This window comes from Ptychodera flava, chromosome 14, assembly GCF_041260155.1.
Source record: "Ptychodera flava strain L36383 chromosome 14, AS_Pfla_20210202, whole genome shotgun sequence".
Lineage (NCBI taxonomy): Eukaryota > Metazoa > Hemichordata > Enteropneusta > Ptychoderidae > Ptychodera > Ptychodera flava.
Genome location: NC_091941.1, coordinates 28,390,750 through 28,679,107, shown reverse-complemented (window position 1 = coordinate 28,679,107; position 288,358 = coordinate 28,390,750). Strand labels below are relative to the sequence as shown.

Sequence of the window (288,358 nt, the reverse complement as noted above, 5' to 3'; positions counted from 1 at the left end):
TTACTCCTTCACATGCATATGTAATACTAACCCAATATGTAATAACACTTAACCCAATATGTAATACTAACCCAATATCCATGTATACAGAAAGACTACCAAAAGTCAGTTACAACGCTGACACTTTTGCAGGGTATCACAGTATGCGACAAATATACAAACAGTTCGGCCAAAGTAGTGGCATTGTGCTTGCATTAAAGGAAATTATCAACAGCACAAAATGGTTGAACGCATGGGTTAATCTACTGTTTACAGGAACGGGATCATGGATGTACGTTCGTGAAATAATTTGGCGGAATGGAAGGAAATACTGAGTTTTTAAAAATTAGGATATGATATGATTGATAAGTTAAAGGTGCTGCCGGTGTAAATTTGATGATTTTCACTATGTGTCAACTGCAGTTTCATGCTCATCTCTAAAACGCATGTTGAGATAAACAGGGTACACACATGTGCAGACTGCATTGCTCCTTTTCACAACTATAATTTCGTGTGATTTAAAAAACCTTTAAAAATAGATATGCACTTCAAAATGTGTACACAATGTGTTGACGGTCGAGAGCGTCATTAATGTTTAAACTTAGTAAATAGAGTAAAATAAGAAAAATAAAGATTGAAAATAAAAATTGAGGTTTTGGGTTCTAACCCGATTGAAAACAACGTATAATAATTTTTACAATATGTAAAAAAGTTTTCTAAGACAATGTGTTAAAATTTTATTACATATTGGGTTAACCCAATATGTAATAAAACTTCCATGCATTCTCTATGGGGACTTTATTACATATTGGGTTAACCCAATATGTAATAAAACTTCCATGCATTCTCTATGGGGACTTTATTACATATTGGGTTAACCCAATATGTAATAAAACTTCCATGCATTCTCTATGGGGACTTTATTACATATTGGGTTAACCCAATATGTAATAAAACTTCCATGCATTCTCTATGGGGACTTTATTACATATTGGGTTAACCCAATATGTAATAAAACGTCCATGCATTCTCTATGGGGACTTTATTACATATTGGGTTAACCCAATATGTAATAAAACTTCCATGCATTCTCTATGGGGACTTTATTACATATTGGGTTAACCCAATATGTAATAAAACGTCCATGCATTCTCTATGGGGACTTTATTACATATTGGGTTAACCCAATATGTAATAAAATGTCCATGCATTCTCTATGGGGACATTATTACATATTTGGTTAACCCAATATGTAATAACACTTCCATGCATTCTCTATGGGGACTTTATTACATATTGGAGAATACCAAACATAGTTCAATGAATTTTTCTTTTTATCCAATAAAGTAAGACTTATATACGAAAGGCCGGTATTATAATTCAATCGAAGTTGGTCACTTCAGCCTTTCAGAGCTACCATGTATAGTTTCTTCTCTTTATTAATCCGTGGAAACATTTCTGTCAGGATAATATTCCCGTTAATTTGCCCATAATGTTGTGATATTACACATCATATTAATATATCGGTAGTCGCTTTCATATTTACCATAAATTGTGTTTGGTTTTATGAATGTTGACAGCCATAAGCGTTCCGCATGTAAACAAACAAGTAAAAATTTTGAACCATTGCTGTTATTTTCTGATTGTCGTGTGGTCAGGAACAAGCAATATTGGTGAACTTTTCATTCGGTCATGAAATTATTGCTAAATGATTATAAGAAATGTGTGTGTTTTCAGGTATTTTCCGCTGTATGAAAATTAAGGAAAAATTAAATTTAAATGCTCGCCGACGGCTTGATTATGGTACGTGGGCGTTCCTAGTTTTTAGCAAGTTTTCTGATCTCAATAATTGTCGCCGCTTTCATCTACAGTTTTGAAGTGTTTTGGCCACACAGGGATGTGTTGATGGTTGTTAGGCATTTTTTTTGTGTTGTTATGCTTAGTATTATATCCCAAGTTAATTTTATTACATATTGGGTTAAGTGTTATTACATATTGGGTTAGTATTACATATTGGGTTAAGTGTTATTACATATTGGGTTAGTATTACATATTGGGTTAAGTGTTATTACATATTGGGTTAGTATTACATATTGGGTTAAGCGTTATTACATATTGGGTTAGTATTACATATTGGGTTAATTATTACATATTGGGGTGATACAACATAATTCGACAAGATGTACGATGAAATTGTTTTCAACGTTTTTCCTTTCAACAACAATTATCAACACAATCGATCACGCAGCTATACTCAAATTAAAAGCTTGTTGATCTCCGGCATTATTCGGCAGTGATCGGTTACCCCTAGACTCAAGGTTTTATTCATGCGCGGAAATCGGTCACATTTTATACATCGGAGAAAATCGGACAGTACTCGTGTGAGCTCAGTTGTGATGTCGCTTGAAGGATGTGTGGTTTCCATTGCCATGTTTGTTCATCACATATCTGTCAATGCTAGCAAAGTTCACAAAAGGTGAAACAGCCTCGAAAAACACCGACCAATTTTAACGAGTATGAAATTGTGACTCACCTCACTATACGAATTTTATTTATTTATTTGTAAATGAAATGAAAAGTGACCACGTCACGCGGGACTCGATTGATATAAATTATTAAACGTCTATAAATGCACAGATATCGCTAACTTTAAACACATCTACAAATGTATGGTATCTCTAAATTTAGAACAACTTGTCACTGCCCCGACTCGGCCTGTCTCTGGTACACTCCTCGACCATTTTATGTAAATTGCCCGATGAACATTTCCTCTGTGTGTATTCCTAAAGTTGGTCTGTCTGATCACTACCCCGTTTGTATAGTGAGACGTAACCATGGCAACAAAAACAATACTGGCTCCCATATTTGTGTTAAATCAAGACAGTTTCGTAACTTCAGTGTTGTCAATTTTACTAGTGATTTAATGGCGACTTCATGGCCACAAGTTTCTCTATCAAACGATGTCAACTCAGTCTTTAATGGTTGGACTAGTATTTTCAATAATGTTTGTGATGCACACGCTCCTTATTTTGATAGGCGCGTGAAAAGGTACAGACAGCCGCCATGGTTTTGTCCTGAGATTCTTGACCTCATTCATGTAAGGGACTATCATCTCGTTAAAGCTACAAGGTCAAATTCTCCCAACGATTGGTCATTGTATAGATCCCTGAGAAACAGGGTTGTTCACACCATTACTTTCGCAAAGCGCAGGTACTATAAAGATATTTTCAGTAGCAATTCCAGCAACCCGTCCGTTATTTGGCGCTCTGTGAATGAAATTTTGTCTCAGGGTGATATTCGTACACAAAACCCTTGCATTCATAGTGATGGTAGATTACTAAGAAACCATAAGGACATTGCCCAGGCATTTAATGTTCATTTTACTGGAATTACTGATAAGTATCGTAACTGTATCAATGTTTTAAACGATTTGAGTATTACTGCAGCATGGGGTAATACAAAAGTTGGCTCAACCCCTGTTACTTTTCAAATCCCCCCTGTCTCAGTTAATTTTGTAAAAGAGCAGCTTTCTCTATTGGATGATAGTAAATCTGCTGGAAGGGACAATATATCTCCCAGACTTTTGAAACTTGGTGCAAATTGTATAGCAGATTCTGTCACAAGTATTTTCAACATGTCTATTTTCAATGGCATCTTTCCTGATTGCTTCAAAAGTGCCAAGATTGTTCCTATACATAAGTGTGGTTCAAAAAGTGACATTAACAACTATAGGCCTAGATCTACTTTTACCTATTTTATCAAAAATTTTAGAGAAACATGTTTACAATAGTTTGTACAATTTTCTGCATAGTAATAACTTAATTGTTGACTCTCAATCTGGTTTTAGAAAGTTACACTCATGTCATACTGCTCTGCTTAAGTTAACCGATCAACTTCTCAGCAATATGGATCAGGGTTTGTACAGTGGCTTAATGTTTTTAGACTTGTGTAAAGCTTTCGATCTTGTTGATCATGACATGTTGCTTAAGAAACTTTTTACTTATGGTGTAACTGGGTCATCTTTAAATTGGTTCCGCTCCTACATGACCGGTAGAAACCAGCTTGTCAGTTATATGTCTGAAAACTCTGACGTGTTACCAGTTACTTGTGGAGTCCCACAGGGCTCTATACTGGGACCACTTCTGTTTTTAATTTTCATAAATGATCTTCCACTGTGTCTCAATGGGAGCAATTTGGAAATGTTTGCAGATGACCAGACCATGTGTGTTTCCGGGCTAACATAGAAAATGTCAACTTCAGTTTGAATGAGGATCTTATACCGGTTTCAAACTGGGTTTCCAACAATGCTATGTCAATTAATACCACTAAAACAAAATGTATGGTTGTTGCATCACGTCCTAAAATCAAGCTTTTTACTGATTCTGATGCCCCTTTCACTATTCAAATCAACAACACTCCAATTGTAAATGTTTTGACTCACACACTTCTAGGTGTGCAAATTGACAATAGCTTAAGTTGGGATGATCACATTAATAAGCTATGTAAGAATTTGTCTATGAGAATTGGAATTTTGCGTAAACTGCGCCCTTTCACTCAGAGAAATGTACTACTCTTGGTTTACAATGCGTTATTTCTTTCTGTAGTCGATTATTGTTGCACTGTCTGGGGTAGCACTTCCAAAACAAATCTCCAGAAATTGTATAAACTCCAGAAAAGAGCTGGCAGGGTTATTTTAGGTGTCGATACATCTGTTTCCTCTCGAATTGTTTCACTAGTCTCCATTGGTTACCCATAGACTTTCGTATTACTTATTTTACTGCTGTAATGACTTTTAAAGCTCTACACAATCTTGCACCTTCCTATTTATGTAATCTATTCCGTCCTCTCACAGAAATGCATCATTTAAATACGCGCAACACTAGTCATGGTAATTTATACACGCCGTCATTTAGAACGGCTATGGGTCAAAGATCATTCGCTTATCGAGCAGTTAAAATTTGGAACGCTATTCCCCCGTCCGTTCGTAGCTGTGAAACTTTGTTATCCTTTAAATCCACATTACGTAATTATCTGTATGCTAAGTTCATGGACGAGGGCTCTGATTTGGATTGATTGTGTCTTGTTGGACCTTTGTTACATTTTAGTTTCGCATATTTATTTATAATCTGTTTATTTATCGAAATGTCCCCAATTCAATAATTTTTCCATGTATGCTTTCTCTTTGTATGACAATGGACTTATTTTAGAGGGCTCTAATGGAAATTACAATTCATTTTGTAAATCAGACTACCCTCGTTAAATAAAGTACAATAATAATAATAATAATAAATTGTAAAAAATAGTCCACAGTTTTCTCATAGACTACTATGTATAGTGAATCAATATTATAAAATCTAGAAATAAAACTTTTTGTACGCATATGCACTTTTTACCTGCCATTTCAAGCACATGACATTTACATGAATTATCAAACATAATGCGCAGACATCGCTTGTTTTAAAGGGGAATGTAAATAGTTTGTCCCAAAAGACATGCGTGAAATTTCATAACTCTCCAAAAATGCTTACACAAAAATATGCAACCCACCTGTCATTTTTCTGCCCCAACCTTTTTTGGGGGATTAAAAATTATAAGAGGTTATTTGAACGCATTCTGAGATTTTTAGGGGGAGCATTTGATAAAATCTTAGAAGTCTTCGTTTTAGACCCCCACCCCCGAGATGTTTGTGAATGAAGCCTAATAATGACAAAAACTGCCTTTTGTTAACTATCATTTCACTCATGAAAAACACCTTTTACTTGAAAACGTGTGACCGGAAGGAAAATGGTTGCATCAATGAGAACGAAAAATATCTTGTAATGTTTTTCATTCTAAAGTATGTCTATTGTGAAATATTAGTGCATGTTGCTTTCATATACTGAATTCTCAAAAGAAATCACAAAAGGATCAGGAATTTGTCATGTTTTTCATATGAACTGCAGATTTCATAATGATTTGTACACTTTGCAAAACAGACTTTCAATTTGAAAACTCCGAGATATCTCTTATATATATATATATATATATATATATATATATATATATATATATATATATATATATATATATATATATATATATATATATATATATATATCTGATATATATATATATATAATATATATATATATATATATATATATATATATATATATATATATATATATATATATATATATATATATGTATATATATGTGATATATTACAGTGATGCGCCCCATGGGTGCGTCGAAACTGTAAGTGAATGATGTAATTTGTGGCATGGCTGGTATGATCCTAGATGCAAAACAAATTTCCAATTCGAAAACATCAAGATGTCTCTGATATATATCTCTGATACATGTACATTACGCACATGAAGGGCTTGGTGAAAAATATATGTCTGATATATTAAAGTTAGGCACCTCGAGGGCGCGCCGACAAATGTCACTGAATAATGAAATTCGTGGCTGGTACGATGTATTTTAGGCAAGTATGCGCCCATGTTGTAATTCAAAAAAACGAACGCCCCCCCCCCCCCATTGAGCCTTTCAAAAACATGGTACCCCCCCCCCCCAAATCACCAAAGTCAAAAAGAGGGTAAACTCTCCATGAATCCACGGCGCCCCCCCCTGGCCGAAGAAACTGACCAGCCCCTAAATACACAGTGGGCTCATGATAGCATCTGATAAGAGGCCATATCAGTGCACGACCTTTAGTTCTGCAAGGCTCTTTTGACAGCTGGTTAAATTTCAACAATCCGAATGCAATACATCTCTAAAATGTCGGTACGCCTTGGTCTAAGTTGAGCCAGCTTTGACAAAACATGTCTGCCGTAGAAACAAAGTCTCCAAAAATTGGCGATCCGCCGGACGGTGGCTGGGGCTGGTTTGTCATCTTAGCAACATGCATAATGATGTTTTTTGTCCGGGGAATAGGGACTTCCTTGGCTGTATTCTATGTCGTGTTTTTGGACTATTTCGGCGATAGCGCGGCTGGAACGTCGTTGGTCCTGTCCTCGTTCACAGCAACTACATACATGACTGGTAAGTCGGAACGGTCGCGTAATTTGTTCCCTCTGTGTTGACGTAACGGCAACTTAAAATGCATGTTTGAGCCAACAACTTGATGGTCCTCATCAATGTAAATGTACTAACTTTGAGGCAATGTAAAGGTCACCTGTCTTTTGTAGCATGAAACAGGACAGCTCTGATGTGTAAAGTTTACATAGTACCTGTACGAGGCGCCAAATGTAAAAAAAAATGTTTACACAATCACCCTTATTTCAGAGATAGAACAGCTAGGAAATGTATATAGAGAGGAATTTTTAATATATATATATATATATATATATAATATATATATATATTATATATATATATATATATATATATATATATATATATATATATATACACATATACCATATACATTGCCCATACATATGTATGCATACGTATACCTACACATAATCATACTCGCACGCACATAGTGTATTCATTCATACATGTAGAATACATACATACATATATATGATATATTGTTCCTACAATTCAATTATAAGTTGAAGGGCCCTATTCTACTTCACGTTGAGGTCTCCTGGCAATGTTGAAGTCCCAAACAGTATAATCATTATCAAATCATTAATCTGTCTAAGTATGATTAGCAGGACATACAGGTATTTAGCAATTGTCGATCATACCATACAAATTCTTCTTATTCATTTTCGATCAAACTGTATGTTGTATGACAAGTTTCTAACCAGCTGAAAGAGGGACACATGTCAGGAATTTTGCAAATCTAGTAGCTTTCAATTTACATAAAGCGAGAAACAGTAACATTGACAATGTCCGAAAAATAGATAAAGTTGTCTTGTGAGGGCATTTACTGCTATTTGTTCTGTAAATATACCAGCTGATCGCGTGGCATGCACACCCATTATCATAAACAAAGAATCATGCAACATGTCTTCTTCTGACACTCAACATTCATCGGAATTGAATAAAGGGAAAGCAACTCCACACATCTTTAATATCTTAGTTGTTCACGTTAATTGTATTTTGTTTTACTATTTTGTGCATGTAACTAATTAACCATGGAGAGACACTTCATCTGTAAGGGAGTCATCATTATTTACGGCCTGGGGGTCGAAGGAATCAAAGGAGTCACTCTAATAAATGAAAGTTGCATGGGATGGGTGCTCAAAATGTAGAGAGAGCGGAAGAAGGGGGCGCTACTCAATTTTTGGAAAATGTACTGAAGCATTTAGTGCAGTTATGAAATAATACAAAAATCTTAAAAAAGAATGAAAAACAGATTATAAAATGGTACAATTTTATAAAAACATGGTACTATTTTATATTATGTATACCAAGTATATTGAGTATCAGTACTAAATGAATAATTTTTCAGTGTTTTCTGATAAAAAGAGGTATACATGCCTAATCAAGCATGAGAAACATCCACTCTCCATTCTACAGGGCACTGATTATTTGGGAAAATGTGTAAATAAAGCTAATTCTACGAGGTATACAAAACAGTGGCCTGCCTCAATAACGAATCCATCTTTCATATCAAGAAAATAATTTGTCATTGTCTAAAACTAACTGAGCAACTGATTTCTTGTATCTTTCACACAATGCAAATTTAATCTCGACATTTAATTTTTGTTATCTTTGTCTTGTTTATTTTCTCTGTTCTATTGACACAGGCAATCTCTTATATACACATAATGGCACAAGCAGAGCTTTGATGCCCTAAATAAATACAATGCATAAAATGCATTCTATGCATACAAATGATTATTTTACAATGTACATTTTTACTCTTATAAATGTTAAGTATAAAGAGGTCATGGAGGAATGCTCTCATAAGATACCATTATGTATCCGATAAAAACACTTCTCAGTTTGCATGAGATTGCAGAAAAAAGAATATGCAGCAATGCCAAATCTGCGATTTTATTGTGTCATTTGCAAAATCCTACATTTCTGTAGACGATATCAATGGACCACAGTTAGAATCAGCATTTTTCTTAATCCATTCATTGTTGCTTTTAACTTTGAAATTTTACAGCCAGAGAAATGACCTCGCCAGGTATGCAATTTCCCCGGCTGCTAGCTGCTGATGAAAAGTCTGATAATACGGTATGGTTAAATGTCAAAATGATTATTGAACTTAAATAAATTAAAATGCATATTTCTGTGATAATAAAGGACGGCTTTACGACAATTCAGTTTTGTCTTAGATCATGTGCACAATAACGTATTGTAATTACTGGATTGAATATTGTGACTCTAACACTGATCATGCGAAATATGTAATAATTAGTGTCCAGTGCAAAATAAATTCAAACACCTCTCAGATTGCACCATTGCACACATTAATTTCTCAAAACGTTCAATGCGAGAGGGGGTACACTCCCTCTCATGCTCTCCCCTTGAGGTGTTCTATGTTATTTTCTAACAGTGAAAAAAAATTGAAAGACCTTTCAGATTGCACCAGACTGCACTACTGCATACATCAATTTCTCAACAAGTTCAACGCAAGAGAGGGGATACCTTCTCTGTCACTCTCCTCCTCAGCCTCTCACGTTTTTCTCTCCCCCCCCCCCATACTTTAAATTCTTCCCTGTCAGTCATCCCGGTGAAACCATGCCATGATACTCATCTAAATTAGACAATACTTTATGATTGGATACTGGTTACAACGTGAGCTTTTATATGCATCTTTTGTTGTGACTTTGAATTTCATTTTGTTGGTTTCACTTGTTTTAATCTTCATGACATAAGAGTCACTGATGATAATCAAGCACGTGCACCAGGATTTGAAAGGTCTTTACTATTGCTATCTCTTTGTAAATTTTACAAAACATGTATTGATATTTAACTTTCTAATAGGTGGTGGGTCAGTCAAAAATTTTGTGTTAGAGAGAGGGGTTACTTAAATGCATAATGCTTGGCAGGGGCTTACTCTATAATTTGGCGTTTCCAATGACATTCCTCCGAACCCCTGGGCTGTAAATAAATCTGCTTGTTAGTGATTGAATACGAATTTTCATCAACGGCTCAGAACACTTACATAATTGAAAAGTATCTTACGTTTTACTTCTTTGACAAATGTCTGAGACGAAATTTATTTAAGGAGGGCAGAGTGTTGGATGCCCAGTAAATTTACCAGAAACTTTTCAGTATTTTTACGACAGATCAACTTGACCTGTTGTTGACCCCTGACTGACTGACTGACTGACTGACTGCTTATGGAAATGACTTGTGATATGAATTTTAATTTTTTTTAACAGAATTACAAACTTAGTAATCAAGCGCTTACGATGACTACTGGTGACTCGACTATATTATCAATATTTATCATACAATTCTGGAAACATGAAATAAGACTATATAACGTGCATTATTGCGTACCTTTTGACTGTTCTAAAGTTTTGTAAGAGAATATATTTTCCTTGACCGTCTATCAAGGAAAACTTTGAAAGGAAATGTTCATGTAACGTTTGCAGACTTCATCGTTATAGTCGTCACTGGTAAACTGTAAATCAGTGAAGCAAGTGAAAAATGTCCAAGGAATGTTCTCACAAACAGACATTGTTAAAATATGTGAAATTAGACAAAACAAAATAATGCCACGTCAATAGTGCAATGTAAGTATACAAATGAGTCCAAGGTACATCTTTGGCATCAAGTCTAACCAGACTTGAAAATTTACCCACCAAGTCCACAGTCTTCATCATTTTACTCATAAAAAGTGTTCATCTTTCCAGACAAATAGGGTTTCAGTTGCATCATGGTTTTAATCTCCTTTTGCTCCTTCACACGTTTCACAACCTTATTGAGTATATAGCTTATCTTTGAAGGTATCAACATTGCAGTTGAAAATGATCACCACAGACACCAGACTCTGTTGCTTGCCTGACCTTTTAAAGTGTTTCGTCTTTGTCCGCATCATGAAGATCATTGCAAAACCTGAGTACAAAATGAAGGGATAGGGAGTCACTCGCCGCTCCTTCTCTGCAACAGCCCCTGTCCTTTGGAACTCTTTACCCCTGGACATAAAAACCTCTCCTAATGTCAACATTTTCAAAAGACGCTTAAAAACTTGCATCTTCCAGAGAGCATTTTCATTGTAACTCTAAGCGCCACTGAGCATTGTTTAACTTTGGGTATTTGGTATTATACAAATTTGACAGATAGATAGATAGATCTATATTAGAGAGATAGATAGATAGATAGATAGATAGATAGATAGATAGATAGATAGATAGACAGATAGACAGATGGTCCGTAACCAAAGTAACAATAAAACTTTTATGAATCAAACGATAAGTAAAACATTCTGGCATTGGCTATTGTCATGTTATCTTTGACAAAGCGAATAAGAATTTCTCTTGTTTGAATCCATTGCCAACTATTTGTACTACAAAATTTTAGCCCTATAAATTATGGGCATGTTTTTTTCAAAATTCACGAGAACCTTGACATTTCTATCTTCCTAGAATACATAATTATTAAAACCAAAATTTCCTTTAGTACGGTTGTTTCCGTAACCGTCTTTGTTGAGCTGTCATCGATCTGATGAGTATTTCATTATTGAAATCAAAAGAAGATTTATATCCAATGAAAGCACAACAAGCAATGAAATTCGACAATTCTATGCTAACAATTCTGATAAATATTTTCATTTTTTGTGACAGGACCGTTTTCAGCTTTTCTTAGCAAGAAATTTGGTTTCCGAAAAATGGCGATGCTTGGAGGTGTAATGGCAAGTATATCCATCGCCGTAAGTTCATTTGCAACCAGCTCACTATTTCTGAGCGTAAGTCTTGGCTTTGGCACAGGTAAGGATCTTCATAAAGGTGTTCAATCGCATACCTTACTGAATATGTAAGTCAATATGCCACATGAAAATCCTATAGTATCTTCGTTCACTCCTCCTCTCTCGGTGACACTCAAATTTGTTGTACACGAAATGGGGCTTTCCTATAATAGAAACTCTTTCAAACTTATGACCGCTCCGTAAATCAAATACACAGAAGGAAATGTATACTGCAAGCTTCCAGGGTTTTCATCTCTGCTACAGGTGAACATGATCTGCTAAGATAGCTGTTCGAGGACTAGAAATAAGTCTACGTCATGACTCGTACAAATTACTTTGCATCTCAAAATTGTTTGACAGTTAATTTTATGATATTTGCCATTTCCTTCTGGAAAAATGCAAATGCCTCATTTGCAAAATAGTTACAGTTAGGATTCAGCACACACTTAAATGATTGATTTTGCTGTTATAGACTTTAATCAAAGTGATCTATTCATAGTGACATAATAATCAGGATCAAAGATCCACGAGAATGACCAATTTATTTGACAACTAAACAAACGTTATTCAAAATGTTTACAAACTTAACGCCGAATGTTTCAATATGCTTCCAACGGAATGTGAAGCAAAGTAGATCCACAGAAAAATTAACAAAACAAGAATTTAAATTTGTCTCTCAGGAGATTGGATATTTGTCGCTTAAAATTATGAACTCTATCATTCACTATGAAGATTAGGTGGAAGTATGTTAATTAATTCCCTGGAACTATGCCATCGGTGTATATGTGTCTGTGGAAGAATTCCCCCAAGTTCTTTCAGTTTCATGTATGCTGCATAATTTCATGCAGTTGTAAGGCATTTTAATCTTTGGTGAAGAATATTCTTTATAAGACAGGTTTAGTGCTCATACACACAAACTAGTGTCAATTATGACAGTGACCAATGTTTGAACTGTCTCTTTATTACTGTATGGCATAGTCGGTCCCTGAAATACATTTTAAAGGGACATAAGCTGTAACTTGTGGCAAGTTTTTCAGTGTTCTGCTTCTGTATATCAACTACCGTATCTGACCCTAATCTGTTTGTCATGCTGAAATTTCAAGTATTCTTTTTGTCAACACAACTTGTATGTGTGTAGTGATCATTGTTTATTGTTTACAAATGAATTCTAGTCCGGACTTGAATACAATTTTCAACAATAACAATGTAGATTATACTCATATAGGTTGTGTTGATATGCTAAATACTTAGCATTAAGTTACAGTTTAGGGATTCAATGCAGAAAGTGTAGGGAAACCACAAAACAAAAGTTCTGAAAAAATAGCCAAAAGATACAGCTTATGGAGCTTTAACGTTAGAAAAAAACATTTACGCGAAAACGTGTTCTTTTCCATGCTGTGTGGTATAGTCTGGTTTGGAAGCAGTAATAATTGAAAGTCCCCTCAGTGTTTTCAGGAACAGTCTTTTTTCGTGCTGTCAATTTCCTCTCTTTGCCTCTGCTGTCGAGAATACTCGTTTCCCTAGCACCATGTTTGTCGCTGTCTATTCTGTAATCCCGTTTGTATGAGTGTCTGTGTCCTGTAATAATTCTAACCATAAACGTCATTTATATTGTGTTTTTGCAGGTGTTTCAATCGGACTATGCTATGTTTCCTGTTTCGCCTCTCTCGGACGTTATTTCAAAAAGCGTTATACAATGGCAAATGGCATAGCGCTAGCTGGAGTTGGCCTCTCCAATGTTATCCTACCACCTCTGTGCCAGCTTCTGATTGACAAATACGGCTGGAGAGGTGCACTGCTGATAGTGTCAGCTTTGACAGCCCATCTTTGCGTTGGGGCAGCTCTGCTACGGCCGATTCATCTCAAAGCAGACTCGAATGAGGAGAATGGTGGTCAAACTGCTTCGCTGTCTGATAATACGGTAATGCGAGATGAGAACAGTGAGAGTGGGGATAATTGTAGTCGTGACACCACAACTGAGAGGAGGTCGATAAAAGACGCGGATTTTCAAGGTGAATCTAATACTATGGCACTGGACGCTAAGCCCTGCATAAAATCGAAACTAACTGTCGAGCAGTGTCGTAGTGGTAATAGTATTGAAAATCCGACAGCACCGAGAAATTCTGCCAAAGATGAGACCGTAAATGGAGATAATGTGGCTGAGATGAGAACAGTAAACCGCAACATCTTCATGCGCTTTGCAATCATCAAACTATTTCATGATCGCCCGTTATTTATACTTCTTGTTCTTTATAGGTTTGTGTATTGTGTAGGCCACAGTATTCCCCTAGCTCATTTAGTTGACAAAACTGTTAAAATGGGCGTCGGTAATGTTAAAGCGGCCTTTACTATGTCTGTCATAGGAATGACTAGCTGTGTGACGTCATTAATTACGGGAATAATTCTGGATTTCGTAGGTGTAGACGAAGGTCGAGTTTACATCCACTGCCTAGCAATTGCCGTTTTCGGGATTTCTACTGTATTTACGAACTTTACAAGCACATATGAACAGATAATGATCATCTCTGTAGTATTGGGAATGGCTCGTGGTGTATATATGGCATTGGACATGGTCCTTACTAAACAAGTAGCAGGTGTAGACCGAATGGTTGAAGGAATTGGTGTGATAATGTTTTGCATTGGAATCGCATTCCTAGTTGGCCCTACATTGTCGGGTAAGCCGTAAACTTCAAGGGATAACATTTGCATCTTTTGACATTCTTGCCAATATTTTCGTTTTACGAAAGAATTCTGCTGTTTGTTTTAAATCTCCTAAGTGTATGTTTAAATACAATGTATTAGCCTACCGACACGACGCACAGAGTACAGTAAGCAAAAAAATTGTTGATTCTAGATTCCGTTGTGAACAGAGACATTAGAAATTACACACCTGCATGCTAGCTGTGTTGATGAGCTGAACACTTCCATGACTTCCTGACATCCTGTGGTCTGAGATCGAGTTTCTGAGTGGAAAAATACCACAATGAAATTGCCTTGAACGTTCAAAGTGTGACTTGACCTTGAAAGTCCTGTGATCACAGTGTAATCTCTATACTAAAATTATAGGATGAATAATATCCATACCTTACAGAGATGCAAAGATTACAGCACACTGGGCCGAATACATTTTAAAGGAAAGAAAATTTTGCAACTATAATCGACTGGGTATTATGAAACCATACGTTAGCAGCTATGACATAGGAGGTTAATCAACATCATAAATGAAGAACACATAACACACTCACAAATTCAGGTCCGTTCATATGTTTGCACACACATATACAACGAAGACATGTTCATTCTTATGCTTTCTTTGTTTATAGGATATCTTTTCGACATGACTGGATCGTACGACTTGTCCTTTTACGTTGCCGGTACACTCCTATTGGCTTCGTCTTGCATATTTCCATCGCTGTGGATCTATAGTATGGTGAAGACAAAACTGTGTCATTCTACAGATATCCGAATTGATAAGAATACTGATAATAGGACGCCGCATTCGTCACTTTAGATATCGCACAACAAGCCATACGGGACATTGAGTTGCATATATATATATATATATATATATATATATATATATATATATATATATATATATATATATATCTGTCTGTATAACTTCCTGTCTGTCCGTCCACTGCGAAAACTTAGAAAGTACTGCACGTGTTTCTTTGACATTTTGTATGAAGATGTTATTGATAATGTCAAAAATATGCAAATTCGGTCAATGAGGTCATTTTTGGGTCAAATTATGAATTATTACATAATTTTCTATTAATGGTAGCGATTGACACTATTTTTTCTTATGCAAAAAAACCGTTTAGGTACGGTACCAAAACTGCGGGCAATCTATAGACTTATCCCTTTTAAAAAATCTTCAGTAAAAATGTGAAAGTATCACTGAAGGATGCAATAACACATTGTCAACTGAGATTTAAACTCGGTTTTTGTGCACTTTCTATGATAACCTTGCACATGCATGGTCCATCGTGAACGAGATATATAATATATGGAAGCAGTATTCCTGTGTTTGCTCATAGTTATAGCTTCAGGCAGATATAGTAGCAATATGTTAATTACAACTAAGGATTTCGATTTCATAATTTCATCTTATTTTCTGTTATAGTTTAAGTGTATAGCATTACCACCAGTTTTGGAAAATGTTGTATATGCCTTTTGTGATGTAAAATTTATATTTCATTGGGAATAAATAAAGAAGGAATTACAAAGAGAGAAAATGTTCATGACAACTTGTTAGTATAGACAACGATAACACTGGCTACAACATAAACTACTACAAATTAGCTAAAAACACAAATATGACCATTTTGATAAAACATTATATGAGCGTCTAATTCCTTCACACATAGCGGGCACTTAAGTATGGACATTAGAGCTAAAGCGCCTATTTACAGCATATATGTTTTCCACAAACCATTTCCCCTCGTAGGAACACTTAAAAAAATACGGGTTACTTTTCCGTGTAAGCACTGGCATAAGCCTTATTTGAATAGACCTGATCGGATGTCTCTTTAATAATCCATCAATTTATGGTCACGTAAAATGCATTATTTTGCTTGTTAGGCCTACTGGTCAACAACTTTGAAACTATTAACTGATTAGATAACAGGCAGATGATAGGATAACAGTTCGGACGGACAACTTTGAATTGGATATTTTAAACTGCCATGTCATACGTTAGCAGCATGCTAACATTTTTAAAGACAAAAGATAACCAAGATTCGATAGCGGTGTCGTCTGCAACTGACTAAGAGGCAAATGATAGTGGAGACGTTTTTCATTTTGTCGGTGAGGAAATAGATCGGGTAGGTTACAAAACTACATAATTAGGGCTGTGTTGAGTGATTCTAAGTTTTGTAAATGGTTATAACTTCAGGCTTACAACTTTTAATATATTCCTGGGAAGCCGGTGGTACATCATGGGCATGGTTAAAGGCGTCAGATACGATCCCAGGGTCTTGAAGTTGCTGTAAATAATATATGCGAAGTGGTGTTTAACATGATATAGAAGGTATTATAAACAAAAAGAAAACCTGCTTCTTCAGGAAATACTAATCCGGACAGTGGTGTTTGCACACAGATACCGTACGCTTAAATATCAAATAATGATACCAAAGGAATTTCAGTTTTCGAGATGGTAGTTTCTTATGCTGTCAAATCATCATGTTCATTACGCTATGGAGGGTCTTTTTTATCCCAGTGGTTACGCTATGGAGGAAGAAGCAAGTCGGGCGCGCTCTGAAGGAATGAAATAAAACGAGTTATTCAAAGCCAGTTGTGCACATCGCATGTGTCCCTCGCCTGAGACTTCATGATATGATGATATGATATTTGATATTTGGTTCTTATATAGCGCACGTATCCACAAGTAGATGTGATCAAGGCGCTTTACAGTTATTATTACCCCTGGTCACTGGACCTAATATGATACCACTCAACTCCCTGGGGAGCAGACAACAGCTCACATGTGCAGCCAATAAGCGCAGCAGAGCTAAACGCACACATAACAACCTCTGTCCTACCAGGTACCCATCACTCCTGGGTGTGGAGAAGCAATGAGGAATAAAGTGCCTTGCCCAAGGACACAACACCACAGCCATGCCGGGGCTCGAACTCACCATCCTTTGATCGTGAGTCCACTGCTCTAGCCACTGGCCCATGATGCCTCTCATGTACTCCATGAAATCAACTGGTTTTATTATCATTCGATTACGGTCTCAGTCCTCAGGAGTTATTATAGGTCAGGTTGATCGTGTAAAAAAAAAATTAAATGATGCCTCTCATGTACTCCATGAAATCAACTGGTTTTATTATCATTCGATTACGGTCTCAGTCCTCAGGAGTTATTATAGGTCAGGTTTGATCGTGTAAAAAAAAATTAAATAAACTACAAGTACAGGCTTGGACCGAATGGTTGTAGGAATTGGTGTGATGATATTTTGCGTGGGAAGGCCATTCCTTATTGGTCCTCCACTGTCGGGTAAGTCGTTGCCAATGTTCAAGGGAAAATGGCTGCAGCATTTGAGAACGTTGTCACTATTCTTTCTCAGCTGAACAACTGCATCTTCTTTTCTCTACAAAAGTAATCATGAAGTGTTAGCCTTGCCGCCATAAAGCATTCACTACAGTAAAAATTTTATTAATATCAGTGAAATTCTAGTCTTGATTACTCAGTGTTGACAAATATGATCAGCACTAGGCTTTAAACAGACCACGTACTATTACCTTTCGAAACAAACACGTATAGACCCCTGGTTAACCCAAACAGTAGGACAACTTTATATGATTGTCTGGTCCATCGAGTGTACATACTCAGATTTGCACGGTATAAAGTATGAAGGAAACCCACTTTAAGTAGTGGCATGTTTTGTCAAACTCATTGCGAGAGCATTCTCGCAGACAAGACTCGCCGAAGAGGGCGTGGTGTACGACGATGTGCGAGAGGCGTAATACGCTTATTGCCGTTCTTTACTTATAAGTCGTCTTTGAAATCGTGTTAAGCTGGAGAGGGTGATAACGCGAACAACATTAAACAAACTAAAACTTTAATCAAATCCGTGTAACATTGTGGGTATAGAACTTGAGTGGTTGAGTAATCAAGATATACAGCTTATATAGCTATTATTGGATGCATATGATCGGCTTCTACTCTCTAATGTATGTTTTTGAACATTAGAGAAATTATGGACATAGTTTAGTTGATTACATTTATAACGTTCTTGCTTCATTTTCCTTCTTTTCCAATCCGTGACAAATTGCGTTCAACTCTTCTGTAGTAACAAAACTACATAAGCCATAAGCCAAAAGATCCCTTGGTCCCTTTTGTGGTTTTCAAGATTACAAGTGTAGAGAGGCGCGCGCCCTCTCTCCTTCGATGTGAAAAGTACAGAAGTGAAATCATACAAGAACCACTTTTCAATGATTTCATAATCAAATTATCCAGACCTTAAAAAAGCTTCCGCTCGCATGTTTATACACAGATTTTAGGGTGACCAATTACGTCCGAACGATATAACATTTTACAGTTCTTGCAGAAAATCTTCACAGTAGCAGTATTTGTGATGTTCTCCATTGTCAAACTTTAATGCAACGCAAGTAATATATACAAAATTCTTATTAAGTTCCCGCCAACAAGTAATACCTATACCTAAATTTCCGCTGCGTTTTTGCTGCTAGTTACGATTTTTATCATTTCTTCCCATGGTCTACGATGTTGATTAATTACTGTGTCGCGGGATACCTGTCAAAATATGCCATGTGGTCACGTGGTCACAGACCGTAATTACAGAGTTGCAGTCTGATTTGTTGATTGATCAATCGCTTGTTCGTTGAAAGTGACTCTACGTTTTGATTGCTAAAAATTATGTCCTGCCACTTCCGAATACTCACTGTTACTATCCAAGGATAAGCACAATTAGATATTTGTTTTGACATTTTGATCCAAGAGATCTGTGGGAAAGTGGTACGAAGGCGCGACCCCAGCCATCCCCTCCAATACTTTCGTAGAAAAAAAAAGCTGAGACGCGGTCATTTATTAAGGTTGACAATGCACAACATCAACAACGTGGACTGAGCTAATCCATCATGACAAGTTGCGTCAACCCCTCTGATGCTTTGATACTTGATATACCATATTCTGAAACAAGTGCTTTGACGTTTTCGATTTGTAATTTCGATTATTTTAATCGCATTAATGCACAAGCCTTTAATAGTTTATCTTGAATAAAACAGAAGGGAGATGCAAGATATCCCACTTTTCATATATTTCAAGACAATGGAACCAACTTTAAATTCAATAAGTCAAATTGTCGTTTTGGAGTGACTATTCACGTCCAGGTGATGTGAAATCTGAAATCTTTTGTTGAAAATTCGCAGAGTAACTATAACATCGTGCCTATTGCGTTTATTCCTTCTGCATTTCACAAATTTAATAAACTAATAATCCGTTATCACATATGGATTTGACCCATTGGTTCAATTGACCCGACGCGCACGCATGCGCGTTCGTGTGATCGGGGCTGACACCTGATTACAGGATCATGCTCCTATAAAAAAAGATGGGTACATTTTCGCTACCTAGTGAGATTTTCATAACGTTGATCATTTGGTTGCTCATCTTGCCCGGGGCAACTCAGTCATAGTTCTTTCTGTGTCGACGGGTAAACTTCCATTTCACCTATCACAACTTCTTCATGTAGGCCTAGCCCTTGGCGCGTTGTGATGATAAATATCAGGCTTTTACAGTTAAAAAGTTTACTTACGTCAAAAAGTAAGGCACGGTGACCTTCCGAAGAAAATCAGTCATCTCATCAGTGAATTATATTGTAGCAAGTTATTTTACATTTTGCATTTCATAACTTGGTGATGGTAAATGTGTGCTGTTCAGTATATTTCAATTCCATTCTTTTAAAAAATTGTGTACTGATGTAAAACAAATTTAAGATGAATGTGGTGCACATTTTAGGCCGCGTTCAAAAAAAGTGGTGAGGGGGGGGAGCTGGAGGAATTCTGGGGGGATTCGAAAATTTTTGGGTTAGTCGAGGGGGGCACTTGAAAGTTTTGCTCTGCCTACAGGGTGGGGGGGACCTGAAAATATTTTGACTCCAAACATTTTGATGTCGTCCAATGGTTCTAATGTTAGTAATAATTAAACAAAATTAGAACCGTTTTGTCATATTTCATGTCTTTAATCTCGAAAAAGACTAAAAATGTATGAATGCCATTAAATTTTCGTAGAACAAGTTGGCCTTGTAATGGGGCAGGAGCTACAACTGTTGATAATTTGTTCAATATTTCTATGCAATGTATCAAACACAGTTTCTTGGTGTCTCTCTACAGCATGCTGAAAAACACAATATTCAGTTTGTCAACAAAGCCTGTTTGTCTAAATATTGGTGATAATTGAATGATGCAAATGTATGGTACACGTAGGCTGTGTTGGCAAGCTGAATACTGGACAGCTCAACATGCTGTAGTGTGTAGAACAAGAATGCAATTGTATAAACTGAACAAAAATATTGTCAAAATAAAACCTTAATACAACTACTGCCCTGCTACTACATACTGGCAGTGACAGTGATACACGTAGCTCTGACTCTGATGTAGTTTAAGAAGAGTTTCGGTCATAGGACACTCAATTGACAGTGAAACATACATCTTCTTGTACACAAGATCCAGCCAGAGAGCAACACATAGAAGACTAGGGGACTAACAGTTACCATGGATTTTTGAATTCTGGCATATGAGAACAATCAAATATTAGAGAAAAAAGATAGGGTAACCATATGTACGATAAAAAGTCAGTTTTTCTAAAATCACTTAAAATCAATATATAAAACCATTCATTTCAAGTTCCTTCAGTGAATGGAATTTTCACATCTCATTGTACCAATAACACACAAGTAAAACTTTGAACAGTAAAGACTTTAATTTAAATAGAAAAATGTGTGACTAAATGGAATCTTTATTTTTTATCAAATTTGCCATTATTACACCCAAAATTTCTGAGATTAAAACATTAATTTCATGGAATATTTCAACCTTCCAGTATTGTCAATTTTGTAAAACATTTTATAAGTGGCATCTAAGTTGTATATGTCTTGTACTTTTGAGAAAAAAATTTTTCGGTAGGTCACTGTGCTCATTTTTTCACAATTTGGTTAAAATGTAGCTAGGAATACACAATTTTGATACTCTCTCATGACTGTCATTTTGTGTGCTTTTCTGCTGGTGCCATTGAACTGGCCAGAGTTGGATAAACTCAAGTCGGCTTAGACTGAGAAATCCAAAAAGTTCACTAATGCATTTAAAAGGAATCAATTCAAGAACTTGCCCTAGGTATATGGCTCTACAACCTGCTGATAAGAGGTAGTGTTGAACATCTGCGTGCAGAACAACACATTACATATTTTTTTTACTCTGTGTGCATTCCTAATAAATATGCGGCTATATGGTAATTGGGGGGGGGGGGACTTGAAAATTTTTGAGGGTATTGAGGGGGGGGGGGTTCTGAATAAAAATAAGATTTCAATCGCGATTCCTTCAGCCCCCCCCTCCCCACCATTTTTCTGAACGCTGCCTTAACAATATCATCAGTGTATAACACATGTATTGCAGTATTTTTACCTCATATTTGGTATGTATATAAATACCAAAAAGAGCTTATATGGTAAGTCGGTGGCGTCTGTATGTCTGTGTGTATATATGTATGTCTGTCACACGCTAAAGTTCCCAAACCGCCACATCTACCATCCCAGTATTTGGTGTACAGGTAGACCCAGGGGTTGAGATGTGACATTGTTCAAATGAACATGTCATTGTCAAAAATATGCAAATGAGGTAAGAAAAAGGGGAAATCCTGCAAATGTGCAGGAGTGGTGGCATTAACTGAAACAGCCCAATCTGAGTCAGAGCTTCAATGATCTCCAACCTATTTGTATGCAGTGTACCTATAGTATTATGTGTAGGAGTGGTGGCAGTTACTGAAACAGATTATGAGTCATTTCCTGTCATTGTTCATGAACTGTTACATATTAGTAGACCTGCTCAAACTAAGAGGGACTGTGTAACATTCCTCTGCTATGCATGTTGCTAAAGTTGACCTTCAGTACCTAAAGTTTCAGACCTTCTTTACTTTTGTCATTCTTGTTTTCCTGGTTTAAATATTTCTTGAACTGATTCAAAACAAATATGAGCACACTGTCCTTGACGGTATTTTTTTACATTTTCTGGTTGTGGATATGTGAAGGTAAATGACTGTTGTGTTGTGTATTTCAATCATATTTTTCTATTGTTTATTATAAGGATGTAAGGAAATTTTAAGGTGGTTGTGGTGCTAATTCTAACTGTTGACATTACAATAGGCCTGTACGGATTTTACTATTTTTGACTAATGCTTTAGGTGTGAAAATAATGTGTTTGTAGCTCTGTGCCGATACGTGTGTTATTTAACTGTAAGTTGCAATGCGTAGCGCCGTAGTATTTTCTAATTTCAAGCATTTAAGAGCACAGAGATATGCTGATAGAACAATTTAAAGGTGCTTTATTTGCAAACTCTATGAGTTTAAATATTATGTAATTGTGGCTGTGTTTTGCATTTTGAAAAAAATAATTTATATCAATTACAATGTTACATTAACAGAGATCTGTGTTTTATTGAACAATAAGCTGCAAATACATAGCGTTTTCTGATTTCAAGCTTTACAGAGCACAGAGCTCCATGCAGATAATATACATTTGTTGATAAAATATTGTGCTTTTAGCAGCATATCTTCAATAAATGTAGCAGGTCTAAGAGAAATGTCTTTGCCTTTGTGCATTTGTAATAAAGTCTGTATTTTTTTTCTGTTTTTCCCCTCCAGATATGATATCACAGAGAAATGCAGTATACAAGCGTACACTCCACCAACAAACAAAGAAATCCTGGAATACTGAGAAATTACCAGCGAGAAACTGTCATCCCACTTCCAAACCAATTCAAAATTGCTTCTGATTCACTGGTTGCAAAAATTGTTTGCAGTTGACAAGCAACATAGAGGTCGAAAGCATCTACAGCCAAAGGCCAAAAGGCTTGAAAGCAAGTACAATGCATTGCTTATTATTAAGTACAGTAAGTCATGACACCGTAATGCATCTACACTCCTGCATAACATTGAAGCATTTCTCAGTGACACATTTACCTGGCCTTTTCTCTAATATACAAAGACATATGCTGATTTGCAGCCAACATCATTTTCTGCACCAGTAGAAGTTGGATTATCTTCAACCCCACCTTTGCCTACCTTACCAACATATGAAGAAGTGGTGCAGATTGACATGCCACCACCTGCGTATAATGACATTATTCCTCCCATTGAAACCTCATTTCTGATCCAAACCGTCACTGTCTGAGAAGTGGTGCAAGTTTATTGAAATGCCCAAGTAAAGCACAGCTCAAAGAATTGAAGAGAAAAGCTGGAGTTCAAGCAAGCAGAGTGAAAAAAAAACTAAGCAAGATTACTGATGAAAGGAATTCTTATCGTCAAGCCGTCAGTGTCAGAGTTCAAGATGCTTTGAGAGAGAGAGAGATACCGCTTTGGTAAAAGTAAGTGAGATGAGCACATTTGTACAGAAGTCTGTTGCTGATTTAGGAGAATTGGAGGAAATGAAGCAACAATGTGGCACACTATAGTGTGTCACATTTTAACCAAAGGGAGAGATGAAAGTTAGGAAGAAGCAAAGAGACAAGGAAAATGCAACCATGACCCTGTTGGATGAATCTATCAAAAACCAGGCTGAAAGTCAAAGTACCAAGAAAATAACTGAAAAATTAAGGGAAGTAGAAAAAGAAGAAATCGCTATCTTCAAAAGTGTCACAGGAAGAAAAAGAGACGTCACGATTGAAACAGCGTATAGCAGAGGCTGAAATGAATATTGAGCACGATAGGGAGGCAGCAACTGTTCTCCTAGAAGGGATTGTAAACGAATGTACTAGTCAGCTAATAGAAAGAGAAGATGAGCTTCAAAAAAGAATCAAGGAACTGACAAATTTGGAAACACGGGGAAAGTGAGGGGCATACAAAACAGAAATAAGACTTGTGTACTATCACTTACTCACTCTAGGTGTTAGTGCCAATCAAACTGAACCGGTCGTGAGGACAGTTTTGAAGCATTTATCATCAATTGAAACCAAAGAACTCAAACTTCCAAAACGGTCTACAGCTCAGCGAATGAAAAGTTAGGCAGGACAGTTAGCTACTTTACGTGGCCTGGTAGAATGGTCCAAAAGAGCTGATAAAAGTGTTGCTTACATGACTGACAAGACAATAAAGGGGCACCTTGAATTTATTTCACATAAGCTTGTCTTGTCCCCTAATAATGAAGACCGGGAGAAGGGCTCTCGTACAGTTTTCACACTTGGACTCAGACCAATGGCTGGAGGAAAAGCAGATGACACAATCAATAACAGAACAAGAGAGACTTGGGACACAGATGGGGTTACAAAATGTAGAGGAGACATACAGCATTACCAACATAAAGGCCAGAATGTCTGATAGGGCTGCAACTGAAATGAAGATGACTAAGTTGTTGTGCGAGATGAAAACTGAGGAACTTGAGCGGCTACTACCACAGTGGAATGACATAAGTCAAGAAGAAAAAGATGAGAAGATAAAGGTACTTGCATTCACCTGTGGTGCACACAAGTTGACCAATATGGCAGAGGCAATTGTGAACAAAGCCTCAGCACAGTTCCTCTACAGTCAGGATGATGGACAAGTCCAGTTCAGAGGAATGTATGGAGCAAAGAGACATATTTATGAGACTGACAAGTTACTTTGTGAACAGAGCCACAAAGAATATGCAAAGGGCACGGATTTCAGAGCATTTTGCCTTGCAGAAGATGTTCACCAGTAGTCAGGGGCACAGCTATTCAAACCAATCATAGGATCACACTATTTGATCTTCTTCCATAATATGATCTTCTTCCATAATAGTATACCAACCTATGTGGGTAGAGAATTTATTCAGCTGTATCTCATCGACCTACAGGATGTTAAGGGACATTGGAACAGACTTGAAGCAAGTGTGTATGAAGGGTACAGTAAATCACTTTTTTAATTTGGGGAAATGGAGATTTTAAGCCAAATTACAAAATTGCGAGATTTGGCCTATTTTTTTTATTCTTCCCGAAGTCACACGTGTCTAATTTTTTCTGTATAATTTTAATGTATTACTTTACAATATGAAATAATAATGGTAAATTAGTGTTTAGTGTCTTTTTTTATTAGTGTCAAACTTTGCATTTTGTCAGATTTCAAAATGTCCTCATGGGCCTCCCTGATATTATTGATTATTCTAATATACCAGAATTCAAAAATCCCTATGGAAAGTATAACAATAGCTACAATTTTTCTGATCATACAATATTACAAATACATTGTGTTATTACATCATTATCACATTGTCTTCACTCTAGGAGCTTCATCATCTTTGGCAGTATTTTTGATATAAATTGACTTGTACATATTTGTGCATTTCATACCATTGATTGGTTTTCAAGTTGTCAAAGCTATTTCATCAAAGTTCATTTACACTGAGTGCCATAATAAGTTTACTTAAAATAAGAAATAAAACACCGTACAAATCTGAATTACCCAAGTACTCATAGTACTCATAAACACAGCCTTGTGTGTACTAACTGCAGTCTGTTGTAACAGAATGCAAGGTATCAAAATTTGAATGCCTGCTTTAAAAAATAGTGTCAATAGTATAGTGACACTGTGCTCCCATTCGATGAGAGCAGTAGAATGTTTGACACACAAAATATGAAAGCCATCAGGCGTGAAGTTTCAAAGATGAAGACGCATGTACTTGGGCAAGACTTGAAATATTTAGCCAAGAAAATGAATGTGGAAATTGCACAATCAAGTAGTTTCTTCAAATGAAATCATCCCGGACAGGTCATCCAAGAAGGAGCAATTTCTTTAAAAAAATTATTTATCAACGATGACAAAACTGCCCCACAATATTAATGTCATCTTAATTTGAATAATTTCCTTACATCACCCCTGAGGTCCTGTACAAGAAATTTCAACGTCATCTGGTATGCAGTTTTCCAGAAGATTTTTAATCATTTTCTCATTTTTATACTCGTTTGCATATTTTTGACTCCAGTACAAGACATGTGTCCTACATCTCTTTAAACCTTCAAACCATATATCAAAGTAATAGGTCTAGTGGTTTTCAAGTCTTTTAAGTGGACAGACATACACACATATGTGATGTACATACAAACATACGTACTTTCACACATACATACATGTACATGTATACATACATGCAATGTACTTAAGTACATAAATACATACATACATACATACATACATACATACATACATACATACATGAGTACATACCTACATACATACATACATACATACATACATACATAAGTACAGATGACCGATGATATGTGGTCCCATAAGCTCCTATTGCCATAAATATTTATACAGCAAATGGGTACTTTAAATGTTCAATTCTCTGCATACATGGTTCAAAAATATAAAACTAAATTAATTCTTTACGGCAATTAACTTGAAGAAATTGCAACCGAAATGGCTTACATTAGAACTTACAAGTACGTGTCCATGAAGTAAAAGTCATGATGCACTGGCCATTACGCCAGCTTTGAAAGACTTCAATCAAGTAAAACATCAAGCTCAAAATTTCTGTGCATGTGTACTATTACCAACAAAGACATACACTCTATAATAACAGACATAAGAACTGATGAGACTGATACACTACCACTTCTACAACAGGAGCATTTTTATCAACATACACATCTAAGCACCTTATTGCAGAAACACCGGCTGTCTTTTCTGAGTTGCATTTACACAGACTGTGTGTATTCCTTGTACTTGTAGACTACTATTCTATCTTTTACACGATACAAAAGAGCAATCTCAACAACTTTGTTGTGCTTTCGTTGACACTGACATGATACTTTTCTTTATGGAAACCACAAGTTCCAACCATCCTTTCAGCAGCTTTTTGCACACAGCTATCACAGCCTGGCTGCTTGCCTTTTCCTGCGGCAATAGTAAGTCACATACAATGCAAAATACACCACCACCATCATCAGTGCTGTCCACAAGTACTTTGGTGACAGAAATAGAGCCATCGTGCCATACCCTCGGTAGAGAAAACGACTGTAGCCGATCTGCCGTTTCAGAGCAAACACAAAAAACAGCTGACTGATGAGAAATTTCAGCCACCAAGATGACCTCTGAAGGACCTTCCTCTGGCACTTGATCAGTGAGAGTTGATTGCACAGCGGGAAAAACAGCTCAACTTGTAATGCCAGATGAAATATAAACGGAACAAGAAAGTGCATCATCTGAAACAGAAGAAGTGAAGATATTAAATCTTATGAGAAGAGATCTTGAAAAATAGAAAAAACTCATAAGCATACAGTTTTCAACAGAAGTTGTAGAGATATTTCCAGGTTCAGAGTGCCATATTGTATGACAGGTAACTGCGATTATTTTGGTCAACACATTCTGACAAATGATTTTGTATACGAAATAATAACTGTCATGTTTGGCAAAAAAAATTTCAAATATCAACCAAACCTACAGCAGTAAAACCAAGTACATCTTGAATATTTCTGAACAAATCATTAATTGCCACAACACATCACAACTAATGGTGGAAAGAGATTTTGTTTTCCCCCATTCTATCATCTGCAGGTCGAACAGTATGACAACTGTGTACTCTAAACTACATCATGTCTTTCCAAATGCCAAAATAGCTAACAAACTCTGATTCTTAGCCATTTCATTCTGTCTCTCTGCTACCATATGGTGCAATGTCATGGGCACTTACATCATAGGTTGCCTCTTTGTAAGTAATAGGGTCTGGTAGGATGGAGCCATTTATGTACGCACCATAGAGGAACACAAATCCCACATAGCCATCCACCAGTTCACCGATGAACCACGGACCTATCGGAAATCAAACATACCCAAAACAAAATAACACATCAGAATGCTACATGACATAGGGAAATATGTGGATTCACACACAGGGAACACCACTGTGAAGTGTGATGGGGCAAGAAAAGCCACTTTGGAATAGATCCAGCTCTCTGTAAGTCTAAGGCAGCAATTAATATCTCTAATTGATAATATTAATTTTTGACAGATTCTGGAGCTCCTGGGATCTATGATTTTAATGAAATATTACATAACGAATGTAAGACAATGCCATCATGACTTGTTTGGGAAAAGAGGACAACTGCATTTTAATGGGGAATTTTGAAAAGATTTTTAAACATAGGGCCAAAGTCCCTGAAGCTACTATAGACATGGATACAAAATTAAGTATTTCCTGAAAAACAAGCAACCCAACAGTTGACAGAGCTCTGCTGTGTATGTAGAGAATAACTTTTTGTGACACTTGTATTGATGAAGAAGGTGGGTATCTTTGATAGCTCATTTCAGGATGGCCTGACCTAAAATGGCAAAAGCTGCAAAAATACAAAATTGATGATTTCATCATAATTTCAATATATTACATTAAGATAAAGCCTAGGAACCTATATACCAAATATCAAAGCTATCAGATGAGTAACTTTTGAGAAACAAATATTTTGATCAAAAATGGCAAAAATTGACCCAAAAATACAAAAATTGAAGATTTCATCAAATGTCAATATATCACACTAAGACAACCCCTAGGAACCTGTATACCAAATATCAAAGGCATCAGACAAGTAGTTTTTGAGAAACACATTTTTTGACCAAAAATGGCAAAAATTGCACCAAAAATACAAAATTGCAGATTTCATCATATATTCAATGTATCATATTTAGTTCATCTGTAGAAACCTGTATACCAAATATCAAAGCTGTCAGACAAGCGGTTTTGATGAAATAAAGTTTTGACCAAAAATGACAAAAAAATTCTTTAAAAATACAGATTTGCATATTTCATCACAATTTGAACAAATCTAAGTTGGGTTATCCCTAGGGACCTGTATACCAAATAACAAAGCTGTCTGACCAGCGGTTATGAAGAAGAAGATTTTTTACCAAAAACGCCTTTTTTGGCGCTAATTTGCATATTTTCAACAATATCAAAAAATTAAAAAAATAGTTTCTCAAAATCATATTTTTCATCTACACAACAAATATCAAATCAGTAAGTACTGCGGTTCTCAAGATATTTGAGTGGATGGACGCCTCACAAACGGACATACATACATACATACATACATACATACAGACTGACGACGGACGCCGGACGGATACCCATCCCAATAGCTTCTATAGACTATAGTCTATAGTAGCTAAAAAAAAACTACATGTTATAAAACAATTTCTGACAACTCTACAGATTTCTGGCTAAAGTTTCATAGTGAGTGACTGATATGAAACACATAGAATACAAAGTCATGAACCTATTGATATAAAGAAACTGAGGTAATAATTGCCCACCTGCATAAAGCAGCTGAAATTCCAAAGGTACATATCCAATGGGGATGCACCAATAATTTCTGACTTTGGATTTGCTGAGATCAGCTGTGACTTTGTTAAAATTTGAAACAGGTCAGGACAGGCACTATTTTGCTAGAGCAGGCAACTTTTTTACCTGCTAAGATGCCTCCTCTCTTATTTCCGACAAAGTTCCTCCACTATGTACAGTTATCTGAAGCTACAAAGTTTTGATTGAAATTTTGATTATTCAAACAGGGAGATATTCCAGCATGGTAAATAATAAAACGCTGAGATGAAAATATAAAAAGATAGCTTCCCAGTATATGTTTGACTAGTCATTTCAAATTTTCATGTGCTGATACACTAAATATTCTTGTTGAACACTTATTGCAAGTTTTTTTTCAGTGTTTGATGAAAGACAACATCACCACCTTGTCATTCATTATGGTAAGAGCCACGCTATACCAGTATATGAAAAGGTTGCTGATTCATGGTTGCCAACTCATCATGGTTGCCAATTCATGGTTGCTCACTTACCTATTAGAATCAACAGTCCAAGAAGCATGATGATGATGAACAAGATGTTGATATGTGCAAGCCACAGCAGTCCTCGTAGCAGCGGTAGTTTTGCAAAAGGGATGCACAGAAAACCTGCCACATTTAAAACAAAGAACTTTTATTCATTCTTGACAAGCTATATACCAGTGTGTATTTTATGCACAAATTAACAATTTTTTATTCTTCTAAATGATATGTTTCATTTTGAATTGTTCCCTTGAATTGTCTGAGCATCTTTATCAACTTTTGGCATGAAATCATAAGCTTTCTGTCAAATTTTGGACAAATGGCAAAATAAAATATGCAAAACTAATCACAATTAACTTACAAGGTTGAAACAAGAAAACAAAAATATGTCATGACTCAATTTCTTATCAATAAAACAGTTATACCCTTTTCTTTCATTAATAAAAGCACTGGAAATATTTAAGTGGTATTTATGCAACTCCTAGGATTTATACTTATTTCGTAACAATGCACTTTAACTGAAACAACATGGTAGACTCAGCAGTACACTTACTGATTGTCGTTGGTCTTGTGAAGATCCTCAACAGTATGAGTGGTCCAAAAGTCAGAATGAATCCAATGGCAAAACACACTTTCAGCTGTCAAAAAAATGCAACAGAAACATAATTCAGTTTTTTTTTTCCCGTTGGGGTTACAGTTCAAAACTGCCAGACCAAAAAAGTAGGTGAATACATGTTCGATATCTGATTAACTTGCAGATTAAACTACCGTTTGCAAGTTCTATTTCATTTTTACATGTCATTAGTTTATCAACACGTTTGCCAGAATATGTAAATTTTTGTACTATCAAAACTACACTGAGCTAAAGGTAGTGGTTTTGAAGGTGAATCTCTCACGTTTTGTCAGATAATAATGAGACTTGCAAAACAACTAAACTTTATGGAAAAAGGATTAAATACAAGGTTACTGATATTTCTGATGAAATCAGGGTAGGTGAAGGAGCATTGAAGAATCAGTTGACAGTGTTGCTCCTACTTTGGCTGATTAGGAATTATTTTCATAAAAATATCACTGATTCAGTCTCAAACTCTTTACTATGTAATCATGCTTTCATTGCTTCATTACACTGATTAAATTCATTGAAAACAAACATTATTTTTTGCTGTTATTCGATCAAATATACTGAAGTTACAAATTTTTGATATTAGCTGGCAGAGGTTGAATGCTAAGGAAATGGCGATATACCATAACGCCATCAAACAATCTCTGGAGATACGAAGTGCAATCTCAAAATGTTGATTTGAGCATTAATACCTACACTCCCCAAATATGCAAGATTACAGTTTACCATGCATAATCAGAATGTTACATTATGTATTAAAGTACCAACCATCTTTTCAATATCTGTCATAAGAATGACTGAAGAGACAAGGCTCTGGTTTGGACGACTTCCATCCAATGAAAACAGTTGACTCTGAGATGATTTGTGGCCCATCACATCCTAAAATCAAGTATAAAAAAGTAAGCATTTTATCAGGGTGGAACATGCACATGTACCAGATAGAATACACAGTGATATTGATTTACATGGCAGTGGACAACTTCTCATTGCTTCACAAAAGCCTTATTCATAGAGCCAGATGGCTCATTGGAAAGAGTTCCCATGGAGGCAGGATGGTTTCTGTTGAGTGATGACTTCGATGTCAGTTGTACATTAGACTGCATCTACCTTTCAGATGTGGATGCATTATTAAAGTAAGGCAGCATATCATATAAATGAAAACTGCAGAATTTATCATTTCACTAAAACTCCTTACTTCAAACCAGAACCACCCAACAGCGACAAAGCAACTTTCAGCATAATTTGAGTTGTTCCCTGTGGCCTATAATGTCCCTGAAATTTCATTTGTGAATTGCTGTGGCAACAGGTCATGAAAATGTTGCATAGGTCATTAAAATCACCTGGGTTTGGATACTTATCCTGTGCAGTCCGTTCAAGTACAAAGATGGATTCCACTTCAGAACATACAACGGTCCCTTCACATGTTCTGCCTCTCCTAGCGGTTTGTCATCTATGAACACTTTTGCTGAACGCATCTCAGTGGATGAAAACACCAAGAACCTGAAACATTGGGCAATTTAAACACACTATTGTCTGAGAATTTCAATAAAACAGACATGGCAGTAAAACATGCAAGTCATTGTCTTCTGTTGCTGGTTCAGGGCTGAATGAAATTGGGGCACTGAAATGGCTGGCCGATTTTGTGTATCATAAACATTGAAGAAGAAGCTAGTGGCGATTCACAGTCTATCTTGAAGAATGATTTTAGTACTGTACAGTAATTGCATGCCATGAACAAAGCACAAGAGAGCTGATTCCTAAAACTTACATTTCCTTAATTTATTATAAAACCTGAATATTTCTCAACTTTAAACGAGTTTCTGAAAGTATGTGAACATAAATGGCAACATTGGTATTTTGTATGTTATCTGAAACAAAAATTTAAGATCAATGGATGCAACAACAAGCTGCAGCTTTAAAGACAAACGCAAAAAAGACACAAATCTGTCCAAATTTGTATCAAAACCAACAAAATGTTGCACACTCACAATGCTATATTTAGAAACAAACCTATAATTGTGAGCTGCACTATTTACACAAATACCGTACCAATAATTTACATGTGCTTCATCATGATTAATGTTATGGGTCTTTCTAAAAGGCAAGCATTGAAAATTTTTATGATGTAAAATTTTCTGTTACTGCTTAATTTTACACACTACCATCTTTAAATTAGCTAATTTGTACTGTAATAATCATTAGGAATAAAAATGTATAATATCTATCATAAAGAAATGTCACTGTTTTCATGATCAAGATGGTTGACCAAATATTTACATTTTCTATTTATCCATGCCATAAATAGACAACTGTGAGCCAATAAATAATGTACTGTATGACAATCCTTGATTTATGAGAGAAATTCAGACTGCATGTAATTAGATGACCTCAATTACTTGAAGTAACAATAATGTTGAATATATTTAGTTGCTAGTTCAAACAGTGACAAAAATATATACTGGCATTTATGGGCTGTCTGATAAGCTGAATATTATCAATTGAGACCCTGAATTTCCCCATAAATCATTCTCTTGATACTGTCTTGATATTGAATTTGATCACAACATACCAAATTTCCATATGTTAACATGTACCTCACATCACACGAACTCTATGAAAGAATTGAAGGGTCGTGTTTGGCAAAAAACATATCCGAAATGACTTTTTTCGCTGATGTTCAGAACTTGTAAAATGTTCTCACACCTGATGTGAGTGGCATGTTGCATTCTTGTCAAGGGCTCGTGTTTCGGCGCCAAATACCTCGCATTTTTAGGGTTGGTAATGAGAATTACAGGCCAGTGACCATAGGTGGCATCGACAAAAGATAGGAGGTCATGGTCGAATGCAAGGATACGAAATCTGAAACAGATAAGATTTACCCCACATTATTGCAACTCATAATGTAACAACAGAATAAATGCAATGAACAATGTCTGATGTGTGAATACACAGGTTCCTGTATTCCAATCTGTTAACCTACACATTTCACCTAGTTATAAATTATTTCATTCCTAGACTTCAACCATGCTCTCATTTTGCATTTATGTGGTCAAAACACATCTTTCCATTCAGCTTATTCTAAATATGCCATGTTGCACCCAGACGTATACAGCATGTCATACTCATTTGTCTGCTTACATCGTTAAGTGGCCACAAGTAACTTCAGTCACTGACTTACTTTTCAATATATGTTAGAAACTTGAAATTTCTTTCTTGGATTCAATCTTAAATAATCTACTGAGTCTGTCAATACATATGCTATCACAATATACTGCCATAAAGATTTTTCATCACATCAGAGCAGAGTATCTTATGAAATTTTACTTTCTGTTGTCTTTCCAGTCTACCAGTTCTAACTCCAGAGTTCCACTTCTCTGAATTATCGTCAAATCTGGCACATCACCGTAAATGTCATGTAAATGTCCACTTAAAAATGCAATACCATTCCTGAAATAAAAAGGAATAAAACTTAAGTGTCAGAATACAACTAGGCAGCCTCATTCAGCTGCACTGATAGCAGTGGAGGTTGTGACAAGTTGATAAGTGATGACCGTGACAGAAAATTTGTCACAAAAAGTTCCGTGAACAGATGTACCCCTTATCCTACCAAGTTCACATTTCACCATCAGGGTCAACATGTTGGTTAAAATCAGCAAAGCATAACAATTTACATGTGTTGCATTTTAACAAAAACCTGAGCATTTGAACGTTGGCCCCCTGAAACAGATATACTGTAGATAAATGATTTTTACTGCATGAACCTGCTGTAAGATACCAAACCAAATACTAGGTAAAAATACGTACAGGTTTTAGCTCAGTACGGCATTTTTACTGACTCAGCGGATGGGGAATTGGCAGGCCTGGCAGATAGGGGTACAAGTGGCATGTTTACCATATTCAGGAAGGAATTAGGCGTACTGTCTTACTTTGTAATTGTTGAGAGTCCAGGGTTTCTGCTCACTATGAAGGATGTTGGGTAATGACTGAAATAAATGGTGGAATTGCTAGCCCTTGTCTGATTGGTCAGATCTTCAACTGATTTCAGATCATTCTGGAGAAGTGTGGTTGAAAAAAAAAAACAGAAAAATAGCCCGTACAGAACTGTGCTGGGATGAATTTTGACACATGTTGTTTTGTCAATCAAGTGTATGACCTACAATGCACTTCAAAGTCAAATGAAAGTAACTTTGATGGTCATGAATGAATCTTATTGTGACAATAGCCGTAAATGTCCATGATATTTTGATTACTTTTGTTCTGTAAACAAATTATGTTCTCATAAAAACAAGTTACATTCTCATTCATTTCACTAACCTATTTTTAAATGTAAAGTATTTGCCTCACCAACATACCATATTGTGTAATGTATGCAAAGTTAATAAATGAATTCTGGTCCAAATTAAAATTCAGATGTCTAACAATGATGATGGACGTCAACCACTTACAGTATGTAGACAAGGTGAACACTAGGCATTTCAAAAGATTTTGGGAGTGGAACAAAAATCTGCATTTTCCGAACAGAACAAAAACAATTAGGAGAATAACATGAAAATTTACTGAAGCTTACCTTATCAAGTACTCCGAAGAAGTTAAATGGTAGTTTAGGAGCCGGCATTGGTAAAGCACCAACATAGATGAATGAGTAGGTACCAAATGAGAAATTTTGACTGTGAACAAAGTTAGTTTCCCCTTTTTTTCCAAGGTAAGAGTATTTCCTGTTGACAAAAGACAAACATGTGGTCAAGCTTTTGGCAGAATCACATCCATTTCATTGGCGTGGTGGAATGCATGTACCCCTAGCAATGGAGTGTCCACAAAATTATTGAAATATCCTGAAAAAACTTCAAGAACATTGATTTTCAAGCCCTAGGATCCAGCGTTATCATATAATTCAATGACCTGAATTCACTGCTATTCAATTTTCAATAACGTTTCAGTGCAAACAGTCCAGTTGGATGCAAGGAAAATATAATTGTATAATGCATATGGGCCTGTGTTTGACGACACCTCCAAGCAATTCCACTACAGCAGCCACAGGCAGGCAAGACTGGAGAGGCAGCCAACCAACAAACAAGCAGTTTATTTTGACCAAAAGAATTTTACATGTAAACAACAAGTAACTTTAAATCATTCTGAAGGTACTGTATAATCTTTTGCAAAATGAGTACTTTGGGGAAAGCTTTTTTAAATCCATTTTGCAAGAAATGTCTCGGTTTGAATTTCAAGTATACTATGTCTATATCTTGAAATCATAACTCTGGCACGATTTTCAACACCCTGGAAAGAGATCATAGGAAGTTTTAAGGGGACGCTGCACCCTAGACAGGGTATTTTGCTCAAAATTCACTTTTTTGCAAATATAAATTCAATTTTAATTAATTTCTTAACCCAAGATTAAAATATTGGTTGGGTTGACAAGCTAAAGTCAAGCAGTCGTAAGTTGCATAATAAAGGAGTGCTAATTTATGCAAATGTATGCAAATCACCCGATTTGCTGGCTTGTTTCTTCTCCCAATTTTAAAATTTCCAAAGAATTTAACTCCACTCTGGCCAGGTCAAATTTTCTGAAATTTTCACATTATGTTTTTTAAATGCTATATATAACAAAACAACTATTTTGTCAGGCAATAAAGTTCTTATATTTTGAATAAGAGGCATTTTAATTTTGCTAATCATGATTTTAATCACTTTTTTTGAATGTCAGTCTTTCAACCCATGCCATTTTAGAATGAGGATAGATAATGCAAAATAAAATAGTTGTTTTTTTCTACATATACTCTTCTTTCCGGTGAAATATTACATTTCATAAAATAGAGTTAAGTTTTTGACTTAAATTAATTATCATTAATGACAAAATTGAGGTTTTCTACCCAAAATATACATCCACTTCATCCTTTGAGTAAACTACTGCTATCATACTAATCTTAAGAGTCTCTGCTTTTTCAAAATATTTAGTATGAGGGGGTTTCCTTATCATCTTTGATGAGAAATATTGCTTTTGAAAAAACTGTGTTGGCAACTTGCAGCTCCACCTTAAATGTAGATTATGAGTGTCATATTATTAGTTGGTTTAATCATAGACAGTAGCACAGAAGTCTTCATTCTATAATTATGTTTACTGCCTGTAAAAGTAATGTAATCATTACCTGTAAAAATTCTTTTCACTGTCTGCTGATGGTACATTGAAGATATCTGGGTAAACACAAAAAAATACAATTCTATCAAAGGAGAAGTTATTTGCCAGAGATAGGTACAAGTGATATTTATTTGCAGGTGATACAAATATAGCGTTCAATTCATTCCATTAATGATCATTTAATATTATCATTCATCATATCATTAGTATCCTTATTTGCATAACAATACCATTACCATGGTTACCCCTGATATCCAACCATAAAGTCTTTTTCAACACTCCACTGTCTTCAAGGCACTTCTTGTACATCTCCCATTCCATTTCATTTTGAGACGATCGCTTTCCATGGAGTGCATCAGTCAAATCACCTGGTGACGTGAAAGCAAGACGTGGAAATTCACTGATTGACCAAGACTTGACCTAATGAGATTTGGCACCTGCATTATGGTCAATTCTCAAAATAAAATACTCAAAAACAAGTGTTCATTTGGAAGTTGTTACGTGAAAATAATGCCTTCAAACCTCTACAACAATTACATCATTCAGGATACAAAAGGCTTTCAATGTTACATCAATTTCTGTTCGTCATAAAAATTGTTTCATCATGCCATGCAGAGCCAACTGAAGTTATTTTCAAATTGTGTACCAATTACTTACCTGTCACAAGTACCAGTGACGGTTGAATGATATCGACGTAACTGGAACAAAAATGCCAAAATTGGTGATATCTCTCCTTGCCATTGAATTCATTCAAATGGATATCTGATATCTGTAAGAGCAATGGAAAAAAACATGAGAAAACCAGAGACAAGGAAATAGGACTAAATCCTTACACCATACAGTAGTCCTTTCTAATACATATGCACACGGGAGCCAAGATAGCAGCTAATTAGGGGTGTTGTTCAATAAAATTCTACGTTATTTTATGATACCCATGCATTATTAATTACTCTCTCAAGATGAGTAAAGCTTCATATTATTATTATTCATTCATGTATTCTTGTGCTGATCTTCATTTAAAGGGATAAAACCTCACATTTGATAACATGTTCGTGAATTCTGTTCTAGAAAATAAATCACATTTCTCATCTTTCCCCAAAGTGTGATAAAATATAGCGATATTTCGAGCAGTGTTAGGGGCCATAGAAAATAAAAACTTATGCATGGTAAATGCAATTTCTGTGTTTTGGGGGAGGGGAGGGGGTTTGGCTGTATTTCGATTACCGTGCCCAAAAATCACACTACATGTTTTTATATTGCAACATCCGGGCCGCTACACGTTTTTATGTATCACAAAATATCGCCAATTGTTTGGCGTGCACCAGGCATTGTCAAGTTGGCGGTGAACAAAGATTGATTTCAGAAGTGGTATGCCCGGGAGTGGTAGTGTATGTGTGATTTCATAGCGAAAATAATTACTGATTGGTACAGAATGAGGCTTGGTTTGATTTTCACACTTCCAAACTTTTGTTTAGGGGAGGGGGTGGGGGGTTGAGGCCAAACGCACTTAGTTGCGTTTACAGTGCGCATGTTTTAATTATCCACGGTCCCTTATTGTTGACAGATGAAATTTAGCTGCAATAATTGTAGCATTGGTGGGCTAGACCGTGCGGCTTGCGCAATGCCTATCGCGCAAGCTGCACAACAGAAGCCCAAGCTACACCAAGGCCACAATTATTGCAGCTGAAATTCAGCTGTTCATACCATCGGAGGATGCTTACTATAAACAGAGTACTGTATAAGAAGGGATGAAATCTAATCATTTCAAGATGATATGGAGAACAGAACAAGAAAGTGAATCTACATCTCATGGAAAAAAACTGCTATCAAAAGGAACCGCTATTGCTCCAAGAAATCTCATCCAAGATTCATGTTCTCATTAATTACTTGTTTGATTGCATTCTTTTGAAGTAAATGTATTTAAAAATCAGGAAATTATGAGATTTCAACACTGTTTCACCAATATGTTGCCAAAGCAGGCCTTGTTTGCATACAGGGAAACAGAAAGCTAAGAACAAAATAAATACACAGTAACTTGGAATTCATTAATTGTAATTTGGCACCACAGAGAGTAATAAATCTGATGACGATGACGATGATGATGATGATGATGATGATAATGATTATAATGATGGTGGTGGTGATGGTTGTAATAACAATCAGTAATTTAATTGGTAGGAGGCACGAGGTTCAAAGGTTGTTTTACCAAAGCACATGTCTGAAGCAGATATCACAGCTATCCAAGGCTTGTTTTGCAGAGACACAACACACTAATGATGCTTTTGAGGGCAAAGAAGCTGATGATGTTGCTACAAACCTGTATGAACCACCATAAATTATCGGGAGACGACCCAGGGTATGGAGGCTTGTGGTCTTTTGGGTGGCCAATTCTCGTTTCACTTCCTGATTCTTCTGGTTTGGTGAAATACCTCCATGCCGCGATGCAACCACAAACAGCACCAACAGCCGCCAACAGAAGGAAACCTATACATATCTGACGCCTTCTCCGCATAGCTGCTTGATTTGCGGGACTTTCGTCGATCTCAAATGTCTCCATGGCAACAAAAGGCGAATACAAGATGATGAATAGCCTTTCCTTTCTTTTCTGTCATTGCTCTCAGTGATGGTGCATACATTCACCTGGGAGATCAGTCTCAGTGGATTTCTGTACGTACAATGTTAGAAAGGAAAGTATATATTCATTTCATTTTATCATTTCGCTCAAAATGATACACAACATATAATTTGGATATTTACAAATTATGTGAACATTACAATACTTACATTTACTACCTGTACAGGCTGTACTACCAATCATTCGCCGTTGAAGGAAGTTCACATGACTCACTTCTGCAATGCTGGGTATTGTGCCCTAACTTTGGTTAATTATGGTAGATATTCTACGCGAGGCTCTCCGTTAACGTGTTTAAGCCTGTGTCTGAGCTTCATCGCTCGATAATGACATAATTAGATGCGTAATGTCTGTCAAGAGAAGCCCCACGTTCATCCAGGTAATGTTTTGATTGTGCTAGTGAAGATCCTTGCTAAATGGCGCCACCAACGGAGGTTATGAAGGCTGAACCAACACTGAACCAACAATCTTTAGGGGATACCATAATTTTCGCATCAATAAGTGAACGCACACACGTCTTATTACATCATCAAAATTTGCATATACGAAAGATTAGGATAGAGAATAATTATTTATTACTAAAATAAGTGTTACTTGCGGTGATTTCTGTCAGCACTTTACCAAAATAGGCTGAAAATGAGAAGCTGTACGTCCCTCCTCTCCCGTGCAATGTCCTACTTACAAAGTGACGTCATCACTAACAGTTCACAGTGAAGGCAAAGCAGTCAGAAATGCCTAACATGGCGACTCAAATGGATGGCGACAGTACAGAAGAGAATGCAGTTTTACCTGAAAGTATCATTTTACAAGAAGGAACGGATCAGGTAAGTTCACTAATCAAACTCAAATGTTACAAATACGCCCCTAGTCGCTAGGTGAACGAAAACGTAAGCAAACATTTCTCGTAAAGGGTGTTTGTCCTCAGACCATCGCAGAATGAGTCATTCGCGGCGATACTTGATTTGAGTTTTATTATTGTTTTGTAAACTCTTGAAACAAACGCTCCTGATGTGTAAATGGGGATAGAACGCGAGAATACGGTATTGCTGGCCTCTGGTCAAATAACAATGCAAAGCCTCAAAGTCGGTTATTGTGTTTAAAGTGGCTAAATTTTTAGTGCAGATCCGGATACTATATCCGTACAACACTACGTAATCTGTATCAGTGTATGCGTTGTATCCGCTTGTAGTCTCAAATGATCGTGATGCTATTGCTAACGAGTAGAATATTGTCAATTGTGTGATATGACCCTTAGAAAATCACATTGCATCTGCGAGGAATTTTGAGGATGTTTGTGTGAAGCATGGAGGTACATATGATTCTGAAACCATTTAGTCCATCGTAGTCCCTCCTGTGAGTCCATGAACATACCACGTTAATTTGGCGTTCTTCAGTGTAATCTCATCAGAACAGTACCATTGTCATGCACAGAGATGTGATAACAAGTGTTTTTAATGCATTGTTATGCGTGTGCACATGACAACATGCATTGTATAGTTGCAGAAATTGTAGTCTAGAATTTCTCTAGTGTTTCTAAATGCCAAAGAGATCCTAGACTTCAAAAACATCTCACAGGGGTTCTACACCAAGTAAAAAGAACAATGGTAATCAGTTTCCACCAGTTGCAAGGCTTTATGTATAAGAAAAGAATAAAAGACAAATCGGCCACTTGGAGAGTAGTCACCTAGTTTGGTTGGTCAATAGGGTTCTGAGAAAAGGAGTAGGGGAGGTCAACCAATCAGAATATATGATCTAGTCAATCTACTACTACATGATTTTTTTTAATTCGTGCAAAAAGTTACTATGCGTAAAAGATCTCAATGTCATGCATTTGCGTGATGTTTGATACCTTCCTCAAAGTTTACGTACATACAATGCTACTGTAACTACACAATAACAACGGCCAATCTATGTTTTCAGGGTGGACCAGTGCACACTGTTCTTTGAGTGTTACCTAATCACAAAATAAAAACCATATTTCTAATTAATATGTGTCACAGTATATGCTGATAAAGGATTTTACATTTCACAAGAAAGTGAGTGCGATCACATCTTGGCTGACCTTCCCTAGTGGCAGACCTTACAACTGGCTGTCATCACTGGATACCTTTTAGAATATCAATCGGGTGCAAACGTCTTTGTATGTTTTGTGCTTCTGCCATCAGACGAAACCAACACGTGAGTTTGAAACAATCCAGTTAGAGGAAGGGAAAAAGAAGAAAGTGCCAAGGAGAATATTGCACTTCAGTGATGGTACCTTAGAAGAGTACAGCACAGATGAGGAGGAGGAAGAGGAAACACCCTCAGAACCACCAGTGGATCCGGTAAATAAATATACAGAGTAGTCTCATGGATTCCATCAATTTTCAAGTGCATTTGAAAATCAAATCCAATATAAACATTCACATGTCTGATCAACTTGCAATTAGTGACGTGATGTACTAAAAACCTGTCACGTGTCCAATCATTTTGGAGGGTCTATGGTCCAATGCATTTTGTGACCATTTTCCCGACCATTCATTTTAAATTTGCTAACACTATGGTAATAGTGATATCACTTGGCTGTTTGGTTTATAATCTCACCAGCAGAGCTGTTATACACACTGCAATACATTATATGTAGCAAAACCTGTAAATAACCGCTGTTTGATATTTCTTCTTGTGTAACTGTAGACGTGAGTGATATATACAGTGTTATAGTAGTGTTGTAGTGTTAAACAGGATATATTTGATCTATAGATGCTCATGTACAGTAGGTTTTCCCGTTGACAGTATAGAAGCAGTATGTTGTTTGCTGTATAGCACAAGGTTTTAAAAGGCTCAGGTCCACTAGAATCTAATTCAGTAAAACATTAGGAAAGAAAAGTTACAATGTGAAATGAAATAGTACTCTCTAATCTTGTTTCAACACAGAAAACACTGACGTGGATGCCTTATATTTGGTACCACACTGTGTCAGCTGCCATGGGAACTTTGGCAGGTAAGCTTATGGAGGCAATACTTTGTTGACCATTGAACAGTCTGTGTGCATTATACATTGAGAAAGTACTGTCATTGTCATACATGTAATATTAAAAGTAAGAAGGGTGTTTTTGCGATTGATTTAATTAACATGTATTTAATTACATAATTAACCGGTCTTTACACATCCATCGCATTGAATTTGACAAATGAACTGATTGAGATGGTGATGTAGACAGAAGCAAAACACTGTTCTCAGTGGTCCTTCCTGAAAGGTAAAATGCAACATGGTTTCAGGTCACCTGTCAATCCACGAGTTCCAGGCTTCTACAAAGGGAGATTTTTAGGGATGGGACACCCCTCTGTTTTTGAAGCAATCTATTTATACGTTAATAACTCTACAAAAATATTTCCACAACAAAAATATACCTAAATCTGTATTGTTATGCAAATTGACCCCCTTGTGTTTTGCACAGCTGTGGAGAACACCGAGTTCAGGCACGTGGAGGGACCGTGGTTCAGGATAGGTTGTTGGCTTTACAGATGATGCCTCATGTGTTTTTTGTTGACAGTGTGCGACTATCTTGGTGAGAAGTTAGCGTGGTTCTTTGGCATCACCACACCTAAGTACCAGTATGCAATAGATGAATACTACAGAAATCTCAAAGAGGTAACAAAAATAGAACTTTGTCAAACTTTCATATTTTAGTGTGTAGTTGTAACTCCAGTTGTTCTTGAATAGTGGGTCAGTTGTTGTCGCATGGTGAGGGAAGCAAGCTGAATGTAAGAATCAGGAATTAAAATGTCAAGGTAATAAGGATTTTCATCTATCTGTCACGGTAGCAGCTCCCCTGACAATGTCATGGAACATATAAAAATACTCAGAAAAAAAACTTTTGCAGCATCAAGCTCCACACACAAGCTTAAATATATGAGTTTATGTAGGCAGACAGGCTGCTTCAACTGCATCACAGGGCCTAAAAGTAATTTTCTGATGATACGAAACAGTGAAAAGACATTCAAACAAAAACACTTTCATTTGTTTTTTTACACATGTGTATTTGTGTCATGCTTTTCTGATAGGAGGAGGAAGAAGCAGCACAAGCCAAGAGAGAATGGGAAGAAGAGCATAGTAGACTTGAAGCAGAGGCTGCAGAAGAGTTAGACAGAGCTGAGGGTGGTGGCGCCACGGATGAAGTCAATGTGCCTGCATAAATCTCATGTATTATGCCAATAATTATTGTCCCAGCATTCCTTCAACAGAGTTCTATTCTAATTTATCTCAAAAGCAACCAAAATACTCAACCTGTGTCTTTTGTTTCATTCAACTTAACTTTGCAGTCACTCAAACCACTCCTTGTTGTATTTGGGACTTTTTGGGATTCCAGTTACATTGAAACTTTCTCAGATATTTTTGAAAGATAACAAACAGTTTAATTTTAAGCTGAGATGTAAATATCTATATTTTTAACTTATTTTGTCAAATTGCAATATGTATCTGGTGATAATTTATCCATGTCATCGAGCCCATTCCCTGAACATAGGAACATCCTGCCATGGTTTTATGTTTGTTTTGCCATTCAACTTGATCAAGCATCAGTGTAGTGTGCATGTCACTGTGTGTCAGTTTGATATGCTACACATGTTCAGTGATACTGTAAAACACGTCTTTTCAGCCAGCATCTTTGTTTTTACCATATTTGGCTAAGTCTGTAAATTTGCTAATGTAAGATGCTCCTAATTTAAACTTTTCCCAATATTTACTATGGTCATGTCTTTTTGGCTGATAATAAAAAACTGCTGATTGTAATGAAACCAGAAAATGCTAAAAAAGGATGCAGTTTATTCAAAGTGTTTTACAGTAAATTCATCAATGCCATTGCCATGCAATGATGTGAAAAAAAAGGCAAAAAGTGTTGAATACTTTGAAAGTTCAGAGGAAAAGTAATGCTGACATTGCCAGAATTTGTGTTAACATAATTTTACTTCACTATACAAAGCAACGACAAGCAAAACTGTTTATAGTATTTGTGAATGTAGACTGAAAGATCCGTCGCTCGAGGAAGCTCCCTACATTCCCCTCCTCTTAAGGGGAGGCGTAGAGAGCGCCCTCAAGTGACGGATCTTCCAATCTGTTGTGAATGTGATTCTTAGCATTTGTGAACGTGATTCTCTGTAAAGGATGGTACCAGCAAGCACTATTGTTGGAACATGTTTGCCATCACTTCCACTATTTCTTTTTTTGGCTGTGGTTTGGAAGGGGAGAGTTATTTTTAATCTAACTTCAAGATGTACTTCTTTGTTGTTCCAATATTTAAACCATGAATGTATTACTGCTTGAAATACTGTATGCAGTTCAGAAATTTGCTTAAAAGTTATTTGACTTTCCTGTGACAAAAATAATCCTTTCAAAATGTTGATGTGCTCAGCAACTAAATGATGCTTATGTCCAACAACATGAAGATGTACACGGTGTTTGTAAATAATATATTGTCTTACATTTACTTTTGGTGTTTGTGTACTGTAGAGTCAGACCAAGTTTTCAGCATAAACACAGGCTGTATACATTGTTAGGATGATTTATACATCTATAGTACCTCAATTACCACGAATGAAGGTCTAGTTGAGGTGTAGAATACAATAGGGTACAACCATATTGATGGCACAGGGTGTCACAACCAAGGCATTACACAAATCTGTTTTTATGAAATCGCTTCAATATATGTACATGGAAATAGGGAGAAAAGTTGCTGTTTTGGGTGACTTGTCATTGTTTAGGCAAAGGAACTCTCACTAGTCAAGTTCAAGGATTTTTGACTTCAAGAAGTGTCTTTCTCTGATTCGTACGATTGCAGGCTGTTCATTATACTTCAGTATGTTCTATTCCCAGATTTCTTTATTTGAAATCAGAATGACAATCTTTCAGCAACATTTGTACATGTAACACTGCTTGGGAATCTTCAGCATATATGATTATGGTTTTGTTTTAGTCACTTCAGTATTCTGTTGAGTTCTTTTGATATGTTTTGTAAATACTTAATAAAAGGCATGTTCAAACAGGGTATCGTCTCCAGTGTCTTACAGTATGAAAGGGCCGAATCCAAGTTAAAGTGCATGCACTTCTGTAAGGTTGTCTTCTAGATGAATGACCATCACTGGAAATTTCCGACTGTGTTGTACAAATGGCTACCACAGTATTGAACAAACATCTGTTGGTCACATCACAGGGTACAGCAGTCAGTCCCCTGAGTGGGGGAGGGGTGGGGTTCTTTGTGCAACGGTTGATTTTATTTATTTTGACTGTGATATTTCAAAGGAAGATTTCAACTCTAAACTGTCTGGCTGCTTTCTTTATTACTATTAGTAATTTTATTAATTTTGATTGTTCGACTCTAATATTTAAAATAAAAATTTCGACTCAAACCATCTGACTGTTTTCTTTATTACCTACAAGTCCTTATCTCATCTCAAACCTATGTACATACCGCTCCACAAACATTGCCAACTTGCTAATCGGCTGTCAGTATCAGCAGATTAATTGGTGAAGTCAACACCACAGGTGTCCCACACAGTAAAATAAGACTTATTTTACTAAGTCTGTGACCGCTGTGGTGTTGACTTAATTAATCCGCTGATAGGGACAGACAGCCGATTAGCAAGTTGGCAGTGTTTGCGCTTCAATTTGAGTAGTGTGTACACGGGTTGGAGAGGAGCTAAGAACTTGCAGGTAATAAAGAAAAGTAGTCAGACGATTTAGAGTTGAAATCTTTATCTGAAATATCAAAATTAACAAAATAAACCGTTGCACAAAGAATCCCACCCATGGGGACTGACTGCTGTGCCCCGTGGGCACATTTGAGAGTCACAACTGGCATGTCTGCTATTTGTGCCATGTTACAGTGCAGTAAGAGGGCAGTAATGAATAAACAATTTTTCTTATATAAAAATAATCCAGTATGTGAAACAGCTGGTCATGACAGCACAATTATCTGGGTTTAACGGGTGTGATTTATGTACACATGGTATCATCAATGGAACTGGTGTGCCCGCTCAGTTTTGAGACGCGCAGTATTCAAGAATTTTTTTTAAATTCTGTCCTCGTGTTAATGTCAATTCTTTTTGTTTGGAAAGAGAACCTTCACATTCAGAGGTGCATCAAATTGTCATAAAGGTCATACTGTGAAGCTATAAATTGATACTTCTATACACTTCAAGGAAATGAAAACAGGTATCTAGAGTGCTTCTTGTACGGGATATTGATGAGTAGGTCATGATGGGTGAAAAGACAAGAAAATCTGAGACAATTTTGATATGTCAAAAAGATGATCAACTACAGCAATTGTGGATTCATGAATAGCATGCAATTTTATTCAATTAGTCAAGGTCGATACACTGAATGTCTACAGTCATTGCTCAGTCATCTTTTTATGAACAAATGTGAAAAACACAACTGAACATCACAACAATAAGCCTTTTGAACTACACTGTTTAACGATACACAAGACAAATATCAATCAACATACAGAAGACAACTGAACACACTGATCATGCAAACCATGTATTGTCATTTTATTAAATGTATACAATACATGTATGTACAGTATCAGACTCTGTAGGATACAAAGGCTATGAACACTGGTATGCTGCTGTAATATCATAAAACTGATAATCAAACTACAATGGCATGATTTACTTTACAATATCAAATATGGTAAGTTGTGAAATTTTTAGGTACCGGTATGTAGTTTGCTCGTGTACAAGTATTTACTAATTTAAACATCGCATGCCACATCATTGAATTGGATTTCCTAGAGTAATCTTCAAAGTTCTTCAGCATTTTTGGCCATTTCTTCCAGCTGGAGAAGCTCTTTGGCAGAAAGATTCATTTGTTTTTTGATTTTCTCAATGTACCCTGGAAAGGTAGACAGTCCAGCGCTGATGACAACGTCAGCAGCACCGATTGCCTTCCCAGTGTCCTGGACTTCAATGCATGCATCTAGAAACAAATCAACCACATGTGAACCGGGAACTTTGTGGTTCTCCTTGAACAACCGCATCACTGTCCAGGCATCACCCAGACGTTTTGCTTTCAAACACAGTGTTACAATGTGGCCCAGCGAGGTAGTCCCCCACTGCAATTTAGGGTCCCTTTTCTTTGCTGAATTCGATATCACATTGCAAATGTCCATGGCAATGTCCCCAAACTGCTGCTGCAGGTCAGACGGGAAATCATCCTTAGCCATGAGATACAGGAGCTGTTCAATCAGCTGTTGACTGAAGATGTGGCCGTACTCCTTGCTGTCTTGCCACAGGTCAGGTAACTTATCTTGCATGTTGTACATCTCCACAGCATTCAGTAGATCCATCATGCCACTCAAGTTTGGAACAACTGCTGACGGTACGTATGTCTTGTAGACCTCCATTATCTTGTCCGGTGGTGACATCTGACACGTCAGGCTGAACAGGTTATTGTAGTAAGAGAACCTCATGGCTCTATTACCCAGTAACCTGTGATGATCTCCAACGTTGGCCAAGTCGTTGAGCCTGTGTGCCAGATTGACATCGCGGAGACGTTCGCACACTCTCATTGCGTCAACAAAGAACCTGGTGTCACCACGTTCGTTGATGGGGAACGTTTTGCCTTCAATCTCATCTATGATGTCATAGAGCATATCATTCAAAGGAAGGTTTGGTTTGTAGAAAATGGCCAACAGAATGGAGTAGCTTGCCAAAGTGGGTGTGATACCTATGGCCTTCATCTCACTGATTGTTTGCAAGGCAGTTTTCCGGCCAATGGCACCCATCTTCACCTGGGCACTCAGAACAGAATTGAATGTGGCTAGCGTCGGTTGAACATCTTCCACTTTCATCTGTTTCAAGAGCTGCTCAACAACCTGCCATCTGTCTGTGTACGACTCTCTGATGTCCAATACAGCACTAATGAGCGCATTGTAGGCTTCAACTCTGCATTTGATATCCTTGTCTTGCATCTCATTATACATCTCGAAGGCTCTGGCAGAGGCACCATGCTTGGCCATCCCACGTATCATGCTACAGTAGCTGTCACCGTCCCTCTCTTGCATGGAGTTGAAAACCTTCTCAGCATAGTTGCCATCCTGCCACGTGACTCTGTCTTTAAGTCTAGCAGCCATTTTGGCAGCCCTTCCACCTCTTGGTTTCCTTTCTTGTCCATCCCCTTCTTCTAAATCTTCACCAGCTTGCTCTGCAGAACTGCTATCTACAAACTTCTCCCGGGGTTCTTGCCCGGCGTAGAAACATAGCATATCTAGGAGACAATTACTAGCTTCAAGGCTCAGTTCCCCTCCTCCCTCTGTGATTTTATCATACATTTCCATAGCTGCTTTTATATCTCTATTGTTCACTCTTTCCAGTAAACCTTCCTCACATGCATCCTCTATGATGTACCCATCAACTTTGGGGTACAGGCACGCGATCTTGGGCTCATCATGGTCAATGGCTGTGAATATCTCTGGAAACCTATGCATGACATACTCCGCTGCCTTCTTTCCCGATTCGCTGGCCAAGGCATACAGCTGAGACTGACCACCAGTGTATGGTAAGAGGTAGCTGTCGTCGTGGTAGATGTATGGTTTGGCGGTAGGATCTTTACCAACCGTTGATGCCAGTGCCTGCAACACAGCGGTGGAATCTCTCTTCTTTCGCCGGGGGAGAATGATCTCCTCTTTTGATAAAAGGGCAGGGTTATATTCCTAGCAAAAAAAAAAGCGAGATTGTTTCTTGTATTAAATAGTGATATTGAAGTAAGCTAGAGATACTTTGACTGTTTTGACATTTTTGTCAATCTCATTGCCAGATTCAGTGATTTTGATACTACTGTACTTCAATGATGACGGTATGATATATGCAGGTCCCTGTCTTTTATCATGCTCAACGACTCAGAGAACTGGAATACGTGAGTGACAAGGTGATTGAATTTCATCATTTCATGCCCCTTTCCCTTGGTAGTATCATAGTATTGTACAACTGTAGGCGATCGACTTCACAAGCACCTGTGGTGTACATATATAGTGTAGAGCTGGGCACCCAACACAGGCGTGTGGAGTGTTCACTGTAGGGAAAGGAAGTTTTTTTTCCCTGCGTATACCCACAGTCCCTCTATAGGATAGAAGGACTGTGGTATACGATACACTGCCCCCCCCCCCCCCGGGTCGGTTAGCTTGTCCCTTCAGAGCAGTTACTGTCCGGCCAAGCGTGCTGGGCGAGGCGTTCTCGCCCCACGATCTAAGCACCTGCCTACCACCTAGCCTGACAGTCTTCTGAAGTCCATTTCTTCAATTTATTCTGTTTTGATAGCGAGCGCAGCGAGAGCGGCCGAAGGCCGCTCGCGAAGCGCGAGCATTAAGACTAATGCGTGTACAAGAAATTTAGAATGGAATCTCTATATACTACGAGTTTGAAAAGAGAGCACAGTTCCATGGAGGCGGCCATTTTGAATACTTTACACGGATTGCGTGAAATTAAAGATATCATCTACCACAAAAACTACTCGACAATGTGTATTGCCGACAAAAGAATCTCTCCGTTCCAAAGAAAGTGTGAAATTTGTTTCAAAATGACTATTTTCGATCACTTTTGAAGGCCCAGATCGGTCATCACTAGGCGCCGCCATTTTGAAACAAGCCTACTCTCGCGAGAACGAACGGTCAACTCACGCGAGAAATTAAACAATGTGTGCTGAGAGCTCGCTACCGAACGGACATATCAAGTACGGTGTTTTACATCAGACTGCCTCTGTTCCCGCCCCTGTTTAATATAATAAACTGATCGGAATCATATAATTTACCAGTTTTAAATAATTTTCGTTTGTGAACTTGGCATTTCCGAGTTAAATTGCTATAAATGTTATTCTAGAAACAATTGACAACAATTCAACCTCAACGGTCCTACTAAAACTGCCCGGCAATGCCCGGCACTGCCCGGCGACAAACAGGGCACTGCCCGGCACGAAAATAAGCGCGTCAGCTATCACAAGAAGTCGATATCTACATACCACAGACCACTAACTCTTATTAAAATCCTAAAAAAACCATAGTTCAAGCCTCGAAAACGTCGATTTACTGGTTTATAGTTACGGCGTTCGTAACCCTACGCTGGGCCGGCCCTACGCAATCTTGTTTACAGAACCAACTATTTACTGAGAGAAGGGGTAGCAGCCTATCGAAATTTAAACGAAACTTCGCCTTGTACTTTGAAGTCTTGCTGGATGGGGTGTCCGAAAGCAAGTGCTTGCATATTGCATTTGACAGTTCCAGATTCCCGTTGTTTTTTTCCACTTTTGATGTTATCGATGTACAATTCATTATTCTGAGGGCTAGCTGGCCCAGCGTAAGGTTACAAACGCCGTAACTAAAGACCAGTAATCGACGTTTTTGAGGCTTGAACTATCGTTTTTCAGGTTTTTATAAGAGTTAGTGGTCTGTGGTATGTAGATATAAACTTCTTGTGATAACTGACGCGCTTATTTCGTGCCGGGCAGTGCCCTGTTTGTCGCCGGGCAGTGCCGGGCATTGCCGGGCATTGCCGGGCAGTTTTTAGTAGGACCCAACTCAACGAGTCAATGGCCAAGTTATGAATCATGCATCAAACACAGAAATTAGCATGCTATTGCCTGAAAACATCAATGACGATATACTACGCTGCGCTCGCTCTCAGGTCAGACCTGTTACATATTATTTATATGTCCACAGACTTGGAAGTTGGAGCAAGACAATGTATACCATTTACGTTACCAACTTGTCCAACTCCAACTTCCAAGTACCTGTCCGGACGCTCACGTGTCGAACTTATATCACAAAAATTCTTACTTTGAATCGATTATTTTCTCACCTGTGTATTTTGATCTATTGCATCACTTGTCAGGTTTGCGGTGCAATAGATTTGCCTTGTTATACGGGATATCGCAAGTGGAAAATACGGTGATATACCGCGAAGTCGTACACCTCTTACGGTCGCCGCCATGATTTTCTTGTACGACGCCCTCAACGTGGAAAATGATAACTACGAAAGGTCGAAAGGTCAATGAATTACTTCCGCTATACAAGAAACGTGCTTTTGAACATTGCTATTCTATGTTATCACTCTAGTGCTGATTAGGAATGCAGAGTAGAGTCCTGCAACACTGCTCCAATAGTTAAAGTCTGGCTACCTGGTTGTCGGAGGAACTTTGTCATCGTTCCCATGTTGTTATCTTCGTGCCCGTTTTTGAGTGCTGAAGTTAAAGTGTGCGGAGGTTTACACTCACAACCGTCATGGGAAGAAGAAAACAAATGCACAAACCTGTCACTCCGTCAAGACAACCGTACATCGGCGACAGACAGCTTTTCAAGAGAGTAGAACTGGTATGTTTCATGTGTCTGTTTTATAAAAGTGAAGATTATTTAGCAGAGTCACATTACTCTCATTCATCAAAACAAAAGGTACATGAAACCATGGAGGTAGAAGGATGAGCGCCTTCCTACTTCCATGATAAAATCAAGAAGGTAGGAAGCCTGGGCCCTTCCTATCTTTTTGATGTTATGTACCCCCTCAGTGAAGCACGGTCCCGATACAACTACCAGGAAAACCGGGCACAGTAGCACTGCTACAATCATGGAGAGCCGGGCACCACACACAAAACCCTTGAATCTCTGTATTTAGCTACAATTATTGTAGCTGCAAAATTGAAGCTCTATGGTGAGGCGGTCGGTGAGTTTTGGTTCTTTTGCAACCTCGCTCACCAGTTCAGCTACAATGACGAAGGCCCTGTAGCGTTCAAAATAAGCACGCCTCACATGGCATGGTGTTTTGATGTGAAATCCACCATATTACTGCATTTGGTCGTCCTGATTTATCACTACTGAAGACTAAACACTATACTACACTAACCCTGTTGTTTATGGGATTTGGTATTTGTTCCAACTTATCAATCGCGTTCCAAAAACATTGAGCATGTTTCTGGGAGCCGCAATTACCGGAAGTTGGTAATGGCAGCTCCAAGAAATGTGTTTGGAAGACAATCAACAAATACCAAACCCTATAAACGACAGGGTTAGTGTAGTATAGTGTTTAGTCTTCAGTAGTGATAAATCGATACAACTAAATGCAGTAATATGTGGGATTTCACATCAAAATGTCGCGCCATGTGCGGCTTGCTTATTTTGAACGCTACAAGGCCTTTGACATTGTACGTCTACTGGTGGGCGAGGTCGCAAAAGCCAAAACTCACCGACCCCCTCACTGTAGAGCTTCAATTTTGCAGCTACAATAATTGTAGTTGGCCTACAGCCTAAAGGCCGTGTGCCATCTTCTTCTGTCATGCTGGTTGTGTAGTGCTGGCCCAAAGGGTACAATTCTGGACTTATTGAAAGCACAGAAATTTTGTCCAGCAGATCTGTTAGGCACAGAAACAGTCGCACAGGCAGCAAATTTTCCGTATGGAAATTTCGCGATGCCATCTACACTAAAGAAATTGTCAACAGTGTATACTTTAGGCTGACAAACGGCGGTTTAACAACTATGAAGTGTTCCTTCAAATCCGCATGCCGCCAACATGCATTTTGCTTTGATTTGGCCAAATGTGACCATGGACAGCAGAAGTGAGACTACTGTCTTGAAAAATGGTTTAACGACATGGAGCAAAGTTTTCCTTCATATTCACCCCATCTTACATCTTGCCTCCATTTCACCAAATGTGACCATGGACAGTAGAAGCGAAACTACAGTGTCTATGATTGAACTGTCATTTTCCAGACTTAGCTAGTATACATTGTTGACCATTTCATTAGTGTAGATGGAATTGCTTATGACCAGGAAGCAAGATTATGGCAAATTTCCTTGAGATAAGGGAAGGTTCACGTACTGCCTGTGTGACCATTTCTGTACCCAGAAAATCTACTGGACAAAATTTCTGCACTTTCAATGGTCCGTAGCCCTACTGGCTAGCTACACAGCCAATGCAACAGAAGCCGGTGCACGACCTGAGGGCTACAATTATTGCAGCTACTATTCATTGAATTACAGTCCATAGGCCTAAATCAAAGCAAGGGTTTCGATTTAGTAACTGGTCAACTTGACCACATGTCAACTGGATCCTGCACCCAGGACAACAAGACCCTAAAATATTGGTTTACTTTGAAAGGTCATGATCCACTACTTACGGTGACATCCTTGGACGTCATACCATGAATGCCACTAAAAAAAACAACGTATCATGTATATGAGACTATCTCTGCGTGCACACAGGAGCATCAATTGAACATCTATAGAAATATTAATCAATGCAGGCAAAAGCTTGTAAGCCATCCGTCAATGTGGTGACTGATGTTAAATTATTCCACTCTATTTCCGTTTCAGTTTGTCAGTTCTCAGAGATCAAAGGTTCACATAGACACAATAGTCGAAGATTTGCAAACAACTTACAGGTAACCCAAGATGAATGAAATGGACTTTCCGGCATTCTTCTTTACTTTTTCCTACTGCTATAAAAGCATGGGTAGGGGTGAGCAAATCCACTAGGTCGAAATCATAGGCCAGTAGTTTAAGACCGGATTAGAAGTCTTTGCTTCTCGTAGCCCAACAAACCAGTGAATTATTCAGCTGGTAACTAAAATGTTGACTAGTGGGCTGGTTAAAATTGAGCCATGGCTACTAGCCTAGTAATCAAGTTTTAGGCTACTAACCTGTTGGCTAGTGGATCTGAAAATGACTTGCTCACCCCCTGCAGAGATACAAGTCATCGCTAACTACAGTCAAAAAGTACCAACATGCACAGAAAATGTAAATGGACCAATTCACAGGCTCTTGCTCATCACACTTCACATTTGGTTTGGATAACATGGTCATAGCCACTGAGCTACTGCCAATACTCCAAGAGAAGTAGCATAATTGAAAATAATGTGGCCCCTTGATCAAGCTTTTACTATGAAGATTCCAATTGCAGAAGTTCATTTAACAGATTCTCAGTGCCGATGTGTTATTATCATTGTATGCGATGACTACTTGTATCCCAAAAATAATACCAGAAGTTGATCATTCAAAAAAGTCTGATGTTGACATTTTTTTCCATTGCAAAGATGAATATTGATGAGCCTGTGTTATATAACTTATGGTTTGTGAAGTAGCAGCATTACGTTGATAGGAAAATTGAAAACGCTGTCAAATGTCAAACTGATGACACACACCTTACCTGAAGAAAGATAGTTATACTCGAAGTGTTATCACAAATAACACTGGAGAGAAATGAGTGGTAAAACCAATACATAATTTCATCACGATGTTCTCTTTCATCTTGGTTTGTTTGTTCCTTCTAACCACACAATGCAGTGAGTACAGGAGAAGAAAGAAAAATGTATTCAGGAAGTCAGTACAGAAAGGTAAAAGAGCTTTCCCTATTGTGTTTTCTACTCTGCACAACAACCACTGCTGACATGTAATGGAAATCAAGTGTGACACCCTCAGTTGGGCTATGACACATGGTTTCTGGGCTTCCCAAGTTATTGAAAACTGTTTAATTTGAAGAATAAATTGAGTGACAATTTGATGTGGTAATGTTCTTTGCAGTGTATGACCACATATCCTCTGAGTTACAAGAACAGGATTCTCTTGATAGTTTAGAAGATAGTTACATGTCAAAAAGGACTCGGCACATTAATAGGTGAGTACATTTAATACTTGAGACAATCATTCCACAGTTGCTGGTAGTCAGTGAATTTATTGGTCATTGCTAACTTGTAAGAACTATTTTGGCATTTTTCACACTTACCTGCCAAAATCTTTTGTTTTAATCGAGTTGACCCTCGACCTTCATCAATAGTTAATGCAGGTGAAAGTAATCGCTCATTTAGCAAGTGAAAACAACATGTTGACACCTTTAAAACTCTCATCACTGTTGGTTCATCGTACTTTTCATTAGAGCTGTTCTCCAAAAGGGGATTTTAAGTAGTGGGCCATCCCTCAGTTTTTCCAGCAATCCATTCATATGTTGGTAAACATACACAAGAATACATTTGCACAACAAAGGAGTATGCAAATTATGCATTGTTATGTAAGTGGGCGCCCCTCTGTTTTTTCCAAGTTTTGGACATCACTGGTAAGGTAACTTTGACAGTGTTTCAAGCCAGGTGTGGACATAGTTCATCACTGATTAATGTTTTTGATGAAATGTTTTACTTTTGCACAGTGGCATGGACAGTAGTGGCTCAAGCAGTGACAGTGATGAAGAATTTTCTTCAGATAATCCAGAATATGTAGAAACTCAGGTAATTTCCTCAGAGGCCAAGCATCAGGGAACATCATATTCTTTGATCAATAGAATATTTGCTTTCCTTTGCTTTGCAAGAGGAGTTCCAGGTTTGCTGTTTATCCCAAAGTCAAAGTTTTACTAGACAGAATTATTGAAAAGGGATATAGGAATTTTAACCGTCCAATGGTTCTACTCCAGAATAAAAAGGACACGTGGTGTTCTGCAGACCCCGTACACCCAAAAGATCACAACATGGCAGAACAAACAAACCTGTGTTACGAACATGTTTGGAAATACATGTATGTCTACTTGTGTTTGCGCATTTGGTTTTGTTTATACTGTGGCCCAATTGAATTCCGGATTTAAAGGTATACTGTCACCTATTCCAATTTTTCCACAGTTACCATGGAAAGAGAAAATGTAACAAATCACAGATTTTAAGCTGTTGGCCACTTTTTAAAAACAGTGCCGTCACATGGGCATTTTGAATACCGAGGAATGCCTCTTTGACCATATATGGGCATATTCAGATTACAGGTGACTGTATACCTTTAACCCACTAGAAGTACATATGCTAAGTTCTTTGAATGTTGCTTCAAATGTTTCAGTAAGTTGATCCAGCTGAAAGCTGGCATCCTATGGTGCAACGATAATGTCTCACACCATCAAATAATATCAAGCAAACCAACTTATCAGTCTCTTGGGCTTTCAGGATTTATCCATTTTTGATTCCAAATTATCAAGTTGCTTTATTTTTCAATGGTATTTACTGGTCCATCAAAGTTATTTCAACACAAGGTTACACTTTCATGCATACATGTACTGTAGTTCAAGTATTTTCAGACCATGGACCGGTGCATTTTCAAAGTGTTGTGCACGTCAAACTTTCAAACACCTTTCTTTACATCCCCAGGACACTAATATGGTAAACAACAGCTTGACAAATCTGTATATGAAGAAGACTAGTGCCAGCGTGAATGGCAGTAGAGACCATTCTGTGGCTACAACCCCAGCAGCCAGTACTGAGAACAGTGACAATGAGCAGAGTGGGTTGATCACGAGAAACATGCCCACGGAGGAAAGTAATGATGAGGATTCTGGCCGGGATCTGTTTTACTTTGATTTAAGGGGTGATGTAGAGAGTTTTGGTGGAAGTGCAGACCCTAAGAAACAGAAAACACTGGGGACAGAAAAAGTTTGTGAAACTTTGTGGAAAAATGAATCAGCTCATAGCAAAAGCAGGACTAAATGGATAAAAAGCAGTGCACAGAAAGAAGAGGATAATTCTCAGGATAAAGAAATCATGTCTAGTTCATCGCTGAAGGTGAGAAATAAATGTGTAATTCTTTTCCTAAAGTAATATCTGTACGTTGTAGTAGTATCTGACTAGAAAAATTCAAAGAAGATGAGTATATCCATGATTCAATGTGAATTATCTTCATGTAAAGTAATCCATCTGACCAGTAGGTATGAATGTCATTCAGTTGTGTCTGAGTATTTGATTGTGAATCCAGGCTGCTATAAAGGTACAGTATTTCTGTTGTCATTTAGGACGGCACAAAGACGGAAGAAGCGGATGGAGAGGCAACGGAGAAATCACGGCAAAAGAAGAGAAAAATAAATCCAACCACTGTTACAGTGGAGGATGTTAGTAACAAGAGAATAAAATTAGTTACAGAGGGAAAAAAGAACAAGAAAAGAGGTAAGCATATTTTTTTTTCATTTCAAAAAGTCAAATCAGATTCTCATGGTCTTCTAGTGCAAAATTTGGCATTTGGCTTCAGACGTAACTTGTCATGTGATTGGCTGTAAACTGCAAATGCCCTGATTCATGTGTAAACAAAAACATTTGGCTGACGAAAATGGCAAAGTTTAAATTTTGTACACATTCATGTAAGTAATGAAGATTTAGAAAGATTATTTTAACCCTTCGGGTGCTGTAATTTTTATCCCACTAAAATTTTAGTGCAACATTTTACTAATTTTTTATGAATTTTTCTGTAATTTTTATTTGATAATTTTGGACCAAATTTTGGAAATCACATTTAATTGAGTACATATTTTTATCAAAATTTTGACAAAAATCTGAAAGGGTACAAAAATTAACTTTGGGGCACAAAGGGTTAATCAGAGCTGTAATGTGTAAAGCGAGCACTGAATAAGTGACTTGCTTGAATTCAAACTTTACATCTTGCTTTGTACTCACTTGACCCATGTCAAGTTTACTTAGCTAGTCTGCTTCTGATTTCAGTTAGTGTTGACTAGTATTCAAATCCTGCATTGGCAGAAAGATCCAGGTAATTTCATTGACTTCAGCATTTTAATGATGTTCATGAACACCAGGTGAAATTGCTCCAAGTCTTCCCAGTTTTGAAGGAATTGGAAATGTTGCACACTGCAAGGTTGTGAACTTTGATGTGTGTTTTGCCATTTCAGGTGTTGAGTTGAAAACGTCATCAGTGAGGTTTGCAGACGTCGGTGGAAATGATAGCAATTTGCAGGTGAGATTTCTGGGAAAAAACACCAAAAATGACAACTGTAATACCCCTACTATGCCTTTTGTCATTGCATTAACCATTACACAGCCACGGCTGACTAATATTCTTTTCCAGTTTGCGAATATGTTGCCTTTGAACCATTGGTTTTTCAACAGCACTAGAATCATGTCAATTTATATGGCATATCTTTTCAGTCACAATGTATCTTTGTTAATGATGGTCACCCATGGCTTTGCGTTTGATTTGTAAATTTGGTTTTGTTGTTCTGACATCATTAGGGGTTCATATGCACCTCTACGGTCAGGAAGGCTGAAGTTTACTGGTGCTGTTTCAGTATTAAAAGTAATTTCGTTCATTGTGTTTGTTTGGATACCTTATAAGCAGTGTCATCATTTTACAATTGTCTTTCCTCTGCAATATTTATGTGTTCAGAATACATGTAGATTTATTGGAAGACTGATTTGCTGTTCCTCAGATTTTGCCTTAGAATTTGCTTACCACGGTAGTTAGTTTTATTAGCTCCCATAGCCATATGTATATATGGCAATGGAAGCTATTCTTATAGGCTAGGAAAATGTCTGTATGTATGTATGTCTGTATGTCTGTACGCCTGTATGTCTGTATGTCTGTATGTCTGTATGTCTGTCCGTCAACATCAAAAACTCCAAAACCGCTGTACATTTCATCTTGATATTTGGTTGTGTACATGGATGATGGGCTGTAGATGAGATTTTGTTCAAATGAAGTTGTCATTGCCAAAAATATGCAAATTAAGTGAAAAAATGTAAAAACAGTCAAAATTGAAAAAACTCAATAACCACTGAGCAGATTACATGAAAAATTAGCATGTAAGTACTTTGGGCTGACATGAAATGATTGTGCGCATCTTGGGTCAGTATCTTGGACTTGCTATTTTTCATGAATTTTTTTGTAATTTTCTCCCATTTTTGGTCAAAAAATCTCCTGCTCTGAAACCATAAGTCCGATTGATTTGAAACTTGGTATGGAAGTGCATAGGAGTGACCTTTCCCAAATTTGGGCAAATCGTGGTGAAATTTGCATATTTTTAGTTTACACGTCCATAGACTCCCATGTATAAGGCAGATCTCCATAGACTCCCATGTATAAGGCACAGAAAAATAAAAATTTAGTTTCTCATCGTATTCATATTGCAAAAAGGATGCAGTGACACAATTTTTAGTCCCACGGATGAAGTCCAGTGAGCTTATAGATTGGGTCATGTCCGTCTGTTCGTCCATCCGTGAGTCCATCCGTTCACGCAGATATCTCGGATATTTTGACAAAATGTCATGTGACCTTGATGACCTTTGATCTCAAATATACATATTTGTCCATAACTCAGTAACCACAAGTGCTACCACCCTTCATATATGGTATGATGGGACAGCTTATGACGCCACAAATTGTACCTCATTAATTATGCACATATCTAATTTTGAGCGAGCCAATAGAGCTAGAGGTCTGATTTTGGTATATAGGGATAACTTAGCAAACAATTTTTTTGACAAAATGTCACGTGACCTCGGTGACCTTTGACCTCAAATATACATATTTTTCCATAACTCGGTAACCACAAGTGCTACACCCTTCATGTTTGGTATGACGCCACATACTGTACCTCAATAATTATGTGCATATCTCATTCTGAGCGAGCCAATAGAGCTGGATGTCTGATTTTTGGTATATAGGGATAACTATAGGAGAGAAATTTTTTGACCAAATGTCATGTGATCTCGATGACCTTTTACCTAAAATATATGTTTATGTCAATAAATAAGTAACCACAAGTGCTATGTCCTTTGTATTTAGTAGGATGGGAGACCTTATGACAACACACGCTTTACCTCATTAATTATGTACACATCTAATTCTGGGCAAGCGAATAGAGCTAGAGATCTGATTTTTTGGCATATAGGGATTAATTAGCAATATAATTTTTTTTTTTCAAAATGTCATGTGACCTCGATGACCTTTGACCTTGATTATACATATATATGCATATTTCAGTAACCACAAGTTCTATACCCTCCAATTTTGATAGGATATTAGACCTTAAGATGTCACATCTTGTACCTCATTTATAATGCGCATATGTATTTCTTGGCTGGCCAATACTGCTAGAGGTCTGATCTTTTTTCCCGATTTAGAACCATAACTTAGACATGCCTCATGTGTTTCAAATTGGGAACAACGACATAGACCTATGTGCCCATAGATCTCAACATATACACTCCAGTGATACTTCTTAATGACCACATTTTCCTGCCCCATCAAGACTAATACTCCTATTACAAGTTGGGACTATGTCATTGTAAATGACTTGTTGAGTTAATGGTTGTATCACAGTATTCGATATATCTAATTCTGTATTTTTTCCATTTTATATTCTGAATAATTACATTAAACATATTTCACTGTCTCCAGTACATTTCATTTAAGTATTTTCACTTCATGCACTTTATCCCTTTCACACATGTTCAAATATCTGACCAGAGAACAAACACTAAATAGTCCAGGATGGGAGCTACAGTTCATTGACGCTATTTTGTTTATTTTACAGGAAATATGCAAATTACTTGTGCATATGAGGCATCCAGAGGTATACAACCAGCTGGGAGTCACTCCACCAAGAGGAATTCTCTTGCATGGTCCACCTGGATGTGGGAAGACACTGCTAGCACACGCCATTGCAGGGGTATATGAATTATTATGTCGTCATTGTTGTCAGGTTTCTCAGTCAGGTTCCAGATGACACATCTCCTGCCTGCATCTATGAGCCTATCACTATTTCACCATTTTCTGTTTCAATTTGTGGAGCTATACAATTTTTTAAAATTCATATATGTACCGTGTCTCAATGTAGTCCGATGTTATTCTTGAATGAGCATATCTATGGTAAGGCCACATCAAGGTTTTCAATACCAACCCAGACGCTCGACAGTCTATATCACTGACAGACCCTTGCTTATCCCATAATACATCTAAAACTATCCACCTTGTTCTCCCGAACTGTGATGGTAAAAGGCAAAAGATAGACCATTCTGACTTGTATTGAATTTGTAAATTTGTTTTCTCATCAGGAATTAGATCTTCCATTCCTGAAAATAGCAGCTACAGAGATTGTGTCAGGAGTGTCAGGAGAATCAGAAGAAAATATCAGAGATCTCTTTGAGAAAGCAGTGGTAAGTCAAAGGAAGGTTTCATATAAATTGTATGATTTCTACCAAAAAACTGAAGACTGTATCCCTCTCTCAAACTTTGAAGTGCTCTCATCTACACGTTAGGATTTTATTTTTGAGTGTCTACATTGCAGGCCAATCACATTAAAATCATTCAGTAATTCTTCTCGACCCGGCAGCCATTATTCTGAATTGTAAACAGAACACACCACACACGGATTACAATACTTGTGAATCAAGGCTGTGGAAACCAACAGTTTTTCTCAGAATTGCTTTTGTCATTTGTCGCCACATTGGCTTAGGGGAATACTTTGGTGATGGAGAGAGTTAGGGTGACAGAGATTGTTTATTTTCTTGGCAGATCAGTGCACCTTGCATTGTGTTCATCGATGAAATTGATGCAATCACACCAAAGAGGGAGACAGCTCAGAGGGAAATGGAGAGAAGAATTGTTGCACAGCTTTTAACATGCATGGATGGTAAGTAATTTGACATCGGAACACATAGTTATGAGTATGAAAAGTCAGTGATTTGATTTGACCATTTTGATAATGCAACAACAAATTTTACAGATGACAGTATGGGAGACATGCAAAATGTCCCCATAGATACCTCCAACAACATATCAGAAATAAATGTTTACTCGTTTTAAGGGAAATTTTGTTCACAGACACAACTATCACATGCTTAGAAATCACACTAGAAAAAGCACTTCCAAAATTTCAAATGAGTTGAATAGTGCTGCAGAGGACTTCTATTGTGAATGTTATATCAGTATGGGATTTCTCTGCAAACGTTCTTAATGATGCATTTATATGATCTTGTGATACCAGGGCAAAAAATTACCGGTACCGGTAAAAATCACTAGAAAGTCAAATTTCCTGATTTTTGTAAAGAGACAGACATTCTTTCATACACCACAATCATTTTAAGTCACCCTAATCCTGTTTTGTCTGTCATATCGTTCAGAACTGAGTACAAGCTCATCACAGGTGTTGGTGATTGGCGCAACCAATAGGGCAGACTCACTGGAACCTGCACTGCGGAGAGCTGGCAGATTTGACAGGGAAATATCTCTTGGTATTCCGGATGAAATGGCAAGGAAGAGGTAATAAAATCACAGAGACATCAGAAGCTGTTGCTAAATCTAATATGTGTGGACATGCAAGATATTTAACAATGAAAAGTAATGCCTAGTCGCTTATATGATGCTGACGTAACTTCCTGTGTACAGGTAGAAAGCCCCCGATCATTGTGATATTGTGATAAACCCTCCAACAATTTTGAATCTGTGATCAAGGTTAGCCAGAAAGTATGAACAAGGATCAAAATCGTGCAAACAGTTACCATCCATAGAACAGCACCCTGTCAAAATGAGATTTGTAAAAGTCTTACCGTATTTATCATCATTCAGGATACTTGAAGTGATGTGCCGTAATCTGAAGCTGTCAGATGACTTCAATTTCCACTTCCTTGCTTCGCAAACCCCTGGTTTTGTAGGAGCTGATCTCATGTCATTGTGTAGGGAAGCTGCCATGTGTGCTGTCAACAGGTGAAACTATTCTCTCTGTCTTTTTCTTAACTTTTTTTGCAAACAAAGGCCTTCATTGATGTGAATATGTATGTACAAATTATTTTAAGAATTGCTGATGTCAAACGGGTATTTTGTCGGTCAACAGCTTGACAAAAGATGGTGTGTCTACCAGTACAGCACAGACTAATTCATACATGAACAACAATTCTGAGAAAAGGATGCATAAATGTAAAAGCAACCGTTTATTTTGACTACTGCTAATAAGTACCTTAGAATATATGGTTTTCAAACTTTCATCCGTTCATAAGATATTAAAGTCATTGTGCTCATTTTGATTTTCAAAGGGTTTTCAAGGATCTGGAGGTATCTCATAAAGCCATTGCCATGGATACATCTGATGGTACAACAGATGGTAGTTTTGTGACTGAGGAAGCTCCTAAGCAAGATTACACGACAAGTAAGCAATCCTTGCATGTCAAGGTGGATATTTCATCCACGTATTTCCTCACAATTGCACCCATTGTGAACTACGGTATGTACTTCATGATAATGACCATACAAACCAATTTAGTTACAAACCAAACAATATAGTACAGACATTAGAAAATAACAGTAAGTTATATTTTTAGTCCCAATGTTTTTAACAATGAAACTTTTTAATTCATGTGCACATAATGTCAAACAAAATTAGTATGTACTTTCAGATATCAATAAACAACAACTCACTGTTAAGGGGACTGTTTTCTTATCACAGTTCTCTGCTGGCTTAGAGATCAACCTCCATTGACACAGGAACAGCTCCAAGATCTCAGCATTGGCATGCAAGACTTTCAAGTATGTAATATCAATACCATTTATTGTTAAACTATTCTTAAGACATAAATTTGACACGGTATTCATACCTACCCGATGCAAAAATACCAATTCCATTGTTTTCTTGTGGATCACAAATTCATAGCCACTCAATACTGCAGAACTTCATCATGCTCAAGGTTCTCTCACCCTGCACAAAGATCAGTGATTTGCTCTCCAATGAAGTTCTCTCCATCAACAGAGAGATATGTGGTCATTAAGGTACATACCAAATCTAATGCTTGATTTCCCTTGTAAATGTATTCATTTATACAGAGTGTATTTCTTAGAGTTGTTAAAGGGACAAAGTCGCCCATTTTTCGTGAATTTTGTTTGATGCGAGATACTATTTATATTGTTTGACATGTTGAAAGATACTGAATGAATGGGTCACCATGCATATATTCGACCCCGGTTGTAGACAAATTAAATGAAACCATCGCAAGAATGAATTAATTAATGGTCATGACCATTAACTCATTCTTGCGATGGGTTCATGTATCGTGTCTAAAACCGGGGTCGAATATATGCATGGTGACCCATTCATTCAGTATCTTTCAACATGTCAAACAATATAAATAGTATCTCGTATCAACAAACCACGAAAATGGGCGACTATGGCCCTTTAAGGTATGAACATTAACCAATAATGATTCATTATCAATAAACAATATTCATTTGCCTAAATCATGTACTATCTGATACATGTATATTACAAAAACATTTCACCTTGCGAAATATTGTTAGACCTTAAAAAATGTGTGTGTGTTGTGTAGTTATTTCAAAAATAACGACACAACACTCAATTCATCACTTTGTGTTCTTTGTTTGAGACAGATGGCCTTGCCATTGGTCCAGCCGTCTGCTAAGAGAGAAGGCTTTGCTACAATACCGGATGTAACGTGGGATGATATCGGAGCCTTGGAAGAAGTACGAGAGGAACTTACGATGGCAATACTGGTAAGCATTTCATGGGATTCATCATCAGATATTGAAAATAAACTGTCTAATCATCAAGTTGTTGAAATTTCGTAAGCGACTTCATCTGTGTATCAACTAGCTTGTCTGCTACACAAAGTATGATGGAAGGTTCTTTATATCAGAACTGCTGATACATGAACAGTAATAGATTTTTATCGTTATTCTTTCCATCCGTTTACTCAGGCACCAGTCAGGAACCCAACTGCATTCCAGTCACTGGGATTAACGAGTCCTCCAGGGATATTACTGGCAGGCCCCCCAGGGTGTGGCAAAACCCTCCTGGCAAAAGCTGTCGCCAACGAGTCAGGCATTAACTTCATATCTGTCAAAGGGCCTGAACTCCTGAATATGGTAAGTGATCATTTAGACTTGCCATTTTCAAAGCACTGCATGTAATTTGCTGCACTTTTCTTTTAAACAAGTACCTCTACTCTGAGAAAAACTTCTTGTGTATCCTTTTGGTAATTTAAATGTTTGTCAGAAGTTTCAATGTTGCTGTATCTTTTCCTGTTAGTCCCCGTTGACGAAGTCTTGGGGACTTACAGATTGGGTGGCATGCATCCTTGGCTCCACAAGATATCTCAGGCGTGCTCAGGCTGATTTCTTTGAAACTTGGCACAAGGGTATGCTATGGCATATACATACATGTCGACTGATTTTGGTGATACTATCTAATATGGCCACTGGGCTGCCATTTTGTTTCCATTTTTTTCATGTCATGTCATTAACAACGACTTAATTGTTATTTCTCACCCAGTGAAAACTCACTTAAACATGCTGAAGTTCTCTGTAATCGTGCTTGAAATTCATAAATCTACTAAAATAGGCTCAGCTATTTCCTGTGAATGCTAAAGGCTGTGAATGCTAAAGGCACATACATGTATATACTTCAGTTTATAGAATTTGAAAACTGGATAAACAATACTTAACTGAGATGTGTCAAAATTGAGACTTAAAATTGGGTCAGAAAACAATTATTGATGCATGCTCTTTCTCTATTTCTACAGTATGTCGGTGAAAGTGAGCGAGCAGTCAGGCAGTGTTTTCAGAGGGCCAGGAATTCAGCACCCTGTGTGATATTCTTTGATGAGCTGGATGCTCTCTGTCCTAGAAGATCCAATGTTGCTGAGGTAGGTAAAGAACTACAGTTGAATCACAGAAATTGACTGATGTTCATTGTTATCTGGCTTGACTTCATCATGAAAAATGAGCAAAAACCGAAAGCAAATTTCAGCCTGAACGGAGGGTACCTAATTAGCATATATTTATGAGGATTACGCGTGAATTCAGACAGCGCCCTCTAGTTGGAGATTGACCATTAGTAATTTTTCAAGGAGATTTTCATCACTTTCGACACCTTGTATCGTACGGTGTGGCTAACTTCGCCAAGTTTGTAGCGCCCGAAATAGCTTGTACCGGAAAAAAAACTATCCAAAACGGGACAGCAGCATCACCTGACTTAATATGCAGTACTATAACTTGTAAAACCGCGATCAATACAGAGCGAAGTGAGTACAACGAACAGCATATCATTAAATGTCTGAAAACTGTCACACTGAGTGTAGGGTGTCTTATTTCTGTACACGTGATGGGAAACCCGTGAACAACAGCGTAAAACAGCTATACTTGCGTTGTCCGTTTACCGTACTCAGCAGCATGGACGCCGGCGCCTCAATTCAATGCGCACACCAGTCTCTACACGGCGTCACTTAATCATGCCGCAAATACATGCAATATATCGTACGGCCCTGAAATTTGGACCACTTACTATCGATACTATAAAAAACATTTTCTGAAAGTTTCAGTTTGGCTTCTCTACAAGCCCCTTAAAAGTTAGGTTTTTCGGCAAAAGTTGGATTCCAATACGTCGTTCGATCGTTCGCCTTGGCACGGAAATTGTGCCATCGTAAAAAAATTGTGCACTCTCTAGTCAAATACTTTGAAAAATCTTAATAAATGGTTTATTTACAATCAAAATCGTTATAGTTAAAAGAAGGATAAGTTTCTGTTTGAGTTCACGGCCTTGTTTTTGAGATCGTACGCCGTCTCTCCCATTCACACTTCGGCACTCAGCGAGGTAGCGAAAACGAGGCTCTAGAACACGATAAAATATGTAAATTTGGTACCCTCCGTTCAGGCTGATTTTAAGCGTAGCTGATTACAATGATACATCAAACAGTCGTTTGCTTGAGTTGCTCATTTTCTGTAAACCACTGAGCAATACAAATTTTTATGTGAAATTGATGCTACATGCATATTGCATTTTGCACATGATTGATTGATGATGACATGTAATTGATGGAAGGATAGCCCGTGCAGTTTGTCATTGTATGTGTTTCAATCATGCATTTAGCAAGGCTATTCCATGTTACAATAGGTGTATGCCGTCCAAATGTAAATTTATCATGCTCCATGAGAATATTTCTTCATTAGTTAGATAACCTTACTTTCACCTTACTTCTTCCCAAACACTTTTCTTCTTCAGTCTGGTTCAAGCGCCAGGGTTGTCAACCAACTCCTCACTGAGATGGACGGCCTAGAAACCAGGAAACAGGTCTTCATCATGGGTGCTACCAACAGACCAGATATCATAGACCCTGCCGTTCTCAGACCTGGCAGGTTAGATAAAATACTTTATGTGGGAATTCCCAGCCAGGCTGATAGGAGGAAAATACTACAAACCATTACCAAGGTAGGTCCGGTTTAGTTTTTTCGGTCGGTTTATCTAGTCTTTCATTTTGGTTTGGTAGCACTATTGGACATTATGATTTGGGCATTTGATTTTTGTTTTTTGAAAACAGCAATTTCCGGGTGTCCGAATTTCCTGATTTGTTAACTACCAGTGTGAAACTTGTACTGCTTATTGCCATAGTTTTCATGACGCCCCTTGCAAATGTACAATGTCATTCCTAATATTTCATATGGCCATGGCCAAGCTGGTCATCAAAGTACCTTTTCTTTGTAAATGTCAACTGCGACTTACTCAGGCATGTCATTTGATTCCCAGAATGGTACTAAACCATGCCTTGCTGGGGATGTCAGCATTGAAGAGATTTCCAGTGACAGTAGATGTGAAGGATTTACGTGAGTATTCTCATGTTGTACTTCTTCTTTGATGTCTTCAATCAATTCACCGTTGTCATATGACACTTTACAGTCAGGTGATCCTGTTTATCATCAAAATTACAAACAATGTGTGCAATTTCACAAAATTGCTTGCCTTTAACAAAGGAAATGCTCATGCAGGTGTTTTCTTACTAAAAACTTAATAACCAAATTTCTTCCTTGTTCTCTTTGCTTTGTCTGTGAAATAGTAGAATTCATGAGCCGTTGATAAACCTGTTTTCCTCGTGTTTAAGGTCTCATGTCAGCATAAACAACAACATACGGAGAACCCTTTCATTAGGGCAAATTTTGTTAAATATTTGTTGGAAAATTGTGAAAAGAGGTTGTCAATTTTTTCCCATCTGTATTGTATCTGTGTAGCTTTTTGTTGCAACTTTCATTAGAAATATTTCCTCCAAACATCAATGAGCTTCATAGAGATCATAGGCACAATTCTAGAGTTTCTATATTCTTTCCTTTGCTCAGTGGTGCTGACCTTGCAGCACTGACGAGAGAAGCTTCCATGTCTGCCCTGAAGAAATTCATCAGTACAGCGCCCCCAACGTCAGCTGATCACAGAGACAGTCAAAGGCCAACCCAGTTCACAGTGCAAGTCAGTAACATGGACTTTGAAATTGCATTCAGCAAAGTCAAGGCATCAGTCTCAAAGAAGGTATGGATTACTGTCAGATTTGTTGGTTCTTAAAGAAACTCAAATATCTTAGAGCTTTTTTATGTGATATCTAATATTCATGCATCAAACTTACACATGAAAACATTTAGAATTTGTTAATTTTGAAATTAAAAATTTATTTTAAAAGTGCTCATGATTTCTCTTGTACCGTAATTCCTTGTTAAAGAACATGAACTATGGTTTGATCACTGAAGAAAGCTGTAAAGCAAAAGACGGCTCTCCCAACTATGATCTCTGAAGCTCAAAGACGCTTTAACGTCTGCTTTCAGGAATGCTGTGCAGGATTATCATGTATCAGTACTCATACTTTAAATGTTTTCTTTTTTCAGCTCCCAGCATGAAAATTTAAACGTATCAAAATACTCATGTTGAAAAACCTCAATCAGTACTCTCATAAAGTACTGTATACACACTGTGAATGCATCTCTGAGACATAAGTCCTCCATTAGACTTTAATATGAATTAACTTTACTGTCTGTACATCTTTTACAGGATCAGGAGTTGTATGAGAAGATGAGAATAGCAAGAACTATGTCATAGAAACCCTGTTAAGTCCGCGTGGTACATTTATGAACACTGTCATGTAGTTTCAATATAATTTTAATATCTGAATCAACTGCAATATTCTGTAAACATTGTCACACGAATAAAGTTTTCTTTTAAATTCTACAAAGTAATTCTGTGTTCACTGATATTGTACCTGACATCATTAGCCATATCATTAAATCAAACAGAATGGTGTAAGGTTTCCGGTTACTAGATTACCAGGCAGTGAATCAAATTTGTTCCATAGACTGGTTTTGAGCTGGTGACTAGCCTTTGTGGACGATTGCTGATTTTTTACACACAGTGACATGTCAAAAGATGGCATGGATGATAGGTCCCAAGTCATTTAAAGAAATCGAAATACAAGGACAATATGTTGCAATATTCTTTTGTCCATTGCAGCTGTAACACAGGTCAAACCAAAGCCCTAACCAAAGTCAAAGATAACCATGTAGTAATTTTTTGCATGATTTGTTCATAGACCACAAATCAAAGTCTTCATTTGAATGTGTTTGAAATAGCCACTTGTTCCATTTGGCAGCTTGAGTAGATATTCACCGGGACACACCTCTTTTGGATGGTTGTTTTCTGTGTACATGTCTATTGCAGGTCCAGTATTTTCACTCGATATCTAATCTCATTCTCAGATTTTTGGCATCTTTTCCTCCATGAGGTGACCAATAAACATCCACAGAATGTAAACACTAGTTATATATGATCTGCAGTTACGATATCTACTTATATTTGACATGAACTCTAAAAAAATCTTTTCTGAAAAATACTTTCAATTATCAGTGTCCCTGCAATGTGTTTAAACACTACGTCAGAGTTGATCACAGATTTCATTGACACTGTGAAAGGCTTTATATTAGGGGCTGGCTGGTTCCAAAGAGCCATTAATCTATCACAGGGAAACCAGGATAGTGCCTCCTACCAGCATCAACACTGACCGAATGGCGGTCATAGAAGTGCCAGCAAGCAAGCCCTTGGTACACACTGAGCTAGAACAGTGATGCATACAAATCTGTATGTCTGCCTCTCTATTAAAAAACCCTTTCGAAATAACAACATCACTGTGGAGATCATCAAACTTGTCTTTTTCAATTGGATTGAAATATCAATTTGGTTACTAACAAAAGTATACTAACTGTACACATCTTCTAGAAACACTTGAAATTTTTTTTGTTGGAGCAAACTCCAATCTTTGACTTGACCACAGCAACAAGTAAGCAGTTAAATTTATTATATATACTCAATATGTATAAAATATGAAAAACCTGTCATATATCCAGCCCTTTCCCTATCTCCGATATGCATGAATAATCTGTCCACTTGCATTACTTGCCTTCTCCCAATAATGTTCTCAAGTCTGTGCTTCCACAGTCACAGTGTTTATCATCAAATGTTCTGTTCAGATATTACCAACACAGAGAATCATCTCCTCAACTCATTTGGTAAAAGACAGATTTTCCATACTCCAAATGTAAAGCAGAAATATAAACATTTTGAAAATATGTAAAAAGTAATTTTTATAGTGTGAAATCAAAATGCCTGTTTATTTGAAGCACAAAAATGGAAAAATATACATTGGTTTCTAAATATCATGATTTTGAGAATATGTTAAAAAGCAATGAACTTTTAGTGTGAAATGAAAATGCCAAATTATTTGAAGTGTTTCAGCGTTTTTCCCAGAGGATGGTTGGTTTTTAAACCATGTGTGATGGAGTACATTAAGGTGCTAAGCTTTCCTAAACTGATACAATGATGAATCAAAGCATTACATCTTTTGTTAAAAATCAGTATGAACAGCATATAATACTCCATTTTATTAACCCAATACCTCATAAAATCTGGAGAAGGGTGTCAAGGTATGATTTTATTTCAAACCAAAGTTTGTTCGTGTAAATGTGCTAAACTGAAGGATATGTATTGAAGTTTCACTGCTCACTGATTTGGACCAGACCTACATGTTTTAACAGGTTATCAGTAAATAATAAACGAGTGCCGCACTCGTAAAAGGGCGGCCCCAAGGAAAATCGTGATCATCCAAGAAACAACCATGATGTCTTTATTATCACTTACCTTGTCGTCGTAATCTTTATTTTCTCGCTGTAATGTGATTAGTTTTTTAAAATGGCAGGAAATCTAAAATGATGTTAAAACTTTTGAATTTACATGCCACTTTCGACAGTGTTATACACTTTCAGTTTTTAATGGGTCTTAATTATTCAAAGAATACTCTTGGAAAACAATATTTTGAGGTCAGTTTTATATTACACATCCTCTTATTCGTAATTTCGCAAAATTTTCCATCGAAAGACGTCAAGAGTACACAGATATTGTCAGCCTTTCTGCTTTTTTTGTAGAGTCATGCTCATGTGTCTACAATCTGAAGAAAGAACGGCTAGAACAAAGCGTATAATTTCCATGTCTTCACTCTGACCACCCCTCCGAGTATGGTTTAATGGTACAACCCTGCTGTAGGAAAAAATACATTTCATATTACCTATTTGTTATCTGTGTCATACAAGTGTCATTCTGTTCAAGGAATGTTTCATAAGGTTTAGGAGCATTTAATTTCATATTATGACCATCCTCAGATGGTTGACTGAAAACCAGGCCTCGGCAACCCTCTGCGCGAAGCCAACTTTGACCCCAGTAACCTTGAAAACTTTCTCGTACAGAACGAGAGCATGACGAGATTTAATTCAAAATGGCAGAAGTAGACGAAGGAAAACGAGTGGAAACAGGTACGTAAACATTATCAATTGACTTGGGGGAAATAGATTGTTCCGATATACTAACACACTTTAATTTAGTCGCAATCAACTGAAAAGTTGATGTGAGCTCTCCCTACAAATGCAGTGTTGCGCATCTCGACTCACGATATCGCGATGAAATAGATGCAGTACTGCATCATGCATATGCAGCTCATAGTCATACATGTCATAATAACATGTGATGTAGTGTACCTTCGGAGTCGAGCTTTTTTGACGTGAAGTATATGTACAATGTAGTTGTTTCATTTCCAGCGTTTGCAGTCCATTATTCATGATTTATACCACGTCAATAAAGTCTGCGCATGTTTCTTTCAAGTGGATACACCAATGAATCAAGCTTCCATTGCCTTACTACAAAGAAAAGACAGAAAAGAGTTTGAACTTCATGCTGTACACCTCAGTACATCGTGATGCATTGCATCGTTCACCGAGTGAGTCAGTCCCATGACACATAGGATTCTCTCTTCTCACAAGTATCACAAAAACTGCTTTTGCTCTTCGAAAATTTTGCGAGAGATGTCATTTTTATTACCTCAATAGTAGTTGTCAGACTAATACTGACTATCGAGATCAGTGGTTGAATGTCCATGGCCATACTCTAAACTTCACAAACCAAAATGTTACAGTAGAGAGGTGTTTGTGTCCTTTCTTATTGTAAGTGTTTGATTAAGTTAAGCTTATACCTCGATGAATGAAAGAAAGAATGATTAAAGCAGTGATACTGATATGCTTATAGTTATACTGAGCTTTCATGCCAACTGACTCAAGTGCACTACCCAACCTGTTAATTTAGCCCTTGATCAGTGGCACGCATATATGGACAAGTGGACCACCATAACTTGGAGGGATTGCTCAGAAGTTTGCAGATATAGCACCTGTATTATTTTAACCATGTCCCTAATGCTAGCTGTCAGTTCTCCTAAAAATCCAGATAAATCTTGTGTGGAAAATTACCATGCATTGTAGACAGGCCCTTTAGGCCACCTTCAGTAGGGCTAAATGATGTCACAGTTCTATGAGTACTGTAGTAAGCAACAATATACTTGTCTGAAATGTTTGACAAGACTTTAGGGTGCCCAACTGAGTTTAAAGTGGTGGTTTGTTTTAAGGATTGGTATCTACTCTGCCAAAACCATGGTTTGTTGTTCACTTTTGAGGTGCATACTACATTGTGTTCCCTTTTTTTGTTTGCATTTCTCAGATGGACGAGAAAATAATGACAAAGTGGTCCAAGATGAAGCCATACTTGCACAACAAGATCGCATAGAAAAAGAGGTACACATATTCTGTAGCTATTTCACAAAAAATTATCTGCTTTTCATTCTCTTGCATGTAACTTATAGCCTTAAAGATCACAAGTTTGATGTAAGAAAAAGATTTCCATGAAGTAGATATTGATACTGTGGTTAAATTTCTCAGAAGTAATGGTCAGTATTGAATATGGTCAGGGAAGGAAACTAAAAAAGTCCAAGAGAAATACTTTCACTGAATACTGAATGTCATTTTGTATGAGGTGATAAATTACTAATGACAATATTCAACGGTTTGCATGATGTTTTAATACTTGCTGGTTTGGAATCAACAGTATTCATCAGCTGTGTTTGTATTCTATATGGTGTTCCTTCAGATAGCAGAATGTACGGAATTAATCGGTGACAAAGAGGATCTCTGTCTCCTGAAGAAGGAGTACTCTGATGAAGATCAAGTCTATCAACAAAAATTACGGGTAAGCTTCATTTATCAATAGACTGTAAATAATCAAAACAAAGTGCATTATCTGAATGTAGCTTATTTTTATCCCTACATTGACTGGTAAAATTGTTTTTCTGAATGCAAAATTGAATTTTGTATACACTCCAGCTGTCGTTCTCAACTTTGTTGGGAAAAATTCTAAAAAGGTTCTAGTAATTCACGTGTTAGAAACTTTTTAGAAATGATTATGATTATTCAGCCCTGATATGGCAATTATTCTGAAAAAGTGATTATTTTATTGGCAATCCTCCATCCATTCATAGATGCACCGGTATACGTAGATACATACAGACAGACAGACAGGTTTTATATGCTTCTAACCACTTTTGTTTTTATGTGCAGGATCTAATGAGTAGATACTCACACATCAGGAAAACGAGAGGTGATGGGAACTGTTTCTACCGAGGTTTTGGATATGGATATCTAGAATGTTTACTAAGTGATGAAGTGGAACGTAAAAGGTTAGGATGAGGACACAGTTTACTCTACAGTGTTGCTATGACATGCCTGTCATACTCTTTAATCACTCTAGCAATAGGAGTAATTTACATATTTCTCTTTTTCTGAATTTTATCCTTTGTCAATCATAAATTTATAATGATATAAGGCATGAAAGATTAACATGCTATTAAATACGTTTACTGAAATGGCGTACGCTATTTGTATCATGAGGCCGACCAATATCACGATACCATTTAATAGAGTATAATCTTTACCATGCTCATAGAATGAAACGAAGATTGGTTGACATCACCAGCAGTTGGTTTCATGTCAAGCAAGGCAGGTAGATTTATTCAGCCTGATACAAAATGGTTCGTTAGAGTGCCTTTATGCAATAATTTCATACTTACATGTATTAACACCTTGATCAGGGTCTTCTGCAATCAGCTCCCATACCTGAGATTATCCCTACATACCAAATACCTGATATTGTGATGTTAATTTTGTTTACCTGCAGCATAGACAAGACAAAAGCTACCAGCAGCTTTTCTCATATATTTGTTTGTCTTTGCATATATTACCCAATTGCCCCATCCCATGCGAAGTATTTACACATCAGAGCACAACCCTTTTTTTAATTCAACCCTGGTCTTTTTTTTTTCTGAAGGTTTACTGACATTGCTGCACAGAGTAAGGAAAACCTGGTTGCTCTGGGTTTTCCATCTTTCACAATAGAAGACTTCCATGATACGGTAAGTCTTTGTTGGTGCAGTACATACGGTATATGACAGTTTGCTTGTAATGGAAAATTCCAGATATAAAGCTAAATACATTATATCTCATGTGCCAACTTCTTTCAGTGCCACAATGTACTCCATACACAATCCTCCAGTACTCTCAAGTTGAATTTTATTGGAAGTTTTGTTCAAGCTCTTGACAACTCAAAAAAATAATTCTTGTTTAAAGCAGCCACCAATAGCTTACTTAATGTTGATATTTAAAAACCAAATGTCCATATTCAAAGCAATTATAGGCTTCGAGCTGATGATAAATCAATGAAATGCAAGTTCATATATTCAGCCACTCTTCCAACAAAATACAGTCAGGTAGTTGTGAACAGTGCTCTAGGGGACCGATCTTTCTCTCCTGTTAGATCTTTGTGAATCTGTGACATACAACTGCATGATGTACAATGAGATGACTCATCCAACTCTTTGTTTAATGCATGAGATAAAGCAAAGTAAAGCAGGCCTCACAGTTTGATGTCTGCTATTGTCCCCTGTAAATACAGTGTTCTTGTTCTTTTTCTCAAGTTCATGGATGTTATTGAGAAAGTTGACAGCATGTCAGTACCTGAACTACTCGACACATTCCGGGACCAAGGATTATCTGATTACTTAGTGGTGTATCTCAGACTCTTGACCTCAGGACAGCTACAGAAGGAGACTGAATTCTTTGAAAATTTCGTGGAGGGCGGCCTTTCGGTCAAGGACTTCTGCAATAGGGTGAGATAGTTTATGTTTCTGTCATTTGCTATCTATTATTAACATGCATCAGTATCATTCTCTAAACACTTGAACCTGTTGAACATTGGTTGTTTTTGTTTTTTGGTTTTTTTGTTGTTTTTTAAGTCCTTTGGACCTCAGGTCACTATTTACCATTTTAGCAGACTTTTCATCGTATTGAATCCCATGTCTTTCCTCACCTTCACACAAATCAAAGGTCGTTGAAACTTAGATTCCACACTTGAAATTTACATGTTCCAATATTGTGTTGAGAGGTGATGTTTATGAAAAGTAAATAATAATAGGCATCTGATAAAACGAAAGTGATCCCAGTTCATTGACAGTCAAGCGTACTTTCAACCAAATTCAACCTGTAAGTTTTACACTTTGCCCCTTGAGGATTGAAGATTACTCAGATATAATCTATACATCACTCTCATGTTTTGCCAGGGTTGATAAAACTGTTGACATTAGAAAGAAAATTGTTACAAGATAATTTTTGCAGGTGTCATCACAGCCAGATTTGTAGAGAAAAAATTCAAAAAAATTCATTTTTTCTGAATTACAGACAAGTCACTTTCCCCATGATATTTTGACGGAAACATGAATTCCACAATCTCTTTTCAGGAAGTGGAACCCATGGGTAAAGAGAGTGACCACATTCACATCATCGCATTGACCAAAGCTCTAGGTGTTGGAGTACGTGTAGAGTACATGGACAGAGTGGAAGGCGGTAAAATTAATCATCATGACTTCCCCGAAGGCTGTGATCCCCAAGTCACGTTCCTCTATAGACCAGGACACTATGATATTTTGTACCATTCATAATTTTCTTCTCCAAGAGAAATAGTAGTCCACGTGTACTTTTCTGTGTCAAATATAAATGTTAAATGTAACATTGATTTTCACCTCACAACTCAACGTCCCTTACACATGTGTACATAGTAACCCTCCAGTGTTGGTAATTCAGTGTTTTTCAGGATTTTCTTTCCTACTAAAAAATCTCATCCATGTGTACATTTAGTGTCATGTGTTACGTTATACAATCATAAATCTTTAGATAAGGCTGTTGAAATGATCAGCAGGCTTCCCCCTGAAAGTTGTACATGGGCACTACCTATGCTGATATTGTATTTGTAAACTGTGTCTTCATAAATTTGAAGTTTGTCTATCAGATATCGGTGCTGATACATGTAACGTACTCAAACCAAGATTTGCATCGTTAGATTTCATTCTTTTGTATTTTAAGTTACCCTCATTTTCTGTGGCTCCAGCCTTTCAAAGTTTGAGAATTGAATCTCTTTCCAAATGCCAAGGTCTTGACTAGTAATTATTAATTTCTATCCATTTTTGACAAGATAAGATTTATTTTTCCACCATTTCAATGCTGAATTTTTGGTCCAACTGTTTTGTTTTAATGACCAAATTTGTGCTATTTAGAGAAAACTAGTGTTAAAGGATTAGTAGATGTCAGTCTTTTGCAAGAGAAGATATTCATGACGTACAAACTTTTTGACCATCATGAAGTTTATTCCTTTTTTGAATCAAATAAATCATTATACTGATTCTGGGACAAGTAGCATAAAAGGCCACAGGCATTCTTGATATTGAAGTCAGCATTCACACTTTACCAAACGTTTCCTGGAGAGGTGGATTTTGACGAAACAGAGAAGGAGCAATTAGATGCGTAGATTATATTTCAGCAACATCAAAGCTTTCAATGGCGTCACATCCACAGTCGTTCATCTATGTACTAACCATCCAGCAAAATGGAGGAAACTGAGAATCTAGAGATCGTCAGTACAGATATGATTGAAAAAATAATGCAGCTGATGCAAAAAGCAGCAAGTTGACCTGCGACTTTCCTAATATCTGCGTAATCCATTCGTACCAGTATAATCAGGTTAGCTCAGTCCTCTATAGGAGAACCATGTAGAGATAGCGCCCTCTTCAATTATGACAAATTACTGTTCACATTATAAACACTGTATGACTACTAATTCAATGTTTTAATTCAGTCGAGCTCAACTGGTTCTTGGCATTGTATTTGACCTCTTGAAGTTTGACCTCATGGCAAAATGAGGACCTCAGAAAGTTTAATCTGATACAAGAAATCCTCACCTTGACTACCATTGTCACCACTATCTCACACATCAAAGACAATGTTAAGACACAATCTTGCTAGAATTCATCAACCCTAAATGTATATCGCAATTTGAATTCGCAGCCAGAAATTTCTATTATTCACAGCAGTCAAGGGTTTGAAGCCATCTCCCACATGACATCTTTCTTATGAGGTCTAGAAAATTTCTTACAACAAGGCTCATCAGATTATTTAGGCTAACTCTTTTTTTTCTAAGTTGACCAGTTCAAATTAGAGTCTTTTTGGTAAGTAAGGCTTCATTGTGGTAGATCTGTACAAAATAAAGCCTGTCTTTGACTACAGTGTTCAAAACTTTCAAGGTAGCAAAGCCATTGTGATCAAATTGCCTAAAAATGAGCTCCTTGCTGTGTAGTTCTCAGGCAGTAAACAAAAGCTGATGTCAGAAAAAATCAGATCATATTACATTGTACTGGGGACCTACTTGCGAATTGGCCTTCAAAAGTCAAATATGTACAAAAGTACAGTATGTGCTTGCCTTTTTTGTACTTTGTTCAGTTATGTTAGAGTGTGTAACTAGACATGTACAGGTCACATCAAGATCACAATTTTTGTGTGGTGAAAATGAATCCTGCCCCTATCTGATAAATTGCGATTGTGAACGAGAGCATGCCAGTGTGTTTGATTTATGCGTAGACTTGATCATTTTCTGTGTTATTTATGGCAGCATGTTATATAATGCTGTTCTTGGCCAATAAAACTACAGTGAACAAGTGAAAAAATATAACAATTATTCATTTATGTGTGTGATTTCTGACAATATCTACATTGGCATAATCACTGAAAGGCAGAGAACAGCGCGGGTGGTTGACAACAATCTAATATCAAGCGTGCTATTTCTTATTGCTCTGTATATTGTGTTAGGTAAAAAAGGTGTTTGCAGACCTCACTGGCACATGGAAATTGGTAACAGGAAAGTAAGTCCAGACCTTTTACGGAGAGGTGAAGGGATATGGCCATGAGAGCTTTAATTTTGTATCAGCGCAAGGGAGAGGACCCACAGGAGTTTTCCAAGTGGAGAGTGGGCAAAATTTTCAAATTATAGCACGGCCAAGGAGTAGTTGCTAAAGCCTTCAAACCCCCATGTTTTTTTTAATTTCTTTCAAAATAAATTGTGTTTTTGAATGTAAAACCACCTTTGGTGACATTTTTTCAAAATCAACAGTAGGCCTGCCCTTCTAGTTAACACACGATCAGAAGCTAGCTGTGCAAATGGAAACGGAGAAAATGATCGATCTTCCATTGCCTGTGCTTTCTTTTATATCCTTTTATGGGTGATTTCACACAAGCTGGTAAAATATGTGTCCTAAACAGATCAAAATATTTGTCAGAGGGAGGGCCAGTGTTTTTCAAAATGATGCTACGTAAAAACTAGTGACCCTTCAGAAGTGTTTGCACGAAAAAATAGTGACTCTCCCCAATTTTCATGCACAAAACACAGTGACCCTGCCCCTGCATGTCACAGTCCATATCAATAGATATTAACTGACGTATAACTTCTCATTTGACCTTTGAACTTTCAAAGAATACTTTTTAACCTCTACAAATAATCACTTTTATGTGAGGTTTCAAGTACTTCGATGAAAGAGATCACAAATCACAATAAATAATTTTTTTAAACTACAATTTGCGATTGAAAATCAAAAGGGACAAAAGCTTTAAAGCCTCACTAGCTGTAACTCTTGAAATTTGTTGACCTCAAAATATTTTCCTATTCTCTCCTGGTTTTCTCTGAAGTCTACCCTCTAAAGGGATATGGGCTTTAACTACATTAGGAAACCATACCTTTGTGGAACATTTGCGCTGACTCGCAGCGTGTTTGCAAGGTTATATCTGATTGGTCGATTGTCACTATCATAGCAACTTAGGGAGTTTATTTGTATTATTTCATTATAACGGTACGATTCTGCAACCATTGGATAACAGCTTCGAAATCGCTGCGAGTCGGCCCAACATTTGACAGGTAAATTCAAATTTTAACTGTCATTTTGATTTACTGCCATTTTCAAAAATTTGTAATATTACAAAGGAAACAGAACATACAATGCCACAGTTGAAAACGTAACCCCTAGGCATTACATTTGACTACTCAGTGCAGTTTATGTGAAGATTTCATGGCAGATATGCACAGTATCTACGGTTTTTGCTTTTCCACACAGGGCTGCGATTTAACGTTAGGGCCAACATTGAATCACAATGTCATCTTTATCTTGTTCAAAATGGCATATATGCAGTTCCAGCTCGTAGTTATAATAAATTTATACCCACACCTAAATTAGTACATTCTCACAAACTTATTTTAGCATGAAAGTAAATCATAAAAATAATGCTAAAAGATACAGCTAGTGAGGCTAAGTTTAACGTGACCGTTATTTATACATGTGCTCTTTCAAACATCCTATTCTCAGCACATACATTTATAGTTTTTTATTGTAAAAAAATTATTCACAGTTTCCTCATAGACTCCCATGTACAGTGAATCAACATTTTGGTGAAATTCCAAAATCAAATTTCTTGCACACACATGCAATGGTAACCACCTTAGCCTATCAAGTACATCAAAGTGGACAATGAAACATCTATCAGTGCACAGATTAAGCTAGTTTTCTATTGGAAAAAAATACTCATAGTTTCCTCACAGACTCCCATGTACAGTGAATCAACATTTCTGTGAAATTCGAAAAACAAATTTCTTGCACACACATGGAATTGCAATCACCAAAGTCTAATCAAGTACATTGAAATAAATGATCAAACGTCTATAAATACACAGATTTAGCTAGTTTTGTATTTTAAAACATTATTTATAGTTTCCCCATAGACTGCAATGTATAGTGAATCAGCATTTTTTATGAATCCTAAAATCAAATTTCCTGTAGACACGTCACATGTACTTTTTACCTCCCACTTTAAGCAAAGCACATTATATAGCTTGTTACAATGTATATAGCTGAAAATTGTTTATAGTTTGCCCAATAGATTCCGATGTATTATGATTTGATTTTTTTTTTTTTTTTTTTTTGGGGGGGGGGGGGGGGGGTAAAGCACTTTTTCAGTCACATCTGCCTTCCTATAGTTGTGATAGTTGCACAAATATTGATGACCCTCCCCTAAAGGCATGCATGAAATTTCATGACCCTTCAAAAATGCTTGCGCGAAAAATGGCTGCCCATCTCTTGTAATTTATGTTCAGTCCCTAATTTTTTACATGATATACTTGTTATGCTAGTGTTACATAAGCAACTCTCTTGAATGGCATATTCTCAGATCTCATTATTTTGTGCTCTGAAAAGATGCAGCATATACCTTCTTTCACCCTGTGGTGATTTTCAACGCATGAACGATAGATTTGCCTTTGTGTGCATGGAAGAACATTCGCACTTCAAAACACTGTAAATACGAAAGTCTACAAACAAAGTACTACAAAACATTTGCAATATGTCTCCTTATGTTACAATTGAACTATCTTTGTACGCATGTGCAGTATGCCCATGCAATATGCAAACAAATTAAAAATAAAATTAAATCGGACCTTGTGAAGTGATCAGAACTGTCAGAGTGGACCGATGAGATCGTCTTTTTACCTTTCCAGGGAGTGGTAACAGGTAATGTCAATCTGTCGTACTCTGCCCTACTTAGGTGCAAAGTTCTCAGAAGTGGGTACTCGTCTTTATGTTCTTTCAAGTGTCTCTGTAATGTCTCTGCCTGCTTTCTCAGCCTTGGTGGCATTTCATCGTACACGTCGTTGAACATCTCGTGTGGGTTGGGTTTCAGCAGGGCCTCAGCACCGTCCAACGCATCAAGGACCTACACGACATATTAAAGATGAGACAAAATCTGCACAATCTCTAGTAAGACCAAACCATGTGGTCGCTGTGATTTTATACGTCAATTATTATGGTCTCGATCACATTGCTGTGTTTGTTCGGTTGGTCGGTTGCATCTTCGTGATACTTAGGAATTTAACTTTGTTCGGTGCGTAAGGTTTTATCCATTCAATAAACATGTTGGTGGTGTACCATGTACTTACCATTTTTCTACTTTCTTTAAGCCATCTCTCGTCTTTGTCATCATTCCACCAACCCTTCTTGGTGACATATTTTCGCAGTCTGTCGATCGGGTGGTGTCTTCTCCAGTATTCAGTTTCCTCTTTGCTTCTGTAGGCTAATGCATCGTCACTGGTGCTGTGTTGTCCCACTCTGATGAAAAATAATGGCAAATATGTAATTAGTATTTATAAATTACCGACGTCCTTGTCTATAGGACAACAATCAAGCACTGAACATCAAGAAAATATTGTATTGAAATACGAATAGTTGACAGAGGAGGGGCATATTCCTCACATACCTGTAAGTCATTAATTCGATCAACACAGGTCGGCTCCACTCATTGCAATCTCTCTGGCGGCTTTTATTGCGTTGTACACAGCAAAAGTATCATTTCCGTCCACTCTGATTGAACACATTCCATAACCAGCACCACGTGAAGGTGTGAAATAACAACACTATTTGGTGATTCTAATCATTTACAGAATGATGTGATATTACAAGGGATACATTTTGCCATGTACGCACAAGGGCATATATCATAACTAATGGAACGAATTTTACTGTGTTGATTCGGACTACATACTTTTCTATGTATAGAAAAAGTGCACAAATACATTTAGAAGAAATAAGATTCAAATCCTAAATTTTGGGAAGTGAGATTGAATAGTCTTTGTCACTAGATATTATGGTACTGCTTCCACAAAGTTCTAGAACTTATAAAACCTTACTGGAATGTAGTCAGTCTTCGATGACAAGTCAGAAAGTGATTCTACAAAAATTCAAGTTCTTACCAATTCCGTCACCTCGGTACTGCTCGCAGGAAAGCGTGGATATCGCATAACCATTGTTGCGGCTACCAAAAATGGTGTACAGTGGTAATGGATTAGGGTACATCCAAAAAGATTGGAAAATATGTAATAGAGGTCGGTATCCTAACAGTACTCAATAGCCTTTGTACATTGGCCAAAATATTAACTTCAGTAAGAGACTTAAGAACAGTGACACGTTTTAGTGCTGAAATTATTTGACCGTACGATTGACTTTTTGGACGAAGATACCATAATGAATTTTTCAGTCACAGTAATATTATTAGGCATTTTCTTACATCGGTGAGTTGGAGAAACTTTTATTCCGTGACGGGACGGTCTGTATAGACTTATAGAGAGAGGACGGTATATACCGGTACAGGAAGTCAATTACAACGGGTATTATTAGGACATTTGAATGATCATTTAATATTTAACCTGGTAGCATACACATTTATGAACAGAGCAACAACTTTGATGCATTTCAAAGTCACCAAAGCTGCGTTTCTTTCACAGTACAAAGAATAACAAACACGATTTGAACTAATTTGGGATAATTGGATCTTCATATTTTCCAAATTTCTCAAAAATGTTAGGTGCCATATAGCTGAATGTTGCAATATTACAAATCCCTCATAAAAACAAGTGTGTAACTTAAAAAGAAAAGCAGATGAGCTTACACTTGCAGATTAAACCGACATTAATTCACCATCCAATTATCCCAAATTAGTTCCAATCGTGTTAACAATACAATATCTGAATCACAATCTTTATCACCCGTTGTCAATTTCTCGTAAACTATCCCAACAGCACATTGTCAAGTCCTGACACTTAATCGTACCTACCATATAAACAAAACTGGGACTTCAAGGGTGGAGGCAAAGTTAAATGCTGCATGAGCATCGCCCTCGCTTGCTGCCCCGTCACCAAAGTAACAGGCCACACAGTTCTTCGAGCCAGCTCTCTTCATTGCATATGCAGTACCAGCGGCTGTGTCAAGACCAAATACGTGTAGAGCCTGTGAAAGTGATCTCTTATTGCCTTTTATTAAATCCCGTAACTTTCAGTCTTAGTCATTAAAATTATTCGATCCACAATTGAAGCAGTTAATTCTGTATATGAAGTTGCCACCGATGGAAATCATACCTGCTTGCCTGCTTTCTACACGAGATCATATTCGAGAACTGGTTTGACTGAAGAGAAATCTTAAGACACAGGCAACTCAATAAGTCGCCCTTTTGAAGTTTTCTCTGGAAATATTCACGTCTCTCATTCATTATCAATTGCTATGTGTAGCCATATGTACCAGATGAACTGTCCATTGCTTATGGAACCAACATTTTACGAGAAAGACATATCTGTCGACTTATTGAATCCTCAGAACCTGTCATCTTCCACAACAGATAGATTCGTTACTGTTAGCTCTACGGTCCTGTTGTGCAGACACTAAAAATTTGATCCAAGAAATTGCAACTCAGTTTTCTTGAGTCTCTAGTTTCAATGATAACGGAAATAGCTATCTTTCCCGATTGTTCACCACCACTACCATCACTCATATGGTTTGTCTTTATAGCTGTGTCCCCATTTTCCCTAAAGACTCTTCAGTACTGAACACTCACCATCTTATTCTGCGTACTAAAATATTCTGAGTGGACGATTATTGTAAGTTTAATTCTGCAGCGTTCATAAAAAAACAAAGACTTCATGGACGATGTACTGTCTGATATGCAGGAGATATCAAAGTCGATTTGGCGAAGTAAATTGGCATTATATTTGAGTGCAGAATGATGTCAGAAATATAACAAGCCAATAACAATGACATAGTCCCCGCTTGTAACTGGACTCTTTTTTTTTCAAAAACCACAAATTATGCAAATTAGTATTATGCTTGCTACACCAAAACTATGTATGCCATGGTGTAATTATCCTTAGGTACCAAGTTTGAAAGGAATTGATTCAGGCATGTCTGAGATATAAGCATGGACGGACGTACGGACGAACGAATGCATGGGTCCCAATCCATGAGTCCCCTGAACTTTGTTCGCGGAGATTGAGAACGATCTCCAAGTATCTTTTATCATGGCAATGGCAATCGGCGTCTTTTCATGAATTTACATACGTTTTTAAAAGTACATTAATTACAGCATATGCGACCGTAATATGAAGGAATATTTACTTGCATTGTGCTTACCTTGCGGCATTTGTGTCGACAGTGTAGCTGCTATCGTGATGTGATGGAGCTCTTTCGATCCGTAATGTAATGGCATCTGACGACCTTTGCCATGGGCATGAACATTACCGATACATTGATCAATGAATTGATTTAAGGTAAAACCTCGCCACATCAGAATTCCTATCAAATGACATACATAAAATTGAGAGAGAGAGGGAATAAGAGGGGGAGGGAGGGAACTTCTACACTTTACAGTTTTACTAATGTGTGGAAGTCTTTCCATGTACAACTTTATTTAAATCATTGGTTAAAAACGATTCGTATCAACAAGGTCTAAGACTCTAAAATGCTGTGAGAAGATGTTACATCGCGGCAACGGCTTTTTAGATGTTGGTAGCCCGCATTCAAGTATAATTCCTACCTACTTACAAGTAGAAAGCTTTAAATTGGATAGATCAACAAGCACCTTACAGCCCCAGTAATGCTAACATTTGATGATAATTTCACCATAACACGATTGGAACTAATTTGGGATAGTTGGATGGTGAAGTAATGTCGATTTAATCTGCAAAGGTAATCTCATCTGCTTTTCTTTTTACACTACACAATTGTTTTTATGAGTAATTTGCAATATTGCAACATTCAGCTATAGTGCACCTCACACTTTTGAGAAATTTGAAAAATAGGAAAATCTAATTATCCCAAATTAGTCCCAATCGTCTTGCCATTTGTATATTGAACGTGAACCATAATTCCTTGTTCTTCTCCCCAAAGAATGTTGATATACACAGTGTTCAGCTTGTCAACTCAGCCCATATGCGTGTAAACTGCATTGTTATTGTTGAAAATTAGTTTCTGGTCCGGACTAGAATTCAAATGTAAACAATAATGCATTTTACACATATGAACGATAAGTTGACGAGCAAAATAGTACGTGTTTCAACATTCTTTGGGAATGGAAAAAGAAGTTGCGATTGATATATAAAATAAAATGATGAAAAAAAACATCAAAAGTTAGCATTACTGGGGCTTTAATATGTGGTAGCATGCAGGATGTAGCAAGTGTTAAAAGTTTACAGACGGGGATACCTGCGACCAATCAGAGACCCAAAGTCTCGAAGTAAGGTCTATGGACTCACTCACTTTATACATCATCTCACCTTGTTCCCTGTACTGAGCATACACCACATCATTGGGATCCAAAGCTGCAGCGCTTCCAATGTGTGCACCTTCCTCACCATCAGCCGTCATGTAAAAGACAATCCTACCCTAAATATTTCACAAATACATAAATATGTTGTTATTTGCACGACGACAGTAAAATGTTCGAACACCGAGGGAGCTGTCATTACATACGGTCGGGAGGGGCTTGGTTTCCGAAATTATGAGTAGCGCCCCTGTCTCGCGTGCAAACTGTCAACGGTCCCCTTGCAACTTTTTGCATAACCCCGACCACACGTGCACACACACACACACACACACACACACACACACACACACACACACACACACACACATATATATATATATATATATATATATATATATATATATATATATATATATATATATATATATATATATATATATATATATATATATAATATAGTATGAGGCTACAGCGTCAGCGTCGCTGGCATCAGATCCGACTATTCCCGACCGTGATTCATGGAATGATAAGGGTAAAAGCGACTGTAAAAAAATGCGCTCCAAGTTTTATATCACTTTAAATATTAATCATATTAATCAAAACACTATGGTTTTTGTATTTTATGAAATAATGTGGTATTAACACGACATTCCTTAGCCATAAGTTCGAAGGCCGATTTTGTTGTTGTTCCTTGAAATCTAAATTACGTCGACTTTTTTAGGCCGTAAGTTATAGTTATTCAAGGTCATTGTTTCTTATGTTTTTTTACATAAGTAGGGCTTTCATATGGGGATAATCGCCTTGTATGGTGGCGACTTTTACAAATTTCGAATCAAGGATTGCTTTTTATGCGCTAGTATTCGGACACTCCGATCGCATGAGTTTACAGGATACCAACAAACACTTCCACGGATCATGGACTGTTCAAAATTATGTAACAACAGTCTTTATGAGATATTCTTTTGATAAGATATTACCTGTGAACCACTTTTACGATTCAAAAGAAAATTGTGAAAGAATACTATATGATACTATTCAAAAGAAAATTGTGAAAGATCCGACTATTCCGACCGTGATTCATGGAATGATAAGCTTAAGGGTAAAAGCGACTGTAAAAATGCGCTCCAAGTTTTATATCACTTTAAATATTAATCATATTAATCAAAACACTATGATTTTTGTATTTTATGAAAATAATGTGGTAATAACATTAACATAACATTCTTAGCCATAAGTTCGAATGCCGATGTTTGTTGTTGTTCCTTGAAATCTAAATTACGTTAACTTTTTTGGGCCGTAAGTTATTGTTATTCAAGTTCATCGTTTCTTATGTTTTTTTACATAAGTAGGGCTTTCATATGGGGATAATCGCCTTGTATGGTGGCGACTTTTACAAATTTCGAATCAAGGATTGCTTTTTATGCGCTAGTATTCGGACACTCCGATCGCATGAGTTTACAGGATACCAACAAACACTTCCACGGATCATGGACTGTTCAAAATTATATAACAATAGTCTTTATGAGATATTCTTTTGATAAATATGACCTGTGAACCAATTTTACGATTCAAAAGAAAATTGTGAAAGAATACTATATGATACTATTCAAAAGAAAATTGTGAAAGATCCGACTATTCCGACCGTGATTCATGGAATGATAAGGGTAAAGCGACTGTAAAAATGCGCTTCCAAGTTTTATATCACTTTAAATATTAATCATATTAATCAAAACACTATTGTTTTTGTATTTTATGAAAATAATGTGGTAATAACACGACATTCCTTAGCCATAAGTTCGAAGGCCGATGTTTTGTTGTTGTTCCTTGAAATCTAAATTACGTCGACTTTTTTAGGCCGTAAGTTATAGTTATTCAAGGTCATTGTTTCTTATGTTTTTTTACATAAGTAGGGCTTTCATATGGGGATAATCGCCTTGTATGGTGGCGACTTTTACAAATTTCGAATCAAGGATTGCTTTTTATGCGCTAGTATTCGGACACTCCGATCGCATGAGTTTACAGGATACCAACAAACACTTCCACGGATCATGGACTGTTCAAAATTATGTAACAACAGTCTTTATGAGATATTCTTTTGATAAGATATTACCTGTGAACCACTTTTACGATTCAAAAGAAAATTGTGAAAGAATACAGTTGTTATTTTTTAAAATCTGGGAGCATTTCATCACTTATCAAACATTTGGTAGAGTTTCTTCATTCTTCGATATGATGCTGAAGCTGACGCTGAGTATAGTCATTTTCAGAGTCCGCTCTAACGTCACCACACACACACACACACACACACACACACACACACACACATATATATATATATATATATATATATATATATATATATATATATATATATATATATATATATATAAATATGGGTATAATTTTTAAGTCTCCTGTATACCTGTCTTTGCGCATCGTACAGGATACTATCCATTGTGTGCAGTTTAATCATCGTCTTGTACATCTGTAATATCATATCCTGGCCAAGCTTTGGTTCTTCTGACTTGTTTACAATGTCACCTTCCCAGTTCAAAACTCTGTATATCGGGATGGTGTCCTGCAACTCTGGTTTGATGAACTGCATCGTGTCAACGTAGCTGGACTTCCAAGTGCCCGGAAAATGTGGTCTGTCATCGTCGACGAGGCGTTGATTTTTCATTGCTTCGGTGACATCATGGAACGTCTTTATTTGGATATTGTTTGTTGTGCCGTCTGGTATAGTGAGTTTTGTGGTCTGCAATGTTAAATGCTAAATTTAGCGCCAGCTAAAGTGGGCCGTAGCTTCGATTTTATAATTTCTATGGTTGTTTTCATACGTCGGGGAGAATAGATTTGAAAAGTATACCCAAAAAACGTTTGATTTTTTTATTACTTATTACTGTTGCGTCTCTTCCCTTACGGTCCCCGGGTTGAGGTACCTGTCTGAGATCGTGATACTTTAATTAATTGAAGGTAACACTCCAAGTTGTCGGTTGTAACATCACTTCAGATCTTTATTACTAAACAGTGACGACTCAATATATGCTCTCTCTCTCTCTCTCTCTCTCTCTCTCTCTCTCTCTCTCTCTCGCTCGCTCGCTCGCTCGTTCGCTCGCTCGCTCTCGCTCTCTCACAGCTCTGTTCAACTTTTTCTAAAAATTGTACAACTTAAAATCGTTACAAAATCTGCAAATCATAATTTATGAATGCAAAACAGATACGTCGGAAAATATTGTCAAAACAGGATGACATGATCTTTCAACTTGAAGCTTGAGTCCAAGTCAACCTCCGGTCATTCCTACACTCAACGCAAGACAGTCGGTTACTTCAAGGTTCGGAGTGTAAACAGACTTAATGAATCACAGGAAGCTACGTTTCCTGGCAATATTCAAAGGGCTAAAGTACACAAACGCGGTCTTGGATGCTACTACTATCGGTCAAGTCGATAACTATAGGTCAATGTTAAACATCTGAAATCTTGGGAAGGGATAAGGAAGGCCTTGTATCACATTTTGTGATGAACAGCAGGGTCGATACTTTGGTGTATAACATGCTGAGGCCGCAATTGACCACTACGTGATTACCGCAAAGTAATGCATAGATTGCTCTTTAGTGTCTCATTTCACTTGCAACACAGCACCTGTGCATTGCGTATGTAGAAAGTAAGCAGTTTACTCATCTAGGAAATACCGAATTAAGTCAGATGGTGCATCAGCTGATTTCATATTGAAAGCCAGGAAAGTAAACGTGCCGAGGAGAATTGTTTGTGAATACTATACAGTGAGTTTTGTTTATCAGCGCAGCAACGGTTGGAAGGCGAACGATGTAACACCACTCATTCGAATACAAATAATGACCTTCAAATGGCCTCGTTGGTACTACTACATTTGTCATGGCTATGGGCACAAAATTCCCTATTAAATTGTTGATTTACGTCAAAGAACAAGCATCGATATAATAATAATGTTGAGAAAGTTGATACGTTAAACGTACACTTTACATAAATGTGCCTCTTTGACCTCAAATTTAGCGCTCATCACTAAACTTTGATGATGAACTCTAAATGCCTTTTAGGCAAACATGACAAGCAATGACCTTGCGCTGCCAATATCCTGAGATGACCTTTCTAAATTTTGAACAAAGTAGCTTTTAGCAGGCGCTCTGTTGTGAATTTCCAAACTTATAATGTCAACGCATTACACATACATTTTTTGTTCCTACCGTGGATGATAACGTCCGATGTAGTCCACGTCCAAATATCGGATGAAACCTAGCCACATGGCGCAACTGGAAGGCTGCTATCGAACGATTTATCGCCATGGTCAACACCAAAGTGCAAGTATAACGCAGGGTAGTGAACGCTTGTAGACTAAAAGAGGATGCTCGAGTATCAATAACATAGTAATTTTATACTTATAGCCTTTTCCATGGTCTTTTCAACAACGTAATGCAGTCCTGTAGCACGTTTGAGGAATTTCACAGTGTGATGCTCAAAATGAACATACGACCTTGCGAAGTCAAGGTCTGAACTAGGTCATTGCGCCCATAACATTCAAACAGCCAATAGGAACTGTTCAGCATTGTGCTGCGACCTAAATTAGAAAATCTAGCGACGATATCAGAAGTTTTATCGCCTTCCTTGTAGACTGCTTCCCATGTTGTTCCTGGGGCATTCCTTGAAGGAAAGCACAACTTTTTTAGCCAAACAGTGTTGGGCCACTTTTAGCACATAACATAGTCATCGATATCAAGATTTCGAATAGTGTCTACAATGTGTATTATTGTCGTTTCAACTAGGGTGTTGACCTCGAAACATAGTGGACTACATCCGGGGTAATATGTTTAGTACCGCCCTGTCCAAAGTAAGCTACGAGTTGTGCTTTCTCAATTATGCCACTCGTCATCTAGTGATTAGATACAATTTGCAGTTGAAATCATCTATACAAATGATATCACTGCGATATGACCTTTCATTGCTACAATGACGCATCTGCTAGTCTTGTCGTGGCTTGTGATCTATTTCGTGCTAAACCCAGAGCCACTTGTAACTTTTCAGCGCAAGTAAATGTTCTCAAAGCTTCAGTGCCTCGTTTGAACGGAGAATCTGTGCAAGCCCACACGTGGCTTAAGAGAAAAACAGACCAATTTAAAATTGTTCAATAAGTTATCGTGTTTATTCTGTTTTTTTAACAGGAAATTTTATAAGAAACGAATCATTCTTCACAATTTACATGTAGAAAAATTAAACAACTTCAGTGATCGCAACTTACTTTTTACATTATCTTGCCCAACTAATATACATAATTGGATATTTGGAAAGGTTCCTTTCAATAATCAGAAAATTGCAGAAGTTGACGTACCTATTCCAGAAGTTGACGTACCTTTCCAGTATCCGACTATCTTAGTCACAACTTTACATCTTACATGTACATTTTAAAAATCCATACAGACATGGCAATTGACAAACGAAAAGGGACAACATGCTCAATATATATATATATATATATATATATATATATATATAATATATATATATATATATATATATATATATATATATATATATATATATACATGCGGTGATAATTCTACCTGGAATACAATCTGCGCGAAGACACCTGTCGGTCAGGAAAACAGAAAAAATACCGCAATTATACGGTGTCGCTCACATTTGATCAGAATTGGTACATACCAGTATGGGTACCAAAGATCAACAATAAATGTTGTTTCTATTTGTTCAGTGCAGGAAAATTCTACGTTGATGTTATGACAATAATTTCTGCACAGTACAACCAGAAAAACAACAAGAATGACAGAAGTTTGACATACTGCTACAGAGAAATTGATGTTTTGATCAAAAAAGGGCAAAAATTGTCCTAAAAACACAAATATTGAAATTTCACCACATTTTTTGCAAACAGCTTCTCAGCTTGTCAAAAGATGATCTGCAACATTTCGCGAAATCTATCAGCAATATAAATCACTGGGCCATAAGTAGTTACAGCACGCAATCTTATTTGCGCTAGTGATATGGATGTACATTGTATCTCAGACAGCGTCTAACTAAAAAAAATTATAAATCTGAAAATTTACTTAGTAAAAAATATTAGCACAGCTTTTCTCATTTGGAAAAATTTTTTTTTAGAAATTTACAGTTGTAAAAAAAAATGTTCACAATTTCATTGAGGCCACCCCCTCCCAAGATCTAATGGTCTGTCCCTTAGTTTGAGCAGGTCTGTTAATATGTAACAGTTCATAAACAATGACAGGAAATGACTAGAGGTCAGTGGAGTATCCTGTTTCAGCCATTGGCATGCGACCACTCATGAACATTTGCAGAATTTCCCTTTTTCTTACCTCATTTGCACATTTTTGACACTGATGTGTTCATTTGAACAAATTCACATCTCAACCCCTACATCTACCTGTACACCAAATACTGAGACGGTAGCTTTGGCGGTATCGGAGCCTTTGTGTGTGACGGACATACATCCGCACATACCCACAAATATACAGACACAGACGCCACTCAGACTCATCATATAAGCTCTTTTTGGTATTTATATATAAAACCAAATATGAGCTAAACAGAAAAAAATGAAACGAAAAATGAAAAAGAACAATTTTGAAACATTTTTCAAAAAAAAAGAATATTTTACACACTGGGGACATAACTATTACAAATAATATTTAACGTAACGATTTTTCATTGCTTGGTGAGTTCTAAGTTCATAAGTAGTCATTTTCGTCTCATGGTTATTACGTTATCGGTATGACGCGCCAACAAATACCTCAAGGTCTGTACGGTTGAGTTCGCTCGAGTTATTCGTTTTGCAGCGCTTGTTAAAGTTGATCGTTGATTTCTTTACGACGTTGTTCTGCTTGTCATTGGCATGTTTTCATTCCTCTTGATATGTTTGAAGCAGCCTACGTCATCTAGAAAATATACTATTTCGCTACAAAATAAAATTGACATCATAGTTGGCAAAAATACAGCAACGTGATTGGCTGAGACGTGAGAGTAACAGTGCTATTTTTGCGATACAGCACAGTTGGAATTACGCACGGGAGCTCTCAGTGAGTCTGAGAAAAATCCCTGGGACCGTAGGCCTACCTTTCCATGTAAATTCGTCCATAAAGATTAATCCACGATATTTACTGAAGTTTTGCTTTTTAATGGAATCCACTTAATCCAACCAGTTGAAAACGAGTACACAAACATTATTGTAAGTTTGAAATCACTTCGATAACGTTGAACTAATATATGAGTGCCGCAATACGGCGAAAGCGACTATGGAGAGGAGAATATACAGCCAATAACAGATCGGATCGCAATCGGCGCATGGATAATGATGTAATTTTACGTACGTTTTTGGATTTCAATATTACATCCCTTCATCAACCGCCCTACTGTTATGTATCCCCTTCTTTTTGTTTGATGATAGTCATAATCCCTCTACGAGGAAAAGCCAGATTCGTTATTGATAGAGTCAATCGTGCTGACTATCTCCATATGTCATCATTGACCAATCACCTCCCTGAGTTCTGGATGCTTTGTGTTTTCGTATTAGGGCATATTTCAAGCCTAGCTATATAGTGCTCGTTTTCTCAATGTTACAGAGGTTTGTTGTGAAATCATACATTGACATTGAAAATAGTAAATAGAAATTGCATTGAAGAAAAATCAGCAAAAATCTTATTTTCAAATTCCGTTATTGAAATCTCATCGCAGCAAACAGGTTGGCTGCGATTTGTCACGGATCATTGTGTTAACAGTAAACGCTATATTAACCAGTCAGCGTTTAGTTTGTTTGTTTTTTTGAACTCAGATCAATCACCCGAACTTTTCGTTGCCAAGGTCGGTGTCTGAAATCTCTGAGAATTCCATCTTTGATTGTCCAAATTGTCTCATTCTCCCGTAACACGCTTAACATCGAAGATTTCTCTTGTGAGGAACCCTTCATCAAATAGATTCTGAAAAACATACATATTCGGGTATTTTACTAGCAAAACTTGTTAACAGTTTGGTTTCCTTAAACTTTGTTCGGACGTCTCCCGCCAAAGAAAGAGCAGATGTTTCTCAAAGACATCATGTCTGGACGACTGGTAACACCCAGTTGTTCCAGTTCTTACACCGATAACTTGGCAAACAATATCAGGAGTTATCTTCTCCCTCTCAAACACTGCAATCAACCTGCTTATAGGTTCAACCTGCTCAGGACACTAGCTATAGATGTCATACTTGAAACGAGTGCTTTACAATCCGATATGGCGATCGAGATATTTGGAGATTTTTAAAATACTAAAGAGCCCGCATGCCCATATACTCTTGTAGTTATGGGTAGTATTTAATCATTCAAATTAAGTAAATTACATCATAATGTTGTCTTTATAAAACACAGGTTATGTAATGTATCAAAATATTGTATAACACACCTCATCTGCAGTCTGTGTTCTAAATCGCCATGTGATAGTTACGTGGGATGCGTTCTTATTGTGCTGATCCATGTAAACGACGTCATCAGGCATCATTTGTTGGAACTGTTACCTGCTAGGCATCAGTTCCGAAAAATGATGCCTGCTGACGTCAAAAACGACATTGGCGCATGCGCGAACCGGAATGTAAACAAAGATGTCGCCTGCGGCCGATCAAAACGATAGTCGAGAAATGTCTAGGTTTATCCTACTTTCTGAGGAAGAACTATATGCTCTGGTTTCAAACAAGGACTCGAAACGGATGAAAACGATAATCAAAGGTGCACTGAATGTTTTGCAGAAAAACTTTTTCTTGCCGGACCATTCCAAGGTATAAGTACATGCGACAAGTTTTGTGTATGGTACGTTCTTATACATGACTGCGGATGAGGTGTGTTATAAAACACATATTGACTGGCAATGAGGGTAACAGCACACCTCTTTAATCCCTCAGGCCTGTGAGTCACCCCCAAAAACAGACTGGGAAACAGTCTGTTTTAGGGAGTGACTCACAGTCCCTCGGAGTACAGACGTATGCTGTTGCCCACATGGCCAGTCAATATGTGTATAATAATTCCACAAGAGAGAGACTATACAATATAGTACAAAGACGACATTGCATAATGTCGAGAGCATGGAACGTAATGGAAATACTACACAACATAATGGAAAGACAACACCACATAATGGAAAGACTACACAACATAATGACAAAAATACATCACATAATGGAAATACTGCATACGATAATGACAAAACTATACCACATAATGGAAAGACTAAACTACATAATGACAAGACTACATCAAATAATGGAAAGACTGCATTACATAATGACAAGACTACATCACAAAATATGAAAGACTGCATAAGATAACGCATGCACAACATAATGTAAACTCACCACCTAAGACAGCTACGACTTTCCATATACTCGGGTGCCGTCTTGAAATTAGTTTAGATTACACTCACAGGGCTCGAAATTAATAACTTTTTCCCTGGTAGTCCACTTTGGCTACCATTTTCTGACGTTAGTAGCCAAGTGACATTGGATGGTAGCCCATGCATATTTTAGTTTAGGGATTTTTTTCATTAGCAAGAGAAGGAAAAGCTATTTTCAAGATTCTGCTCATGAAGTGAATTTGTTAGTCATTTGATGTGAATATTTGCAAACCTTTCTTACTAAAAGGAATCTGGTATAATTGACGACAGTGACACTAAAAGGTTTGGTGACCTATCGTTGTATTGACATACCGTTTCATTCTCAGAGTTGCATGTCAATTTTGATAGTCGTCATGGCAATGACCACCACCTTCTCAGCAGGGCTAAAAACAGACCATGGGCTTTCTGTAGTAGGGAGGAGTTTGTGATTGATACATTTTGATCAAATTGCAAAGAGAATACGCTTTCGTTGGCCATCATTTTCTGTGCCTGTCACCAAAGTACATCAGTTGAGATATTGAAACTTTTGTTCCAAAGTTCTAGTCGCAAGGTCGTCTTTGTAATTTGCAAAACAAAGTCATAGTCTGGCCTTACTGTGTCCAGCTGGGTTTGACTGCATTTAGCTCGTCCAAAAGTGAAAGACCGGACATGGCACGCCAAGTACTGACTGAATTTCATGTCCAAGGCTGTGTTAGTCCATGTGGGCTACCATTTCATGGACTTTGGTAGCCCCAGGGAAAAGTTGGTAGTCTGTGGACGCGGGACTACCGCTAATTTCGAGCCCTGCACCCACATAGTTGATGTGTATCATAAGAGCTGACAATTCACGTTCCACTTTAGAGGATGAATGAGCATATGATAATGATCATTATTTAATTATTAACACGATCACAATTTAACTTTCTGATTTTTTTAACGTAACTGTCTTTCTTTCCAAAGGCGGAATAAGTGATCTACCGTGTACATTCACCGCAGACCTTGAACACTGGTGTTCTTCAACTTCCGGGGAGAAAAAAACGATTTCAAAACAAAAACAAGATAACTGGCCATGACCTAAATACTTATTCCGGTGTATACTTCTCCAGGAGTGGATATTCTTTTTGATGTTCTTTCAGGTGCCTCTGCATCGACTCTGCTTGCTTTCTCAGCCGTGGTGGCATCTCGTCGTACACGTCGTTGAACATCTCGAATGGGTTGGGTTTCAGCTGGGCCTCAGCACCGTCCAACGCATCAAGGACCTGCGTGTGTGAAACAGTATACGTAAGGGGAATTGGCAATCAAGTCTTGAGAGGGATGGTCAGGTTGGGAAAAATAATGATTAGCATAAACAGTTTACAAAATTGCAGTCTCGTTATTTTGTTCAAGAAAGTGACCACAAACTCATATAAAGTCCGATATTTTTTTGAAAGCTAAATATACATATCATTCGAAAACCTCCCAAAGATCTACAGGATCATCCCTCCGACACCAGGTGGTCACATCTCCTCCACGGATAGAATGGTCCGTCTCTATGACAAAACCTGGAGGCCATTAAGTATTTCTCTACTGTTAATGAACTACGACAGACTAACTATGTTAGTCGCTCTGATGAGGCCAAAAAATAAATTGTACTGTTAAGATAACATTGTTTTCAAAAATAGGGTAGGTAGGTCGGCAGGGATTTTTTAACAAAATATTTTTAACACGATTGGAACTAATTTGGGATAATTGGATTTTCATATTTTTCAAATTTCTCAAAAGTGTTAGGTGCCATATAGCTGAATGTTGCAATATTACAAATTACTCATAAAAACAAGTGTGTAACTTAAAAAGAAAAGCAGATGAGCTTACATTTACAGATTACACCGACATTACTTCACCATCCAATTATCCCAAATAAGTTCCAATCGTGTTTTTTATTTTTAAATATGGACTTTTCAGGGGTTCAGGGCGATCAAACTGTATCCACAAGGTTTCCAGAAAAACGTATCAAAAATATAGAAGGACTAAAAACATAAAAGACGTCCTCGTTCAAGCAAAATTCAAATGCGAGGTGACGAACACGTGATTTTACGGTTTTTTTCTTTCTTTCTTTTTTTTACTTCCGTGTTAACGTAGCTCTAACAAATTATGGTCGGCAGGCAAAAAATTAGGGTAGGTCGGGGTATCGGAACAGCACATTTTGTTTTCTTTGGCCTGACCAACAACCTCTGGTCTGTCACCGATTACCGTCCTGGAGTTGGAATTTGAACATTGCGAATGTAAATCAATGCTGCCATAAATTGATTTGCATGCATTGGATACAATACATGGATACAAAACACAACCTTATCAGAGGGGAAAAGTTAACAAAAGAGTTGTAAAATGGGTAAAGTTATCACAAAAACAAATTTGACGAAAAGGAAAATCAAACTTTTTCAAATTTAAGCATTGGCAATGATGGATGAGTGGTATTTCAATGAACGACTGTTCGCTTTAGGAATTTGTATTTACTGCTTGTGTTACATCTAATAATTATTAATATTAGTGACAAGATCAGACAGACTGACACTTTTGTTGTCGCATATCTACTCTTGTTGATAAGGTTCCGTGGCAATTTCGGTTGCATTGCTTGAAAACTTGTCATTCTTTGCTTTGTAAGTTAAGGGGGCGCTGATCACGGCTGCCTAAACGAACGTCTTGCTCCCCAGTTTTATCTGTTTTTGACTGATTTTAGACGATTTGTGCTATATAACTCAGCGTGTTTTGCCTTACACAGAATAAGGAAAATTCGTTCATTGATAAACACTCAAACAACCGAGAAACTAGTTCACGCGTTTGTAACTTCGCGTTTAGAATATTGCAACAGCTTGCTACATGCTATCAGTAGTTACCAACTACAAAAGTTTACAATCCATACAAAATGCCGCAGCTCGACTAGTTACCGTACAAGGAAGTTTGATTATATAACACCTGTCTTATATTAGCTCCCTTTGCTACCAATCGAGCAAAGAATCAAATTTAAGATCATTCTCATAACATTCAAAATTATCTCCGAAAAGTGCCAAGATTATCTTCGTCCGCTGATAAACACCCGTGTTTCTCGTTGTACAAATCGTTCACCAAACAAATTAGTTTACTGAGGTGTGACACTGCAAGACAACTAAAACATAATGGCTAGTTAGTTAGTCGTAGCGCCGATTTTATGGAATGAACCCCTTCGAAACTCCCACATAAACTACACCACCGATTCTTTTAAGCGTAATGTAAAGACATACCTCTTAGAGGATTATTAGACAGTGTAACTTTGTCTTTTTGTCTGACAGACGTTTTCTGTTTGTCTTTTGACTTTTCTCAAATGGATTTTAGCCCTGTAAAGGTCACTGAGACGAAGTGTAGTGCGCTTTTAAGAAATAATAATAATAATGATGATGACAATAATAATCATTATTCTTATAATAAGAATAATCATCATCACCATTATTGGCATATTTACAATTTTCCAAGTTTCTTCAAGCCATTCGCTGTCTTTTTCATCATCCCACCAACACATTTTGGTGATGTATTTTCGTAGTCTATCGATTGGATGATATCTACTCCAGAAGTCAATTTCTTCTTTCTTTCTGTAGCCTACGGCATCTTCATTGGTGCTATGGTTTGCAATTCTGAAAGAAAATTGAAAAGAAGAAGGCGTTGTTGCGTATTATGATCATTGTTACCTATCCATTGTTATATTTACACTAAAAAGCGGTGGACGCCGAAAGGGTGTGTGCATCGACAGGAAACCAATGAAAGTATTTTTTTACATACCTGTAAGTCATTAATTCGATCAACACAGGTCGGCTCTCACTCATTGCAATCTCTCTGGCGGCTTTTATTGCGTTGTACACAGCAAAAGTGTCATTTCCGTCCACTCTGATTGAACACATTCCATAACCAGCACCACGTGAAGCTGCGAAATTACAAAAATGGTTAGCAATTCCGATACTTCATGAATAGGGGCGTGAATTAGAAGTAGCACACGCTGTTTTCTCGTGGTTTTGCTGGGTGATGTATCTAGCCAATACTCAAAATGTCACCCAATAGGTGAAATTGATTACTCTTTATCTCTTGACCAACCGATCAAACACACGCACAAAAAATATCATTCTTGCAATGCTTAGTTATATCCGTTATGTTTACAAGAAGCGAGTCAATTCAGTGTTCATAGGACAAACTGAAGAAGAGATCATTGAAATATTATTCATTACCAATCCCATCACCACGGTACTGCTGGTCGGAACATGTGGATATTGCATAGCCGTTGTTGCGGCTGCAAGAAAATTTTAGAGTGGCAAGTCAGGAAGTTTATATTTATTAGATCATGATTTGTGAAAGACGTTAGGCATCAAAGTGGTTTGTAAAGCCCGGTATGCTGATCATCAACGAATTAAGTGATGTTATCACATGCACAAGCCAAGTTTGTCGTCTCTGAAGAAAAAATACGGGATTTATTCTCTGGTCGTTCTACGTCACGACAACCCCCGTCTATGTCATCAATTTTGGTGCGTCGGACCTTTTTTTGTCGATCTTCGGTGTGCTCGTAAATATGTAAACAAACAACATGGCGGCCGATGTTTCTCCCACGATCAAAAGTCATGTAATGAAATCGATATTTTCACAGACTACGACATTACAAATCCGAACAATGTAAACTCAAGAGTGTACCGCCTGTATATTCCGAAGAAATTACGTGAATAATTTGCAGAAACAACGAACTCGAAGCTGGTCGCGTATACCGTGGGTTCCGTACGCATTGCAAACAGGGTCAGGCGCGACGTTTACAGTGTTCGCACCGTCGAGATTCAGTCGATATTTTTTCCCGAAAAATAGCGTATCTTCGTCCATGATAAATTTCTAGGACTATGCTATCTTTGAAATAGAGTATAACTTTACGGAAGGTAGCCTACGTGTAGACCGAGAGCTGTCATTTGCTCCACACACGAACGAACGTGAGCGCTAACGCACACGACGGACGACTGGAAATGATTGACAACTTGTGCACGGCGTACTGATATTTATTCCTAAAGTAGTTCAAAAGTTTAAACGCAGAGTCGTCATGGAAAACTTATTTTATTTTGCAAAAAAGTAACGAATTCTTGGCTTGTGCATGTGATAAGTATATTATTCCCTAATATTTTTCTTCGTTCAGCTCGGAAAATACTCGTGTCGTATAGACCGTATCACCACTCGTCTTCGACTCGTGGTGACACGGTCATTACGTCACTCGTATTTTCCTTCGCTGAACGAAGAAAAATAGTAGGGAATAATATCTAATTATACGTACAGTGAGCGTTGCAAAGTCAGTCACATTCACTCGGGAAGATCATCTGGGAATATTTCTATTTTGAGCAAAGATAGTATTATAACTCTACCATAACAAAGGAGATTGTACTATACTTTGTTCTTTATTACATACCACTTCAGAAAGTTTAGCGTAAATGCACAGCAAGGCAGGATTTGGATATATTAGGATATCTACGTGACAAGTATACTCTGAGCTGGCACATTTCAGGACCAGAGAAAGTAGTTTCTTTTTATTTATTCACCATCCAATGAGCGTCCTTATATTTTTTTATTTATTTTTTTAATTTCAGTTTTGTTTTTTTTTATTTTCAGTTTTTTTTTTTTTTGAGGCGTAGAGTGTCAAAGTGTGGCACAAATGAACTTAAGCTCCTTAAATAATTTCTTCAACATGGACAAATGATTAGAGCAAAAATGTAAATATGCAGATTAATCTGCTATCTATTACCATATGTACAAAACCGGGACTTCCATCGTAGAGGCAAAGTTGAAGGCTGCATGAGCATCGCCCATACTTGCTGCTCCATCACCAAAATAACATGCCACACAGTTCTTCGAGCCAGCTCTCTTCATTGCATATGCAGTACCAGCGGCTGTGTCAAGATTTACGAAAAATGGATATTGTGGAAACTCCGATGAAGTGCTTATTGTTGGCTCACTTCTACCATTAAACATAATGTTTACAAGTTTTACTGAAGTAATTTTGTGGAAAAACTTCCAACTTTATTATTTGTATTTGTTGTTGTTTAGACCAAAACTTAATTTTTGTTTATTGTTGTTTATCGTGTTTATTATGGTTCCGGAAATTTAGCAAAATATTATATACAACAGTTGATGTTCTGAACACTCACTGCGCATGACGTACAAACTTTTCTCAACAGAGACTTTTCTAGAGTTTGGACACAGCTGTGAGAATCTATGTACAGGCGATGGCTGAACTTTGACCGAAATGCACATTTTCAGTACACTCATCACTGTGCATGTACTATGATTTATTTGCGCGGACTGTGCTAACATGGATATGTTTGTTACAAAGTTTTGGCCAACAGTCTTTATAGTTAAATTTATTTGTGTTACTTTGTCGTGATTCTTGGGTTAAATTCTCATTACTATCAGATTTTCCATCATGCTTTATGGAACCTGTAATGGCCACGCACATGGATGCGGCGTGCTCCTCTATACCGTGAGTTTAAACATAATAAACCAATGATTTTTTGTTGATCGAAAACTGTGAGTTTCTTCAGTGTCACTGGGAATGGTCGGCGACAAAATATTCCCCACAATTTTTCTATCCCATTTCGCAAATTTCTTTGTGCACGTTAGCTGAAAAATTTTAAGATGGGAATAAGGATGCGTTTTCGCCTTCTAGTATGAATGTAATTTTTTTTTTTTTTTTTTTTTTTTTTTTTTTCACTGAAAGCCACCAGTCTACCGGTACAAAAGCAAACGATATTATGCTAATTGCAATTTTTAAGAAGAGCTCCATGAGAATTAGTAAATAGGTTTGCATACAGATGGCCGTTTTGAAAAAATAAAGTGTAGCAAGCTTGTAACTATTTTTAAAATCATACTAATTTATGTTTCTATATTGCCGTATTGTTGCTGAAAGCGCTATTATTTCCTGATTTTTCCACTGTCGGTATAATACTCTTTCTTGTTCTCCTTCAAAATTTTTGTTGCAACATCTAGTGTCAAATTTGTCGGCACAGTCTGTGTGTATAATAGTTATTGTTGACATCTGAACATTAATCCGGACCAGCATTACTTGGCAATCGCTGGGTTTTCTCTCGACTGTGCGATTACGCATTTCGAGCCATTTTCTACCCTTTAAAAATTACTGACTGCGGGAAAATCGAGCACAAATACAGCACGACCATATGATACATGGTGACCCAAGCGCTTGGTGTAGTGACCAGGTCCTGTAAATTTGCTGTTGTTTCTAGTCAGAATACTCCCTCGGAAAAGACAAAATATCGCCTGTCATTCAACTTTGGTGACGTGCGTAACGTGAAGCGTGCGCATAGAAAAGAAAAGCCAAGAACATAGTTGTGGTTCAGTTTCCATGGATACTAGTGCCTGTTTATATTCATGTTTTGATAGGATATGTTGTTTAATGTCATAAGTAAGCATTAAAATACTGTCCCCTAAAATGTCAAGTCTGCTCCCTCCCCCCTAATTTCGATGAATGGGGCAGAAATTGCCCCCTTCAGTGAACATGTAGAGAAAACACTGCAATCATGGCATTGCATGATGTACACAGTGTCTTACCCTTGCAGGGTTAATACTTTACGTTGGAATATGGTTTAGGAAGAAGAACGAAAAAATGTGTTCTTTTAATAGAACACATGTGATGAAATTATGTGATTTGATATAAATATATGTCCATTTCCTACTCCTAACTTAATCAACATTCTGCAAAGACATTAGAAAGGTTTCAGATTTCCAAGAGTTGTCGCTCCACCATTTTACTTCGTTCTTCCATATATAATTGTACATTATATTCATGGCAAATATTATATGGTCTCGATCTCCATATAGTCACTCTCATTCTAGATATAAGTGTTAATTGTATGGTAGGGTTAATTGGGGTTAATTATGAAAACAGCCGTAGCGTAAGCAATGGGATATAAGTGCTGCGCACCGTCTTCAATAGCAGCGATATGCAGCACCTACGTATATTGCATGAAGTCATTCATGTGTGGTTTGAAGGATCGTTTCCCTTCCTTACCTTGTGGCATTCCTGTTGCCAATGGAGATGATATTGTGACGTAATTGAGCTCTCTTGATCCATAATGCAATGACATTTGACGAGCTCTGCCACCGTCACGTACATTACCGATACATTGATCAATGAATTGGTCTACGGTGAAACCTCTCCACATAAGAACTCCTATATAGACGAAATGAGAGAGAGAGAGAGAGAGAGAGAGAGAGAGAGAGAGAGAGAGAGAGAGAGAGAGAGAGAGAGAGAGAGAGAGAGAGAGAGAGAGAGAGAGTATGGCATTAAGGCATAAGACGAGGTGTTAAAATGATCCTCTGAAATGTCCCTAACTCAAAATTAGCCTGCACCCGGGCACCACCTCTTCCTGTTACAATAGTTACAACCAGGTCCTACAAAATGACCAAAGTCGAACCAGTTTGCAACCTGAGAGGAAACAACAGGCTATGAATCAGGCGCAGAAGGGTTGAGTTATCTCACCTTGTTCTCTGTACTGCGCATAGATTACATCAAGGAAATCCAAAGCTGCAGCACTCCCAATGTTTGCGCCTTCTTCACCGTCACACTTTATATACAAACCAATCCTTCCCTTTACAGTCCATAAAAATTGACGAAATGAGGTTATGCAGAAAATAACACTTTTACACATCTTAATAAATCACATCAAAAGTTTAAGATTTGAAAACTGAGATTCATCACAGAAATTTTAAGTATGAGAGGACTGACATTCATGAGAAAAATGCCGAATTTTGCCTTGCAGTATTTCTTAGAAACAGAAAAAATAACTTTCAAACGAATTCATCAAATTACTCGAATCCTTTAAATTAAACATTGCCCCCTATTCTACAAATTTCTCCTGTCGAATGATCGAAACAGGTGACATTGTATAGCTTGCACCTATATACAATAGTGAGATACATGTCAAATAACTGCAGACCTGTCAGGTCTCGGCGGATCTTACTTCTTCGCTGGCACTCCACAGAACCTTATCCATCGTGTGCAGTTTAACCATTGTTTTGTACATCTGCAATATCGTATCCTGGCCAAGGTTTGGTTCTTCTGACTTGTTCACAATGTCACCTTCCCAGTTCAAAACTCTGTATATCGGGATGGTGTCCTGCAACTCGGGTTTGATGAACTGCATCGTGTCCACATAAGTGGATTTCCAAGTGCCTGGAAAATGTGGTTTGTCATCGTCGATGGGGCGCTGTCTTTTCATTTCTTCGGTGACATCGTGGGAAGTGTTGATTGGGGTCGATGACTGAAATCTTGTGGTCTGCAATGATGAAATGTCGCTTAAGCCCTTGCTGAAGTACAAACTCTGCGAGCAAATTTAATAGTGATCTTCAGCACTCCGAAGAAAATCATAAATAGTGCATGACCACGATGGTACCAATTTGAAATTTGGAGTCGTATGTTAGCCCGTTTAAGAAGCCGTCATTATTTAAGACTTGGGCAAAACTTGTGCTGCGCGGTTCCCCCTTAGCCCCACAAGTCATGAAAAAATTGAATGGCGGCCAAATACTTGTACTGACAAATTTAAGAGTACCCAAACTAAAATAACGAACAAGAAGCTCTCCAAACACCCGGCCAAGTCATCTGGCATATTTACAATCATCATCGATCTTCGGCTTTTACGCAGTCGGTGTGCAGATATCTGAGTTGTCTCTTCATGTAACCCACCACAGATTGGAATTGCGCCATCACCGACTCATAGTCTCTCAGCTCGATGTTCCCTCCGTCAAACCTTTCAATGTTGCTGTTTTAAGAATATTTTATAAACATACTGTCTCAATTAATTGGACACTGAATCAATCACGGCACAATGCAGAGAGAAATATACTTTGTCTATATTCACCGTAAAAATACTCAATAATCTAACTGATCCACTTGCAGAGCATTTCCTGGTATTCTTTCAACAGAAGAGCCGATAAGGAACGGGCCATTCTTCAAGGGCACAATTTAACGCATGACACATTTTCGAGTGTCATAGGTAACGGCTAAGGAGACGGAAAGCCGAAGAGAAAACCTCATTTAAAATAAGAAGTGAAACATTAAATTCAGTGGGCGAACGACGACATTTTCAGTACCGGACAAGAAATAATCTTAGAGCGGTATTATCAGCTTATTCTGTTACGAGAATATTGTAATCAGCATAATAACATGGTCCCTAATAACATGCTCTAATAACACGATCCTTCGCCCTATTTTGCAGCGAAAATGCCATACATACTATGGATGATAAACTCCGGTGAACTTTGCGTCCGACTACCGTCGAAAACCTCGGCAACGACGCAGGGCGATCGTGCAAGCGTGCTTCTATGACACTGAAGAGACGAAGGTAAACAGTGACTAATAGAATCCCACACTATCATTTTTCTATCATTAACATGCAAAAATAAATATTTGTCGGCATTTCCGCCAGAACGATGAAAATAAAGCCTGTTGGTGTTACAATCAGCACGGGGGTGAGGTAGAGGGTGCGGGATTGCTTAATTATCATTAGCATCAATGCTGTCAAAAAGCAATTTCAGTTTTCAAAATATTCTGGGAAATAAAAATGATTCCCTTTATGATTTCATTCTCTGAAGTCATTTCACTGTAAATTTCAATAGAAGTTTACCGAACGTCTTGCCTTGGCAACTCTACTCAGGCTTGTCCTATTGTAAATTAAGCTCACTGACGGCAATGAACAATACCTATATCAGCCTTTGGCTGAGGTAAGGCAATGATTAGGTGCAAGCTACGTTTAACTGAAACCTGGTATACATTGACAGATTCCCCTGGTGCTCTTGCACACCACTGCTATTGATATCTGGATATCTGACCAGTTTTCAGGAAAAAAAGACGTACAAAACCTCTCAGGATAAATAAACACAGAGGCTGGAATATAAATGAAAAGTTTCAATGGCTTTGTATTTTATGTTAATTATCAATAAGGAAGAAATACATAAATATAAGCTTACCTTTGCATCATAACTCTTAAAATATATATTAAATATGTGTAAATATACTATATGGTAAAGTATCCTCAGAATTCAGGTAGCATAATTGTATTGTGGCCAGAGTATTCTGATTTGAGTCCAAAATGGATGCCAAACATCGAAGATTGCCGCTAGAACAAAACTTGAGGCATATCTTTGGTCAGGTATGAGAAGTCGAGCAATTTGTATAATTTGTTGAATAAACTGTAAAATAATGCAAAACGGATGCCAAAATCTGAGGCAGCTGCCAAAATGGATGTTTCAGTGTATAGCTAGTCATATCTCAATCAGTTGAGCATGCTATTGATTTCGGTGTCTTTGGACGGGTTTCGAGTGTCCAAGGACTGTTTCTTTTTTTATATGAACTGTAAAATCAACCATTAAAATCCAAAATTGATGCTAAACATCCACGAGGGCCAACGAAATGGTTGCCTGACAAATATCGAGACGTATATCATAACTTGAATCGCATCTTAAAGACTGACTTTAGTAATTATGGTTAGGTATCAGAGGTCGAGGAAAATTTATCTTTTCTTATTTAAACTGTAAAACCATTCATGGAAATGCTAAATGGACGACGAAAATCTAAGGTGGCTGCCACAATGGCTGCCTTAACAGTATCGAGTCGTATCTTAACCTACCGAGCATTTGTGAGACTAATTTGGCCTCTTGGGTAATGTTTCATTTTGTTGAAGGAATTGGAATCTCTTGTAATCCGTGTCCCTGACCTCACAGGTGTCCTCATGTTTTCAGTTGAAATTGCTTTCCTTGCAGCCTAATGAATTTTTTTATTCATATCTTGGTAGGAAGTTGTAGAACTTTGTAACATCCTCAGTAATGATCTGTTGCTCGAGTGATTTTAGACAAATGCATTCCCTTTTATCATGAGTTTAATTCCCGATGCATTTTAGCTTCCGAAACCAGACCGAACACGGTGTAATTTTTTTTTCACTGGCTGCAGGGTATAATAAAAGCGTCACTAGATTGTACGCATGCGCAGTACAAGCTCTGGTCGTTGGTAGATTCGGCATCAACAACATTCCTGGCTGTGATATCGCAGCGGTACTTGTGGCGTGTATCGAACGCGCTCGGGTCATTGAGGTCATCGCCACAACTGTGGCGATGACCCCAATGACCCGATCGCGTTCGATATACGCCACAAGTACCGCTGAAACATCACAGCTTGTCCAAGCCGTGTACACAGCCGACGCATTTACACCTATTCTGGCCAACTTCGATTGATCTGGATTACAGTCTATATGATTTTGGAGACAGACTATTAAATACATTCTCTCAAGGCTTTTATGGATAGTGAAAACAGTAGTCTTGGCAAATACCCAGCCCCACCAAGCCACAGGAGTGTACGTGTACGGAGGCCAAATTGTAGAAAGGGAACTGTCATTATTTACGGCCTAAGGGTCAGATGAATCACCTCGAAAATCCGAAGATCGTTTTGTACGCCCCCTGTTTTTAACAGCTTAATTAGGCTCTACATCATTATTCGGTTCACCGATTTTGACCAGACGTCTTTCATTCCCTGAATATAGATAGGTCCACTAATTTTGTAAGTTTTAATAAGCACGAAATTCTTATTATCAGCTTATTTGTATATCTAATGAATTTCTGGAATTAGGATATGTCAATCTTGGGCGTACAAATTGTGACAGACCTCAACTATTTATTGATCATACCTATGGTTTATTATGCCCAATGTTACATGAGCCCACTATTCTAATTACTAGCTCATTTGCATATTTAACGAATTTCTGTAATTAGGCTGTATATCAATATTTAATGCACTGACTTTGGGTTTGACCTCTGCTATTCATTAATCATAGCTACTTGAACTTAGGGAGTGTTCAGTTACGGCTTGGGGTGGGCCGGCAAATTATTCCTGCGCATCAGTCAAAAAAGTGAACCCATTGCACCAAAAAATTGATGACCCCCCTTTTAAGATGACAAAAATTTCATGATTCCCCCCCCCCCAACATTGCTTGAGTAAAGCTGCACACACAAACACCTCTGGAGGGGGTGGCAATAGAATCCAAAAAAAGATTCTCAGGTTTTTTTCAAATGACCCCTTTACAAACTCGCATGGTGCTAAATGTTAAAATTTCCCCTTCTGACTTGCTATAGTTTTGAATTACCCCTAAGCGAGATTGGACAGAAATTACAGGCGGATCTCAATATTTTGTGCAAGCGTGTTTGTATAAAATTTTGATATTTGGATTTAATTGATAATCAGCTGTTGATAATGTTGATTTACTATACATGGTAGTCTATGAGAAAACTTATTTGTAATACACAATATTTATGCATTTATAGACATTTGATAATTGACATAAATATACTTAATTGGAATAAGGTTGTTACAACTAGTATGTGTACAAAAAAATTGACATGAGAATATCACCAAAAATGTTCAGCCACTATATATTTGAGTCTTTGATAAAATTGACTTTTTTAAAATGATTTTTTCTCCAATGAAAAACTTGCTATACTTGTGCATATACAGACGCTGGATAATTAACATAATTGTACTTGATTTGAATATGATGGCTAAAGGTGCATATTATGTGTACAAGAAATCTTATCTTGGAATTTCACTTAAAATGTTCGTCCACTATACATGGGAGTCTATGAGGAAACTATGAATAATTTTTCCTATACAAAACAAGCTAAATCTATCTACTTATAGATGTTTGATAAGTCATTTAAATGTACTTGATTAGACTAGGGTGGTTGCAAGTGGATGTGTGTGCCAGAAATTGGATTATGAAATTTCACCGAAATGTAGATTCACTGTACTTGGTAATCTATGAGGAAACTAGGAGTAATTTTTCCCAGTACAAAATTAGCTAAATTTGTATATTTATAGACATTTATATGTACTTGATTAGGCTAGGGTGGTAACAAATGCATGTGTGGATGTTTTTTGCCTTTCAAAAATGTGCTAGGTGTCCTGTAAAGTGTCAGTCTATGATATAATTATGGTACACTTACATGGCTTTGCCCAATATTTGGTATGAATTTGAAGAGAATAAATATGATTCCAAAAGTGTCCCATGCCCTCAAAAGTGCCCCGGATAATTCTGATGGTTATATGCTCCCACTGCTATATCCAACAACTTTTACGTAATTGAAAGGATTTGTTTGACTTCAAAAATGTGCCAGGTGACCTGTAAATTGTCACTTTACTGATAACATAATGGTAAACCCTCACTGATTCGTTAACATTAAGTATTGAAAAGAATACATTTGACTCCAAAGGTGTCTCAATGACCTCAAAGGTGTCCCCGGACTATTCTGATGATTATATGCTCCCACTGCTTTATCCACTAACTGTTACATAATTAAAGGGATATGTTTGACGTAAAAAATGTGCCAGTTGACCTGTAAAGTGTCAGCAACTAATAGCGCTGTTCACGGTTACAGGTTTGTTACTAAATATAGCTGTACGCGCGCGACATCGGACACGCAGCTTGAAATGCGGACAAATTTTATCAATGTTGCATGCGTGGCTGTTTTTGCAGCTTGTACTCTGAGTCGTGAATAGTTTTTTTTAGTATTCACTGTTACACTAGCAGTCGCCCACTGAGATGGTATTTTCGTCGTTCTTGCATGCGTAATTTTCAAAAGCGTAATCTAAAAATGCGGACAAATATTTATTTTTGCATATTAATGAGAGAACAGTGACGTAAACTGTGAACTGCCCTATAGGATGATGGTACATTTCCACAGCTTTGTCCAACGTGTAGAATTGATTTGAAGGGAATACATATGACTCCAAAAGTTTCCAATGACCTCAAAAGTGTCCCGGATTATTCTTATGATAATATGTTCCCACTGCAATATCCAACAACCCTTACATTATTAGAGGAATGTATTTGACTTCAAAATTGTCCAAGGTCACCTGTAAAATGTAAGTTATGAATAGCATTATTGTACATGTCCACTACTTTGTCTAACATTAAGTATTGAATTGAAAATATCTTTGACTCCAAAAGTATCCTATGACTTCAAAGGTGTCCCTTGATAACTGTGATGGTTATACCAGTATGCTTCCACTACTATATCCAACTACGTTTTTTAATTGAAACATATTGTTTTATTTTACAAGTAACCTTAATCTTTAATTGTATTGGAGTTATATTCTTGAAAAACACTAGCCCCTGCCCTTGTAAATTCTGTTCCGGGCCGTAATCTTGTACTTTTATATCCAACTTGAAGTATTAAATAAAAGCAATCAGTATGACTTCAAAACATTGATATTATTTCAAATCTTTCCCTCAATTGTAAGATAGGTGTATGTTTTTCAAACCACTTGCCCCCCCCCCCTTAACAACTCTTTAAAGCTTCAATCTTGTCTTTTTATATTTCACGTGAAGAATTAAATAGCGTCAACTGGTATGATTTCAAAACTGTGCATGATTTCAATAGCATCTCTTTATAGGATAGATATATTTAAAAAACAAACAATAGCCCCCCCCTTGACAATTCTGTCTTGACCCCTATTCCTGTGTTTTTCATATCCATTAATGTATTGAAAAGCAGCGATTAGTATGGCTTCAAAAATGTCCATATGACTTCAAATGCGTCATTTTATAGTTAGTATGACTTCAAAAATGACCATATGTCTTCAAATGCGCCATTGTTATTCTGTCCTCAGTCCATTTCGTATATTTATTATCCAACTTAAAGTATTAAATAACAGTTAATATTACTTCACAAATGTCCATGTGACTATAAACACGTCCGATTATGCGGTGGGTATTGTCAAACTTCAGTATAACCCCTATCTTACTGCACATTTCGTATGGTTACCTTTGAGGTCAGGGACACCTTCGAGGCTTAAGACATGTTGCAATGCCAAGGTTCAAACAGCAGCAAACACTAAAAGGAAGGACATAGGACGGCAAAGGACAGGATTAAGGCAGAACAGATAGCCTAGTTAGGAGGTGAAACATTGTATTCTCAGTACGTAATTAGGAGCAGGCCAACATTTTCAGCACAGGAGAAGACGTAGTCTTAGAGCAGTATTAGGGAGCCTTCAGTATTTACAACGGGGTCGGCCGGGGGAATTTTTGGAAGGGTCACTTTTCAGAAAACTGTTAAAGGGGGAGGGTGACTTTATAAACCTGTCTTGGGAGGAAGGTCACTTTTGACAGAAGCTGATTTTATGGCCAAACCTTTGATTGCCTGTGTGACATTTCCTGAATAGGAAATCATCAACGAAATACAATCATTCTTTCAAGTACATACACATTATCCACAAGTTTCATAAGCAAACAAGATGCAGTGATATCCTGCAATTCAACACCTTGAACAGTTAAAACTGATGAAAGACAAGAGACAAAAACATATGCAACAGGTGGAAAAGTGTATATCAATTATCAAATGTACATAAATGCAAAGACATTGTTAGTTTTATATTTGAAAAAATTGTGCACAGTTCGCTCGTAGACTGCCATGTACAGTGAATCAACATTTCTGAGAAATTTCAAAATCAAATATCTTGCACAACCATGGATTTATAACCACTCTAGTCAAATCAAGAACATTAATATCAATAATAAAGCATACATAAATGCACAGATTTACCTGATTTTGTATTAGAAAAAAATATTCATAGTTTCATCATAGACTGCCATGTATGTGAATCAACATTTCGGTGAAATTCCAAAATCAATTTCTTGTACACAAATGTAAATGTTACTTCCCACATCAAGCAAAGTATATTTAAACATATTATCAAACATATAAAATATACAGATATAGCATGTTCTGTGGGGAAAAATTGTCAATAATTTGCCTGATAGACTACATGTATTATGATTTGATATTTTTGGATGAAGCACTGTATCAGCCACATCTTGCCTTCTTATAGTGGCACAAATATGGTGACCCTCCCTCAAATGTATGAAATACTATATCTCTTCAAAAATTCTTGCGTGATAAATTGCGACTGTCCTTCTAAAAACAGCAGCCCTTCCCTCCGTACTTTGTCTCTAACTTACATAACAATTAAACAAATTGTTATGTAAATACTGTTTCAGTTATTCCTGGGGAGAATACTGCAGTGGTTGGGGAGGATCAAATTTTAGAATGTCGGACAAGGGGGAGGGTCACATTTTAGACAGAAGGATAGGGGAGAGTCACATTTTACGGTACAGGTGTGCGCGGAATTCCCCCGGCCCACCCTCTGTAACCACTGAAGGCTCCCTTATCACCCTATTCTGTAACGAAATTCCGTAGCTTTTCGATCGGATTCGAACTCACAACGGACGGCACCCACTCACCTAGCGAAGACATCACAGTCAAAACCGCTCGGCCAAATCCCCACCCGTAGAAAAGAGTGGTTCAACGACCGAGCGAGGTCGTTAGAATTATTATGATTGAGACGCCGCCATATACTGTACTTGCACTCACAGACTATCACACATCGCAATGAATACATCGCTTAACTTGGCAAAAGACGGCCTCGGGGGCAATTCTGTCCACAGCAGAGCTATCAACCAATTTTGTATTTCACCCTATTCAGCCCTAATCTGAATCTGAATCTGAATAAATACGTTGAAGGACCAGAATTCTGATATATCATCAACGGGAAAAAGAGGGCACAAAGAGACAATAACATTGTCCTTCGTGCTATTTTGCAGTGACAATGCTACACTTACTGTGAATAGTAAACTCCGGCGAACTTTGCGTCCGAATACCGTCGAAAACCTTGGCACACAATGCAGGGCGATCCACAAGCGTAATTTCATCGTCGACACTGCACTGTCACTGAAGAGACGACGGGTAAAAACACTGGGACTAACAGAGTCCAAAACACCGATCAGTCAGGTGCTCAAGCAAGCACGAAACTCCAATTTTGACCCTATATGGTCGTCGCGACATGTACTCAGCCCGATGAGATGCTGTGCGAGTGATTTCGGTGTCCTTTGCAAGGGGTCATGGACTTAATTCATTTCTTTCATTGGCCGACTTCTTCTTTAATCTGCATGATAATCCAAGATGACGGCTGAAATGGCTCCTTCAGTGTAGTCACAGCTGTGCCAATGGTTTTGGTGTCGACGTCTTTGGACTGGTTTTCGGGATCAAGGATTTTGTATATTTTATTATATGAACTGTAAAATCAAAAATCTAAACTGGATGCAAAAAATCTAAAGTGGCTGCAACAATGGCTGCCACAACAATACTAAATCGTATCCCGATCTACCGAGCATTTGGTGAAGGAATTGGCGTCTCTTGTTATCTGAACTAAAAATAAGTGTACCATAAATATCTTAAATTAAGGCAAACTATCCTCAATAGCAGCTAAAGTGGTTGCCATGACAAATATGAAGTCGTGTCCTCCCTTATTGTGCATCTTTGAGGCCGGTTTTGGTGTTTTTATGCGTTTGAGGGGTAAAGGGTTGACTTTCTCATCACATAAATTGTAAAACCACCAATTTATATCAAATTATGGTATATAACTGCTGCTGTGTCTGTAAAAATCGTTTATTTCAGTAGTGAATGAAGCTAATTTGACTAGATTTTAGTTGCATTTATTTTCTTTTTCACTTGACATTAAACATGTTTGATTTACTTTCCAATTAGCCAGAAATATGCATTCTATTAAAAATTGTCCTATCTGTCAAAGAATGCACAGGAGGACGAGACACAGTGTTTCATACTTCTTTTGAACCCCACTTATCTTAAATATGAAGGCAAAATACACAATGTTGGCTTTAAAACAAGAATTGTCTCGACAACTCTGAAAAACCTTTACAGCCTCAAACCTTTTAACCCCTACCTCCCCTGGCCGCATCTTTCAGTTTGACGGCAGTGTACCTATGGATTTAGTTGGGCGGCACAATTTGTTGATATGTTTTGACAGTTACCTGTCATGTCACACTCGTAGAAAATAGTGCGAGCCAGTTGAGAAGTTGAGAAGTAGAGCACCTGTGTCTTCCTGTACAACATGCAGGATCACCTGCAAAACCATGATTAAACCACCCATTAAGATATTAAAAGATATTAGAGATGTTAAAGCGCTCAGTAGGTTAAGATACGACTAGATATTTTTGTTGAAGCTATTTTGGTTGCCATCTTTGATTATTGGCGTCCATTTTTCATTTCTATGAATGCTTTTACAGTTTATATAACGAAAGATACAAACTTCTACCTCTAATACCTGACCAAAGACACCAAATAAGTCTTTCAGACGCACTATAAATTAAGATATGCCGTTATATTTGTTGAATAACCATTTTGGCGGCCTACGAGGATTTTTGACATCCATTTTAGATTTTAATTGTGATTTACAGTTCACGTCACAAAAGATACAAACTCCTTGACCCTTAAAACCTCACGTCACAAAAGACACAAACTCCTTGACCCTTAAAACCTCTCCAAAGACACTAAAATCAGTCGCATAGCCGCTCCGTTGATTGAGATATGACCCAGTGCTCACTGAAAAAGCCATTGAAATAGGCTATGGCTTCCCAGAAAAATCAACAATAAATGTATTCTCAAATTCTTTTATTGAAATCTCATTGCGGTAAACAGTTTGGCCGCAATTAGTCACGAATTCGGAATACAACGCATAAACTGGCGAAAGGTCGAAACCAAAGAAATAAACAGAACATTTCTTGAAACAGCCTTTCATAACAAACTTCTCTAACATTGAGAATCCGAGCACTAAGCCTTAAAAATATTGTAAAAGCATAAATGATTCACCGGGATTTAATTTAGCTATTTTTGCTGAAACATAAAATCCGCTAAATTAAATCCCAGTGAAAATGTTAAATAACAACAGAATTTATAGTTTTACCTTCAAAAACAGTGAACTTAAATGCTAGTGAAATTCCTTAAACATCATAAAAGCGAAATTAAATCCCCGTGAAAATTAATTATTTTACAGTGTGCCCTAATACGTAAACACTAAGCGTCCAGAACTACGGATGACACCGTACACTGGATCGCGCACATATGGAGCCGGTCTACAACGATTTAATCTATCAATAACGAATCTGGCTTTTCCTCGTTCAGGGAAGGTGACTATCATCAAACCAAAAGAAACGGATACAAAATAGCAGGGCGACTTATGAGGGGATATTAAATTCTGAGCACCTTAAGACGAATCACAAATATCAAAGCTTTACAGGTGACCAAAGTAAATGGCCAAAGTCAAATCAATATACGATTCAGCGAATGTATTCCACACTGAACAACTATACAGTGATCGATCCGCTCAATCACTTTATATTAGTACTAACAAGTGTGAAGTTGCCTAAAGTTCATTTCCTTACGTTGTGTTCAAAAATAATGGTGGTGGGGGCTGAGGAATCGCGATTGATTTTTTTTGTCAGATCCCCCTCAATGCCCTCAAACAATTTCAGAACCCCCCTCAAGCCCCCACCCGCTATCATAAAGCCTCATATTTATAAGGGATGTTCGAGGAGAATAAATAAACATTGCAAAGTTCTGCTCACAGATGTTCGACACTCCTTTTTTTTGAAGCACACATAAATACTCTCTAGTGATTATAGAAATGTTGTCAGCAGTTTGTAGAGCCATATTCCTAAGGCAAGTTCTTAAATTGATTCATTTTTAAATGAAAAGTGGACTTTTGGGGTTTATCAGTCTAAGCCGACTTGAGTTAATCAATAGATAATCTTTGGTTATTCAAAATCTGGTCGGGTCAATGGAACTCGCTGAAGAGTACCCAATGATGATCATGAGTATGTAAATTGTGAGTTGCTGGCTACAATTTGCCAAATAGTGAAATCTGGGCATGGTGACCTACCGAAAAAAAGATTTTTATAAAAAGTACAAGACATACATGACCTATAGATGATACTTTGAAAAGTTTCACAAAACTTACAATACTGGAAGGTTGAAATATTCCATCAAATAAAACTTTTAATTTCTGAAATTTGGTGTAATAATGGCAAATTTGGTAAAATTAAAAAGTTACATCTATTTACACATTTTTCTTTAAAATTACAATCTTTCCTGTTCAAAATATTACTTTTGTGTTATTGTACGGTAACAATGTGAACATTTCATTTGCTGCATGAACTTGCAATGAAGGGTTTTATATATTGGTTGTAAGTGATTTTTGTTCAAAACAGTGACGTTTCATCGTACATTTGTAGAAAATCAAGCGTGATGACCCCATCTATTTTCTCTAACATTTGATTATTCTAAAATACCAGAATTCAAAAATATCCCAATTCAAAAGTATACCAATAGCTACAATTTTTCTGATCATACACCCTTAAGCAAACAATACTACAAACATAAAATTTTGACACTTTTCAGTATTTTACTTTTTGTATTTACCCCAATCTCTTGTTTTACATCTGATTATGTTGAAGTGTTCAGTATTTAACCTATCAACACAATCTACATATGTGTAATATGTACACTTGTATCGCTGTCAGTTTCATTTCATATACATCTTAATGTCAATATACAATAAGACTAATGCATATCAGGCTCTGCGAATAAGCTTAAAGCATTTCAACATGATTTTAAAACAATTAATTACAAAAAAATGATGTTGATGCACAATACAATGTTTAAAACAAAATCAAGTTTAACATACCTATTGATCATTCACATCTTTGTTGCACTCTTGTTGCGATAAAATGACAAATACAGGTAGCCATATGACTGGAAGTAAACTGTACCATTACATTCAAGGAGATGCACTCTTTATGTGTACCATAATCAAGATTGGTTTGTGGACAGCGATACGCCTGTTGTCCCTTTTGGCAATTGTCTATTGATACATGTAACTGTCGATTCTCCTGGTGTTCAATGTGTTGCTACTGAACCGACCTGTTCATTTTTACAAGTATTTTCACTGCCATGAGCGTCATATGACCCAAACTCTTCTTTAACTACATCAGAGTCAGAGCATATCTCTGTCACTGCTGCCCGTAGGCAGTAGTAGGGCAGTAGCTGTATTAAATGTGATAATTTTGACAAAATGTTGTTCATTTTATAAAACTGGGCTCTTATTCTCCTTTACAGCATGTTGAACTGTCCAGTATTGTGCTTGCCAATACAACCTGTGTATGTGTACTGTGCATTTATTGACAAATGACTTTGAATCTGGGCTCTAATATAATTATCACCAATAATGTATACATATATATATATACAGGCTTTGTTGACAAACTGAATATTGTGTGTTTCATTCGGCATGCTGTAGAAACTGTATTTGATACAGTGCATAGACATATTGAAAAATTATCAACAGTTGCAGCTTCTGCCAAGTTACACACCTACTTGTTGTTGTTCTCATGAAAATTCAATGGCATTCATACCGTTTTAGATAAAAGCCATGAAATGCGACAAAATGGTTCCAGACTTTGTTTAATATTACTAACATAAGAACCATTGGATGACATAAAAATGTTCTTCATTTTTCATTTAATTACCTACCAAACTATGTTACCAGATAATGTAAAAAATAATAAGGAACCAAAATATTTTCAGGTCTCCCCTTATACGCAGAGCAAACTTTCAAGTCTCGCCCTCTACTACCCCCAAAATTTTTAAATCCCCCTGGATTCCTCCAGCACCCCACCTGTATTTATGAATGCAGCCTTACTTCCATGTCTTACAATCAAAAACACGCTGACCCCTATTGAGCATTTCCAAAATATTATGACCCTCCCCCCCCGACCCAAAGAAAAGTAAGGGTGATCCCCACTAATCTACCGCACCCCTCCCCCTCCTAATAGACCAGAGAAACTGGCAAGTCCCCAGTGGAAAGACTACATAACATAAAAACATTTTGTTTCATTGTTTTATGCTGTCCTTGACAGAATACCTAAAGAATAACAAAAGAAACAGCCCACAAGGAAATCCAAAACAAAACTTTTGATATCGTTGCAAGATTTTCTTATTCGGGTCACAGCGCAATGCTGAACAATTCCTATTGGCAGTTTAAATGCTGACGGCGCAATGACCTCCTAGTTCAGGCATTGCTTTGGTAGGGTCGTATGTTGATTTTGAACATCGCACTGTGTAATCCTCAAACGTGTTTTTTGACTGCATTACGTTGTTGGAAAGACCATACACAAGGTTATATAGCATAGATTTACTATCTATAGGTGTTTAAGGGCATCCTGCTTTAGATTATAGTATAAGCATTCGCTACCCTGCGCCATACATCCTGACATATACTTGTTCTTTGGTGTTGACCATGGCGGTAAATCGTTCGATAGCAGCCTTCCAGTTGCGTCATGTGGCTAGGTTTCATCCGATATTTGGACGTGGAATACATCGGACGTTATCATCCACGGTAAGCAAAAAAAATCGTATGTGTAGTGCGTTGACATAAGTTTTGACATTCACAACAGAGCGTCTGCAAAAAGCTGTATTGTGTTAAGAGTTTATACAAAGGTTATCACAGGACATTGCTCGCGCAAGGTCATTGCATGTAATGCCTTTGGCGATAAACGCAAAATGTAGAGGTCAAAGAGGTATATTAATGTACCTTTAAGTATCACCATATTCATCATTAAATTTAATAGGGAAGCTCATTCTCATAGCAATGACACAAGCAGTCCAAATGAGGCCATTTGAAGGTTATTTTTGTATTCACATACCTGCGTGGGGGACATTGTTCGCGTTCTAGACGTTGCCGATAAACAAAGTCTTTGTCGGAAATCTACAAACAACACAATATAATTCTCCTCGGTTCATTTTCCTTTCTTGGCGTTCCAAATGAAGTCTACGGGCGCATCAACTTACTTAGGGACCGTTCAGTTTTTACGACCGGGGGGGCGGCAAAATCAAGGGGGGTCATCCTAATTTTGGAGTCCACGAAGAGGGGGGTCATCGCTTTTTCACTGGTAGGAAAGGGGGGGGTCACCACATTTTCAAAAACATAATATCTACAATAATGTTCACTTTATGCCATGGCCATGATCGACCCTCTTTACCGGCGGGCCGCCTTCGGCGGCCCACTACATTAAATTGACTTTATGTGTTACCCACGACCCTCTTAACGGGCAGACGCCTGAGGCAGCCCACTCCAATTAGGTTTACTTAGTGCAACGGCCATGATCGACCCTCTTTACCGGCGGGCCGCCTTCGGCGGCCCACTACAATAAATTGACTTTATGTATTACCCACGACCCTCTTAACGGGCAGACGCCTGAGGCAGCCCACTCCAATTAGGTTTACTTAGTGCAACGGCCATGATCGACCCTCTTTACAGGCGGGCCACCTTCGGCGGCCAACTACAATAAATTGACTTTATGTAATAGCCCATGACCCTCTTAATGGGCGGACGCCTTTGGTGGCCCACTCCAATTAGGTTTACTTCATGCAATGGCCATGATCGACCCTCTTTATCGGCGAGCCGACTTCGGCGGCCCACTACAATAAATTGATTTTCTGTAATAGCCCATGACCATCTTAACGGCTGGACGCCCTTAGCGGCCCTGTCCAGTACAGTTTACTTTATGCAATGGCCGTGATCGACCCTCTTTACCGGAGGGCCACCTTTTGTGTCCCACTAGGATAAAGTTGACTTTACGTAATGGCTGCCTTTGGCGAACCACTCCAATAACTTGAAAGTTTACTTTACACAATGTCCATGGACATTAGTTGTCTACGGAAATGAAGTTAAAAATTGCCTTACAGTCGTCGTAATTAACAGACTGTTGTATGGATATTGCTGAGAAGTTTGTGCACTGGCATCTCTGCTACACAAATAAAGTGCGCCGCGTACCGGAGTTCAAATCCGAACCGTGTGGGTAAATTTGACATATGGGTTTTTGCTATTTTTCAGCCGGGGGGGGGGGGGGCATTTAATTTTTTCGTCTGACAAAGGGGGAGGTCATCTTTTTTCACGAAAAATGCAGGGGGGTCTATATTTTTTTAACACCAGCGACAAGATTTTGCCGCCCCCCCAGGCCGTAAAAACTGAACGGTCCCTTAATTCTGTAAATGAGTAAATTGCTTCCTTTCTACATACGCAGTGCACGGATCCTGTACATGTATTATGAGGCATGAAAGAGCAAAGTGTGCATTGTCTAGCGGTAGTTGTAAATTAATGCCCTAGCATGTCATAAACCAAAACTATTGGCCCTGCTATGCACTGTCCATGGTCTCATCCCTGCCCCCCCCCCCCCCACACACACAAATTAAATCGGTCGACGAGAAATGTCGTGGCTTACGACAAAATGTAAGAAATGATCAATAAAAACCCTAAATGTTCTTTGGCTATGCTTTTCGAACATTCTCTCCGACATTAAAGTATGAAAACATCCCTAAATCGAAGCTACGACTCAATTCAGCTGGCGCTTAGCCAATGTTTTAACATTGCAGACCACAAGATTCTCTATACCGGACGACACACCAGACACGATGCAAATAAAGACTTCCCATGATGTCACAGAAGCAATGAAAAATCAACGCCTCGTCGACGATGACAGACCACATTTTCCGGGCACTTGGAAGTCCAGCTACGTGGACACGATGCGGTTCATCAAACCAGAGTTACAGGACACAATCCCGATATACAGAGTGTTGAACCGGGAAGGCGACATTGTGAACGAGTCTGAAGAACCAAAGCTTGGCCAGGATATGATATTACAGATGTACAAGACGATGATTAAACTGCACACAATGGATAGTATCCTGTATAATGCACAAAGACAGGTACACGGCCACTCAAAAATTATACCACCCCCCCCCGCCCAACTCCACCTACCTACCAACATACATACACACATACATACCTACCTACCTACCTATATACCTACCTACCTACATAAAACATACATACATACATACATACATACATACATACACATATATTTATATACATATATATATGTAAATATATATATATATATGTATATATATAATATAATATATATATATATATATATATATATATATATATATATATATATATATATATATATATATATATATATATATATATATATATATATATATATATATATAGTGCTATTATGGTGGAGGGGTCAGAAGTCATGAAAATTTTTGAACCAGCAAGGGGGTCGCTGAAAGTTGCACGAGAGGCAGGGACGCAACTCAAAGTTTCTGAATGCACGACCCTTCCATGTCGTAAGTTATGACGGCTCTCTTAGTGTTCTATCATTTTTCTATCGCCGTGCACATAACAACATTTCTATGTATTTGTGAAATATTTAGGGCAGGATTGCCTTTTACATGACAGCTGATGGTGAGGAAGGTGCACACATTGGAAGCGCTGCAGCTTTGGATCCCAATGATGAGGTTTATGCTCAGTACAGGGAACAAGGTGAGATGATGTTTTAAAGTGAATGAGTCCATAGACCTTCGAGACTTTACCGAGAGTCTCTGATTGGTCGCAGGTATCCCCCATCTGTAAATTTTTTACACTTTCTACATCCTGCTACCACATCTCTTAAGGTGCACAAGCTGGCTGTTGTGTCCAATTTATAGTGTAAGTGGATAGGAATTGCTTGAATGCCGGCTACTAGAATCCGAAATGTTAAATGTTTGCGAGTGTGTGCTGTTACGGTATAATAGATTATTTTACAGTCCTAGACTATTTCAAGACGAATCGTTCTTAACCAATGATTTCAATCAAGTTATACTCTCTCTCTCTCTCTCTCTCTCTCTCTCTCTCTCTCTCTCTCTCTCTCTCTCTCTCTCCCCCCACTTTATTATGTCATTTGATAGGAATTCTGATGTGGAGAGGTTTTACCTTAAATCAATTCATTGATCAATGCATCGGTAATGTTCGTGCCCATGGCAGAGCTCGTCAGATGCCATTGCATTACGGATCAAGAGAGCTCCATTACATTACAATATCAGCTCCACTGTCGACAGAAATGCCACAAGGTAAGCACAATGCAGGTAATGAATTATTTCATATAGTGGTTGCAGTGCTGTAATCACACTTGCTAATGTACTTCTTTAAATGTATGTAAATTTACGAAAAGACGCCCATGGCCATTGCCATAAAACATGTTTATAATGAGACTTACTATAATCGTTCACTCAGAGTATTTCAGTATGCAGAATAAGACTTAGACTGTTTTGTTGTACTTGGGCCTCAGCCCAAGTACATTTGTTTTCATTCCGTGGGAAAAAACTCTGTAAGGTATAACCATTTCTGGCTGAGATCAGGGAGGGCAAAATGTCTTGGCTTCATCTCTCTTGGCATAATAAATGGCGTAATGATGCTAACTTAAAAAAGTGCTGCTCTCAGCCAGTCATGAATAAGTGAGATGTGAATATAAATGCTTCTCTATCTGAGTTTTTGCCACAAAATCTTCTGAATATAATCAAAATGTGCATCGAAATGCAACAATTAATGCACCCTCCGTTTCCTAAGCGATGGCACGACCCTTGCTACACCCACTGGACGAGCCAAAGTGGGAGGGGTAATTTCAGTTTGGTCGAACAGGAGGGCTCGAGACCAGAATTTAACATTTAAACTTGAAACATGTTTAATCACTGACAAGATGTGGACTAGTGTTAATCACAGTGAAAGTTTGAAAAGGAAAGGTTTTATATCCCGGACACAATGAAAAACATTACGACTGGAAACTGTACCCCCAGTTGAGAATAGTAATGCCCACAGCGATGGAGAACACTTATCCTTGAGCTGAGAAAACCAGACCATCATTTCGAAATAGAGCTGCAGATTCGAGAAGCTCGTTCAAAATAGCTAGGTACACCCATATTTATAAAGGGTGGTTTCGAGTTTTGAGGGCAAATTTCGCCTCCTTATATAGAAATCGTACGTTTGTTTTTCCAGGAGAACACACCATTTGACACAAATTTGCATGTAAAGGGGTCGCCAGTAAGTACGTGGTCAAATCTGGCATAAGAAACAATATGAAATGTTGGGTAAAGCCAGTCCAAAATAAACTGATTTGAACTTTTGTGTTTGTAATTTATACCACTGCAGTAACATTACCTTTTTTTGACAACATCACACAATGTAATACGTTTTGAAACTGAATACTCCGACGTATTCTGTGTCTCCTTTGCTAAAAAATACGGTATGCCGATTACCATGTAAGGAGATGATGACGTCAAGACAGATTTGTAGTGCGTTGGTCCTGGATGGTGCACGAAGTTTTGTCGAGGTAGCTTGTGTATTTATTTCCTAAATGGGAGAGATTAGGGTCGATCTAAACGAAGGCCGAAGAATGTTATGATACTCTAAGCGAGCTGAACTCTAACGCGAATGGTTGGATAATTTGGAGGATGTCTAGAACCGGGGTCTAGAATGATCTCGTCTCATTAAGATTATTTGGCGGTCAGTATTGAATTTCAACTACGTCACAAGTTTGCAAAATAGTATTCCGTCGAACGGTCAACGAACGATGTTTTAGAAATCTGGAGACATGGCACATCGCATTTTATTTTAGTATTTTATATTTACAAAAGATTTAAGAAGCAATGATTTTGTCGAAAATTCTGAAAAAAATATAGGAAGATTTGATCGCGAACACATTTTCACTTGGGGTCAACTAGCCCTGCGTACGATGCTGTGTGTTCCGCTACAGCTAATCGCCCCGCTCACCACAGCCCTGCAAAGACCCGTACGCGTACGTAGGGTCGGTGACTTCAAATCCATTTTGGGACTTCACGTAAAAAGCAAAATTACTGCCGAAATTCAGCGTTCTTGGGCCCAAGTCGTATCCCAGCCTACCTCAGCTACTCGATCGCTTCCAAAAATGACAGTCTTTTATTCACTTCTCGTAAATAACCGTCGATGTCGGCAACTCTCTCGCTAGCCCTGCGTACGATGCTGTGTGTTAGCTGTAGCACATAGCATCGTACGCAGGGCTAGGGGTCAACCGGATGCGCTATTTTGCGGGTTGCGGGTTGCGGGTGCGGGTTGCGGGCATGAAAAAATGTGTGTTTTTGATATCATTTTCGCCCTTCTCACACTTCAGATTAGTTCAACCGCCGATAAAAGCACAATTTTCGAAATCGTTTTCAACGCCGTTTCAAATAATTTTATTGTGGTGAACACGATTATAGTCCTAGGAAACTTTTCAAAGTCACGCTGGATCAAATGCTTGAAGGGGGCATACCGGCATGGAGCGACTATCATACTGCAGGTGCAAGTCATACGTTCATGATATTAGGAGATAAATTATTGAGAGCTGCAGAACACAAACTCATCCAAAAATATTCCTATTAGATCGATTCCTGAAAATAAGGCAACGCACCGGCGTGTTTTTCCCACTGAAATTCTCGCGTAAAATGTTAGCAGAATGTCGTTCTCTGAGGTCGCGACCTCGCTTGAACCGAAACGGCAAAGTAAACTAAGTCCTTTGTTGTACGTCTTTTCTTTTAAAGATTTCATGAAAAATACACGGCATTTACAATACACATCACTTCTACGCTTTTTTAAGTCAAATCTTTCCTTATGCATTGCATTTAACTAGGCATTGTTTAATTTTCTGTATGAGTTGCCCTGGAACCGAATTGTGAATGGATGCATTACAAAGAATTTACTTCCTATGGCCTGATACTAGAAATGTAACAATTTTCATTCCGCGATAAGTGGCGACATTTCCGAGGCGCGATTTTTTTTTTGTCAGTCTGGTATTACGTATATTTCTCACTCACATCCATGGCAAGAAAGAAAAGTGATTCAGATCCCTAATTATTTGTAATGGCCAGGCAGCTCGGAATAAATAAATTGGTCCTCGGAATCGCCGCTTTTAGTTTTGCAGATTTTGATTTTTTTCAGAAACATGACGTATTTTCACCCATTTGGTTTGGTCTGTTATAGCATCTATAGTCCAAAAAATCAAGTTTACAGCATTGATGTTTTCAACAGCCTTCAAATATACAGTATTACGTTAAAATACACCATATAGTAGTGTTTCATTAATTTTAACCATCTTGACCTGATGGTGAAATATGGACTTGGCAGGAAAAGGGATACTGTACGATAGACCTGATCATGATTATTGATAATAGACACATTCTAAAGGTTTTATTTCTTATATACTATATGCCATATTACATATATTAGAAATCTAGCCATAATTCTAAAAACCCGCAGCCCGCAACCCGCACTTTAGCAGATACCGGGGTCAACATGGGGTCGCAGCCATGTTGCCTCAAAGCTTATTTCTGTCTGCACTCAAAAATGTCGGATATGAACCTGAAAAATCGATGCAATTTCGTCAAAATTCGGCGAAATTTCAGCCTATAGACAAAATTTCATCTAGGTAAGGTAAATTTACTGAAATTTGATCGACAAATAATCCTGAGCTTGAACGTGACAGCTCGCCTTCTCCGGGAAGTCAAGTATCCAGCTGCCCATACACAGTTGCCCATCTGACCAGGTTTATGAGATTGTTTTCAAGCGAGCGAGCCAATAGAGCTAGAGGTCTGATTTTGGTATATAGGAATAACTTAGCAATACAATTATTTTGACAAAATGTCACGTGACCCTCAATGACCTTTGACCTCAAATAGTATATTTGTCCACAACTCAGTAACCACAAGTGCTACACCCTTCATATATGGTATGATGGGACACCTTATGACGCCACATATTGTACCTCATTAATTATGCGCATATCTAATTTTGAGCAAGCCAATAGAGCTGGATGTCTGATTTTTACCTCGCGTGCGCATGCGCGCAGCGAGGTTATGGTTTAGGCGTTTCTGTGTGTGTGTGTGTGTCTGTCTGTTAGCACGATATCTCAAAAACGGCTTGGCAGATTCCGATCACATTTCGCACACAATTTGTTCTTCAAATTTGCAAGAACTGATTAGTTTTTGGTGGTTGTGCTTTGCGAATTTATCAAGTTATGAGTAAAAGAAAATTTGTGGCCTGTATAAGTCTATGGGAGGCTAAATAAGTATGTTTGAGGGCGCTATACTAAAACATTTTACACAAAGTGATTTCTGAATTCAGTCACTCGGCCGCGCTGATCGCTAATCTTGAGTATGTGACTGTTGATGTCGTCGTATCGACGTTTGACTTTAAGAATCGTGTGGGTTACTCTGGACATAGCGAACCAAAAGCTAGATTATCAAAGGTAAGCGTCATAATATTTGATCAATGCATTTTTCTCTGAGAATGAGATGTAGAGTGACACTTTTCAATCTTGTGTGTGTGTCAGCGAATTTATATTCCGGCATGGTTCCGCTGAGATCAGCATAATATTATGGCGATGTATTGACAGTCTGTGTCTTTTAAGTTGCTTTTCAAGATTGTATTAGCTACAGAACCAACAATGACAAATTTTTCATGAGATTTCCATGTTGGCATTGATGTTAAATCAGCAGCAGTAGGCTAGCTCCTGCGTACAATAGGTCTGCGTTTCCCGGCGGTACGGTGGTAGGCCGACGGCTTGTACCACACTGTCCACAGGACACCACGTGGTAGAGGCCGTGTGCACAACCTGTACGCAGAGCTTCGAATACACTAGACAGAGTTCGTGTTTCCGTAAATTAGGCATTGAACTTGACAATATAGGCAATAACCAGAATCATCGACCATCGCCTGACAAGTGCACCATAGTCAGCTGTACATGAGTTGCGTGGCGTGGTGAGCAGGTTCCCATGGGTATTTATTTTTTGAAACGCGTACTTCAAAGGTCACGAACTCATTTTGCTGCTACACAGCGCGGCACAGATGATCGTATCGTTTTTTGGCGCATTGAGATACTGTGAAGTAGGTCAACTCGTTCTACATGGCAATTTTATGTGAAATATGCAGAATTTATACGCAAACGCGACCTCTGCCAGTCAAGAGCCTGCTCAGCCATTTGCACTTGCATCGACAGATATTGTTGGATCATAATTTTCAAATGGTTTCTTTTCTTTTTTTCATTGCGTAATACAGTGGGGATAATGTCAAATTTAGATAGATGTGATTAATTTCGGGAATAAAAACAATGTAATGTAAATGATTTGTAAAAGTTTTAATCTATTGACACATTTTCCTTCTTCATAAAAGCCAATACCCCAAGAAGTACTTTACAAAATGTTCACGCGAGGCCATTCAGTTCATATCTGGTTGGTATATAGGGATAACTATAGGGTAGAAATCTAAATATGCCCATCTAAATATTAGACATCTACCATCGAGAACAAAAGAAATTTGCTGTAATTTGAATATTTAAGGAGTTTAAGCAATTTTCACTATAAATAAAGAACCCCTGCCTCAAACTCCACAAAAGTTGCTAGACATATTTTGCCGTTGTCATGCCATTGCTTCGTTTAATAACCAGTTAATCAAATGCCTAATTGACAGGAGGAAATTCAAGACCATATTTGAATAGTAGTATATATTGTCCTCAAAATTACTCTATCACGGCCCAAGTACTCATTGCCTTCAGCAATACCGCCTTGTTTTATTTGCTGTTACAGTATTATATGATCAATACTAGAGAGCGTTTATATAGGAAAATGGGGACGTAGCTATAAAGACAAACCATGTGAGTGATGGTTGTGGTGTCGAACCATCGGGCAAAATTACTATTTCCGTTGTTGTTGAAACTAGAGACTGCAAGAAAACTGAGTTGCAATTACTTGGATCAAATTTTTAGTGTCTGCACAACAGGAAAACAGAGCCAACAGTAACGAATCGTCTGTCATGGAAGCGGGCAGGCTCTGAGGATTTAATAAGTCGACAGATATAACTTTTGTAACTAATGTTGGCTCAATTACCAAGGAAAGTTCATCTGATACACGTAGCTACATATAGCAATGGATAGTGAATGAGCTACGCAAATATTTCCAGGGAAGACTTCAAGAAGGCGAGCTTATCGAGATGCCGGGTCTTAAGATTTCTCTGTAGCGAAACCAGTTCTCGAATATGATCTCTTGTTGACAACAGGCAAGCGGGTATATGATTTCCATCGATGACAACTTCATGTACAGCATGATACGCTTCGATTGTGTGGGTGGAATAATTTTAAACGACCAAGACTACAAGTTGTTGGGTTTAATAAATGGCAATAGGAGATCACTTTCACAGGTGCTACACGTATTTGATCTTGACACAGCCGCTGGTACTGCATATGCGATGAAGAGAGCTGGCTCAAAGAACTGTGTGGCCTGTTACTTTGGTGACGGGGCAGCGAGCGAGGGCGATGCTCATGCAGCATTTAACTTTGCCTCCACCCTGGAAGTCCCAGTTTTGTTTATATGGTAGGTAACGATATATGTGTCAGGGCTTGACAGTTTTGCTGTGGGGATAGTTTACGAGAAATTGAAAACGGGTGAAAAAGGTTTAGTTAAGTGATATTGTTTATTCTGTGTACTGGCACTGTGAAAGAAACGCAGCTTTGGTGATCGTGAAAGTTGTGGATCTGTTCATAAAAGTGTATACCACCAGATTAAATGTCAAATAATATCTGCTAATCATTCAAATGGTCTGATACCCGTTGTAGTTGACTCCTTGTACCGGTTTATACGGTTCTCGCTCGATAAGTCTTTGCAGGCCGTGCCATCATGTTACATCCGTTTGTCCTACCAACCATGTTGTATTACTTTTACTGAAAATGCATTGTGTTATCTCTGTCCAAAATGCTAATCGTGAAAGATTCTTCCTGTGCTTTAGAGTCAAATATTCCCACACTAAATACGTGTTACTGTCATTTCGTCATCTGTTTCCGAAATAACTAGTTTTGGCCGATGTACACCACGCGATTTGAGAACTGTTAGGATACAGAGCTCTGTAACACTTTGTAATCTCTCAGACATACCCTAATCAATTACGTACCACACTTTTTTTTGGCAGCCGCAACAATGGCTATGCGATATCGACACATTCCTACGAGCAGTACCGAGGTGACGGAATTGGTAAGAAATTGAATTATCGTAAAATCACTATCTGTCTTTTCAACGAAGACTGACTACATTCCAGCAAGGGTCAAAAGTACGACTAGTTTGTGGTGGCAGTACCAAATATCTCAGTGACAAAATCTAATGTTCCAAAATTAAGGGTCGGAAATATTATATTATCTTATTTCTTCTGAATGTATTTGTGCACTCTTTCTATTCGTGGAACAGTATGTAGTCCGAAGCAACACGATAATATCATTCTTTTTGTTTAGTTAGTTACGCTATATGCCCTGCATGCACATGGCAAAAATATATATCGTTTCATTTTGCATTGTTCTCTGAATGATTATAATTAACAAATGGTTTTGTAATTTCACAGCTTCACGTGGTGCTGGTTATGGAATGTGTTCAATCAGAGTGGACGGAAATGACACTTTTGCTGTGTACAATGCGATAAAAGCCGCCAGAGAGATTGCAATGAGTGAGAGCCGACCTGTGTTGATCGAATTAATGACTTACAGGTATGTAAAGAATATGCCCCTCCTCTGTTAGGATACATTGTTGAAGTTCGACGCTTGATTATTGTCTTCTAGACGTCGGTAATTTATTAAGGCTAACTACTAACTGCCGTTAATTTTATCAGACTGGGACAACATGGCACCAGTGACGATGCATCAGCCTACAGAAGCAAAGAGGAGACTGAATACTGGAGAAGACACCACCCGATCGACAGACTGCGAAAATATGTCACCAAGAAGGGTTGGTGGAATGATGAAAAAGACGAGAGGTGGCTTAACGAAACTCGAAAAATGGTAAGTACATTGGACGCCGCCATTATGTTTATTGAATGGAGAAAACATTACGTACAGAACGAAGCAAATTCCTGACATTAGTAAGATGCAACCGACCAAAAGAACATAAATAGCAGTGTGATTGATAACATAGTAGATGATGTGAAAAATCAAAACGACCACAAGGTTTGGTCTTGCTGGTGAAATTCTGGAAATTGCAGGATTTGTCTGATCTGTATTATGTCGTGTAGGTCCTTGATGCGTTGGACGGTGCTGAGGCCCAGCTGAAACCCAACCCACACGAGATGTTCAACGACGTGTACGACGAGATGCCACCACGACTGAGAAAGCAGGCAGAGACATTACAAAGACACTTGAAAGAACATAAAGACGAGTACCCGCTTCTGCAGAACTTTGCACCTAAGTAGGTCAGAGTACTGTACGACAGATTTATATTTACCTGCTATCACTGTCTGGAAGGGTTAAAGTGACGATATCATCGGTCTACTCTTACAGTTCAGACTGACAAGGGATTTTCAGTGGCAAGGTTGCACGGATAAAACTGCACATGTATATAAAGATAGTTTGACTGTCACACAACGAGACACGCTGCGAATTTTTGTACGATTTGTCTGTAAACTGTTGCATATATATAGTTTTTTGAAGTGTGAGTGTTCTTTCACGCGTTGAAAATCACCACAGCGTGAAAGAACAAATGCGGACACCGTGGATCAGCTGAGTGTATGCTTTATCTTTTCAGTGCACCACATAATGAGGTCGAAGAATATGCCACTCAAGGAAGCTGCTCAGTAGCATACAAGTATATTGTATAAACATAAATTGCAGGAGTGCCTGTGTACAAACGCAGTGTGCTATATTAAGCTTACAGATAACACAAATAAATGTACAACATGTGTAAGCTTATGTAACTTTCATCCAAACCTACTATTTCGCAAAAAGCTGAGTAAATACTGGGCGACTTTATATATTATTTATTGTCAGAAAATATTTGTTTTCACAAATGTGTATTAAATGCAAGTCAGGAAGGGTTTTAACTAATTATTTTATGTCAATTCCCCTACTAAAATCGTATTTGCAAAATATTAGCGCAAAGGGCGAAAGAAATGTTGGTAACAAACTTCGCGTGAATACCCAGGTAGGTGGATAGGTAGGTAGGTAGGATTGTTTTGACTTATAATGAATGTTTCCAATGTAATCTCTAGCAGTTTCAGGGAGGTTGATAACAATCGTTCAGGTTTGACGTTAACAGTAGAAGTTAGCTTCTACTGTCTATGGCACTACCGAGAATAATTTGCCCATGTGCAAATATCAACATTGGGCGACGTGTGACGTTCATGGAGACTCCTGATTTCGAACGGCGTTGGAATTTGGCAGTTTGACTTGTTTAGTTACAATCTTTGTCGTCTTGAAAACAATCGCTCAAAATGTTTTTCAATTTTGAAATACTTCTGGGAAACAGAGTAATTTTAGCAAAATAAAGAAAGGAATGAGATGTGTTTTGTCACGTACGTGTTGAAGTGTGGAAGTATGTCTACCAATTTCCGATGCCATCCGTGCTTGAGACCGTGACGATATGATGTTGAGTGACTGTTGACGTATTACGAAATATATATAAAACAAATTTCTTCGAAGAACCTTTTCCTGTAGACTTCACTTTTCCTGCTGGTGAACAGAAGTCTGTTTTCGGTATATACGTTTAGTTGCAGCATCGTTCTGTTCCGTTTTCTGTCGGTTTCCCAACAAAAACTGTCACACTGTTTGGGTTCCACAAGGATGTGCTACATAATTATCAGTTTTGAAACTTCACTTATACTTTGGTTTGGTTTGACCTCCGAGTCAGCTTCAATATCGATTCGTCTAACCCCTATACTGGCAACAGAATTGCTCTTTCACATGATCAAGCTACATTTGAATGGCGTCAAAAACGGAAAAAGACTTCTCTCGTTGGAAGCAATCATTCATTGATGTTGTCAGACAGGGCACAGCAAAGTAAGAATAATGCCCGATTCTTGAAAGAGAAACACTTTATTTTTCGTTGAATGGACTTACAGATCAGTGCAAATGCCATGGAAACGGCTGTCGCTCGAAAGGGCATGCGTCTCTTCCATTCTTTTATTTCAATAGCCCTCTGCGTTGTTCCCCTTCATCGATCATCATACACACTGATAGAGCATGCGCATCACAAGAAAAACTTCGCTACATGGCTTTTACACATTTCGAAGTAATCTTAAACGTTTACGATACTCGTTTATAATTATACAAGAGATAAAGAGAGCAACATCGTTCCAGCCTCTCCACTATGGGGCTCGATAATAGAGTCTACTCGAATATAACTCACACTATACCTATAGCTCCTACATAAATTACACTATATATTTCTGATGTGTAACAAGATATATTAAGTTTTATACCCACGGCTTCTGATGTCGTTTCTGATCAAATCAAAGGACTAAGAATAAAAAAGGCGATCCCTGTGAGGCAAAAATATGTAAAACTTAAAATTTAGAAGGATAAGTATCACGATATTCCCTGTTTGCCAGAGGACACATCAAATCTTGGTAACACAAGGGATGCGCTTACATTCATTGGTATGTTAAATTATTGAAAGATAATTATTGAAATCATACTTGCAATGTTATTCATGATACCTGATAAATTGTTACAATTTAAAAGATCCAGGAAAATGAAATTCTCCGTTACTAATATTTAAATCGCTATAATTATAGGTAATGATGTCGATATGACGTCCATCTGAAACGAAATCGTTGGAGTTTTAAAGCACACTGAGCTGCCTTACTCTATGCTAGTTACTTTTCAGCTGAGGGAATATGGCGCTACATTATATGTAGAACGTGTCACTTGGTAATTTGTACTTATTAAAAAACATATCTGACGACAACAAAACTCAGATAATCGTATACGATAGATACCACAGACTGTACGGGAAACACTAGGGCACATGTCATGCTCGGGCGAGTTTTCCTTAATCCGTTAATTTTACTGGGCGTAAATGCAGCGGTCAATGACATTATATTAGCAAATAGAAAAAATATTGCATTGATAGTACAAGAAATTTTTTGCATTGAACAGATGAAAGTTTATGCATTGATAATGTCATGGGTGCGATACCATTTTTAAATTTGTTAAACGAACATGGTAATGTGACACAAATATATTTGGGCAGCCTTATTGTTGAAACGCAGTGACAATAATCGGCTGATGGACTTTCGGGACAAAATCCTAATCATGGACGTTACCTAAATACATTCAGCTTCTATAGAAGTGTTTTGTGAAATAGGAGTTAGACGAGAGATACAAGCATATTTTTTAAATGTTTTACGATGTATCTATTGAAATCCAGTGATTTCATGTAATGAACTGTATTTGGAATTGGTTTCCTTTTTTCTTTTCAGCATGCGTCACTCAGTTTCAATATAAAGCACATCCAGCAGAGCGGAAGACTACCTGACTGCCTATAATAAAAGCTCTTCGAATTTGGACGAAGAGCTCAGAATGAGTGAACGTATCTATGAAAATGTGATAGATGGCTTCGCAAACTTTGGCACAGTTAGTGTTCGCTGAAAGAGACACAGAAAAGATACATCCACGTCACTGTAATACTGATCAACTTGAATGACTTTTGTCATCACAATAAACGCCCAACAGTAGGGTAACCCCCAACGTCTCGCTTCGAAGGAAGAAACGACGTCAATTACTGTCGGCAATACCCCATCACTTAATTTTCTTGTAACGTTTAACCGGATAGTTGTCTTTGTATCGACCGACGTGCTGTTCCATCTCTCTCATCTGACCGTAAAGTCTGTCAGGCATTTCGTCATACACGTCCTCGAATATCGTGCTGGGACTGGGCCTCAGAGTTCGCTCCGATTTATTGAAAGTTTTGAGAACCTGAAAGTGAAAAAAATAAACATAAACACAGACACAAACACTCTATGTATATAGTGAGTGCGTGTAGATAATCATACACATATACACACACACACACACACTCGCACAAAATGATATATCTATATATATTTATGTGTGTATGTACACACTCGCACAAAATGATGTATATATTTATGTGTGGGTATGTGTGTGTGTGTGTGTCACAAAAGGCGGCGCGAGTTGTTTATACATACATTCGCACATACATGAACTGACTAACATACTCGCGCACATGCATATATGTCCATGCTGTCGTGGTACTTTTGAGATCATTAGTATGAAGCGTGGAAAATACTGTCAAGAACAATCATTGTTCTATAAAAATAGTATCTAATATTTTTAATAGGAAGAGTAGAAGATGCACCGTTGCTCTGACTTCTTCCATCCACGCTTCCTCTTTCTCTTTATCCCAAAGTTTCCTATTCATCATGTAGTTCCTGAGTCGCCTGATGGGATTATCTTGCTTGTCCCAGTGGTGTACTTCATCAACTGATCTGTAAGCCGACGAGTCGTCACTGGTGCTGTGGTGACCAATTCTGCGGGGGGGCAGGTGAAAATGTGAACGCGTGTCTAAGCTCAGTACAATACTTTGGAAGGACTCGGTAATTTTTTTTTTTCGTATGGATGAGTTATTTTCAAATTTCGAAACTATACTTCCTTTGAAACGATAGTTATGTTGACTTACGCCTGGCAGTGTGCATGTAAATGGACCTGTTAACGGCACATCCAATATTATTCATCAAATCAGGGGTATTGGGAAATCAAGAACGGTTTCTGGAAAAGGTAACTGTGATCACATTGCGACAGATGATATAGCGATGCGTAGCTGTCGCATTGAAGTTCCTAAAACACTTTCTTAAAAAGAATTAACCTACTCTCTAGAACTATATTCGTTACGAAACCTAGTCAGTTGCCGAGGAGACGATACAGAAAACTGTACTAACAGGCGCCAATGAAGTTTGAAACTAATATATTTAAACATAGAAATGCGCAAACGGAGAAAACCCTTTCGTGATAAGTTCTACATACCTGTATGTCATCGCCTCAATAAGAACTGGTCTGCTTTCCTTCACAGCAATCCTTCTGGCCTCTTTCACTGCGTTATAAACGGCAAAGGCATCATTGCCGTCGACTCGGACCGTTACAATGCCATAACCAGCGCCCCGGGAGGCTAAATAAAACGAATGTCAAAACGTTCTGAACTTTTTCTACAATGTTAAAATACATCGTAGCACTTTTTTCGTCATAAAAGATGGAAAATTGCCTCTCTGCTTAAGAACTATGTTCTTGAAGTCGGCGTTCACCTTTGTACGCAAAAACTTGGTGTTTGAAGCATGAAATCTATTATAAGCCAATTTGCGAGAATCTATAGTGCATACGAGTATTTGCATGTCTATACATTATACATAATGAAACACTGTACTTTCATATCAACAGCACTTTGATTTAAAAAACAAGTAACGAATGTTACAGTAACTGATTTTATGCATCGACGACTACACTGGAATGTTGATTATTGAACTGTCATCTTTCTCTTCAGAGAAGACCATCAAACGACGAAAGATGACTAGCAATCGCGTAGCTTTCAAAGTACCGGAGAAGAAAACAGTGCAAAATACTCTTTCCATTCGATGTGTTTACTCACCGATCCCGTCACCTCTGTATTGTTCGTGCGTCGGCGTGGAGATCGCATATCCGTTATTTCGACTGCGAATCGAAAAATAAAAAGTCCTTTCTATTTTATCCTTGAAATTCGAGGGTTTATAGTAAGTGTATTAATATGTGATGAGAACCAAGAACGATGGCTTGATTGACAGAGTAGAAGTCGTTCTACACACTAATTCCTATGGTCTACACTTTTTGATTTTATAAGGAAACGGCTGATTAATTGCACCGTAGAAGTACTGTAGAAGCAGATGGCCAATAAGGGTCGTCACGGTTCAGTTGAAGAAATGCAAAGACGCAAACAATTGTCGTTTTGCGTAAGTACGAAAAAATGTCTCGTGCGGTTTAGAGGAAGGTTTGATACAAAGGAGTTGACATACCAGAAGAAAATAATGGGGACATCGAGAGTAGCAGAGAAGTTGAAGCCAGCATGAGAATCGCCCTCACTGGCGGCGCCATCACCAAAATAGCAGACGACACACCTATCTTGCCCAGTTCTCTTGATAGCATATGCACTACCAACAGCTACATGTAATAAAAGAAAATTTCAGTGCCGTAATATACATCACTATCGTTCAGCCTAAGCATGACGTTCGTATGATGACATGCAATGCATAATGTTGGCGAAATGAAGTTCTCGGTAAATGTGCCGAACAGGTACTGAAAAGTCAAAAGAATTTTTACTGAAGCAACGCAATTGGTAAAATTACTAACATCATTGTGCGATTCTGGCCATAGCTCTCGCCGCTTTTTTTTTTTGTGGGGGGGGGGGTACCTAATTCGAAAAGGTAATAATGGTAATAACGGTAATAAGATGCAGGACAAACATAAAACCCCGAGACGACCGAAGACCAGACACCGAGACCCTTTATGCCGATGATTGTAAAATGACTCTTTGTGCACTCATATGCTGGAAGGAAGGTAGTTCAATCCTTTGCACCAATATTGCATCAATACTACATAACATAATCCTGTATTCATTTTGTTAGTGTCAAATTTACTCTAAGCATTGATTGGATCAAATCATGAATAAAATTTAGCTGAATGGTGTAAGCTTTCGATTTTAATGTTGCACTCAATTCTTCGAATTTTGGAGTTCAACATCGTTTCATATTATTGCGCACATGCGTTGCAAAGTCATTTCCCTGTCATTTCATCTGTCACATTTATATGAGCTGCACAAAGTTTGCCCATAAGCACTTCGAAACCCTAAAAATTAGTGTACGTTAAAGTTATAGGTTTAGTGGTGGTAGTTTTGAATAAACACTGGTGCTGTATTTTAATAAAAATTCATTACACAAAGCTACGTGCTAGGGTTTTGTGCGTCTCTCTTATAGTCACATGCATGCGAATGTGAAATTCCGTTATGAAAATACTGGGCTTATATGTACAGCGCCCTCCTGGAACAATTCCATCAGAGAGATATTTTGCAACTTTCACATTTAACCCATGTTTATCAAATATTACCGGTTAATATCATGTCCAAACTGCTGATTTTGTGACTCCCACACGGAAATAAAATAGGGTTGAGACCTGAAACTCTTGTAATTTGTTGTTTGATTTTCTCAAATCGTTTTTATGCCATGAATGTGAGCAAGTCAGTATTTTCCTAAATACTGTAAAAGTTCGTCGACATTTGACAGTGAAGATGAACAGTATTATTTGCAGCGCCATTAGAGGAGAGACGGTGCGGTGCGTGTGTCAAAATTAGACTTACACATGTTGACTTAGGGGGCCTGGTTGTCCCCGGCTCGTCTCGGGTTTTCATATTTGCCTAAGATGCAGCTTTCAAAATGGTTGATTAATGGCTTGGTTAATAGCTCGATCAGTCGGAAGTTTGATGAAATAATCAGGGGATATCCACCATACAGGGGATGAAGCACAAAATTATGTTCCTCAATTTTATGTGATCTTCGAATTAACTTTTGAATTCTTCAATGTGGCCGAGTTTTTGCACTTTAGAACTCTGTGATTTCATACCTTGTGGCATTTGCGTGGCAAGGGTTGAAGATATGGTGACGAAGTTGAGATCACGACATCCATAATGCACTGGCATTTGACGGCCTCTTCCCAAATCCGCGTCGTTGCCATAGCACTGGGCCATAAACTTATCCAACGGAAAACCCCGCCACATCAACACACCTCGAGCATAATTGATCGTACAGACAGAACGTTATTACAGGTTATTTACATGTTACCGCTATGGATAACCGATACGGTGCTTTTAACCTATGAAATTCTGCAGTGTCTATTGACATGTGCCAACAACTGCGTCTGCTCAAATGACCCTGTCAAAAAATTTATTTATTAAAAATATTTGCTTATAGCTACCTAAATATTTAAACCAATTTATGCTGGTTTTGTACAACCACAGCGTGTTATTATCCTTAAAATGAAATTGATGTGGCTGGTACGATACTCGCCATCGTTGGGCGACACCATATGCCTTTATCACGCTTTCAGGAATTTGGGAAAGTCAAGTGATACCGTGTGGTTACGTTCCGTTGTTAAAATAACCCACTGTAATCGTCAAAACCCGTAAAAATTTGGTGTTTTTTGACAAAAAAAGAGAAAGATGAGCGAAAGAAATTAAAGTTGGCGAGTTAAATGGAATAGGTGACATTTGAAGAAAAGCCGATAATTTTTCTTTCACCTCAACGGTAATTATATAATATTCGTATTATTTGTTATACGTCAAATCAGGTGCACGTATTGATTTATATACCTGCTTCTCTGTACTGCCCCCATATCAGATCCTTCGGATCCAACGCAGCAGCGCTTCCAACGTGGGTTCCTTCCTCGCCAAAATTCGTCATGTAGAATGAAATAAGACCCTACAGAACGAAATGTCTATGTAAGCAATTTAAAAATCTAGTATAGAGAGGACAGCTGCATTTCTAAACCAATCAGGTGTTCGATACTTGGGACACTGCTAAAATTATCGAGACAGGTAAACCCTCTCTAGTAAAGCCTCTCGATAGTTATTCCCCTGCTACACAAAAGTGTCAATTCTAACTAACTTTTAAGTTCAAAAGCAAAGCCATGGCATCGTCCGGTCCACGGCTTGGTTGGGTAGGCATAGCATAGTCTCTTATGGGTCTCTGCTCGAAGAAACACCCTTGCCTAGCGAAGTTGTAGCTGAGGAAACGCAGCTGTCTGTGGCGAGGTGGGCTGCGTCTATGCGGATAATAAAAAGGTCAACCCCCGCCAAGGATACCGCAGCTATCCGTGGCGGGGTTAACCTTTTGATCATGATGACCCGCAAAGACGCAGCCTGCCACAGATAGCGGCGTTTCCACAGCTAGCGAAGTTGGTGACCATGGTAACGGAAACACAAATGGCGATGAAGACGACGACGACGACGACGATGATGATGATAATGATCATGATGATAGTGATGACGATGGCGGTTGTGGTGGCGGTGGTAACCATGGCCTTGAGGTGATTTTGATGAGGATTATGAATGCAGTATTTAACGTTATGATCATCACCGTCGTCGTTGCTGTCGTCATCGACAGAACCTAACTCATTTATAGAAAGCAGGTGATGTAATCCATACTTACGTGTCTCTGAGATTCGTACATAATCGTGTCCATGTGACTAGTTGTGGTCATAATTTTGTACATTTTCAGTATGACGTCATCGTCCAGCTTTGGGTCTTGACTCGGATCGATTAACTCGCCTTGCTTGTTGAGTACCTGATATATTGGAAATCTTTGGAAGCCATCTGGCCTCATAAATTTCAGATTGCTGGTGTAGCCGCTCTTGGCTCCAGGAAACTGCGCCGTATCAGACTCGCCTTCAGCAAGTTGGAAACGTCCAATCTTTAAAAAAGTCAACGTTATTTCAAAAGTATTGTAACCACAGAATGACTAAACTATAACATTAACTTCCGTTACACGTGAGAGTGTTAGCTGGACGTGTACAATGACTGCAATATGTGCCAAGAGACGAAGAATAGTGATATGATCGGCATGTTCTCGTGGATTTGCTACCAACAGCTGGTTGGAGCTCTAAACCTACTGTTGGTTAGCTCTACACGTAAAAACAATGCATCATTGAACGTCAACTGCCTCCTTGGGGTAACGTCATGGTTTTGAAATATCAGTATTGTAGAATCCTCTTGAGTGGGACAATATAAACCAAAGCCCTTCCAAAAACAAATTACCACATTCCTCTACTCTAACACGGGAGGGGTTGTTTCACTGAACAAAGCAGTGACAGTGAATGAGGTACCCCTCCCCCGGACCCCACCGGCTTAATTTCATGGCAAATCCCATCTACTCCCCCCCTATATTTGTTCAATATTGGCAGAGGTGACCCACTCTCTGGTATTACAATTATAGCTGCTTCATATGTGCATAGTCCATCCACCAATATGTGCCAATGCGTGCGAATAAGTAAAGGTGTACAAATTATCCTGTTTTTTGCTTTTGTGTAAACCATTCTCTATATACCTTTTGAGAACTGTATTTTTTTCCAATCAAAATTTCTGTGCAACATTTTACCAATTCCTATGAATTTTTCTGTACTTCTTTATAGTTTTGAACCAGATCGACATAACTTTTCATTGGTTACAATTTTTGATATTGTTGTTTGGGAAAAAATCTATAAAAATTGTCTAGGTCTGAAAAAAATGTTGGCATTATATCCTATAAAGGCAATAAATTGGATGGGCAATCAAAGGGTAAACACACGAGACGAACCTTCAACTAAAGGAGGGGCCATCATTCGCTGCGTGCTTCACACGGGCGATGTCGAATCCCGCCGAAACTGAGGCGTCCTATATTTTCCCGGGTGTCACTGCGCATTTGCCATCTGTCATAACCATTCAATAAAAATGTCTCCTTCGACAAGCTTTGAATTTTTCTTTCCAATAAATTCCATAAATGTTAAAGGCAACCATTACGACCAGCTGTGACATCATACAGTAACAACATGCGAGTATAGTTGCAACGGTTAGCATGAACCTACTTATTTACATTATATGACCGTTAAATGACCCCCAGAAGCCTGGCTGTGATTGCGATATTATCAGTCACGTAGCCCTCAAGTAGTCCAATAGCCTTCTCACTGTCAAACAGTTTGTTTATTGTACAACTTTGATACTTTTTGTCCTTTTGAAGTGTTCAGTTTTGTACTTTGTCCAATTTAAGAATGTACCATGTCACACTCTCTGTTAGTGAGAGTTATAAAGATTGAGAATGTAAACAACATGATATCAATTTATTTATTTATTTATTTATTTATTTATTTATTTATTTATAGTGTTGTACGTTCACCTTTCGTTACGTTGTTTTATCAAGAAGGATCCAAATCGACAGCAAAAATCAAATAGGTCGTGCACCAGACTTTATTCATTCACAGTACGGACAGTCTGTCCTGCTCTTTGTCTATGATGTACGTATAAATTATAGTTGTTTTTGGAGGGAAGGAAAGATAGGGTTGTATTGTGTCTGTTTGGACCTGGTGCTGGCTTTCTTTTCCGCTGCTAAACGATTAAAATGGGAATCTGACCTGTTCGCCGTTTTCGGATTGCTATATTGACAAAGTGACAGCCTGATGGGTTTAAGCAATCATTGCTGGACAATAAACACGCACATTATCCGGGTCAAGCGAATGTATTTCTGTCAGACGGTCCTAAATGCTGACCTACTTCGGTACAGTGCCACGTGCTGAATCTTTATACTATGAATTGAACGTCTTTATGTTTACACTGGTACAGGCGCGTCTTTCGCACCGAAATCAACAGAGATAGCCATGTTATTATCCCGGTTATTATCCCCTAGGTGTTATTTAATTTATCTGCAACCCTCAATGTCAGAAGACTTTTCAATCGTCCAATTTCTGTGTTCAATATGTAAAGCGAAAGCCAGCGACGTATGTGGAACAAATAAATCGTAACTTTCCATTCGTAGTGAGACTGCCACGCATGCATGTACCTGACGTTCACACATGATGCAGGGCATTGCAACCTGGAACATGGCCTGGTCGCGTTGTAATAACATGCAGGAACGCTAATGTCTTTTTAAGCAATGGCCTTGGAAAAGATCAAGAGTATTTTCATTTAAATATCCTCAATTCATCGTGTGAAACATTGAGCCTTAGCCTACACCGAATACGCAGGGAACGCTCCGAGCGCACATAAGCTAACGCTGTTAGCCAATATCGCAAAAAAATGTAATACGCCATCATGAATTTCCCATGGTACAGATGTATTTGACACACTCATAGCACCTACCGTACACGACAATTTCCGTGTGAATTCGTCCAGTCTCGGAAAGGATGTTTCGGAGCAAGCGCGGAGGACCCCGCGGACTGACGAGACCGTTCTGAATGCTGCCATCTTCTTCTGTGTTTTCAAATCAGTAAGTTCATTGATTGGCCAACGTGTCAACGCTGTGTAGTATTTACTCCATTTGGTGCACAGCCAGTGTTTGAACTCATTGGTATATATTGGGTACAAATGTGCAAGCCACCGCATATGATTATTAAATTTAAATGTTAATTATTGACCTGAAACTTTTGTTATTTTAATAGCTCTAAGCCATCCTCTGATGTATGATGTAGCATTAAATGACGTAAAATTTACTTAAGAGGTCATAGCCTAGTTTGTGATAAGGCTGCATTCACAAATACTGTTGGGGAGGCGAATCAAAGGGGGTGAGAATTCTGGGGTAGTAGAGGGGGACTTGAACGTTTTGCTCTGCGTACGGGGTCTGAAAATATTTTGGTTCCTAATTTTTTTTTATATTTTCAGATTCCATAGTTTGGTAGATAATTCAATGATAAATGAAGAACATTTTTATGTCATCCGACGGTCGGGTTTCCTGCTGATGAAGGTTGTAGTGCTGCGACCGAAAATAATGTTAGTAATAAATTAACAAAATCTGGAACCATTTTATCGCATTTCATTTTTAAAAAATCGAAAACAGTATGAATGCCATTGAATTTTCACAAGAAAAACAACAAGAAGACCTTTTTTGCATGGAAATTCATCTGTATTGGTTACTTATTATTGTCAATTGAATTTTTGATCTCAACACGCTAGATTTTTGTCTCTGAAATTTTCTGTTGCAGCACTAAAACCTTCATCAGCAGAAAACCCGATCTCAATGTCGTGACCTTTCGGACAAGTGACATAAAAATCGGGTCATAGACTTATAGTAATTTATACCTTCTAATATTCATATTAAGAGACGACTGGTTAACCTTGATATTTATGTATATAGCCTCCTTGACACGCTTTTGAAATATTTGGGATCCCTATCAAGAATTTATACATTATCCAAGTCCACAAAGTGGTACGGTGATTCAATGTGGATATATTGGGAAACCTCAAATGTTGTAGAAGTGGGACGTCGGTGTTCAAGAAATCTACTTTTTAGAGATCTCCCCGTTTCACCCATATAAAATTGCGTGCAGAGGCCCTGAATGATCTGACCCTGACACCGAATCGTGTAAACAGGGCCAGTGATGTCTTTCTTTGCAAATTTGTCCTTTGGTGCAACCAGTAACTGGCGTAGTGTTTGGATAGGTTTGAAACCATTATACCGTAGGAGTTGAATGTCCGTTCATATCAGGGCCTCAGAGATACCCTTCACGTAGCTACGGTAAAACTATCTGTCCTTTGCGAACAAAGTCTTTGCGTGCTTCATATATGGTCTCTTTCGGTTTAATGACCCGATTGAACGTCCATGATGGATACCCACATTTATATCATCAACACCTAAACCACAATGGTAAAACTATGTTGATGATACGCACACCAAACTCAAGAAGTGTCATACCCAGGAATTCACAGACCTGAATACTCTTGACCCTGATATTAAATTAACAACTGAAGGTGAAGAGAACGGGTCGCTCGCTCTCTCAGAAAATCCGTAGTCCCGGGAGACGGCTCCATAAATATCAAAATCTACCGCAAACTTTAATACCCATACAGATCAGTATTTGAATTCCACGTCTAATCATCCGTTACAAAATAAACTTGGAGTGACATAAACCATGTTTCATCGGGCGATACGACGGATTGTATAGGGAGTAGAACAAGAACGCAGTAGTATAAACTGAACAAAAATATTGTCAAAATTATCAAAGTTAATACAGCTACTGCCTGCGGGCAGTGTCACTATCAGATGCTACCCTGCTACTGCAGTATCACTGTCACTGCATACCTGAACAGTGACAGAGACAGATCTGACTCTGATGTACATGGTAGTTGAAGAAGAGTTTGTGTCAAGTGACTCTCATGACAGTGAAACATACTTGTACACAAGATTAGACCAGAGAGCAACACATGGAAGACCAGAAGACTTTTAATATTAAAGAAAAAAGATGGGGTCACCATGTTCAATTTTCTAAATTTTCATATTCACGTCATAAAATAATACAAAAGTAAAACTTTGAACAATAAAGAGTAAATGAAAAAATATGTGACCAACTGGAATTTATTTTTTAACCAAATTTGCCATTATTCCACTCAAAATTTCAGAGATTAAAACATTTATTTGATGGAATATCTTAACCTTCCAATATTGTCAGTTTTAAGTAGCATCTAACTCTTATATGTCTTGTACTTTTGAAACAAATGTTTGATGGGTCACTGTGCTCAGTTGTTTACAATATGGCAATTAGCCAGAATTCACAATTTGCATACTCTCTCATGATCGTAATTTTGTGTGCTCTTCGGCAGGAGCAATTCACCTTGCCAAATTTGGATTAACTCCAGTTGGATTAGACTGTTCACTGATGCGTTAAAAATGAATCAATTTAAGAACTTGCCTTAGAAATATGACTTTACAAAGTACTAATAACAGGTAATGTTGAACATCTGCCCGCGGAACGGCGCGATACGTGTTTATTTTGTCTGTGCGCACATCCTTTACAAATATGCGTGCTTGTGATAGTTGGGGGGGGGGGGAACTTAAAAAAATTTGATCATATAGAGGGGGGCATTTTCTAGGGGATTGAGGGGGATCTGAAAAAAAAAAAGATTTCAATCGCGATTCCTCCAGGCCCCACTAATCGTTATTTGTGAACGCAGCCTTATAGCTCTTCCATCGAAACCGGCTGACGGTTTCTGAATAATATAGATTAGAACGCCATGGAAAAGTTTTGCAGCAAAATGGCCATCCGATAGTCAGATTGGACGATACGGTGAATAGCGAAATATAGCACACAAAAGTGGTCTACCTACGGGTTCCCTTTATGTACAGTTGAACAAATCTACCATTCATGGTGGACACAGATTCCATGTCGATTCTATATTTTGTTTATACAGGGTTTTTGTTGAACAGTGAACTGGTGTTTCGTTTTAGGACTAGGAATAACTGTGCTTTTGTGTAGTTCGTCGTTGGTTCTTTTATTTCGTACTTTTCTATATTTCTTCCGAGTCACAAGATATTATTTAGGAATTTTTTTATGTACTAGAGATCATTATAAAATTATCCATGACTTTCCATCCTCTCATCCATTGTTTAACGTTGAGGGCGCTATCATGATAGTTTCTGAGGAGAATGGTATGTATTTTCACTGTATGTCTCAATTAACACAGCTCTAATTTCAAACCGAAATATAATTGTCGCTAATCATACGCTAACACAATATTTTTGGGTCTGCAAGCGAACTTTTGTAGGCTCACACAACCAAATACACACATGACACATACTTTAACACCACAATAGTCACACAGGAAATTACAAATGTTCTTTTAATTCCACATTACTTAATTCCAAAAAAGATCTACTGTGCTAATAAAGCTAGCTGGTCTGTGTTCATGATTGCACCTCGAAAACAAAAAAAATCATAGCTGAACCTGGATGATATTGCACTATCATGTGCTGCATTGATATGACAGAGTTGTGCAAATAGGCATGAAGTGAAATTTCCAGTACAAATAATACTAATTATCACGCAGAACTCTCATTACAAACTGACATATCATTTCTGTGCGCGTTTTGAACCAACTGTTGTTGAATCATATCAACAAAACCATCCATTTCACATACAAACTTGCAAAGTGTTCTTTCAATGCCCTCAACTTAATTCCTGTATTAAAACCTACAGTAAAAAGTATGCGGGCTGGCTAGTATTCATTCATCATTGCACTACAGTAAAAAAAAAATACCTGTAGGTGGATGACATTAAGCTTTATCACACTTCTATTGCAGTTTTGAAAATCACATGAAAATATAAACGAAACTTTAACTGTATTGCATCACTGATTGCACAATATGTGTAAATCATTTACTCTTTGCTAATTTAAATAAATTCAAAACTGACCTTTGGCCTATTTTCTGAATAACTTTACCCCTTCAGAGATGGAAAGGTAACCAACCCATGGACGTCTTTACTATTGCTTTGCTGTAAGCCACAGAGAAGGCATCACAGTGTACCCTCACCAAAATTGCCTTACCTTTCAGTATAAAATGGAGAAGGTATTTAGGAAGTTTTGCCATCCACCGAAAGAAAATGAGTGCAATTTACATAATTTATTTGTGGTAAAAAGAGAGATAAAAAGACATCAGGGTTGGAGTATAGGTTATTCTCTTCATTGCAGATGAAGTGGGAGGTGGGAGGAGGCACGTGTGTTCAGTTTTAAAGCTTTCTTTAGTATTTCAGACTTAATAATCCCCAGAAAACCCCAAAATATACATAATCAAAATCATATAAAGACAGTACACAGAAGATATATTGCCATATTTTCCTTGTCAGATTTCTACACACATCCACTTTAAAAAGAGCAATAAAAGTCAGTGTTATTGTTATTTGCTACCATGAAACACCTAAAATTCAATTTTGAACCCATAATGTTGATATTGCAAGATACAAGGGTCACAGGAACCCTTGTCACACTGTAAGCCATGGTTCAAGAGTTGGTGAGAGCAACTCTGGCCATAACTTTTCAGTAAATATCAGAAATTGTGTTATCCACATTGCCACTCTTGACATTGACACATCACTGCCTCAAGAATGTTCCACTCTTGAAATTGACACATCACTGCCTCAAGAATGTTCACCTTGATGCAAGAGAACTTTACAAGTTATGTGTGCTGATACAAGTCGCAGTGAAACAAAGAAATTTCAAGAAATTCCTGAAATGTCTTCAGCTGGAGGGCATACACATGCATCATTGTTTTCTGTCTCTGTTGCATCCGAGGGCTGAACGAAGCAGTCGTTTGTCGCCTGCTCTTTAAACAAGTTTTCTACTTTTAACCAATGTATGTGTAAATTACTTTTCAAACGGCACAAAATTTACAAAACTAATGTCCCATATCATTGACCTTGACTCCCAGATGCTGTAAGTACAAAATTGTCAACCTTCGCAGTCTTTTACTTTGCATACTGGCACATTGGTGTGAAAAGATAAGTACTGACAAATATCCCAAAGCAAATGCCAAAAAAATGCGATTTTAGGCCAGAGAGAAGAAAAATTCGTTGTTCCTTGGATTTTTTTTGTGGCAAAGCTGCAAAGGCGGTGAGCAAGTTTTTTTATCTTTTTTTTACAAATCAGCAATATCTCCCACTCGTTACACTGTTACTTATGACCTCGAGTCTAGATTTTACAAACTGTCCACAATAATAGAGACATTACATATACAGGCAGAGTTGACAGAACAAATTCTGATCATTTCCCTATAATCAAAGAGGATGGTAAAAATGCCCCAAAAAAGTAAAACAACTGTAGTATTGTCCTTTAACGTCCTCAAAGTGGAGTCTAACATTTGAGCTTTTTGATTTTTCATTCACCCGATTGTTGAATGATTGCACACACATAGACAAACACTGGACATGATTAACTTTATGTTGAATCCATTGCAGATGGACACCTCCAACCAAGCTCGACATCGACGCAACCATGCGTTTTTTTCATCATGATGAATTTTCATGCTTTCAGTGCACTTCTTGTTCAAAACCGATGCACCAAGCTTGACATCGACGCAACTGATGCACCTTTTATCATATGTCACTTAGCTGTTGAACAGAGTCCTTGAGTGTATCATTCAGAGTAACGCTGAGCAATGCCTTTGGGCCAAATTGGTGGCAATCACATTGAAATGCCGGTGATCAAATTAATACCCATGATGCACTGACCATCATGAAACTAGGATATTACAGTTGAAAGTCAATACCCGTTGCTTTGTACAAGGTGACAATACTGATCCTATCCAACTTGTTGACAGTCATTCTGCCTGGTCTCCGCACACAAAAGTCTCATTCAAAGTCCTGCAGACACAAAAACTTGAGAAACTAACCAATAAAGCTCAATATAATTGCAATGCAGAAGTACATATTTGCTGCAATGCCAAAAAAAATTCCAAATTGGCTAAAGTAGAAGCAGCCATTCTGAGGAACACTGTATTTTTACTCTCTGGCCTTACCCTGCAAACATTCCATTGCCAAACTGTTTTTACGGCTGAGAATCGATGTAACCTGAACAGCAAAACATAAACTATCATAAAAAAGGTCAACATCTCTGACTTGAATAAAATCTGGTCACTACAAGTCCAACCTTGCAATAAATGGAGAATGGTAGGAGCCGAGATAAAGTTGCCCCGTTGTGGATTCATGCACCTCACTGACAGATGGAACAACCTCTCCCGTTGGATCGTGTAAGCTCTGGATGATTTGTCCATCTTCGTCGAGTTCAATCACCAGACCATACTGTGGCAGAAACTTCATCATAGTTTCAGCGTCGAACAACTGTGTGAAATGAAAGTACTCTGGTTTATTTGATGGAAATATACAACTTGGTTTCATTTCTCTTTTTGGGGATTTAATCAGAAAAGTTATCCTGAGATGTGGAAATCATTATTCTAATGAGAAGCTAGAATAGAATTACCCAGATGCCAACTCAAAAAAGCACTTGTTTAATGAATGGCTTACTTCATTATTTGCTAGGTTCACACTCAGGCCCAGGGCCACTTCTGGGTTTGGTACTATGGGGCCCAATCTATTCCAAAATTACTAATTTCTATTTTAATATTCTGAATTCAATTTTTAAACTCAACATCCTATTCTGAATTCATTTTATAACTCACAATTCTATTCTGAATTCAATACAGAATGTTGAAAATTGCAATTCTTCACTTCCATTGAAAATTGGAATTTTCATACGGAATGTTGAAAATTGCAATTTTTCACATTCATTAAAAATTGGAATCTTCATGTTACAGCAGCCTCTATTGACCATTGTCTACATTGTCTACACAGTCTTTCATGCAATCCATGTCTCCTTATTTTTATTTGTAAGAGAATGGTTAAAGTTTCATTCAGGAAAGTTCAAACAAAAGTTTAAGTCTTTCACTTTCGAGGCACACGCTACCGTAACTGTGAATGACATAAGTCACTAACTGCGACAAAATATAAAATAAATAAAGGTGAATTAGACTGTCTTCTGGGAGTACCATCTCTTGTAGAACTCATCACATGATAAAGTTTGAGATCATTCTTTCCTTAGGGACCGTCTCAGATTGTCGCAGAAGTTCAAGAAACGAAATTTCTTCATTTAGATTAAACCCCCTCCCCCTCCCTCTAAACGAAACTTCAAAAGTGCGAAATGTTCATGTCTGCCTGAGAGTACAATGTTGCGTTTTGCTATAGCTACTAAAGACGTATTCCCCTTGTCACATTACAATTAAAGTAAACGATCAGATTTGAGTACTAACAGGGCATTTTACCGCATAAAAGTTTCATTTTATTTTACTTTCCCTTTTTGCATCTCTTGTGCTGTTCTTTGTCTTTGTGAACACGCAATTTGTACTTGGTAAGGCGGTAAATAAGCGAAAAACTTGACAAGGGGGCCCAGGCATGTTCAATCATATTAAAACGACTATGACCAGGTGCATAACAAGTGAGAATAAAGACATCTAGTGGTTAGAGCAGACGCTTATAAATAGCACATTTTTAAAAAAATGATACTTTTTGTCTATGTATAATTTGATGAATGAAATGTTTAGGATACAATGTTCCTATCGGTAAATTGTGTTTGGGCACAAACAAGATGGAAACAGTTACAAATTTGTTGGCACGAGTGTGCAGTTTTTCTTTAATTTAAAATAAACACACGAAAACTTGTGATCACAAAATAAAAGTGCGAAAGTGAAGTTCACTAATTGAATGGAGGTCAAACCCCCTCCCCCACCTAAACGAATAAATTTCGCTTTTTGAACTTCTGCGACAATCTGAGACGGTCCCTTAGACTGAAAGATTCATCGCTCTATACCCCCTCTGATGTAGAGAGCGCCCTCAAGTGACGGATCTTTGAGTCTAACTTAGCCACTGTTCTGGAGATTTCACTCTGGTAGGAACAGGCAAAGACAATACAAAACAAGATGCCGATTTTGTAGAAATGCTACCATTACAAAGTGAGTCACAGAGAATGTACAATCTTGGAATATTACACAAGAAATTTCACACAGTTGATCATTTGTCCTCCTCTGATATAACATGGTATCATGGGGGATTTTCAAGTTTGTTCTATCACAGATTGATAAATTTACATATTTAAATATCCATTGCTATTGAAATATGCAAATAATACAGATTGATTGCAAATCACTTACTTTGGTAAAGATGGATCGTAGCCACGGTCTTGTAGTCATGAAATCATACAATGAGAATTTTGAGCTTCTTACTGAGGCTATGCCAACCCAGTAACCACCACCCTGACTCCTCCGTATGTTGTCGGGGAGGCCTGGCAAGTTCTCTGCAAACGTTTCCACTTTGCCGCTCCTTGGACCTTTCAAATTGTATCTGTAAAGATTCAAAAATCCAAATGTCTATCATCTTCCACTGGCAAGCCATTGTGCATGAAGTTGAATACAGCACGCAGCGCCTCCTACACGATCTCAAGAGTAAGCATTGTTTCCAGAGGGACAAAATACCTTGTCTGCCCCTGTGCAACTTCTATGGCAATGTTATAACAAGACTTTATGGAGAAGTTTGCAGTTTGCAGCAAGTCAGTTCTGGTATATACATGATCTGGTGTATTCGATCTACTTTGGACAGAACCGGGAATTGGTTGAGTCCCGAGTTAGAACACCCTGCAGATGGAAGAATCATTGGATGCATTGATGGAGACAGATCAAAATTAAAGTCCCCCTACAGATTTTTTGTACAAACCACACAGGAACTTTGGTCATGTTTAGGAATAGACTTACTTGAGTATCCTAGCCCTGCTGGTTTCTGATACCAGCAAGTAATCTTGTTGAGGAGAAAGTTGTACACCATTGGGAAAATGAAGGTTTTTCAATAAGACTTTTGCTTTTCTTGTTACTGGGTTATACCATAGCAACCTGTGGGCGAACACAAAATGTGCCTATTTAATTTCTTTTTCAAGTTGAGTAGTTTTGTTATAGAGTTGTGTTACACAAATACCTAATGTATACAAAAGATATGGAAAACACATGATGCTTATCATTGTAACTCTCTCTGTATCTCAAATGTCTACACAAGTCATAATAATAAAGAGAGCAGATCACAGTATTTAAAGCCCAGTATTTCTAACTTTTAACAATTTTCATATTTTTGATTAACCCTTTTCCTACCAAGTCCATATTTCACCACCAGGTCAAGATGGTTAAAATTAATGAAACACAACGTATTCCATATGATGTATTTAAGATAATACTGTACATTTGAAGGCTGTTGAAAACATAATACTGTAAAGTTGATTTTTTTTAACAAAAGATGCTATAATATACCAAGCCAAGTGGGTGAAAATACGTCATGTTTTGGCTCAATACCGCTTTTTACTGACTTGGCTGATGGGGAAGTGATACAGTTATTACCGTCTAGCAGGAAAAGGGTTAAAATGACATCCTCAGTATGTGAAAGTAGACCATAATTGATACCCATTCGCATGGTTCGCATGCCCAGCCTGACTCACAAACGTGTTTTCAAGATCTACTGAGAATAAGGGACCACTGGAGCTGCTTCTTATTTTTTTGAGGGCTGGGGACATTCATTCAAAAGACTCGGGTATTGAAATTACTCTGGGGGTAAAACATTGTCCACCTTTGATTTTAAAGTGATGAATGCAATATCCTAAGTGACTCTCTTTCAATTTTTTAAAGTTACATCAACAATACAGATTGGTGTCATGGTAAACCCTTGACTTAGTTTAGGGTTTGTTTTGGAGTATACTGTGGATTGCATGTGACTCTGGAGGACCCATCTCAACCAATAGTTATCCACTGTAATGCTGTAAATTCATAGTTACCTAGTGTACATATTGTAAATTAAAATTTACCAGTTTACCATGCTGGTATAGGAAGAAACACACATACCTTCCGCACTCTCCTCCCTCTAATGCCGCATATCTGTTTTCTCTTCTTTGCCATCTGTAGCTAGAGTCTGTGAAATAGATGATCCCATCTTTCTGAACGTCCAAATCGTTTAAAAACTTCGGTGCTTTCTTCTCTATGGGAGCGCCCGCTGAGACTAGAGTTGCTGTGTCACCTGAGCAGCAATCATACCAGTAACATTTACAAATTCATTAAAGGGCTTGTTATGTACGTTGTCTTGTGATAACTCTTGAGGACGTACACATACATGTTGGTCTTCAGCCAGGCATGAATGAGATGATCAAACACACCATTTGCATACTGCAGTGTCAAAGGCAACACTTCAATTCGCAAAAGAAAGTTTAATAGGTAAAATACATAACAAGATTTTTATACCTTTGACGTGCACATTGGTCATTTTATTGCTTGATCTGTCCAACTCCATCAAATAGCTTCACTTTGGGTGAAACTGACTGAGTTAGAGTGAGAGAAAAGCCTATTGCCGCTGTTTTGAGACACTAATTCTGACCATAATAACATCTGCATCGTGGCTGGCATATACCAGTATGAAATTTTCAGCAACAGTGTGATGATTTTACTGAGGTCAAAACTTTTCCTCATACTGAATCTAAGGAAGGGACCTCTGATGCGAACAGTGACCTAACAGCTGATAGCACTCCACTGTGTTATGTAGAGAATAACTTTTTGTGACACATGTGTTGATGAAGATGGAAATCTTTGATAGCTCATTTTAGGATGGCCTGACCAAAAATGGCAAAAATAGCTGCAAAAATACACAATTGAAGATTTCATTGTAATTTGAACATGTCATCCCTAAGAATATGTCAACCAAATATCAATGCTATATGAGTAGTTTTTGAGAAACAAATTTTTTGACCAAAAATGGCAAAAATTGCAAAAAATGCCAAATCGCTGATTCCACCATAATTTCAATATATCACTTTTAGTTAATTAGGAACTAGTACACAAACTATCAAAGCTATCAGATGAGTAGTTAATTAGAACAAATTTTGTGACCAAAAACGGCAAAAATTGCCCAAAAAATACAAAATTGTAAATTTCATCATAACTTGAATATATCATATTTTGATCATCCCTGCGAACCTGTTTACCAAATATCAAAGCTATAAGACAAAAGGTTTTAGTGAAAAAACGTTTTGACCAAAAATGACAAAAATTCCTTGAAAATACAAATTTGGATATTTCATCACAATTCAAAATATCTAAATAAGGTCATCCTTGGGGACCTGTATACCAAATATTAATGCTGTCAGGCCATACGTTATGAGAAGAAGATTTTTGCTCAAAAATATAAAATTAGCCTCAAAACTACAAATTTGCTTATTTCATCATAATTTGAACAAATCTGATTAAGGTCATCCTTTGGGACCTGCACTCCAAATATTAAAGGAATATGACTGGCCATTTTGAAGAAGAAGCTTGGAATATAAAAAGTTGATGGACAACGGACGATGGATGCCACCACACATCCACCTATCATATAAACTCAGCATCGCTGACAGCGGAAACAGAGAAAACATTTACCTGTTTTTGTATCGACCTGAAACAGTCCCCTATACGCATCAATTGCAAACATTGTACCATTTTCATTTATTCTAATTCCCAGTGGTCTGCCACATGTATGTTCATTTTCTTGGCCACCTAGAAGACAAATTCAACATTGATTTTTCAGTTTCTGCAGCTTCATACACATACCCATCCATCCGTTAGACATAAACCTACACCTTCAAAGACAATTTGTTGATTGGTATAGTTATAATATGAGTTCTTAAATCCAGTAAAAAGCTATATATACCAGAAATGTTTATAATCATCATTTGTTTGTTTATCTATCGACTTGAATCTGTTCCTCATGATATGCTAGTTCTAATAATTCAATCAAGAATATCTGGATCCTGATATGAAAATTTAACTCGCATGATCTTAACATGAGAATTAGAACTCCATGAGTTCTCCCACCAAGCAAAGAGACTTGGATAAATTCTTTTTTGACCATTTAGAAAAATGTATTTGCGAAACACCCTTCCACAAATATCAGAATATAGTCTGCTGTTGGTTCTCTGTAGTACATGTATTAGTGTGACTCCACATCATCATACATTGTACACCACTGTTTTTTTTTATATTGTGAAAAGTACTGATAAATCCAATCTGAGTTATATGTTTTCTTTTTTCAAACACTTGTACAATACAGCAGTGATTATGCATTTCTCTGTAACAGCCCATGCAGATAAGGCCACAGATTGCACTGTTTGTTTTGGATAGCTTCCGATATAATACATAGAGACTGATCTATTTACCTCTATAGACTCTCCTTCAACTGTGGGTTCAAGGTAAGTCCAGACAAATAACAGCGAGAGATCAAAATACTTGAGTGAAAGGGAACAAGTGATTTCTTCAGTGTTTTGCTTTCAAATACATCGCCTTGTCTGATATAAACACTTGATTTTGTCCAATCTATGTAAGACACAATAGTCCGGGGAAATTTTTCATGATGGTGCCTGCAGTTTTTAATGTGCACATTCATCCTTGAAAGAATCACCCTCAATCTGCTGTTATGAATAAAATAAATAGATGCTGTTTTACAAACACCGCCATGGTAATGTTAATGGGAAATAACGCTTATCATGAATCTTAACAAGCATTTATTATTTCTGGATTTTCTTGCTCACCACACGGCTCCTTTCCGAATGATGTAAAATATTCCAACTCGTCACCGGTGAGTTTCATTATATTTCCATTTGCAGTACCTGTGTATATGACACCTGTTGGTAAAGAAAGGCCAGAATTTGTAAGATATTCTGATGCATGACAACAAGTTGCTGTGACAAAACAGCATGCTTATTCTGAACCAGCGAATCATGCACACAGACCCGAAAATCTTCTGAATTTCTGTATACATAAATAAAAGCATGAGCTCAATAAAATTTTGTGGCCAGTAATTTATTTCTTGATGTTCATGGAAGCTTTAAAACTAGTTTACCATTCAGGCAGCAACAGAAGAATATCCTGATTCGATACTGATCACTTTTGGAAACATTCAAGAAATGGCCACAAACTGATGACATCATACCTGCCATAGACAAAACACTGAGGCCCCGTAACAATAGTATTTACTGCAATATGCTGCCTTAGTTTCCAACATGTGCTTTCCACATGTCATCTGTTGATGGGAACTGAATGCTTAGGAAATATTTGTGTAATTGTAAGTCCTTTTCAGCATGGGCAGTGAGGCTAGGAATATTGGCAGTATGACTATATATGTGTTCTACAGATGGAGCCAACGTTGCAATTTAGAAAAGAGAATATATCAGCAGTTCTACAGATCTGTTTTTCAGCGACAATGCCCAACATTAGAATAAAGGATCGGGTGAATCGCCACTGATATGTTCTCAAGTTTTGATATTTGACAATGATTTGACAGGGTCAGAGAACTATTCTGAACTTGAACTCTCTGTGGCAGTAACACCTCATAATACTCAATTTCATTCAGCTTGAATAAGCTGATTCAGGGGAAAATTATAAATAGCACCATACATACTAAACAAATTATGGAAAGGACTGTCTGATGATAGAGCTATATCAGTGCTCCGATAAGTCACTACAAATGTCTCTATTGCACTTTTTTCATTTGTATTTGATCTTTTCTCTCCACCAGCCACATTGCATAATGTCACACATTTGGGCCAAAATTTGGCTGAACGGATGTATTTTGTTGTGGAGTATTGTGCATTCTGTACAAATGCCAAAGGGTGATACATGCACTGTGGTTTAAAATTAACTCAATACAGCCCTTTATAAAGATATTAGTGATCATCATCATTGAACAGGTGAGGCATGTTTGGATAGTTGGGTTATTCTGTACAAGATATAAGCATGTAGTGCCATTGGCAGGAAAGCTTAATTACAAAAATCAAACAGTGGCAATAATTCTAAATTTTGTCTTCGCAAATGACTTTTTGTTCAAGCTGAAAAAGTTTGTGTTTTGCTTGTTAATCATGCCAAAATGAACATTCTCACTGAAATTTTATTGTGATGAAAAGACTGCAGGTCTGTACAATCTGTGAAAACATTTCAGGCCAAAGTACATAAAGTCTTTGTTATGCATCCACTCAATATTCTGAAAGGTAGGTGGGTAAGCGATTAAAAAACACCCATAATAAACATGAACAAAAAACTAAGTGCCTAATTTATTTGACAGTTTGGCATACAACATGCACATTCCTGTGACTATATGCTTCCAGGCCATACTGTTTTACCTAACTACATCATCCAAATGGTTGTTAAATGACTTCTGCTAAGAAGTATTTGCTGCCATGTAAGAGTCCTGGCTTAGTTTCAGGAGAGATTACTGTCAATGGTGGAATTCTATTTGAATTTTTAGTTTCCTGAAAAACTCCAAAAACAGATGCAAAACAAAGAATTTATCTACTTTGGCCATACTGAAGGTTCAGTGTTTCATGCACCCACACTCTAAGAATTACTTACCTTTATGCTGGTCCATTGATTCAGGACCTTGTATGACCCCTTCAAAGAGTCTCTTGGCCCTCTGTAATTTCTTATTTGGCGCTAGTGCTCCCACAAATTCTGGTGGATCGGGAATACTGAAACATCATACAGAGAAGGAATTTTAAACAGAGTCAAATATTTGTGTTCAAACTACAGATGTTTACATTGTTACAATAACTAATTAATGGTTTTGCTTGAGAGATCTTGGTACTGTAAATACCTGCACATCTGTTCTTGTTCTGGCAAGATAATTACTGTCAATATTCTATGAAAACAAAGTGGCGAAAACACTCATTGTTTACTTGATACAAGTCTGACGTGGAAATAGAGTTGAATTTGCTCACATGACAAAGAAAATACGAAGTATTTGAAGACTCTACTTTCAGGACATGAGAATGGAACGGTGTCAATATTCGTGCAACATTTTGGTAAAAAAATGTTCTGTGATCAGTTGATAAACCAATCACTGGTAGCAAAGTGTAGCAATTCATCTAAATCATCCCCATTAACTAGTTTATTAGCCTTTTGCAGACTAACACACTGTTATTATGAGCCTATTATTTTTAATGACAAAAACGGAGCACCCTACTGGAATATTGGAAAATAACGACAGTTTATATGCAAATGTCAGTGGCCACTGATGAATGGGATTTACCAGATTGCTAAACAGTTACCTGAATGCTTTGGGTTTAATGGGTGACGGCAATAAAATTACTATGAGAGCGGTGACAGCCACAGCCACTACAACGATCAGGACAACACTTTGACAGGAAAAAAATCTGAAAGTGAACATAAATTAGAAAAAAATTATGTGAACCATTGAGTGTAGCTGCATTGGTACACGGGACAATAGGGTGAACAATGTCATCTTCACACATATACATTGTTTAATCATAAAAAAGAAAACGAAGAAAATATTAATGTATAATTGTTATTTTTGTTGAGGCCTTTCAACAATAGTGTGTTCTTGTAACACTTCTGAAAAAATTGGTGGCTCAGTTTGAAGGTTTTTTAATTACACTGTAGTTTGTTATTTTCACTTGTTGTAACCTGTTGTAATGGAGATGTTAAAATCATGTCTCGTTTGCTATTTGTTTCATCTCCGCAAGATCAGTGGAAACGATGTCATAATTTTTTTTAAAGAAATAAAAAGATGTCTTGAGTTTTTAAAATAGTAAGCCTACGTAACAACTTCATATGTGTAAATGTATAAAAAAATAAATTACCAATGAATTGTAAATATAGGCCATTTAAAAACTCTATACAGCTAAATCAAACTAGAATCTTAATTTATCTTATACTGCGGCACGGTCCGTGACTGCAGCTCAGATACGAAAGATCATGGATGTAAATGTACATCCATGGAAAGATTTACCGTGAAAACTCACTGCATTACATACCCTGCATGCACGTGTGCGATCGTAGTGTGATCGCCAGGTGTGTGGTCGGCGTTGTCGACAGATTGTTCCATAGACCCAAACATTTGCGATTTCTTTTCGCCTTCCCTGCCGATTTGCCTTTGCCTCATCCCTGTGTCTTGTGTGCCATCCATTGCAAACGATGTCGTCTTGAGACGTGCCTTGCTGAAGGTGGAACTTTAGTGGCAGTTGTGTCGTGGTCTAAAGCTCGCTACCAGGTCTGAGAACAAGGTTGTTTAAACTGGAAATAGTGCGAACCCGCTGTGTTATGGCGCGTTTACAAATTAAAGTAGGACCTCGTTGTAGCATGTTTTCATATCAAAGTAGCTCGATTCATCTGGACTGTACACATGATACAGTGTAGGAGCAGACACAAAGATACGCGATTGTCTACAAGTTACATTACAATACTACAGCTGGGCTGAAGTAAGCCCAACGGGTTCAGTTTTGAAAGGTGCACTCTGCCCCGCAGAACTTGGCAAGTTTCAAGCACGGTTCCGTTGTGAACACGGTATACTTACGTGTAGCTGGTTTGTAAACAGGCTGGCATACCAGAGCAGGATCCAGAGCCGGAGCTGCATCCCAGGCCGAGGCGGCGGCGCAGCAGATGAGTTATGTATTTCTTGATTTGTTTCATGTGTCTGAACGTAGTGCGCCACCGACGATGAAACTGTGAACACGCAACTGTGACTGTGAACGTCAAGCCCAGGCTCACAGACCTCGCAACCAGCTGACGAGTAAGCATGGCTGCGTGCTCCGCTAGGTCGTCTGCTAAAAGGTGAGTGCGCGAGTCAAATTTGAAAGTGCATTCAGTAGATCAAGTGAAGTGAATCGTTTGGTTAGAAATCCCGTGCTTTTAGAACTATAATATCAGCTTACAAGTTACAACAGCGCGGCAGCGTTTCACTTCTGAGCATACCTTCAGTCGAAATCACAGCCACATCATCACATGGGATGTCCGGTGTAACATACATCATAGAATTTCTAGAGTCTATGCATGAACAGAAGAAAAGGAAAACCACGTCAGATCTTCCCGTATTTGCATTACTGTACACTGAACACCCCGCGCGCCTATGGTTGACCTTGCCAATCGTAACTTATAATGCTTGTACCGATACAATGGTGACAGTATTACGACAGCCACTTGCGCTGGCACTGCCCCTTACGTATGTAGGGCTTGTCTTGTGCCAATGTTTTGCGTGTGCCAAGAAGCTCGTGACCTCAAGGTCTTCTATTGTGTAGGAATCACTGCAGTAAACAAGGCAGTGCTGCAAGCTCGCAAGGAACTCAAATCTTCGTTGGCCGATCTAATACCAGCGTTTTGACCGCAATTCCTTCTTTTTAATTGCACAAAAAAGTCAAAATGGTTCTACCGGAGAGGAATTGTTAGATCTTGAGCACACACACAGTAAATCTCTATCTTGTTTGATAAAATGATTTTCACAGTTTGCCTGGAGAAATTGGTTGATACTTCCTTTTGTAAATGTGATATTTCAGTCGTGTACACTGTGGTTTTTGAAGAGAGCGACTTTTCATCATGAACTCTCTCTTCCTGTCTCTTATGTATTAGTTACAAATGTGACTGGCTCTTTGTGAAGAGATTCTGGCGGATTTGTAAGATAATATTTCCGAGGGTAAAATCATCAAGTTTTTTCTTATTCATGCTACTTCTTGTAGTGGCTCTGACAGGTAAGACAAAAAAACTATAAAAGGTACTTACATTAGTACGAAGTTATCAGATAAGTAATAAAGTTCATAATTTTCTGTATATATATCTTGGATAGCGCTGATCACAAATGATGTCATTTTTCTTTATTTAATATGCAAAATTAAATATTTGTATGCATTTTCCACAAGAACAACGAAAGTTAAATCTGGTAGAGTTACAATGGATAATAAAAGTCACATTAATTTATGGCTCAAACTACTTACTGCAACAACAGCCACGCATGCAACAACAAAATTTGTCCATAAATTTCAAGCAGGAGTGTTCGATGTGGCGCGCGTGCAGCTATGTTGAGTAGCAAACCTGAAATCGTGTTCAGCTCTATTGGGTAGTATATTTTTATATGTTCTAGCCGTTCAGCCTGATAGATGGTAACCGTGTGATGTCATCTGCATGGTGGCACATGCACATGAAAACTACGGGAACTTGTAGTGTAAATTTGAACTTGTAGTGTAAATTTGAGGTTATTAAGTCAGTCCAAAGTGAGAGAACACTGAACAGAGGGTATCACCAAATTTATATCAGATATGATCGGCTGAATTGCACTGACTTTGATAATACAAGATATGTCACCCGGATGATATGATACATAGCATAGTGATAGTCTTTTCTTATTCCAGAACAATTTATAGTGTACTGGGTTGGTTTAATCCCCAGTCAATACTATGCTGTTCTCGGAGAGAAAGATCATGAAGGCTTCAAGATATTAGTGCCAAGGTCGTTATTTCTCATCGTTGCTGTAGCTACGGTAAGTATCTTAATCTTCTATTACACACATACACACACACATACATATATCATATATATATATATATATATATATATATATATATATATATATCAACTTTTAACTTGATATAAAAATGCAATAAAATTTAATAAAGTTATATATATATATATATATATATATATATATATATATATATATATATATATATATCACATCATATTTCCTTCCCTGATTGGAGTATTGTTGACTTTATTTCCATTGTATTCTCTTTCCATATAAATATTCTCTTTATTGAGGAAGCTTTTGCTCGTTTTGTATGCATCTAGCAAAGTTCATTGATAATCAGTTCAAGAAATTAAATAATCAGGCCTATAGTGATATATAACACAGCATTTTGTTGCAGTTACACAAACCTGTGAATGGAGCTGACGTGAGATAGCAAAACTCTAAGTAAATATACTGCATGATTTAACGAAGAATGAGATATTAGAATTTAGATATGGGGTGATGTGGTATCGGCTGACCTGAACTTTTCAGACAATGAACATCGGTACCTGTCAGTTTTGTACAATATAAATATTGGCTAAGTGTCTTCTACAAATATACATCACCATTCACAAGAGGGCTGATGCAATGCAGATATCACTTCAAATGTGAATCTGTCGGTGCATTTAAATGAAATCAAAAAATTTCCTATCATTAATGTAAATAGCACTTTGACTTAACATATGTGAAATAGGAGTGATATGTTTAGTGTGTTTTGGCACAGACAGTGTATACTGTGATGCCACATTTTCTGACAAGTCACAAGATTTATTGTTGAGGCTTCAATCAAAGCACCATTTTTCAAATCCAGACATGTGCATCTGGCTTTGATTAACATTTTATTGAAAAGAATTCAGCAATGACTTGAAAACGCTGTAACAACACGACTTCATTAAAATATGTGCTTGGACAACAGATTTCGCACTGAAGTCAATGGTACAGGTTGTATTTTCACATTTCAAGATTCCCTACCTTCAGTAGAGCCATGCATGCTAGTTACAATTGACACTGTCCTTTTACTTAACAAGGACTTCTGCAGCCCCCCCCCCCCTTTAGAAAAGGAAAATTGTACGGTAGATTTGTTTCTCATCCCACTTTTCTTGCCAAAATGATGCAGTGACACATAAATAGTAAAACAGGAATGTTAACTTGTATCTGAGAGAGCCCATGCTTCTGTCAGTAATTGTGACACACAGCCACATACTGTAAGTTCATAGTCCATGACTGTATACTGTGTATCTGTAATCTTGGAGATATTTTCTACCATGTATAGCCCATTGCATTTTCCATCCTCAATTTTACTTCAAGCAAGCGAGAAAACGAGAAAAAAGCAATGGCTGATGTGGCTTGTCTACATTGATGTGCACTAGAATTAGAAACAAGAACATTTCTTGTTATGGCCTAACTCACAGTAAGAATAAACCCTGATTTATATCTTACTCAATGACACCAACCACAAGTCAACGATGCCATTACTTGAGTCTTATAATAAGACTTGTGCGTACTTGAAAACTTTCCCAGCTCTGAAACCTGTCATCCCCTTTTTCCCGCATACAGTTTCACCCACCCCATTGCAAACAGATTGGATTATTCTAAACTTTGGTTTTGAAAGGTAAAATAACATATGAGTACATCAGTTTTGTTATCTTCCTCATTTTGATCATGCTCATGTTTGACGTTTATTTCTCAGGCAAAGAGCGCCAATCAGTACTTGTGTGATGTTTTATACATCTTTTGGAGGCACTATTTGACGAGACTGTTGCACAAGAAGTATTTCCAGAAGTTCATTTATTACCAGCTCAATGTTGTACTTCAAGAAAAAGTTGATAACGTGTAAGTATGAGAAGAAAATATATAGCCAACTTGTTTCATAAATGGTTTCGTTGTGGTCATGACAGTGTTTACATGTATGACAAAACACTAGAAATGAAGTGTTATATTGCATAATTCATTAACACACAATGGAAAGTTACTTGTACAGGTCAAGGTCTTACTGACATAATGTAGGACTGTCGTTAATTTAGAAAACTCATACAGAGAAAAGTTTGTATGCCCATGGACACTAGTTTCTCCGCTGTGTATGGTATGCCTAAATTTCAAAGAAATGGAATGATGAAACAACAGAGAGAAACACATCTTTTGTATCGTGCATGCATTTCAACACAATATTGTCATATTTTATTTCAGAGATCAGAGAATCACCCAAGATGTTGACAGACTCTGTCGACAAGTGAGTCAGTGTGTGGCCATTTTCATCATTTCTCCATTTACTATAGCATATTACACCTGGAAATGCTATGAAAGGTGAGAACCTCAGTCACTCAGATTAAAGAAAAAATCTCTTACTATTTGTATGGATATGTGTGGATTTATCAATATGTGTCGCTGTCTATAATTATGATCTTTCACCCCCTTCATGTACATGTCAGGTCAAATATAGTCTGGCTCTTGACCTCTGATCTTTTCTGCCCATTTGCATTTTTTGGTGACAAAGTAAGTGTGTACTATCAAGAATTTGGGCAATCAATTCAAAGAGGTCAAAGTTCAGAGAATATTGGCGTGATTTCAGATGGCTTGACTTGGCTGAACTTCATCTTTTGGTGGAGTTGCGTTTTGTTTCATTTTAGAAATTGAAGATTTTTTCCTGTTGTACGGAAATGCAGCATGCATGAGTGTTACCAAAACACTGTTATTTCATTGAGATGTTATTCTTCAAATCAGTGTCGGTATTCACGTGAAAATTATAGCTCAATACAGTGACGTAATGAAATAATTTAAATAAAACCAATTGTCAAATGGTCGCATTAAAAAATCAAAACACATTTCATAGGTGCTATAATGTGACAATACTTTTCGAATGCCTGATGCTTTACATCTAAATAATTATGTTATCTCTTCCTTTTCAAAATTATCTCTGAAACTGAATGATCAGAAACAAACAATAGAAGATACCGCATCTTTAAGTAATAATTGCTGAAAGTGATAACCATAGCGGGTATCCTCATTGCAAGCTGTCAACTTGCATGACTTTGATTCTCAAGTAAATTTTAATTTGTGTTCTGCAGCATCACGGGGGCATAGCACATACAGCATTTTCACAACACCAAAAAAGTAACACAGTTGTTAATCATTACTGAAAAGTGATATTCAAATGTCAGTCAAAACTAGACTTGTGAATGTGTAAGAAAACGACTGAAGGGATTATTACACAGCCGAAAGTGGTGTTTGAAAGTTGTTGGACTATACAGATAGGTTCTAAGATCTATAGGTACCGCAGCAAATATACGCGCTATCATCATGTTCAACTTTTGTTTGTCTTCCTCTTTGCACACAGCACTGGTTGGTATGGCCCTGTGTTCATCTATTCATACTTTGTCCTGGGAACCATCCTAAATAAATTTGTGATGTCACCCGTTGTCAACTACACATTCAAGCAAGAGAAAAACGAGGGAATGTTCAGGTCAGTGTTGTGTACTCTGATAGATAACATTGAGCATGCAAGATTTCAATACACCAGTCACTCACAATTAAGCCAAGTAAAAGAATCTATTGTTCGTATGACAGGCCCTATCTCTGTATAGTGACTATAATTTGTGACTTATGTGCAATCTATAGTGGTGTAGATGAAATGCTGTTTGTTTTATATCATGATAAAATAGCATGCAATTATACAGAGCCATACATGCGTTTTTGAGTCTCAGGTAGTATGGAAATATTCTTTTGATTCATATATTTGATTCTGATGTGATCCAGAGATCACGACCAATGTTGAAAAGTACATAATTGGTCTCAAAGAACAAAGTGTACAACGTCTCCACATTCTCATTGTGACAGTAGAGCAATGTGAAAAGCCCTCTCCTTTTACCAAATCCCATGCGTTCATTCTGTCAACAGATTCAAACACATGCAAATTCGAGTCAATTCAGAGGCTATAGCTTTCTACAGGGCAGAGGCTTTGGAGGAAGAAAAATCCAATGTTAGACTTCATAAATTACTCAACGTCCAGCAGTCACTTGTTAACTGTGATCTATGGTTGAACTGTAAGTAAAGTATATCAATATTTTATGTAGAGTTTGAGCTTCATAGTTATTTCTTTGAACTGTAATCTGTATTGGTCTCTCTCATCATCATCAATTCATGAGTCATATGAATTACTTGATTGACAGTAAGTTTAGCCCCTAAATTACAATGTATCCCTTGTTCATCAAGTTGTATTTCTCATCAATTTTGAAGTACGGTAATGTAAAGAAGCATCCTGGTGAGAAAGTCTTCAATTACTGAAACACAAGAATTTTTAGGCAATATTTCATACCTTATGGTCATTGCTATGCATTTTGTCTCTATTTTTAGCTCATATTTGGTATATATATAAATACCAAAAAGAGCTTATATGGTGAGTCAGTGGCATCTGTATGTATGTATGTATGTATGTGCGGATGTATGTCCGTCACACGCAAAAGCTCCCAAAGCGCCACACCTACCATCACTGTATTTGGTGTACAGGTAGACCCAGGGGTTGAGATGTGACGTTGTTCAAATGAACATATCAGTGTCAAAAATATGCAAATGAGGTAAGAAAAGGGGGAAATCCTGCAAATGTGCAGGACTGGTGGCATTAACTGAAACAGCCCACACATCTGAGTTGGAGATTCTGTAATCTCTACCCTATTTGTATGCAGTGTACCTATTATGTGTAGGAGTGGTGGCAGTGACTGAAACAGGCTACTCCACTGACCTTGAGTCATTTCCTGTCATTGTTCATGAACTGATATACATTGGCAGATCTGCTGAAACCATGAAGGACTGTGTTGAAACATTCCTCTGCTAAGCCTGTTCCTAAAGTTGACCTCCAGTACGTAAAGTTTCAGACCTTATTTACTTTTGTCATTCATGTTTTTCTGGTTTAAATATTTCTTGATGGACCAATTCAAACCAAATATGAGCACACTGTCCTTGACAGTATTTTTTCATAAGTGGCAAAACATGTCAAGCAATTTTTCAGCTAGCGTCATATCTTTAGCTCAACAACAGTCTTGATAAATTAAAAATACGGCAGTATGCATATTGAAAGGGGAAGACTAAATTTTTGCTCAAACTTTCCTCAACAAAACTTTGTACAATGCCTTCACCAAATCAAGAATAAAAATCAGGGATCACTGTACAAAGTTATGTACTAGACACTAATAAACCCAAAGAATTGAGAAAATTTAGGTCCAAATAACTGCCCTGGAGTTGATTCTATCCTAATAAACATCTTTTTCACCCTTTTTGAAAAAGAGATGTAAATCTGAGGTCATACATGATAAGATGTGCCGTGAAGTTTAGAACCCTTTGATTGTTCTAAGTAAGTTTTTATTTTCATAGAGAGGAGAATGTGATGTATCAAACAGATTGTTCCTAAAAGTGACAATCAAAACTGACCAAACTTTGCTGCATTAATCCAGAGAACGCAACAGTAAATCAGGAAGTGGACGCTGTATTGTCCTTTTAGTTTTCAAACTGATTTCACATAAACGCCGATAGATAAATGATGAGACTTGAAAATTATTTCAAGTTACAGTTTCTGTGCCCTGCAAATTGACAAAATTGAACATACAAAGAATGTAGCAGCCAAGATCCTCATTTTGTGGTGCAATTTCATCTGTATTTTATTCTTGCAAAAAGTTACACTCCACAATCTGCTGATTGAAACATGGCTGGTATTATTGCTGAACTAAGATCTACACAAGTGGCATCTCCTGTTTATAAAATCTAAACACTTCAGCAGTGCAAGAGTGACATTTAATACGAGCAAAGTAGGCAAACTTATGCAAAATAATCAGAATATACCATAGCAACATTTATTAGTCTAAGTCAACCAATGGAAAATTATTATCATTATTATTATTATTATTATTATTATTATTATTATTATTATTATTATAATTATTATTGTTTCTTTCAGTTTCTGTCAACATGTTCAACTATGTGGGTAGTATTCTGAGCTACCTCATCATAGCAATTCCTATCTTCCTTGGTGTGTATGATCATCTTTCACCCACGGAACTGAGTTCATTAATCAGTGCTGTAAGTATACACAGAAACACAGTACTCAGCCTCATAGTGTCCATGACCATGGTGACCTTTAAGCTGGGGGGGGGGGGGGGGGGAGATGGGACGATCAGTGTCTGTCTGTGTTACAGGAAAATTGATGAGATGTCTTTCAAGAGATAAACTATAGGCCCTTATCATGACCCATGTGATCTTTAGTGTCTTGCCAAATATGGAGTTCGAAGATGCCATCAGCTGTTCATGAGAATGACTAATGTGGTCAACAAGGGGGCACAAGTAACGACAGCTGCAATATATTACATTGCATGTCATGCACAAGTAAACAGTGCTACAGATTGTCAGTTGTTAGACACAAAACTGAAATCAGTTGTGATCTAGTAATTCACGATCCCTCTCTGTGGAGGGACCATCAATAATCCAATAATATTTACTCCATGGAAGTGTATCTGACCAGAATAAGCAATCTGTATGTCGCAATGGAAAACTACTTTCAATATTCTAATATGTTTTCTTAATAGGTATCTTTCGTGTCCATGTATTTGATATACTGCTTTACCAGTCTGATCAATCTGTCCACTAAGATATCTGACATAGCCGGCTTAACTCACAGGTACATGTATTCCATTATCTCCTCATTCTATTCTGATCACAATTCTTAATTTCACAATGGTGACATCTAGCTTTACAAAATGTGAGTATTTAATAAACTTTAAAAACGGACAGTTTAAAATCAGGGATTTACTATGAATACCTTTGTCAACCAAATAAAGTGAAGTGAACCCATCATGCTTTGAGCTGGTTCAAATGTACAGTTTATTCAGACGTGTTTAGAATATTATATACATGATTGAGAACATAAAACAGATAAGCTGACTCGTTGATTGATCATAACTCACATACTGTATTTGCAGTTACAAAATGTGTATTATACCAGTATATTGATGGCAAAAATACAGCAATTTGATTGGTTTTGTTTCAAAAATAAAAGGGCAGTATTTATGATATAGCACAGTTGAATAGACTTGAGGTTTCAGCACAAAGTCATGTGACAATGTAGTAAGTACAAGTAGGTGTTTCAGGTATCACTGCAAGGACATAGATAAACACGGAGAGGTTTTTCCCTTTGTTTTAAATTTTAGAATCATGGAACTCAAAGAGCAGATGGACGTTTTAGAAGAGGACACAAAAGAGGATAGCCCTCCAGGGGGCAGGGATATACCAGATAAAGATATCAGTCCGCTGGTCACGTCAGCTGTTGTCAATGAAGATGTCGACCAGGACAGGGAACAGAAGAGATTAGACGACGGGCTTGAAGAGAAACCGAAACTCAGCAATGATGTTGCATTCCAGCTGAATTCGGTCTCATACTGTCCTCCAAACAGTGAAACCGTACTTGTAAAGGGTGAGTTTTAGATGGATATTTCCCTTGTAGGGATTTCCCTCTTCATACGGAAAACTTTTATGTAGTATGATGATTCTCAAAAATTATTAACACGGCTCTAGAGAGTGGAAAAGTGGATTTGAAACAGACCGACATATCTTACCTTAAAGTAGGAACTGATGGAGGTATCTCTCTTACGTCCCACCAAAACACAATACAAAGCTATGTCACCCTGTAGCCTTTTGCAGAGATCATACTCTGCAATGGTAATATTCCAAAGAGTGGCAGATGGTGATTGATGGGTAGAAGATAAACAAACCTAGACGTATTTCGTTTTGTTTGTGCAATATGTATTGCAGTAAACAAGATGATTATTTACTACGGAAGTTAAGGAACATTCTGACCAAAAAAATTTGTCACTCTTCACTTTTAATAGATTTAAACATAGAGATAGCCCGAGGTGAGGACATTCTCATCACTGGCAACACGGGAAGCGGCAAGACATCACTGTTCAGGGTTTTACACGGATTATGGCCCACGCTTTGCGGTGATGTGGAGAGAATGATGACACTTGGAACCGAAGGTGTCCTGTATCTGCCACAGAAACCATACCTTACTGATGGAACACTTCGAGAGCAGGTACCTACCCCATTCCAGATGCAAAAGTTCCTTCGCATTGTTTAAGATAGATGGTATTTTCTTGCAGTTCACTTTACTGTTGTGAGTAGTGCAGATGTTGTTGACAATAGCCTGAAGTCATGTTTACTTCTGATTTTGCCGTAAGTCATGTTACTTTTTATGGTAGCTAGAATTGGTAAAAGCCATTCCTACATTCTATACTCCTGTGTCCCTTTCAAATGATAGTATTTGATAATTTAAGGACATAATGTTGTACATTTAATTTAAGCTAATCACTCAACAACTGCACACACATCAGTACAGTTAGTCTGTTGATTCACTTTTAATGAGTGAAATCCCTGATTACATCTCCCAGGCAAAATTTTTTCCAACAAATTTCATTTCTTTTTCGCACAATGCAGATCTACTACCCAGACCAAGTCACAGACAGTTCAAAAGACCCAAAACAGGAATCCACGCTTCAGTACTACCTGGGCGTTGTTGGGTTGCAACCAATATGTGACAGGGTAGGAGGCTTGGACGGAGGGGAGGATATGAACTGGCCCGATGAACTTTCACCGGGAGAGATGCAAAGGCTTTCATTTGCCCGACTTTTCTATCATAAACCAGCTGTGGCAAGTAAGTGGAATATGTGGTTAAGTTTCATAATATTTTTAAGAGGATAAGAATTTTTAAATGATGCGGTGTACTACATTGTTTCTATTTACTGCTAGCATCAGATTATTAGTGATTTGACTTTGTGAGGTCTCTTCTATCCAAGTTTCCTGACCATACTATGGTTAAACCAGGAGGAATAAGATTGCAAAGTTGTTATGATAGATAGATAGATAGATAGATAGATAGATAGATAGATAGATAGATAGATAGATAGATAGATAGATAGCAAGCTAGCTAGCTAGCAAGCAAGCAAGCTAGCTAGCTAGCTAGTGTGCAGATGCCTAGCTAGCCAACATGCAGACCTGAATATTGTTCAGGGAGTAAAAAGGGACATATCATAGCATACATATAGGGACATACATGTATCATGACATATCATAGCATATATACATACATGTATATGATACATGTATCGTGACATATCATAGCATATATAGCATATAGATTGATGTGATTTGTGTCTGTTTTGAGGAACGAACAGTCAAAATATTCATCCGTGCGTATCACAGAACTGAACGAAAGACAATCTGTAACAGAACTCTCTTCAGTGGCAGTAAATAGTTTTTGTACTGAAGTACACCACTTATCAAGTGTGCATTTCAAGACTTGGTGTCATTGAAGAAAAGGCAATATTTGAGAAATACATGTATATTGTCTCACAGTTCTTGACGAAGCCACAAGTGCACTGTCGCAGGATACGGAGGAATTGCTGTACAAGGTCTGTAAAGATCTGGGAATGACTGTGATGAGTATCGGACACCGGACCAGTCTCAGAAAATTCCATTCTACGCAGCTGTATCTTGATGGCAAAGGTGGATGGTCCCTCAGTACAATACAAGATGATGATGTCGACTCCTCTGAGCCAAACACAACATGATAGCATGTTCAACTGAAAAACACTCTTGTCCTCTAATATATGAATGTAATATTCTGAATAATTATTAGACAGTTATGAATACCTGTTAATCATGTAAATGAGGTTGCAAATAAATCTATGTTTGGTGTCTATGACAAGAGCAACTTAATGAAAGCATAGGTCAATATTTTGCAATAAGTGTACTCCTAAATTCAATTGTGTACTGAATCCATTTGTCCTATCTCACAATCCTGTATTTGCCAACCAATAGTGCCTTTTCTAGCTGTTTGTACATATATCCTCAACACCTGAGCTGAGTCTTGCCTGGCTGTGCAAGCACAGCAAAGCTGCAAACTTTCATTATGCAATGCATATAGCTTACACTTTGATATTCACTTTGCAAGACTTTAGAAGCCACATTAAAGTGAACAGCCCAGAATGGGAACTGGACAGTGGCTCAGAGGCTGTCTAAGGAATACACAAATTATAGAACTGGTTCTACTCAAATCATATAGGTGTGGACTCCAATAAAATCTTTGTTGAGCGAATCTGTGATTCTGTTTACACAATTAAATCTATATAGGATAGAGGTAAAGTTCAATTTAAGTGAGCAATACACCATGACATTTTTGTGTATCTGAAATACGACATTTATCTGATGACCAAGTTTTGTCAATTCAGCTGTACAGAGTATCGATGCAGGCTGAATGAACTAAAACATTCCTCTGTGTGTAGGCTGTTGTGTTTCAGTAAAATTCTATTCTGCTTTAAATTTACGGTATATTTCAAGCTTTATAGGAATTTTTTATTCCTATTCTAATGTGTAGTAGGTGTTTTGTTACTAGTAATGCCAACAGGGTTAGTTTTTTCACAAACACACATACCTGACATCAAGACAATTTCAAAATTAAGATTCAAGTAGCTGGGTAATCAATTATTCTAAGCAAAACGTGTCGGTTTGTTTTAGTAAATTCATTTGGAAAAAGAAAACAAAAATTTCATTATTTTTATCAATGGGTAAAAAACTTTGGCAAGGTATTATTTCATTTATGTGTCTACGATTGAAAACTTGCATTTATGTCTGAAAAGGAAGCTATGTGCATGTGATATTGCAAGCTGGTTAGCACAGGATGCACATTAGGTACAAATTTTCAGACTCTACAAATGTGGACTCGTCTTGAACTGTGTGGAGAAAATGAAGTTTTCTTGCTGAGTTTCATCATAATTGAATACATCTTTATTCTGCATAGAATTTGGCCAGACAATGATGGCCATTTTGGATTTAAAAATGGGAATTTTAAAGGTCTCATCCAGAAGTTACACAATGAACTCTAATTTTTGTTCTTGATTTTTATCCTTATCCTTATTTTTATCCTTATGGAGAAATCTGATACATTTTGATATTGTCACATACCGATATAATGCCTGCAGTCCGACTGATGTTTACAGAACCTAACATGAAACATACAGAGGTCACGTCAGGAGTGTCTTCTATCAAGATCTTTTTGTATAGGGCAACTCATTTTATCCAATTTTCAATTTATGGCGCATAATAACATACGTATGTAACCAAGATACCATATATTTCAATGAAGAGATGTGAACCAAATGAGAGTTAAACTACACATTATATGAATAATCAAATCATGTGAATTCTTTAGTGCAATTCAAACATAAACAGATAATCCAATAGAGTACCGGATTTCCAATTAATTACTGTACATCACATCTTTTGTAAAAGATTCAAAATAAGCAGAGTGAATGTACATTATCTTTGAAGCAAAGTTTAAATTTTTATATTTACATTTGAAAATTACATTTTGATGTCATAATGAAGGTGTGTAGGGTGTTTTTGTTGATGCAGCCATTGTAATTATTTTACATCAACACTTTCTTTATATGTGTGCACATGACATAATGAACTTCATCTGCAAAGCAGTTGACAAAACATAATTTTAAAATCGTTTTTTAAAAAAGGGAGACTTTTTGTTTGAAGCTGCTGTCATTTAATTTACTCTGTGTTTGGTGGAGTGACGGGTATTGCTGAAATTTGTATCCAGCTGTGAATGGCCAATAATGACATTTACTGATTCTCAAGTGATCAAATCAAGAGGTCAAAGGTCACAGAATAGCAATTCTTTTGCTTGGACCAATGAAATTGCATTACACTGTTTATTTAAATGAACCAATGAAATTGCATTAAACTGTTCAGACTGGTGAAAGTCACCAGGTTATGGAGTTGTACAATATTCAATGTTTGAAAGGCCAGCAAGCTTGCTTGCAGACTGCCTGACTTGCCTTTGTACCGCTCATGTACAACAATGTGAAATGAGTTATTCACCTCTGACACTGCTTTTTAAAATGTGAAAAACCAAGTGAAATGTTGATTCTTCAAAATTTAGGTGGTTAAAATCTTGTCCATCAGGCCATGACAAGAATATGGTTCATTCTTGTCACGTGGGGAAACTGAGTTAAATACCTGATGACATCATGCTTGTATGCTGCCTTTTTTGTAAGCTTGACACGTTTTTTTATCAGCTTTGCAATTTTTAAAGGCTAAATAAATGCAAATTTATATTCAAAAGCATTACATATTTGATGTTTATCTGTGTTGTAATTATTACTTACGTGTAGTGTCCTTCAGTGACCACTTCATAGATCATGATTTCATTGCAGATTTCACTTATCATAGTGCTCTTTCATAGTGCTCTTTCTTTCTCTGTAAAATAAAATTTTTCTGACTGACCACACCAGCTGTTTTTAAGTCAGGACGTGTCTCTCTTTTTGTTTTCTACCCTACAAAACAGATGTATAGTTTTGCTTGGCAAACTTTTTACTGCAATTTCCCTTTACAAGCTTCCATTCTCTCTTGATAAAACATTCAACTTTGCAGAAGTTGAATGCAGATGTGATATTAACACACTTCTCCTTGGTTTAAGACTGACCATGCAATGAATATTTACAGTTTATTTGATGACCAGTCATTGCACAAGACTACGGTCTCTCTAATCCAAGGTTAGAGTGACCATGACAAGACAGACATCCATTGTGCAGAAATCCTGTTCATGCTGGGCAACTCTATCATGGAGAGCGCCCTCAAGTGAGTGTGAGGACAGATGCTTGAAGTAGACCTGATCCAGTATGCACAGGATTGTTCATGCCACAAGAATAGATTTGTGAATCAAATGGGAACTTCGAAACTTTCAGGTAGTGCAATGTTATCTTCTCATTGAAATAGACTGTTTAAGTCATGGTCATTATCAATTCTTAGTTTGAGAGTCTGCACAGCTCTTCACACACCTTTTATGCTGTGTCTGTGTTGCTTTATGTGACTGCATAGCATTCTGTGGCATCAAGCATTTGACAAAGTCTGAGATATCCGCACTTTATCCTTACATAACTGTATTGTAAGATGACAGACTTGTCATTTCTTGAATTGCTGAACATCCACAATGACCCCGCACCAGAGAACCTAGCCAATATATTTACCACTGGACTCAGAGCTGTCTGCACTCTTCAAACCTCTGATGACAGTAACAGATACACAGTATTCATCACATAGTTGAATAACATCATCTTCTGAATGACCTCGTACATGGAGTGTTAAAGGCATGGTTCAGGCGCCAGATTGTCTTGCCAGGAAATTTACTTACTAAATTACAATTTCAATGGAAAACAAAAGGCTATGACACCTTCATAATCCTCTTACAGACTAGAACAAACTCGATCCCTGGGATCGATTCCCCTACCTTTAATAGCTCTATAGCTCTGACATGTTAAAGAAATCGCATGTCCTGTGATAGGAGTCATTATGTATTGTTTGTACCACAGATTGACAAGGGCATGGTCAAGTGCTAGCTGGGCTATTTCCTCTACTCTTCCTGTGGATTGACTTCTCTTGCTGAATGAAAAATTGTCAAGTTCAGAGGTGACGCAGCATAGAGATCAATTAAAGCTTTGACAAACATCGAACTTGATGATGTTTATGTGCATAATTGATAGAAAACAATGGACAACCAATTTCAGTTTCTGTGTTCCTATGAAGGAAGTTCTATCTTTATTACAAATATATTTTTTTCTCCTACATATACAAATCTTAAAAGTACTCCTGGTGCAAAACAAGTGACCTTTTGCATGCATTGAATTCAAGCAAAAAAAAAATTACAGACTCGTTGGCTTCTTTTCTAAAATGATACACAACATAACACACACAAACACCCTGAGTAAACAGGGAAGACAGAAAGAAACATTTTCAAGAAGGCATGAATTCTATCCCATTCCCCATAACAATAAAAACATCTTTAATGAATCACAGACCATTTGTTCCACAATCCTTATGGCCAAATATAGATTTATAGACACACAATTCATAATGTACTTTTTCGCAGCCAGTAACTGATCAAAATGTTTCCAAAGGACATGGAAATCAAGCCCTGAAGTTTTGCCTTATGCAAATCATTCATAGGAAATCAAATCTTATTATTAGTATTTTCTTTAATTTGAACGTACACTGGCCCTAAATGTCTACATGTTTTGAGCGGAAAATGGCAAAAAAAAAATTACTGTACATAGTAGTAGAATAATGCAATTAAATTAACCCTGTTTCCCAACTGTCATTATGCCCAACAATGAATGTTACTGTGTTAGTAGACACCTCTCCACAGGCTCCCTAGTACATGCAATGGTATGTTTTGATAAGAAAATGGCAAAATACCGTCCCATCAATGACATACAAAATACTGGAACACAATTAAATTAACCCTGTTACCTCGAATTCATTATGCCCACACCTCTCTACAGGTTCCCCACATGCATGCCATGTTTTGATAGAAAATTGACAAAATACCGTCATATCATACAAAATGCTGGAACAGCACAATTGAATGCACCCAGTTTTCCAATTTCACCATAAATGCCCAACATACAGTAGAGGCGAGCAAATAATTTTCAAATCTACTGACCCATAGCCTAGTAGGTGAAAAAAGATAGCCCAACCTCAATTTCAACATACCAAATGGTCTATACGTTAGTTTCCAGCTAAAATAGGCCAATTGTCTGTTTGGCAAGAAGGTGCTGAAACCATGTGGGATAGTCATAAAACCAGTTCATGGGCTTGGGATAGTAGATTTGAACATCCATGTAAATTGTGATAGTAGACGTCAGCAAACCAAGTTCATTACTAATTTAATACATTACTATTATTGCTAAAATGCAAATCACGCTACGGATGCTACATTATGCCAGTATAGTGTCAACAACTTGAATACATTAATTTAAAAATATTGAGTAGTTAACATTATATCTTTTCAAAATCTGAGGTAAATACAGATTTTTTTGCAAGATTAGCTTTACCAGATTTGATACAGTTCCCTGCAGGAGTAGAATTTGATGTGATAATTTGTGGTGTACTTCTACACACAGTAGACAAATTCAATCAGCGGTGGCAGGCTATTTAGGATCCTACAGAGCTTTATATTAATCTGAGCAGTCTAATCAGAATAAGCTGACTTGCCCGAGACCTTGAACTTCTTAAAGACACAGTGTAATGCTCCTTGACTGAATAATTATGAAATCCTTGTGACTTGAAATATAATGCCACCAATTTACATATCTACAAGTTTTTCATCCCGCAAAAATTTACCAACCATAATTCCTTACAAAAGATGTGCTAGAGGACAAACGATTAGCAATTCACTTCAAACTTTACATAACACAACTTTCTGCAGAAATGGAAGCCCGTTATTTCAGACTTAATCCCTGTATGCTTTTCCCAAAGCCAAGGGAATCAGTGCAGTTTACATAGATAACGTTCTATGAAGTATTCTGAAAACAAAGTGTGGATCATGGGTAGACCTAGATTAGTGATTTTTTTCTAATTTTGTTTTCATGGTTATTTGTAATGTGAGCATGTCATAGAAAAGTAATACTTTAACAAGTGCATCACAGATATGTCAAGTGCATGACGTTCCTCCTAAAAAGATAGAGAAATATGGATATCCAGTCTTTGTGTGATCGATGATGGGCTAGGATTGACTCAATTGCATAGTGAAAGTTACAGCACAGAAAGACATTTCTTCATTCCCTTATGTAACCAGATTCAATTGTGAAGCACCACACCAACATTGACAAAAATTAAATTGTTAAAATTTCCACCATGATACCATCTTAAAAGTTACTTCAGCCGTGTGACATAAAAACGTCATTCACTACGTACAACTTGCTTTCAGATAAATGTAATATCTTTCCTTCATCTATAGCTGCTACAGTTCATTGCCATGGGCAAATTCTAACACAGTTATTTGGCATTGTAGCATTTTGCTTTGAATCCCATGGTGTGTCACACTTGATCAAACAGAAAACACGTACAATTCACGCCTGAGTAGTGAATCCTGATAAAATACAGAGAGAATACTGACGGCAAAAGTGGCAAGAAAAAACTAAACAGCAGAGAAAAAAAATGTTACAATGTACTGCAAAATTTATGATCTCTTTTTGCTGTGAAACAAAGCTGAGAGCCAAAATTATGCTTTCAGTTATTCAAATGGCAAGATATTTGTGGACTCTTCAAAAAATCTTGCAGTGGAATCAATCTTGTGGCTTCAAGCCTGTGCCACATTTAAAAAGTCAACAACTGACCATAATTGTAAACAATTATCTATACTGGAACCATAGATTACCCATGACTACATCAGCAATGTCTAAAAGCCACATCTCTATTAACTTATTGGCTTGTACGCTATCTTTACAGTAATCATTCAGGCAAATTTGAAAAAAAAATGACACCAATGAAATAAATGAAGGCTGAAAGAAATATTGTCTTCAAAGAAGGGGGAAGGATAATGTATTTTGCTATGAAAAAGCAAAAGTTACGATGACTTGTTGTTTTGCAATAGAATATCGTGGTTCTTAACAATGGTTTCAACAACTGATGGATCTGCCAGTGTTGACACGTCACCTAAATCTCCATGCTCATTGGCTGCCACCTTGCGTAGAATGCGTCTCATTATCTTCCCCGACCTAGTTTTGGGTAATCCAGGTGCGACCTGTTTATTGATGGACAAAAATATGACCATGATTTGCCATATATGATATGAAGCACTTTACAGTTCTAAACTGTGGACATTGTGAAAGGTTGGATCGACTACATGCCTTGTCCAGTCCTGCTTTATTAAACAGATATGGTTAAAAGTTACTTGAATAAATTAGAATTAGTAAAAGGTTAACTTTACAGTTTTGAGGAGTGTGTGTCATATATATATATATATATATATATATATATATATATATATATATATATATATATATATATATATATATATATATATATATATATATATATATATATATATATATTTACCTCAAAACATGTTTTTGAAAAAATATGACAGGTTCCCCAGTGTTGTGTGGCGTGGAAATTTAATGTAGAAACTAATTAGAATATATATTCTATGACAATTGACTTTGAAATTTATAACTTGAAAAAGTCCTCAGGTATGGTACTTCTTACAGTCAAATAACTGAAAGATACCTGATCTTTCAAATTTGCCATCTGACAGCAGATATTCAATTATTTCTACCAACATCTGTGGTAAGGATAGCACTCACAAGCTAGTGCTTGCATAAATTTAAATATTTTCCATCAAAATTTGCAACAAACAAGTAACTTTGCCCAAGTTATAAGTCAGACTAGGGGGGAAGAATTTTGGACAAGAAATCATACCTGTATCATTTCAGGTACAGCATAGCTAGCAATCTGAGTCTTCACCAACTCTTTCAGCTCTTTCATTATCTGATCTTCTGGTTCAGTGACTCCCTCCTTCAGGGTGATGTATGCATACACACCTGAAAAAAGATTCATAAGCATAATTAGGATGATCCTCTGTTGAAATGTGACATGAATCAATTGCATTTTATTCACCATGAGAGGATATATGGATTTAAAATGAAAACATGAGGGAAAAATACCGCAATTATACGGTGTCCCTCAAATTTGATCAGAATTGGTATATACCAGTATGGGTTACCAATGATCAACAATAAATGTTGTTTCTATCTGTTCAGTGGAGGAAAATTCTATGTTGATGTTATGACAATGATTTCTGCACAGTACAACCAGAAAAACAACAAGAAATATTTAAACCAGAAAAGCAGGAATGACAAAAGTAAAGAAGGTCTGAAACTTTAGGTACTGGAGGTCAACTTTAGCAACATGCATAGCAGAAACAAGCCCCTCTTAGTTTGAGTATAAACGGTCTTCGCCCCCTCTACTGTCTATGGTTTCATCAGGTCTGTTAATATGTAGCAGTTCATAAACAATGACAGGAAATGATTCAAGATCAGTGGAGTTGGCCTGTTTCTTACTGGCCTGCACATTTGCCGGATTTCACTTTTTCTTACCTCATTTGCACATTTTTGACACTGATGTGTTCATTTGAACAAATTCACATCTCAACCCCTACATCTACCTGTACCCCAAATACTGAGACAGTAGCTTTGGCGGTATGGGAGCCTTTGTGTGTGATGGACATACATCCGCACATACCCACAAATATACAGACATGCAAATCAGATGCAAATGACCTGATTCAGCTTATACGATAACCTCACATTGGTATACCAAATGTGAGCTAAAAAAAAAGTCACATCAGTGGAACACTGTACCTTCTCCCTTGATATCGTGAGGAAAACCAACCACTGCTGTCTCAGCTACAGCTGGATGTTCGTCCTGTTCAGTAAATAACATATTCAATACATCATCACATACACCTTGATTTGTGGAAATTTCAATATCTCAATTTCAAACCACTAAATCACTCTGCATGCTATGGCCATTTTCTTTATAAAATCGAGTGCAACAATTTTGAAACTCTGCCACAGCGTTAGTTGACGTAAATTCATATCTGTAGAGGTTACAGTCGCAATGGGCATATGTGACCCTGGTTGAAATAGCGTTGATCATGATTTCAGGGTTTGTTATAAATCTAGCTGCACGCACGAGACATCGGACAACGCTGCCTAAAATTTGGATGAATTTTGTTGTATGGGCGCCTGTTGTTGCAGCTTGTAGTCGAGCCATAAATTCATACAAATTAGTGTGACTTTTAGTAGCCATTGTAACACTAAGCAGGTTTTATTTTTGTTGTTTATGCAGAAAATGCAGACAAATTATTATTTATGCATATTAATGGTGGAAAAATGACGTCATTTGCAATCAGCGCTATTCTTTTGGGTACCTTGGTCAAATATTCATATACATTAAATTTTGCAAATAAAACTCTATTTTACAACCAAAGACTATCTTATCTTACCATTGCATCTTCCACCTCTGCTGTTCCAAGACGATGTCCACTAACATTGATGACATCATCCATACGTCCCGTGATGAGATAGTAACCATCTTGGTCCCTGTGTGCGCCGTCACCAGTGAAGTACATATCTGAATTGAATTTAGAAAATAGGACAACACGTAAATTTTCAGATTTCTGTCAGCCATTTTGCATTCTAAAACTTTAATGTGAAGTCTTCACAAACTGAAATCATTTTCAGCTTTTTTCTGATTTGACTATCAGAAAACTGTTGAGAATTTCTAAAATGAAGCTTTAATATTTGCCCAAATTTTGCGAGAATATACATTCACAATACTCTGTTAATATCAGGTGAAAAATAATATTTCACTCTTACCAACGCACCCATTATAACCATTACAAATTAACTCAGAGCTTTAAAATCTCTATTATTGACTTCAGGACTAAGTCTACCAATAAGAGAAATTAAAAAAATTTTACATGACGACAGTTAAAGTATGCTTGTTATCCTTAGAATCAAATGTGCTACTCTTACTGGCTGAATGAAGAAAAAGGAAAATTTGTAACAAATCACTCTAATATCTTGTCTTATCTGCTCAAAATTCTCTCATGTTGCTTTCTTACCTTGATATGGAGTGAAGTAAGTGTCCAAAAATCTCTGGTGATCACCGTAAATTGTTCTAGCTATACCTGGCCAAGGTTTTTTGATACATAGTGCACCATAAGCATCATTGCCCTCCACTTCCTTGTGCTGAAAATGGAATACATGTCAATTATGCATTAGAATCAAAATTCTGATATTTAAAATATTTCTGAAGAAATTTGTTGAATTATAAATGAAAATATATCATTTTGATTCAGAAGACGAGTCGAGAAAATCACTATGCAGGGTGTACTTCATCAGGTAGTCATGAGTGAATTTTTCTGCAAACCATCAGCCATTTCTATACTCTCTCAGAATGGCCACAATGTTAGACTGAAAGATCTGTTGGTCGAGGACGCTCTCCGAGCTGCCTTATCTCAGGGAAAGTGTAGAGAGTGCCCTCGAGCAACAGATCTTTCAGTCTACCACAATTTTGACACTCTGGAAACTGCAGTTACTCAGTTGTTATTGTAAGCTCACATCCCTTTGGTGGGTCTGAGTTGTATGGGAGTTTGTATTGCAAAACAGGGATAGTGCAAATTTTTGTGCTGCTCTTTCACACAGACAGGGTCAATCATTTTCACCCCGCCACGAGCCTAATCCCAATCAAACAATGAAGTATTGCATTGCAAATAGTTAGCAGAAAACACCTATTTAGACCTTTCACCGGATTTCAATTTTTTGTGTTCTGAAGTGTTCATTTGTAAACATCAAGGTACACAGATGGTTGTATCAGGCCCACATATATCTCACACATGCTCCACTGATGACATATTACCTCTTAAGTAAAGTAAACAGTAACAGCTTCAAAAACACAAACTATGGACTGAAAGATATGTCACTCGAGGGTGTTCTCTATGCTCAACCCCCTCCCCCTCTTACTAGAGAAGAAGTGTAAATAGCGCCCTCAAGTGATGGATCTTTCAGTCCACACAAACTGCTGAAGAAGTACTTGCCAAAAATTAGAACGGAAATAATGAGAAAAAGCCTTTCATATTCTGGCGCTGTCCTTTGGAATGAACTCCCCTCATCTTTGAAAAACAGCCCAAATCTGAGATCTTTCAAGTTGCAATTGTATAAATTTCTGACGGATCGGGTGTGATATGTTCTTGCCTTTTGTTGTAGGGTTAGTTGTCTTATTGTCCTAATTGCTGTTATTTTTTCTTGACCTGATTTTTTACTGGTTTGTTGCTTGTACTAGTATTTGTATTTTTTTTTCCTCTGTCATTCTGTAAATTTTTTAATGTCGACCTTGTGGAAGATCGGCCTTATTGGCCGAACATGTTATCGACAGTAAATAAAGTTAAATAAATAAATAAATAAGTAGTGAAGTACATTGTTGGAAATGAAGGGTAAGTCATTAGCAGTGCATAGAAAAAATTGTGAAATTAAATCAGATTAAGGTTAGAGTTAATAGTCTTTAGCTGTAATAGAAGACTAGATAATTCAATGTGTTATCCGGTATAAAACTTTAAAAAATCGCTGTTAATCTGAGTGGAGAGTGATAATACAGAAGTTCAGAAATTGATTAAATGTAGTTCTAAAACAAAGATGCTAGCACTCTCATATGTAGAACACATTCGTGGTGTTTGACATATGCAGTGCATATCTTCCAAAGCTAGCACTGAGGTGTTAAAATCAAATCAAAGAAACGTCAAGAATACACCATCAGTGGATCATGTGAACTTATGTCGTCTCAATTTTGTAAAAATAGACATTCGTTTTTTCCCATTAAGTGTTATATAGATGATGGCAGCCATTTTGAATTTAAAATTATGATTGTGCAAAGTTTAAGGTAACTTATTAGTGTAATCTAAGCATTTGAAAAGTGACTACTATTCTCTGTCATGGAAGGAATATTTCAATATTTTGTTGAGCAAAGTATATCAGCAAGACTTTGAAACTTTTATCGTCACAGTGTTACTGTCAATAAATTACAATTACCATAAACTTCATTTAGCCTATTCCTATCTCATCAATGAGTCTTTACTTAATGTTTCTGGATTATGAAAGATAACAAAACCATTTTGAATATACAATGGGATTTCAATGTATGCAGATGCACATGGCTATTAAACAATAATGAGATTTATCACATGGCATTTGAAGCAAATGGTTCAAACTTAATTTCATTTGTACATGATACTGCTGGTGAAGCTTGGATTCTACTCTAGTATCAGAATGTATAAAACTAAACAGAAGAGTTTCCACTATGGTAAAACATGACACAGTAACAAAAATAGCACATTCAGCATGTAGTAAGTTGCAAACATTACATGCAGACTAGTTTCTAACAAATAATGCATACAGACACATAACAATCCACATGGCTCAAAAAATTACCTTTTCCTGTTATGAGTAATATGTCCGTGGGAATTCCATCATTGGAAGGATAAAAAAAACTTTGTGAGTTAGATGAAGGAACACGACTGAACAGTTCATTTACAATTCCATGATCAATGCATATTCAACTTTCTAAACGTAACAATAATTTTGTCAAGATTTATGTCTGTTACTGGAAAGTTCAAACGAATGATATTTTAACCTGTTCAACCGAAATCCTATGTGAACGAGTAAAAATCACCATTGAGAACAATTGGTTTGTGCCAAACCACGGTGGTGAAAGTTAAATGTGTGTTTTTTATTGCCATTTTATACACCTTCGCCAGTTTTCATAGATCCCCATTGTATTCCTCACGGTGTATGACCCCAGGTTGAGGAAATGAAGGCTGAAAGAGTCAACGTTAAATTTAAAAATTGTTTTTGTGTATTTGACCAAAAGAAACTGAGAATGAAAATTCATGAATGGAAATAAATACTTGGTTGTGACGCATGCAATTTTATCACAAACTGAAACCTTAGCTACTTTGTACGTGTGAAAGGAACATTATTTGAAGTTGAGCAGCTCTTTCTGTTTGAAAAAGAACAAAATAGTCTGCCATTTATTTGTATTATGTCTTTTCATTTGTTTTTATGCATAAGTTTTGATACAAAATTATTTCAATTACTTGATAATATATTTGTACACCCCACAGCCAGTAAGACTTTTTCTCCAGAGGTAAATACAGCACCCTCTATTGATTAAGTTTGGATATCTGACACAAGGACAAAGAAGTGTGACACAAAGTGTGTCGAGAAGTAGGACTTTTTATAAAATACAATACTGTAACTTTCTTAGGTTGTGTAGGACAAACAGAGTCAAAGTTTGCAGCTTATGAAAGAAAATGTTATCAACATGAGAATCATAAACTGATGGGAAACACAGTCAAGAATCTGTTGACCAGGACTGGAAGGTATATACCCAGCCATACCTAGATAGGGAGAGTAGAGAACAATGTCCATTTGAATACACTTATGTACATATACATTAAATATGCATAGTAATATACAGTAATGAGGATTACGATGTTGACAAAAAAGATGTTGTGGTTATACTACAGTCCTCCAACCATGGACTCTGGTATACATACCTAGAGGCAACTATGTATTCATGCATTAAATACAGATGAATTAAGATTACAAAGCCTCTACTCAGAGTGGCATATCTACGCTACAATGGAAGTTGGAACAAGAGTTCTGGATTACTGACCATCTCATGCATAAGAGCTGGTTGTATTCCTGGCAGAGGTCTCATCGGTCCAACCCGCAATTCAGCATTTGGTTCTGACGGACGGGGAGATATCAGGATGCCACCAGTCTCTGCAGAAATAACATGATTACAACAAGTTATTGTCATGGTGATTTGACAGTTTCAGAATAGAAACTCCCTTTATGTCTGGAACAGAGATTTAAAATGTTTCAAAATGTGTTACGAAGAACTCATATAACAGTAATCAATATAATCACCGAAGTGAAGTATACAGTGAAGCAGCTGGATACCCCACTTTGCGAAACTTCAGGTAAAAGGAACTCCTTTTTCAACGTAAAAGGGTACTCAGTTCTGATGAATAACCATAAGAGAGGCAGTGACAATGATGACGACCTTCAAATGCTGCACACCCCACGTGCATGTGCCAAGTTTTGTCAACTAACTTGTGGCATTTCTGTGCCCTTTGAGATAAGAATTTTTGGAGTGTTCTTTGAATCAATCATATACTCAGAGGGTTACAAATGAAATTTTCCATTCTTATTGAAATGTAACCCTTATTGTCAGTTCATGTTGCACTACATTGGTATCCCGTAGAAAACTGAACGACTTATCAAGTAGTTACTGTGTAGTCATTAGGTCTATACCGACCCAAAACGACCTATTTTTGGGAAAATAAGTGGTTGGAACTTCATACATACTTATTTTGTGATCACACATACCTAATTGTTTTACGTCCGGAGAGCATAACAACTTATTTTGTTATCTACTTGGTCAAAATAAACATTTACGTTTAATTTCCTACAGACTTATGTTGTTTTGGGCCGGTGTCGCGTATTTTAAGTCTGCACAATAGGCATACGCTGCATATTCGGAAATGTGTGATAGTTGATTTTGATTTTGAAGTTCAACAAATTGTGTGAAAAAAACTACCATTTGACTTTGATCGGTACAGAAAATCAATCACTGACTGTTTATGTACGTTTTGCGAATGATCAGTTCTCATTGAAAGCGTAACTGTTTCTACAGAAAAAAGACAAAAAACGATCAGACAGTTCGTGTCCGTGTCGGCTACATGGACGATCTGCCAAAAAACGCTTTGCGAAAAATGAACGTTGGTTGAGCTCGACGTAAAATGTGGTTGAACTTATTTCACGTGCATATCTCCCTTTAAAAGCCTAGTCTTTCAAAGAACTGCAACTCAAAAATAACGTATATCTGGTTCTTTTGTGTTTTCTTACCGGGCCTTTTCAAACATAACTACGAGTCCGATCACAGAGTAGATTGAAAGCTTACGACTACGTATGATGCCAGGCAGCTAGCCCTGCGTACGATGCTGTGTGTTCTGTAGCGGAACACACAGCATCGTACGCAGGGCTACCATGCAGCTATCCCAGCGTATTAGTTTCAACATCGACTCACACCAGACGTGCGCGATGAAAGTCATCATCGAGCCAAGTTTGTAAGTCACGAGACTTGTATGTCGGAGACGTTTTTGCAGAGCGTTGTGATGATCTGGTACAGGTTTACATGTAATGTATTTTCTGTCGTTTTAGCTTTTCAAACGCGAGCTCGCATGCAGCTGTGTTCGATCACGTTGCTAGCTGGCTGAGTGTGTGGGTCACATGGGTCATCAGACTTTGAACCCAGGACTTTAGAATCACGCCTGATGATGTCATAGATCATGTGAAGACTTCTTTATGATTGGTCAGATTATTGTAGATCATGTGAAGATTTCTTTATGATTGGTCAAGTTGCCAAAAGGTCACGGGTCAAATCCTAAGCGGCAAATTAAATCTGATATGCACTGGTACGGTGGGACGTTAGGACGTTTTGAGTGAGAGAGAAAATCGTCACCTCTTTCCGCTCTGATTTTGACACAGTTTCGCGTAAAATTACCGCAGGACATAATCATTCAGGGTATGTACAGGTTAGCTATGAATTTAAAACCAACAAACAGCGTTTACGATGCCTTGATGGCCCTTGGATGACCGATTCTGAGATCGACCGCGATATCGTCCTGTAGAACACGAACACAACCCCCATATGCATAGTTCGATCGAAGCATGGAGGCAGGAGAGACTGAAGAGATTGTCTAAAAATTCGGTAAGTAATTTCCAATACGCCTTATCCACGAGTTGTCTCTGTAATTTTCGCAGTTTTCACTTCTTTAGTCACGCTATATTGATGTCATTCTTGGCGAACCCTGTTCAAGTATACGAAACGAACGAACGGTGTTGGCAAAAATTAAACCATGAATGATGGAGGTTGGTACCCCAATATAGACAGTGCAAGTGTTACTCCACACTGTCACTGTCTATCTCTGTGCGTTAATTACAAGGAGAGTTGTAGTAACGAATAGAGCCAGGCTATTATCTGTTATTTTTACTCATTGATTCAAAATTTTGACCGGATTGATGATATACAACAGATACTCGACATGGTTTAATTTATAAAGGGATACTTTTTGATTTACATTTCTTCTGTTTGAGATGTGCTGAACCCCAATCACCACCGGTCAGTAGTTGTAGTTTGGATGGTGTGTCACTAATCAATGGGGAAAATGAGGTTGAAAAGCAAAGATTTGGTAATCACAACGAACATAATTTATAGATATGTCATGAGTGTTTTTATCAGAAGGTAAATTATTTTATATCAATTATTATAATTTCATTTAAGCACATGAATGCTCTTTCCATGAATTTTTATATTAAGGATAGTCTACGAAGTACAAGCAATTTCACTCTCCACATGTAATGACATCCTTGTCTGTTATTTATCATTTTTATTCTCAGTGTATCTATGGGCGAAGGCCAAGAAGCTGAACAGACCAATGTGAAGTTTCAGAACAAGATCGGAAAGTATAAGGATGGCATCAAAAACAACTTTTGATAATGTGAACAATCAAACGCAGACTTTAAGACGTGTTCTGTTGGGTTTTTCACGTGAATCTCCCCTTCCACTATGAAATAAAGAGCTTGCAAACTTGACATCAGAGAACTGCTTCTTGTGTTGTCTTGTTGCTTCTTGTGCTGTCTTGTTCCCTATGTTGAGGTAAGACTAATTTTTAGTTTCTTACATGGCAAGTCTATCCACTACTGTTCATTACAAAATGATTCTGAACCGAGTGAATTTGTAATGGATGGAAGTATTGGGAAGGCTACTATGTACACTGTCCCATGAACTCTGCTGGAAGCTGCCCTCTGTCTTGGGTATCACTGTCCACTTTTCAGTTGTTGACCTGGTATATCAAGTTTAGAAGCATGATAATTATGATCATACATAAAATGTTGGATGTGGCTGCATCACTGTTGTCAATTCCTGGTTTTGCAATTTTTTCAAGCATCGAGACTTGAATATATAGGCATCTGATTGCATGTATGCTAATTTTTAAGAACATACATACTTATTGTCAAGAAGTATGTATATATGCTAATATATGTAAATTTTACATACCAATTTTACCTGCTTATATATGCTAATTAATATATGTAAATTTTACATACCAATTTTACCTGCTTATATTTACGCGCTTTAAGTATGTATTGTTAAGTGGTTATGCTAATTTTTAGGTCTGTATGGCAGATGCCTACCTAGCTAATTTACATTTTTCGGCCTATACACATACTTAGTAGTATGTACAGACCTAACTTTGGCCATAGACAAAAGGAACAAGTCTGTAACGAAACAAGTAGGTATCTGCCACAAAAACAACTTACATACAGACTTATTTACAGACTTATGGATAACTTAAATAAGTATGTGAGTTTTATAAGGGATAGAGGGCGTACTACTGTACCTGTCTGCCACCAAGTGTCGACCAAAGTACACTGTCTTCTCCCAACAACATTGTAGTACCATTCCCAGGCTTCATGGTTCAATGGCTCACCAACTTGAAAAGGACAAAACATGATATTACTTCATGAACAGTGCACAGTAGAACATACTACTTGAAAGGGCAAGTGCATATACTCCCAATTTTTGAATAATAAGAAATACTAGTTCTCCAATTTTTTTCTAGTTAAAAAGATGTTTGCTTCTCATTGCACATACCTTTGAGAGATGAGGTACATTAGTTGCAAATTTTTAATAATTTTCCTGTCATTTCCTTTATTAGCTCAAGGTAAGCAATACTGTGTGACCCTAAGACACTGAAACAATACTTGGTAGCTTGATGACAATGTGAAAAAAAATTTGGGGTGGCATTTTTTAAAAAGGGTCACTTCAGGTACTGAAAATGCAGATTTGTTAATTCAGATTAATTTTCACAGCAAAATTATTTCTGAGAGTTGAAATATCAGTTTAACACTGATCACCTCAGACTTTGGTTGAAAGTGCATGTACACTGATTTTCATTCAGTAAAACACTTAAAATTTCATCTAATCTGTTTTCTAATGATTCTATTTATAGCATACCTGAGCCAATAGTTCTCAGTGATGACCTGTCGTACTTTGTGACATGTTTATCTCCATATTTAAGAAGCAATCTTATGGCAGTTGGTGCACAGTATATTTGATTGACCTTTAACCTTTGTACCATTTCCCAGTAACGACCTAGTACAACGAAAGATAAAAAAGAATGCTGCTCTACACACACTACAAAAAACTTAAATTCACAAAGATGTACAATTAATTTTAATAGTTTTTTTTACTCTTTTGCGGTACAATTGAAACATTGTTCATCTGCTGAGTGTGCAGTAAAACTGATGACATGATTTCTGAACTCTTTGAGTCAGGTTTTTTTTGGTTTTTTTTTATTTTATTCAGTCCATCATCCAACAGGCGTTAGCCCAATTACAGGATGAGGTAAATAACCCACTAACTCCCCCAATGGAGCAATGAGGAGTAAAGTTCAGATACTTCTTGCAATGTGGATGCATCAGTCCTTTATATACAGTCAAACCTGTCATAGTGGTCACCCTTACAGAGCAGTCACCTCTCTATAGTGGTCACTTTGTGGCAGTCCCGTGGCATTTTACATGTTAAAGGCCCTCTACAGAACAGCCACCTCTCTTATGTGGTCAGTGGTCACATGGAATTGCTCCATTTTGGTACAAAACCTGTATATAATGGTCAATATATCTGACTCTCAATGACCTCTATCAAAAATGCTCAGACTGGCAAGCACGAAATAAGTCTACTTTTACTGATTTTACATTCTGCATTACAAGCTTTCAGAAACTAAATAGCTGTTCTATGTTTTTTAACATATTTATGTTATGGAATTTTATAATTACTTTTATCTTTCCCTAAATTAACCATTTAGTGCACCACCTGCACAGAAAGTAATGCCACACCCACCCTCTATAGAAAGGCCACCTCCATATAGTGGTCACTTTTTCTTGGTCCATTGAGTGACCACTATACACAGGTTTGACTGTATATAAAATTTCTGTGTGCATGATAAATTTCATGAGTCAGGTGCTTGTAAGTTGAAATCATAAGATCCACTGCATCTGATGGATGTTGTTGCAACTGATACACATAGAGTAATGTTTTTCACGGACTTGATATGATTGTCATCTTGCAGTTCAAAAAAAATATATATATCATCAACAATATGGGGTGTTCATAATCTTTTTAAATGTAGGTGACACGCACTGAGACCAATAGGAGGCCGTGTAAGTTGAGGAATCCTAAAAAATGGCATATTTCTTGTCATGGATGACCTGAGTTTTTTATGGAAAATTATGCAGTCAATTATATGGTCAATTCGTTCAATATCTGTACCGATTTGTACTGATCTGTATCTGTAACCGTACACCCTGACTGTTGCTATAAACATCCATGCCTTGTTGATTTGGAGGGGGTAAAACGATCCACTGATTTCTTCAGAATGAACTTGTTCACCTTGTCAGATGGAGAAAATTCTGGCCACTCACCTGGATCTGGGTAGGTAGGGACACTCTCAAACAGGACTGTGGTGGCGCCATTGCTCAGTGGTCCATAGACGACGTAGGTATGACCCGTGATCCATCCGATATCAGCCACACAGGCAAATACATCATTTTCTTGGTAATCAAATACTGTCTGAGATATGCAATTGTAGAAACACACTTAAAAAAAATGTCTGAACAAACATTATCATGAATACTGACATAAAACTACAAATAGTGTTTTACTTTGTACTTTGTTAACAAATATGAATTAAGGTAGCCCTATTGAACAATGCCTGAAATACAGAACACTTCATACCGACAGCGTATTACAATGCTACCATAATTTTTTCCATGAGAAAAGAAAACACAAAGGCCTTTCATTACATAACACTTTGTCATGGTTAAGTTCATTGATCAAGAAATCCATTGAACACAAAATCTCAGCATTACCAAGTCCGGTTCTCCACAAGGGGATTTTGAGGGGTGGGCCACCCTCTGTTTTTCAAAAAATCTATTCATTTATATGTAAATAGCCATGCATAAGAACCATTTTCACAAAAAAGAATATACAAATTATGTATTGTGATGTAAATTGGCAGCCCTTCTTTTTTTCAAGCTGTGGAAAACACTGCAAGTACAGTTACATCGAAGTTGTCTCAGACTGCCTTATACTTAATGTCAGATTGTCAACCTGCTCTGACGTGATATATTTGTTAGTGTCACAGAATTGATCCGGCCATCTGTGCAAGGATTGTTTGTTGCAAATCTTTCACTGATGATGAAAGTACTTCAGCCTGACTTGACTGCTCTGAGGTCAGACAGAGTACACAAATATGACTTTTGACCTTTACAACTGTAATATGTTGTAATGCACAAGCTCATAAATCAGAAAGGACACTTTTAGAATGAACAAATATGCTATTGTGAAAGTATGGTGCAAGACCTTTTTCTTTTAGATAAGGCAAGTGTATAAGATGATGTGTTTTTGGCCTGTTTCCACTCTGCACAGCTTGGTGTTGTTATATTTGCTGTAGTATACAGTGTACGCAATAAGCATGACATACTGCTTACAAATGCAATGCCTGGAATATTGGTAGTTATCATGTGATGCAAAACCTTATTAGCTGTGACTTGACATGTCTTTCATGTCACATGATCTACCCATATGGGTAAGGGTTGTTTGTCACCAAGTTTTCATTGATGATAAAAGTATTCCAACCTTACTTAAAGGCATTTCTGGCGATCCCTGGGATCGCCTTTGTTCTGGTCTGTAAGAGGATTATGGAGGTGTGATAGTCTTTTGTTTTCCATTGAAATTATAATCTTATTGGTAAATTTTCTGATGAGACAATCTTGCGCCAACGCATGCCTTAAAGGTCACGGTACATACATATGACATGACCTCTGACCTCTACAAACATGATAGATTGTGTTTAAGCATGTCAATAAGTGAGAGTGTACACCCCTCTAAAACAAGCTATCTGAATGGGTAATGCAATAACTTGAATTCTCTTGTGGCATATGCTATGTGTGCTCTGTGCAATGGTGATTATTAGCGGCAAAATTAATTGTCTATTGCTTAGTGTTATATAGATTTACTTATTTATTTATGCATGACACGCACGGTGGCAAGATGTCAAGAAGCTGGCAATGTAGCACATCTTACAATGCAAAGTCTTAGCTCACCCACATTGTGACCATCTCAGCTAGCTAACTCATGAGGTGACATTCTTAGCTGACTCACAAGTTTGACGATCTGGCAGCCTTCTCAGAGAATATCAGCGGATTCACACAAAATGTGACACTCAGTGTGTGACACTTAACTCCCTCACACACACACACATGTGACACTCAGCTCCCTCACACAGTGTGTGACACTCAGCTATACCTCACACAGTGTGTGACACTCAGCTCCCTCACACAGTGTGTGACACTCAGCTCCCTCACACAATGTGTGACACTCAGCTCCCTCACACAGTGTGTGACACTCAGCTCCCTCACACAATGTGTGAGACTCGTCTCCCTCACACAGTGTGCCAATCTCACCTGGTGTGTGAATCCTGCATACAATAAGTACCCTGCTTGGGAATGCACCAAACCCTTTGGTTTACCAGTACTGCCCGATGTGTACAGCATAAACAACAAATCCTCACTGTCCATCACTTCAGGCTCACATTCTGTTGACTGTTTTGATAGTTCCTGGAAGTCAAGCAACCATGTACTCGTGACTCTCATTGGCTTTTGTTAAATTTTTTTGCTTTATATTGTTTATTGTGCAGTCAAAATTATTCTCTTTCATTTCCTATCATGGTGAAATTTACACACAAGACAAAAGAGAGACAGCCTGGCAGATCAATGATATGCTGTCAGTTTCGATGTGTACATTTCCTTGATAAGGGAGAGAAGTATTGTGCTTGTTAAACTTCAAAGTATGATAAATGACTTAAAATGATGGCTGACCTAATTTGCTCCTTTACTTGATCTGATAACATTACTTGTTCATTATATCATTGATATATTGCAAAATTGGATTTAAGGGGGTCAAAATGTTACCATAGAGATGACCCAGAGTTTTATCATTTATGGTTAATGATCAAACTGATATCTTTTTTTTTCTGTGATTGGACGTTCCTTTTCTTGGCAAATTTCACTTGGTCTCTCAACTTTTTTTTTTCTTTTATCAAGAAATGTTGTCTCATTACCAAAATGTACTAATTCCATCATAACTGCAAAGTCAATGGCATGAAATTTTACTTTTACTCTGTAAATTTCAAATTGCTTTTACCAATACAAAGTGTTGGGCTTACTAGTAAATCTATAGATATTATCATTAACCTTTTGAGTGCTGTAATTTTTCGAACCAAACTTTTACTGCGACTGAATCTTTCTACAATTGTTTTTATAATTTTGGACCAAATGGACATCATATTTCATTGTGTTCAGTTTTTTATCAAAATTTTGGCAAAAATCTCAAAAAATCGACTAAGCTATACTTTATGAAGGTGACAAAAAATTGACTTTGGAACTCAAAGGGTTAATTAATATGCAAAAGAAGGGACCTACTGAGTTGTAAAGTTGCAGTAATCTGGTGATGCACAACAAACTATGTATGTTTCTGACTTTACCTCTAGAGGCAATGCTAATCTCGAGAAATGTATGAAGGAAAATTATACACACACCTCTTCCACTGGTATGTCTAGGCTTCCCATGGGAACATCAGCACCCGTTCTCCTGGTGACAAAGACTTTCTTTACTGATGGACAGTTGGCCACAGCTTTGTCCACAGTTTGTTTTAGGTCAATGGCCTTGCCACCTCTGATGCCCTGATCTGTTGTTATCACCACCTCAGCCTTAGCTAACAAATACAAACACAAACAAAATATACATTATATAAATGGTTTAATTAATCAGAAAATGAATTTACCAAAGTACCAATTTTGCAATTTCTGTAAAGAAATTTTGAAAATTCTCTTTGAAAATTTCAACTGAATATATTTATCGTTGCATATTAATGTTAGAAAATAGCAGAATCACAAATCAACTCTCTTTCATCAAATCTGAATGCGATAAGTTACTTCTGACCAATTATTACTACATGTGATGTCCTCACAGACAGACAGAGAAGCACTGTTTGTGGCTTATATTTTCCACATGTATTCTGCTGAATCAGTAAAATGATTTCTATTTTCCCTGTTCAATCATACACCACCCTGTGCTGCTGCATTTGCCTGGCCAAATTCAGATTTTGTACATGTGTCAACATAGCAGCCTCAATATCACTGCACAATAGCTTACTGTGAATGGGTTAGTGGTCACAGCAGGTCTGGGATAACTGTATGCAAATTTGACAACTGCAGGAGGCAACTACATGTATAATGAACATCACATCATAACTGTGGCAAATAATTTATAACATCAATGGTGTAATGAAAAAATAGTTTAGATTAATAGTTTAGATGGAACGAAATATTCATAAACTAATATGTTCTAGTACTAAATCTTTCAATACTAAAATTACAAAACAGTTGTGAGAAATAATTGTTGCAGATTAATATTTTTCATTTGTTACTTTAATATGGTATTATTTCAACAAAAAATATTATTCACCACTGTGGGCACTTACCGTCATTGATTCTAGTACCTAATGCTTCAGCACTGAATCCTGCAAACACCACACTTCCAGACAAAAGGAAAGATAAAACAGCACATTCAAATTACATCATAAGCACATATAATTTTTTCTGGTTGCATAATTTAATGATAATCAAATCAGTGCACAACAATTTAATTCTCCTTCATACAGTAATTCTCTAGAACGTAAAAACTGGATAATTTTAAACTTGGACCATGTTTGGTCTATTTCATAATACATTTGAATTAAAAGTCTGTGACATATGACCTCGCTTCAAAATATACTATTGAAAAATAGGTCAGTTCATGACATCAAATGATACTCTGTAAAGTCACCTGTGGATGGCTCCAATGCGTGCGCACGCCAACATCGCGGCCACTGCCAATGGCGATACAGGCATGTAAATACAAACACGGTCACCGCGCTTCACCTCATGGTTCTTCAGAACATTTGCAAACTGGTTCATCAGTTCATACAACTGCCTGGAAAATTAAGAATTTAAGAAAACACTGATTTTTTCGGAAGGCTAATTTGAATTTTTCATCAAGTTTATGGTAAAGGATCGAGACAAACCAATGTTTGTTTGTTTCATTGAGTTATCTGCAACTTTGATCCTAGATCACATGACCACTGCTGGTGCTATCACAGGTATCATGGTCATTGGTGATAACCCTTATCTTAACATGGTCATCTCTTTCTCAAGAAAGATTAAAAGTCATTGACAATCTCAGCTACCTTGCACTCAGCAGCTTAGTGCAAAGATAATGAGCTATATGTCAACAACATACATGATGGCAGTCTCTAGCATATACAACACTACACCAAAGCGCTACAATAGTATAAAGCACATTTTGAACAAAAACACAAACATGAACAACTGAGTTGGTGTGGTTGAGAGCGATGGTTGTGCTTTAGTGGTACTTATTTGTTTTTGGGTTTGTTTGTTTTTTTGGGTGGGGGGGATTTGTTTGTTTGGGGATTTTTGTTGAAATAAAGGTTCATGACTTTGAGTAGATTGAACAACTAAAGGCAATGTATGAGAAATACATGGTGTAAGATCTTGAAAAAAATACCAAAGCTTGAAACACTTTATAAACCTGTCATTCAAAAACACTTTTATGTACCAACATGTAATAATGAAATGTAATTGTCTATATTAATGTAAAGATTTTACAACATCAATGTGATTAAAAACAAGAATTTTTCCTGTAAAAATGGGAAAATGTGAGTAACACTATAGACAGTAACAATATATACACTAATCTATCATAATAACCCATTGAATACTTGGTATTGTGTTCCACCTCATACATACAGCTAGATATAAGATGATATACTTACTGGTATGTAACAGTGTCTTGAGTTCCTGGTTCATCTTTTTCCCAAATCAGTGCAATTTTATCTGGGTTTTTGTCCTTATGTCGGTCGACGCAATTCACTGAGAATAGATTGATGGGATTTTAACTTCAACTTATAAAACACTTTTAAACAGAGTGCATCTAAAACACATTTAAATTACAAGGGTATTTGTTGTTTTTTTGTATATGCTAGCTAGTGCAATATTACTTCAAGTTTGCTGAATACTTAACAGTTTAAAGCAAGCTGTGATCACCAAACTTGGATGAAGTTTCTTGATGATACCAGAAGAAATTCTTTTTGTGTGAAATCAAATTCAATTTCTGACCACAGGCACTTTCTGATAGATCCAGAGAAATTTAATACTGTCTCACTCTTGACCATGCAAGTAGGTGAAAATTCACTTGTCACTGAATCATTGTAACTATTGCTGATTATGATTTTATTGTGTTGCACGTATAAACAGCTAGCATCAATCACTACAAGCAATTTGAACCAATATATGTATCTTCATGCAAAAAATTCCAAAGCTACTCTGCTGAATTCATTATTCTAAAAACAATCCAACTATCCTAATTCAAGAAGTGTTCATGTTCACTTAAAACTTAAAACACGGACTTGAAAAACATTTTTTATATAAATTCGGTCACTGGCCATTCTTTTCTGTGTTAATTATGGCTTTCCTAAACTTTGCCTGAACTGGTTTATCAGCTGGGGTCAACCACGGGTCAACAGAGGGAGGCGTTCCATTTTCTTAATTTCATGTGGCCGAACTTTGACATGTCAATGTCACTATCGTATTCTCACCCAGTCTATTCACAATCTCACCAAGGACGCACATCATCATGCAAGGACAGGAAAACGCTTTCCAATTGTGTGCACAGTTAGTGTGCCCTGAAAATAACATTCTACTGAGTTGGTGATTGTTCAGCTGATAAGTCCTGTAAAACCAGTCTGTTTGTTATGTTATTGTAAAGACCGCATTCAATATAATACCTGCAGTGCTGATAAACTGTAACATCTACTCACAACCCACTACTTGTAAGGCTGCGTTCAAAAATAATGAGGGGGGGGGGGTGAGGAATCACAATTGAAATCTAATTTTTTTTTCATATCACCACATCAATACCCTTAAAATTGTTCAAGTCTCCCATCTATAAGATCAGAATTTTTCAAACCCCCCCCCCCCCCCATTATCATAATTAGCTGCATATTTATTACGGATGCAAACATCTTATAGGGCAGTTCTGTTCGCAGATTTTCCACTCTACCTGTTATTAGCAGATTGTAGCGCCATATTCCTGAGGCCAGCTCTTAAATTGATTTATTTTTAAACACATCAATGGATTTTTTGATTTATCAGTCAATGCCGACTTGAGTTTATCCAACTCTGGCTAGGTCATTGGCACCTGCTGAAGAGCACATAAAATGACAATCATGAGAGAGTATGCAAATTGTGAATTCCTGGTTTCATTTTGCCAAATTGTGAAAAAACTAAGCACAGTGACCTACCTACCAAAAAATAGTTTTTTCAAAAGTACTAGGCATATATGACTTAGATACTACGAAACTAATAATATTATAAGGTTAAAATATTCCATTAAATAAATGTTTTAATCACTGAAATTTTGGGTGTAATTTTGTACAATATTAAACACATTTTTTCCATTAAATTTGAGTCTTTACTGTTAAAAGTTTTACTTTTGTGTTATTTTACAATGAGAATGTGAAAATTTAGAAAATCAAGCATGAGGACCCCATCTTTTGACTTTACTATATGATTATTGTCATATGCCAGAATTCAAAAATCCCTGATAACTGTCAAGTCTCCTGGTCTTCCATGTGTTGCTCTCTGGCCTGATTTTGTGTACAAGTATGTTTCAGTGTCATGGGCGTTATATGATCTGAGGTAAAAAAGTCATGAAATCGGACAAAATGGTTCTAGATTTTGTTTTATTATTACTAACATTAGAACAATTGGATGACATGAAAATTTTACTCATTTTTTATTGAATTACCTACCGAACCTTGGAATCCGAAAATGTAAGAAGTAAAAGGGAACCAAAACATTTTCAGCCCCCCTCCGCCTTACAGGCAGAGCAAAACTTTCAAGTCCCCCCCCCCGTCCCCCCCTTCTATGTACCCAAAATTTTCGAATCCCCCACCATTTTTTTGTGAACGCAGCCTAACATGGTTTCACGAGCATTTGACAACTTTTATAAATTACCTTTAAAGGGTGTATTGAGTAACCCACAATACACGCTAACATTTGCGTTTACAGTGGTCTTATCGTGTAACTTTACCCAAAAAGCCATAAATCACACTTGACTTTTAAGTCACGCTTGACTGGAAAGAAAAGTCACTTAATACATTTTCGTTCAAGATAAAATGTTACTTCACCAAAAAAGCGTTGGTATGCACCTGATCCAAGGATTTTTTTTTTACCCTTAGGTATCTAACGAGTAATCCCCAAAAATCGCCATACAGGACTGTTCCTTTGTTGAAGGCTTTTTGGGCCAGCCCTACCTACATAGCTATTCATCGATTTTCATTTTCACTATCAGAGAGCGTGATCACAGGGGCGGACCAGCGAGGTTCATACGGTAGCATACCTGACACATTCAGTTGGCCGCCAAGAAACCATGACATTTTGCCTTTTTCTATGTCACAGTCCATCGCTTGATGAAAATCTCGGTACCAGTGGAGCCTGTTCCTAGCTAGCGTTTCCCAAAAGAGTCCGGGGTCACGCAAACTGAAGTCGTGGAGATCCTTGTAACTCTGGATGTTCAGTCCATGTTGATCATTCAGAATTTTCACCTCCGGGATATCCGTTGAGCAGATGCCATTGCTTGATCTGTGAACAACAGTCGCTGAAAAATGTCTTCCATACTTATAGATTATTGTTTGTGTCAACGGTCGGCAAAAACTGTTCATTCGTCCTGAGAACGACAGCGCGCCAAATATCGCCGATGCCATCTTGGCTATACAGACTCATTTGTTTTGATATGGATGGAGGTCATGGGTCTCACACGTGAGTTTCTCTCAGGGCCGCTGCCCTCAGCTGCACCATACACCATGAATGTTTTACGTCCACGTTATCATGTTCGAGTGCACATGTCACTGTGCTGGTTTTCCGGGGCTTCTGTATCCACATTCAATTGTTAAATTACGAAAACTGTGAAATTACTTTTTTTTAAACGAAAGTGTTTTCCAACATTAGGGACCGAGCATAATTAATGGCGGGGGGGGGGGGAGAGAGAGAGAGAAAATGGGGGGGGGGGCACGAAAAAAACGAGTGTTCTTGGGGTGGGCCATGAAAATTCCAGGGAAGGTAAGGGGTGGGCCACCAAAATTTTTTACACCATGACAGACAGAGAATATTTTTCAGCATTTTTGTTCCTTGTTGAACCTGGCGTTCCTTGTTAAACTTCTTGTAGCATGATGAAATATCAAGTCTTAAACCTCACAATGCAGTTGTTATGTGTAAAATGAGCAATATTATTATTGAAAATTGACATCATTTGTCAACAATAATAATGGTTGGTAATGATACATAGGCTAGGTTGAAACTGGTTATTATTGAAACTGGTTATAACAGCACTGAATGAACTTGTAGATTGTTTATAAGGTATTTGGTAATTTCATCATTCTTTGAGATTAAAATAGCACAACACAATACCGAAAAGTAGCTGTAGGTGTTTGAGTAGTAAAGCTTGAACATATGTAATTTTGTTTGTTTATTATTTATATATTTATTGGTTTATTATTTATTTCAAGAGTGCAAGAATGTTGTTTTCACTAAAGCATATATTAAAAGTTATAAGGATTATATATATGTGTACAACTTTGTATCTGTGTAATCTTTCTTTTTTGGGGAGGGTCCACAAAAAATTTTGTTGCCGGTGATGGAGGCCACTAAAATTTTTGTTGGTGTTGGAGAGGGGGGGCTGTAAAAAATATATGCACCACATATTTTCTCTTCCAGCCCCCCTGCCATTAATTGTGCTCGTTCCCTTATGTGTACTGAAATAATAAACTCATCAAAATTCTTTTTGTTGGAAATCTGAAATGCGCCTCAGATGTACTCATGATTCTCGTACGTTGATTTTAATACTGGCAGCCTGATTTGACCCACCAGGTGAGTCCAGTCCTATCATCTCTTACCAACAGGGCCATGAGGCGATATTAGTCATAGCATGAGTGTAAAAATATGAATTTATGATTATGAATACTGATGATAAAAATTGTATTTTTCTATCATTAATGTATACTTACAAAAGTACCCTACTAGTACTACTGCACTCAAATCAGGAATGATGATCAATATTGATGCCAAATTCACAGACCGACCCTGTTATTAATAAATTTACGATCATGGATATTGTTGATAGAAAATAATATTGCTATCATTATTGTATACTTGCACAAGTACCTAACTGCACTGGAATCTTGAATGGTAATGACCATTTTATGCCAAATTTATGCAGTTGTAGTACAGACCCTCAGATATATAGTCAATATACTGGTAGTTATAACCCCTCGTTAGCATTGCACAGTACTGATGCGCAGTCAAAATACTGGCTCGGCAGTCTTTTCAACAGTAAATAACAGGAAGTTCAAGTTAGTTACTTGAATTATCATTTATTTTATAGATATCCATACTCAGAAAGTTTATATCGAAAATTTAATGAGCATGTAGACCCATATTTATGATGAACTACGAAGTTTTATTAAAGATGACAAGATTCTAAGCCTTAATAGCCTCTGTGCTCTCACATTGGCACCTAGTTTTTGATCAAAATACTAAAATATTTCTTTTAAATGTTAATCTGTTAACCAGCGAAATGAGGAAATAAACGTATAAAGAAACTGGAAAATAGAAAGAAAGAAATCTGACAAACAGAAAATTGTATTGCCATTATTAAGGTAAAGTGCGACGAATTCGGACGCACACGCGCTTTAATAGAACGTTTATGTGAAGATTTAACTCCAGCCTGCCGCATATGGGTTATTTTGTAGCGCATGTATTTAACATCACCTGTCATTGTTGAAATTGCGCTTTTACCTAATTTTTTGACACAGTCTCTTAGAAATACATGTGACCTATAACCTTGTCATATTTTGACCCCCTAGGAAGCTGGTTTTTATTCAATATGAGCGAAAAATTAACATTTCTCTCCCATTTACATGACGCATATTACCCATTCACCTGGAGATATTGTAAAAAGTAGCGTGTTGACACCCTTTTATTAAAGGTGTAAACTAAATGGTATTATGTCAGGATTTTATTGGCCAAGTTTGGTCAAAATGACACCATTCAAAGCGACAGGAAGAAAGTTCGAAAATTATGTAGTGATATAATTTCGATATCGTCATTTTGTAATCGATACTTATGTTAAAATTTCTTTACAGACATCGTGAAAACTATACATTCGATAGATATGGATCTTAAGTCTTGGTATTTATTAAAATTAACTCATTTGCTAAGCGTTTTATAAATGCTTTCTTTAGTGTAAGTGAATTACATATATCATTTTTATTTATTTCTAACGACGCCATTTTAAAGTCAGTTTCCATGGAAACGAGCGTGGTGACCCCCATTTTTTATTTCATTTTTGCACTTGCACAACTTCCAAGAATATTTGTGTAAAGTTTCAAGAAAATGATTTTGTTACAGCGCCCCCATGTGGCTAATTTGCTCCCAGGTGGCTTTACTCACTGGTGCTACAGCTAGTCCCGTTGCTTATATAAATTTACTACAATAAATCATAACCAATTTGCCATATGTTTACAAACATAAAGGCAATGCATATATTAACAGAACAATTTCTGAGCATTTTCACAAGCTCCCAGAAAACAAAAAAATTCAAATTACGTAGAACAAGAATGCCCTAAAAGTAAGACAATAGCTGAATTGTTTTTTCAACATCCTCAAGGTGGGGTCGAACATTTGAGCTTTTTCATTTAAATGAATTTTAAAAATTTAAAAAATTGTAAAAAAGTGAAAAATCCAAAATGGCTAAAGTAGAAGTGGCGATTCCGATGGACAATTTAATTATTCTTCCTGTTCTTAAATATCCTGTCAATCATATGACATTGGGTGTGGCATATTGTCAGTAGAGCATAGAATTTCACTTTAGTGAAGCAAATGAGCCCAAACAACGCTCACTAAATTACAATAGACCCTGCACAAATTTGGACTGGTGAATATTCTACACCGACAATAACTCAATAGGGGAGAACTAGCTGATTTGGGGGGGAGATTGGATGAAAATGGGTACGGTAGCAATTTTTTTCCATCACCTTGACAACAAATCTTTTTTTATTATTTTCAGTCTTGCATCACATTATTTTTTCTGTAAGCAATGCAAATTTTTTCTTTGTAACTGATTTCTTCAACATACAGTTCATAACTCTACCTACATGTCACTAGTTCAAATCTGTAACCAATAACTAATTAGACCAAGAAATGCATTTTCCAGGGTCTGTCGTTGCCACAGAAACATGTGTGCTATGAATTTAAAGACTTTTGTATTATGAATACTGGCAAAAAAGATATGACTTGCTCACAGAATATTAGTGCTGCCTTTGGCAATGCACCTGGCACCAGAGAATATGAGAGAATCGATTTTTTTCAGTTTGCTGATTACAGCACATTGGCAACACTTCTTTTTACTTCAGCCAGTAAACATTTTTTTGTTTGTAAAGCCATTACAGGATCATTTTTTCTCCTTCACCTGCCAACAGATTTCTTCCCCAAAATCCTCCATCCCCCCGTAATCAAATGGTTCTCTCCTTTGCATACTCAAACAACAGTTATTACTAGACCTTGCATAAATATCTGTGTAGGAAATCAGGCATCAGATGGCTTTCAAATCCATGGCCTGAAGAAATATAGCAACACTCTCTGATAATTTTATCACACTGTCTTGAAGGATGTGGTTTAAGGAAGGGTAAACTGTTCATACCTTGTGACTTTGTAGGAAGTAATGTACAGCGTTTTGATACCTTGCATTAGTTTTTGATGTCTTGTTGATATACGGTCAAATCGCAGTTTTTAATGCAACCATTAAGCGTTCATCAACATTAGTGGCAGAAAATTACCACACACAACAATATTCGGTGGCAAATCAATAATACCTTGTTGGTATTGTTACCATCAATTATGTTATCAATTACTTTAATCAACTGGACTCCCAGGCACATCATCAGCTGGGTGTCCTTAAACGCTCATTAAAGTAATTACTCAAAGCTTCCTCATTATGACAAAAAATGAGATTGACAAAAATTATGAGGCAGCGTGTGATTTTCATACAGAAACTGTTTTTATTTATTTCTAACTGATAGATAAAGTTGGCTTGTACATTTCAAATAATATAGTAATAATATACATTCTGAGTAAAATTACTGTATCAATGCAGTAACATGACAAACAAAAAAAGACACTAAGCTAGCAACACTCAAACAGTTCCAGTTTATAAAAAAACATGGAATCATACGGAATATTGCATCACAGTTTATACTGGTATCAATATTTACAGTACACATCTGTCATCATTGTCGCCGAAAGAAAAATCTACCCCATGTGCAGTGCTTTATCATTGCATACATCACGATAGGGCTGAGCCCCTGAGCTCACAGCTCACACACGAGTAAGATTGGAAATTTCAATTCAAAGCCCTGTCACACATTTTTGTAATTTTTAAGATGACTTCGTTATAGCCATGTCGGTTCTACATAATATATTGCATTGCAGGTGGTATGTCTTCAACATCACCACTGGGTACATCACACAAGTACTGTCACCCTGACGAAAGTTGTGACAGCCAAACGATATAGTACTTTGCCTTCCGGTACAAATATAGATGCTCCTTAATTTATAAAAAAATTCCAAGGTTAACAAACATTGTACCAACTTGATTACTAGAATATTTTGATCACAGAAATACAATAACAAAGCCAGTGCTGTGCTCTTCATCACCACACTGGGATAATAATGGTGGTGACTTTAGGTGTCATGGAATAAAATCATATTGGCATTGGCTTCACATTTGCGTATCAGGAAGCTGCTTGTATCTGCCTTCGGAGACGCTCTGTACACACTATAACATGTGTACCCAAGGTGGTGATATTGACCAACCATGGGATCAGTAGTCACTTGTGGCCTTATCCATGTAAATGACCAATGTTGACTGCACCGACTGGGCAATACTAGCATCATGTATAGGGGTGCTTGCCTTGTAAAGAGAGGTGAAACTTTTAAAATAAATACCAAAACTAATACAAAATTTAAAAAAATATCAACAAAAACTACACAACAGGGACAAATAAATGAAAGTTTTTGTAATGCATTTTTTTCTCACAATGAAGCCAATACCAAGAGAAGATCTTTGTGGGTTCAGATCCTTACAGATATCCTGGCATAACTGGATTTCAAATGCCCTTGCCATGCCCAACATGGAACCTCTCTTCAATCAAAAAATTTGACACATATGTTTACACAATACAGAATCTATTAATTACTTCAATTTTGCTTTATATATATATATATATATATATATATATATATATATATATATATATATATATATATATATATATATATTATAGCCTATTAATATATCAGGCATACATATCACATTTTTTTCATACATGGCATCAGTTACATTCTTTAAAATTCAAATCAATGAGATTCTAATCCATACAAATTATGTAATTTCGTGATAACATGATCGTAATCTTCCCTAAAATGTCAAAAATCAAGAATGGAGAAGCTATCACCTCCGTTTTAACAACATCCTCACTGAACATGGCAGCATTTAACATGAATGCATTGTGACTTTGTGGCATTGTGACTGACTGGTTAAAGACCTTTCCATCCCTCATTCAATTACTGGCAATATTTACATGTCAACACAACAAACAACACTTGGGAAATCAGCGGCCAGCGTACATGCATTATGGATGTCAAAGCTTGTCAACATCAGAAACTCAACTTTTTACTAAAAAATCCCTGAGTTGTTATAACGAGCTGACTGCCGGATGCTTGTATAATAACTGTGTCCTTTTATCACCCTCATGACAAAACCTTAACATGTTGAGTAGCACACTTGATAAAAATGCAAGACCAATTTCTGCAAAGCTGATATGGTGTCAAATCACTTTCATGATGAATAATGCCATACAATACTACATTTATTCATGTTGTAGTTGGAGAATAATGCCAGGAAATCCAGAGGAAGTTTTTATTCATGTCACAATCATCAATAGTTTCAATTTTAGCATTTGTATTATGTCTCTCCATGAGACATTCTCAGCTTATCCCTCCAAATGATAAATGGAAGCACCTAAACTCTGATTTTTTACTCAAGTTCAAGGTACTCAAATATTTAATAATGCCATAAAAATTCAGCCATTTTCACTGATTTTTTTTCTCTCTATAAAATACTGGCAACACTTGGCACCTAAAAATCTACACCTTATTACAGAAGAGCAGAATCTCATCTGATTTCAAAGGAATGAACATTCTGGTCTTTCCCCATAAAATCAAGCAATTTGACGCTGTAACATCAACTTTTTTGTTCCAAGATACTCAGCTGCTTAAGTTCTTTGAGTACAAGACGAAGCACACTCTACAAACGAACAGACCCTGGACAACCAATCACAAATAAGCAAAACAAACAAATTGACCCCGGAAAAAACCCAAGCACACAAAAACATTATCAACATTCTCCATGGACTGGAAGTGGGTATCTGCCCAGACTGGAATGCAGCACTGAGACAGTGACCTTCATATGTGGTATACTGTCAATCAAGCTGAACAATTTACCTACTGTTTTCCCATTAACAAAATCTAAATAAAATTATTCTGCAAGATAATGAGATATACCCGGTACTTTTCAATTTTTTTTTTTTTCATTTTTCTGATATCTAAAAAACCTCCAAACATATCCGTATCTCATACCTCTCCAAAATCATACATGGCACATAATGCTTGTTGGGAAAAAAACTGAATATACAATTCACCTGATATGATATTTTGCTGTATCCCCAATAACATAATCACCTGGCATTTATCACATATATATAGCACATGATATTTGTTGAAAAAACTGGCTTTTACATATTGCATGATATCATTGATTATTTCTCTTCATTCACTCATTATTTACATTTGTGACTTTTGGAAGAGTTCTGCATCATTTTTAAGTGTATGAAAAATTGTTCTTTTAAGGTTTTCGTATATCAAGGAATACTTCTTGTCCCTCTTCACCCCTCCAGAGCCCTGTAATTAAGTCCGTGGTCACCACTGATTAACAAAGGGTTTGGAACAACCATTGTGGTGAAAGGGGCTAAACCTAACATGAAGTCAACCACTTTCAATACATGACATGGCGAGTGTCACATACAACTTTGTACTACTTTACATTGAGGTTCACTGTTTGCAGGAGCACCTGCTAGGATATTTCGTATTCATTTCTGGCGAGTGCTAAACATCAGTTTTTGTCTGCAAGAAGCGTTAAATGAAAATTGTGTGCACATTACAAGGTTTCTGGCCAACATCACTCACTTCTAAGGCAACATGAAATTGAAAACACAAATAATAGACATGGACTTCATCAATTTTGTTTTTTTGCAAAATCAAATAGTTTCGCAAACTCTGCCTGTCCTACCAATATATATACATCCTTATGAGACATCAAAGGAAATTATACTCTGGGTGTGAATTCTTGAACAATTCCTTCATTCCTACATTGCCAGAATAAAGAATACTCAATTGGAGAAAGAAATTGTTGAGCGATGAAGAACAGATTATTCAATCCTTGAATTCCTGAAGTTTTGAATTCAACAATCACTGGGATTAGTGACTTCAGGGTCAACAGAAAGCAACCATGGGTGTGTATATATCATCACTGCAAACGTCACATATACTGGACCAGCTTCATGTAGATTTTGCCCATACATGATTAAATGGCTTATCATCTGTGCCATTTTCCAACACTTCAAAAACATCCGACTTAGCATAAACAAAATTAAAAATATAAAACCTTTTGGATAATTGATAATATAATAAAATTTAAACAATATTGTCATGTTTTTTGATATACCTTTTTGTCTGTTTTTTTTGTTTTTTTTAAGTTCACAGATAAAGATTTTTTTTGTTTTACACAGCAACTGGTAAATTTGTTATGGCAAGTTGATGTAATTGGTAGAAAGCTCTTTCTTAGCAATTGATCAACTCAAGATCTCTGGGGTTCATTGTGTGTGTGGATTTTGTCAGATCCAAAAGTAAGCATTGATGTGGCTTGTCATGGAATAGAAGTGTACAGTTCACCACTTTTGCCAGTGGTTGGGGTGTACAGACTTTCACAAGTCTGCCGTTGAAACAGTTTGGGATGCTTTCGGAAGGTCATAGAAGCTGGGAAAGTTCCCATGTCTCCTCTTGCCAATGGCAGCTGTAAGGACTTCCACGGCAGATGCTACAGTTCTTTCCTGGAAGAGTTTATCTCCGAGTTCCGGATTCACTTCCACCATGTCAATGGCTGTCAAGAGTCCTGAAGAATGAAAGGACTGAACTCACATTATCCTTTCAACTTAAATTTCCCTTGAATTTCCATCTTCCCATGCCACAAACATGATAAACACAGTGCATAAAACAGGTGTTCATTTTTTCCAAGAACACAATCTGACTGGACAAAATGAAACAATACCAGGACGCAGCTGTTTTGAAAGCATAAAGGTAAGAAGACCAAAAGATTCTCATGATTATCCCCTACAAATTTAAATGTGATATTCACAGGTCAGCAATCATTCATTATTAATCAAGTCCCTCAATTTGGTCATTAGGACAGCTATAGGTGCAAACAACGCCCTCTATGGCATACTGAACACAACATTTGTTTTTTCAGGATGTTGATTAGCATTGAACGAAAGACTTCATAAAACAATCTTTTTCCTGACGAAATGAAAATATCTTATGCTAGACGTAGTCAAGAAAGAATCTTTTCCATTTATGCATAGAATGGCTAAACTTGAGGCACTTGTATTCAAACAGATAATTCTTTTTAAGTGATTGTATCACGACTTTCAAAATGACTGAATCATCAAAAACAGACCCTGTTCCTCTGGGGAAAGGGTGAATAATCACTCTGAAATGCAAACAGACATACCTGTTGAGCCAACCTCTTCCACGATATACATTCCTTCTCTGAAAGACAGTCCACCAAAAACTGATGACAAAAACGGAATATCATGGTAAGTATGGCGATGATGTCAAGTTGTACAGCAAGCACAAGGTAGATGTTGAACAGATCATAGGTTGGGAACTGAAAACCATTCAAAAAGAGTGTTCAATGCTGCAAATTGTGAAGGCATACAGTACTGAACAGTTAACATCTTAAATGCGGAGTCCAGGATATCTACTTAATACCTGGTAGTGAAAGAGTAACTGGTAAACCTAATCTCTCGGAAAATTTATGACCATCCAGAAGAAATTATCACAATACAAATTGACACGTATATGTATCTCATTGAAAATTGTCCTTATGCTAACTTCAAATACAATCTGTTCTGCCATATCTTTGTAATGGCTAGGCTCTGGACATGAACAAATGTAACAAAATGATCACAAAGCAGCTACATTGGATCATACTGCAACTGAAAATTTACATGTAAATGCCCTTGCACCAAGTTTGAATGAATTTGGTTCAGGCACTTCCCAATAATAGCTCTGGAAATGAAAATTCATTACAAAATGGCTGCCCAGCAGCCACATTGGACCGTATACCGGTCGGTAACCATACAAATTGGCATTCATGCATACATCACAGTACACTTTCCATAAACCCAACTTTGAATGAGATAAGGTCAGGCATGTAACAATATGACCAGCTAGTGGCCATATTGCATAATACCGTGAAACAAACTGACACGCAATTTATGTTCACTGTGTACTATCCTTGAACAAATTTTGAGAGAATTTTGTTCATACTTGTCTGAGAAATGGCTCTGGGCACAAAGACGAACATATGGACAGACGGACACCAATCTATATGACCCCCAGACTACATCAACTTGGACTAGAAAGCAATGGCATTATATTATCAGGGTGCCAAAGAAGCACAGAGTTCATTGGTAGCATTGTTGTTTTGAGAAAAAGTACTATCTTCCGAGAGTAACTGCTTGATAGAGTCAAAACCCTTATGTTGATAATGAAAACGGGAAGTTGAAAATGTCAACAGAGTTCAATCACTTACCTGGTGTTCCCGTACTGTATGCAAATGTAGGATCCAAGGCATCAATGTCAAAACTTATATGGAACGATTTGTCACGACTGAAATATAGAAAAGAACAACAAGTTCAGAAAAGAAATAAGAATAAACTAAATGTATTCAATCAGGCAACAAAACAGAGTTTCATATGTAAAAGGGTTTTTATAATGAGCTTGTTCTGGACTCCTGTTTTCAAAGCACACTTGTTAGAAGGTTCTGACTGGATAACTTGAAGTGCTTTAGGTAATATGCGCCTCGAAATTGAAAGACAAATTTTTGCTCAAACTTTCCTAAACAAAACCATGAACAATTCTCTTCTGAAATCATGAACAAAAATAGGGAGTCACTGTGCAGAATTTGGTACTATGGAAATTTACCAATATTTGAATTTCAAAATGGCTACCATTCCTGAGTTAACTCTACGAGGAAAAATTAAATTCTCCATGTTCATAAAAATAAGCCAGTGAAAACTAGTTACTGCCTGACCGTCAAAATGAACCAATATAAGTGGCAGACTGACAAAGTATAATAAAAGTTAGAGGGTTGCAATATCTGTACCCATGGGGCATTCTTTCTTAATGGCTGAAAATCAAAAAAAGGCAAGTTTACCTGTAGAATATTTTGCACTTCTTCATATCACATTGATATCTGATATTTCAAGTATAATGCTATACTCCTGTCTGTATTTGCCAAAGGGTTGTTACCTGAAGCCACCTGCCTGCTCACACATGGGTAGCACATGGTTAATATTTCTAGTTATTAAATATTTTCACCACCTGGTGAGTAGAGATCCTGGACTGTCATTCATCATCCCAGCAACTCCTAAGACAGTACTGATATGTCTTCATAATTTGCATTGTCAAACATGCTTTGTGAATGGTTTTCATTTTCCATCAATAAACAATAAACTGTGTTGGGCCTGTTTACCATGTGCAACCCATGTCAAGGGTGGGGAGGAAGGGGCAGGGTGGGGTGGGGGGATGGGGTTATAGCAATAAGTCAATGCATACATACTGGCTTCACGTCACCTTCAGGTAGCATTACTTACTGTGGGTTTACTGCATCCATGGCTCTCTTCAACACTTCTACAATGCCTAACTTATCAATATCATGGATTGAGAAACACTTCAAGCCAAATTTTTCAATGATGAACCTATTGTGCCAATAGAAGCAAATAATATCATCAACAAAGTAACATTTTATCACTATGATCATAGACATTGACAAATGAAAGAGATAATATAGATTTAGCTAATATGATTTACTGACAAACCATCTTTGTCCTTGTGACTCTCAGACCAAAGTACATTTCTATTGGTAAAAGGGAAAGTTACTGTAGTTGAATCATAAATAAATGTTTGTCGCAATGGCAGAAGGGTGTTCAAAAGCAATCGTTGCTTGTGATTTAAGTTTAATGTGCATAAGTCGAGGCATAACCGTTCATTTGGATGGACTTTCACCATGATTTCATAAAACTGATTTTCACCTTGGCTGTAAAATTTCTAAAAGTTATCAAAAGAATGTTAGAGGTCAATTGTCTGCCATATCTAGGTAACAGTTTTAACGATGCAACAACTAAACATTTCATACAAAGAAGTGTGTGGGGGTATCCACTATGTTTGTACTTATGATAGAACACACCTTTCACCTGGGTCGATATCCCTGACTCCAATAAATGCTATGTCCTTCGCAGAGATGCATGGTTTAAGCCATTCAAATCCAGGCATAACTGGTACATACTCCTGCAACTCATGCACAAGGTAAGACACTGGCGTGCCATGGATGTTGCCCGATGGAGACGTCAGCGGCGTGTTAATATCGACGTGGGCATCCACCCAGATCACGCTGACATCTGGCTGGGCCTGTGCATGCCCATGTAATGTTCCTATGGTGATGGCATGGTCGCCACCGAGACTGACGCACAGTCGGCCGTCGCGGATGATCTGTGATACTGCTTCTGAAATCTGCAAGCCAAAGCAAGTATTATAATATACAGGGTTGATCTGTTGCCGAAACTACTCAACTTGATGTGCTCCTTAATAATTAATAATTGTCCTTTAAAAGTACGCACAATTATTCTGTAAAGGACAGTCCTACGGATAGCTACAGGGAAAGCCAACATATCTGTTTTTGCTAAATAGGCTTTATGTAAGCTATTCCTTGCCAGGGATGGGCAGTTATTCTATTTCCATACAAGTGGGTGGGCATTGGGCTGATGAGCGGGCAATTTTTTTCTCATGACCGGCAGAGAGACTTCATTCTATCACTCAGCATTCCAGTTATTGTCACCTGGTGCGTTACACCGAGAGAAAAAGAGAATTTTTCTGAAAAGTTTTGTATTTGTCAGAGAATCTGCTGAACACCGCTGCATGGTCACAGAATATTAAAATAACAAGAATTCAAGGGATCTTTGGAAAAATACAAGTGTTCCAGTACGATAGTATAAGCTAGCACATTACGATGGTATTGGCTCTTTTTCAGTGTATTGGAGACTGATATATCTGTACTTAAATAAATACTGAATGATAAATGATTACATCTGTCGGCTGATATCATATCAGGTCAGGGTATGTACCAAGCTCTATCAGACATGATATTTTTGGTCTGATTATCTTCCCATGGCTATTGAAATCAATGCCTCTGTTACTAAGTACCAAATGGGTTCCAGATTCTGGTATTGCAGTCACTGGTATTGCAGTCACTGGTATTGCAGTTACTGATATTGCAGTTACTGATATTGCAGTCACTGGTATTGCAGTTACTGATATTGCAGTCACTGGTATTGCAGTTACTGATATTGCAGTCAGTCTGGTATTGCAGTCACTGATGTTGCAGTCACTCGTACAGTAGCTGTCCCGTAACATCTATTCCCCTGTCCAAAGGTCATTTCAGGGTTCAAAATTACCTGTTTTTTACATAGTAGTCCAAGCGGACAAACATTTCCAAAAATTAGCAGTTCCATGAATTCACCTGGTAGTACACTTTTACCATAGCCATATGACTAATTTTAAAATATATGGTCACTATTTCTGACAACCTGACAAACAAACAAATGAATGCCCCCTTCTAAGTCAACCCTCTTGTAGTTTAATATTAATGAAGGCAATGCCATAACAGTGCATACAAAAATTTTAAGTCAAAATGTTGTATCAATACTGTACAACGAAACATTCAATTTTCTTTGAATATAGGCTGCTAAACAATATAAATACATAAACACGGGACAAAAAGGTGCACAATACACCATATCCATATTTTGTCATCATCCTGAATGGCACTGCAAAGAAGATTTTCATATATAATTTATAGCTGATGACCAATTGGTCATAATTTTTTAAAGTTCACTGGGTGTAGCATGATCGCTGACTGTCCAACTCTTCACACCAGCTTGGAGCCAACAGAACCCATTCAGCTGTACACTGCAGTTTCATTCCAAGACATGATGAAAAAGTGGTATTCCCATGGGACAACCTTTTCTGGAAATCAGTCACCCAAAGTCATCCAAAGGCAAGGTTTAGTTGTCCTGGGATCAGATACTACAATCACTTTTTAGCCCTGCATTTGATGTGCACATTTTCACTGTTAAATAGAACCCTGTACTGGCAATGGAGAGGCTAACATCGGCTGGTCGAATAGTTTGCTGAATTCAAAAGGGTTGATGGGTGATGATGAATTTGAATTTTTACCTTTTTGTTAGCAGAGCCAACATATCTAGGGTTTTTGATTTTGCCCATAAAAGGTGGGTCTTCCTTGATTTCTTCAAATACTAAATCTCCATAGTCCTTGACATCTTTTTCTGCAGAATGAGAAAGAGAGAATGGAAAATGAACATGAATTCAAGAACGAAAGAAAGATATAAGATATTATAAGCCAATGTACAGCTTACATCACACAAAATGAATTTCGTAGAAATTCATTACGTTTTCAGCAGTGTAAGCCACATTTTGTTTAATGTAAGACAAATTATTAGATATTATAGTTTCACTAGCTACACCCGGTAACTATTACATGTATACCCTAAAACTACCTCGCAAAGGTATTTACCGGTAGCTGATATCTTTGTCAAGCCCGTTGTAAGCCTATCTACCTATTACTCACTAATATACTTGCCATCAAAATATAATATTTTTCCACCATGGTGAAATTACTTTTTACTTTAAACTGATATCTATACTCAAAGGCAGAATCACTAAATATGGATGTATCACTAACGTCTTATTTTGTACTAGGAAATGTTGTGGCCAATTTGAAGACACCTGTAGCAACATCCAATAAATTCATCACAAACAGTCAGTCTGTATTCTTTGTTGACAACACATGGATGAAAATTTGCAAACTTTGTGATTGCTCTATGGTTATTTTATGAGCAGACAGTTATTACACTATGAATTTGCACTTTGGTTAGTTTGAGATCATGAACTTCCCCCACTTAAAAATGAAAGGCTTGATAAACAAAATTGCATTTGACAACAAAACATTTTCTTTTTATCTGCTGATTAGATTATATATATATATATATATGTTCTTCAATTAGCTTTACAAATGTGGCAAACATTAGGAAAACAGTGCAAGAACCATCTCATCAAATTGTACATGGCTATAGGTATATTACAAGCTCTATGATGGTAATTTGAGGAATAGAAAGAATAGGCTCCTGAAAAGGGTATTTCAATGTTTTACCAATGAAAACATCTATTTCAGAATTTTAACCCTTTGAGTGCCATAATTTTTTCCCACCAAAATTTTAGCGCAACATTTTACAATTTTTTTCAATTTTCCTTTAATTTTTTGGATAAGTTTGAACATAACGGACATCATATTTGATTGGCTACAGTTTTTTATCAAAAGTTTGGCAAAAATCTGAAAAAATTGACTGGGGTATATTTTGTAAAGGTGACAAAAATTGACTTTGGCGCTCAAAGGGTTAAATTAATGTAGTATGTGCCTTGAAAGTGAAAGACTTCAAGTTTTGCTCAAACTTTCCTCAAGGGATATTTCAACAATTCACTTTCAAAATCACGAATAAAAATCAGGGGTCGTTGTGCAAATTTTGGAAGTAAAGAAACAAATTACCTGACATTTGACCATATTTGAAATTCAAAATAGCTGCCATCCCTGTGATAACTTTATGGAGAAAAGTAAAATATTTGATTTTCGAAAAACTAATACAGGGAAAAGTATTTTTACACCAAGAGCTTAAAAGGAACCCCCCCCCCCCCAAGTGAAAGATCAGAATAGTATTGGAAAAGTTTGAAAGTCTCAATATCTGTTCCAATGACGCATGCTACCTTACGTGTGAACAATCAGAAAGTATCCTGTTTGCCCCTGTAGCAGGATATATTGTGAATGACTGACTAAAATAAAGACCAGATCAATGCAAAACAGATGAGGAATGTCCATATTACCTCTGGCCCTAATAGTTGACATTGACATATTTCAACCCCATATCTACCTTTAATGCTGGAAATTTTGAGCCCAATGAGAAATAACAATTTACTTTGATTGTCAGAAGAGTCAGGTGAGATCCTACATGTGTTATCAGTATGTTTGGTACAGCTATTTTATTGCATTGCTGTAGGTACAGGGTCAAGACTAATAACACAGACAACTAACATGAGGTAAAAAAATCTATGTGGCACTTCAGAGGATTTTAAATCATCCCCATGCTTTTAACCCGATGTCTTTTTAATTTCCAGATCTTGTCTGGCCTTTGCCCGGCTGTTGCAACTTGCAAAGAGTTGGGCGTATCAAAGTCAGGCAACATCAAAAATCTAGGTCAGATGCATATTCAGGCTAAAGATTAACACAGCATGTTTGCTACACACACTTCAGTGGTTTAAGCCACCTTTTCACCTCTATGCTTGGCCCAGACTCAGAGACCATTGTCCTCGGGGGATAGGGCTGACCTACGTCGAGGAGAAATGGCGTCAATGAGTTCATTACACAAATGATTGTGAAAAATAAAAGTTAGTGTGAGTTCTTGGGAAGATCTTGCAAACAAGCTGGATGTCTTACAAAACCTAAATTCATTTGTGTTACTTTAGACACTAGTACAAAAGTAGGTACTATAAAGTACATACTATGAATATAGCAATGATAATTACTGCCCTAAATACTAATGATCTTCGATTCATTTGTCATTACCGGATAGTCTCTTTAATACATGTATGTGTTCTAAAGCACTGTTTATCCTTAAAAAGTGTTAACAGCTTCTTTGACTCCATTTGAGCGCCTGAAATGCTGTATGTCTGCTTAGGGCAACATTTTTTATATTTGTGTTTCTCATCTCCCCACCGACCGTAAATTTCAGCTCCGACATGAAAATAAAAAAAAAACTTTTTCAATTGCGTCGCCTCTGAGGCAATCATCCTAGCAACAGCACCACCATCATCAAACTGTGAGATTGCAGCGACTCAGACTGAAAGGACAGAGAGTACAGAACACTAAACTGAAAGACAAGAAATTGCAGTGACTGAATGGACAGAACATTGAACAGAAACAAATACAGTTTTTTTTTGGTACTTGTTAAAGTTGGTTTTTTCTTTATTAGGACCGCCCGCCTTGCCCGAGTATTCCTCTGGAGATGAGAAACAAAAAAAATAATAGGGTTACCTTTATAGGTCCAACATTATTTACAAATTCAAATGTTGGGTAGAACCATTTACATTTATATCAACATTAAAGGCGGAGCCTCCCTTTAAAGGGGAGCGAAGCTATGGCGGCGTTCATTGTGTAAGTGGACATCAAACAGGCAACACGTGGGCACAAGCTCCAGGAAGTGCCACTATATAGATTTTTCTGGCCACAAAAACGCAGACAGACTTCCAAGCAGTCAGCGCAAAGCTGCTGCCGATTGAACTCTATGGTTATATTCCAATTCTAACGTGACTGGAAGACGATTTTTTAGGAAATTTGCGCGTTGTTGGTGGGAAAGCAATGACCGTTGGCGATTTGAACCGTCAGTCAATCAAACGCTTGTATAAACTCTATTTGCAGGATAAGCAAAAAGTGACAAAAGGTTAAGATCAGTTTGTGAAATTAATGTTATAGAAATCAAACATCATACTGGCCAGTATTTGACTGGGAGGAGAACTCCACTAATGCAAAAAACTGGGATTGAAATTGCCGCCTTAATGGAATTAAAGGAAATTAAGAAATCTAGGAGAGACCTGGGCATGTCTACATAACACATGCGTACTTTACTGAGAGTTTGTTCCAAGTTTATTCTTCAAATTCATAACTTGTCCCTCATAACACTAACCGTATTATTATAACAGCCTAGATTTGATGAAACCTATTACATTGGATTGCGGTTACTAGGGAAAGAAAAACATCCATGCTTGAATGGTGCGAGTGAACTGACAAAGTAAAAGGACAATGAGTCTAAATCTTTGAACACATTGCATTAATTGCTAGACTATTGAACTGACTTGCAAACCATTGTATTGCAAAACGATCATATATATGGCAATGACGGCCACCAAAGAAGTTATATGTATTCAATCTGTTCGGCAACAGCGTGGAGTGCACATGTGTCTCAATCAATGAGCAATGAGCTTGGTGAATTTCAGGGAGACTGGATCAAAACATTCAGCTTCAACAATCACTGCAAAACTTGTGACCATCAATGATGAATGCAAGTGATGTATTCACTGGAAATCATCTGACGCCCTGAACAATCACAGGAAGAATTCATTTAAAGATGGGGGTGTTGGAAGGCATTTGGAGATGCTGTCGGAGAGCAACTGATCCTGTGACCAAAACTGAAGAAAGCTATCTCAATATTAACTTGTGTGAATGATGCAACTATTTAAAGAAAATGCAAAGTTCATGGCCACATAATTTCCGTGTGTCTTGATAGTTCACTTACCAAGCATCTGAAGTTTTTCTACAAGGCCAGCTTGTCTGATTGCACCTGGTCCACTTCGTACTCCTGGTTTGGGCTGTGTTCATGCAAAGATTAATGAGAATAAATAATTAGAAAGACTGATACCCTAATCTTTAACTAATGATAGATTTACTCAATTATTTCAGTACAAAGTTCATCACACTTTGTATTTGGTATTTGTAAATGCCCTGAGATGATATACGTATAGATTCCTGTCACTAAAAGTAGTTCTCTTACATTTCATTAAAATTGCCTATTTAGTTGTCTTTTATTATTTTCTGATCTTCTGATTGGTAAGATGGACAGATGGATATTTTAAACAGGATTCAGTACAGTGAAATACATCAACAAAACATACAAGGTACTTTTATGGGATTTGCATTCAGTGTACATACAATCATGGACAGCCATCCACTCCACTGTCTATGATGCAATAGAATCATGAAATGCATCATGGGATTATCATGAACTCATTCTGTACTTTTCTCCTTTTGGTAACAATACAAGGTCAGTTAATGCAGAATTCGATACAGTGAAACTTAATTATTGATATAATATCTAGGCAATCGTTAATTAAGGCATCTTCATCATGGATAGATCCTCTCAGGAAGCTGAAACGTGTTTGATTAAAATGTAGTAAGTGACATGAAATGTTATCTTGAGTGACTACCGGCTGTATTGTACAGACTAGAATGTGAAAGCATGGTTTGCATTGTTATAGAGTCAGTGTACTAGAATGATGACCTTATGAGGTTTCATATTATCACAGTCCCTTCATGACATATTGTAGTTGATTAAGTCTTGCACTTTAAAACTGTATCACGAGATACTGCAGCAAAATGCTGCTGGAACTTTCCCATTCAATGTTATTCTGGGCCAGTGGATCCTCATTTTGATAGTACAACCCCTTACGAAAATGTCTTTTAGGACGCCTAAAAGAAAATGTCTTTTAGGATCTAAGGTAATCTTAAAGGAATATCTTATAAGAACCTTCAGTATTTTGGCCCCTTCCTAAAAGAATCTTAAGGAATATGAAAAGTATTACTAAAAGATTATTTTTGAATCTTAAGGTATTCTTTAAAGAATACTATTTAAATGGCAACAAAATTCTTTAAAGAATACTTATGGCTTTAAAGTTTCTTAAAGACAATAAATAGTATCCTGAAAAAATACTTTTAATTAGAATTTTTTAAAGTATTCTTTAAGGAATACTATTTACAACCCTGAAAATTTCTTAAAAGAACACGGAATACATTAATGTACTTTTTCTCTAACATTCAAGGACACAAAAGTCATATTTATACATTCAGCTAGTATTTTTATACAAAGAAACTTTATTTCTGAAGTCAAAAAACAACAAGTTGCTGAGATATACAAAATATTATGCAAAGCTGTATGTAACAATTCAAATTGACTCTTATAGCTGGAACTGCACAAGCATTCCAAGCATTGAAATGAAGATCTACCTTTTAGGATGTTTTGACTTGCTACCTCATGCTATAATTGTGTAAAACTGATATCTTGACCTTTGTCAGGGGTGATCAACTCAGTAGATGCTGCATTATCAAGTATCCAAGCTGATGACACAAAACATTCAATTTTCAGTACCATGATTTTTTACAATTCAATAGCCAAACAAGGTCTTAGTGACCAGCATAAAAAGAATTCAGGCTTCATGAGGGCAATATGTGAGCAGAAAATTAATTACTATCCACTTCCTATTTTGTTATGTAACATGGTTGAAACCCTTTGTTTCATAGCGCCTTTGTGTCACCATAAAGGTCTTTCGTTTACCTCAATGGTCTCACTTAAATGTCAATGCATTGTGGATAATTTGTATACACAATCAAACCCCTAACTACATAACTACCTTGCCTTTAAACTGCACTCCTGTTTATGCCATGGTCAACAAGCTACAATTTACACAGTGGCTTATAATACACTGAACAGGCATGTAGACAAAGGAACATTGTGAACCTGACTGTATCTGTAACTTTTCAGTCTTCAAAACCAAAACATTGACATATAATAATCTGTCCTACCTAACCTTGCCATAATGTAGAGAATAAAAGCTGTCAAACACCTGGTTATGTCGCTACACAGTCATTTTTAGAGCTGCAACTGCCTTGTGTCTTTTCAGTGGCGGCCATATTGTTTTGATGATGCCTACCCATAATGCATTGGAGCCCCAAATGCATTCTGGGCTTAAAGAGCATCCTATAGAGGACTTAAAAGTGTAGAATACAGCTTCATGGCAAAGATGGTGGAGAAACAGGATAGAACTAATAAATATTAAACTATTTTTTTGTGTGTAGATTAAAAGAGAAGTGTATGTCCACTGACTACTTTCTATACTTTTTTGTAAAGGACAGAAGTTCTGATTTCTTTCTTTAGTATTCCTTAAAGAATACTTTATACCTGTATGAAACATTTTTATAGTAATACTAAATGCATAACTGAATTCCTATAAAACGCGTCTTCAGTATTCTGACCGAATACATACTAATGTACACATATTATGCTTTAAAGAATATAATACAGTAATCATACGATATTACATGTATGTGTGACTAGAAATTAGGTGATTATATGAGTTTATATTAAATATCCTTGTCTGGGAGTACGTAACATAATACAACTTTCAAAGAAAAAATTTTGGGAATATAAATTTTGGGAAAATAAATTAAGAATTCTCAAAAAACAGCTACAAATCAAAAACAATAACATTATATGACAAGAGTTTTATTTTCATGTTACTAAAGAAATGTCCTATAGGAAAATGTTATGCTTTAGTATTACTAAAGGACAGTCTTTTAGGACAATTTTGTCCTAAAGCAGTCCTTTAGGCTGGCTAAAGGTCTTATAGTAATCGTAAAGTAGTACTAAAAGACATTTTTGTAAGGTACCCCCTGGCGCCCACAAACCTGGCTTACATTTTTACAATTTTCAAGTCGTCCTCCGTAAAACTATTAGGGCAAGACTGTCACCACTATTTGTAAACGTAGTATCCGTTGATAAAAAGCCTTTTGATATTTTTTTCTGTCTTGCATGTTTGGTTTTTTTTTTTTTTTTGCAGAGTTTTTTGTTGTTTGTTTTTTCCGCTATGTACACTTTTGCTGATCGGTTGATCGATCATCCACCACATATCAAGCCCACAGGCATTCGACTCAATGGAAGCAAACCGTCACTGATGCAACCAGTAGGTAGAATCAGAATACTGGTTGAAATACTGGTTGCATCAGAGACGGTTTGATTGCAATGAGTCGAATGCTTGTGGTCAAGCCACGGTCCGACCGTGGTCAAGCCAATGTCATGGTCACTGCCAGGTAAAAATCAGATTTTGTCGTCAAATCCACACCCCCAGGTAAACCTTCAGCTACTGTACTGTGCACAGTAAACGAAAATCCATTATGTGAATTGCTATTAAAGTTCCCGATGTACACATGGTTGATGGTCGCTCACAGTGGAACTGTGCCGCGGTTTACGATCGAAGCCGCTTGAGTGCGTTGTCGTAAATCGGAGATGAGATGGTAAATCATATACCCAGCTGCAGTTGCGCAATCGAACGGCGCAGTGGTGAAGGAGAGAGAGAGAGTGACGTTTATCTTGTTGACACCTTACACCTCGACTGATGCAAGTTGTCCTACAATTATCAGATATGCTGTGTTTGTGATAAGTGGCTTATATCAATGAATAACTGGTTAACGGATGCATGAATGTCCCCCATGAACAATTCACACCGCGCGCTACGTTACGGTACCTGTCCTTTGCAGAACGGCAAGCCAACTACGCCGACATTGTACTGGAAATTATGGCAGAGACGACGTCCATTCTGTCGAGAGCAAATGTTCCTCGTGATTCTCACAAAGGATCTTGATACAAGCGCCATAACTTAAGTTCATGTGATCTTCGTAACTGAGCAAGTTCTCGATCCTGTCAAATAACCTTCGAAAGCCTTCATTCGACTGCTCCGGATGTACAAAGCCGGTCGCGTACATATGCTTTCTAATTGACGTGATCAGAAATGGGGATTCAAGCTGACCATGTGCTCACAAATCTGATTGGCCCATTGCTGCATATTTCGATGACGTAGGGGCAAGCCCCCCTCATGCGTACTCCTGATTGGTGTATAACTAACTGTACATGCAAGCAGCCATTGCGGGCGGGTTGAACTCGTAAGGACAGTAGCTGAAACTTTCTTTTACCATTTTTGTTTGTGTATAGCCTAATAACAATAGCTCCTAGTTCTACTCCCAAAAGTATGTTGAAATACACAAATACACAGTGTTCAGCAATAAAAATAAACAGAATTTTGTCAATTACTTATTTACTGTTTGTTCGCCTGTTTGTATTCTGTTTATTTTCTCGGAGTCTCCTATTTGGCCATTTAGCCTGTTGACCGTTTATATCTATATTTATATATATCTATATAATAATATATATATGGATGGGTCACCCTGTTTTCGAAAGTTTGAATGGGGGTCAGCATTTTTGGGTATTTTCAAAGGGAAGAGGTCAGTCAGATTCTTGATGTCCGAAAAAATAATCTACCCCCAGGCCGAAGGAACTGACTAGTTCCCTACTTCCTTGGTCCGGACTACCATATGCAATAAAAGTGCACTTTACACATTAAACACTTAAAAGCTGTGTTGGCAAGCAGAATAGTACTCGGTGTTTCATCACCCTTTTGGAAGTAGAGTGAGGACGCGCAGTTGACATACAGAACAAAAAAGGTTACCTTTACAACTGACAATAAAGGATGGTTGAATGTCCACTTATTTGCAGTAACATGACCGTAACAATGAAGCTCTCATACATGTAAGATACGGGGATGTTTCGACTCGTACGCGTTTTTTTTTGTCAAATATTTACATGAAAATGAATACAACTTTTGACTTCTCTAGTTCTAACATGTATAGCGGAAATCGACAATTGATGGTCAGCTTGCCAACAGCGATACTGTCTATAAACGTGGCCGTGGGGCCGATTTACACTATTTTGAGTATATAAAAACATAATTCCATTTATCGTTAGAACGGAGGTGTTCTTTAGTCAATTACATGTAAAATCAACTTTACTGCGTTTCCCCCGATTTTCACACCTTATTAATAACAATCTTAGGGTTTCTTCTCTGAACTGAAACTATAAAAGAATGTGTACATTGCCAAGAAAATGTAGAAAATTAAACATACCGCCATCCCTTTGGCTATATAATAGTTCTTTACTGAGCAATTTCGATAAACAGGATTTAGCCATGACTTGTGAGGGAGCCACTGGAAATAAAAGGTGGTTGGGCCAGAGGACTTTGGGAGGTTTATTTTTATATACCCACCCTTCACCTGCCCTTGGGGCTGGGTGACATTCTGCGAACTTAGACCGAGATGGTCACATTTTACATCTGCTAATTTTATAATGAGCGCATATTCTCAATGTGTTGTTAAACTAACAACATTTCGACCAGAATTGCAATAGCTGCTTTGCGGTACATAAATATAACGCTACACGAGTTTCATGTGTAAATGTGTCTACTATGAAGAACGTGCCAATAACAGCAAACACGGGACACTCCTACCAGTGGCTTTAATTTTATTTTTTTAATAACAGAACAAAACATGTCTCGCTTATTAGCGTCAGCTTCACCATTGTATAGTGTAACGCCCTCCCCTGTAGAGATGAAAGCGTCCTTCACGTGGCCAAGGCGTGTCTCATTTTTTGGGTCGAAAAATAATAGTACAAGCCATTTCAGTTTCCTTTGTATGATTTTCAGGATCTATGCAGTTTCGCCGTCACCGGATTATCACTGGATTGACTTTGGTGCGTTCTTTTGTACGTCAAAGTCAATCCGGTGATAATCCGGTGAAAGCGTTCACAGATTAGTAACTTATCCTTGCTTACTGACGCATGGGGCAATGAAACACACCAGATTGTAGAAGAGGTATGGCCCGGGGTATGGTATAAAACTTTATAGCTTACAGTAACCACAGGACAAACACATATCACAATATGGAGGACAAAAGGGACAAATCTCTATCAAACCAGTTCCAAGATAAAGACACCCGAGGTTGGTCGTGTAATTAATCTTTATATGGAATATGAGTCATTTAAACAAACAGTAGCGACAAGAAACCCATGCTGAGACCAAGACATCTCCTCCCCCTCCCCCTCCCCGTCCCGGGGACGTACCGGTTCGCTGTCCCTGTTCAGATGTTATTCTTTTCTATTCTAAATTAATTTATCTAATCTAATTATGCAATGCAACATCCGAGGTACATGAATATTCCACATCGATTAAGGGTCATTAACATAGAATTTTAATACCGAAACAATGCTCATTAATGTAATCTGCATATTTGAATATCATTATACCTCGCATCGCACTAATAGAATCTAATCTAATATTACCACATGATATGGAGGAACATTATAAGCGAACTTTTTCATTCGCAAATTAATATTGCAAATGATCTCATGATGGTATTAACGTGAATTTGTGCGACAATGTGATCACGCATGTAACAAACATGACGACTGCCCTACTATTAAATTTGCAGATGATACAACTGTTGCTGGGCTGATTGACGAAAATGAGATCAATTATCGCAGCCAGGTTGATGAATTGGTGATGTGGTGTACCGCTAATAACTTAGAATTAAATGTTAGCAAGACAAAAGAGGTCATTATTGATTTTCGAAGGAATAAGACTCCTCTCACACCATTGTCTATCAATGGCACAGATGTCGAGATAGTTGACACCTTTAAATTCCTCAGCATCCGCATCTCCAGTGATTTAACCTGGCACGCGCACGTCGAGCATTGTGTTCAGAAAGCTAAGCGACGATTGTTCTTTTTACGAAGGCTGGCAGGCTTCGGTCTTAGCAGGGATCTCCTGATAAAATTTTATCGGGCAGTTGTCGAGAGTGTGTTGACAGTCTCCATTGTTGTCTGGTACGGGAGTTCTACTGTTGCGGATCGTCGCCTGTTAAACAGAGTGATACATTCTGCCGAGCGCATTATTGGTGTAAATCTGCCTCAATTAGATGACCTTTACAGATCTAGGATGCAAAAGAAAACAAATTCTATTCTTTCCGATTCTTCCCATCCTGCCTTTGGTCAGTTTTCGCTTTTGCAATCAGGGAAACGTTACCGCTCTATTGCAGCAAAATCAGAACGTCATAGGGAAAGTTTTTACCCTTCAGCAGTCCGTCAACTGAATGGGATGGACCCTTTAGCCAGATGTTCGTAACTTTTTTATTGAGTTTTGTATCTTATCGGTGTTTGCTGATCCTGTTTTTATATTGTAAATGTTTTAATTGTATTCTTCGTGGTTTAGAGCACGAGCCAATGAGATTTCTGGTGTATTTTTATTTTTAAACATACATTAGCGAATAAACTATGATGATGATGATGATGAGAAGGGGATGATACGATTTAGGAATACGAGCGGAAAACGGAGATCGTCTGATCTTTTAATCACGGTATCCAATTTGTGAGAACCTCGCTATAGCTTTGTTTGTGATACCCTATTTTTGGCATCTCACTGCGGATGCCAAAGAATTAGTGCATCACCTTCCTGGGATATTAGATATCTTTAAAGGGGCAATCGAATGTATGATAACTTTGGATAATAGTAAAAGAGGAATCAAAATACAACCTGATGCTGTTGTTGATGTTATTGTTCTTGCACAGGGAAGCCAGGATGAACAAACTAAATACAAACCAAAACTTAATAAACAACCAAACAACAAAACAAACGAATAAACAGCCAACCAATCAAAAAAAAACACAAACAAATAAGTAATAAAAACAAACAAATAAACAAATAACTGACAAAACCCCAAATAAATGAATAACAGAAAATGATAAATTGAATAAGAATTGAAATAATTGACTGAACAAGACATGCCAACTTATTTAAAATGCGAAGTCAGTTTTTCTACCCACTATGGGAGTATGGTGGATAGTGACACTGACGTTGCATTTTGAATATGTTGCATGAGTTGATCGGTCAATTACCTCGACTCTTACTCAATTTATCGTTTTATTTTATATTTATAATTCATTTATTAAGCTTATTTATATATTTATTTACTTATTCGGGTTTTTGTCGGTCATTTATTTATTAAATATTACTTATTCGTTTGTTTTTGTTTTGTTTTTTGTTATTTGCTTGTTTTGGCTTGTGTTTCTGTTTGTTTATTTATTTATCCTAGCTTCCCCGTGGTTGTTGTTGCTGTTGTAAAATCCATAGACCATGTGAATGTCAATTGATTTTCATCTCCGGTTCACAGTCTGCACGTACGGGACACTCATTTCTGTTTTGGGCACAGGGAGACACAGGCTCTAGAGTCAATGCAGGCGAACCGCTAGCCGCCACTGATACAATAAAAGTTTTTATTGTATCAGTGGCGGCTAGCGGTTCGCCTGCATTGACTCTAGAGCCTGTGCAGGGAGATGTCCCGACAACAGTTGCCAAAACCCCCGGCCTTTCCCGAGAAAATGTTGATTTTTCAGTGTCCAGAAATGTAGAAAAATCGAAACTTCAATCAATCTTTATTATACTCAACTTACACTAGCAGAGAGTGTGGTATGAAAGTTGCTGTGCTCTCCCTGGCCTTTCGAAATTGTTAGTAAATTTACGAATTGGGTTCAAAAAATATTAGTAAGCACAAATTATGTTATTCTGAACCCACCAACTTTCAACAAGCACTTCTGGTACTCAATAGATGATTTTAAGGGGATAGAAATGATGAATGATTTCATTATAGACAAAAGAAAATGAAAAATCCCTTTTTAGTTTTTTTGACAATGAACACTCATATTTTGATACGCATTTTCAAAAGATTTATTGAATAACACAGTACATCATGGGTCATCATGAATGCTTGTAACATTGAAATTTCTTCCTTGTCTCAATAAAGTGTGTAATTTTGGTCAACGGCCAATGAATGTTATTCAATTACTCTATCTTTATTACACAACATAACATGTTCAAGTATATTGTGACACAAATCATAACTCCCTTTGTGTGTGTAGTCAGTGGTTGATGATTATATATATTGATTTATGAAGTGGTCATTAATGTTATCAAATATTATCAGTGTTTGCACAAGTTTTAGATGCTAGAAAATCTGTCCCCTGTTTTTCATATTTGGAAAGCTCTGTTACTTTGAAAGTATGCACGTCATCCATAGGTACTAGGTGGTGCCTCTATAGCTGCAGTCATTATGCCATGTTCATCCTTAAAATTCTTTTTAAACAACCACTTATCAGAACATTTGGCAGTCTGTGGTTTCGCACAAATTTTGTCTCATCTCAATCAAATTTAAGTACGCAAACTGAGACTGGTGATCCTGCTAACGTTTTCTTAGAGAGAGTTACACTTTTAAAACGCTGCAGATGATCGTCATTTATATTTTTGTCTGGATAAACTTTGGTCATGGGACTGTGCACAGCATTTTGTCTGGATCATAGAAAACTATCAGTATTCATAACATTTGCTGAGACAGTTTCTTGTAAAATATTTTGAAGGAAACCTATTAAAATTGGCAAGCTGACTGAAAAATTCAATTTGCAGATCGTCAAATGACAAATCTATGACATCTAAGATTTCCGGCTCGCTTCCACCTCCATGCACAGAAAAGCACTTTGCAGTACATGTTCAACCATGCGCGGTGCGGACTGCAGTTCTGCTGTAGTTCGACTCGTGACTGTCTTTCAGGCTGACTGTTCTTGATCTCTTCTAGCTCGGCGGTTTCATTGTTTCGTATTTTTTTCATATCAGTTGCCGTTTTTATGCCCAATTTTCTTTCCCAACTGGATACTATTAATCCAAAGTATTTGTAACTGCCCACTTCCCTCGATCCGCTTCAACAGTCCATTCGGAAAGTTGACAGCATGTGAGTGTTTGGGTGTCTCGAAACTACCGTAATGGGGTGGTAATGCATGACACACCACTATGAGATTACAAGACCCGGGGATCTTGAAACCTTTTCGCGCATGCTCATGTTATCACAGGTCAAAGTCCAAAGCCAGCTATCACCATGTGTCGATGCGCCGATGATAGGGGCAGCGTAGGTTTTGAAAGACGAGATAGGAGAGTATTTCCCCGGAATTCACAATCTTGACCGAAAATCAGGCTTCAAAAATAACAAAATCGTTCGTAAATGGCCGATCGGGCATTCATTTTTTTTCGTAAATTTTCATTTTTGTTCGTAATTTACGAAAGTTACGAGCGACAGCGAGAGCACAGAGTTGAATGACTGCCCCTGCACATCCCTTGCTTGCTAAATCTACAGAGGCGGCAGTACTAAATGTCCATACTGCCAGGGATAGTGGTTTACATTTTTGTCACAAAAATAAATGGATCGCCCAGTAAGAACGATTTCAACTATATACCACGAGGGTACCATTTGTGGACTCGAAGAGTGTCCCTTTCTAGCCTCCTTTGCCAAGGTCTGTGAATTAACTGACCTTTAACCTTTGGAAGAAGAAGAGGATGTCGTGTACTTGTTTAGGTAGAAAGTCAATCAAATTTTGCGTGAGAAGGGATTTTTATATTTATAACCTTATATTGGAATGCACTTAATATTCTGTACTTTCTCTTGTACTGTTAATTGTAGTTCTATTTTCGAACTTAGATGTCTGTGAATGTTACGACTTCCTGCTTGGGCCACATGTGAAGTTCCCGCCAGTTTTCGCGCCAAATTTGACACGTGAACAAATAGTGCAAGATGGCAGGCTTCGACGAGCAAAACATCTTCTTCTCCGACAATTTTGGTTCAGAAGATTATGGCGATGAGGGGAAAATTGATCGTCTTGGTATTCAACGAAGATTCAAAGAATTCATACGTAAATTTCACGAAGGTTCTTTCAACTATAAATACCGGTAAGATTTACACGGAGTTTCTTCGTGTCCTCGAAGACACTGTTCCGCGTGACAGTTCTTTGTTTATGAATCGTGGTCGCAGCGTATGAAAATGGCGAGGCTGCATTTCGTGACGATGTCCATGCCTAGGATTCATACTTGCCCTTCCAAATAATAAAGACAACATACTTCAACTGCTGTATTTCCTTACTTTAGAAGTACATTGAATATCAGTCATCGCAGTTGGAGCGATCGCGATCGAGCTATTTAAATTTTAAATGTACCCTGAATATACGCTGGTGATGACAATGACACCACACCGCTGACAATGCAGGCATAAGCTCCTCGATCAGTCGATGTCATAAAATCTTCTGACGCTGTAACAACATCTAAACTCTTAGTTTTACTGCTTGTATTCGCTTGAAATGTTAAGAAATAGTAATTTGTTTTCATTTTGATAATGTCATTTTTATGACAGAGATGAGTTGAAGCGCCATTACAACCTGGGACAGTACTTCCTGGAGGTGAATCTGGACGACTTGAGCAGTTTTGATGAGGAGTTGGCTGACAAATTTGGCAAGCAACCTTCAGAGCTTCTGCCTCTGGTGCGTCTTAACTTTTTTGTAGTCTGTCTTTGCTCTGTAGCTCGCGAGTCCACATGTGACAAGTTCATAAATGAGCTATACTCTGTACTACAAAGAGACCCTAGACTAGATCACCTAGCAGCTTCGTACATAATTTGATATGTCTTTTGATGTATCATGTCTGTATGTATTGGGAACCATGGTAAATTTGACTATAGTGTAACCCTCTTTACAATGAAAATGTTTTGGGAATGGGCCTTTCTTTCAAGCTAAACAGGAACAATACAAATGTAAGATGAGTAAACCAAAGGTATCAACACTCTCCCACAAACGTCCGTAAATGCAATATTCTTAGCAAATTGTCCTGTCTTTTGTATACTTTATGTAGTTTGAGCAGGCTGCCAAAGAAGTTGCAGATGAAGTGACCAACCCAAGACCCCAAGGTGAAGAAGAAATGGAAGCCATTCAGGTGTTGCTGACGTCAGGAGCACATCCATCGCACGTCAGGGAGCTCAAGGTGAGTATTTTTGCACGTCTTTACGAAGTGTTAAATATATCACAATGAACTTGGAAGTACAGAAGTGTGATATTTCTGTAAGTGTGAAATTGGTTTTCAAGGTGATACCATGCCATACTGGTAAGTAGGGAGGTAATTGGTAATTGTCAAGATAAACCGGTCACTCACTGACCTAGGCAAAAAGAAATGACCGATGCAGAAAGAGTTGTAAACCATATTACTTTACGAAAGACGTTTATTCTTGAACAGTCACTTCAGTGTACAGTACACCAAATGAAATTAATGACCAAAAGAAGCGCATTTCTTAAAAATTATAGTTTTCTTTACAAGAAAATGTGAACTTTGAACAGGTTTTCTTCCAGTAAAATAAAACAAATGAGGCAGACCAATGAAATGAAATATCCTTGACAAATGCATATATACATAAAGGCACTGAATCACTATGCTCTTTCAGGAAGTAATATATCATCTTTCCACACGCTGTTTGAAGAAGTCATCCTAACCAATGCCTGTGAAAAAAAATTTGCATTTGATTTTCAGTCAGAGCAAGTGTCCAGACTGGTCAAGATACCCGGTATTGTGATTGCAGCGTCTGCAGTCAGGGCCAAGGCTACTGCCATCACCATCCAGTGTCGTAGCTGTCGTGCCTTTGTCAACAACATCCCTGTGAAACCTGGTCTTGAAGGATATGCACTGCCCAGAAAATGCAACACGTAAGAGCATGAGATTTTTCATAGTTTTTTTCCATGTATTATGAGTTGATGCCTTTACAGATCCTGTGACAGAGATTTGCACTGAAGGAATATTCTGTTTACAAAATGTTGGTGGTATGTGAGTGTGTTTTCGACTTTTTTTGTAACATTGACCAATCCAAAGTGCTCACAAAGACGTCTTAATGTCAGATAGTTATCACTTAAAAAGTTATAACCAAAGTAAATAGTACCAATAGAGAACCATAAAAATGCATAAGAAGATAAGAAACTTAAAAATAACAACAAAACTTTTTTGGTTCCCATCATAGGTCTCTTGCAAAAAGGATGCAGTAACAAATTTTTCACCATTGTTTCTTTCAAAATTCAAAATGTTCCTTGTTATGATATTGTGACTGGTACATGTGACAGTGTTCTCTGTTTCTTTACTTTTGCCACAGTGACCAAGCCGGTAGACCCAAATGTCCAGTGGACCCATTCTTCATTGTTCCGGACAAATGTACATGTGTTGACTTCCAAATACTGAAACTGCAGGAATCACCCGATGCAGTGCCCAACGGTGAAATGCCAAGACATATGCAGCTTTACTGTGACAGGTCAGTCTCAAAATAATATAAGTACTAAATGATACTGCAAATCTCATCTTATCAGAGCTTTTACAGTGATGAAACCATCACTGTGGTATATGCTTAGCAATTGATTCCCATTTTTGCAAGAAATTGTCACATTTGGGAAGAAACTTCACTAAACTGTGACTGTTTACTCTACATGGAGGGTCCTGGAAAGTCCTTGAATTCTTAAGTCTCCTGGGAAGTCTGGAAAAGTCCTCAAAAATTATATTGAATCGACCCACAATTTTAAAAAAATAACAAGATCTTCCATTGAAAAAATGGTACATTGCCAAATCGGTGTTATGTTTTCAAAATGTGTTGAATCTGAAAGTGCATTTCATGTGTAATTTTAATTTTTTGCAGGTATTTATGTGACAAGATTGTTCCCGGCAACAGAGTAACGGTGATGGGTGTTTACAGTATCAAGAAAGTTGGTAAAGGAGCCAAGGTGAGAAATCTTTCATGGTTGTAAATCATAACAAATAAGGATTTTGTAACTTCTTTCCTAAATCATACTGTTCAACACTATTTCATTTTCTCTGTGTGTGTCCAGTTACACCATTGAAACAGCTGTGTTTTACCAAAATCTCTGTAATGGAAAGGTGGACAGTCGGAGATGATCAGATAGTGTATTGATGGCGACTTTTCACTTTTGGCGTATGTGTGTTAGAACATTTGGGCTGAGCTATGTGCAAGTACAAAACTCAGATCAGTGAAAATAGCAAGTCGCTGTAATCGTATCAAGTTTTTAGTTAGGTTCCATTCCATCATTCATGTCATTTAAATGCTAAGGTGATAAGAATTATATGAGTCAGTTTTGAAGCATACAAAGTCATAGGACATTTGGCAGCTCACATTTTCCTTAGAAATGTTTCTTGTAAATATGTCACAACGAAATATTTTTCCTCTCAGTCTTCCCGAGACAGGGTTGCTGTTGGTATCCGTAATCCATACTTGAGAGTAGTTGGAATTCAAGTCGACACAGAAGGTTCTGGAAGAACTGCTGGTTCCTCTTTCACGCCACAGGAAGAGGAGGAATTCAGGCGTCTCGCTGCCAGTAATAATGTCTATGAAACCATCGCCAAGAGCATTGCACCATCCATCTATGGTAGCATAGGTATGTTTAGGGTACTTCCAAATTCTCAATATCACAGTCTGTACGCTCCTGAAAAGTCGTTTGGAAATCCTTGAAATTGCCAGTGACTTCAAGTAAAGTGACCCAAAAAACCTGTAATTGCCATCATTGTCAAAATTTGTGAACATTCTCCCAATAAGAAGTTCTGTGCCAAGGAAGGGAAAAACTGAAATGTGAACTGCTGGCTTGAACAGTTAATGCCAAGGCAACTGAATTTGCCAGGCAAACCACAAAGCATTGGGCAAAAGTTCTTTTAATTCTATAATTCAGAGAAAAACATACCTACACTTTCAATGCCTCAGTATTATGAATAAGAACAAAGAGATAATTAAAACACATTTCATTCTTTATTCACCGTGACAGACATCAAGAAAGCCATAGCCTGCCTCCTATTCGGTGGTTCACGGAAACGTATGCCAGATGGTCTGACTAGGAGAGGTGACATCAATGTACTGTTGCTCGGAGATCCTGGTACTGCCAAGAGTCAGCTGCTGAAGTTTGTTGAGAAAGTGTCACCTATCGGGGTATGTATCTGCCAGTGTGTAGTATGTTATGTACATTTGATGTCATTCTCAAAATTACATTTACCGTATTCTGAATTTCTTTGCATGTTCTATCGAATGTCATATTCTTTGACCAAGTATAAAGTCGAAAATTTTATTGGTTCATTTGAAACCCATGTATGACCTTATCAATGTGATTGATACTATGAAAATGGAAATAATTATGAGATGGACCATAGAGATAGAATAGTCAGGGCTGTATGCTTTTTCAGCCTTCCTCAAAGTACTTTTTTCAACAACCAGCTGTAATGCAAATATTTTTTAGCAAATTATGTTCAACAGATTCCCCCTCCCCAGATCTAATGGTAGAACCCCCCCCCCCCCCAAAGCATCAAATGTGTAGCTTCAGGATAAAGACAGAGCCTCAGAACATGTGCAATTCTTCAAAAGTTTGCAGTTAGTATGGCATATTGAAAAGAATATTGAAAACCAGTTTTCAAAAGGCATAAGTGTCATGTTAGTATTTTCATAATTTGCACATCAAGATGTTCGTTTATTTGCTTCTATCACAGGTGTACACTTCTGGTAAAGGAAGCAGTGCGGCTGGTCTTACAGCGTCTGTCATCAGAGATCCATCGTCGGTAAGTTCTTACTTGATCTGTTCTTTACTCGTTTCAATTTAAGATTTTTTAGTCCGTATGGACAGTCCAGGGGGACTTAAAGGTTTAGTCATGTCTGTGCGTCCATTCGCACAAATTTCTCAGTGATGCCAAGAGCGATTTCTTGTTAACTTGGTACAAGAATCACTCCCTCTGTCATACATATTCCTGTTGATTTGTTTTGTGATACAATCAAGTATGACCATCATTTCCATCAATGGTTTCAAAATTCATTAACCAAGTGGGGACTATGTCATTGACAATGACTTACATATATTTTAGCTTTAGCCCACAAATTTGTTGACAAGCTGCTCTGTTTAGCATCTATGTTCATTTCTCCAGGTAATGGTTTGAAGCATTGGCTTTGTGAATTATATGGTTTTCATCAAAACATTGGCACTGCAAAGGACCAGTTTTATCATTATTTGTACTTGTAAACTGCAATGTTGTCAAGACCATTGGACAAATATTGCATATTAAATACAGGACTATAACATCATTAGAAAGAAGCCATACTGGGGTAAACATGCTTCATGAGAAGTGGTTGGGATTTGATAATTTCTCCAAATTTTGCTTTGTTATCTGTGTGTGTTTCTCATAGTGCTGTGCTACCTATGCAGTTCATGAATAATCATGCAAGTTTATACAAAAGGACAATGAAAAAAAGTAAAAATGCACATAAATGGTCTGTTCCTCAAATAGGTGTATCAGGGTGAATTAAGAGTATATTAAAATGTTGTATCTGTGTTTGCAGCGTAATTTCATCATGGAGGGTGGTGCCATGGTCCTGGCTGATGGTGGCGTTGTGTGCATTGACGAGTTTGACAAGATGCGGGAAGACGACAGGGTTGCCATCCATGAGGCCATGGAACAGCAAACCATCTCCATTGCCAAGGCCGGTATCACCACCACACTGAACTCCAGAACCTCTGTCTTGGCCGCGGCCAACTCTGTGTTTGGCAGATGGGACGACACCAAGGGAGATGAGAATATTGACTTCATGCCAACTATCCTGTCGCGTTTTGACATGATATTTGTGGTGAAAGATGAGCATGATGAAACAAGGGATACTGTAAGTAGCAATTAAACTTGAAACATCTCTTTTGAGCAGCGTCAATGTTGTTTGACCATGAATCTTGATAATGCTATTGTTTTCTTTCATGATGGTGATTTGTTTTTGAGATGAGTAAAAAGGCAACTTTAATTGTTTCATTCAAAAGCAAATTCAAATAGAGACAAGTATGTGCTTGTTTTGCTTGTAAAGTATATAAGCTAGACAATGAAACCATCTCAGTTAAAAATATCCAGAGCTTTCATAATGTATATCAGGGCTCGAAATATTACCTGTCTGCCTGTCCCGGACAAGTGAAATTTGGCCTGGGACAAGTAGTTTTGAAAAGTACTTGTCCAAGTGGACAGGTAGGTTTTTTCAGCCTGCAACCAGTATTTCAACCTATTGACTACAGCAAATATTCACAAGTTTAAATTTATATAACAGCGTTTCCGTTACAATTTCAGAACTTGCGTACGATTTTACTCAACTTGGTTTTTTTTCGCGTAAAATGTATCAACAACTCATATGGTGTCGGTGGGAATCGGTATCTGAAGTGAGTTGGGCAGTCTTTTCTGTCGAACTTGGGGGTTTCCTTTAACCCTTTTCCTGCCAAGTCCATATTTCACCACCAGGTCAAGATGGTTAAAATTAATGAAACACAACGTATTCCATATGATGTATTTGAACATAATACTGTACATTTGAAGGCTGTTGAAAACATAATACTGTAAAGTTGAATTTTTTTTGACAAAAGATGCTATAACATACCAAGCCAAGTGGGTGAAAGTACATCATGTTTTGGCTCAATACCGCTTTTTACTGACTTGGCTGATGGGGAAGAGATACAGTTATTACTGTCTGGCAGGAAAAGGGTTAATGCGCATGCTCTATTAACAAAAAACAATAACGTGGGGGGCTTCAAGGTATGGTAGCTGAACGCTTGCAATGCCATGATGCATGTCTCGTATATGATCGTTGAGCAGCCTAATGACTTCATGTCAAAGAAAATACTTTCTGACAATGAAATTAGTGTTTTCAAAGGGCCAACAAAAAGCAGATACTGATCAAAGTCCAGCGGGACCTCTCAAGATGCAACCCTACAGAGTGTAAATCGTCACCCATACCCGTAAACACTTTCCAAATAACATGCGACCTAATGACGATGATTAACTGTATTGTGTTACCAACAACGTAGACTCGATGGATTCTCGAATTTTTTGCATCTGTAGTGCCATTGTCTGTACAGAACTGATTGACTTGACGTTTTGTGATGATGAAATACAAGGTTTCATGAAGAGTTGCCGTCCGCTAAAGTCTAAAATGTTGCAATATCATGATAAATGTCACTTGCAAGCAGGTGCATATGTTCTATTTTTGTCCTGCATTGAACCACGTTGAGGCAATGTAGTGTGAGCCAAGTACGTCCGTGTCATGGGGCGGCATGTCTCAATGCGTATTAGTTTACGCAGTCATGATTTTTTTTTGCGTATTTCAGACTATTTTGCGTAACATACGCAGGATTTTGCGTTAACGGAAACGCTGTTACAGTATATACCTTTTACAATTTTGAAAATCATTATTTGGATATTTACCTGTCAGAAAAAAAGTAAAAGAAAATTTGATAATATCTAATCACTGTTTACAAGAGGCAGCCATATTGATTTATCTAAGGTCACGTCTCAAATCTCTTAGATTGGGAGATTCTCAGAGCTATCTCGACACCGCTGTTACACCAATTTGCATATGATACAGGCATGAGTGTGTTGAATTGAATTGAAACTAGTATAGTTTCTTAGAATAAATTATGCCATTTTGGACAGGTACTTTTCTCACTGGGACAGGTACTTTTTATTTTTACTTGTCCAGTGAACAGGTGGTTGAAAAAAAGTATTTCGAGCCCTGTATATATATGTTTGCGTCCTTAACCTGCGATCTGGAAATAATAGACATAGTCCACATTAAGCAAAACTAAAAGAAAGATTAGTACGAAATGAGAACGTCAAAGAAACTATGCCATTCACTTAAATTAATTTTCATTCGTTGTTTTAATAAATGACATACTTTATCATATCATGTGTGTTTTGTCACTTTTCTTATGTTTTTAGTACCATTGAATTCCAGTCAATGTACTGCTGTATTTATCTTCATTCACCACTCTTTGAACGGAAATTTAGATAACATGCCGAACTCTAGTTTCTTTCAACTTTCATTAATTCAGCTTGTTTGTGAGATGCTCATTAGATAGGTGCAAAATTGTCACCAGTGTTATATGCCCTGGTTTTTGTCTCACTCGTCAGAAAAACAGGCAGCATTTTTCAAATAAAAGTAAATAAAAAAATTTGTTAGTATTGAAAATATGTTTGTGATCATCTGAAATGGGCGAGCAATGGGGAATATATACAAAGGGTTGTTGAAATAATTGCTGACATATGTTGGCAAATTGCAGTAAAGGGTAAGAGAGTCAGAAATATAGGAGGATGTGAATAAAGGAATGTGCTTTAACTTTGAGGTTAAAAATCATGAACGTTTTGCCAATGAAATTGCAAAATTTGACTGATGGGAACTTGCGAACACCTTGATACAAACCAATATTTCTAATCTGTGCCGAATGTTTTGGTTCTGAAGTGGAATTTTGTTTTGTTCAACCCGGACAGACCCTGGCTAAACATGTGATGAATGTACACATGAATGCACTACAGACCACCACTGCCAACGAGCAGGGAGAACTTGAACTTAACTTCCTTAAAAAGTTCATTTCATACATCAGAGGGTAAGTCATCAACCACTTTACTGATTGTTGTCAGATTTTTGTGAAAAAAGTGCTCAATCACGTGCCTGTAGTAGAAGTTATGCCATTAAGATTTTTAAGAACTGCTGGTTACATTTTGTGTGTATGATTTCTTTGTAATACCATCATGAAATTATTCAGTGACAGATCCTAAATACCTGTTATTTAATTCTGTTTTGACATGGTGCTCCCTCAATAGTAATATACCATTGTTGCTGCAAGTGGGAAGAGAAATTTGTGTTGAGCGCCACCAGTGGCAGGTTTTGCATGATCGTTTGTTGTGAAATACAGCTCCAATACTTCAAGTTTATCCATTGGTTTGTGTTACTGACAACTGTCAAAAGGAAAACCAAAAGAAAATACATTGGTTTTAAACACGTTATTTGCAATTATTCTTTTGTAATTGTCTTATTGAATGGCAGGTATGAAGTGTGTGCTTGACTGAAATAGAACTTCAAAGAAATTAAATGTTATCCAACTGTCAGGATTTCTCTATGAGATGGTATAAAATGTTAATAAACTTAAAGCAGATCACTATTACACCATTCACAATTGAACTTGGTAATGCTGTTTAACTTTGGCCATTCTAACATGCGGATCATAGTAATAAAAGAGCTTTTTGTATATGGCCGTCGAATACTTGGTGAAAATCTTGGTCATAGGAGTAGAAATTAGTGTGTGACATCTACAACAAATAAAACCACCTTTCAAAATTCTTGTCAATGCAAATGATGAGTTAACAATCAGGTAACATTTTCATTTCTGCATGCAGCAAGTGTGGTCCCAGAATTTCAGAGGCTGCTGCGGAGAAGTTGAAAAATCGTTATATCCTGATGCGCAGCGGAGCCCGCGATCATGAACGAGAAACGGACAAGAAAACCAACATACCAATAACAGTGAGGTGAGTGCCCATCTACCTTCATAGCACCAAGCCCTTCAAGATTATGGTGGTGTGACTTTTCTAATGGTTAAGTTTTATTCCGAACTTTTTTGTGAAGTGATCTTGATTTTAGGATCAAACCCCACAACATCTGCTCACCAACATAATGTGAAACTAAGACAAAGAGCCATTCTTGTCCTGTTCTATGTAAGAAGAGTGAACGTAAATACAAATAGTCAGGCTCTTGAAGCTGACAGTACCAGCATACACCTCACATTTTTTTCCAGTGCTATTCAAAATCAAACTCAAACTTTTTTTAAATGTATATATAGATCAGAAATATTACCTGAGGCTAATCTATCTGCCCTCATACTTTCCTTCATTGGCACTCACTGAATCCATCTGTTCTGTACATCACAGCAGCTGACACTTGTACAGTTTCTTCCTAGTTAAGAGGTGCATCTACATACTTTATTTTGTACTTACTCTGTCTTTTCACCATCACAGGCAACTGGAGGCAATTATTCGCATCTCAGAGTCACTCAGCAAGATGGAGCTGTTGCCGTTTGCGTCAGAAGCTCACGTAGACGAAGCTTTGCGTCTCTTCCAAGTGTCTACTCTGGATGCAGCAAGGAGTGGTAATCTAGCCGGTGAGTCGACTCTCTATAATGTTTTAATAGATTTTGACAAAAATTTCATGTCCTATCACAATCATTAACCTATATCCTGCCAAGTTCATATTTCACCATTAGGTCAAGATAGTTAAAAATTGGTGAAACACAACGTGTCCCATGTGGTGACTTTTAACAAAAGATATAAAATATTTGAAGGTCCCAGGAAACATAGATACTGTAAAAATGATTTTAACAGACTAAATCTGCTATAACAGACCAAAGCTAGGTTGGTGAACATACATATGGTTTTGGCTCAGTACTTCTGCTTTTTATGGACTTGGCAGTTGGGGAAGTGCTTCTGTCTGTCAGGAAAAGGGTTAAATGGGAAACAAATAAAACTCCAGTTATTTGAACAATGATTTAAATGTTACTTGTGATAAAAAACGTGAACCTTCAATCACACATAGTATAATTCATCTTTTGAGACAGGTCAAAAGTCAAAGAATTTCTTTATGTCAGTCATTTTTAGTCCCCGCGGACGAAGTCCGGCGGGGACTTATAGATTGGGTCCCGTCTGTGCGTCCATCCGTCCGTCCGTCCGTCCGTCATCAACAGTTTCTCAGACACTGCTGAACCAATTTCGTTCAAACTTGGCACAAAGGCATAGCACTATGACCTACAGATGCACGTCGATTTATTTTGTGATACGATCAAATTTGGCCGCGAGGCGGCCATTTTGTTGCGATTTTTCATGTCTTTGGACCACAACTCAGACATCCTTGAGCAGATTATGTTCAAACTTGGCACAAAGGCATAACACTATGGATGTCAAATAATTTTGCGATATAATCCAATATGGGCGCGAGACGGCCATTTTGTTGCGATTTTTCGTGTCTTTGGACCATAACTCAGACATCCTTGAACAGATTCTGTTCAAACTTGGCACAAAGGCATAACACTATGGCCTACATGTGCATGTCAAATAAGTTTGCGATACGATCCAATATGGCCGCGAGGCGGCCATTTTGTTTGCGATTTTTCGTGTCTTTGAACCATAACTCAAACATCCTCAAACTGATTCTGTTCAAACTTAGCACAAAGGCATAACACTATGGCCTACACATGCATGTCAAATTATATTGCGATACGATCCAATATGGGCGTGAGGCGGCCATTTTGTTGCGATTTTTCATGTCTATGGACCATAACTCAGACATTCTTGAACCAATTCTGTTCAAATTTGGCACAAAAGCAAAATAGTATGCCCGTCATATGAACACCAATTTATTTTGTGAAATGATCCAATATGGCTGACAGGTGGCCATTTTGTTTGCAATTTTTTCATGTCTTTGAACCGTAACTCAAACATCCTTGAACCGATTTTGTTCAAACTTGGCACAAAGGCAAAGCACGTACTATGGTATGCATATGCATGTATCAATTAACCTTGCGATAGGATCCAATATGGCTGCAGAACTGCCATTTTGTTGGAATTTTGCATGTCTTTGAAGCATAATTCAAAGGTCATTACACCCATTTTGTCCAACTTGGCACAAAGATCAAGCACTATGGCATACATGTCAATTTACTTCGTGACATGTTCCAATATGGCTGCCAGATTGTAAATTTTTTTCCAATATCTCTGCCCGATGATCATTTTGGATTTTTTCATGTCTTTGAGGCTTAATCATATGCAAATATTCCTTAACCAATGTTGTTGAGACTTGGTACAAAGATAAAGTACCATGGCATACATATGCATGTCTACTAATTTTGTGCTATGATCCATATGGTCAAGAGACAGCCATTTGATTTCAATTTTGGTGTGATTTTTTTATGTCTTTGAAACATAAACATAGGTCACTGTCCCTCGATGGACTGATTTTGTTCAAACGTGATACGAAGATAAAATACTATGGCTGCATTCTTGTGCACATTAAATTGTTTCATTATATGATCCGAAATGGCTGATGGCTGATTACAACAACATACCCAATCCCATAGCATTTCGAAAATTCCACCAAACCATGTGTATAGTATGTGCCGTCATGACACTAGAGGCAGTGAGGGCATCGTTATGTGTGATGTAATCAAAAGTTCCTTCAGTGGTCATTACCGGCAGAGATGAGTCATTTATTGAACGTTCCTCAGATTACTTCATTATGCAAGTCACAGGCCTGATGCACTTGTTGCATCAATGTCATTCCACAGCGACCTGGACCACAGCTACCTAGACACCAAAGATTATAACAAAATGGACAAGCGGGGACTGTGTCATCAACGATGACTTGTATATCTGAGCATGTTCTTCAATAAAAATTTTGGAATGTTGAAAAAATGAAACATCTTGACAGCATTATCACATATATCAAAATAGGAGTCAATATTTGTTATAGATAATTGTGACTGCTTTCAGCGTTCCAAAATCACAGTTCTGTTTTTGAAGATGTTTGTGGTATGCTTACTTTCAAAGTCGTGACATGTCATGAGCAGTTCTTTGACAATTAATCACCCTTGGGTTTTTCCAACCTTACAGGAGCGGAAGGCTTCACCACAGTGGATGACCGGGAGGAGTTGAACAGAATTGAGAAGCAGTTGAAGAGACGTTTTGCCATTGGCTCCCAAGTCTCCGAACACTGTATTGTGCAGGATTTTCTGAGACAGGTGAGTGTAAAAATGCTGTCTGACGGCAAACAGAATAACAGGAATGTTTGCCAAATGTTTAGAAATTTTTTTTTGAAAAATGATCTATCCGGATGTGCTTGTATCACTGAGTTTCATAAATATTTCATAAAATGAATATTGTGAGCAGCATGTTTAGTCCAGTGTGACAGGATTTGATTTATTCTTTGTGTACAGTGGGCTTATCATATCTCCCCCTTTGACACCATACTAATAACCTTATCTAAAATGTGCCAGTGCCAGATTTGTATGAGTGTTCATAACTTGTTCTGAAAATCACCATGCCACATACACATAATGGAAACGTACAATGGATCTCTTTTATAATATCAATCTGTATCTGATAATAACTTTGTGACTTTGCCTTTTGACCGCCATCGTTCAAATGAACCATCTCATTTGTTCTTTTTATCCGATCTACAGAAATATCCAGAGAGATCCATTTACAAGGTACTTCAGCTGATGATCAGACGTGGAGAGATTCAATACAGAATGCAGAGAAAAATGCTCTACAGAATCAAGTGAAATTAAATCTGGCAATATCAGTCAGGGTTACTTGTATTGATAATTCTGCAGTTCACCTCACAAATCTTCCAGCATATGACCAGATGAAAGAAGTATAAATTTAAGGGGTCTTTTGAAGATGCTCAATATTGAACATTTCTCATTCCCCTGACCCGCCTTGACATTCTTCCCATCCAAAAATTTATATTATTTTCAAAGTCCGTATGTCTTAGTATATGAACATTCTGTCCAGAGAGTCCAGTCATATTAAAGGAGAATGCCATGTGATGTCACAAGTACACTTAAAGTAGAGACACCATTTCACAGTAGTATGTATCATAGCTGTCAAAGTAACCTGATGAAATAGATTTCACTGATTTAAAGTTTTTTTTCAAAGAAATATAGAATATCACTGCCTGAAACTTTGTCTTAAAGTATCGTTTCAATTGCTCAGTCTTGGTGTGGATTAACTTTGATGTGTTTTTCTGTTGTGTCACCAATTCAATAAAATATATTTATTGAAATATCTGTCTGACTGAGTGTCTGTGTTTACATATTTCTCTGTTTCAACACCCACGTCTGTTGCTCAGATACAAAGTCATGGCTGGCCTGCCATGAGTGATATTTTCACTTCACAATTTAAGTAACCCTTTGAGTGCCAAAGTCAGTTTTTATTGTCTTAATAACATATGTACCCCAGTCAATTTTTTTCAGATTTTTGCCAAAATTTCGGTTAAAAAGTGTAACTAATGAAATGTGATGTCCTTTTTGTCAAAATTTTATCCAAAAAATTACAGAAAATTTTTTAAAAATTAGTTACATATGACACTTGAATTTTTGCTGGAAAAATTACAGCACTCAAAGGGTCAGGCCAAATTTCTATCTCGGGTTTGTTTCAAGGGACCAAAGGTTTTTGGCATCGTTTTTGCATAGCGAGAACAACAGAGCTGAAGTTGCCTTTCTGGAGTTCAAGGTAGTATGAGCCTCAAAAGTGAAAGATTAACTTTGCTCAAACTCTCAGTTAAACTTTCAACCATTCTATCACCAAATAAACTATAATAATCGGGTGTTACCATGCAAATTTTGGTGCTACAGAAACAAATTACATGATATTAACCGATATTTGATATTCAAAATGGCTGTCACCCCTGCATTAACTCGGGGGGATAAAATTTTCGACAAACTTTTAAAGATCGTGAAAATGTTTCTTACTACAAGAGCTTTTAAACGAGTCCCCAGAATGCAAGTGGTAGTTCAGAAAATAATTTGAAAAGTTCGGGAGTCTGAGTATCTGTTCCCCATTCTACTCAGGAAAGTACATGTGGGAGGACATGTATTTATGATCCGAGGAATCTTTCTGATAACATATGTGATGCATCTCAATACTTTGCATGATATCAACACAATATTGAGCTTGTCATCAAAGATCAAGACATTTGCTTAAGTGAACAGTGTGTTAACTGATTAATCATTCGTTTTAAGGATAAAGTGACCATGTTCAATGACTCGCCCGACTTCCATGACCTATCACCCTGACTGGTATGTGTCGTCATACCAGAGTTTTACAGGCCAATTATTGATCCAAATTTCCGGGCTTTACTCATAGAAAATTGCTTGAGTATGGCTCGCCTTATCACGAGAGAAGCCACAATCACGGGTCTACTTTTCGTCCGAAGAAAACGTAAACATAGTCGATAGCACAAGTATCCGAACGATTAAAATCTTCGCATACAGTAGCATAAGGGTAGTAGAAATCCCCAAATTCGCGGAGAAAATTTCTAACAATAGGTTTTGGTATTTCTTGAATATACATTAGACTGGGTCTATATCGGTGATTTTTTACAAAATAAAATCACTTGCAATAGTTTTTCTTGTGTCTCTTCTATTTTATACAAACCTATTTGAAATTGGCAGCCCTGGTCAGGTTTTCCTCGGTGACGAGCGAAAGGGTTACCTTTGCGTCTGCGCAGTAGAGTGAGTTAGTTTCTGCCGGATTCAGGATGAAACCCCTCTGTATTGCATTCAACCCGCTAGCCGCTCATCGTGTTCACTCACTATACACGTTTCATGTGAAAACAGAACACAAATCATCGCGTTCAGCCTTGGACGTAGAGAACTTTTCTCTACTATGTATGGTTCACCCCACTCACACGTTCACAAATCACAGACTTGAACAAAGTTTAAATATATATGGGTGGTAGACAAACGCGGTGTTAAAATAGTGGGAGTTTTCCCGGGGGAGCTGGTTAACTTCCATCATCGTCCAAGATGCGTTTGGTTACAATGTGTCCTCCAGTAGATAACATCTACGTGCATGTATCGCGGAAAGTTTTATGTATACTTTGACAGATGATTATCGGTATTGTAGGCTTTTATAACTGGCCTCGAAAAATTATTAAAATGGCACTAGAATAAAGTAACTATTATCTGGAAATGTACACTGAAAAATTATACAGCAAATAAACATAAATGGCAGGATGTGAGGAAATCCATTTCCGTATTGCTTTTAAATCATTCATTCAGTGTTCAAGCGATTGAAGAAAAAGGCCTGAGTATGTAGTCCTGATCAAGTACAGAACAACATTGAAGAGCGAGATGATTTGCAGAGTGATGGAAATTCTAAGTTTGTTTTAGACGTTTGTGTATATCAGTAATGAAAACTAACAACAGAGTGTAAGTAAATACGTTTGCATCGAAAAATAAAAATGTATTGTCGAATTTTACGAAATAGTTCACCGTCACGAAGACTTTATTCATGGAATTTTAGAAATGTCACGTATGGTGGTGACTTAATTTCTATCCGAGTACGAAATAGTACCAATTACTCCAGCACATAAAGGTAATGTGGTGATGCCAGTTTGATTGCATGTCAGAGTGGATAAAAAGCCGTCCATTGCATAAAAGCACATACACAGATATACGCTACGGAAATGAAAATATTGGTAGGCCTGTATAGAACGCCAAGCAAGACTTTAAAAAGTTTCTATACAATCACACAAATGAAATAAAGCATACTCCTCCTTTGCGATGAGAAATAAGCCCTCACCTTTCACCTAAATCCAAAGACTTTCTGTTCTATTTTATTAGAACGGGTGAGTATTAGAGTGGTGGACACACATGAGGGCTCACTCGTGGCAAAGGAGTGATTATGCTTTATTTCATACGTGGGATTGTATTGACTGTACTTGTCAACAAACAAACAACGTTTTTATTGACAAACATGAACACAAATACAACTTTGTTGCATATGGAAATAATCATATTAAGTAACAAATAAACAAACGCACATAAACAAACAAACAAGGAGCCAGAGCTGCCTCCGGTAAAAAGGGGAAACGAAAACTATAAAATGCATAGGCGTCACTTCCACGATGACGAGCTGGTGATGTCATGTGCCAGTGTATGAGTCACCGGTTCACATCATCATGATCATGTGGACACGCTACCCTTCGATGACGTGTTGGCGCTAGAGACAGTCTGCCCACTTTGGATTTAGGTGAAAGGTTAAACACCGTTGAGGGCCATTATTGTTTCAACCGGTTACATAATTATAACAGTGGACTTGGTATGTGCAATACACCTTTATTTTTCCAGTCTCTATCTGCTCACCTGGCAGGTGACCTGGAGGTCCTCGCACACACGGATGACCATAGAGCAGTGAGAGATCAGTTAACCAGTTATATCGTCTTCCGGTTTCGGTAATACCGGTTTGTTCAAACAGACGGCATCGGCAAAGCTGATTTTACCACAGAACAAGGTATACGTGTCTCGCGGTACTTTTAAACCTACTGTACACCAGTGATGAAAACCTTTGAACTTTCAATAGGGCTATATATGTAGGACAACGTACCTGCAGAACTATATACATCGAATTGGCCCGGTGCCCATGAGTTTTATTTCGCGATGGGTGTTTTAAAATATTTGCACTTGGTGACCGTCGAGCCCGCCTGTTTGTTGTTCACATGGGCGATTTTCATGCAAGGTCCAGCCACACAGCAGCTGCTGATACAGAAAGTATGCAACAGTCTCTACAACCAGACCATATGTCAGAATTTGAACACATTTCCCGTGGCCGAGGACCACGTACAGACGGTTTCTTCACATTGGGTGTTTTACTTCACGGCCAGCATGGCTATACCAGGGATGGTCAGCGCTTTATTCATCAGTTCCTGGAGTGACATAATTGGTAGGAAACTTCCCATGCTGATACCGTCATTCGGAGCTACGTTGGGATTGACGGTTCTTGTTGTCAGTTCGCTGTACATGCATTTGCCGTATCAGCTGATCCTGGTGGCCGGTTTTCTTTTGGGATGCGCAGGCGGGTTCGGAACGTTCAACGTCATGTCGGTCAGTTACATTTCGGACATCACGGACGAAGAGCAAAGGACTAAACGGATTGGTATCCTACACGCGATGATATTTGTGGGCGGTACCATTGGACTGTTAACAGGTGGTATTCTGAAGGTCAAGATCGGCTTCACTGCCGTCTATGTCACGTGTCTGTCTTTGCATTTTTTATTGATTCTGTACGTTGCGATTCGAGTGAAAGAGTCACTCCGCCGTAAAAACGACGACCTGGAGAACTCGGCGGTTTCCAACGAAACAAAGAGACGCCTTTGCGCAGGGTTGTGTCGCCTTAGCAACGCCAAAAGAGCCGTGGTTGTAACTTTTCGGAAGCGAGAAGACAATAAACGTAAACATCTCCTTATCCTCATCGTCATCAATTTCCTGGTAATGCTCTGTATAGCAGGTAGGTCTATAAATCATATGCAGTCTTAATACCGTGTACATTTTTTTTTCAATCACACTTTGTTTTGTTCGTGTTGTTTTGCTTCCTCTTGCTAACAAAAATTCCCAGGGTGATTTACATTGGCAAGCCAATTATTTTTAGAGACCACGGAATATCGTGGATGCAGGCGAAGTCTTGCCATTACTTTCGATCACGTGACGTGGAAAGCGAATATGAATCGTGACAGTTGACATATTTTTTCTGATGTTATAATGTCGGCCTCGCCACTATTGATTAGCATTGGACAAGACACACATTTATGTTAACGACGATTGTTCATACCTCGGCAGAGTGTAACGACAGTTGTGACGAGTAAGCCAACACTAATGAGTGAATGAATGGAGCTCCAAGACACGACCATACAGTCTATTACAATTTAGGAATATAGACTTGAAATCTGCCGCTAATAATGAAAGTTTCACTTCATGTTTCCAGGACAGATGGATTTGATTGTCCTGTACACACAGCACAGACCACTTCACTGGCCTGCATCGATACTAGGCGCGTACCTGGCATTCGGCAACGTTCTCCAGTCATTGGCTCTACTGGTCGTCTTCCCGATCTATGTCAGGTGCACGACTCCCAAGACGCGCCTGCACGATGTAACCGTGGCTCAAATTGGTTTCCTGTTTGCATCCATTGGCTTCACTCTCATCTCATTGGCGTCGACAACTTGGATGATGTTCTGTGGTAAGGGTTTCCTATGTCTTCAACACTTTCCCATTTCTTTAATACCAAATGTGCACAACGAATGAAGTTGCTCTTTTATAAGTGTCGATAAGCAATAGAAACATGATGCTGAGAGAACATAAATCACGGATACAAGGGAAGTTTTTACGGGCGAACGACTTCATCTTGCGAATGGGCGACGACATCTAATGCAGTGTTTGGGTATCTATACAAGTTGATTTTGACAGCTTTTATCGTTCAAGTTGATAATATACGCATTGAGCAGCTATTTTCAAAAAATAGTGCTGCATTTTAGAAATCTCACATAGGAAATTTCTTTCCGCAAACTCGAATTTGTCACAGCTGTACTTTTTCACAAGCATATCTGCATTTTTCGTTTACATAAACGTCATCTTCGTCTACCTCAGACAACAGTACCATAAAAGTCTGATTATGATAACATTATAATATTAGTTTTCATTCTTGCCACCGCGGTTTCCGTTATTCAGCAACCTTCGTAACGTCCCTATATCTCAGCACCGAACATTCCGCCATATTCCGGCATTGTCGGACTGTGTCACATAATATTTTTACTTTTCTTTCTTACCCAATTGTCCAGCATCTCTAACCAGCCTTGTTGCTCCGATGCCCATCGTTATCCTGCCGTCCCTACGTTCAAAATTGGTCGACCATAATGAGCTCGGTAAGGACATGTGCGACAACATTGATAAATATGCTTCTTGCATAGTTGATAATGGGAAAATTATAGCAATTTCAATTTTTTTCATCTCATAAATTACAGCATTCAACAAAGCACCAGACGCAGTGAGATAATAGTTAATTCTGGTCTAATTGGTTCTGTTCGGGTGACGAGTTTCAACATTATTATTAGTTATGTTCGTGAAGGCATATTTGAGATCGCAGCATAGTAATACAGAACATACTGAGAATCGCCCTCATCGGTATTATTTAACAGATCATCTGTCTTTCTTTTTGGATAGCTACAGTAAAACTTTTGGTACATTATTAAGAGAAAATTTGATACAGTTAGACTTACGCAATGGTTAAGAGTGAAACACAAAAAGAATTAATTGTCTCACGAATTTCATGCATCAGCTGTTTAGAGCGTAGATGCCGACAGTAACCAACACTGGACATGCACATTTCGGTGACAAATGTTCATTGGTAATCCAACGACGTACTATAACCTGAATGAGTATAATAATATGCAGTAATTATTAGGCCTATAGTATGATAACTATGGTGTGTAAAAAACCAATGTGAAGATAAAACTGAGTACAGGTACCGAAATATTAAATACGTCATTCATTGGATATTTTTCCACGATAGGAGCCATGTTCGCGATCACAGCATCCCTGGAACCACTATTCGGAATGTGCGGATCTATGCTGTTCAACAATCTCTACCCAGTCACGCTTTCCTTCAGTCCTGGATTCAGCTTCGTTGTCATGGCAATAGTGATATTTATTCCTGTCTTATTATTACAGTAAGTACGGATAATCGAATGATAAAAGTCACAAATATTCGAGACTGATGTTTTTTATGGCATGGTTGCAAACTGCGGATCCCAGCTCTGGGCATTTACTCCTTGTTCAACGAAGATTACAATCGTCGGCAATGCCATGAATATAACCGAAACTCCTGTCGTTCACAATAAATTTGTGATACTGACTTCGCCTTTTTTCTTTAATGCATAAATAGGATAGTTGGTATGGATATGCGAAGAGGAACTGCGTATAAATACACTCAAAGTAAGAATGAATGAGCACGTGTATGAAGTAATTGATATAACGCTGTTGTAAATTTTAGTTATAGATAGGCTCTTGTTTTATTGCTTTTAAGATACATCGATGCACGCAAGCCATGTATGATACTGTGGTAGACACTGTTCCGTCTACCATCAGAACTCAAATCATGGCTGCAGTTCTGAAACAGAGGAAAACCACTATAAAAGACGGGAAATACAAATACGACTCAAACTTCCCTCCCGCACACATTAAGAGACAAGGATAAACCACATTGCTACAATGTAGTAGACGACCTGGAGTTTTGCTTAAGTTTCTCGGTTTAGAAAAGGGAACATCGAAAGATCTATGAGTTTCCTCTTGTTAAATTGAGGAAGTCCGGGTCATCATGTCATATCTGAATATCCAGCCTTGCGTCTTATTTCTTTGTATCTGTGGTTTGTAGATAATTATCTCCGTCTACAGTCAAAGGTCGCGCAGTCTCTCAATATCTCGCTATTTAGTTCTTACTTTCTCGGATTTATTTACTAGCTTTATTATTGCAACATGCCATTTCTTGTCAATAAAAATAGCTCCAGTGAAAAATATCTATTCTTTTTTTTTTTATTTCTAGTCGCTGCTTCTGAGTTGGAAGATTTGACAACAGGAGATCACTCCGAGGAAATCGACATGACTGGAAACCACGTGACGCAAAACGGAATCGATTAATAACTTAATAAAAATAAATTGTTCCTCGCAAATGTATCTGGTTTTAATCTGCTTATTCTCATCAGAGTTTTTTTCAAATATATGTGCATTGACATTTCTTCTAATCTCGTTGGCTCATTTGTCTTTGCTTCATGTGATTCTGCGCATGCCAGACTGCTGAACCAGTGATAACGTTAAAAATTTGAGTGCGCCATTACCGTGACACGGCGATAAAAACTCACGGAGACAAGAGATGCGAGAGAAGTGCTATTTTTCTCTCTAAAGGTATTTAAAGGAATAGGGTCGTCTGAACTGCGCCTGTGCGACTTTCTTATTTACAAACAATTAATTTCATGCACGATATCTAGATGCATCACATCAATATAATAGCAACAAATACATTTTACTTGTACATTATGAAAAACATGTTTTAACTTTCATCAATCGATCAATCGTATACGTATCTTTGGATACAGAGTCTACATTGGTCGTATGGGTCCCGTGCGACCTTTGAGCGCAGTTCCGACGATCCCCGCCTCCCTCTGATGTAGTTCTATAGACATTCTCACGTTGAGGATGTCTCACTCCCAATCCACCTTCAAAGTTTAAACTCAGAATTCAGTATTTCCGCATTGACCGCGAATATTTGCTCAAAATGTCGGTGTACTGTCTGCATCAATGTAGATTATTTCTCCTACATAACATTGGCTGTCGTATTTAATAATGTGACGGTGAGTGAAAGTGTCTCTTTTTCTTGAATTGCCCTCCTCTGTGATTCCCTTTTATTTATTCTGATTAGCTGAACAGAAGCGTATCGAACTTTAACTATGTTTAAAACAGTCTTTCAGGAAACAAAGGACGTGAGTTTAGCAAAGTAACACCAAATGGCTGCATCAATTCTATGATACGTTTTGCGCCCTCAACACTGGTTAGGTGGTAGTTTCTGTCGTTTTGAAGACTCCGTGAGCAGGAAAGATTCGGAAGTGATTATATTTCCCTTGCCTTACGATAACACTATAGCTAGGCTTGACGCGATCATAATATTTGTTAAAAAGGACAATGTACACACTAGATTTCAAATTCAATGGAAGCAATCTCTGGTTCAGTGGTAAAAAGCAATTTTCAAATTGTTTTACTAATGCGAGAACAAGGACGGCTCCGAAGCACAAAAAATGTTTTCTCCTCCAGCCAAAGGCGAAGGAAAGATCGTGAAGACAATGCTATTGTGAAGAAGTGCGTACCTCAACATGTCAACAGACTGTCCATTCTGTCTATTGAAAACGACGCATGTCTTTGATGGCAATAAAGCAACGGTTAGTGAAAAACGAAGTCGAACAAATAAACTAAACTGGAGACCTTTACTTCATCAATAATGTACCCTTCCCCTGCCCGTAGTGGGCCGAGAGTTGGTACATTATTGCTGTTATACTTTTGGCGATGCCATGTTATAGTTTCGGCAATGCCAGTGAATTTGTAGATGTAGAGAACATCTAGGGCCACAATACTGGACAATCGGATACAGTATCAGTGATAATCTAGGGGTATAACGTCACAAAATTCACTGGTTTTGACAAAGCTATGATATAACACGGAACGTAGTGCACGCATGAATGATTTAAGCAATAAAGCACACCCAGCGACGGTATACCACGAAATTTTGACCAGTTCACGACATATATGCACGAGTGCAGTGAACTGGTCAAAAGTGAGTAGTATACCGTCGCTGGGTGTGATTTATTGCTATTATATCAAAACAGTACATTGAAATCTGGTATGGAACGTCGAAAAAGAACTTTTGCTGTTGCTGAAAACTGGCGCGTGTACTAACCATGGTACATTATATGGCGAATATACCACGGTTCTTCTCACGTCTCGACCAATCAGATCGCTGCATTTGCAACTTCAATATACTGATATGATATAATGAAATATATTGAATAGACGTGTTACAATGTTATCGGGTATAGGGTTAAATGTGTTTGCCTTTCTTAATGTGACCCAGGGAATCTGCGGAAAGGATCCCGAAATCAAGAAAAACAGTCGTAAAAGTGAATAAACTCTTGCCGGAAAGTGTCCTATTTCATACTGCAGGATTTATTGTATCGCATTTTGGTTGCTGAAATATACAACACGTCGAAGAATTATGCATACCGGCGATCTTTTCCGTCCGAGTGCAATGCAGTGAAAATGTAAACTTGACTTCACAATCATTTGTAATCAAAACGGACGGACCATGGATTAGGCAAAGCCTTCACTAAGGTTACGTGTTTGCATTGATAAGGGTAAATAATACTGCAAAATCTGAACAAAATGTGACAAAAACGTGAAAGTGACCGTCGACAATACATTCATACAGGTATATGGAGACCTGACAAAGATGATCAGATATGGTCTCTGTTCCCCAATAAAGTCTCCGATGGAATATCACCTGTCAACGACTGGAAGTTGGATGTTCCTTGCCAGTATGATCGATGTAAACCAACAGTTGTCGAATTCCGTTCCCGAAAACACGCAGACACTTCATCAGATTTTGATGGATCGTGGTTTTATGCTGTCCAGAATCTCCAACCGAATCAATTCAACTTTTGCAGTTAAAATGTTGAGCATTCTGTTGACAATTCAGGCTATCAGCGTCGTATCGTGCTCTGGGTCGAGACAACCCGACCACGAAGATTTCATAAAATCTATTTTCATGATATTCTTGGCCGTGTATCTATAATCCTTCACCTTCTGACTTTGGCTCAAGTTCTGGTGCACGCTAGAAGTGCACCTCCAGCTATTGACTTCTTCGTAGTCGTACACGAGAGCCCGTTCTTGATTTTGTCGATAACCAAAGATTACCCTGACGGAGCAACTGCCCGGTAGACAAGCGAAAGGGGTCGCTCCAAGTTCAGCCACAGCGACCAGATCTTGGCAGGGAACGATTACCTCCTGTTCCACGTCTGTCATGTTTGGTGTTATGGCCCTGACGTCGAAAATGGGAACGGTAGAAGGGCTGCTCTCCGTGTCGCCACGGAACGGCTGCGGGGGGATATCGGTGTAAATGTACGACCCGTTGAAGTCGGTGGAGGTGTAGATGTGCAGGCGGTAGTCCTCTTCGGGGCGGTCAGTCACGTACAGCCAATCTGCGGCAACGTAGTTCGGGATGACGGTTCTCAGAACCATGATACCGAGAGAACAGACGACAGTGACAACACAGAGGTAGAAAAACCCGACACAGCCAAGAGACATAGCAGAACACTTATAATACGCTGTCTCGTCATACTTGACGACCTCTTCTTCGTCTTCGTCCATCTCTATTCGAATTTTCGGGTTCTTCTTGTTGTCCTTCTTCACCTTTTTGGCCTCTTTTGGCTGCGCGGGGTTGCTACAGGCACAGCTGACCAAGAAAAGGCACAGAATGATCTTGACTATCAGGCAGAACGGCGTCACCGCGATGGCGCCAAGGTGAATCCAGTCCGTCCAGTATAAGGTGCACGGTACGATGTACATCCAGTAAATGATACATATCGGCAGCTCTTCCAACAACACGGAGAGAAAATTGACGATGATTCTGAATGTGTAGACGATGCCGTCGGTGGTCTTCGTCGACGGCGGTAGGTTGGCGGCGTCGGAAACTTGACGGTGACGACAGTGTCGCCATTGTACGATCATTAATACGAACCCGATCATGTAGAGGACTCCTCCCACGATGCAGAACGCAAAAATCATGGTGTTCACGTTGTTACTCTTCGAAACGAAGATGCCATAGTCGTTCATCATCGCCACGGTGTAATATTTGTAGCAATCTGCCCCTAGGGTGACGGTATTCAGAAACCACCCGAACACACCGAGAATGACAGCCGAGGCACGGTTGCGACGGCATCCGCAGGCGGCGGACACGTGGCGACGGTCGTTCGAGACGTTCATGCATCCCATAAAACAGTTTCCCTCGCTTTGCGTTCTCGTCTCCACCTCGGATTCGTCGTCCGACATCTTTTCGGGAATTACTCGTCAACTAGTTTACGCAGCCTAAATTTTTACCACGGAGGGAAAAAGTCGTCACAGCGCGCTTTGCCGACCCTATTTGCTCTCTGAACACTACCACAATTTGTGGCTACTGTCTGACGTTCTCACTCTGTGGTCAGGGGCAGGCCGCAAGGACACGGATGACCGAAGAAGATCCAATTGACGACAACAATGTAAACAATTGACCAACAGTACATGGGTGGTATTGTCGATCGCAAACTCCATGGAAACGGCAAGAAACGACCTCGATTATATACCAAAGATTAGAAAATAGCTCCACTTCCATAAATCAAAACCTGAAAGAGATCTTTGTTGGATTTTTTCTCTATTGGTAAGTGGATTGAAAAAGTTAATATCCTTGCTGCAGTACATTGTACACCTCGTAATGACGTCAAACTTTCCCTAACGAGAGAAACGATGAAATGCGTAGATTCTTACAACAACATGTTTCCCTCCAAGGGAAAAGACGGATAATCGGATTCCATCGTGTTGTTCATTAAAATAATATTTTGTTCAAAGCAAGCTTAAAGCTTATTTATTCAACAAACATATATAATATATATGTTTGTTAAATGAATAAAATAGTTAATATCAATGACAAGTTCAACACTACTGAGTGTCTGGCTTGTCAGCTGAATTTTGGAGTTTGGCCTAGTGCTTGATCCAACCGAGGATAAATTGAAAGTTAAGAATGTTGATCTCATATATTCAAGACTGCTTTGTCACTTGATTGTACCGACGTACAAAAGGCTGTCGTGCTTTGATATTCGCCCGCGTTTTGTACCAGTCATCAATACAAACTGAATGCATCATCGGCCAAACAATCTCTAGTGTGTTGCACGACAATAGACGGAGTGCTGAGTTACAACCTTGCAGGTAGACTTGGTTCAAGTCGGTGAATTTAAAAACAATAAAATCATTTATAATAGTTTCTCTTGTGTCTCTCCTATTTCGTACAAACCTATCCGGAATTGGCGGCTCGCGCCAGGTTTTCCCAGCGATTGAATGCGTCACGTTTGAGTCTGCGCAGTAGTGAGTTAGTTTCTGCCGGGTGAAACTCCGCTGTATAGCGTTCACTCCACTCATCGCGTTCACCCTACTCATCGCGTCCACTCACGCGCGCGTTTCACATGAAAGCAAAATACAAATCATTGCGTTCACTCCACTCAAACATTCACAAATCACAGACTTGAACCAAGTCTACCTTGCAGGGGTACAACCAAGGCAACATTGCAGTTACATGCACACTACCACGGTGGAGGGACCGTGACGACACTACATATACTGATCCGCGCAGGTCATGACGTCACGATGATGGCTCTTCTGTTCCGCAAAATTTAAAAATCTAGAGTGTCTTATGATCTGTGACACCCAGTCCACATGCGATTTGACTAAAATCAGATGCAGAGGTGGCGACGTTTCCGCCTGTGCTTGTTATTTGCTGTTCTCCTCGGTTGTTATTCGCCTCACTAGGGGACGGGTCAGTTTCTTAACTATTTTTCGGGAAAGAGAGTACAAGACACTGCGGTTGATATTACAGAACAAAATAAACGAAGAAGTTGTATTGGCATAAATTACAGCTACTCTCCGTGAAGGAGAACTAAGACAAGACCAGGTTAAGTCCGTATTTTCGTGATGATTTGGGTATAAAACGTTTATTTTCAGTGACTATTGACTATTTCAGTTCTCTGAAACCGTATACTTTAATAGTTATCGTTGAACTAGATGCCAATGTGTCGAATATAAACATTCCTACCTTTGGTTTCCCTGTTACCCTAGCCATGGGATGACAGATTCAGAAACTTTACAAAGGAAACTATCACTACCAGTGGTAATAACAAAGTAGAATCACGAGAAGAGCAAAGAAAAATGGGGCTTTTTGGCTTTGTTTCAATTACATCTCCTGAGAAGCCCTGGAGAGCTAGTTTTATTTAGTTGTAGCCAAATCTGATCTGCACTGTGCACAGTATCTGAGGGAACTTTTTCTTTCATCGTTGAACAACAAAAGCACAGCTTATAATGATAAAAAACTGGGTTTTTTTGTTTATTATCATTTTACTCGTGAAAAAAAACAACTTTTCCATGGAAACCTATCGCAGGAAGGAAAATAGTTGTATCAATGAAAACTTTAAATATCTGTGCATTTCTCTCTTTGTAAAATATGTCACTGTATCAATGTATTATGAAATATTAGTGCATGCTGCTTTCTTATAATGAGTTTTCATTGAAAAAATAGTAAAGGATCAGGTTTGTGATATGCTTTTTGTTTAAATTGCAAATTTCATAATGAATACTTTGCAAAATCAGAATTTCATTTTGCAAACATCCAGATATCCCTGATATATATGTCTGATATCTTACAGTTAGGTACCCGAAGGACGCGCTGAAAACTGCAACTGAATGATGAAATTCGTGGCTTGTATGATTATTTCATCCAATTATGAACCTGTGCTTTAATTCAAAAACACACTGACCCCCCCCCCCCTCCTACTTCTCAGGCATATTTACACACGTCTATGGGGCATAGACGCCGATCGGAATAGACCGACCACAGGTGACTGTGATTACAATACCTTAAACGGAACCTCAAGTTAACCTGTGTTACTGCTCCTACTCTTTCTGCCCATTTATCTATGGTGTGCGAACACGACAACATGGCGGGAAATGCATTTCTCATGCCCTACATTTTCTTGAAGTCGACAACAGCTAGTAGACGATAGCTCAACTATCAGTCAGTTCAAAATTTGCCAGACAAATTTGTTCATAGAACGAACAGCAGAGCAACACTAAAACATCACAAATGGCTCAAGATATGACATTGGAAAAGGTCAGTGTCTTCGTGGCCTGACAGCAGGTAGAGACAAGACTTGTCACTGTTAACTTAAGGTGTGCCAAACGACATCCGTCACACTGTATTGGAAACTACAAACTCAAGCTCCAGTGGGGTCACCTTGCTCGCGCTCAGTGAAACTCTATCCTAGCCTCAACGACCTTCGTCTTCTGTTTCTGATGAATTCGCAGGCGGAATGTCGTAAAATGAAAAAGAAAACCACCTTACTGTGAACTTTTAGTTCATAGTTTTCTGACCAATTGATCTTCCTTGCTATTTCATTCACTTACAGCTGCGATCCATAATTGTGGTATACATGCTTTTTCACCGTCAGTCGTTTATTTATGGATGCACACATAAAAAAAAATTGGTCACGTGTATTACCCGAACATACATTTTTAAAGTTACCCCGAAATGTAAAACCCGATGTGTAATAACACATTCGTATGATTATTCCGGAATACAATGAGAGTATCTATAGAGAAAGATACTCGTCTGTATGAAATTTGGTAAGATACGCCATGATACATGTTAAATTATTAGTAAACGAGATAAATTTCCTATACACACTCACAGACAAACGCGACTCCTTGCTATAGCGCATTGGCACCCTTGGGTGCTTGCAAGAGCTCAGTGAAAGAGCAACCGGCTTTCATTGAAATGCAAGTCGCCCTCAGCGGTAAGCTATTGCGTTAATTTATACGCCAACAATATACCAGGATATAGCACGTACACCCCAAAAAGCTACAGCAAAGAGGGCTTTGTGTCATCCCGAGGGGAAAGAAAGATGGTGGGTTTACCTGCTGAACACTTCCACAACTAAAGTAATGTTTTCCGTGCGTACATCAACTCATGTCAGTCACACTCTTGACGACAATAAACAACCCACACGACAGCGGAATTTGTGTATATCTACAGTTATAGTAACACTGTGGACAGCCTGTGTTATTTACATTATGACAAAAGCTACTGATCGGAAACACTATTCGAAATTGATGTACATCTTACTACAGAACGAAAACTATAAAGAAAACAAACTGACAAGGTATGTGACATACAAAAATAATCTATTTGTTTTATTGCAAAGCCTTTACAGAGGTTACCGCGGCCGAAATGAACATTCAAGAATTGCACGTCAAAATTTAAGGGAACATATCTATCAAATTTCTTCTTCACAAAACACAAATTCCAAAACGTAAAGGGAACATTTCAATGCTTAACAAGGTCTGACTGTTTAGCGTCACGATATTTTCCTTTAACCCTTTGAGGCAAGATGACGACAGTCACAAATGGATCAAATGATTGTAGATTCTAAGATTTATTGTTGAAGATTCCAAATTGTTATAGGAAAACAGTCCTCAAGTCAAACCAAAATGTCATAACAATGATCCATAATGGCAGACCTGACTCAGCTTTGTTCGTGCCAGCTGCAGGGTAAAGCACTAGACTGAAACGACAAAACTTCAGACACACACAAAAAGTTAATTTTGGTTTAAGGTAGTACGCGCTACGTAATTGAAAGACTTGCTCAAACTTTCTTAGGGAATACTTTCAACCATGCTTTGTTAAAATCATTTATAAAAATCAGGGGTCACCGTGCAAATTTTGGTACTAGGCCTAGTGAAAGAAATTTCCTGAAATTTACCAATATTTGAAATTCAAAATGGCTGCCATCTCTGTGCTAACTCTGCGGGGAAAAATAAAATTTTCGAGTTTCATAATCATAAGAAGATGACAATTTAGTTATGCAAAGAGCTTCAACATGAGTTCTTACAAGTGATAGATCAGAGCAGTAGAGTAAAAAAAAAAGTTGAAAGAATATCTGTCCCCGGGGCGCATTCTACCTTAATGGTCATGGACATCATCAAAGGTGCGCAGCGCTGTTAATAAATTCTGTAATCAATGTACTCTCTACGATTTATGCCGCTGCGTGAACTGATTTATGGAACGGAACACAAGTAAGGTCGTAACCGCGTCGAAGATGTTTATTTCCCTAGTGGGCATAAACGTTCGTCGTTTACACAACTGTTGTCGGGCAGTCGCGGTGATGAAGACCTATAAGTCAAGTAGCAGAACCGCGTCGTAAATTCCCAACACACTGAGATGAAATCACTCAGATTCTGTTTGAGGATATGTTGGGAGTTGGATAATGCCCTAGCCGGCACAATGAAGTACGGACGTTGAAAAATCCAGGCAGACTATACGTTTATTATACCAACGGCATTGAACTATCTATCTGGGCATGCTGTTCGCACGGAACATCCGATAATGCTAGCTCTGCTCACTGTTTTACTGGCTTCGTGAATATTTCCCACATCCGCCCTCCTCTCTCCTTCTCCCCATCCCCTCAATTTATATGATTAATCTCCCATTTTTGAGATGCCTTGGTTTCATCACATCGTTCTACAGAAACAGTCTGGCTTTCACTTTTGTAGGTCAGGCAAGCATCAAGCGGTACCTCAACAATCATCTGCTTTTCCTGAAAAAATAATGGAGAATTTCAATCAAACTTTTGCCTTGTGCTAAAGCAATAAGTAAACAAGAACAAACATACATGTCGCGCCTCTTCCTAAAATTGAAAACAGTGTATTGCTATAATCAACGCTGTCAAGACAATAATATTGGATGACCAGCAACGATACAGTTTTCATCACGTGCAACCATTAATTTCAACAGAGTAATACCAGTTCCATGGGTTTTCAAGCCATTGCCTAAGATGACATGGTTTGATTTGTGAAAATGGAATCCGGTATGTGACTGACAGGGCTATTTATATGGTGCGTATAAACTTGTAACACTACTTATCGGTAATGGTTGCAATCGGTCAAGCTAATGGCGTTTAAAGTTTGCCTTTTTTCTAAACCTTATTGTAGCTGAGTGTCCCTACAGCGTATTTAGACACACACAGTAATATATTATACTATTATAGTTGTATTATACTGCTGTTCCTATGTCCACTACCAGCACAACTACTACTACCCTGGTAACCCATCCAATTTAAAAAATACAATATGGTCGAATACTCATACTGGTCATAGGGGGAGCTTTTTTATCTACATTTTGTTGTGACTTTGACTTTCACTATGTTGGTTTCGCCTTTTTTTTCTGCCGTCATGAGGCAACTGATGATAATCTAGCAGGGTAAACCAGGATTTGAAATGTCTTTACTATTGCAGTATCCGTAAATTATACACATAGGGGCCTACATGTATTGATATTTAACTTTTCCAAGTTGGGTCACTCAAAATTTCTGCGTTTAAGGGGGATTACTCAAATCCCATGGTTGGCGGGGGTGTTACTCGAAATTTCGAAGTTTCGAATTGAATTCCCCCGACCCCCAGGCCTTAAATAATGACGGTTCCCTTAAATGAGGCTTTTCCTACGGTCAATGTGTAATGTCATATGTGAACAACACTGTCAAAAAACCTTACAGTACGGAGGCTTGCCATCCCATTCAAAGAGTTCCAAGAGCGACAAAGCACAGTGCACCTAGGAGAAAAATTCTGATTTTCAAAAACACGCACAAAGCTACTTACCCGGATGTAGTCCCAAGTCTGGTGTATTCCCTTCCCCTTGGCGCACTTATTCAGTATCAAGGTTTTGCTGAAGACGAACAGACACATGTCTAAAATCCTGAATTCGCCGACCTCGTTTATCCTGAAGAGCTGGTTTCCACCCATGCCGTGACAACCACTGACGCCAACTCGTCCATTCTCTATTTGTCCCAGGGTATCCAGGCAAATCTCTGTGTCCACCGCTCTGATCTATGAGTTGATGGAATAGTAAATAAACAAATAACACTGTACAATAGGCGACAGAAAACATGTACGGACAACGATGAAAAGAAATTTAAAGCTTTCCTCTACATACTCGTAAACAAGCAAATGCATGACGCCTCGAGATATACTATTCAGACAACTTTACATGTAAATAACATTAGCAGGGAGCGTTCAATCATCATCATCACCATCATCATCATCATCATCATCAACATCATCATCATCATCATCATCATGGTCATTGAAGTTAATGCAACTTTCACATCATTCGAAAACTCCCCAGATTTATTACTCTTTTCTATGTGATTGTTGATATCCACACCCAATGAACATGTTTTGTAAAAGCAGACGTTAACCCTTTTTCCGACAGCAATGGCATAGGACAAAAAGCCGGCAGATGGCAGCATATATTCCCTAGCGTTGTCGGCGCTTTGCTTTGATGCAGTATCTCTCGCACATCACGTATGGAATGGTAATGTTCTGTTTTAGCTGTAAAGCGCAAAGCCTCCACCTATCTTTTACTGTAAAAGCTTCGCAATTTCATTTGGAGAATACCATTGCGCGCCCTGGACTCACCTCTCCCCAGTATTTGTTTGCTGACGGTAGAGGATAATTTGGTAGCAAGTCGTACGCCACCTCTTCAAGAAACCACTTGAAGCTCCTGGGGCAATTTTTCCGACGAAATTCAATTTGCTGGCTGATATCCCCGTATGGTTTTCCGATCAGTGACGGCTGATTTGCGTAAAAGTATTTCTTGTACTCATCCATCCACACTTCAACCACTCTCATATGGTTCTGCGGGAAAATGGGCAAATTAGGGAGAGTGGAATTACGACACTAGTACTGAAGGAAACCAGACGCCGTCCTAGACAAGTACACGATGACGGGTTCGCATTTCAAAGCCACCAAAGGTTAGCCGTTATGTTCAATCCTCATGGAATACAGACTGTCAGAAGTGGCCTTGTGATCTAAAACACTCGCCACTCATAACAACATGAATAAATCTTATTACTCTCGAATATAAGAGACAAATGCACATTTACGCAGAGTTTTACAAAACTATCAAACAGAATTGGAGCAGCTGGCTTGAATCTGACCACCCCGCCTGCTTGAAAACTGGCATAATTTTACCTGGTGCACCACGGAAAATGATCCTCCAGTGTCTGGATACGTGTACGGTACTAACTTCCTGTATATGTGAGCTACTCGAGAGCAGGGTACGAACTCCAGGGTTCCTCCGCACATCCAGATCTAGATATAGATAATTGATGGAGATTCCATGCTTCATAAGGACGCTTTACATGTGGCAGAAGCAAAACTCATCATTATATGTTCGTTACTTTTCGACTTCGTTTTCAAGAAAATTTGAATCATTATCGTGATCATGGTCGTCGTCATTTTATTATAAATCATCATTATCATCATCATCATCATCATCATCATCATCATCATCATCTTCATCAACAACAACAACAACACTGTCGTTGTCATCATAATCAACACAAAGTATTCAGTCTCAAGATCATTATAATCATAGTGGTCGTCATCATCATCATCATCATCATCATCATCATCATCATCATCATTAATAACATCATCATTACCGCTACCGATCCCATTACCACTTCAACCAAGCTCATCACAACATGTTTCTTCTATTTAACAGTTTTTATCTCAGTAAAAGCGAATAAGTCATTTCACAAAAAAATTTGGACAAGCTTTGAAGTAACTGAATTGTAAACCTTGAAAGACAATTCGTACTGCTCAGCTCCCCAAATCTTGAGTCCGGGATCGTATCCTCCCAGTTCAAAGAAATACGATCTATCGATGGCAAACAACCCGCCTGCCATAACTGGTGACCTGGACAAAAAAAAATTAGAAGACCGTTACCAGTGGTTCATATGCCTCGGTGGTCGTTGACCTCAATCCACCGCCGTTTGTGTTCGTTTATTTTGCTGAAACATGAGACAAGGAGTTTATGTTCGGTTTGCGGGGTTTTCAGTTTTCAAAAAGCTTGCTTTCCGGCTCTTAATTGAATCTCAGCGATTTAAAAACAGAAATACCAGGGCATAAAAAGAGTAAAGTAAAATAAACATAACTGTCAACACAGGGCAACGTGGAAGTAAAAGCTATGAAATCAGTAAAACAGTTATAAATATGGGGGAAGGACGTCATATCTTTCTTAAGTTATTCCGTTGAGTTTACTCACGGGTAGGGCTCGCTTTCATGCTTCCGTCGTTTAGTTTCCACCTCGCCGATGGGTATCCGCTTGTAGTATAGTTCCCAGTCAAAAGCGCCACGGCAGATACCATCAAGCTGGGGTCCGTAGGCGAACGTATCGGAATCGATAGAGTCCACGGTGGGACACGCAACTGTAGTTCTGTAGTAATAAAGTGGAGACCCGATTATCGCAAACATTGGGGAGAATAACTAACGAAGATCCAAGCTCGTAAAATAAACTACTTGTATACATTGCATACATACTTAAAACGAAACTACAATACACAAACGACTCCCTCCAAAACCCAAGGTTGCAAGAAATGCGCCATTCTCTTCAGCATATCGTAGGGTAGACTCAGATACATATCTACCTTTGTTTATGTTGAATTTGGTTGTCTTTGTATACCTATCTGCAAATGTTTTATTGTCTACTCTCTTTACAGTAAAGAACTTTACGTTGTTTTTTGTTGCTGTTTCAAAATGGTGAACACTTAGATGGGGCTAACTGTATAGACAGTCAAATTGTCTAGCTACAGTTTTAGTTAGTTAATATAAATACATCAAGCAATATATACTTTCACGTAACTTTCTGTCCTGTTTGCATCCTGCTATCCTTAAAGCAGTGCTAACTTTTCACTTGCTTCCTCCTTGAATGTAAACAAATACAACAACGACAATACCCGAACCCGTTTTCTATTGTCATAATCAAATGGGAAAATTGTTGCTTTGAAAAGGGTAACTTTCAATTTTTGTAACCCTGTTGTTACATTTTTTACCATCGAAACTGGCTTTTATTGACTCAATCATTACAATAATTGAACAAATTAAATTTATTTCATTAACTTATTTTTCACATGCAATCGAAATACTTGCCTGTTTAAAGCTATCCTCGTTAGCAGCGGCGGTAACCAGTTTATGTTGCATTCACAGTGAGCATCCAGGAACACCAGCGCGCCCCCATGAGACGCGTGCTCGGCACCTATGCTCCTGGAGCGAATCAAGCCTTCCCGTTTGTCGTTACGCACCATTTTGATCTTGCCCTCAAACCTCGGCTCAAGCAAGTATTTGTCTAGACGAGAACCCAAGTGCCCTGTGAAACAAAATGAACCATTACTAAAACCATACAAACAATTTCTATGCTAAAACGCAAACAACATTTCTATGAAATTTGGTAATTTCTCTTTCCCAATGTAGTTGCCATACCACGCGCGATGTCTCGTCGGAATACTTAATGGAAAGCCTCAAGGCTCAAGCGTGTTTCCAAGGATCTGGTTTCTACACCCTTCAGTTTACTTGGGCAATTCATAGACCCTCGAGAAAAAACGTTTTTCTCGAGGATCTATGGGCAATTATAGTGAACATTTTTTTCGAACAAATTAGTATTGTATCTTTTGCTCTTGTATTTCTTTCTTATGTGCACATGTATGCTTACTGTCTGTATGTCGGTATGAATGTTTTTGCATTAATGAATTGTACGGCGGGAGAGAAATTATTTGGGAAATGTCATTATCAAGTGTGGTTATAATGAATGTGACGTTTTGATTTCAAAAACAATGTAATTTTCACTGCACGAGCAAAAGAAGCGTCATCTTTTTATTTAAACAAACAAACAAACAAAAAACAAACAAATAATCGTGTTAAAACTTCTAACTTGCCAGTATACCCGTGAAAACTTCAAGCCTGCGCAACCTTAGAGACTAACCTAGTACTTGGCATATTAATGATTTAAATTTTAGCGATTAAGAGTCGGCACTTGGTATTGTTTAGGAAACAAACAATCCACTGGCCAGGGCTCTTCACGACTATGTTAAAATGGTATAGCTGAGAAAGATGCTGTCACTTGCCTTTATCGCTGTAGTCGTCAACCATCACCACTTCGGCCAACTGTTTAGGCGGGGAAGTGTTGAATACACTGTGCACTGTCCGCAGTAAAGTCGTCCATCCCTCGTTATGGAAGACGATAATGACGCTGGCTTTGGGAAGATCTTCGGGATAGTGCCAGAATGCACACCTAATAAGATATCATTAAACGTGTGAAGAGTGAATTCTTGTGGTTGACATGACATTCATTTGCTATCTTTAGTTCCTAAGAGTATGATATTAGTATGCTGAATCGATCGCAATATTTCCACTGCCAAATCAGGATCAAATTATCATTCTGATGCTTGATAAATCATTTTTAAATCTCTGACTGCCGACAAATCGATAATCTTCGATTAACCATAAATTTTGCACAGTCTGCCTTGATTTGGACTGTGATTAGAATTAAATGAGATTTCACAGATATTTCTTTCATGTTGTTTTAAAATCGGGCATATATCAAACCTTCGGTATGGCAGAGGCATGCAACATTTGGGAATTTCACAAACTGTGAAAATCTGACTGTAAACCCGAAGACAATGCCAACTTCGTCAACACAAAATATTTACACAACACCATTGGAACTAATTTGGGATAATCGGATTTTCATATTTTGCAAATTTCTCAAAAGTATTAGGTGCCATGAAGCTGAATGTGGCAATATCGCAAATAACTCATAAAAACAAGTGTGCCATATAAAAAGAAAAGCAGATGAGATACTATTTGTAGATTGAATCGACATTACTTCACCATCCAATTATCCCAAATTAGTTCCAATCGTGTTACACGTGGAGTGAAATACCAAGCTTTGGAATGTGCACCTTTATCAGATTCGACGATAGAAACGCACTGTGTAAACTGCATTGTAATCGGTTAGTAGAGCATAATAATATGTATCCATAGGAACCAGGGGAGCAGGCAAGGCAGTATTATCGGACTGTTCCAGTAGTAACTTTGATCGATACTGTTTTTCATGTTCTTGTTTTTTATTATTCGTGTATATTTAATGGTTTGGCATTAACACAAAAGCAAACGCACTACCTTCTAGCCAGTCAATAAAAGAAACTAAAACAAGCGAAAAGAGATGTCCAGAAGCCAAGCTGACATTAAATTATCGTGATTCCGGTTCTCTCTGCGATCATTAACCACAATGCAGGTCTTCGTTGTACTCTGATTGTAATGGCTAGACGGAGTGTGGTCTTTGGAAGTATTACATGCTCTGTGACCAATTCATACGCCCTATATTCCTATAGAGGAGACAATCTGCGACATCGCTGTGATGTGATCACTTTGATGCGTGGTTGGACGAAGTATGTGCCTATTTATCTTGGAAAAGAATTCTACTGCATGCTTTTGGACGAATCTCTGCGATTCATTACGCGAACCTTCACGCGCGGTTAAATTTTACCATCGGATTTTTTTTTTTTCCTTCAACGCATTCCGTTCAGTTCTGATAGAATGGTGAACGAGCAGTCGCATAAGTTGCCAGGCCCGGCCCTTCCGTTACTTCTCATAAATGAAATTCTGGTCTCAGGACGCATCGACAGAGTCAATCGACGGTGTTTGCAGTGACGCGAATCTTTGGAAAGCACTGTGGACCCGGGGATGTCGCTCAGATATCATCAATTAACTATGATCAGGGTCAAAGTTGGGACCATGTGAAAATCGTTTTAGCTCACAAAATCGGGTCTTAACTGCATCCGATGGGTTTAATTGTTGTTGGTCTTTCTGTGTTGTAGGCTGTGTTACAGCTGTAAAAACACATGACGAATTGGGATATGGGGATATATTACAAAATATTTGAAACCTACGTATTGCATGTTTGGAATCAATACAATCAGACCGTTTCTCTGGCCGCCATGGTTGGTGAGATGTTATGGAAAACGCCAAATGAGAAGATGAAACTAAATCACTTACTCTCTATGCCTAATATCTGGTACAGATCTGTCGAGTGATATTTTATCACTTATCACAACATTGAAACCATACTCTTTAATACTTCTATCATATGCCTCCTGTTCATCGGGATCTAGTTTTACAGCGACACCGTATTCCCCCGGCCCAGAAGAGTTCGGTCGGTTCCGGACCTCAAAATTTCCCCGGGTGTCTTTTAAGACAGCCGGTTGGATCTTCCTCTTCGGCCCGTGGCCGTGTTCCGAGTCTTGCGAAGACTGACGAAAGTTCCTGTCATTGTTTCTGTGTTTGGCAATCTGCTCATCTATGCCGTGTTCCTTTCTGTATCTCTCAAGGTTGACTTCGACGCCGTTCACATGAACCAGGCCAAGGACGATGGGTGTGCCCTTCTCTTTGTTGTGTGACTTGTTAGACTGGTGATGATCAAATGAAAAAAAAAGAAAGATAATTATTACGCAGTGTTACCCGAATGTGTAGTATTATTACACCCAACATGTATCTCTATATATATTACCTCGACCCATTAAGTAATACTAACTAATATGTTATCGTCTTGGCGGTAGCTGATAAAGGAATGCCAATATAAACTCATTAAGTGTTGTGTAATTCACCTCCTCAAACGTAATAAATTATTTGAGTCCAAACCCTTTATTGATTCCAGATTTACGGTCGCCCAGAACAACATAGTGCCCGGGAGGATGAAATGGTGCATTGCGTTTGCACAAGTGCGGGAACACGGTCCGCGTTCTGTCGCCACCCCTGGGGGAACAAAAATAGTTGCACGTTCGTTTCTGTCTGCCTATGTCCATTCAGATGTTAGAGGGCATCGGTTTTCCATATTAACTGCATATTTTATGCAAGCCACGGTTGCTGTGACGATTTTTTATATTTCAGACCTTAACCCAACTTTTTCCAGTAATCTTTATTTCACAGACTGGGGTCACCATTTATGTTCCCAGGGCTTCGTACTCCCACTTTGTCTCATTTTGAGTGACCTGGCGCAGAAGTCCGCTCAGGGTGATCAAAAAGGGGAAATTTTAGGCAGAAATTTGCTAGAAAAGTACAGTCAACCTTTCAATGGAAAAAATCTTCCTTTTTGTATTATTCTATACAATCGGGGGCAATATTGCACCGACTTGCCGATGGCGCTATATTGGGTCATGGAGTAACTTTTGCATATCAAAACGTTATCAAACAATTTTCAGTTTATCAATCTCCTTTGTCAGAACAATCAAGTCGGGATTAAAGCTGGTAAGCGCACCAAGATATATTTTGCAGCATCTCGTAGAAGTGAATTTGTTGAACCACGAACCCCGCCCTGCCTCTATTGCCCAAGGTCCGAGGTTGAGTAAACAGTTTCAGTACATAACCTTCCGTGCACTCAACATTGACGAGGGGGGGTCTGCTTTCCGATAATTATGTAAAAGTATTAGCAGTTTCGTCATAACCTTACACACTTTATGTTAGGCATGGTCCACGATCGTACTTTTAAGTTCACATTCGGGAACCGGGACCATGACAACATAACTATATTGTGTTTACGACCGAGAAACAAGTAAAAAGTATCAGCGAGGTTTCTTATATCGTTCCACAGAAAGAGACTTAGCTGTATTTTAGTACATGTAATTTTTCCTTTCGGTTTTGTCGTCCAATTCCTTATCTTGAAGTTCGTAATTGCCAGATTGTAGACATTGTCACAGTCGAATACTTTTTATCTATAATTTCACATTCGTTTTGCTGAAATCAAAACGACCTAATAGACACTACTATATGCTGTGGAGAATAACCCTCCCGTGGCCCATAATCATGACAAGTACTCCCGTTGTCCCCTAAACATCATCACATATTTCTTTTAACTGTCCGTGAAATATATGTCTACACATCTGAGTTCATATGGTGAAAGTGGGACATGCGACCCGACTTCACCTGCAGCATTTCAATCATGCTGTGCGATGTCATCTGTTGGCTCTGTTGATAGATGGGAAATATGAGTGGTCACGATGTCGCCATGTCACTTCCTATTGCGAAAAGGAAAGGACGAAGTTTGAGTGGAAAGAAAGGAGAAGGGAATGAGAGAAAGTAGGAAGTAGCACAGAAAGGGTTATAGGAGGGAGACAGAGTGGTATAGGATGGGGGAGACAGAGTGGTATAGGATGGGGGAGACAGAGTGGTATAGGATGGGGAGACAGAGTGGTATAGGATGGGGGAGACAGAGTGGTATAGGATGGGGGAGACAGAGTGGTATAGGATGGGGGAGACAGAGTGGTATAGGATGGGGGAGATTGGAACATGTAAAATGTGAGGCGGTGTGATTAAACTTTGATTACTCCAATAATTACACCTCGTCCAAGGCTTGGAACACCTTTTCAACCAACTGTCCACTGTTGAGACAAGCAGTCCAAAGAAATTAAAAATTATTTTGTATAACACCTCTTTTGGAAGGTTGACAACCAGATTGAACAGTCTCCCTCAAAGTACCTGTCCGGGACAGGCAGGCAAGCATTATTTCGAGCCCTGTCATCAGTGCTGTTATATTTATTTTTATTTTTCATGATCTAATTATACGGATTATCAGTGCACATTTCGCAAGATTTCGCAAGAAAATATTGCACATGATAGCAAGCAAAAGAAATTTACAACTTTGTTTTTTTCCTTGTTTTTATCATATCAAGCAAGTTGCACAGACATGACAATTGCATATCATTTTTTTTTCTTTTCTCCTTTTAATTTTGCGAACTAATCACTGTTTAGACCCATCAATTATCCTAAAATTGCATTTTCGATTGTGTTCTTTGAATACCGATGACAAGGGCCAGGATGTGATGGACACGTAATGAGCTATATAGCCTGCATTGCTTAAAAGACATATCACCACAAAAGGCTAAAGCTTAACTTCCCTAAGCCAGACGCAATTTCCCAAATGGTCCCGATGTAGACATTGACGTCGATCCGTATGATATATAGCATCTAGCAAGTTGAACATCTAATATTGCTCGGTCCATTTCTTTGGGTCAAAAGGTCAATTCATTCCTTTAAAATCGAACAGCACCCTGCACCGTTACGATATAGCTCGCCTACGAAATCTCGTGTTGAACAGTGATTTGTGTGTCACGTCTGTCTGTGGGTCACGCGTATATCATTAAAACAAGTTCATCGGAGCTGTCTCGTTATCATTTTATGGTCGTTTGGTAAAAACTGACACTGAAGATCACCTATCTAACGACAATGTGGTGGATTGCCAGTGAACTTTACCGGAACTTCCGGTATATATCGCCTAAAAATTCTGCATTATACGACAGATCGACGGCGTTTGTCGGCAAAGTCTTTCCCGTTTTCAGTATACGAACCAAAAATGAAGTATGGCTGAGAGGGAACTTTACCGGGACGATTCACCGCGGCTAATTTCAAAAAGAAAGAATCACGTTGAAAGATTTGACTGGAAAAATTCAAAATGAATTGGAGAAGTCCTCTGTCCCTCCGAGTTTGTTATTATTTTATATTCAAAACGGCCACCGAAAAAGTTGAGATATTTAGAAAGATTTAAAGAGCCTGTGACAAATATAGGATCATATTCATCGAAACTGACAGTACTTTGCTGGAAAAAATCTCCTGAACGTTGAATAAAATGAAACAGCCGTGAAAATTAAGAAAGAAAGACGATCAGCGTCAAATACTAATATTTACTAAGTTGTGACCTATAAAGTTTAACGATGAACTTTTTATGTCAGGGAATGTGAATATATAAACGATTTACTGCAGCACATGCAAGCTGCCAACGAAATTCTGGAAAGAGCATCAATTCAAAAAAATCGAGCAAAAGCACATAACATGCTGGTGCCAGAATCTAGGGCAGCGACGAAAGACTGCCGTGCCTTGAACAACAGCCATCGTAAGTTGTTCGTGGGGGGGGGGGGGGGTGTTTCCGAGATTCTAAGTCGAATGCGCCTCGGGGACAGATATTCAGACTTTGACCTACCACTTGTGTGAGATCATTTTGAGGTTTATGGATTAAAATAAACTTTTCACTTGCTTACTCTTGTGAAAAATCGGGAATTTTATTTTTTTTCCTTAGAGATACCAGAGATGGCGGCCATTTTGAATTTCAATCGTTTACCTAGTACAAAATTTGCACGGTGAACCCGGTTTTTATTCTTGATTTTGAAATAGAGTTGCTGAAGGAAAGTTTGAGCAAAAGTATGTCTTTCATTTTCAAGGCGTGAAGTACCTTTAAATGAAATATCACTACGAGAGTCTACTGACAGTATATAGGGTTCATGCTAATAGGGAAGTCCGCTGTGTGTTTTTAAAACGTTCAAAGTATAGATCTTATCAGTCTTATACTAGTATGTAATAATTCACCATATCTGAAAAGTGTAAAGCCGCTTTTCGGACAGCCATCTCATACCTGCCAGGTCAACAAAGGCTTGATAAGTCATTGGCAAACATAGTAGCTAGAAATCCGCGACTTTTTAGAGTTACGCCCGACGGAATGAAAAAAGGTGGAATAGATCACCACTTGCCTTCAATCGCCAATATAATCAGTAACTCACAGCCAATCAATAAAGTGATTAGGGACGTAAAGGCATTGCGCAAAGTCTATAGTTCTTCCGTATAATTGTTTAGTACCATGACTGGTTATCAACAGCGGTCATGGGGATGAAACAATGCAAAAAATCCCGAGATTTTCCTTTGATACTAGCATTTTAAAGCTTGTATTTTAGTATTTCACTTCCAGGTTTGCATGGTTGAAGCGTTTATGTTTTCGCAACTCCCCTGAGGTCCTAGCCGAGATTGGTACGGTTGTCGCAACGAGTATAAGTCGTTCAGGCCTAGCTGAAAGGGAACTGCCATACAAACTGATTGGTGGACACCTCACGTTCTGGGCAAATGTAATCGAAGGAACAAATAAAGTGGCTATGTACAGATGTCGGAAAGTTTGCACTTTTTTCGCCCCATCCCATCCACCCACATGCTGACAGTGAGAGAGGTACCAGGTCGCGATATAGGTCTACTGTATCGGCATTCCAAAGCAAAAGACTACCGGGCTGTTAACGACGGCTGCATCTGTGCTCTGGTGTTTTGCAGTGTTCATTCGGGTAGTGATGTAAGCTTACGTATTAAACATTTTTTCCATACCAAATGATCTCAACTAAAAGGGCTAGACGATCAAGTGAAAGGCAAGCCTTAATAGACAACTTATAAAAGCACGTTTTATGAAGAGAGAAGCGAGCCTGCCTTTGATCAGTAAACTTGTAACATTGTCAATTACGACACTCATGTGTTATGAATGTTCACTTATCAATTATTATATGTTCTCAATCAATTACCACGCCCTCGGGAGCAACAGGCAACATATACGGATAAATCATTTGATCATTGGCCCCTGCCGCCAGAAGTTTATGATTGGATTTCAGAAACATATTTTCTATACCTACCTTTGCTATGGCTCGTCTCGACGACGGTGCCCCGGCAACCGCTTCTCTGCTGATATTGCCTTCGTTCAGCGTGTCCAGTCTTATGAACAGCGCTATCGTACCGAAGCACAACAATATAATGACGGACACAGTTTTGACGAAAAATTTTGCCCTCAGTCGCATCACTGCAATGTTTGCAGCCACCAGCACTGCCACTCTCTGTCACGCCCTGCACTCAACTCGCATCATTTCCGTGTAATGTTGCAGCCGAGTGCCAGAGGAGGCTGTTGCTGCATATGCATGCTGCAAGCCCGTAAAATCATTTCTGAATTACGCGAGACGTCTGCGCATGTCAATGACTTCCTTGACCTCTCATTCTAACCTTTGCCCTCGTTCATCACGCACGATCGGCTGTCTGAGCCGTGTGACCTTGTTTCACCTTTTGCATCAACCAGCTAGAGATTGTTATGTTGTTGAGTCCTTACTTCTGCATCGCCCTGCATTAAATTCAGCCACTGCAGACCAGTTTTTGTATCAAAGAAGCCGAAATATTTCAACTGCGGCAGTCGCTTTCGAATTTTCTCTTCAAGCTCTTGGTGGCAGGGAAACGTTTTATAGAATCAGGCTACATAGGCTAACAAGCATGTAAACTTGAACTATGTGCAACGAAAATATATCGTAAATTAAATTTTAAAAAAATGTGCATCTTAAGAAGGTAATTCTCGTAGTTTTAAAATCCGTAATAGACTAATTAAATTCAGTGTATTAAACTGCGGCAAAATACGTACACGTTGGTCTATCATAAATCAGTGGGTAGGCCTATAGGGTACTAGGCTGGTGATCGAATGATGGCGAGTTCGAGACCCGGGTGTGGCCAGAGTCGGTAGCGGACTCACAATGAGAGCGTGACGACTTCAAGACGAGAGCAAGGCGTTGGTGCCCTTGAACAAGCCTCCTTGCCGCTTTGCGGGGTCGTGGGCAATGGTTACGGCATGCAACCTGGACATGGCCTTCTCCCCGTTGGAAGACGGATAAAACAGAGAGCTGCAACAGTAATTTTGAAATCGTCACCAAAAATGAGCTTACAGCTTCACTTGACATATGTTACTTAGTTGCTATCGACCTCTGACCGCAACGTGTCAAAGTTTTCAGTGATTATGAAATCGACGCCTTGAATGGGTCATCATAAAAGAGCGGAGAATTTTGTGATTTCATGGTTCATGGACTTGAAGGTTCCATTGGGAATATTTTCAGCTGTGTGTTCTGAACTCCATGCTTATTTAGGATCGAGTATTGTGAGACCCTTCGATGATCGTGTCATGTTGAGTAGAAATTAAGCGGCACCTGAATTGTGTGAACATTACAGCACACATGTTAGTAATATATCCTAGCAGACGTACAAAGATTCGTCTCCATGCAATCAATGCATGTCAGTCTGAGAAAGGGAGATAGACTGACGCAATTATGATGATACATTGCGCTGGTGTCTGGAGTGGTACTGTACAACTGTTGTTTCGATGTAGGCCTTATCAAGGCAAAATTTACGAACGTGACAGTTTGGGAGTGTGCTTTTTCCGTAAGTTCATGCCAGTACCCGACCTCTGAGTTAGCAGACGAGACAGTCCTGTGCTTCGGTAACGGACAGCATTGTCTGCAGAACATCAAAATGCAGAACACTGCATTTGTCAACATCCGACGCCACGCACTCGATAATCCTACACAGATTTTAATGTGATTGAGAAACAGTTAAACGATTATCAAGCACTTTACCCGGAAACCGATCTCTAAGCTTGAAACGTGTTTTTTTGTACTACGCATGTTGACACTGCGTCCAAATGGGTCTTGAAAGACCTGCTATCTTTAGTGTTGAGGGACTGTGGACTGTCAATTCGAAAGCAGGTCACACTGTGCATAACACAGGAACCAGTGCTTCAAATACTTCGAGAACACATGTGGTTGTAGCTGATTTTATTTTATTTCGTATAAATCATCGACTGTCTATTCAGCCTAAACGAATCAGTATCGATATTTCGGTACTTGCACATGAAAAATTCGTAGTAATCTCCATCAAACTTCATTTAAAATGAACAAATAAGTTTTTGTAGTACAATACCGTCATTAGTACTTAAGGACGAAGGCACGCATTTAGGCCTGTAACGTGCAGCCAACTGCTCGGTATCAGAGTGGGGCAATGCGTCTGATCCCCACGCCTGTCGTTAAAAACTCGCAATCTACACGCATATGGAAATGTACAGATGCTAATTTATGATTCTTAGGGGCAACGTCAAAAGTTCAATGAAGGATAAAAAACTTAATTCTTTTAGTTTGGGGGTGGGGGGGGTTTGACCTAAAAAAGTTTCTATCCTACAAATCGATTTAAGGTAAAAATTGCCAGGGGAATGAATATTTTGAAAAAATAGAGCAGAAATGCACACTTTCGTGTTGAAGCCAGCGGAGGGAGTTGTTTTAACACGGTGCAGAGCTGCACCTGGCCTAGTTAGTGTAAACAATGCAGGCTGTTGGCTTCTGTTGCACCATAGACGGTAGTTTCTCTACTGTCTATGGTTGCACTCTGAATTTCTGGTGCACGTGTAGTCCGCCTGAATGGAGCAGTGTGAACTGAGTTGTTACAACCACCAGGACAGTTGAGATAGTTTTTATGCCTCTGGAAGGAGAAACCTGGACTTTATTGTTGTTGTTCTTGTTCATTCATTGATAAACTTCAAGTTTGTTGCTAGTATGTTACTTACATTGGATGAAACTCAAAGTGTGTTCCCAATCTTAAGCCCCACTAACTGTATCTTTTAGCATTATTTTTATGATTTTACTTTCAAACTAAAATAAGTTGGTGACAATGTAGTCATTTAGGTCTGTGTACACACTTATTATTATCTCAAGTAAGTTAATGCATGGGTGTTTGTACCCATCAAGCCCAAAAGTAAGAAAATGATGAATTATCTTTAAAAACCACCAGATTTGATTGATATTTGGCCTAATTATTGGAATTATTAAATTCTTTAAAAAAATGTCTGCCTAAATCTTGATGAGTTTAGTCACGTGACCAAATCTGATATTTTCCCGCCAAAATTTGTCTTTATTAATTTTAATATTCCGACCGTAACCTGTTAAATTTTCTTGATTTTCTTTGCACTTTTGGAAACAACATCTATCATGTTCTTTCAAAAATGCATGGCACTCATGAAACTCTATCTATACTTCTTTCTGATATTCAAAATATTCATGTAAAACGTCAAAAATGTTGTATTTGTTGTTTTTTGTGAAGAAATGTTATTCAAAATTCAATAATTTTGCATCTGCCACTAGTTCTAACCTAAATTCCCATCCCATGGTACATTAATTGGTCATAATATTTAAAATATTTTGATGTTTAACGGTTGGAATATTCAGTTATTTGCAATATACAATTTTGGCGGGAAAATAACAGATTATGGTCACATGATCTGACTTAGGTAATATATTATGATAAATTTCAACTTAATCAAATGTGAAACATATTTTTGGCAATTTTCACAATTTTCTGACCAGGTCTGATTAAAAAGTATGTTCAAACTGATTTTACATGTATGTAAGCCTATGCCCATGCATTAACATACTAACTACCTGCCGGGGCTATATATGCAATTTTGAACCAGATAAAGATTACACTGCGATTAAATGTTTGCCCAAACATTAAATCACAGCCCCATGCAGAAAAGCTAAAACACTTGATACTATGCATACCTGCACTGAAATCTTCATTTAAACTGCACAGAGTAGTCCAATGTAATGCATAAGGTTGAATGTTTTCAGCCGTGACACTGTGTGTTCTGATTCCTTTGTAATATTACCAATTTTTTAAAATGTCAGGAAATCAAAATGACTGCTAAAATTTTAATTAACATGTCAAATGTTTCTGAAAGGAATGGTTTCCTAATGCAGTAAAAGCTCACATCTCTTCACAGGATAGATTTCAGAGAGGAGAGAATAGGTAGATAATTTGAGGTCAACAAATTCAAGAGTACAGCCTGGCAACAGGTTCAATATAAATCAATTAGGTTTCTAGGGGGGTGGGGGGGGGGTTTGGGGGGAAACTAAGGGAATTAAGTTTTTTATCCTACATTGAACTTTTGACGTCGCCCCTTAGTAATGAGCAACAGCGGAATGGCATTGCACGCAATCTTTTCTAGCAGACATAAAAAGAGAGAAAAAACAGAATCGTCGATGACTTCAGGTCTGTAAGTATAAGCCATATCTTAACGATTAGCTAAGGTGACCGCTCCTTCGACACAAATCATTGAACGTTAACGTTTAAAAAATATCCTTTGCAAGAGAAAGACTACAGTCTTTGTTGCTGCTAGCTTGGATAGTGACGATCTGCATTAGTTAATTGTTTTTGTTATGAAAATTATCACTGAGTAAAAGAATAAGAAAAAAAATATTGTAATTCTTTGGAATAAATCATTTGGTTTCAAATTTGTAGTACTACACTGCTGTGAGCATACTGACAGCTTTCTTTCTGAGTAAGTTATTTTCAAGTTTTCGGTTTCCCTTTCAAGGTGAAGTAGTGGCGGCTGAACTTCTCACGTCCAAAAACAAAAATCACTGTTCAAGTGTCAAATTCGCCTTAATATTGCCACGTCCGTGTTGCCTATAACGTCCTCCACACCACAGTGTTTGCATGTCACCGCACACAAGTCCTGCGTCTGACGATTGGTAGGCATGGCACATTTTCATTAAATGTTCACTTTGCGGGTTACCACCGTCGTCGCACCTTTAGTTAACGGTGTCATGTCAAAAACTCTTATTGCACAGGTGTTGGAGTGGAATGGCCGAAGAAAGCCGAAAGACGCCCCCTCTCTTCTATTTTGTAGGAGTTACTGTCCATTTCTGCGATTGTTTCCCGTCTTCGCAGGGTGCAAGGAACACCCGATGCCCGGAATCGGTATCAAGACACAGACTGACTGTTGTCGCCGTGATGCGTAAAGTAGTCTGCAAAAAAAGCAGAGATAATGCAAAATTACATGAAAAAAGTATGAAGAAACAGCCATTTTCCAGATATCCCGAGTTTTATATTGACACTATCAATAGCGGAAAATCTGTTCATAGATTCTTCTAGTCTAGTGTGAATGCCAACATCCCATACCAGAAGAAATGCGAGCCGAATTCCAGTTCTTCAACTGAACTGCATACTGCTCGTAAAACTGTTTTCAGATGATGGACATACTGCATGACACAAGTTCTGTGCATAACGTGATCAAAGATTCCCATTAAGGGATTATTTAAGTTCATATATATATTTCATATCTATGTATATGATTTACAACACAATAAAAGTCAATAATCAAATTCCAACACGAGGCCGAATACGATAAATATACCACAAGAAGTCAAGTTTGAATATCCGAAGGTTTTAGTTGGGCGTGATAGGCCTGATTAATTTGCGAGACCATTACCCCCTCTGGTTTGCCAGCTATAGTTTGCATTTCATATATATCACACTAGTGTTTAACTAGAGTTTCCATGCAGCAATAGTCATAAACACAACACACTGACAAATGGTACATGTAAAATAAAACTATCTTTGTTAGTTTTTACATATCTTGATGCGTAAGCGTAGTAAGCTGAACAAAGCCACAAGATTCTGCAATTCGAAGAATTCCTAAACCGCTCGACCTTCTCCGATAGCGGACTTTACTATCTGTACAACGGCTATGTTTCCTGTTTATTACCGGCATAAATATTACGAGGGTGACCAGAACGACAGACGGTCACGCTAATGAACGTAACTCTAAACACCGGATACATGGCGGCACAGCTGCCGGCAATTTTCACTGCCCTAACTATAGGTCTACATACCGTGTCGTACTCCCAGCCGTAATGTTTTCGCGCCACACATCGCTGCTGTCTCACGCTCGTGCCGTCGGCATACACGCACTCCTCGTTGATTCGGAATTCGCCGGCCTTGTTCAGCCTGAATAGCTGCGTTCCCCCGTAGCCGTGGCACGGATGCATCCCGATTTCAGCGCCAACTCCCTTGCCCATGTTATCCAGACAGTAGTGGGTGCCCTGCGCTTCAACCTTGTTAGAAAGCGTGCAAAAAGATGGAAAAAGTGAGGATTCGAACTCTTGTACGTTATCACTTATTGACAAAAGAACTCTAAGTACTAACACTTGTCATACATGATATTTTGAGCATGTCAACGACAAACATTTGTACTACAAATGTAGTAACTCGGCCAAGTAAACTTCAAAAGCATTAAATTTTATGTATGACACATGTGTTTTCACTCTGCAATTTCTTGTCCCAACCAGATACCTCAGATCTTATCATTCCATCAGTTGCACTCAATGTTGCAAGACCTTGAGTGAAAACATTGAAAGGCTTATTTACATATATAATGACATTTATTGTTATATTACATTATGCATGGAAATTCTACTTAATTTTGTGTTATACATTTTCCTGTAATCTGACAACCATTAAAATAACAACACCAACAACAACTAAAGCAAAAACAAAAACAAGATTAATCATCATTATTACTATTATCACTATGACTATTATTATTGTATTACTATTACATGTATTGTTATTGTTGTTCTTGTTGTTGTTGATGTTGTTGTGTTGTTATATTATTATTTTTGCAAGTATTCTGTCTTATATGATAACGGATTCGACACACGAACATTTTGAAGCGTTACTTTGTTTGACTTGAGAGTTGTTCATAGTCTCTGCTTATGATGTAGAGGGCAGACATGAAAATGCTTCAGTCGGGGCAAGGTTGTTTACTCAGGTGACAGTTATACGGAAAACAATCTATGAGGGCGCACAACCCTTTGGCTGCAGCTCTGCTCCTTTGTCAATGCCGGACGCTGTCATCATAATAAGTTGATCTATACTCACTGATCCCCATGCTATGTTTTCCGCCGGGTAGGGATATCGCTCTACGATATCGTAGGCAACTTCATCCATGAACCACTGGAAACTATGAGGGCAGTGGTCTTCGCGGAATTTCTTCTGCTCGGTAACGTCGCCGTGCGGTTTACCACGCAAGTCGGGTTTCATTCTGTAAAAATATTCTTTGTGGTCGTCAAGCCAAACCTCGGCAACGCGTAGGTAATTCTGCGAACAAAAAGTGACGGTTTCAGTCAGACGTATAAACGCTCTGGCTTCTAAATACCCTAAAATATGATAAAAAAGCTTGATGTCTGCTGGTTTCACGGTCTATAATGTGTTTTTCTATGACCAATGTTAGTCGGTAGTAACTTAAAAACTACCGTTTATTGAATCGGAGAATGTCAAGACTACAAGCTATACAGTATAAACTAAATTTTTTGTTTTTGCGTTTCACAAAATGTATTTCATGAGTTTTCTTTAAATTACACTTCTTACTATAGGCAAAATATACAGCGTCAGTGTTGCATGTTGGAGACCTATCAAACTTGAAATCGCAGTTGACTCTATTAAATTTGAATACTGTAGTTTGGAGATGTTACTGAAACGTCAGCGTACTTATTACTCATGCGTGATACACTGTATCGCTGAGCAAGGAAATTCCGCTCGGAAATTCCGTCCGGAGAAAAGGCCATGAGAAACAGATCACTTGAAAAATTCTCAAAAGACTAAAATTTGAAAATATTCTGGCATAATTTGACTAAGTTTTGCTTCATGATGTTAAACATTGACCGCAATGCAGTCACTCAATTACACTGAACTGTTCCTATAATGCTGAACGTCCACATCCCCCCCCCCCACGGGGGAAGGCTGACCGACGGTCAATTACAGTTACTCACCTTGCTGACGACGGAGATACCGTCATTTCCAGACCTTGGATAAGAGTAAGGGATCCCGCCTCGTCGATAAATGTGACCCACTCGGGAACAGGGTACAAATTCTAGCGTTCCACCGCACATCCATATCTGCAATTTTCAATCCAAAAAAGTCTGTATGGTACAGATGACCATCAACCCGCAGGTCAAGCGGACATTGCCAGCGAATTACACAACATATGATCTGAAGGTTATTCTTCGAAAACTTGAGTTTCCAAAACTCTTTCTGGTCGCGAGCATTTTGCCATGTAGCTATACCTTTAGTTGCAAAAGATTGTTTCGCTGAGTTTATTGTAAAATAATCAGGAACTTTGGGTATTTGATCATTTCAGAAGTAAATTATCACTGCCAAAGGTCAACATTTTGCTAAAAGATTAACTAAAACGTACTAGGTTTGTCGACTTGAGGCTTTTGGTAACCTTGGCTGTCTTGTGTGCAAAGTGAACGATTTCACAAACAGAACTCGAACAGTTCAATTTGATAGAACAATTTTGATCGGCCCCGTGTTTCCGTTAATGGATTACAATCACGTAATGTTGAAAAATGATGAGATTTGGCCAGACCAACGCGTGGTGGCGATGTAATTGCAGCACCAACTACCTACCTTGAAGGAGATTTCGTACTGCTCTCCTCCCCAGATGTCCAATCCAGAATCATAGCCTCCGATATCAAAAAAGAAAGATCTCGATAAGGCGAAGAGTCCGCCAGCCATGACTGGAGACCTGTAACAACAGCGGAATAATAAGTTTTGAAAACAACAGTGGTGGGAATTAAGGTATATCTGTTCTACCTTTTCATTCTTAGTCGAAGTTAATTGCATTTAGAGTTCGGACTAGTATGAATGTATCTGTATCCGGGCACATTTAATAACTACACTCAATCGCAATCAATTTATTTTCCTTTTATTATAAAAAATATCAGTTTCGACATATTTTTGTTGCTGGTGATTTAAGGTTTGTGACATTCTATTATCTTTTTTTTTCTTGTTTTCCTTCTATATTTATTTTACAGCTAGTTATTCTTTTATATTTTTATGCGTATATTGCCAATGTGAAAAATTCTACTGGCCCACTAATCATGTTCGCCAGATTTTTGTAGATCGGTTAATAGAAATTTGTACCTGTACGGTTCTGTGTGGGTCTTCCTTCGTTTTACTTCTCTTTCCGACACCGGGATTCGTTTGTAGAAGAAATCCCAATTGAACACGCCGCGCGCCACTCCATCACCCTGCGGTCCGTAGTCGTACGTATCGGCGTCTATGGCATCCACAAGAGGGCACACGACAGCGGTTCTAATAGCAATAAAATGCAAAAATATCATTTGCCGGACTGCGGTAAGACTGTTGAAACAATCCGACAGAGGGAGACACAAACGCACATTCTCAAAAGGTGTATGGAAAGTAGTACGCGCCGTGAAAGCTGTCACTATAAATGCGTACTCCCCTGCACACTAGAATTATGAAACGTGGGACATTTCCTTGTTTCCGCAACTGGACACTCCGGCATATAATTGTTTGCATATCTTTATGGCATGATAACAGCGATGTAGGCGCCCTTTTTACCGACTAATCGACAATTTAATCATCTCAATGCAATAACGTCGCTGTTTAAAAATTCATTGAACCAATTTTATGATTGAAAGGAAATATTAATTATAGTAATCGAGTGGATTAGCAATAACACGGCATTTAGAAATTGAATGAAATAAATGCTGACGCTGCATAATGTGGTTAAAACCATCTTGAGAAAGCAATTATACCTGTCCTCCTTGATGCGCGACAGTAACGGTGGCAACCAATTTTTGCTACATTCGCAATGAGCGTCGAGGAAGACGACCACTTCTCCCCTTTCGGCGTTGACGGCGCCAATCGTTCTTGCACGGATCAAGCCTTCTCGTTGCTTGTTCCGAACCAGTTTTACCTTGTCCTTAAACCTGGGTTGGGCAATGTAGTCTTCCAGTCGTTTACCGAGATGATCTGCGGGAAAAAGACCCCGTCGACACATAATTAGAATTAGCTGGTGCATCACTATTTTGGTCAGAGTCTTCTTTGTGCCATATCGTCATGACATCATGACTATTCCTCATGACAGCCATAGACCCTCGAGAAACCCCTCGTTTTTCTCGAGGGTCTATGAGACAGCACACCTTCATATACATAACGTGATGCAGATAACTTGTTTCTTCTTGTCTACCCCGGCGGGTTTTTTTTCAAAGCAGCCGACTATGATATTGCATCTTTTCCCTATAGTTACTGCAAGTGCCTGCGGGACATTTAGGAATAAGTGGAAAAGGTATGCTCGTCAACTTGTTTCGCAGTACGATCCAACATGGCCGCCAGACGACCGTCTTGTAACATCTCAGGCACTGACTCAAGACACCTTTCAAACGATCTCCGTGAAAATCTGTACGCGCCATGGATAATACATACGATGAACAAATGCACTTTCTTGTTTTGCTAAATGATCCAATGCAGCCACCAGGTGACCCATTTTGCTACGACTTTGTACGTTCGGAAAGAATACACATGGCCACCAGCATGACTATCAACATTTTGTTTAACAAGACACAACTGTAATGTGATGTGGCTTGACTATGCATACAAATTTGTATTGTGACAAGTTTAGAGGGGATGGCAAAACCGCCATTTTTGTTCCGAATTTTACCTGAGGTGATCCTTTGAAATACCTGATCTGATTTCTGTTATAGCCGGCACCGTGTACTATGAAATTCATATGGGCACTTCAATTCTTTCGTAAACACTATCGAGTGTGGTCACGGGGCGGTTATTTTGTGTTAATTTTCACATGTCGAAGCTATTACTCAGACATGGCCAAACCATTTTTCCAAAATTTTATTAAAGCAAGACTTGTATAGCGCCAATCAGTAATAATCAGTTTATTTCATAATTAAATCTTACATGTGTACGGTACTTTGATCGTCAGCTTTTGATCGTCATCCGTCCAAAGCTGTTATTTGTATAATATTAAAGCTTGAGAAAAGAGTTATTGTTCCTCGGATTTTTTGGCTAAGCTACAGAGACGGAAAGCGGTTTAATTTTTTTATTTTTTGCTAACCAAAAAAGTCTCCCGATAGTTACATTGTTACTGATGACTTTGGGTAATACAATTGGAACTAGTCTGAGAAAATATGATCCTTTAATTGTTCAAATTTATCAAAAGCGTTTGGTTCCCTGTAGCTAAAAGTTGCAATAAACACGATTGGAACTAATTTGGGATAATTGGATGGTGAAGTAATGTCGGTTTCTGCTGCAAATGTAGGCTTGTCTGCTTTTCTTTTTAAGTTATACACTTGTTTTTATGAGTAATTTGTAAAATTGCAACAATCAGCTATAGAGTACCTAACACTTTTGAGAAATTTGAAAAATACGCGGATCCAATTATGCCAAATTAGTTCCAATCGTGTTAATAGTACAAATTACCTATAAAAACAGCGCAAACAAAGAAAAGTATACGGGCTTAAATTTGCTGATTAAACCAACATTACTACAATATCAAATTATCACAAATTCATTCCAAACGTGTTGTGTCTAGATTTTACAAACTGTCCACAATAATAGAGGCATAAGATTTACAGGCAGTGTTGACAGAACAAATTCTGATCATTTCCACATGCTCTAAGAAGATAACCAAAACCTGTAAACATATCCACCAAAAATGCCCTCTATCTTCTGTAATTTCAAAAAAACAAAATCAAAACTGGCTAAAGTAGAAACAGCGATTCCGATGAACAGTTTCACCATTTTTCCTGGCGTATTCCAGCAAGGCAATATGTTGAATGACGTGAGGAACTTACCCTTGTCACTGAAATCATCAACCATTACAACCTCTGCCAGCAGATGGGGCGGTGATGTGTTGAATATACTGTGAACTGTCCTCATTAATGTGGACCAACCTTCATTGACAAAAACCACCACAACGCTGGCAGTGGGTAGATCTTCCGGGTAGTGCCAATATTTACATCTGTTGACGGGAGTGCGAAAGTAAACAACCGACATGAAATCAATTTGCACAGGCATTTATCTGTCGAAATACGTGGTATATAGATTATTCCGTCCTAATAATCGCACAAAAAGTCGAGTATCTGCAAAATATCTTATGTTTACTTTACTATTAAAACGTGGCTTCACGTTTTTCACTTACGAAGTCTGCGTCTGTTGATAAATGGCTTCATTTCCTCCACGTGGGTAATATCGACTATATTATCCAAGTGAGAGAAGCGAAGTAATTAGTCCATGTCCGCCGTGGAACACCTATGTGCGCTGGGAACGGGGACAGTGGTTGACTACGATATGGAAGACAGCCGCCAGTCCTCGCTGCTCCATTTTCTAAGTACATACACATCGCATTCAAAAGGATTCCTTATTACATTTATCTCTGATTCGACTAGAGAGTAGGCGAGGAAAGCACTCGCAAGCCCATTTTATGTGACGACGCTACATGTGCTTTTTAAACTCGGGCGTGAAAGCAATTCGTTTTACGAGGTGGCATTCGCTCACCGAGTAATCTTATCATGAATTATCGGCGGCACTCCTTTCTCCTCGTGACCTGAATATGTCATGGTGCCGTGTCAGTGAAGTAATTACGCCTCGAATGGCGACGACACCTCCCAACAACATGAAATATAAGTGCTTTATTTCATTCAAGTTATTCCATGTTGGTGTGGTTGATGATGATGCTATGTTGTTGTTGTTGTTGTTGTTGTTGTTGTTGTTGTTGTTGTTGTTGTTGATGATGATGATGATGGTGGTGGTGGTGGTGGTGGTGGTGATGCTGATGCTGATGATTATGGTTATGATGATGATGATCATCATCAAGATGATCATGATGATGGTTATGATGATGATGATGATGATGATGATGATGATGATCATGATGATGGTGATTATGATAATAATGATGATGATGATAATGACGATGATGATGATGATGATGATGATGATGATGATGATGATGATGACGATTATAGTGGTGGTGGTGGCGGTGATAGTAATGGTGGTGATGATGATAATGTCGTAGATGCTGATGAACACTGTTACTATTATAAATATTGATGAAGGTGGCGGTGGTATTTGAACTTGAATTAGCAGGGGTGGCGGTTATAGGGAGAGAATTATATAGACGTGGCCATCTTAACAATGCCAAGGATCTCCCCAGAAAGGTCATTTACATCATCGAGAGCACCACCGCTGGCATCAAAATTATCACTTGAATTGTTTGTTTTGTTTGTTAGCGCGATATGTATATTTGAATATTTTTCAAGTTTTAAGTATCCGCTTATGTATTTGAGTGTGCAATTCGGCTTGGTTCAGAATCCATTTTTCACGTTCGGCACCGCATGACCTAAATATCAAACGCGTTGGTTAGTTCCTTCCCGAGATAACATGGAATTCATGGAGAATTAGCTCTGAAGATGACAGACACCAACCACGTCATTTATAACATCACAACGTGCGATCATCCTCGTTTCATACTTTTTATACAATCCCCATATGCTTTGACGTCTGGCAATTTCAATCGAGAATCGTGGTACTAGTACATTTTAGAAAACTAAAGATGACAACCCTGTTTTGAACTGTAAACGTCAATTCAACTATTGTGAACACAAATCGTTTGGCATATGTCAGGTATTGTCATGAAATTGTGACTGGTAGAGCAATGTCATCGGAAAATCGTTCCAGTTTTTGTTATATATATAGACATGTTAATACATGCCTTGTATTTTGAATAACGCTAACGTGCGAAAACCATATTGGTTGGATGCCCGTCTATTTATGTGAGTGAGCAATTCTGGAATATTCTACTTTTCGCGTTCGTAACCGATGCGATGAGCCCCTGATTTAAAACACGTTAGCTCTGCTATACCTCTGAAATACCAAAGAAATCATCGTCTGCAAAATTCAAAGGGTTTCGCCCCAGACTTTTACATGACATCACACAGTACTGAACAGGAAACATAAATAATGACACTGTACCCGATAGAATGACAGAAATATACTTACTCTGGATCTCTGATGTCTTTTACGGCTCTGTCCAACGAAATTTGATCGCTAATAACCATATTGAAACCGAACTCCCTTTTACTCTGGCTGTACTTCGCCTCGTCTGCCGGATTCAGTTGAACTCCGATGCCATTTTCGCCGAACCCTTTACGAGGTCCGGTATCCGGCGGTTCAAAGTTGCCAATTTGGCCTGGTTTAAGTACCGGCTTCAAGAGTTTGTCCTTCTCTGGGACGGCGTTGGAACCCGGTCTATTTCCACCGCCCTCACTGTTTATAGCTTTCTTGCCGTTATTCTCCAGCTTGGCTCCTGCGTCAACATTCATTGCTCGTCTCCGCTCCTCCAAGTCCACTTCATGGCCGTCAACATGAACTAGCCCTATGCCGCCATCTTCTTCTTTAGGACGGACAATTTGTCCAGTTTCTTCACGATTTTTGTTTCCTGGTATGTTCTACAAATAAAATAAAAATAAACAAACCTATGTCTGCACGGATCGTACAAATACACAAACGTGATATATAATACAATATAATGTAAATATAATATAACACAATATAATACAATATAACATATTATATAATATGAAACATTTTATAAACATGTACATTTCAAACTGTTACCATGACAACTCGTGGCATTTACCAGCATGACATCGTACAACTCGTCGTTCAAAGACGTAGTACATTTGATGACATGATATTTCCATTAGGGAGCAAAGCGCTGAGGTGATATTTTTTTCTCTGCTTGTGATTTTGTTTTGTGTCGTATTTCATGGAAGAGAGCTCGTCGAAGAAATAGTCTCATTAATGTCACTTCACATTCATAAGCGTTAATAGGCACAAATTGCGCGTACACAGGCGGTTTCTCTGGTTACGGATACCGATCAATGCTTTCCAATAGCGCGCATACTGTAATATACACCGTAAACATTTGCGCAAAGAGCTCAAGGAAATGAACTCGTAATGCAAATAACCTAAGTTATGCAGAAGAGGGATGCAAATGGTTTTCATAAAATATCGCCATCAGCAGAAGTTTCGAAATTGTAATCTAAAAATGTGTGCTTGTAAGAAAAGTACATATTTACACACATATGAGAGAGCTTGTGTGTGCCAAATTGTACGCGTATGTAGGTGACCTCTGTTAGCTTTTCAACTCTAAAATTAATGACTTATCTGACTTATGGCTATAACACACCTGGTTTCACCCTAATCTGAATTCGCAGAAAACAAAGACGAACTAGGCTAATTTGGGAGTCATTATTTTGATAAACATTTGTCGGTAATGAGCCATGTTGAATGACTGTATCTACCGAAGACTGTTGAGAAGGCGAGGTCAATTTGTGCATGTCTGTTGTGTAGATACACTGTAGGCTACAGACATGCAGGAAGCTAACCCTATGGCCAGGGCGTTCCTACCTCATTGTGTGTACCCTAGAATTTACAGGTAGAAATGAGTGCATATTCGTGATTTGAACTGATTAAAATACGTCTCCTTACAGGGACCGCAGAATATACCACCGAGAATTCTTGCCGTCTACGGTGTAACCCTTGTAAAAATACTGACTGCTCATTATAGCATTGGCCTGACCCTCGATGACTTCTGTAACCTACTTTGTATTTCTCTATCACAAGTCTATGTCTGTCAGCATGGCTATGTACTACATTAGACGCGTTTCTGTTTATTGTACTGCGTTGGAGCGTGAATCAATCGGTGTCAAGGCAAACTCCAATCAGCAAAGTATGGCATTTTATTGACGTTTGTACCGAAACACGCGTCATGTGCCCCCCTACTGCCACGTCAGCCGTACAAATATAGAAGATGTTCGGCTTAGTATATCAAGATTCATTCCAGGTCTGTACCACTTAAGATTATAGAAGGTAGGGTCTCTGCCTTTCATACCTGAATATCCTCGTCGTCGCCTGTGTCCCACCGTTGATCTCTCGGCCTGCCGACACTCTTGTTTGACGACGACGAAGGCATAAACAACTTCCAACTGCACGCCATGAGGCCGATGGCGGCCAGCAATAGTAACACACGGGTCTTCTTCCAATAATATATCGCCATTCTTCTTCTCACTGAAAGTGAGGATCGTCCCCTACTGTGTCAGATCAGCGTATCCGGATTGCAAATTACCTAATTTTTGCCCACAGTAACCACCTGTTCGCACCTGTGCAACATCGCGAGACATACGCAAAAAGATCTGGGATCTATGGTCCTTGTACTGTCTGCCAAGTGGCGTGGGTTTTTGTTTTAAGTCTCCATGTCACTGAGGCAGGACGACCTTTGGAAGCGGAAAACCATAAAGGACGCGTTGATATAGGGAAACTTTTCGAAAGCACCAATGTGCGGATTGCAGACTCCCTAGGCTGCAATTTAATTTCGTGGGCTGGCCGTGTACGACGAACAGCACTTAAAACATACTGCCGTGAAGCTTCCTAGAATGACCAGTTCTCGACTCTCTGAAGGTTAATACAGTATCCTTGGCGAGTAGAGATGCACATGTACAAGCGCTATCCGACTGACTTAATGCAGGCCCGTACACATCCACGTTTTCACATTAACAACAGACGTCCATTGTGTCGCCTATCTGAACAGTGAAGCAGACAACGCTATACCGCTTAATAGGCTTACACGTTGCAATTTCACCAACGGCGATCGCTTTTGAGCGGATAAGCCATGGATAGATTTGGTATGATATACTGTATGCCACGTTGCACGTTTTGGTATTGATGGGGGCGACGTTGCTAGTGAGCGGACCGCAGCTCAATGCCTCAGTGTCAATCGAAATATGGCTTCTACACTCGGAGCCATATGCAAGGTTCCCACTGCACAGTTGATGAATAGCACAGCTGGTCAAGCTATACATGTAATTAATCGGAGGAACACGGCTGTTCTCCCCACAACAGAGACGGCTTACAACGCAATGACCTTTCGAGCAGATTATAGCACCGAGGTATTAGACTAAATGACCTACAGACGTATTGTTCCACCACTGCACCCTGCCCAAGGCAGCCAAGGCCTACTGTACACGTTGATCATGACAAATGCTGTGGCTAGGCCTAACAATAATACGGCGCGGGGTCATCGATCACTGCCGGTGAGAGGTCACAGTCGCTGGTTGGAGACACCTCGTCAAGCTTTCTGTAGTGGGTCATCGGGCCCTCTTTCCGGTCACCGTGCAACTCCGCACATCTATTTACATCATCTTCCGTTCGGCGTGTCAGGTCATTTTGACATGCCTGTATCGTGTCGCTGGCACGAGCTCAAAACGTCACCTTTGCTCAGAGCATTGCGATTATATATTACTACCGTAATCCTTTCGTCTGACAATTTTTCAATATTTACTCAATAAATTATTGACTGAACACTCAAAACTCAATTCCATGCAATTCTGAGTAAAAAGGTTTTATAATCCCACGAGACAGATCGTATAACGCTATTCGCTACCTGGAAATAAAGTGGAGGCCTCGTAGGGCTTCACGGCGTCTTTTTCTCAGCGTCATTACGGTAGCCCCTTTCATTTCATTTTGGTGAAGTCCAATGTTTTAGTAGAATTTCACCAGCATTGTAGCGATAATTACAAATGAATTTGGCTGCGTTCACAAAAAGCGGGGGTGGGGGGAGGCTGGAGGAATTCAGGGGATTCGAAGATTTTGGGGGAAGCAGTAGAGGGGGACTTGAAAGTTTTGCTCTACCTATGGGTGAACCTGAAATTCTTTGGTTCCCTTTTACTTTTTACATTTTCCGATTGCAGGGTCTGGTAGGTAATTCAATGAAAAATGAATAACATTTTATTGCCATCCAATTATTCTAATATTAGTATTAATTAAACAAAATCTAGAACAATTTGTCTCATTTCATGACTTTTATCTCGAAAAAGTCTGAATGATATGCATGATCTTTTCGTTTAAAAACCAAATGTGCGGGCGCAGTAACGGGACAGAGACTGCAAATGTTGAATAATTTTTTTCAGTATTTCTATGCAATATATCAAATACAGTTTCTTGCTGTCCCCCTACAGCATGCTGAAACGCACAATATTCAGTTTGTCGACAAAGTCTGTATGTATAAATATACATTGGGTGATAATTGAATTAGAGTCCAGACTGAGTGAAAGGTCATCATATTGTCAGTTATACAAATGCACGGTACACACATACACAGGCTGTTTTGGCAAGCTGAATATTCCACAGTCAAACCATAGACCCTCGTTTTATCGAGGGTCTATGGTCTATGGAGTAGAACAAGAACGCAG

General features: G+C 37.9%; 17 protein-coding genes, 1 long non-coding RNA gene and 1 pseudogene across 23 annotated transcripts; 9 read left to right on the top strand and 10 right to left on the bottom strand.

Moving 5' to 3' along the window:
* The first annotated feature begins 6,729 nt into the window (after window positions 1-6,729).
* On the top strand, window positions 6,730-15,810 carry LOC139150057 (monocarboxylate transporter 12-like). The gene is made up of 4 exons (XM_070722207.1): window positions 6,730-7,005; window positions 11,667-11,810; window positions 13,414-14,463; window positions 15,112-15,810. The coding sequence occupies exons 1-4, from the start codon at window positions 6,786-6,788 to the stop codon at window positions 15,297-15,299; spliced, it is 1,602 nt and encodes a 533-aa protein (XP_070578308.1). The 5' UTR covers window positions 6,730-6,785; the 3' UTR covers window positions 15,300-15,810.
* Window positions 15,811-22,940: 7,130 nt separating this feature from the next.
* LOC139150054 (transmembrane protein 62-like) lies at window positions 22,941-40,132 on the bottom strand. Its single transcript, XM_070722204.1, has 15 exons — window positions 39,858-40,132; window positions 39,391-39,738; window positions 37,731-37,842; window positions 37,310-37,441; window positions 37,084-37,129; window positions 35,505-35,652; window positions 34,864-34,988; window positions 34,262-34,384; window positions 33,641-33,796; window positions 32,278-32,437; window positions 31,706-31,816; window positions 30,869-30,953; window positions 30,328-30,441; window positions 28,178-28,296; window positions 22,941-27,689 (listed from the first exon to the last, which is right to left on the bottom strand). The coding sequence occupies exons 2-15, from the start codon at window positions 39,628-39,630 to the stop codon at window positions 27,357-27,359; spliced, it is 2,004 nt and encodes a 667-aa protein (XP_070578305.1). The 5' UTR covers window positions 39,631-39,738; window positions 39,858-40,132; the 3' UTR covers window positions 22,941-27,356.
* Window positions 40,133-40,152: 20 nt separating this feature from the next.
* Window positions 40,153-45,726, top strand: LOC139150055 (protein FAM177A1-like). The gene is made up of 5 exons (XM_070722205.1): window positions 40,153-40,529; window positions 41,871-42,029; window positions 42,619-42,685; window positions 43,239-43,336; window positions 43,750-45,726. The coding sequence occupies exons 1-5, from the start codon at window positions 40,437-40,439 to the stop codon at window positions 43,879-43,881; spliced, it is 549 nt and encodes a 182-aa protein (XP_070578306.1). The 5' UTR covers window positions 40,153-40,436; the 3' UTR covers window positions 43,882-45,726.
* Window positions 45,727-47,005: 1,279 nt separating this feature from the next.
* On the bottom strand, window positions 47,006-51,682 carry LOC139150053 (small ribosomal subunit protein mS39-like). The gene is made up of 2 exons (XM_070722203.1): window positions 51,535-51,682; window positions 47,006-49,397 (listed from the first exon to the last, which is right to left on the bottom strand). The coding sequence occupies exons 1-2, from the start codon at window positions 51,664-51,666 to the stop codon at window positions 47,487-47,489; spliced, it is 2,043 nt and encodes a 680-aa protein (XP_070578304.1). The 5' UTR covers window positions 51,667-51,682; the 3' UTR covers window positions 47,006-47,486.
* Window positions 51,683-51,723: 41 nt separating this feature from the next.
* Window positions 51,724-69,468, top strand: LOC139150052 (nuclear valosin-containing protein-like). The gene is made up of 22 exons (XM_070722202.1): window positions 51,724-52,046; window positions 54,040-54,107; window positions 55,009-55,058; window positions 55,246-55,339; window positions 55,865-55,943; window positions 56,841-57,251; window positions 57,479-57,629; window positions 58,364-58,428; window positions 61,007-61,141; window positions 61,527-61,628; window positions 61,987-62,104; window positions 62,595-62,733; window positions 63,040-63,177; window positions 63,504-63,616; window positions 63,914-63,993; window positions 64,849-64,971; window positions 65,176-65,343; window positions 66,000-66,122; window positions 67,478-67,684; window positions 68,000-68,076; window positions 68,584-68,770; window positions 69,284-69,468. Exons 1-22 carry the CDS (start codon window positions 51,957-51,959, stop codon window positions 69,329-69,331), a joined length of 2,766 nt encoding a protein of 921 aa, XP_070578303.1. The 5' UTR covers window positions 51,724-51,956; the 3' UTR covers window positions 69,332-69,468.
* Window positions 69,469-71,860: 2,392 nt separating this feature from the next.
* Window positions 71,861-77,391, top strand: LOC139150051 (ubiquitin thioesterase OTUB1-like). The gene is made up of 7 exons (XM_070722201.1): window positions 71,861-72,087; window positions 73,319-73,392; window positions 73,745-73,843; window positions 74,212-74,330; window positions 74,978-75,062; window positions 75,624-75,815; window positions 76,443-77,391. The coding sequence occupies exons 1-7, from the start codon at window positions 72,051-72,053 to the stop codon at window positions 76,641-76,643; spliced, it is 807 nt and encodes a 268-aa protein (XP_070578302.1). The 5' UTR covers window positions 71,861-72,050; the 3' UTR covers window positions 76,644-77,391.
* A 3,616-nt stretch (window positions 77,392-81,007) lies between these two features.
* Window positions 81,008-90,784, bottom strand: LOC139150049 (2-oxoisovalerate dehydrogenase subunit alpha, mitochondrial-like; annotated as a pseudogene).
* A 515-nt stretch (window positions 90,785-91,299) lies between these two features.
* LOC139150050 (2-oxoisovalerate dehydrogenase subunit alpha, mitochondrial-like) lies at window positions 91,300-113,532 on the bottom strand. Of its 2 annotated transcripts, XR_011556184.1 has the most exons (10): window positions 113,253-113,532; window positions 104,553-104,867; window positions 104,072-104,180; window positions 103,601-103,762; window positions 101,321-101,465; window positions 99,780-99,841; window positions 99,340-99,481; window positions 99,026-99,194; window positions 95,313-96,809; window positions 91,300-94,595 (listed from the first exon to the last, which is right to left on the bottom strand). XR_011556184.1 is itself a non-coding variant. In XM_070722199.1 (9 exons), the coding sequence occupies exons 1-9, from the start codon at window positions 113,340-113,342 to the stop codon at window positions 96,633-96,635; spliced, it is 1,371 nt and encodes a 456-aa protein (XP_070578300.1). In that variant the 5' UTR covers window positions 113,343-113,532; the 3' UTR covers window positions 91,300-96,632. The 2 variants fall into 2 exon arrangements, 1 of the variants encoding a protein (XP_070578300.1); XM_070722199.1 differs by having other exon boundaries at window positions 91,300-96,809.
* A 4,994-nt stretch (window positions 113,533-118,526) lies between these two features.
* LOC139150046 (2-oxoisovalerate dehydrogenase subunit alpha, mitochondrial-like) lies at window positions 118,527-131,691 on the top strand. The gene is made up of 9 exons (XM_070722197.1): window positions 118,527-118,882; window positions 120,919-121,251; window positions 121,774-121,882; window positions 122,287-122,448; window positions 128,607-128,751; window positions 129,344-129,405; window positions 129,767-129,908; window positions 130,031-130,199; window positions 130,430-131,691. Exons 1-9 carry the CDS (start codon window positions 118,784-118,786, stop codon window positions 130,604-130,606), a joined length of 1,398 nt encoding a protein of 465 aa, XP_070578298.1. The 5' UTR covers window positions 118,527-118,783; the 3' UTR covers window positions 130,607-131,691.
* Window positions 131,692-132,205: 514 nt separating this feature from the next.
* LOC139150048 (2-oxoisovalerate dehydrogenase subunit alpha, mitochondrial-like) lies at window positions 132,206-142,268 on the bottom strand. The gene is made up of 9 exons (XM_070722198.1): window positions 142,054-142,268; window positions 139,376-139,636; window positions 138,538-138,646; window positions 137,793-137,954; window positions 136,193-136,337; window positions 135,793-135,854; window positions 135,177-135,318; window positions 134,512-134,683; window positions 132,206-134,108 (listed from the first exon to the last, which is right to left on the bottom strand). The coding sequence occupies exons 1-9, from the start codon at window positions 142,156-142,158 to the stop codon at window positions 133,932-133,934; spliced, it is 1,335 nt and encodes a 444-aa protein (XP_070578299.1). The 5' UTR covers window positions 142,159-142,268; the 3' UTR covers window positions 132,206-133,931.
* A 3,233-nt stretch (window positions 142,269-145,501) lies between these two features.
* Window positions 145,502-158,717, bottom strand: LOC139150045 (adipocyte plasma membrane-associated protein-like). 2 transcript variants are annotated; one of them, XM_070722195.1, is made up of 10 exons: window positions 158,592-158,717; window positions 158,053-158,311; window positions 157,327-157,431; window positions 156,632-156,747; window positions 154,816-154,908; window positions 153,668-153,784; window positions 152,105-152,276; window positions 150,977-151,111; window positions 150,380-150,569; window positions 145,502-148,517 (listed from the first exon to the last, which is right to left on the bottom strand). In XM_070722195.1, the coding sequence occupies exons 2-10, from the start codon at window positions 158,202-158,204 to the stop codon at window positions 148,314-148,316; spliced, it is 1,284 nt and encodes a 427-aa protein (XP_070578296.1). In that variant the 5' UTR covers window positions 158,205-158,311; window positions 158,592-158,717; the 3' UTR covers window positions 145,502-148,313. The 2 variants fall into 2 exon arrangements, with proteins under 2 accessions (XP_070578296.1, XP_070578297.1); XM_070722196.1 differs by having other exon boundaries at window positions 158,053-158,290; window positions 158,592-158,693.
* On the top strand, window positions 158,691-172,905 carry LOC139150044 (lysosomal cobalamin transporter ABCD4-like). Its single transcript, XM_070722194.1, has 13 exons — window positions 158,691-158,848; window positions 159,641-159,759; window positions 160,417-160,544; window positions 162,262-162,404; window positions 162,759-162,875; window positions 163,906-164,031; window positions 164,466-164,611; window positions 166,516-166,637; window positions 167,141-167,232; window positions 167,762-168,024; window positions 168,440-168,642; window positions 169,044-169,260; window positions 169,962-172,905. The coding sequence occupies exons 1-13, from the start codon at window positions 158,814-158,816 to the stop codon at window positions 170,174-170,176; spliced, it is 1,926 nt and encodes a 641-aa protein (XP_070578295.1). The 5' UTR covers window positions 158,691-158,813; the 3' UTR covers window positions 170,177-172,905.
* A 1,270-nt stretch (window positions 172,906-174,175) lies between these two features.
* On the bottom strand, window positions 174,176-198,066 carry LOC139150041 (acetyl-coenzyme A synthetase 2-like, mitochondrial). Its single transcript, XM_070722192.1, has 15 exons — window positions 197,669-198,066; window positions 195,042-195,138; window positions 194,036-194,182; window positions 193,692-193,744; window positions 192,748-192,923; window positions 191,615-191,767; window positions 189,572-189,719; window positions 188,106-188,243; window positions 187,489-187,581; window positions 183,693-183,802; window positions 180,085-180,211; window positions 179,464-179,591; window positions 178,817-178,880; window positions 177,876-177,997; window positions 174,176-177,198 (listed from the first exon to the last, which is right to left on the bottom strand). The coding sequence occupies exons 1-15, from the start codon at window positions 198,030-198,032 to the stop codon at window positions 177,022-177,024; spliced, it is 2,097 nt and encodes a 698-aa protein (XP_070578293.1). The 5' UTR covers window positions 198,033-198,066; the 3' UTR covers window positions 174,176-177,021.
* Window positions 185,672-186,689, top strand: LOC139150042 (uncharacterized). Its single transcript, XR_011556183.1, has 2 exons — window positions 185,672-185,795; window positions 186,485-186,689. It is a non-coding gene; the product is annotated as an uncharacterized lncRNA (long non-coding RNA).
* A 4,293-nt stretch (window positions 198,067-202,359) lies between the features above and the next one.
* Window positions 202,360-220,262, bottom strand: LOC139150040 (arginase, hepatic-like). 4 transcript variants are annotated; one of them, XM_070722187.1, is made up of 8 exons: window positions 219,976-220,262; window positions 216,198-216,270; window positions 212,014-212,123; window positions 209,969-210,291; window positions 209,376-209,480; window positions 208,313-208,389; window positions 207,227-207,286; window positions 202,360-206,611 (listed from the first exon to the last, which is right to left on the bottom strand). In XM_070722187.1, exons 1-8 carry the CDS (start codon window positions 220,102-220,104, stop codon window positions 206,424-206,426), a joined length of 1,065 nt encoding a protein of 354 aa, XP_070578288.1. In that variant the 5' UTR covers window positions 220,105-220,262; the 3' UTR covers window positions 202,360-206,423. The 4 variants fall into 4 exon arrangements, with proteins under 4 accessions (XP_070578288.1, XP_070578289.1, XP_070578290.1 ...); XM_070722188.1 differs by lacking the exon at window positions 219,976-220,262 and adding an exon at window positions 218,258-218,397; XM_070722189.1 differs by lacking the exon at window positions 219,976-220,262 and adding an exon at window positions 218,263-218,396.
* Window positions 220,263-222,000: 1,738 nt separating this feature from the next.
* Window positions 222,001-240,851, top strand: LOC139150043 (DNA replication licensing factor mcm5-like). The gene is made up of 16 exons (XM_070722193.1): window positions 222,001-222,276; window positions 226,853-227,100; window positions 227,558-227,684; window positions 228,052-228,180; window positions 228,721-228,893; window positions 229,331-229,486; window positions 229,865-229,949; window positions 230,414-230,618; window positions 231,000-231,160; window positions 231,712-231,780; window positions 232,553-232,870; window positions 235,507-235,622; window positions 236,413-236,541; window positions 237,028-237,170; window positions 239,671-239,798; window positions 240,240-240,851. The coding sequence occupies exons 2-16, from the start codon at window positions 226,946-226,948 to the stop codon at window positions 240,339-240,341; spliced, it is 2,196 nt and encodes a 731-aa protein (XP_070578294.1). The 5' UTR covers window positions 222,001-222,276; window positions 226,853-226,945; the 3' UTR covers window positions 240,342-240,851.
* Window positions 240,852-243,748: 2,897 nt separating this feature from the next.
* Window positions 243,749-248,356, top strand: LOC139150039 (proton-coupled folate transporter-like). Its single transcript, XM_070722186.1, has 6 exons — window positions 243,749-245,070; window positions 245,545-245,799; window positions 246,398-246,481; window positions 247,129-247,285; window positions 247,501-247,550; window positions 248,158-248,356. The coding sequence occupies exons 1-6, from the start codon at window positions 244,224-244,226 to the stop codon at window positions 248,250-248,252; spliced, it is 1,488 nt and encodes a 495-aa protein (XP_070578287.1). The 5' UTR covers window positions 243,749-244,223; the 3' UTR covers window positions 248,253-248,356.
* A 7,763-nt stretch (window positions 248,357-256,119) lies between these two features.
* Window positions 256,120-271,409, bottom strand: LOC139150037 (N-acetylgalactosaminyltransferase 7-like). The gene is made up of 10 exons (XM_070722185.1): window positions 270,278-271,409; window positions 264,846-265,255; window positions 262,913-263,079; window positions 261,942-262,158; window positions 261,058-261,228; window positions 260,591-260,708; window positions 259,980-260,099; window positions 259,425-259,643; window positions 258,606-258,833; window positions 256,120-257,548 (listed from the first exon to the last, which is right to left on the bottom strand). Exons 1-10 carry the CDS (start codon window positions 270,437-270,439, stop codon window positions 257,417-257,419), a joined length of 1,944 nt encoding a protein of 647 aa, XP_070578286.1. The 5' UTR covers window positions 270,440-271,409; the 3' UTR covers window positions 256,120-257,416.
* An 803-nt stretch (window positions 271,410-272,212) lies between these two features.
* Window positions 272,213-287,434, bottom strand: LOC139150036 (N-acetylgalactosaminyltransferase 7-like). Its single transcript, XM_070722184.1, has 11 exons — window positions 286,003-287,434; window positions 284,106-284,554; window positions 281,900-282,066; window positions 279,845-280,061; window positions 279,207-279,377; window positions 278,691-278,808; window positions 278,051-278,176; window positions 277,161-277,379; window positions 276,113-276,334; window positions 274,394-275,245; window positions 272,213-272,527 (listed from the first exon to the last, which is right to left on the bottom strand). The coding sequence occupies exons 1-10, from the start codon at window positions 286,165-286,167 to the stop codon at window positions 275,117-275,119; spliced, it is 1,983 nt and encodes a 660-aa protein (XP_070578285.1). The 5' UTR covers window positions 286,168-287,434; the 3' UTR covers window positions 272,213-272,527; window positions 274,394-275,116.
* Between the last annotated feature and the right edge of the window lie 924 nt (window positions 287,435-288,358).

Coding starts and splice junctions, on each gene's coding strand:
- LOC139150057 (XM_070722207.1), top strand. CDS start 6,786: ATGTCTGCCGTAGAAACAAAGTCTCCAAAAATTGGCGATCCGCCGGAC. Junction 7,006..11,666: donor AGCAACTACATACATGACTG/GTAAGTCGGAAC, acceptor TTTTTGTGACAG/GACCGTTTTCAGCTTTTCTT. Junction 14,464..15,111: donor AGTTGGCCCTACATTGTCGG/GTAAGCCGTAAA, acceptor CTTTGTTTATAG/GATATCTTTTCGACATGACT.
- LOC139150054 (XM_070722204.1), bottom strand. CDS start 39,630: ATGGAGACATTTGAGATCGACGAAAGTCCCGCAAATCAAGCAGCTATG. Junction 37,442..37,730: donor GTCACTGGTACTTGTGACAG/GTAAGTAATTGG, acceptor TCACGTCACCAG/GTGATTTGACTGATGCACTC. Junction 33,797..34,261: donor GACTGGAAAGACAACAGAAA/GTAAAATTTCAT, acceptor TATCTGTTTCAG/ATTTCGTATCCTTGCATTCG.
- LOC139150055 (XM_070722205.1), top strand. CDS start 40,437: ATGCCTAACATGGCGACTCAAATGGATGGCGACAGTACAGAAGAGAAT. Junction 40,530..41,870: donor TACAAGAAGGAACGGATCAG/GTAAGTTCACTA, acceptor TTCTGCCATCAG/ACGAAACCAACACGTGAGTT. Junction 43,337..43,749: donor ACTACAGAAATCTCAAAGAG/GTAACAAAAATA, acceptor CTTTTCTGATAG/GAGGAGGAAGAAGCAGCACA.
- LOC139150053 (XM_070722203.1), bottom strand. CDS start 51,666: ATGGCGGCGACCGTAAGAGGTGTACGACTTCGCGGTATATCACCGTAT. Junction 49,398..51,534: donor CAATAGATCAAAATACACAG/GTGAGAAAATAA, acceptor TTTTTTTGCTAG/GAATATAACCCTGCCCTTTT.
- LOC139150052 (XM_070722202.1), top strand. CDS start 51,957: ATGGGAAGAAGAAAACAAATGCACAAACCTGTCACTCCGTCAAGACAA. Junction 65,344..65,999: donor GGCCTGAACTCCTGAATATG/GTAAGTGATCAT, acceptor CTATTTCTACAG/TATGTCGGTGAAAGTGAGCG. Junction 68,077..68,583: donor AGTAGATGTGAAGGATTTAC/GTGAGTATTCTC, acceptor TCCTTTGCTCAG/TGGTGCTGACCTTGCAGCAC.
- LOC139150051 (XM_070722201.1), top strand. CDS start 72,051: ATGGCAGAAGTAGACGAAGGAAAACGAGTGGAAACAG. Junction 75,063..75,623: donor TAGAAGACTTCCATGATACG/GTAAGTCTTTGT, acceptor CTTTTTCTCAAG/TTCATGGATGTTATTGAGAA. Junction 75,816..76,442: donor TCAAGGACTTCTGCAATAGG/GTGAGATAGTTT, acceptor ATCTCTTTTCAG/GAAGTGGAACCCATGGGTAA.
- LOC139150050 (XM_070722199.1), bottom strand. CDS start 113,342: ATGAAATTACGCTTGTGGATCGCCCTGCATTGTGTGCCAAGGTTTTCG. Junction 104,868..113,252: donor GCCGGAGTTTACTATTCACA/GTAAGTGTAGCA, acceptor TCATCATTGCAG/ACCACAAGATTTCAGTCATC. Junction 99,195..99,339: donor ATCGAATTAATGACTTACAG/GTATGTAAAAAA, acceptor ATTTTCTTTCAG/AATTGCAAACCATAGCACCA.
- LOC139150046 (XM_070722197.1), top strand. CDS start 118,784: ATGGCGGTAAATCGTTCGATAGCAGCCTTCCAGTTGCGTCATGTGGCT. Junction 118,883..120,918: donor ATCGGACGTTATCATCCACG/GTAAGCAAAAAA, acceptor TTAACATTGCAG/ACCACAAGATTCTCTATACC. Junction 128,752..129,343: donor GTCCCAGTTTTGTTTATATG/GTAGGTAACGAT, acceptor TTTTTTTGGCAG/CCGCAACAATGGCTATGCGA.
- LOC139150048 (XM_070722198.1), bottom strand. CDS start 142,158: ATGGCAGCATTCAGAACGGTCTCGTCAGTCCGCGGGGTCCTCCGCGCT. Junction 137,955..138,537: donor GGGGCAGTACAGAGAAGCAG/GTATATAAATCA, acceptor ATTATGCTCGAG/GTGTGTTGATGTGGCGGGGT. Junction 134,109..134,511: donor TGGAAGAAGTCAGAGCAACG/GTGCATCTTCTA, acceptor TTTCACTTTCAG/GTTCTCAAAACTTTCAATAA.
- LOC139150045 (XM_070722195.1), bottom strand. CDS start 158,204: ATGGATGGCACACAAGACACAGGGATGAGGCAAAGGCAAATCGGCAGG. Junction 154,909..156,631: donor ATCAATGGACCAGCATAAAG/GTAAGTAATTCT, acceptor CTTTACCAACAG/GTGTCATATACACAGGTACT. Junction 148,518..150,379: donor TACGATCCATCTTTACCAAA/GTAAGTGATTTG, acceptor CATTTCACACAG/TTGTTCGACGCTGAAACTAT.
- LOC139150044 (XM_070722194.1), top strand. CDS start 158,814: ATGGCTGCGTGCTCCGCTAGGTCGTCTGCTAAAAG. Junction 159,760..160,416: donor TCTTGTAGTGGCTCTGACAG/GTAAGACAAAAA, acceptor TTCTTATTCCAG/AACAATTTATAGTGTACTGG. Junction 162,405..162,758: donor CAAGAAAAAGTTGATAACGT/GTAAGTATGAGA, acceptor ATTTTATTTCAG/AGATCAGAGAATCACCCAAG.
- LOC139150041 (XM_070722192.1), bottom strand. CDS start 198,032: ATGGCATCGGCGATATTTGGCGCGCTGTCGTTCTCAGGACGAATGAAC. Junction 195,139..197,668: donor CGGCCAACTGAATGTGTCAG/GTATGCTACCGT, acceptor ATCTATTCTCAG/TGAATTGCGTCGACCGACAT. Junction 177,199..177,875: donor CTGTACCTGAAATGATACAG/GTATGATTTCTT, acceptor ATCAATAAACAG/GTCGCACCTGGATTACCCAA.
- LOC139150040 (XM_070722187.1), bottom strand. CDS start 220,104: ATGGCGCTTGTATCAAGATCCTTTGTGAGAATCACGAGGAACATTTGC. Junction 208,390..209,375: donor ATGGATGCAGTAAACCCACA/GTAAGTAATGCT, acceptor TCTATATTTCAG/TCGTGACAAATCGTTCCATA. Junction 206,612..207,226: donor GGAAGAGGTTGGCTCAACAG/GTATGTCTGTTT, acceptor TTCATTCTTCAG/GACTCTTGACAGCCATTGAC.
- LOC139150043 (XM_070722193.1), top strand. CDS start 226,946: ATGGCAGGCTTCGACGAGCAAAACATCTTCTTCTCCGACAATTTTGGT. Junction 227,685..228,051: donor CTTCAGAGCTTCTGCCTCTG/GTGCGTCTTAAC, acceptor TACTTTATGTAG/TTTGAGCAGGCTGCCAAAGA. Junction 230,619..230,999: donor ATCCATCTATGGTAGCATAG/GTATGTTTAGGG, acceptor TCACCGTGACAG/ACATCAAGAAAGCCATAGCC.
- LOC139150039 (XM_070722186.1), top strand. CDS start 244,224: ATGGGTGTTTTAAAATATTTGCACTTGGTGACCGTCGAGCCCGCCTGT. Junction 245,800..246,397: donor AACTTGGATGATGTTCTGTG/GTAAGGGTTTCC, acceptor CCAATTGTCCAG/CATCTCTAACCAGCCTTGTT. Junction 246,482..247,128: donor GGTCGACCATAATGAGCTCG/GTAAGGACATGT, acceptor TTTCCACGATAG/GAGCCATGTTCGCGATCACA.
- LOC139150037 (XM_070722185.1), bottom strand. CDS start 270,439: ATGCGACTGAGGGCAAAATTTTTCGTCAAAACTGTGTCCGTCATTATA. Junction 260,709..261,057: donor CATGAAAGCGAGCCCTACCC/GTGAGTAAACTC, acceptor TTTTTTGTCCAG/GTCACCAGTTATGGCAGGCG. Junction 257,549..258,605: donor AGACTTGGGACTACATCCGG/GTAAGTAGCTTT, acceptor TTATTTTTTCAG/GAAAAGCAGATGATTGTTGA.
- LOC139150036 (XM_070722184.1), bottom strand. CDS start 286,167: ATGGCGATATATTATTGGAAGAAGACCCGTGTGTTACTATTGCTGGCC. Junction 282,067..284,105: donor AAAGACATCAGAGATCCAGA/GTAAGTATATTT, acceptor TCCCGTCAACAG/ATGTAAATATTGGCACTACC. Junction 278,177..278,690: donor AGTACGAAATCTCCTTCAAG/GTAGGTAGTTGG, acceptor TGAAAATTGCAG/ATATGGATGTGCGGTGGAAC.